This window comes from Mesoplodon mirus, assembly GCF_964341445.2.
Source record: "Mesoplodon mirus genome assembly, chromosome: 18".
Classification (NCBI taxonomy): domain Eukaryota; kingdom Metazoa; phylum Chordata; class Mammalia; order Artiodactyla; family Ziphiidae; genus Mesoplodon; species Mesoplodon mirus.
This window is the reverse complement of record NC_138994.1, coordinates 18,445,010-18,688,749: the sequence shown is the minus strand read 5'-3', so window position 1 is coordinate 18,688,749 and position 243,740 is coordinate 18,445,010. Positions and strand designations below refer to the sequence as shown.

The 243,740-nt window shown below is 54.3% G+C and overlaps 9 protein-coding genes and 1 long non-coding RNA gene across 22 annotated transcripts; 4 read left to right on the top strand and 6 right to left on the bottom strand.

The window, feature by feature from the left end:
* Positions 1-45,367: 45,367 nt before the first annotated feature.
* Positions 45,368-66,100, bottom strand: LOC309792893 (CMRF35-like molecule 1). 5 transcript variants are annotated; one of them, XM_082602870.1, is made up of 8 exons: positions 65,990-66,100; positions 51,434-51,763; positions 50,038-50,224; positions 49,121-49,233; positions 47,462-47,484; positions 46,990-47,136; positions 45,821-46,497; positions 45,368-45,610 (listed from the first exon to the last, which is right to left on the bottom strand). In XM_082602870.1, the coding sequence occupies exons 1-7, from the start codon at positions 66,030-66,032 to the stop codon at positions 46,342-46,344; spliced, it is 999 nt and encodes a 332-aa protein (XP_082458996.1). In that variant the 5' UTR covers positions 66,033-66,100; the 3' UTR covers positions 45,368-45,610; positions 45,821-46,341. The 5 variants fall into 5 exon arrangements, with proteins under 5 accessions (XP_082458996.1, XP_082458997.1, XP_082458998.1 ...); XM_082602871.1 differs by having other exon boundaries at positions 49,121-49,230; XM_082602872.1 differs by having other exon boundaries at positions 50,038-50,158.
* Positions 66,101-82,147: 16,047 nt separating this feature from the next.
* RAB37 (RAB37, member RAS oncogene family) lies at positions 82,148-91,587 on the top strand. Of its 3 annotated transcripts, XR_014291817.1 has the most exons (10): positions 82,149-82,255; positions 84,954-85,064; positions 86,055-86,096; positions 86,596-86,662; positions 86,762-86,814; positions 87,753-87,818; positions 88,390-88,446; positions 88,524-88,600; positions 88,796-89,080; positions 91,403-91,587. XR_014291817.1 is itself a non-coding variant. In XM_082602770.1 (9 exons), the coding sequence occupies exons 1-9, from the start codon at positions 82,163-82,165 to the stop codon at positions 88,899-88,901; spliced, it is 672 nt and encodes a 223-aa protein (XP_082458896.1). In that variant the 5' UTR covers positions 82,149-82,162; the 3' UTR covers positions 88,902-90,678. The 3 variants fall into 3 exon arrangements, 1 of the variants encoding a protein (XP_082458896.1); XR_014291816.1 differs by lacking the exon at positions 84,954-85,064 and having other exon boundaries at positions 82,148-82,255; XM_082602770.1 differs by lacking the exon at positions 91,403-91,587 and having other exon boundaries at positions 88,796-90,678.
* A 142-nt stretch (positions 91,588-91,729) lies between these two features.
* NHERF1 (NHERF family PDZ scaffold protein 1) lies at positions 91,730-109,069 on the top strand. 2 transcript variants are annotated; one of them, XM_082602762.1, is made up of 6 exons: positions 91,741-92,408; positions 103,050-103,211; positions 104,259-104,412; positions 106,683-106,723; positions 107,881-107,970; positions 108,174-109,069. In XM_082602762.1, the coding sequence occupies exons 1-6, from the start codon at positions 91,947-91,949 to the stop codon at positions 108,366-108,368; spliced, it is 1,104 nt and encodes a 367-aa protein (XP_082458888.1). In that variant the 5' UTR covers positions 91,741-91,946; the 3' UTR covers positions 108,369-109,069. The 2 variants fall into 2 exon arrangements, with proteins under 2 accessions (XP_082458887.1, XP_082458888.1); XM_082602761.1 differs by lacking the exons at positions 107,881-107,970; positions 108,174-109,069 and adding an exon at positions 107,008-107,850 and having other exon boundaries at positions 91,730-92,408.
* A 262-nt stretch (positions 109,070-109,331) lies between these two features.
* NAT9 (N-acetyltransferase 9) lies at positions 109,332-115,347 on the bottom strand. 3 transcript variants are annotated; one of them, XM_082603650.1, is made up of 7 exons: positions 115,297-115,347; positions 114,621-114,706; positions 113,599-113,708; positions 112,879-113,022; positions 111,980-112,039; positions 111,676-111,770; positions 109,332-111,568 (listed from the first exon to the last, which is right to left on the bottom strand). In XM_082603650.1, the coding sequence occupies exons 2-7, from the start codon at positions 114,695-114,697 to the stop codon at positions 111,434-111,436; spliced, it is 621 nt and encodes a 206-aa protein (XP_082459776.1). In that variant the 5' UTR covers positions 114,698-114,706; positions 115,297-115,347; the 3' UTR covers positions 109,332-111,433. The 3 variants fall into 3 exon arrangements, with proteins under 3 accessions (XP_082459776.1, XP_082459777.1, XP_082459778.1); XM_082603651.1 differs by having other exon boundaries at positions 115,293-115,331; XM_082603652.1 differs by lacking the exon at positions 115,297-115,347 and having other exon boundaries at positions 114,565-114,686.
* A 193-nt stretch (positions 115,348-115,540) lies between these two features.
* TMEM104 (transmembrane protein 104) lies at positions 115,541-172,285 on the top strand. 2 transcript variants are annotated; one of them, XM_082604887.1, is made up of 10 exons: positions 115,541-115,634; positions 116,234-116,350; positions 124,155-124,276; positions 127,517-127,598; positions 128,071-128,167; positions 129,181-129,261; positions 133,966-134,065; positions 134,512-134,617; positions 155,083-155,176; positions 169,511-172,285. In XM_082604887.1, the coding sequence occupies exons 2-10, from the start codon at positions 116,306-116,308 to the stop codon at positions 170,269-170,271; spliced, it is 1,488 nt and encodes a 495-aa protein (XP_082461013.1). In that variant the 5' UTR covers positions 115,541-115,634; positions 116,234-116,305; the 3' UTR covers positions 170,272-172,285. The 2 variants fall into 2 exon arrangements, with proteins under 2 accessions (XP_082461013.1, XP_082461012.1); XM_082604886.1 differs by having other exon boundaries at positions 134,509-134,617.
* Positions 172,286-176,330: 4,045 nt separating this feature from the next.
* GRIN2C (glutamate ionotropic receptor NMDA type subunit 2C) lies at positions 176,331-187,975 on the bottom strand (the record flags this gene model as incomplete). Its single annotated transcript, XM_082603814.1, has 12 exons — positions 187,562-187,975; positions 184,995-185,593; positions 184,577-184,691; positions 183,268-183,479; positions 182,946-183,111; positions 182,449-182,602; positions 180,869-180,994; positions 180,320-180,549; positions 179,772-179,932; positions 179,084-179,271; positions 177,891-178,123; positions 176,331-177,431 (listed from the first exon to the last, which is right to left on the bottom strand). Exons 1-12 carry the CDS (start codon positions 187,958-187,960, stop codon positions 176,331-176,333), a joined length of 3,684 nt encoding a protein of 1,227 aa, XP_082459940.1. The 5' UTR covers positions 187,961-187,975.
* Positions 187,976-194,517: 6,542 nt separating this feature from the next.
* Positions 194,518-204,729, bottom strand: FDXR (ferredoxin reductase). The gene is made up of 12 exons (XM_082605170.1): positions 204,622-204,729; positions 203,373-203,470; positions 199,000-199,095; positions 198,679-198,801; positions 198,369-198,482; positions 197,931-198,032; positions 196,820-196,927; positions 196,490-196,574; positions 196,157-196,356; positions 195,903-196,074; positions 195,109-195,279; positions 194,518-194,974 (listed from the first exon to the last, which is right to left on the bottom strand). The coding sequence occupies exons 1-12, from the start codon at positions 204,698-204,700 to the stop codon at positions 194,844-194,846; spliced, it is 1,479 nt and encodes a 492-aa protein (XP_082461296.1). The 5' UTR covers positions 204,701-204,729; the 3' UTR covers positions 194,518-194,843.
* A 5,544-nt stretch (positions 204,730-210,273) lies between these two features.
* FADS6 (fatty acid desaturase 6) lies at positions 210,274-225,186 on the bottom strand. Its single transcript, XM_082604602.1, has 6 exons — positions 224,974-225,186; positions 224,173-224,339; positions 214,901-215,081; positions 213,447-213,634; positions 211,838-212,017; positions 210,274-211,251 (listed from the first exon to the last, which is right to left on the bottom strand). Exons 1-6 carry the CDS (start codon positions 225,134-225,136, stop codon positions 211,102-211,104), a joined length of 1,029 nt encoding a protein of 342 aa, XP_082460728.1. The 5' UTR covers positions 225,137-225,186; the 3' UTR covers positions 210,274-211,101.
* On the top strand, positions 215,234-217,636 carry LOC309793569. The gene is made up of 4 exons (XR_014291930.1): positions 215,234-215,367; positions 216,204-216,334; positions 216,527-216,884; positions 217,110-217,636. It is a non-coding gene; the product is annotated as an uncharacterized lncRNA (long non-coding RNA).
* Positions 225,187-235,142: 9,956 nt separating the features above from the next.
* Positions 235,143-243,305, bottom strand: USH1G (USH1 protein network component sans; the record flags this gene model as incomplete). Of its 3 annotated transcripts, XR_014291913.1 has the most annotated exons (5): positions 242,859-243,305; positions 239,391-240,608; positions 238,261-238,429; positions 235,655-235,808; positions 235,143-235,269 (listed from the first exon to the last, which is right to left on the bottom strand). XR_014291913.1 is itself a non-coding variant. In XM_082603934.1 (3 exons), the coding sequence occupies exons 1-3, from the start codon at positions 243,020-243,022 to the stop codon at positions 238,426-238,428; spliced, it is 1,386 nt and encodes a 461-aa protein (XP_082460060.1). In that variant the 5' UTR covers positions 243,023-243,305. The 3 variants fall into 3 exon arrangements, 2 of the variants coding, with proteins under 2 accessions (XP_082460060.1, XP_082460061.1); XM_082603934.1 differs by lacking the exons at positions 235,143-235,269; positions 235,655-235,808 and having other exon boundaries at positions 236,732-238,429; XM_082603935.1 differs by lacking the exons at positions 235,143-235,269; positions 235,655-235,808; positions 238,261-238,429 and having other exon boundaries at positions 239,387-240,608.
* Positions 243,306-243,740: the final 435 nt, after the last annotated feature.

The following is a 243,740-nucleotide window of genomic DNA, read 5'->3' as shown; positions in this document are numbered from 1 at the left end:
TCATCATCCATGACAGGCTCCACCAGGTCCTGATGGCCACCAAGGGAAGTGGGGGCATCCTGGCGACCTGCATGATGCTGGCACCAACAAAGATGTGCACACAGCTCCAAACTCGTGGGAACGAGATCTCGGCAGTGTCTCCTTGGCCTCCTGCCCTTGGGTACCAGAGCTGGCTCATCCAAGGGGCTCAAGCCAGGTGTGTCCCCAGAGCTCACCTCTGCCTGCTGAGACGAGGGAGGATGAGCACAACGCAGGTGCTGACCCCGTAGGCAGTCCCACAGCCCTCACCCCCACCCCAGTGCCACCCTCCTGCCCCCAGCACCTGTGCCTTTGTCACCAGCGTATTTCTCCAGGGCTAAGTTGGGTGAACAGGCCCTGCAGAGAGCAGGGCTGTACCCCCGAGTGTGACGATCGCCTCCCCATCCACTGACCCTTGTCCTGGACTGCCCAGTTCCATGAATGGAGTATTAGTTACTCTGATGGAAGGGGAGTGGGGAGCTCTGAGCACCCCCGACTCCCTGCGATCTAGGTTAGTAGCCCCAAATCCCTCACGGTGAATAAAGGCTCTATCTCGCTTTTCGAGCTGATAGTCTCGAGTGAGTCCTGGCAGCGCCAAGGGGCCACGGGGAGCAGCCTGCAGTGAATGTGGGTCTGTTCAGAGGCTGAGTCCCCTGGAGGCCTGCGGGTGAGGCCGGGGAGGGATGGGCTCCTGAAAGATGCAAACCTGCCCAGATTCAAGAATACCCCGTGGCCCTGCTTCCTCCAGTCTATGGCCAAGTGAAGAAGACAGAAGTGTTCCAGCTGCATCACAAGTCTTGAATGGAAAAAACCAGAATAGGCCAGAACCTGTTGCAGGTGACGTCAGGCCCACACCTTGGTAAACGGCACACCCATTTCTGTCAAACCGAGTAGCTCGGGGCGGAGTAGTTTGGGCTTCATCACTGCTCAGGCTTACATGACCCTGTTTGTGAGGAATTACTACCACAGAATCCCTGTGTGTTCATTAAGAATTTGGGATTTATTAATATATTTTTTTAAATCCAACTCCTTGCCTTCTAGACCAGCGAAGGCTGTCTGATTCCCACTAAATTTTTTTCTTGGTTGGGGATTTGTTCTAAGAGGAAACCAGGCTTCCCAAACAGGCCAAGCCCAAGGTCACTGTCTCCCCACACATCCCCTCTCCCCCCAAACACAAGGCCTGGTGATGCAGGCATGGGGCAAGAGAGGGGACCCACCTTTATCATAATCTTGCTGCTGCCTGGTAGGCTGGTGGAGAGGGAGGTGGGAGCACCGTTGGGTAAACTTCTGGGCAAACTTCTGGGCTCATGGGAAGGCGGGTGGGAGCCAGGTATAACCAATACCTCCCTTGAGTCAGGAGGACCTGCCAAATGCCACGCCCAGCATTCAGTTTACACATGTGGTTCTTGAACTCTTTTAGGGTACCTCACAGTTCCTGTAAGAGCAAGAAACAGGTTAAGTGACTTGCCCACGGTCACGCAGCTAGTTAGGGTCCGTCAGCCCTCCAATCCATTCTCACCAGGTCTAGCACTTCTAGCTCCAGGGGGACCGGCGGTGCTTAGGCACAAGTGCAAGTGACCAGACTTTGTTTCCTGTCTGCCGCCTGCACTCTGCGCCCTCTTGGATGCTGCAGCCCCCGCTTGCAGCAGCCGCATGAATTATTTAGCATGTGCACCAGCCCGGTAATGCTCTGACCTCATCCTCCTAGGGCTCAGGGCGGGGCTCTGACCTCGGTCTCCTCGAGGAAAGGCTGCTGAAGGGCGGAGGCTCGGACGTGGGTCCCTATGGGATGTGGGTGACCGAGGGGACATCAGTACCCTCAGAGAAGTGGGTGGGGGCCAGAGCCCAACTGCCCTTGTAGCAGGAGGCAACTCTGCAGAGGAGAGAACGTACCCCAGGAATCAGATAGCCACGGGTTCGGATCCAGGCTCTGGCTTACTAACTTTGTGACTCTGGGCAGCCCTCTTGACTCTCCCTCAGTTTCCTCATCTGTAAAATGGAAGTGCTAACACTCTGAGTTCATATTTAGTGCTGAGCTTCTCAAGGTCACTCCGTGGAAGACACGGCCATGGATAAGCATCCAGGAGCTAGCTGCCTCCTGTTTCCTGCCCAGGCAGGCTGCCCTCCAGGCCAGGTTTCACCACCTTCTGCCCTCTGGAAGTGCCGCATCTTCCGTTTCCTCTGCTGTCCCTCACGGATGCCCAGTGGGCGGGACAGCAGGTTGCTGGGATTGGAGGGAGACACCAAGGAGAGGGACAGACCCTTGGCAGAGCCCTGACTGGCAGGGGTCGGCAACCAAGGTATTAAGAGGGTCACCTGGGCACAAGAAGTCAAGAAGGCAGGTTAAAGAGCTAAGATTGAACTGCTTTCAGTCCGTAAGCTTATTAAGTCCCTACTCTGGGGACCTAGCAAGAGCTGATCCCTGCCCGCTGGGGGCTCACAGCCTAACTCCTCCTTCACCAGGTCAGACCCAGGGGCTGAAGTGGACGTGGTGATGGTGGGTTCCATCCCGGATCCATGCTGGCATTAAGCAGGCGGATCACACTTCCACCGGGCCCCTCCCGCCCCCTGTCCCTCTGAGTGGCGCCTCTGCTGTCAGCAGGGCTCCTGGGGTGCGACCCGGTTCTTACTAACTCCCGGAATTTGGGCAGCTTCCCTCACCCTGCCCGGGTTTCCTCATTTGTAAAATAGACCCCAGCCTCCAGCTCTGCCTAAGCCCTGGATCTGGGGCCCCCAGCAGTTGATTGAGAGGGGCCCCGAAACCATAGGGGTGTGCTGAGGGTGACCCCAGGGGCCTCGACTCCGGGTCTGTAGGAGAGCTGGGCGGACGCGGGGCCACCGCCCCCTGGCGGTGCCTGGAGCAGAGGCACTGGGGGCGGGGGTCCGAGGGGCGGGGGTGGGGAGTGGCGAATCCCAGCCAGCTCTTTGCTCCTTGCTCCAGCCCTGCCCTGAGGAGGGGGGCGGGGGGCAGCGGGCCCCCGAACGCCGCGGACGCCCCACTGTCTCCCACGCACCTGGGGTGGCAAGAGGTGGGGCTGAGGACCGAGCCCCGGGCGCCCGGACGTCACTCTCCAGCGAGGACCCACCCCCAGCCCCCAGCCAACCTGGGTCCGCCTGCTGCTCCCCACCCCCGGCCCCGCCCCCGACACCGCTGCAACCTGATCCCCGCCTCCGGGGCAGCCGGCCCGGACCGGTTGTCTCCACTTGTGTAGCCGTCTGGGCTGCGGCCTGCCGGGGACCGCCGAGTCCTGGCCCTTCTCCGCCTTCAGGGCCCGGCCCGTCCAAGACCCGGTCCTTACACTCAGCTTCCCCTCTGGGGACCTTTTTTCCGCCCCGTCCCAGGCTGCGAGCCCCGGACCCGGGCCGACACCTGCAGCGTTCATCCTTGTGTCTCTGGGCCCAGCCAGGGAAGTGGGTCCCTGTTCCCTTGAGAAGAAATCCCTTCTGGGAGGCTCGCTGAGCTCATAAAGCTTTGGATGGGTGGGTGTGATGGGGCCCGGGGAGCCCCACTGCCTCCTGCCTGCCTTGCCTCTAGGGCGGGATTTCTCAGACGTTTGGACCCAGATCATTCTCCGTGGTGTGGGCCGTCCTATGCAGTGTAGGGCACTGAGCAGCGTCTCTGGCCTCCACCTTCTAGATGCCAGTAGCGCCGCCACCATCCCCCTAGCTGCGCAACCAAAAATGTCTCCGAACATTGCCCGGTGTCCCCTGGGGGCAAACTCCTGGGTTGAGAACCACTCCTCGGAGGTATTGCAGGGGCGGCCGGCCGGCCGGGGCACACAGGGCGCTGGGTCTGGAGCTGGAGGCACACCCCCAGCTCCCCACCTCCCCACTCCGCTCCAAGTCCAGGACTCTGACTCTGATGGGCTTCCCCTCCCCGAGCTGGTTTGCAGGAGCCTCAGGCCAGCCTGGGGACTCTGACCCCTCAGCCTGACGACATTCAGGCAGCATGTGACCAGCCAGCTCCCCTCACTGTGCAAACCCCTTCTCAGCTCCTCCCCCAGGTGGGTACTGAGCAGGGCCCTGGGGCCGGGGATAGGGAGACTCAGATGTTTCTCTGTCACTAACAGTCAGTGTAGTTGGGGCACCAGAAGGGCAGCCTCCGGTTCACAGAGAGGAGCCGGGGGAGGGGCCTTGGTGGGCTGAGGCCACCCCCTCAGCCCGGGGGCTGTCAGGATGGAGGGTCACGGGAGCATCCCCATCAGCGGGGGCTTAGCTGTGGACCCCAGTCCTTGGGGCCAACCGGACGTGGCAGGGCTCAGCCTCTGTTCTCTTTCCATAGGGGAGGCAAAAAATAGGGCAGCCTCTTACACACGAGCGTGCACACACACACATACGCATACACATCACACATACACACACGTACACACCTGGAGGTAGAGGGTAGGGGAATGGGGTTTTCGGAGCACAAAAAACTATAGGTCCCGGCTGGGGAAGATTCAGTTCGGCCCCTTAACCAGGCCCGCTTGGGGCTGGCCCTCACAGCCAGGTCGGGGGTAGAGAGAGGGTGGGGTACCGCCCCCCCCCATGCAAAGCAGAATTTTCAAAAGGATCCAATCCCAGCTGGAAGTGGGGAGGTTTTACTAGTCCCTTCTTTCCCCATATTCATATTTTCCAGTATCTGCATAAAGAGACAAAAGACATCGTAATAGGTTAAAGAGGAGGGGACGGCCCCCAGGACCAGGCAGATAAGGGACAAGAAGATTTTTCACTGTCTCCCACCCCCACCTTTCCCTCCTTGCTTCCTTCCTCTCATTCCTTCCTTCTCCATAAAAACAAATTACATATCTTTGGGACCTCCCTGGCGGTCCAGTTGTTAAGGCTCCACCCTTCCCGTGTAGGGGACACGGGTCCGATCCCTGGTCGGGGAATTAAGATCCCACATGTCTTGCAGCTCAGCTTAAAAAAAAAGAAAATTACGTATTTAAAAACAACTGATCTGAAAGAAAGAAAAGTTGCCCCCAAAGTGAACTCACCCTGTAGCAGCCCCCTTCCCACGGGCCTGTGTGGTCACTGCCCTGACTTTTGCAGAGGCCAGACCCAGCGATCCTCGGCCACACCTCTCACTCCTCATCCCCTAAGAAAGATAGGCAGCTCTCACCCCGTCAAGTTTGTCCAGTGCCTTCTCCCCTGGGGAGGTTTTTGAGGAGGCTGGGGATGGGGGCCTGGAGAAAGCAGAGTGTGTTCATTGCATGTAGGGGCGTGGGCATCCCACACCCACCCCACCCCTACCTTGCTAAATAACTGCAATTCTGAGGACTCTGAATGAGATATTCAGGCCGCAGATTGGTGTGCCCCTGCAGTTTTCAGTTTTTCTGCATGTAGCTCATCCTTATAAAGCATGCCGTGTCCCGCAGGGCAGACAGTTCAGGCCTGGGAATAATGTTTGGCTTGTTCATTTCATTCATTCTTTACTTCTTCATCAATATTTATTTATTTATTTATTTATTTATTTATTTATTATTATTATTATTTTTTTTGGTACGCGGGCCTCTCACTGTTGTGGCCTCTCCCGTTGCGGAGCACAGGCTCCGGACACACAGGCTCAGTGGCCATGGCTCACGGGCCCAGCCGCTCCGCAGCACATGGGATCTTCCCGGACCAGGGCACGAACCCGCGTCCCCTGCATCGGCAGGCGGACTCTCAACCACTGCGCCACCAGGGAAGCCCCCAATGAATATTAATGAAAGATGGGCACTTTTCAGGCAGAACTTTGTAGGTAGAAAGGAAATAGAATTTGTAAGAGAGTAGATTTCAGTAAACAGTTATTTATAGATATGGGGAAATGAGTTCTGCTGAATTTCAATCCTTCTTAAGCTGTGACAATGTCCATTTTTTCCAAACAAGTCAAACTTTATTTATTTATTTATTTATTTTCCGGTATGCGGGCCTCTCATTGTTGTGGCCTCTCCCGTTGCGGAGCACAGGTTCCGGATGCACAGGCTCAGTGGCCATGGCTCATGGGCCCAGCCGCTCTGCAGCATGTGGGATCTTCCCGGACCGGGGCACAAACCCATGTCCCCTGCATCGGCAGGCGGACTCTCAACCACTGCACCACCAGGGAAGTCCTTCATCAATATTTATTAAAGGCTGTTCCCATCCCACCATCCTGCTCACTGACATCAGTTTCCACACTGAACTCTGTCGGGCACACAATTTTCCTAACGCCTCAAATCTGTGACCTCCATCTCTGCGTGTCACTTCAGCCACATGTCAGATGTCTCTGGGAGTTACCACCCACCGTCTGTGTGATTTCTACAGCTACCTTACCGTATCGAGAAGGTGCTGCCATACTCTTGGGCTGCAAGGACAGAGTCACCCATAAGTGTGCGTGTGTCTGAGTACCTGTGTTGGGGGTGAGGGCTGACCTGGGAGAGGTTGTCAGATTAGAAAGTGGAGCCCATGACCCCTGGGCAGGGGGAAGGGAGTCTCTCCCTTGGTCAGAATCACGAAGGCCAACAGGGGAGTTTGTGAGTCATCAGAAGGTCCATTCTCCATGGGGACCAATGAGTAGAGAATCTGGTATATTCGTTTGCTACTTTGCCATCTGCCAAGGTACCACAGACTGGGAAACTTAAACAACAGAAGTGCATCATCTCACGTTTCTGGAGGCTGGAAGTCCAAACTCAAGGTGTCGGCAGGGTTGGTCCTTCTGAATCTGTGAGGGAAGGGTCTGTTCCAGGATCTCTCCTTGGCGGGCGGATGGCCATCTTCTCCCTGTGTCCCTTCACATCATTTCCTCTGTGCATGTCTATGAGTCCAAATTTCCCTTTTCATGAGAACTCCTGTCATACTGGATTGAGGATCACCCTCATGACCTCATTTTAACTTGATTACTCCTACAAAGACCCTCTCTCCAAATCATTCTCATTCTGAGGTACTAGAACTTTACCATATGAATCTGGGTAGGGGGACGAAACTCTCCCATAACCCCTGGGCTAGTCTTGGGCAAGGTCGAGGTGAGTGGGCAGTACCCTGGGGTGGCTTGAGGAAAGGGACCCCAGGAAAGGACGCCTTGGAAAGTGCAGTCTTGCAGGCATGGCTGTTATGTTTCAAGCGCCCCCGTGCAGACCTCGTTTGATTCTCTCTGGGATGGGATACCCCTGCATGGGGGCTCAGACTTCCTGGCACCACCAGGTTGAGATTTTTTTTTCTCCTCCAGGAAAGCAGGTGGCATTAATAAATAAACGGAGACAATTATCTCTCTTGTCCATAAGCCAAGAATGTTGAGCTCCTTGTGCCCCTCCCCAGATAAGGGCTGCAGATCTGGGTCAAGGGAGGGCCAGCACTGAGCAACCCCACATGTAAAGTCCCTCTGTTTAGATAGCGTGCCTCCTTGTCTTTCATGTGTCAACAAAAGAATAGGGAAGGAGCTGCCCCCTGCCCCAGCATCCCAAGTGAGGTGAGAGAGCTGTGATTGGCTATCACAGTGGGCCCACAGTTGCCCCGGAGGAAAGCCATAAAAGCCATGGGCGTCTCCCCATCTTGGGTCCAGAGCACCACCGTCAGTGTTGGCCACCCCAGGAGTGAGCACCGCCCACCAGCTCTGACCCCCAAGGCCACCTGGGCAGGTGGTTAAAGAATCCATCTTCCAAGGAACAGAAGCTGCAGGTAACACCCGAACACAGTGTTGTAGTCCAACTGGAGGGCACAAAGGACCACAGTCCTCTTGGCCAGTTTCGGACTCACTGAGATTACAAAGGAAGTTCAGCCTTGCCCGGTAGGAGGGAAAGCCCCTACCCTGGCATTCCCGGGGTGCAAGGCGCTGAGGAAGGGTCTTTTCAGATGGCCATCCTGCCCCTGCTGTCCTAGTGGTGACCAGGGGGAAGTTTTCTGGCCATCCTTAGACGGGGCAGCAGGGAAGGGGGACTCCAGGGACAGAGTCAGGACCTCCTGGAGGAATCTTGTTTAGTTTGATGCTGACCTTGGAAGTTCCGGGTTTTATCTTTCTAAGGATCGTTCTTTACAAACTCTTTCCTCTTCCAAGTTTCAAATCCTGAAATCCTTTCTGCTGCCATAACCTCTTTACCCTCCACCTTCCCTCCCACCCTTTCCTTGGACTTACTTCCCCTCACTGGGGTCTCCCATCTCCCAGCCCCCTCCTTCCTCCAAATCCACCAGGACCCAGTCTTCCAAGCGCTCCTGGGCGAGCTCATCCCGGCAGTACAGTCTGTAGATGAGGATGCTGCTGGGCACAACCTCACCAGTGACCAAAAGGTGGTCCGAGGGGGCTTCCGTGGTGGCGCAGTCGTTGAGAGTCCGCCTGCCGACGCAGGGGACACGGGTTCGTGCCCCGGTCCAGGAGGATCCCACATGCCGCAGAGCGGCTGGGCCCGTGAGCCATGGCCGCTGAGCCTGCGCGTCCGGAGCCTGTGCTCCGCAACGGGAGAGGCCACAACAGTGACAGGCCCGCGTACCACAAAAAAAAAGAAAAAAAGCAAAAAAAGATTCAGGAATTCCCTGGAGGTGCAGTGGTTAGGACTTGGCGTTTTCACTGCTGTGGCCCGGGTTCAATCCCTGGTTGGGGAACTAAGATACCACAAGCTGTGGTGAGGCCAAAAAAACACGCCCAAAATAAAACAGACAGATTCCCAGTCCCCAGCCCTGGAGAATCCTGATGCGGGAGGTCTGAGGCAGGCCTGGGATCTCTGTTCACAACCAGCTGGGAACAGGACAAACATCCTTCTGGAATTTTCAAGGGCTCTGTCCACCCACCTCCCAGAATATCTCCAGGAGGGCAGAGATCAAGTGGGACTGAGAAGGAGGGTGCAGGGCCCTGGGCCGCCTGTCTGTGCCGATCCCTGTGTCTGATCTTCTGTGGCCCCTCCTCACGCAGGCCACTTGGATTTCTGCCTTGACCTGAGTATCACTTCTACCTTTTAAAGGTAATCTTTTGTTTCCCTGTCTTTGTTTCCGTGTTTCCTCCTGAACCACAAACTCCTGGAAAGGAGAATTGTCGTATTTTTATCTTCACGTTCCCATCTTTGGGCCCAGTTCTTGGTACAACCCAGATCTCCATTAAATATTTGTCAAATAAATGAATAAATGGTGCCTGGGCATAGAGTGCCCCCTTGTGGAGCCAGAGAGTATGGCAGGATCTTGGATCTTGGCTGGGACAGTCAACCTGGAGGAACATGTCCTGGCCCTCGGGTTCAGGGCAGCCCGTCCAAGTGTGACGTCATGTGGGGCTGGGGTAGGGGTAGGGGTCCATGGACAAAGGCTGAGGGGAAGGGGTGGGCTGGGCCTTTGAAAGATGTGGCTCTCCTAGGATAGGCAGGGCTGGCCAGACAGTGAGACCCAGAGTCTACACTCTTAATCACTCTCAGCATCCATCTATCCATCCATCCATCCATCCATCCATCCATTCATTTTCAGAGCCACCTTTATGGATCTAACCCTGTGGAAGGACTGGGGATGGGACACCAAATCCCCCAGTCACGTCAAGTCCCCCTGTTTGAGCCCTCTCCTTCTCGGGAGAGTTTTGGTGGTCTAGGGGTTAGAGAGCGGCTCCCTGAATTGAGTTCCCCGGCAGACTTCTGTGCTTCCTCCACCTGCTCCTGGATGTGTCCAGGGTCTGTCTGAAACCTCTTTTCTCCCCCTGCAGCATCCTCTCTCCTCCCTCTTCCTCAGAGCATGATGCCGCGCCAGGGCTCCACCCAGACCAGCTGAGTGTGAATCTCGAGGTGCAGTTGGGTAGGGAAAAGGGGGAGGGAGATGGAGGAAGTGCTTAGGCAAGGATGTTTTAAGAAAGCTCCCCAAGGGACTTCCCTGGTGGCGCAGTGGTTAACAATCCGCCTGCCAATGCAGGGGACATGGGTTTGAGCCCTGGTCTGGGAAGATCCCACATGCTGTGGAGCAAGTAAGCCCATGCGCCACAACTACTGAGCTCTCATGACACAACTACCGAAGCCCGCGCACCTAGAGCCCGTGCTCCACAACGAGAAGCCACCGCGATGAGAAACCCACACACTGCAACGAAGAGTAGCCCCCGCTCGCCACACCTAGAGAAAGCCCGCGCCGCGCACAGCAACGAAGACCCAATGCAGCCAAAAATAAATAAATTGGTTAATTTTTTTAAAAAGTTTGAGGTATAATTGACATAGAACATTATAAAAAATAAAAAATAAAGCTCCCCTAGAGATTCTAATATGCATCCAGGGTTAAGACCCCTGCCAGCTTCTGAGTAAACAAATGTGGTGAGCGGGATTGGGAAGCCGTACCAGGATTATGCCTCTTTCTGCTTCACCCCACGGGGCCCCCGCAGTGCTGTGCTATTTCTCTTACCCTCTCCCCCACGTACATACAAACATGCACTCTGCCCATGACGAGAGCTGAGCCTCCTGTTCTCTAGACCTGGAAACCTCAGCAGCGTTTAAGGTTTCATCCTTGGGTCCCTGTGGCCAAAATACATACTCAGAAAGGGCTTCCTGTCAGCAGGGAGCCTTGGGGTGGTGCAGCCTTGAACCCAGACCCTTACAGTGGAGGACATTACCAGCAGGGGAGGGCAGGGGTGTGTGAAACCTACTTCCCTGTCTCTGCTTCCCAACCGGAGGTGAGGCTGCTCCTCCCAAACACCTGAAGCCTCAGCTCCACCCCTCTTCTAGAACAGTCCAAAGGAGGCAGGAATTGGAGCAACAGCATGCCCACACTAAGGGGGCAGCTGGACCGTCCCAGGCTGGCCTGAGAGCTGGTGGTCTAGTTGGGCATCTGAGCCCCTCCTGGTCTCACTGGCTGCGAACCAGGAGCCCGAGAGACCCCAGAGCCTGAGCTCTGGCATCTGCCATCCCTCCTGGTCTGCGAGCCGGGCACCACCCCGTTTCCTTCTCCATCCCTTCCACCCCTTCTGCTTTCATCCCCTCCTTCTCCACCACGGAGGGCCAGCCTGCCTCTCTGAAGGCCCTACATCTTCTTTCTAAGGGCTTGGAGCCTTCCTCTTGTTCCTGGTCTACTGGCTGGGGGATCTGGAAGGATCAGTGCCACACACCTGGATACCCGGACAGAAGCCTCTCTACTTCCTGACTTGCAGAGACAGGAACAAAGTTACCTGCCCCAGAAAGCCGGCAGTTCTGTCAATCACCGACAGATGGCGACAGGGGCTACCCATGGCTGGCCAGTTGCGTCTTTGCCGAGGTTCTAAGGAAAGCAACTTCTCTAGTCCCTGCTGCACTGCTTCTTGGCTGACTGACTGGTATTCCCTGGTTCCGGCCACCTTGGGAATTAGGACCAGGCCTGTTGGACCTCCCAGCACTGCCCCATAACCTGCCTGTTCCAAGGCTAGGTTTGGTCATCTGGTCCACCCCAGTTCCACTGTCCAGCCCCTGCTCACTCCCCTCCCTGTCATCCTGAGTCTCCGGGGGCCCTCGTGTGTCCCCTTGGGGCCAACCAGAGATGGGACAGACAAGCAGAGATGGAGCTAGGTGGGCAGACAGGAGTTGAAGCACAGAAGGCACTGGAATTCAGAGTGTGATGGAGCGGATAGGCATGGTTTGGGCGCACGGAGGGTCGAGGCCAGGCCAAGGCATCAAGTAGATCTTGCCTGCAGCTCTACTGACAAACAGCAACCACACCCCTGCACTTAATTCCTCGCTCCCCAGGGAGAGCGAGGTACAGACACCCATCCCCTCTGTTGAAAGTTTTTTGATGACTTTGTCTCTGGCACGTTGACAGCCTCTCCTGTTTCCTTTCAGTTTTGCAGGAAGGAGGCAATCAGCTCTTTGATGTAGAAGCATTTGATCAGGAAGTGGGGGAGGGGCAGCTGAGGCGGGGGGGGGGGGGAACCCCTAGGAGAAAGGCAGGCGGGGGTCAAGACGATGGATGGGGTCAGGGTGGGGTAGAGAGAGGGTCTTCTGGTTCATCTTCACAACGGGCTTCAACTTTGCTTTTTAAAAATTTAGGTATAACTTACCTTCCATAAAGTTTACTCCTTTTAAATGTATAATTCAATAATTTCTAGTCCATTTACAGAGTTATACAACCATTACCAGAACCAAATTTCAGAACATTTCCTCAAACTTAATATTGACATTATTTTCAGTGAATTTCTCCTTAAAGGCCCGGAATTTATGGGACTTCCCCTTCTGGGAAGGAGAGAAGGTACCTTTCCCATAACTTGACACCGGGGTCCCGTTACCAGCCCACACCATGAATTAATATTTTTATAAATCTTGCAGCTGTCTAAAGAATAGTCCAATTTCTTGCTCTGTGTGGGTGTGGGTGTGTGTGTGTGTGTGTGTTGCATATCAAAAGCCTTGATATGTTAAATGCTGTAATTTTCATTAATCCTTTTTTTGGAATCTCTTCTTTGTGTAAAGTACTGAGAGGCTCAAAAAACAGAAGTGGGCTAGACCTCCCGGGTCTCAGGGCAGCACAGGAAAACAGAAAGGTGAAGGGAACACACAGGACTCGGGGCAAGGTGAATCAGCGCTTCCGGCTCTCTCTTTCCTAACAGGCGGCACGTATAATACTCAGCCTGCTGCCTTGGAACACGAATGCAGAGACAGGCTTTTCTATAGTTAGTGCCCCCCTATAATGAAGTGCTGTTAACGCCTGGCTTGCCTGCAGTGGTCCTTTGAAACACACACATGCTACCAGCTTCTGGAAATGTCTGCGAGAAGGTCGCTGTGGTGTGAGACAGATGAGCAGTGGGGTCAGGATGGTTACAGGGGTGCTGGGGGTGGGAAGGAAGCTTCTGACCTTCCTGAGGCCTTGGGAGCTGGGGTCATCTTCAGCGTGAAACTCACACATTCAAGCTCAAGGCCAAGCGTGCCCCTCAAAGTCAAATATTAGCAGTTTTTTAATGGACCACCTGCTGTTTCATCCCACCCCTACTCTTCCTCAGCGCAGGGGCAAGGGCCGCCAGGGACAGTTTTGTCTTTGCCTGGGGCGGCCCTTGGGAAGGAGGAGGAAGCAGAAGGTGGTGGTGGTGATGGGGAGGCCGGAGGGGGACGGGTACTCCCTGGCAAGTTCATCAGTTTGGTTCCCGTGGCCTCATCATCCTGTTCCCCACTGTGCTCCTGGGTCAGCAGTTTGGGCAGCTTCCACTGCCTTCTCAAAGCCATTCTTGCCCTGCCCTGCCCTGCCCTGCCCTGCCCTGTGCAGTCACCACCCTTTGAGTCATGGGTCATGGTCTGGTGCACAGAAGTTTGGGGACTGCCATGGACAGACGTGGGTTCTTACAAGTAAGTTATCTCATCTTTCTGGGTTGTAAGGAGTAGAAGTGAACACATGTGCATGATGTGTGTTGAGGAAACAGGAGAGTAAGTGATGGACCAGCCCATTCATGTCTCTGATCTCATTTTAAGCCTCCCGTGAAGGGGGCAGGGCGAGGAGTAGTGTTCCCATTTCACAGAAGGGGAAACTGACGGAACAAGGATACCCAAAAAGCCAGAATGCAGCTCAGGGCCGGGACACAAAGGTTGGACCCTCCTCGCTGTCCTGTCCCCATTGTCACAGTCAGGGGTCCCCCAGAGGCCGGCTCCCCTCACCCACCCCACACTTTCAGTCCTGCTCCCTGGAGAGATCTCAGATTATTACCTGTGATTCAGCAGAGACGCTGGAAGCCAGCGCTGGGAGAAGGCTGCCCCCTTAGACCCCTGTCCCTTTGTGCATCCCTGGGCAGTTGGGAGGGGGCTGTTTGTCCATGGTGCTGCCGGTGCTTTCCCTTCCAGGTGTGCAGACCACTGGCCTCTGCTTGAACCTAGTTTGAGATGTGACTTAGGTGAAGTGCACGTCTTACATGCTCGGTTGGATGGATTTAACACACTCGCACCATTTTAAGTTCTATCCCTTTCTTCGCCCTGGGGGTAGAGTTTGGTAAGAGGACGAGAGAAAGACCCCGGTGCCCTGGCCTTCTCTGGATTGATCTCTAGTCCGGTTTCCCTTCCCCAGGACGTGCGGTGGGCATGTGAGCCTGGGGCGATGGGGGCCCCGTGTGGTCCCTGTTTTCCTGAGGTCTCACAGTCTTTCCATGAAAAGGAGGGCACGCGGTGACACCTGGGCATAGGTGATCAAATACAGAAAGAGGCATTGCAGGGCACGGAGGTGAAGGAGGGGGCTCAGAGAGGCCGGAGGAAGGAGGGGGTCTTCTGAGAAGATGGCTGAGTATGGCTGTGAAAGAGAGTGGCAGGCGTGGCGGAGGCTGAGGATGAAGGAACGGCCTTGGGGAGCCGGCCACGCCCCTGCCGCTGTGGGTGCCCCATCCCTGTGACTGACCCTGAGGACCTCATGACCATCTCTTCTGCAGCGGAGCCAGGGAAGGAGCCGGGAAAATGTCTGGAACTGACTAAGAGGCAAGAGACCATTGTTTCGGGGTGCGCGAGGAGAGGGGATTCAGAGCACCACCTAAACGAGCTCCAGAGGCGGGCGCGAGCCGCGGCTAACAGCGCGGACCCCAGAGATGGGCATGAGATGCTAAGGCCGCTGCTGCAGCCACCAAGAAGCCTGTGTGCACATCTTAGAGTGCAAGAGTAAAAAAGACTGTAACTTACAAAGGAAGCTCCATTAGGCTATCAGAGGATTTCTCAGCAGAAACTCTACAGGCCAGGAGAGAGTGGAATGACATATTCAAAGTGTTGAAAGAAAAATATTGCCAGCTGGGACTTCCCTGATGGCGCAGTGGTTAAGAATCCGCCTGCCAGTGCAGGGGACACGGGTTTGAGCCCTGGTCCGGGAAAATCTCACATGCCGCACAGCAGCTAAGCCCGTGCGCCACAACTACTGAGCCTGCGCTCTAGAGCCCACGAGCCACAACTACTGAAGCCCGAGTGCCTAAAGCCCGTGCTCCGCAACAAGAGAAGCCACCGCAATGAAGAGTAGCCCCTGCTGGCTACAACTAGAGAAAAGCCTGCGCGCAGCAACGAAGACCCAACGCAGCCAAAAATAAATAAATAAATTTATAGAAAAATAATGCCAGCCAAGAATATTCTATCTGGCAGTTAGCCTTCAGAAATAAAGGAGAAATAAAGACATTCCTTCAAAGAAACCCTGAGGCAGTCCATCACCACTAGATCTGCCTTACGAGAAATGCTGAGAGGAGTTCTTCAAGCTGAAATGAAAAGATTCTAATTAGTAATGTGAAAACATATGAAAATATACTAGTAAAGGTAAATATACAGTCAGATTTAGAAAACTCTAAATCTGTAATATGATGGCATGTTAACCACTTAACCGTAGTTATATAAATAGTTATATGTAGTTATAAACAGTTACATAACTTATATAAATGTTATATAACTATAGTTATGTAAATGTTAAAGGAAAAGAGGATTAAAAATAACTATAGCTGCTATAATTTGTTAACAAATACACAATATAAAAACAGGTAAAGTGTGACATCAAAGATATAAACGAGGCGAGTAAAAGGGCAGAGCTTTTGTATGAGACTGAAGTTAAGTTCCTATCAGCTTAAAATGGACTGTCTTCTCTATAAGGTGTTTTATGAAAGCCTCATGGTAACCACAAAGCAAAAAACTATAGTAGATTCCGAAAAGATAAAGAGAAGGGAAGTCGAGGATACCACCATGGAAAATCATCAATTCATAAAGATAGGCAAAAAGAGAGGAAAATAGAACAATGGAAGCACAAAAAAGCCAGAAAGCAATTAACAAGATGGTATTAGTAAGTCCTTACATATCAATAATTACTCTAAATGTAAATGGATTGAATTCTCCAATCACAAGGCATACGGTGGCTGAAAACAAGACCCAACTATTTGCTGTCTACAAGACACTCAGTTCAGCTTTAAGGATGCACAGATTCTCAACAAAATATTAGCAAATCAAAGTCAATAGCACATTAAAAGGATCATACACCATGATCAAATGGGATTCATCCCTGGGATGCAAGAATAGTTCAACATACACAAATCAATAAATGTGATACACCACTCATTAACAGAATGAAAGATCAAAATCTTATAATTATCTCAATAGATGCAGAAAAAGCACTTGAAAAAATACAACATCTTTTCATATAAAAAAAATACCCTCAACAAATTGGGTATAGAAGAAACATACCTTAACATAATAAAGATAATATACAACAAACCTATAACTAACATTACACTCAGTGATGAAATTCTGAAAGCTTTTCCTCTATGATCAGGAACAAGACAAGGATGCTCACTCTCACCATTCTTATTCAACATAGTACTTACTAGAAAACCTAGCTAGATCAATCAGGCAAGATAAATAAACAAAAAGGTTTCAAATAGAAAAGGAAGAAGTAAAGCTGTCACTTCTTGCAGAAGATATGATCTTACATATAGAAAATCCTAAAGAATCAACCAAAAAACTATTAGAACTAATCAACAAATTCAGTAAAGTTGCAGGATATAAAATTAACATACAGAAAAGTTTGTTTCTCTACAATAACAATGAAATATTTGAAAGAGAAATAAAGAAAACAATCTCATTCAAAATTGGCCCCCCAAAAATATTTAGGAATAAATTTTACCAAATAAGTAAAAAAATCTGTACAATGAAAACTACAACACTTTGATGAGAGAAACTGAAAAAGATACAAATGGAACAATATCCCATGTTCATGGATCAGAAGAATTAATATTGTTAAAATGTCCGTACTACCTAGAGCCATCTATTGATTCACTACAATCCCTATTAAAATTCCATAGCATTTTTTGAAGAAATCAAAAAAAAATCCTAAAATTTGTAAAAAAAAACAAAAGACTTTGAATAGCCAAAGCAATCATGAGAAGAACAAAGCCAGAGGCTTCACACTTCCTGATTTCAATACTATTATATACAAAGGTATAGTAATTAAAACGGTATGGTACTGGCATAAAAACAGACACAAAGACCAACATAACAAAATAGAAAGCCCCCAAATAAATCCCTGCATATACAGTCAACTAATATTTGACAAGGGAGCCAAGAGCACTCAGTGGGGAAAGGATAGTCTCTTCAACAAACGATTTTGGGAAAACTGGAAAACCACATGCAGATAAATAAAAACTGGATCCCTATCTTACATAACTCACAAAAAATTAACTCAAAATGGATTACAGACTTCAACATAAGAACCCCCAGGGACCCCGCAGGACCTCAATTATGAGCAGATCCCTGGATATCTCACAACCTGTAGTCCTAACTTCCTTCCAATCTGAGACCTCTATACCAGTCATGCCCTTGATCTCTCCCCTTGGACCGTCTCAAAGATGCATCCAACTCAACAAGTCCAAAACTAAACTCATGATTATGCCCCTCTGAAAAGGGAGCCTCACCCTCTTCCGCCATTTCCTAGTTGTCATCCCTGACCCATCTGTGTCTTCACCCCTATATCCTGTCCTGCTTGTATTCCATTCAATGCTGCCTCCTAAAGGCTCTCAAGTTTGTCCATCTCTGCCAATTTAGCACAAGCTACCATCATATCAACTTTCAATAGCCTCCAAGCTGGTCTGCCCAGGTCCACTCTTGGTTGTTCACCATCCTGCAGCCAGAATACGCTTTTTGAAAAACAAATCCAACCTTGTCACTACTCTGTAAAACATTCAACAGCCTCCCAAGGCTTTTAAGATAAAGGCCAAACTCCTCCACCAGACCTCAGTTTAGACCCTGCCAACTCCCCAGGCCTTGGTCCACAACAACCTCCTTCCTCTTCCTTCCCCAAGTGACAATCACAGGGTTTCAATTCCTCATAGAGTGCACATCCCTTTGGCTGCTGGAACTTTTCATGTTCTGTTTCCTGGGCCTAAGATGCTCCTTTCTTCCCTTTGCTTGGTTAACCCATACTCTTCCTTCAGATCTTAAACAGTCATTCATTCATTCAACAAATATTTATTGAACATGCATTACATGTCAGGCACTGTGCTAGGTGCTGGGATCAATGAACAAAACAAATCAGGTTCCCATTCTCAAGAAGCTTACATTCTTCTGGTGGGAGGGGGAGGGGAGACATAAAATATGCCAGGTGGTTCCAAGTGCCCTGAAGAAAAAGAGAGCAGAGGGTGACAAGGGGACACAAGTGTGGTTATACATCAGGAAGGTCTCTATGATAAGGTGATATTTCAGCAGAGACCTGAAAGAAGTGAAGGAGTCGTGCTAAGAGCTGGGGGTAAAGGATCCAAGGCAGCGAGCACAGCAAGTGCAAAGGTCCTGAGGCAGGAGCAAAGAGGCTGAAAGAGAGGAAGTGAGGGCAGGAGTGGAAGGAGATGAGATCAGACAGCAAATGGAGAGTCGTCATTTAAGGACCTGTAGGCCTCTGTGGGGAGTGTGGGTTTTTCTCTGAATGATGTAGGGAGTCACTGGAGAATGACATGATCTGACTTTGTAAGGATCACACTGGCTGCTGTGAGGAAAAACAAATGGTAGAGGCAAGGGTGGAACAGGGGAGACCGTGAAGAGGCAATGGTAGCATTCCAGGTGTGAGGTGATGGTGGCCTGGACCAGGTGGGGGCCACGGAGGGGGCGAGAAGTCACTGGACCCCACATACACCAATGCTCCTGCTTGTAAGTTCCCAGAGCACCTCCTTCATCTATGGCAGTTGTAACTGGACATTTATTTGTGCACATTTGATTCCCCCTACTGGGCTGTGAGCCTCAAAGAGGCAGGAATGGGGTTTCTTTGCTCACCATGGCATCTCCAACACCCAGTGCTCATAACAGATGCTCTATACAATTTTGGTGAATGAATGAACAAATACCAAAACAAAGAAAAAAGCACACACACACACAAACATATACACAATTCTACAATTTGCTAAGTCCAGCCTTCTTTTTCTATCGGGGCTCTGCTAGAAGCAGTCATCCTGTGTCTGCTCTGTACCCAGACACAATATCAAAGAACAGCATATCAGGGTGGCGTGACATGTGCCACTTGGGTTCAGGCCCAGGGTCCACCGGTCATGGCTGGAGACATAAAATTGCTAACAACTGCTGTGTTTGTGCCAACGACAACTTAAAATCTTTTAAATGTATTACCTCATATAATCCCCCATGCCAGTCAAATAAAGTAGGTACTATCCCCATTTTTCAGATGTGGAAACTGAGGCACAGAGAGCTTTATGAGCTGCCCAGGAACTCACAGCTGGTAAGAGGCATGTGCGGGTGGTCCAGTCCCTTGTGACAGGACGTGGCCGTCTTCCTGGGTCTGTCCCAGTCTCCCTCCCACTGACCCTTTCACCAGCAGAAGCCTGTTCCTGGAACCTTCCGCCACCTCCCAATCTCCCAACTCCCCAGGCCTCTCTCTTTTCCCACCCAAGCCCATATGACTCTGTCCTGGTAAGTCCACTTCTTAGCCCAGATATGTCACCATCTCACATTCCTGGGTCTTCCTGGGAGGTCCACCACCACCTGGAACGCCTTTCTAAACCTCTCCAGGTTGAAATCTCCGATCCCACAGAAAACCCTTTCAAATGCCTGCCAGACAGTTCCATCCCCCATTCTCCGAGTCTCTCTCATCACCTCCTTCCACCAGCCAAGTGTCAGCCTCCAGAGGGTCGGCCACACGGGGCCTGGCATCCAGACGCAGAGTCCGCGAGTCCCCAGGATGCTGGAGACCACCTTTCCCTCTCGGAAGCCCACAGAGGGGCCCACAAAGCCTGGCCCACAGCTCCAAACTGCCGTCTGTGGGGGAAAGTGGCGAAAAGAGCCCTGGGACAGACTCCTTACTACCCCCGTACATCTATCTAGGCCTGCGGACGCCGGGAGCCAAAGCCACATGTCGGAGCCTGGTGTGTGTCCCGGGTTAGGCCAGAATCCTGCAAGTCAGCAGACGAAGTCATGGCTATCATTTTTCTTGACTCAGTTGCATTGAGAACCGAAACTCCAGGATGACTGACGGCAGCGGAAGCAATACTCCGTGACCCAGCCCGCAGAAGCTCCGCCGCGTGGACGGTGCATTCGAGTTCTGACTCACCCGCCCTCCAAGTCGCACCCGGGAGAGGGGAACGGGAGAGCGCGCCCCCTAGCGGACTTTAGAGGAGGAGGAAGGGGTGAGCCGAGGAGGAGGAGGAAGGGGGAGGAGGTGGAGGAGGGGAGCTCCAGAGCCTCTTCTGAAGCGCACAGTTGGCTTCCTCCAAGAGAAGGAAAATACAGCCACTGACCTCTCCCAACTTTACCATCTTATGGGTTTTACTCCCAGAGAGAGTCTTACTCCCTTACCGAATCTTAGTTAAAAGAAAATAAGAAATCCTGGGAAGAACTGAGATTGGCTGAGATTTCATCAGGTGCACATCCTGGACTGTTCCAGTGTGGCCAAGTGGGCAGGGTCCTTTAAAAGTGATGCCACAAAAAATAAAGAAATAAATAAGTGATGCCATGTTTCCTCCATTATAGCCATGGGGGATATCTGGGGCCAGGAGCAGTGGGACTTGAATCACGACAGTGGCTGAGATCACCCAGTGAATGTACAGAAAGAAAAGAAGAAAGGGAGGACAGAACCCAGCAGGGAAATGAAATGTAAAGAGTGGAAGGAAGGAAGGGAAAGAGGGAATGAGTGACAAAAGGAAGGGAAGGAAGTGAGTGACAAAGCAGCTAGGTGGGGGACCAGGACAGCCCAGGGTCACAGGAGCCAAGCAGACTAGGGTTTGAAGGAGGACAGAAAAACCAACAGCATGGAGTCCAATAAAATATGCAAAGAACGGCCTTGGGATCTAGCAACATAAGAGTCATTTGTGATTTATCCAAATGCCATTGAGTGGAGGTGTAGGAGTGGAAGCCAGTTGTCGATGAGGCAATGCAGACCATGAGTGTAGTTCTTGGGGGACTCAGAAAGGAAGGGTGGAAAAGCAGTGGGAGATGAAGTGGCAGAGGTGAGGGGACAGTCCCCTCCACCTGAACCACGTGGGCTTATGGAATCGATACCCCTTGACACTAAACCCTTTGCGGGCAACTTCCCATTATGAAATCAACCACCATATGAAATGCTTATGCTGTGCAATATAATAACCTATTTCTAATAATAATAGCTAATATTTATTATCATAAATTGCACAGATCTGACCCAAAACCCATATTCTCACCCATTCTTTCTACTACCTCCCCACTGGTGGATGCAATATAAAGATGTAAATTATCCAGAAGGAGATGACAGAGTCACAGAAGCCAGCCCCCCTCAGCCAGCCCCTTTCTTAGGGCCTTCCACAAAGAAAAGCTCTCTGCTTCTATGGCTACCACCATCTACCTCCATTCCCACCAAGACTCTCTCCCAGCTCACCGAAGGAAACAAAGCTCTATTTGAATTGTTTTTAGGCACAATCATTGCTTGGATCAAGCAGCAATTCCAGACAACTGCAACATCCAGTTGGCTGCCCCTTGTCCCCATGACCCGTCCCTGGAGTCTGGATCTCCCCTTTTCCATGCCTGTGCTATGGGAAAACTGCAGGGCTGCCAATGAGGTCATGTAATGACTTGATATATAACAGACATAGACAGTACCAGACTCTGGGAGATTATTCCAGGCTGACTTTATTTAGTGTGTCTCACAGCCAATGATCACCTGGCAGACTCTGATGCCGTAGGTGATAGAACAGGACAAAATAGCTCTGACACCTGCATTGGCCTCCTGGAGGTGGGAAGAACATGAGACCAAAGTCCCATCCTCAGAGCTTGTCTTGGAAATAGGTTCCCCCTCTAGTTCAGCCACGGCCATTGCCTGGTGACCTCACTTCAAACATGGCTGAGAGGTGTCAGGTTGCTGATACTTACCTGACTGTCACAAGTCCCTGTCATTTGTCACAAGCTCCCTGTTGAGTGCAGTATTTTTGTCCCCGTCTATGCCTGGTTTTTAGAGCAGGTAGATGAAATAAGACCTCCTGTCTGTTCCCACTTCTAAAATATCAGGTGTAAAGAAATATTCTCTCTGAATCAAAAATACTCCACGTTGACCATTAACTTGAAGGTTACCCCTGACTCTCCTTTTCCCTTTCCTCTCTTCCTTTCTTCTCCTTTAATTCCTCTCCACCCAACCCCATCCAGTAGTTCCTAAACTTGTCTTCACATTAGAGTCATCATAGAACTTTATAATAATGCAAATTCCCAAGCCTTACCCCCCAAGAGATCCTGATTCAGACAGTCTGGGGAAATCTGTATTTTTGATAAGGGCATCCAACCGTCCCCCCAGTTCCAAGGGAACTCATCTGAAGTCTGTATTGAGAACTATTAGTAGACTCCCTCCCTCCAAATCCAGGATTTGAATCTCCTCTGCAGAGTCTCCGCCCAGTGGACACTCGTTCTATGTAAGGAGCTCACACTACACCCCAGGTTAATAACAGCACCTACTGTGAGCCAGGCACCGGCACAGGGATTTACGGATTATCTCAGTCACACAGAAGCCTCAAAGCTCAGGGTAATTCCTAACCTCCACAGGGAAGCAGAGACTCCAAAAGCAAAAGTAAGGTTCCTGAGGTCATAAGCAGGTAAGTGGAGTGGGCTAGCGCAGTGTGAACTCTGACGTGTTACCTCAAGGGGGCGTACTTACTCTCAGGCAGCTCTGCATCTCCAGCTATGCTTTTATGTCTCACTGTTTCTTGCATGTTATTTTTAATCCTCAGATATATCATAAATTCCTCTAAATTGAGAATTGCATGTTTTATTTCTGTTATTCTGATACTAGGTATAACAACATAGTATTATAGTAGATGTACAGTATATATGGTATTGTATAGGAATAATGATAGCACCTGGGGGTTGATATAAATGAAGAATGAAAGAATAAGCATATAGAGAGTACCTACTATGTGCTAGGCAGTGCTTATCCCATTTATTCCTCACAACCCTGTGAGGCAATATTATTGCTCCTTATTTTAAAAACGGGAACACTGAAATCCAAAGAGGTCAAGAAATGCTCCATGTCACATACCTAGTAAGTGACCCAGGTGGACCTTGGATCAAGTCTGCCTGAACCAAAATCCCAGGTTTGTCTCAATATGTCACAGCCCTTTCCAGCAGAGCGCCCTGCAGCTCCATCTCCCCAACAAGGTTTGATGCGAGGAATGCCACGCTCTCCACGATGACCAGGGCAGTACATGCAGTGGGTTTGAATAAATACTTCTCAGATGGAGAAATAAAGAGAAACGCTTGCACATGTACAACAAGAGACATTTATGAGAGTTTACAGCAGCGTTGCACACAACAGATAAAAACCAGGAACAGCCCAAGTGTCCTTCAGTAGGAGAACAGATTTTTTAAAATGTGGTCTATTCATTCAACCAAACATACACAGCAATCAAAACAACAAACGACAGCAAAAAGCAAAAATGTAGAAGAATCTTAGCAATATAATCTTAAGTCAAAAATAAACTAAAATAAAAAATGTATTTTGAGAAATGCGTATAGATGCGACAAAACTATCTTTAAAAGGGAAAGAAGGAAGTGATGGACACAGGAATCAGAATGCTCATAACCTCAGATGCAGGAGACAAAAGTATGGGTGGGATGGGTAGAGGGAATATGATTAAATATAGGTCATTGTCAAGGTCCTAGCTTTTGGTTTGGGTTTACAGGTTCTTATTGCATTATAATGAAAGAAGGAAGGAAGGAAGGGAGGGAGGGAGGGAGGGAGGAAGAAAGGAAGAAAGGGAGGGAGGGAGGGAGGGAATCATTCATGGATGAATGATGAATGTGCTAGAATTCAATTATTTTGATTATCCCAATTCTGTGCACCCTGAAGTTCAATTGAAAGAAAAAATAGGTTAATAGGTGAATAAATAGCTTGAGATCCTTGCATTATCAGCTCTTGGAAGGAGGGATTGAATTCTCCTCTTCCCAGTTTTGACGTTCAGTTGTGTGCCTTGAGGAGAAAATCACAAAGGAGCGGGAGCACATAGGAGCCCAGAGTACCTTCTGCCTCTTCTGAAAAATACCTGAAACTGAATCTGCTGATCCCTGCAAGCAGGTGGCAAGCTGCATAAGAGGGCCTGCCGGCATAGGATCATGGCCAGGTGGTGTGTGATTTCAGCAAAGAAAGACCCTCAAAAAAATATGATGCCTCCTACACAGAGATGTACAACACACACCTGCTGCTAACTATGGATAAAATCTTTTGTTAATTCTCACAGCCAAGGCTGAAGCCTAAAGAACAAATCCTTCCCAAAAGGTGATATGTGTACTGAAAAGCATATTAAAATGTAAATGACAGGTACCTTCACTTCCTAAAAGTATATTTCTTATGTGTAAAGGGGCCTAAGTTCCACAAGCAGGAAGGGATGGAGCGGAAAGGGTAGCCAAGAGAAGCGCAGGTAAACTTTGCCCACTTCATCATCTTGTCTGGGCTTGCCTGACTATTGGGCAAACGCAGCCCATCTCCCCCGATCTCCCCAAGGGCTTCTGACCTTACAGTCCTCCAACAGCACAGCTGCCAGCTTCTGTGAGCCCGCTGGGGACAAATGTCCACAAGGAGGAGACAGTAAGTTACAGAAGACTTTGAGCTCAGTAGGGAGCCTGCCTGGATGCTCCGTGGGTCCGGTGGTCTGTGCAGCTGTACTGTGCACGAGACAGGACAGCACCCCAGTACTGATGACCCGTAGAAGGACCACCGGTTTGTGGGTCCCAGCCATGGGGGTTATCACACTTGCGCAGATTCCAGGTAAGAAAGGCACTGGGACGCTGCTCACAACTTTGTGGCAATCCCCTGTATGTGCCAGGAATGGGGGTGCTGGAACAGATGCGCCAAGACCACCAGCACTTCTGTGCCTCTAGAGAGGCAGACCCCCTTAGCTTTTCCTCCCCCGACCCTGACTGAGTGGCAGGAAAGGTTGGAACTTAGAAAAAGTAGTGTATGTCAGAGAGTGTTCCCAGTGATGGAGCTTAAAGCACTGAGTAAATCTCTATAGTCCCTTCTGTAGAAAAAGAAAACCACAATTCTTTTTTTTCTTTTTCATAAATTTATTTTATTTATTTATTTATTTTTGGCTGTGCTAGGTCTTCGTTGCTGCGCGCGGGCTTTCTCTAGTTGTGGAGAACGGGGGTTACTCTTTATTGCAGTGCGCGGGCTTCTCATTGCAGTGGCTTCTCTTGTTGTGGAATATGGGCTCTAGGTGTGCGGGCTTCAGTAGTTGTGGCACATTGGCTTCAGTAGTTATGGCTCGTGGGCTCAGTAGTTGTGGTTCGTGGGCCCTAGAGTGCAGGCTCAGGACTTGTGGTGCACGGGCTTAGTTGCTCCGTGGCACGTGGGATCTTCCGGGACCAGGGCTCGAACCCGTGTCCCCTGCATTGACAGGCAGATTCGTAACCACTGCGCCACCAGGGAAGTCCCCACAATTCTTGATTGATGATTCTATGCAAATGAGGCAGTTGCAGGATGTGAAATGCATATCAGCCTGCAGCCACACTGCAGGGACCAAATCTCAGTTCTGTCTGCTATCTGCATGATCTCGGTGATTAATTTAATGTCCCTGGACTGAGCTCACTTCCACCATCCATAAAACCGGAAGAAGAGTAGCCTCCTCCAGAGGATTATTGGGTTAGATTAAACTAGATACCTGAAAAATACCTGAAAAAGAGTCTGGCAGATGGTGATCATAATACAGGTTCATTCATTATTCACCCTTCATCTCCCAGAAAGCACCCAATAAAGAAGCCAAGGCAGCAGAAATCTGGTACCATGGTTGTTACCCCAGTGGTCTTAGAGTGAATTTCCCTCATTGGAGGCTCTTGTCAATGGTCAAAAATGTGACTCCTTGGAGTTCTGGGACGAGGGAAGATACCATCTGGGGGCCTTTTTTATTTTTTTAAGATTTTTTTTTGATATGGACCATTTTTAGTCTTTATTGAATTTGTTACAATATTGCTTCTGATTTATGTTTTTTGGTATTTTGGCCACGAGGCATGTGGGATCTAGTTCCCCGACCAGGGATCAAACCTGCACCCCCTGCATTGGAAGGCAAAGTCTTAACCACCGGACTGCCAGGGAAGTCCTTGGGGGTCTTTCTCAGGAAGGAAGTGTCAGTGCTTGGAGATCCCTTCCTGGATGAAACCCTCCCTGACTCCCACCCTCCTCCTCATCTCCAGGCAGAGGGCTGATCACCATCTTCTCCAGACCAGCAGCACATGTTATTCTCAATATTATTCTTCTCAATATTTACCAGGTACTGAGATGAGCATTTCCCAAGCCTTATTTCATTTAATCCTCACGACAACCCCATGAAAGAGGAAAGTGAAGATTAGCAAAGTGAAATAATAGAGTCGTCCAGATAACACAAGGCAGAGCTGGGGTTCAGACTGCTGACCTCAGTGCTACACTGTGTCGCTGACATCCCAGCTTGGCCCTTATCACATGGTATGCTCTTTCTGTATGTGTTAGTCACACCTAGTAGACTGTCAGCTCTTCAGAGGCGGAAACCGAGAGGCTCTTTTATCTATTTATCCCCAGCACTTAGCACAGTGCCTGGCTAAGAATGAATGAATGATCTTCTCCAAAGCCCCAAGGAAGGAGACCGCACCATTGCTCCTCCTATAGATCAATATGACTCACAACCTGCATCCTCATCCAGGCTTGTTGGGGGAGAGGGTGGATTGGGGGGAAAGGACAGGTGGCTGCATATACAGGCTGCTTCTTCCTGTAGCGCATTTCTCACTCACGCCAAGAGCCCAGAGCTTGATCACGGGAACTGAGCCAAGCCCTTCGCTAGGGGAGAGACATTGCTGCATCTTTAATGCTACAAAGACCATCCCATCTCCTCCTTTCACAACTTTTTGCAGCATTAAATCATCATGGAGTTGATTCTGGATATCAATAGTTAAAGGGAGAAAAAGGTTAAATCAAGAGAATTACCCCCCAAAAAAGGAGACACACATCTTCAAACTGAAAGGGTCTGCAGAGTACCTAGCACGGTAGACATAAAAAGGTATACAATCTATACTCATGCTGCTCTTCATAATTGAATGAATCTTTTGCTTTTTACTAAAGATTCATATAGGGAGGGAAAAGCATGACTGTTGCCTCAGTTTTTGAGGCCTTGTGGGAATAAACAAGGCTGATATTTCTGTGATAAAAATAGATCTAGCAATGGACTTCCCTGCTAGTCCAGTTTGTGGGACCCAGTGCTCCCGATGCAGGGGTTCCGGGTTTGATTCCTTGCCTAGGAGTATGATCCCATGTGTATCCAGCAACTGGGAGTTCACTTGTTTCAACTACGGAGCTCTCCTGCCGCAACTCAGGAGCCCACGTGCCGCAATCAAGACCCAGTGTAACCAAATAAAGAAATATATTTTTTTTAAAGGTATACAATTAGATAAATTAATGTGAAATTTCAGAAAGCCATGGATCAAGACAAGATCCTAAAAGCTGCCAAAGAAAAACAAATAATAAAACAGCTCATTTCCAAAGCTGAGGAATTAGTCTGGCAACAGACTTTCTGTTGGCAACACTTCCAATTAGCAATGCTAACTCCGGTTAGTGTACCTGAAGACACTGCAGTAATGTCTTCAAACTTGGGGGAAATAGTCTTCATCCTGGAATTCCAAATTCAGCTGAAATTGAGTAAGAGGAGAACAAGCACATTTTCAGACGTGTCAAGACTCAGGAAGTTCACCTCCCATACTCCCTTTCTTAAGAAGTTATTTGAGTACATTCTCAAGTGACTTCTTCAAATACTTATTCACGAGAAGTAAATCAAGAAAAGTAAGCCAAGTTCATGAGGGGGTAAACAAAGAAAGAGGAGGAAGGTATGAATCACGGGGAATACAGAATCCACATGGGAATAAAACTGAAAGAAAACACCCGAGTGACAGCTATGCAGCAGGCCCAGAAAGCAGCCAGCTCAGATTGGAGCAGGAAAATAAAGTCCTAGAGTGGAGAGGTTATGAGAGATCACAGAAGTGAACTTGGAAAACGAGCCTTGAGCATGTGACGAAGGCCCAGAATTCAATTTTTAAAAGCAATTAAACACTCAAGGAAAAGGAAATAAATATAAGAAAGTCATTATCTAAATACAAAGAAACCAGTCCATATCAGACCCAGAAGTCACTGAGATTCAAAAAAGGAATGGAATGAATACCACATAAAAAGAAAAGCAAAAAAGATGGAAAATCTGGGAGATATAATAAGAAAAAAGAATGTATCTCCTCTTCCAACAAGCATAAAGAAACGTAATCATAAACATCAGAGAAAAGACAACAAATATACAAAAAAAAACCCCAAGTACATATTAAAACAATGCATGATTTTGAGCAATGGGGGTATTATAAGAATAATCTTTTTTGAGCTTGATGATATAAGCCTTTGAAAATGAAATGAAAACATAATCATAATGTACTACTTGCTTCTGCGAGTAAACTGTATTTGCCTACCTATAGCAGTTTAAATACCAGCGTTTGGAAAAGGATTCAAATTTTAGAATAAGTCTATAAAGAATCACAAAAGATTATAGTATAGTTACATATTATATTACTATGATTACATAAAACACATTCTTTCTATCAGTTGTGAAACTTTAAAAGCAAAAGTACACCTGACAAGGACTTCCCTGGTGGTGCAGGGGTTAAGAACCCCCGTGCCAGTGCAGGGGACACAGGTTTGAGCCCTGGTCCGGGAAGATCCCACGTGCCACGGAGCAACTAAGCCCGTGCGCCACAACTACTGAGCCTGTGCTCTAGAGCCCGTGAGCCACAACTACGGAAGCCCACGGGCCTAGAGCCCGTGCTCCGCAACAAGAGAAGCCACTGCAATGAGAAGCCCACGCACCACAACAAAGAGCAGTCCCTGCTCGCCACAGTAAGAGAAATGTGCAAAGGTTAATAGTAGGGGAAACTGGGTATGGAGTATATAAGAACTTTCTATACTATTTGTGTAACTCTTCTATAAGCATAAATTAATTCTAAAAGGCTATTTTTTAAAGTATATCTGAGAGAGGTTGGGAAATGTAAGGGGAAGAGAAGTGAAAGGAAGGATGGGGGTGTTATTATTCATCTTACATCTTGGGGACTAAAAAGATACAATCTATGATTAATGAAGCAAGAAATGGAGGTTTCAGTCTGCTACACGAAATGGCAGAGTTAACTAGTGAAAGAACGGAAGACAGTGGCATAGCTATTTGAAGAAGGATGAGCGGGGAAATATAGGGGTACAAGCCAACAGCGAGTGTCCGTAGTTGGTAAACAAAATTGACATCAGAGGAACTAAAAACGAGAAAGAGCTAAAAAGGGTTTGCCTTAAAGGAGAGAGACTGGTAGTGGAGAGAAGAGCCCTTTCTCACCATTTTATTTTCCTTTTTATTCTTATTTTTTTCTTTAATATACCATTCTGGTTTTGGCTATAGGCATTTATTGCTTTGTTTTGTGGTTTTTGGGTTTTTTGGCCACGCCACATGGCATGTGGGATCTTAGTTCCCTGACCAGGGTTCGAACCCACGCTCCCTGCATTGGAAGCATGGCGTCTTAACCACTGGAAGTCCCTATTGCTTTGTTTAAAACTTTCAAAATGAAGTGAAAAAAATAAAATTCTTTAATGTCGTTAGTTCAGTCATGACAGATATGGAAAGGGAATCCACCAAAAGTGATTGCCTTTCCCAGACAAAGGACTGAAAGCTTCCTATTAAAATGTAAATGAGTGCTCGTAAGAATCCCATCTAACAGGGAGTTCCTGATAGAGATAAATTTCTCAGGGTGGACATAACCTGCCATTAATATAAAAATGTGGATTGCAAACCACAAAAGCAAAGGCAACTGAACCCACATAACCCAACACCGCTGATCACTGGAGTTGTGCAGAGATAAGGAAAGGAAACTGAGCCCAGAAAATTCAAATACTCACTGACCCTGAAATCAAGGGCTTAAAGAAGAGACTCTGAGAACCACATGCCCTAGTAGAATTCTAACTCCATTTCCCAACAGAGGGAGCTGGACCAAGAGGCAGACCCCACAACGGGGAATAAACAGTTGGCAACAAAGCTGGATTTGCAATGTAGTTGCCTCTCTGCCTCTTCAAGGAAACATGGCGTCAGAGAGTCCATGTGCAAATAAATTACCTCCTCAGCACATGGAGACAATTGTCGACAAAAAACTGAATTAAAAAAAAACTTTAAAAAAATTTTTTTTGGCTGCGTTGGGTCTTCGTTGCTGCACACGGACTTAATTGATCTAAGAAAGGAACAGATAATTTATTCAAGACAATCTAAGGATTATAACCTGGGAGACAGTCTTTCAGAAAGCTCTGTGGACTACTATATATGTTTCTGAGACAAAGGGTTATATATCAGATGAAGTATTGATAGTTTACACAATCCAGATCTGCACGTACAAAGCGAGTAATGGGTCATCGTGACCACTTACAAGATTAAGAAGGAATGTTATCGTCTAAGGAGGTCTGGGTAATGCAGATGCATGATACACACTAAAAGGGAGGGAGGAGACCCAAACAGGCAGAGAAATATGTTAGATTTGAATTTTTCTTATCTTGCCATAAAATATGAATTTTATTTCATTGCAGTGTAAGAAAATGTCACTTTAAAAATCTCCATAAAATGAATCACTATCCTGAGATAGGTCTGCTAATGTGTAGGCAGATAGGGTTGGGGGTCCCCAGAGGAAGAGAACCAGACATAGCTTTCTTGACATAAAAAAGGCATCTTTGGGCTTCCCTGGTGGCGCCTGCCGATGCAGGGGACACGGGTTCGTGCCCCAGTCCGGGAAGATCCCACATGCCGCGGAGCGGCTGGGCCCGTGAGCCATGGCCGCTGAGCCTGCGCATCCGGAGCCTGTGCTCCGCAACGGGAGAGGCCACAACAGTGAGAGGCCCGCGTACCAAAAAAAAAAAAAAGGCATCTTAGGCCTAAGCCATTTTGTGACCTAAGCCTGACCACAATGCTCACCCTGGCAGAATAGGTCTCAGTAGTTAATGATTTTAAGAGGAATAAAGAATGTAAGAACAAACAGCTATTACCAGCCCAGAGAGATAACTTAACCATATCGGAGGCACTGTATCAGTTACAAAGACTCCCATTTCTGATTTGAAGGTAAAGATTAGCCTAAAGCACTTCTTGAGTTGTTTTGCAAGATCCAAACCCCCTTAAGCAATCAACCACCAGACTAACTGGAACCTAAGGAATGATGGTGCTAAGCGTTGCTGACCATCATGACTTCAGTCAACTAGAGCCTGGACTCTGTCGACCCAATTCTAGGCTGAATTCTCCTCTGCTCAAGCCCCTTCATGAACATGCATGCACTCTTAGCTTAAAATTTTCCCAATTTTGCTGTTCGGAGAGACACTGCTTTGGGAAAGATCCCCAGTGTTCTCCTTAGTTGCTGCAAGTAATAAATCCTTCGTTCTCCCACACTTTGGCTTGGTTGTGTCTTTTTTTAGACACCCCCTCAAGAGGCAAACCCAGTTTTCAAGTAACAAATGTACTTTCCAATGACACTTGAGCAGCTCCAAATATTAAAAACGTACCAATCCAAAATATAATTACTGTGAGAATAAGGTGTCTTTTTTTTTTTTTTTTTTTTTTGTGGTACGCGGGCCCCTCACTGCTGCGGCCTCTCCCGCTGTGGAGCACAGGCTCTGGACGCGCAGGCCCAGCGGCCATGGCTCACGGGCCCAGCCGCTCCGCGGCATGTGGGATCTTCCCAGACCAGGGCACGAACCCGTGTCCCCTGCATCGGCAGGCAGACCCCCAACCACTGTGCCACCAGGGAAGCCCTTGGTGTCTTTGAAAATTATTATGTTGACTTAAAATGTTACAAAAAGGTCCAGAAGGCATGAAGCCCAGAAAAAGAGATTGGAAATCAAACTTCTGTTTGTTTGTTTGTTTGGTTGGTTGGCTGGTTGATTTTTGTATTTATTTTGTTTTGTCTTTTGGTATTTTTCCCAGGAAAGATGATACTCTAATTCTAAATGAAGGACTCGTGGTTTTAACTCTGATAGGTAAGCGTTGGAAGTCATCACTCCCATCCTTACAGGAAAAAGCAGGACAAACTAAAAATCAACTGCTTTTCTTAGACTCATCAGAGAACTGAGTCTGCAGGGAAAACTGCTACCCTGAAATCTGGAGAGAGAGATGGATCCAGAAAGTCACGGCCGAGATCTGCTTCCCTGGAGCAGAAGACACTGGAGCCATGAACTGATAGGAACTCTTTTTTTTTTTTTTTTGCTGTACACGGGCCTCTCACTGCTGTGGCCTCTCCCGTTGCAGAGGCTCCGGACGCGCAGGCTCAGCAGCCATGGCTCATGCGCCCAGCCGCTCCGTGGCATGTGGGATCCTCCCGGACCGGGGCACAACCCCGTGTCCCCTGCATTGCAGGCAGACCCCCAACCACTGCGCCACCAGGGAAGCCCTTACATTTTTTTTTGAATAGACAACTTTGAAAACATAATGAAATCTATGAGACTTCTCTCCATAAAAATCCACATAAGCGAAACTTTTCATAACATTGTTCCATCAAACAATGTTTCACAGTTCACCTAAAGTCCATCTATTCACCTCAGGTTAAGAACCCCAACCATAGGACTACTGAGAATCTCATACATACAAACACAGTTTCCCTGGCTTTGTTCATTTAATTAATACTTATCGAGTATCTATAGTATAGAGATTCCAGTAATACTAACACCTGGTAAGTGAAACTTGTTTTACTGTTTAAAAAAAGAAAGTAAGATGTTCACATAATTGTCTCATTTACTCCTCATAAAAACCCAATGAAGTAGGCACATACAGTTCTACCTAGTTTACAGATGAGAAAATGTTAGCAATCCCAGAGAACTTAAGCGATTTGGTTAAAGCTACCCAGCCAGAAAAGGAATTGAAGCCCAGAAGTAAAATGCACCCTTTTAAACTTAGGCCTGGCCCTTTCCCTCCATATTCATATTGACTCTAGAGGCCAGTGGTGATAGGACTTGTGTCTAATGAGGTAGCTGCCTGCTGAATGCCAAGGTCATCATATTAGGAAAACCTCTGAGACCACAGTCTCAGCTCCCAGTTCCCATGGTGGTCATCTTCATGCTCACCTTTCCCGGTAGTAATACAACTCTGCAAATTGATGGTCCCAGCAGCAGGACTCTCCTGGTGTTTAGGGGAGGTAGACAGAGCTCCCATCCCCTTGCCCAGAGGGCACAATGGCTAACATTTTTTGAGTTCCTAATGTACGTCAGGCACCGTCCTAGGTCTTTACATAAATAAGCTCATTAAATCCTCAGAACAACACCATGGTGTAGGTACTATTATTATTTCCATTTTGCGGACACTTAGGGGAGGTTAAGTAACTTGCCCAAGGTTACACAACTTATAATTTTCAGAGTCATGATTTGAACTCTGGAGCCTGTGCTCTTAACGAAACAACCCTTCTGACTTTCCCAAGACAATTGTTCTTAACTTTGGGGGGACATATGCATCCTAGAGAGTGTAATTTAAGCTCTGGACCCCGCCTCTAGGAAAATGCACTTAAGCAAGATTTTGAAAAATATTTCAGAAACGTCAGGGACCCCTCTGGGCCATCACCTGTCGACCTCATACATACTGGAGGAAACTGTCCAGAGACCAAAAGAGAAGTGGCTCCAGCGCCGCAGGGCCTTGCCTCTGCAACCGCGGGAGGAGAGTTGAGCCGCGTGGTGTGACGGGCATGCTCGGTCACTAAGAATCAGGAACGGTGAGCTCCCGGGACCGCAATACCCTGAGAACGCAGCTGGGTCTCTGAGGCTCCGGAATCCGGTTAGCTGAATGAGATACGCACGGGCCACCGGCTAGATTGAAATCTTGTGTCCCTCCCAGCATCCTGGAGTCACGAGACAGGGGACTAGGACAGAACTCTGGTCCCAGGCGCGCAGGGACTGTATCGCTGTTCCTGGTGCTGAAACGCCGCGGTTGCGGAGGGCAGCAGCCGCCTGCTCTCAGGGTACCGCGCCGCAGCGGCTGCGGCAGCTGTCCAGTGCTGAACCGGATGCGGCCCGGTCCGCGGGGCTTAGACCCGAGCCGGCTGCACCCCGCAGAGCCCGGACAGAGCTTCTGGGAGCACTGACGCAGAGCGCTGGGAGAGTGGGGAGCAGCGGGCTCCAAGCCAGGCATGGATCTGCAGAGACTCGACTCCTACCAGAGGGGAGCTGGCCCTGACTTCCATGAGCACGTCCTGTATAAGGTAAGGATCTCTAGTCCCCCGCTCCCATCTCAATCCTGGGAGAGGGCGCCGTCACCAGTTCTCTCCGTTTCCCTCGCTTGGCTTTGGAACTTAAAGAGAAACTAGCCTGTATCTGTGAGCCTGGAGAACGCCTTCTGTGTGATCCTGTTTGCTGCTCAAAACAAATGCTTGAACGCAGGGGAGGGGCCGCCCCCAGTGGTTCAGATGGTCAGGATCTTGGTTCATGCATTTAAATCACCTGTGTCCCTTTCTCACTCACTCTTCCTGCCTCTCAGCCCTGTGAACCTCGAACACCTTTGCCCTCCGTAACCCTTGTGGGAGGCTACATGTGTCCTCCCACCCTTAGCTCACAAGCTCCGGACCCGGTAAGTCTGGAGCTGTGGTCAAATATCTGAATTCCTGGCCAGCTTGGCTGAAATTAAACATAGAAATGATCTGCAGCAGAAATAAACTGTTGTTTTCAAACCAGACTCCCTTGTGCCTCCAGAAAGCTGCCCTCCAGCCATGACTCACTCATAACCTCCTGAAAGTGTTTGCTTATTTCATTGCTGGCGCTCATCCCTTGCTTCCCTCATTCAAGTTTTTTTATACAACTAAGTTATCAGTAACATAACTAGATTATAACTAAATTATCAATAATGTAAATTATCAAAAACGTCCTCTCGAAGTGGTTGTTGGGAGAAAGTAGCAGCCTCTCTCTAGGCAACACTTATTGATCCAACATCCATCACTCTGAAGCATCAGAACCTTATATTTGCCATAAGAAGTCGTTATTGCTCCTCATCCCTTTCTCTGCCCTCCTCATTCAGCCCTTATATTTCCCACTTTGCTAATACTGGTTTATCTATTAGTCCCCTGAAAGACTGTACATGGTCCTATAAGTGGAGATTTTTAAAAATCAAAGTATCACTCTGCAAATTCCATGAATGTAAGCTTCAAAGTAATTGCATCCACTTTGGTCCCCTATTATACAGTTGACATTTGAGGAAACTCAAATCCGGAGAGGGAAAGTGACTTGTTCAAGAAAACAAGGCCAGGAATTATGATTCAAAGCCTAATATTCCTTTCCCTCTACGAGTTTGGTCCATAGACCAGCAGCGTTGGCATTACCTCAGAGCTTGTTAGAAATGTGAAATCTCAAGCTCCACCCCAGACCTGCTGAATCTAAATCTGTGTTTTAACACAATCCTTAGAAAATAAATATGCACATTAAAGTTTCAGAAACACAGCCGTGTGCCACGCTGGCTATTTCTAACACAAATTGCAGAAAACCAACTACTAAAGGAAGTGGGCTATAGATTTGAATAGCCCAGTGACTTCTCCCTCCAGGTCCCTAAGCCCCTAGGGTATAAAGAAGGAGAAAAGTGTGTAACTTCCCCAGTCAGGAAGTTTAAAAACCACTACAGTTTGAAGTAAACTAGAACAAGATCTGTGTTCTTTGAAGTGGTGAATCTAGCCTCAGTAGAAAATACATGCAAACAAAAGGGACCATAATTACAAATCAATTACAAAAGCATCCTGGTGACTAGATACATGGGTCTCTCCAAGTTTAAACCATCTTATAAAGATATATATATTCATTTTAAAAGCTTTAAGATTTGGTGGTCAAAGATTTAAAATTATTGATCAAGTGTGGTCTTTCCCACCTCAATTACCCACGCATGAAATGTAGGATGTAGCCCATGAGAACTTTCACTTCCTTTGGGTTTATTGATTACCAAATTGGAAGAGAGCCTTTTCCTACGAGTTCCAGTATATTTGAAGACAGGTGTCTACCTACCACTAATAAATACTCAGTATATTCAGCTTGGTTGTAAGCATCTTGAGAGCAGAAGCTGGCCTTAAAACTTCTGTGATGCTCAACAGAGTAACATATGTGTGTAGCAATTTTCCTTTTCCTATAATACTGGTCACCTCCTCCTAATATTATTTTACTTTTGTACATGACTTTTTATTATGATACGCTTAGAAACCTTTTTGTAAAGGGGCAAGGTATCAACATATTTGTATTTTTTTATTAATTTATTTTGTTTATTTATTTTTGGCTGTGTTGGGTCTTTGGTGCTGCACGCAGGCTTTCTCTAGTTGTGGCGATCAGGGGCTACTCTTTGTTGCATTGTGCAGGCTTCTCATTGTGGTGGCTTCTCTTGTTGTGGAGCACGAGCTCTAGGCGTGCAGGCTTCAGTAGTTGTGGCGTGCGGGCTCAGTAGTTGTGGCTCGCGGGCCCAGATGCTCCGCGGCATGTGGGATCTTCCCGGACCAGGGCTCGAACCCGTGTCCCCTGCATTGGCAGGCAGATTCTCAACCACTGTGCCACCAGGGAAGCCCCTGGAGGGGACATTAGTCTTAAGATCAAACATTCCTCATGGGTCATGTATACATTATATTGCTTACTGTATACATTTTACTTGATAAAGCTAATTACATCACATTACTTGTGTATATCCAAATTTTAAAAAGTCTTAAAATTAAAATGGCAGTGTGATACAACCAGCATATAATATTGGTCCACACAGAGTCTGATGCCTTATTCCTTGTTTTCCTTCTTTCTTTTATCTTCTCACTAAATCAAAACCTCAAGTTACCTAGATTTCCATCTGATAGTCTGATTAAATTAATTGAAACTCAGATTTGAATTAATGATAGATCAATAATCTTACTAATTAGCACAAAACTATAAAAGATCTCCAGTTGATAGAGTAAGAAATGATGATTTTCCCGGCATAACTCCAGGCATTCTTCTTAATCCATAAAATGGCAGACATGTCCTTCTCCTTCCTTCCATATATATCGAGTAAACCTGCTAGCGTTGGAGGGTCTCCTGCAGAGGCGGGGGGTGGCCATGGCTCACCATGAGGACAAGGACACTGGCAGCAGAAGTTCTGGTCATATTTGTATTATTTTTAAATTTGCTGTGTAATAGAGTCCAGGGAATCCTGTTGATTAATTAGAACATATTGACCATGGGAGGCAGGGCTCCCCTCCAACATTAGTTGCTAGAAAGGATTTTTTAAATAAACATTTTATTGAAGTATAACAAACACAAGAAAAGCCCAAAGCATATGTGTATACCCTGATGGGGTATAGCCTGATGGGATATCACAAAGAGAGCAGCTCTGTGCAGCCACTATCAAAATAAACGTAGACCCTTACCAGCTTCCCAGAAACCACGCCCCACATACCCCCTTCCACACACACTTCCTATTCTCCTCCCCAGAGGTCACCTTTATAGAGGGGGAAGTGTTATTTAATGTTTTGACAAGGCTACCAGATTTTATGTAGGATAGTCTTAGAAACCTGCCAGAAAAGAGATATTGCTGTATGATGGAAAGAAACCCCAGGCTTGGAATCGGACCTTGATGTGACTTTGAATGATATCTGTGAGCCTTTCTTTTCTTAACTATAAAATAGGAATAATAATACCTGGCTTATTGGGGTTTTTTGAGTGAAAATGTTAGATAACGTAATGTAATTTCTTTCTTTCTTTCTTTCTTTCTTTCTTTCTTTCTTTCTTTCTTTCTTTCCTGGGTGTATAGGAAACTTTCAATAAATGGTTGTTATTAGGACACACATCTTGAGCTCCAGAACCACTTCAATAGGTGTCACATTGGGTCTCACCTAAAATAATGAAGCTTTGTGAGAAGAGCAGCAACTTCATACGCAGAAAAACACACATATTTCACAGGCACAATCCCAAGGGATTAAGCTCACACACCCACCTACACAAAAATCATGACTGTGTGAACCTTGCAACCCTGATTTCCTAAGTTGAATAGCTCTTTTCTCTGGGAGGTGAGGTATGGGGTGCAATGAGACCTCTCATTAAAATTCACTTATCTGAAAAACATACACCAAGTATCATCAACCTTGGATGGCACTTGCACTTTAGCTCATCCCAAGAGGTGGAGGCTGACCCAAATGAGCCTGAGTAACTCTTAGAATATTCTTTGAGTGTGGGCTGGAAGCTGGGAACTATCTGGAAACACTGAGTTCATCCATGACATGCTTGGAGTTTTTAAATAGAGTTGCTGATGTTCTCACAAATCTGAATATTTGATGCAACTAAATAATTTAAAACATGTGAACAACCTTGCGGCTCTTTCCCTTAGAGTACTCCCAGCCCTCTTTTGCTGCCAGTACAATCTCATGAGCCATCAAAGGCAATGATGTGAGTTAGGGGCTCAGAAACACTCTGTGGTGGGTTCTTGCTGTGTCTGGTCCTGACTGTGAATTCCGAGCAAATGAAGTACAGAATGGGGGCAGCTTTTGCCCCAGATGCTAGTGAATCAGGACAAAGTGAGTTCAATAGCTCACTTCCTGGACTTCCCTGGCAGTCCAGTGGTTAAGACTTGGCGCTTTCACTGCAGGAGACACAGGTGCAATCCCTGGTCAGGGAACTAAGATCCCACAGGCCACGTGGTGCAGGCCCCCGCCCCCGCCAAAAAAAAAAGAGCTCACTTCCTGGGCTTCCCTGGTGGCGCAGTGGTTGAGAGTCCGCCTGCCGATGCAGGGGACACGGGTTCGTGCCCCGGTCCGGGAGGATCCCACATGCCGCGGAGCGGTTGGGCCCGTGAGCCGTGGCCGCTGAGCCTGCGCGTCTGGAGCCTGTGCTCCGCAACGGGAGAGGCCACAGCAGTGAGAGTCCCATGTACCGCAAAAAATAAAAATAAATTTAAATTTAAATTAAAAAAAATTTTTTAAACCGACTGCAAGATAACAACCCCAGGAAAGAAAGCCAAGATTTACTGACACCAAGACAGCTCCAGGGAAGAATCTCCTTCATTTTACCTCCACTTTCACAGCTGTTCTCATGTCTCAGATATTTTTAGGTAAAATACTTCTCTGCTGGTTCTGCTTTCATTTGCCATCCGACAGACATCAGGGTGTTTCAGTGGGAGGACAGGGGTCTCTGGCGTTTAGTCCTTCTGCTTTTGTGGCTTATTACAAATCTTGCAAAGGCTGTGTGAAATTTTGAAATGAGTACATCGTCTGAACTTTGCAGCTCCTTCCAATGACCAGAGGGCTGGCACTGGGCAGTGTGGCTGAGACCAAGGGTAGTGACCTGGTGCTTCCTTGTCACAGAAACCCTCACCATCCTTGACAGAGGGGAGCATTCTGCATGGGGATGCCAGAAGGAATCTCAATGTGTTTGCTCCCCCAGTGACAAACCCATCACCAGATCTTTAAAGAGCACATAGGCACAGTTAAGCATTGGCTTGTAGGTTGACTGGGGGAGAAAAGTCGTATTAATAGAGGAAGAGTTGCATAGATTTGTTAATTTAGTACGAATGCTGCATAATGTAGACCAGCTATCTGATGGCTTTGGTAGTTAACATGAAGGGAAGGAGAATGGACCAAGTATTGAGATGGGCCCTTAGAGCCACCTTAGGCAAGCAGCACATTCTTCCTTGGAAGAAAACAAAGACAAACAGTGAGTGGGTGGCTTCAGCGGATTTGGTAATGTTCCATTTCTTCATTAAGGTTGTGAACATGAGGTGTTTGCTTCCCTATCGTTTATAACATATCTGCATCCTATATAAACATATAGTATGCACCAAATATTTTATAACTTAAAATGAAACAATTAATAAGCTAATAAAAAACAGGATTGGGGATATCTGGGTTTGCAGCACTGCAGATGGAAAGGGTGATAGGGAGGATGTGGGAGGCTTCAGAAACTCCCCAGGATGGAATTTTTATTCTGGAACATAGAGTAGACATCCCTCCTTTCTGCTAAGAGTGGATTTTCTACCACACAAGCATTCAGAATGTCTCTTCTCTATTTCGGACCCTTAGAAACAGAGTCTTACCCCTTCCTTAATTCTGAACCGCTCCTCAGAGGTTCCTCAGCAAAACCAGTGGGTGGGTCACCCTTCCTTGTTGCTAGAACCGCACCCCTTCAGGACAAGACCATGTGAGTTTGCGATCACAGTGGATTATCTGAGGGAGAGCTTATGCTAGGCGGGGGAATCTAAGGGATTAAAGGGCCTTTTTCCCAACTGAGGTAGGGTCACGGGGCCCTCATGAGTGAAAGCCTCAGAGTTTCAATTAATAAGATTACTAGAAGGCTTTAGGGGGACACCAGACCACACTAGCTGGACCTAGAGGAGAGAATCCATGTCTAGAGAACAGTGTAGACAAGCTCAGTAGCTGCCAATCCTTAGTCCATATGTGAGCACCAGCCCTTGACAAAGTATCAACAAATTTGTAGGAGATTATATACACACACAACAGAAATCCATATTGGCATAAAGTCGCCAACTGTCCTTCTTGGGAAACACTGCCTATTATTCTGACTTGGGGTGCTTAAATGTCCTTTCTTTTATGAAACTCGATGGCTTAGTAGAAACTGTCTTAACGAATCCCTTTCTTTTTTTTTTTCTTTGCGGTACTCAGGCCACTCACTGATGTGGCCTCTCCCGTTGTGGAGCACAGGCTCCGGACGCGCAGGCTCAGCGGCCATGGCTCACGGTCCCAGCCGCTCTGCGGCATGTGGGATATTTCCGGACCGGGGCCCGAACCCGTGTCCCCTGCATCGGCAGGCGGACTCTCAACCACTGCGCCACCAGGGAAGCCCAACCAATCCCTTTCTTAACCAACTTATTAGATCAACCAACACCCTTCAGTCTCTTGGTGAAACATACTATCTTTATGCTTGTGGCAATGGGCAGATTCTCTTGAAGATCCCCTTGCTTCTGCTCTCACCCGTTGAGGTACGTGTTTAACAAGAGTCAACTGCATTCAGGCCCAAACTTGTTTAGGCTGGTCAAACATGTTAATTATAATTATGCAATTTAATGAATTCATCCATAAACTACCCAATTAAGAGTGTAAACAAAAAGGATATTGACCAATGACAGGAAATGTAAACAAAGAGAACGGTTATTTCTACAAAAACTAAATTGAATGCTTTAGAAAAACTCAAAGCATGCCATTTTTTAAAAAAAAAAACATCAAATTAGGAATGAGGGAGAGGACTGTAAAATAGTCACAGTGAAAACATAAAAATGAAAAGAGGTTTTGCAATCAGATGGCTTCGTAAGTATCTAGAATGTCTTGCTCCACGTTAGGGAAACTGGAACTAGAAACTCCAGGATGAGACAGTGTGTGTGATTTGTGCAGAAAAGGCAATGAGTCCCTCTTTCAGCAGACCCATCAGCGAAAAAGAGGCTTAGAGCTACATCCAAATACTAGCAAATGATGACACATTTAGATATTTTGAGCCAAAGAAAGCATTTAGAGAAAGAATATATCTTTTGTGTGATTCCTTGATTTAACCAACTTTTCCAATGAACTGACCAATAACAATTCCATCTACATCGGGTAAGAATGCACCTACTTGATAAAATAAAAGGCTGACTACTATATCAGTCCCTCCTGATCTAAAAAATTGTTGATACATGAAATCAACTGATGTTAGCTGCCTGGTCCTTCCTGCTAAAGGCCATGTGTTTTGAAGATCGCCAGTGCAGTATATTTTTCTCCCTCAACTGACTCTCAAAAGGGCTCTGCCCATAGAGAACGGACTTGTTTGCCAAAGGGGAGGGAGGGTGGGAGAGGGAAGGATTGGGAGTTTGGGGTTAGCAGATGCAAACTATTATATATAGAATGGGTAAACCACAAGGTCCTACTGTCTAGCACAGGGAACTATATTCAATATCCTGTGATAAACCATAATGGAAAAGAATATTAAAAAAGAAGATATATATATGTGTATATATATATATATATATATAAAATATGTATAACTGAATCACTTTGTTGTACAGCAGAAATCACCTACACTTCAATTTTTTAAAAAGGGCTCTGTCTTCTGAAAGCCAGCAATATACACATAGTTCTCAAAAGGAGACTATCCAAACCCTCCAATTTTTATAAAGTGGAATCTTTAAATATTAATAATTCAAAAAGCAAAGGAAGGAAACCCCGGAAACTTTAGTCAGGTTATAAATAATCGGGCACTCAACCAGAACTGAGTGGTTAAATATCTTGGAGTTTGTCTTAACAGAATGTGCTTTCCTGGAAAGTGGTAAATGCCACCCTCACTCATATCAGCAGGACCTTATCTGAACTTTCTCTCTCTTGAAATAAAGGTGCCAGTCCACAGCCCAAAGTCTGCCTTAGCAGAATCTTTATGGAGCAGCCGGATACGGTTGAGACAACACCTAGATGCCAGTCTATAAACATTATGAAACAATTTCCCTTCAAACCTCTTCAAACCTCCCTTCAAACCCCACCCTGACTACTTCCCCAGCGCTCTCAGGACTGAACAAATCGGGCTGGATTCAGGGCAGAGTCCTGTAGTCATGACCCAAAACCTAAAGAACCTAAATGCCTCCTGTGAGGACCACCAGTCAGAAATCTGCCCCATCCAGCTATAGAATGGACTGGACAAATTTCACAAATATCATGGGCTACTCAACTACATCTCTAAGGACATGAAAAGGTCTCTTTTCAGACAGCCACCCATCCAGATGGCTGGAATCTGGGATAAAAACATTATATCCAGTGATATATCTGGTAGACACTTTTTTAAAGCTTGAATGAAGCAATTAAAAGTGTGAATCAGAGTGAATCTGTCTTCTAGGCTGATTTACCTTTCCTCGGCTCAGCCAGGCAGCCAGAACCTTCCACATCCAGCCCATATCCACCATCCAGACAAAGTCAGGGTTGGGGGGCTGGCGGGAGGGAAGTCCAAGAGGGAGGGGATATAGGTATACATAGAGCTGATTCACTTCATTGTACAGCAGAACCTCACCAACATCGTGGAGCAATTATGCTCCAATTAAAAAAAAAAAGAAGAAGAAGAAGAAGCAACCAGACTCCTCCAGCCAAATCAAACTGAGCTGAATACTAGTCTGTGTTCCTAGATATGTCACAAGTTTCACCACAGTAAATCTTTACTAGTATCTGTGGTAGATTCCAGAGAAGATGAGTTCCTTACAATCCAACGGAAGCTTGTACTGAGGGATTCTATTTTGTGTAGGCTGCTTAAAAACTCAGCAATAAAGGCACTTTACGCACAACACTTAAAATGGCACAGTGACGCCTTTCAGAAAGTGACTGTCTGTTATGACTTATTCATAGAGCTCAATTCACTCTCATTTTGTTCTGCTTTGAACTTTTTCATTTAAAGGTCTCTCTACAGGCACTTCTTGCTCTGTAAATCTTAAAACAGCCTGGGTCAAAAACACTCTTACTCTGACCCACTCAGCTCAAGTGACCAGCTCAAGAATATTTAAGCTTGCTTGGGCTCCATAAGCTCCCCCAGGATGATAAAGCTCTTGAGATTCTAGGGAATCATCTTTCAGGGCGTGGGGGCAAGAACAAAGAGCAGCCCATGCTGAGATGACATGGCCATCCACTAAGGCCACCTCCGCCAGACTACTTGGGATGTCCAGAGCTGTGAGAAGTTGGGGAAACCCCAGGACACACTGATAATGGCCCACTAAACATCCCTACAGCCCCAGTACCTGCTGGGGCACTTGCCTGTGAGCCCCAGGCAGAGCTGGTCCTTTCTTCCCAAGTCATGGCTCCCTTCCCTGACACTTCCCTCCAGCCCCAAACAAAAGAAACCCAAGCAAAGGAATAGACCTTTGTTCTCCAGTCAAGGGGAATCATGGCTCCTCAACGCTCTCATTTCGGGAGGGGAAAAAAATGTCTCTCCACTGCATGCTGCTGGGAAGGGGATCCTGAAATCTCTCTGGTTGCCCAGGTGACCCAGGGGTCCCTTCCTCACATGATGGACACGGGCGTCCCTGCTCCTGAAAGCTCACCCTAAGTTCCCAAGTCTGAACCATCACGTTACTTATTCATTCGGTCAACATATAAATATTCAAGAACCCACCCTGCACCTGACACTAAACTAGGCATGGGGGATACAGCAGTGAGTAGGACAAATTCCCCATGTCTGGGCAGCCTACAGCCTGGTGGAGAGGGGGCAATCAGTAAACCCATGTGCCCATAAACAAGTTAGCTCATAAAGTAGTAAGTACTACTTTTACTTAGGGCAATGTGACAGAGAGGAATCAGAGATGTAGCAGGGGCCACTGCTGTTAGGGGGGTCTGGGAAGGAACATTTGAGCTGAGTTGTGATAATAAAAATAAGCTTTTTTTTTTTTTTTTTTGGCCACACCACGTGGCTTGTGGGATCTTAGTCCCCCAACCAGGGATTGAACACGGGCACCCGGCAGTGAAAGTGCCGAGTCCTTACCACTGGACCACCAGGGAATTCCCTTTTCTCCTTTTCTCCCTCCCTCTCTCCCTCCCTCTCTCCCTGCCTTTCTCTTTCTTTGGCAAACCTAACTATTCACATATCCGTTGGAAGGCCATTCCAGAAAGAAGGAATAGCAAGTGCCAATGCCCTGAGAAGGGACCACGTATTATCCTGTTAGAAGGATGGAAGAAAGTCCAGTGTGGGCAGAGCAGGGCAAGTGAGAGAGAGAGTAGCCAGAGAGGGGGTCTTAGGGGCAGGCAGGGACCCATGGACCCTGGGGGCCTCCTGGGCTGTGGAAGAAGCCACTGAAAGGTTACAAGCAGGGAGTGATCAGGTCTGTGCTTTAAAAAGATCCCTCTGGGGCTTCCCTGGTGGCGCAGTGGTTGAGAGTCCACCTGCCGATGCAGGGGACACGGGTTCGTGCCCCGGTCCGGGAAGATCCCACATGCCGCGGAGCAGCTGGGCCCGTGAGCCATGGCCGCTGAGCCTGCGCGTCCGGATCCTGTGCTCCGCAATGGGAGAGGCCACAGCAGTGAGAGGCCCGCGTACCGCAAAAAAAATAAAAATAAAAAGATCCCTCTGGCTGCTGGGAGGAGAATGGACTCAGGAGCAGAGAACAAGAGGGACTCCAGGCCGGGGACTGGACTAGTTTGGTAACCATGGAGATGGCAAGCTGGGATGAGATTCAGGATTCCAGAGGGAGAGCTGCCAGGACCCTAGAATAAAGACAGCAAGTCTAGCGTCTGTATATACTCGATGACTGTCCCTGTGTGAGTAGCTGTGTATAGACACACACACACACACACTAACACACATTAACCTCCTTATACACAGAGTCCAGGGTGGTGGCCCAGACTCCAGACTCTGGGGCCAAAATGCCCAAGTTCAAATTATAACTTATCCACTTGGTAGCAGTAAAATTTGGTTAAGTCACTGAACCTCTCTGTACCCAGATTCCTCCTCTGTAAAATGGGGACAATAATAAAGGCGTCCTCTTAGGGTTGTGGTGAGGATTAAATTAGTTACTGTAGGTAAAGCATTTAGGGAAGGGTACTTGTTACATAGCATATTTTTTCCTATTACTGCTGTAACAAATTACCACAAATGTAATGGCTTCATTAACACAATACAAATTTATTCTCCTACAATTCTGGAGGCCAGAAGTATGAAATCAGTTTCACTGGGCTAAAGTCAAGATGTCAGCCGGGCTGGTTCCTTCTGGGGGCTCTGGGGAGGATCCATTCCTGCCTTTTCAGTTCCTGGAGGCTGCAGCGTTCTGTGGATCCTGGCGGCATCACTCCGACCTTTGCTCCCACCATCACGCTGTCTTCTCCTTCGTGACCTTCTTGCCTCCCTCCTATAAGAACACTTGAGCTTATATTCAGGGCCCAGCTGGATAATCCAGACTAATCTCCCCATCCACAAATCCTCAACTCTGTTACAGCTGCATAGTCCCTTATGCCACAGAAGGTAACATTCACAGGTTCTGAGGGTTCAGATGCCAATAACTTTTAGGACCATTATTCAGTCCACCACTCATGATAAGCAGTAAATAAAAGTGAATTACAGGGCTTCCCTGGTGGCGCAGTGGTTGAGAGTCCGCCTGCCGATGCAGGGGACACGGGTTCGAGCCCTGGTCCGGGAGGATCCCACATGCCGCGGAGCGGCTGGGCCTGTGAGCCATGGCCGCTGAGCCTGCGCATCCGGAGCCTGTGCTCCGCAACGGGAGAGGCCACAACAGTGAGAGGCCCGCGTACCGCAAAAAAAAAAAAAAAAAAAAAGTGAATTACTATTATTATCGTTATCATTGTGATTTCTCCCTCAGCAGCTCCAGAGCACATCCCTAGCCCACTCCCAAGCTGTGTGGGAGAGAAAGGGATGTGGAAGGACCCCTGTCTAACTCCCAGAAGCTCCCTGAGACTAGGCCCCGAGCCCAAAGCATAGCTGGCCATGATGCTGACTGCATCAGACAGAGGCCTCAGGAACTGGCGGACCCATGAGGGGACTGGGGGGCAGGCAGAAAGCAGATGAAGTAGGAATGTACTCAGAGGCCTCGAGTGGGTCTGAGAGGGGCCCCTGGAGCACAGGCTAAGGCTTCCTGATGGTGCTGTATTCCGTGGGTTCCTCATGGACCCTGTTGGGAATGTGGGTGATGAGGTGCCCCATGTTGCTATAGGTTGGCTCTTGATCTGAGGTTTCCAAAGACAGAGCTGCGTAGGCAATGTCCTCCCTGGGAAAGGCAGCCTGCAATGAAGACGTCCTTGGGGTTAGAGAGGCTGGCAGGAGGCTGTGCCCATGGACGGAGGAGACCTTGGAGGAGCCTGGGGAGACAGACCCTCCAGGGCTTCTGGAGTCTTCTCCCAGGCCCCCCAGTTCCTCCCCGCTCCACTCTGCCAGGCACCTTTAGCTCTGGCCATGGCAGAAGATACTCTCCCTCAATTCCATGTCAGGGCAGCACATTTTGCATGGAATCCCAGGGTCCCTCAGCCTGTCTGGGTCTCCCCTGCCCAGCATGAGGACCGTGTCTGACCGGGCTCTGAGTCTCCCAATGCTAAGACCTGATGTTGAGTCACTTCAGATGCCAAAAGCGCGCAGGAGCTCTGCCAGCAAGTCTTTCAGTGGCTGCATCTTTGCCCAGCACCCACCCTCCCACGTGGGCAGGAGAAAGCCGGTCCTCAAAGGAAGGGCAACAGTGGGTCCGGTCTGAGACCCATAGCAGCCCCACCAAGCACATACCATGGTGACATACTCCACTCCCTCCGCGTTGCCCTGGGCAGAGGAAGAGGAACTTGTGAAAGCCTTCTTCCGGGAAGACCCAGAGTTTTCAGTCTGCTGCAGGCTCAAGTTTGTATAGCAGATATCGCCCTCCAGGGGCTGAAGCACCTAGGAGAGGAAACACAGGTTCCTCTTCCACGGAGGGACGCGTGGCTCTCTGCTCCCCTGGGACCCCCCTCTCCCAGCTCCCTCTGCAACCCCCATCTCCTCGTAGTCTCCCACACCTCCCCCTCCCAAGCCCTCCTCCCTGGCTGATTCCAGCATACGACGGGGGCCCCTTCCCCAGCCCTTGCAGCTGGGCCATGAGTATATGGACGTTTGGGCACAGGGCTTGTCTGATACATTTGGACCTTGGTGCTCCTGGGAGATGGAAAATAAGGAAGTGAGGGAAAGGTGTCTGATGTCTCTGCTCTGACCTCGGGGACTCTCTTACCTGCTCTGGGGATATCCCAGCAGCTAAAAGACAAAAACAATCAGAGTTAGAAAGCCCACCCAGAGGCTCACAGGCGCCCTCAGGTCTGGGAAAGAAAAGAGGTGAATTAGGCTTCGGGCTCAGAGAGGAGAGACCTGGTTCTAATTCTGATCTCTCAGAAGAGAACTAAGGAGACCTCAGCCCGTCTATTCCCCACATCACAGAACTGTGCAGTCAGCTGCTCAGGTGGCCCTGCCAATTATCAACTCCCCCGGGATTAGGCTCAACCTAAAACTTCTGCTGGGATTCTGCCTGTGACGCCACCATTTCTCCACCTGCAGGGGTCAACTCAAAGTCACACCTACCTTCTCCAGCTATCCAGGCTATCGACTCCCTCCCTCCCTTGCTCCCAGGGCATTTGATTTATGTCTGTCTCATCACCCTTGTCCCACTGAATTCTGGTTGGTCTTCAGGTGGGATGCGGGCTGCTGGACAGCTGAGCCTGTCCCTCCCATGCCTTCCGGGTGCGGACTGAACCAGGCACAAGAGGGGCTCCATCAGTACAAGCTGTCCACGTGACGGGATTGCTCTAAGCTGCCCTCTGAGTGGAGTACCCGAGCTGGGTCATCACTGTCTGGACCAGCTCTCAGGTGCCCTCTGGTTCCTGTTTCTTCCTCTCCCTGCCCTCCCCCTGCCACCATCACGCCCCCAGCTTCGGAGACAACAAAGAAACAAGAAGATTTTCCCTATGTTTTTTAGATACTGAGGGGGATAGAAAGTATTTTTAACTTAGGTCACGGACAATACATTGGGGGGAAAGTGTGATGAACAGGAGTCAGGCTCCCGTCTTTCCAAACTACAAGATTCCCCAGGCTGAGGGGAGGGAGCCGTGTTGAAGAGGGTCCCGTGAACGCCCAGATCCCAGTGGGTTCTGAGAAAGGGAGGAGGTGCAGTTAATGTGAGAATGTGGAAGTGGAGCCAGACAGGAAAAGTGTTTGGCCGAGGCCAGACCTCGTGATTGACAAGTGCAGACTCGTGAGCAGAGGCCCTTCCCTAAAGGGCAAATATACACAGAACAAGTAGGGTAGCCTGAGAAAGGGCTGAAGAGAGGAAGAGCAAAAATAGGAGTGGCCACCAACATTCTTGAGAAAACACAGAGAACCGTGTATGAGTGTGCACATGTGCGCATTCGTGTGCGGGCTATGTTGTGTGTGCATGCATGAACATGTGTTCGTGCATGTGTGTATACATCCGTGCATGTGCATGCGTGCGTGTGCGTGTGTGTGTGTTTCTCCATGCCCCCATGTCTATTCAGTACCTCCTTGACAGCCACAGGAATTCTACTAAAGTGTCTGGGTACCCTAGGAAGGCTGCCTGCCTAAGGCCATTGCCATCTCTGCCACCAGGAACCAAACCAAGAAACAGATAGAGAGGGAGAGCAGAGAGGCAAGAAGAGCAAAGAGGGGTGAACCAGGCAGAACTGAGTCCAAAACCTCCTGGGTTCACCTCCAAGCTCCAGCGCCTCAAACTGCCAGCTGCTGTGGCCTTTGGGACGGCACCCCTTCCAGACTGTGCAGGTATTCCCTTGGACTGATGGTTCCCGGATGACCATGCTGGCCATCAATCCCACACACTTCCACCCAGCCCAGCTCCAGCCCGGTGTCAGCCAGGTCCCCTCACCTTTCTTCTGTTGTTTCACCATTCTCCAAACCACAAGTGAGGCCACCATCAAGAGAAGAATCAACACAGCAGAGATGAGGGGAAGGATGATGCTGGCCTCCAAGAAGACACTGCTGGAAACAACAGAGGATGCCCCAGGCACCCAGGCTCACCTCCTGTCTTTGGCCTTATCCCACCCACCTGGGAGCAGGGATGACCACATGCCTTGAAACCTTTCGACCTACAGGCCTGAGGTTTCCAGTCTGGGAACCCCTTACTCCCGGGTGCCCTCATAGATGGTTTTTAAAAAAAAAAAAGAGAGGAGGGTCCCACAAGATGTCTCAGTGGGTCTAGAAGTCAAACAGAAATTGTATGGCAAAGGCTCTGCAAAGGCCTCTCTGCTTCTAAGCTTGCCCCCTGTACAGGCTGAGCAGTGTCCCTCATCCAGTAATTCATATTCATTCAGAACTGGAGAAGGTGACCCACTGGGAAATAAGATCTTTGCGGAGGTCATCAAGTTAAGATGAGGTCATACTGGATTAGGATGGGCCTGAATCCAATGACTGGTGTCCTTATAAAAGGGAAATGGGGGCACACAGACACAGAGGGAAAAGGCCATGTGATGACAGAGGCTGAGATTGGAGTGATGCTACCATAAACCAAGGAGTGCTTGGCTTACTGGCAACCACCAGAAGCTAGGAGAGAGGCCCGGGACAGAGCCTACTTTTGAGCCCAAAGAAGGAGCCAACCCTGCTGACACCTTGATTTCACTTCTGGCCTCCTGAGCTGTGAGAGTAAGTGAGAGGAGGCCCCAGAATCCTTGAGCTTGAGGGTCCGGAAACAAGCTCTGGCTGGGACCTGGGACTACAAAAGTCCCCCCTTTGGGAGAGTTTGGGCCAAGTGGGCCACAGGGAACAGCAGCATCGGAGCTGGCTTACCCGCTGCTGGAGCCAGGGCTGGTCACAGCCGGGGAGCCACTGGTCTCTTCCAAGCTGACTGGCGCTGTGAACATGTTGATAGCAGAGGTGGCAGGAGTGGTGGCCGGCACTGCGGTTGGTGCTTGGCATACAGACCGGGTTACACACTGCTCTGCCTGTTCACTCACCCGCAGCCTTAAACGTGGCTCTGAGCCGGGGTGGGGGTGGGTAGGGGAGGGGTGGTGGGGATCATGGGCTGCCTAAGGAGTCTGGAGCAGGGCCAAGGGAGGGGGCCTATAGCCTGGACTGCTCATATCTCCCTGGCCGCTAGGCAACTCAGAGCCTCAGAGGCAGGTGGAGCTGGCACAGGTCCAGGGAGGACATCAAGCAGAACTTGGAAGGTTAGAGGGGGCCAGGCTTGCCTCAGGACAAGGGCAGCTGGAGTTCAGCTGGAATTCAAACACTCTGGCTGCTTATGACAGGGCCTCGGCCAGTGGCCAGTGCCTCTCACTTTATTTATCCACAAGGACAGCAACAGAATGGGGGCTCTCAGGTGGCTGACATACCCAAAATCTGTGACTTCAAAGATCAGGACCAGCCCTGAGCAAAATTCTAAGGTTCAGGAAGAGCCTTCACTTGGGGCAAGTTACAAAGCTTTCACAGTGGGGATGGTTACATCTCAGGAACGTTGTCAAGACTGAATGAAATGATGCTGCGCTTTGCAAGTATAACAAGCCTCACACGTTCCCAGTGTGGGGGAGGCTCCGTTGACTGTGCGCCCACTCCCGTTGCCACAGGTGCCCAATGAGCTGGTGTCACCTGTCCGAGGGTAAGCAGAGGCAGAGCCCAACAGATAAACTCGGTCAAACCAAGGCACTGAGACCCCTGAGCCGACACGCCCAGAGTGTTTGCATTCTAAAAGGACTTAGGAAGAGAACATCGTTAATCCCAAATGTGTAAATGGCTCATGATGGGATTTCAGGCACCTGGGAGTGCAGCCCTTTGACTGTGGAGGCCTTTCCAGACCCCAGGAATTAACCGCAGCAGCCCCACTGTGCTGGGTCTTTCCCCCTGAGATGGGATATGGACCAGGGGGTGGGAGCTGCAGCTCTGAAGACCCAGCCCCCAATTCCAGAAAGAGCAGGAACACCTGGGCAACAGGGGTCCCAGGAAAACATTAGCAGAAATTAGGGTCTCCGGGTGAGACCATCACCTTGATCTTGATCACCATGAGAGCCTCTAAGGGAAGCCCTGCCCCTCCCAATCCCAGGTGGTCAGTGTGGGTTCCATGAGACCTCAGGACTCCCCCACCCTCTGTGACAGTTCACTCTGAGTGACAGGTCACTAAAGAGGGACCCCAGGGACCAGGACAGAGCAGGCCTTGAAGAGACACATCTACACATACACATACGCTTACCTGGGTCAATGGTCACTTTAACTTGGACCCCAAGGTCAGCTCCAAATTTCTCAATCCCACACCAGTAAGTGTCTGCATCGTTTAGCCTGAGCTTCTCCATGGTCACGGTGATGGTGTGGTTTTTCCTATTGTCCCTGATGGACACGCGGTCCTTCTTCACCTCCTTCTCTGATTCAGTGGTTTTAACGACGAACTGGCAGCCAACCCAAGAAGCTCCTCGGCACCACCACTTCACATGGGTCTCCCACACAGGGCTGTATCGACACTGCACAGTCAACGAGCCCCCCTCTAGGCTGCTCACTGCTTTTGGGCCAGTGATGGCAGATGAGCCTGGAAAACACGAATCCATGTACTTGTCACCTCCCATCCTGAGGGCAGGGCCACAGCCTCCTGCATCGTGAATAGTTCCAATAAACCCGGGGTCCTCATGAGTTAAACAGCAGTCAAGAAAGGAATATACCTTACACGTAAAGACCTTTTGTTCTTCAAAATTCTATCAGATCAAAGCCACCAGGAAGATCCAATAAAAGCACAACTACAGATCTTAAAGAAACAAAAACATTGACACAGAACAATAATAGCTTCCTGTAGTTCACCCCTCTCCCCTTCTCTGGCCAGTAAGTCTTTCTAGTTCCAGCAATGTCCTTTTGCAACCATCTCTGTGTTATACTGGTCTCATGGGGAGGAAAGACCAGAGGACCCATTTCCACAGAAGATGACTTTGTACTGAGGACCTCAGGAGGTTCAGCTGAAACACCCCCATCATCTAGCCCGGAGAAACTTCCTAACGGTTCTAATTGTTTCGAGTGGTTCTACTGTAAACCACCCTGGAAGGAACACCTTTGAAATTGACCAAAAGAGTGATGCCAGTCAGTCTCCCCATGCTATGGAATCTATAACGCCCAGATCCCATTTCTTCCCATTGAATTGCTTTGGTTCCTTTGTCAAAAAGCAAATATGTGAGTTCTTTATGGATTTTCCATTCCATTCCATTGATCCATTTGTCTGTCCTTTTGCCAATCCATACTGTCTTGAATACTATAGCTCTGCAGTAAGGCAGGTATCATAGAGTAAAGCAGCATTTTCCGATATATATGTTCTTGCTCTTTCTTTCATTTTCTCACCTTTGAAAGATTCAGGATACAGAGAAATGTATCTTTACTATAAGAAAAACAACACTTCAAGCATGATGAAGAATGGCATCAGTGTCAGACCCTGGGAGGTAGTGAGGACCAGGGCAATCTGGAGAGCAAACGCCCCCCGCAGAGGCGTGGCCCCTCCTACTCAGCCCACTGTCCTCATGCAAGAAGCAGGCAGTGTAATTTAAGATCTTTTCATTTTTTCTGGAGTAGTCCAAATTCTGGGTTTGGGGTGGAACCTCTCAATTTTTTTTTTTTTTGCGGTATGCGGGCCTCTCACTGTTGTGGCCTCTCCTGTTGTAGAGCACAGGCTCCGGACGTGCAGGCTCAGCGGCCATGGCTCACGGGCCCAACCACTCCACAGTATGTGGGATCCTCTCGGACAGGGGCACGAACCCGTGTCCCCTGCATCGGCAGGTGGACTCTCAACCACTGCGCCACCAGGGAAGCCCGGAACCCCTCAATTTTAAAACTCTGGCTTATTTAGAAACAACAGCAATCCAGCCTGGGCCACCCAAACCCGTCTGCCGGCAGAGCCTGCTGTCCGGGCCCAACTCAGATCCATACTCATAAGGGAGGTTCTTTCTGTCATTTTCCTTGTGTGTCTTTGTCAGCGTTGGTAGTAGAGATATGCTACTTTCACACAATTGATCTGGCAGATTTCCATTTTTTTGTGCTCTGAGAACAGAACATAAATAGAGCAAAGGAATTTTGGTTTCTTTAGGATCTTAAAAAATTGGATAAAAAACTATCTGGCAAATTCTTCATTGGGGCAAATTCTTTGATTACTTAAATTTTTTTCTCCATGAATATTGACCTATTTAAGTTTTTTTCTTGTTCTTTAATAAATTCTGTTCTTTTGTTTTTCCCCAAAAGTTATCTATTTTACAGTGTATTAGCATAAAGTTCTGCAAATATAAAGTATCCTTTAATAATTAAATTTTTCATACCTATTATAATGACACATTTTGATGATGTGCTGTTTTATTTTATTGATTACATGTGCCACAAGATTTCCTCCTTCATGTTTTTCCTCCCCCTCTTCCTCTTTCTTTTTTCCTGCGTTAAACCATTTTGAGATTTAGTTGGTAAATGTTACTGTTTTTAGTTTTAAATTACTAATTTCTCATAGATATAATTTTATATCCTTGAGATTACCACGTATCTTTTTCTAATTTGCTAAGATTTGCGGTACGCGGGCCTCTCACTGTTGTGGCCTCTCCCATTGCGGAGCACAGGCCCCGGACGCGCAGGCTCAGTGGCCATGGCTCATGGGCCCAGCCGCTCCGCGGCATGTGGGATCCTCCCAGACCGGGGCACGAATCCGTGTCCCCTGCATCGGCAGGCTGACTCTCAACCACTGCGCCACCAGGGAAGCCCTAATTTGCTAAGTTTAAAGCTGGGATAATTTTCTTCCTTTCTAAAGTTAAATAAAGCATGTTGAAGACTAAGAATTTACTTCTGTCCACTCTTAAAGTTAAGATATAATTCACATATCACACATTTTACGCTTTGAAAATGTATACTTCGGTGGGTTTTAGGATATTCACAAAGTTGTACAACCATCAACTCTATCCAATTCCAGAATGTTTTCATCACCCCAGAAAGAAGCCCTGTACCCATTAGTAGTGACTCCTTACCTCCCCCTTCCCTGAAGCCTCTGGAGACCACTAATCTTTCCATCTCTATGGACTTGCCTTTCTGGACATTTCATTCTTCTTTCTGTCTCTATGGACTTGCCTTTCTGGACATTTCATATAAATGGAAGCATACAATGTATGATCTTTTTTGTCTAACTTCTTTTACTCAGCATAATCTTTTTAAGATTCATCCATGTTATAACATGTGTCAATATTTCATTCCTTTTTCTGGCTGAACATTATTCCATGGTGTGGATCTGCCACATTTTGTATATCCATTCATCAGTTCATGACATTTGGGTTGTTTCCACTTTATACATCACTTTGGAACACTGTAAAAGTGCTTTTCTTATAAAACAAAGCATGAATCTATCCTATGACCTAGCAATTTCACTTCTATATATTTATCTAAGAGAAGTTAAAAACAAATGTCCACAAAAAAGAATTTTTATCACAGCTTTATTTATAATAACAACATATTAGAAGTAACTCAATGGAGTGGGAGGTTGGGGTGAGCAGATGTGAGCTTTTATATAGAGGATGGAGAGACAGCACGGTCCTACTATGCAGCACAGGGAACTATAGTCAATATCCCATGATAAACCCTCATGGAAAAGAAACAGCAAGGTCCTACTGTGCAGCACAGGGAACTATAGTCAATATCTCATGATAAACCCTAATGGAAAAGAAACAGCAAGGTCCTACTGTGCAGCACAGGGAACTATTGTCAATATCCCATGATAAACCCTCATGGAAAAGAAACAGCAAGGTCCTACTGTGCAGCACAGGGAACTATTGTCAATATCCCATGATAAAACCTCATGGAAAAGAAACAGCAAGGTCCTACTGTGCAGCACAGGGAACTATAGTCAATATCCCATGATAAACCCTAATGGAAAAGAATATATTTTAAAAGAACGTATATATATGTATAACTGAGTCACTTTGCTGTATAGCAGTAATTAACACAACACTGTAAATCAACTATACTTGAAAGAAAGAGAGAAAGAAAGAAGAAAGAAAGAAAGAAAGAGAGAAAGAAAGAAAGAAAGAAAGAAAGAAAGAGAAAAAAGAAACTCAAATGTTCACCAACAGGGGAACAGATAAACAAATAGTAGCATATTCATAGTAACAGCATAGTACAGAATAATAAGAAGGAGTGAATTAGTGACACACAAAACAACATGGATGAATCTCAAAAACACACTGAGTGAAAGATCAAAAGAGAATAAACTTCATGATCCCGTTTATGCAAAGTTCTACATTAGGCAAAATAACCTTTGGTGATAGAAATTACACCAGTGATTCATGGGTGGGGGAAAGATTGGGAGGGACACTAAGGAACTCCAGGTGATGGGAATGTTCTGTATCTTGATAGGTGATACAAGTTACACGAATTTGTCAAAACTCATAGAATTATACACTTAAGATCTATACATTTCACTATATGTAAATTATGCCTTAATTTAAAAGACTCTTATGGGATGCATCTGGAGTTATGCTTAAGGACATTTTATAACGTTAAATGTATCTATTAGAAAAGTAAAAAGGACTTAAATTTAATAAACATATATTTCAGAAGTTAAACAAAAAACAGAAGGAGGAGTAGGAGGAAAGAAGAAAGTAGAAGAAAGGAAATAATGACGTTAATAAAAATGAATGAAGTGGAAAAAATCATATAATAAGGAAATCAACAAAGCCTAGAGTTGGTTAAAAATAAATAACTAAATAACCCTAATTAGATATTCATTACAGAAAGAGAGAGGTCTAAATAATGAATATCAGGAATGAAAATGGGGACATCAGTACATATCCTGCACACATTAAAAGGATAATAAGGACTTCCCTGGTGGCACAGTGGTTAAGAATCCGCCTGCCAATGCAGGGGACACGGGATCGATCCCTGGTCCGGGAAGACCCCACGTGCCGCGGAGCGTGTGCCACAACTACTGAAGCCCGTGCGCCTAGAGCCTGTGCTCCGCAACAAGAGAAGCCACCGCAATGAGAAGCCCGCGCACCGCGATGAAGAGTAGCCCCCGCTCGCCACAACTAGAGAAAGCCCGTGAGCAGCAACAAAGACCCAACGCAGCCAAAAAAAAATACAAAGCTAACAAGAGGATAAGGCAATAATAGGATAGGATAATAAAAAGATATCTAGATAAGATTATGGCAATAAATTTGAAATTTTTAGGAATAAACAGATGCCTAGCAAAAATAATACAATGTGCTAAAACAACACAAAAAGAAATAGAAATCTGAATAATCTTACAACTATTTAAGTAACTTAAATCCATTATTAAAAACCTCTCCAAAAGAAAACTCGAGGGCTTCCCTGGTGGCGCAGTGGTTAAGAATCCGCCTGCCCATGCAGGAGACACGGGTTCGAGCCCTGGTCCGGGAAGATCCCACATGCCGTGGAGCAACTGAGCCCATGCGCCACAACTACTGAGCCTGTGCTCTAGGGCCCGTGTGCCACAACTACTGAGGCCACATGCCATAGCTACTGAAGGCCGTGTGCCTAGAGCCTGTGCTCTGCAGCGGGAGAAGCCACTGCAATGAGAAGCCCGCACACGTCAACAAAGAGTAGCTCCCGTTTGCCACAACTAGAGAAAGCCCGTACGCAGCAACGAAGACCCAACGCAGCCAAAATAAATAAGTAAATAAAATTTATTAAAAAAAAAAAAAGAAAACTCGAGACTTATACAGCTTCAATGGAGATATCTATTTACTAAGCATTGAAGGAAGAAATAATGTCTACCTTACACAAAAGGATTCTGAAACAAAGGAAAGGAGGATGCAATCCCAAACCCATTTAACGAGACTGGCATAATCTTGATGCCAAACCCTGACCAGGGCAGTGCAAGAAAGAAATATTATAAGCAAATATCACTCATGAATATAAGTGCCAAAGTCTGAAATGAAAAATCAGCAAGCTGAATCCAGGGAATCTTTTTAAGTTTCATGCATGTTATAACATGTGTCAGTATTTCATTCCTTTTTATGGCTGATCACTATTCCATGGATCTGCCACATTTTGTATATCCAGTCATCAGTTCACAACATTTGTTTTTCCCACTTTACACTAAGATCCCACATGCCGCGAGGTCAACACCCCTTCATGATTTTCTAAACATTCTTAGCAAATTAAGAGTAGAACTTTCTTTATCTGATAAAGATTATCTATTAAAAGCCTCAGGGCTTCCCTGGTGGCGCAGTGGTTGAGAGTCCGCCTGCCAATGCAGGGGACACAGGTTCGTGCCCCGGTCCGGGAGGATCCCACATGCCGCGGAGCGGCTGGGCCCGTGAGCCATGGCCACTGAGCCTGCACATCCGGAGCCTGTGCTCAGCAGTGGGAGAGGCCACAATAGTGAGAGGCCCATGAACCGCAAAAAAAAAAAAAAAACAAAAAAAACAGCCTCAGCAAATACCACAATTAATGTGAGACATTGGTATATACTTTATAATAATGTGTTAACCTGGACATTGATCCTGTATCCACTTTTCTGTACATGTGCTGTTTTCTGAAATTCTGACCAACGTAGTGAGACATGGAAAAATATAAAATATATAATTATTAGGGTGAAATAATAAAATTTAGAGAAAATTTTTAAATCTTAAGTTTAAAAGGATTTTCATTTATAATGGAATTCAATAGAGTGGTCAAAGACACAATAAATATATTAAAATCAATGGCTTTCCTATAAACCAGTAACACGTAGTTGGAAAATAAAATGGAAAAGTGCTCATTTACAATAGTAATAAAGGTGTATTAAATACCAAGGAATAACTTTAAAAGAAACAATCAGGACTTATAGAAAAAAAACCATACACAAACACAATGAAATTTTCTTGACAGACATAAAGGTTTAAATATAAGAGAAGAGCTCTGTTATGATCCGGAATGAAAATGCTGTATATTTTAAAGATTTTCCTCCTTCCCAAATACATTTATAGATTTAACTCAAAACCCCCAGAACATTTTTAGAGCATGTACATTTTTTTCAGATAATTTCCATCTATACACATGTGTGTATAGATTATGAATATGTATGGCTATGTAATAAATATTATATTTAATATATGCTAGAGATTATTTGAATAAATGAAGAGACAAGAATTTTTAACATATTAAAGATGAGCAGTAAGGAGGGACTTGCCTGCCAAGTATCAAAATAGTACCAGGCCAGGAGCTTCTTTGGTGGTGCAGTGGTTAAGAATCCGCCTGTCAATGCAGGGGACAAGGGTTCGATCCCTGGTCCAGGAAGATCCCACATGCCGTGGAGCAACTAAGCCCATGTGCCACAACTACTGAGCCTGCGCTCTAGAGCCCACAACCCACAACTACTGAGCCCGCGTGCCACAACTACTGAAGCTCTCAAGCCTAGAGCCCATGCTCCACAGCAAGAGAAGCCACCACAATAAGAAGCCTGCACACCGCAACAAAGAGTAGCCCCTGCTCTCCGCAACTAGAGAAAAGCCCATGTGCAGCAACAAAGACCCAACACAGCCAAAAATAAATAAATAAATATTTTAAAAATATATTTAAAAAAATAAAATAGTACCAGGCCATAATAAAGAAACCAGTTTGTGAATATAACAAGACTATATACACATATCAATAGGACACAGTCAATAGCCTAAAAACAGACCTAGTCTATTTAAGAATTTCACATATACCATAGAAGACTAAAACAATAAACAGAGAAGGGAAGGGTTAAGGCATTACCCTATCCTGTCACCTCTCAGTGTGCTTCATTTAGGTAAATATAGAGAGATTAAGGAGGTCAGCATAAAATAGCAAAGCATTTTTTAAACTGAAAGAAAACAGAAGTGAATCTATAAAATTCCTGGATGACAGGGAGATCTTTCGAAACTTGAAATCAATGGGCGACAGGAAACAAGAAAGAGTTAGTAGTGAATTTGACTGAATGCAAATATAGCACTTGGACATACCAATAAAAAAAGACTGAAAAGACAAAGAACAGACTGAGAGAAATATTTAGAACAAATAACATAGAAAAGGATTAATAGAGTTTCTCTCTATTAAGAGTGTATAGAAGGGCTTCCCTGGTGGCGCAGTGGTTGGGAGTCCGCCTGCCGATGCAGGGGACACGGGTTCGTGCCCCGGTCCGGGAAGATCCCACATGCCTCAGAGCGGCTGGGCCCGTGAGCCATGGCTGCTGAGCCTGCGCGTCGGGAGCCTGTGCTCCGCAACGGGAGAGGCCACAGCAGTGAGAGGCCCACGTACCGCAAAAAAAAAAAAAAAAAAAAAGAGTGTATAGAAGAAAAACATCAATACCCCATTTGGAAAACTGATGAGAGATAAGAGGCAAGTCACAAAGAGGAAATTCAGTGGCTAATAAAATTCAAATGTTTCATTTAAATAATCTAGCAAATAAGAAATGTGGAAGACAACACCATTTTTCACATAACAAACCAAACAAGTTTTGATGACTCACTTTTTGCTGACTGGGGCCAGGTGGTCCAGGCACTGTGAGAATATGCTGGAAGGAATGTAGCTGGTTCAGCCATACAGAAAGCCATATGGCAGTCATATGTATCAAACATAGTCATGCCCTTTGCTCCAGTAATGCTACATCTAGGATTTGGTTCTCAGGAAATAATCAGAGAGGCTAACAAAAAGGGTGTGCACAGGGCTTCCCTGGTGGCACAGTGGTTGAGAGTCCGCCTGCCGATGCAGGGGACACGGGTTCGTGCCCTGGTCCGGGAAGATCCCACATGCCATGGAGCGGCTGGGCCCGTGAGCCATGGCCGCTGAGCCTGCACGTCCGGAGACTGTGCTCCACCACGGGAGAGGCCACAGCAGTGAGAGGCCCGCGTACAGCAAAAAAAAAAAAGGGTGTGCACAAAGATTCATCACATAATTAGCAAAAATAAAGGTAACAAAGTTAACTTCCATCAATTAGGGAAATAAGTATATAATGAAATATAATGCAAACACTGCTAATTATGCTTAGAAATATTTTTAATTATGTGGAAAATTCTCAGATGAAGTGAAAATAAGGTTGTTAAAAATCGTATGCAGTATAATACCAATGAACTTTTAAAATATGCATAGAAAACAAAGATTAAACACAAATAAACCAAAATCTTAAGAACTGGTCACCTTGGGCATTAAGACAGACATAAGGTTTTTTTTGGTTTTTGTTTTTGTTTAATTTTTATTTATTTATTTATTTATTTCTGGTTGCGTTAGGTCTTTGCTGCTGCGCGCAGGCTTTCTCTAGTTGCGGCGAGCGGGGGCTACTCTTCATCGCGGTGTGTGGGCCTCTCACTGTCGGGGCCTCTCTTGTTGCAGAGCACAGGCTCCAGACGCGCGGGCTCAGTAGTTGTGGCTCACGGGCCTAGTTGCTCCGTGGCATGTGGGATCTTCCCAGACCAGGGCTCGAACCCGTGTCCCCTTCATTAGCAGGCAGATTCTCAACCACTGCACCACCAGGGAAGCCCCAGACATAAGGGTTTTTTTTATTTTTCCTAATTCTTCATTTGTTTCCTGTACTTTCCCAAGTGTCAACAATGAGCATTTACTACTTTCAAAATCATAGGAAAAACAAATGCCTGGGCAGGGCTGCTTAATAGTGCAGTAGGCAGAGCAATGGCCCCTAAACATGTCTGTGTCCTCAACCCCTGAATCTGTGAATATGTTCACCCTTACAAAAAGGGACTTTGCAGATGTCATTAATTTAGGGATCTTGAGATGGAGAGATTATCCTGGATTATCCCGGTGGCCCAATATAATCAGAAAGGTCCTTAACCGAGGGATGTGGGAGAATCTGAGCCAGGGAAGGAGTGATGACAATGGAGCAGGGGTGGAAGTGATGTGGGACCACACGCCAAGGAAAGCAGGCAGCCTCTGGACTTCCCTGGCGGTCCAGTGGTTAAGACTCCGCGCTTCCACTTCAGGGGCCGCAGGTTGGACCCCTCGTGGTCGGGGAAGTTCCGCATGCCACAGGGTGTGGCAGGCAGCCTCTGGAAGTCAAGGAATCAAATTCTCCTCCTAGAGCCACCAGAAGGAACGCTGCCCTGTTGACTCATTTTAGACTTCTGATCTCTAGACTGTAACATTATAAATTTGTGCTGTTCTAAGCCACTAAGTTTGTGGTCATTTGTCCCAGCAACCCTAGGATTCTAACGCAGATGGCCATTCCATCTTTAGTTTGAGCATTTAGTATCAGATCTGACCCTTGAACTCGACTGAGCATTTAGTATCAGATCTGACCCTTGGACCATCTGTTCCACTCACTTCTCGGACCCCTCTTCCAGGTGCCCACTCCCCATCATCCTCAGCAGAGCACTGGCTCTGCTGTGGGAACCCTCCTGGCACAGAGGCAGCCTGGAGCTCCAAGAAGCAGCATCCTCCCCGGGCATGGTTACTCACAGCCTAGATGATCAGGAATAATCCTAGATCAGGTGGAAGCTGAGCCCCACGGGGAGGTGAGTGGCTCACCGTCAGTGAGTGACAGTTGGGGCTGGACCCCGCCTCCGGCTCAGCAGGGGACATCAGCTAATTTCCACTCTGGGTCAGCACGTCTGGGGTCTTGTCCACCTCTGCCACCACTTACGGTGAGGCTTAAGTTGGACAAGACAGCTAATTTTTCTCTGAAAAAAATAGGGTCATTAAAACTCTCTTTTCTCCCAGAAAATGAATGCTATAAAGCCCGGTGGGAACTTTCTGGGGTTTTTTCTTGTGTGCTTTTAAAACAATGAACTCTTGCGAAGAGGGAAGTAGTGCTGGTTAAATGTGTTACTTGCAATTGGAAGTTCTATGGGAAAGGCTGGTGACAGATGGCACAGAGGTTCCCACTGGGGACTGGCTTCCTGTTAGTGCACAGCTGAGCCTGTTCCACTTCAGACAGATATTCCCTCTCTGCCTCAATCACTCCTAAACCATATACACACACGCGCACGCACACACACACACACACACACACACACACTACTCTCACATTTGCTCACCATCAAGTTCCCCTGTTCCCAGACGTCAGGGAAAAAAAGCAATCCTTTATGTGCATTCCCTGCCTTGCTTGTCAATTTGTCCCCTGACTTCTCACCCAAAATCTATCTTCTCTGTTTCTACACCGAAACTCAAGGCTGAGCATCCACAAGCCACCCACAGCCGCCAGGAGGAGGAGAGCCACACATCTCTCTCCTCCCCAGAGACCTTTCCCCCAAAGAGATAATAGTATCCTCCCAATCGGCCCCAGCAGGCTGTTGTGAAGTGTGTAAGGAAGCCACAAGGCCTTTCTGTTCCTCAAACGTACCACGGCCAAGCTCATTTCCGCATCAGAGCTTTGCTGTGCCCTGTGCTTGAAAAGACGTCCCTGATCTGAAGTGCCTGTTCCTTCTCGTCTTCCAGGTCTCAGCTCAGGCGGCTCCTCCTCAGAGGGCTCCTTCTAAGCCCACCCTATCGAAAGCACAGCCACCACCCCCTGAGCCAGGGCATCTAGCTCAGCTCTGTTCATAGCACGTGTCCCTGCTTGGAAGCATCATTTTCATTTCTATGCCTGATGGAATGGATGATCCAATCAGACCGCGTAAAAGAGTCATGGGTCACAAAGGGATGTCCGGTTGTCACGCCCTCTGGAGACTCAGATCCAAATGCAACCACAGAAACTTTGCTCAGGAGAACACGACTGCTCCTAATTCTTCTCTCTGCTCCTTAATTATTTTCTTATGGAGATATAATTCACATACCATGTAATTCACCCTTTCAAAGTGTACAGCTCAGGGCTTTTGTAAGATACTCACAAAGCTGTGCAACATCATCACTAACTCCAGAACATCGTCATCATCTCAAAAAAGAAACCCCAGGGCTTCCCTGGTGGCGCAGTGGTTGAGAGTCCGTCTGCCGATGCAGGGGACACGGGTTCGTGCCCCGGTCCGGGAGGATCCCACATGCCGCGGAGCGGCTGGGCCCGTGAGCCATGGCCGCTGAGCCCGCGCGTCCGGAGCCTGTGCTCCGCAACGGGAGAGGCCACAATGGTGAGAGGCCCACGTACCGCAAAAAAAAAAAAAAAAAAGAAAGAAAAAAAAGAAACCCCATACTCATTAGGAGTCCCTTCCCCTTACTCCCTCCGCCAGTCCCTGGCAACCACTAATCTACTTTCGGTCTCTATGCATTTATATATTCTAGACTTTTCATATGAATGGAATCATACAAAGTACAGCCTTTTGTGTTTGGATTCTTCCACTGAGCTTAATCCAGGTTGTAGCAAGTGTCAGTACCTCGTTCCTTTTTATGACTAGTAGTATTCCATGGTATGAGTGTACCACGTGTTATTTATCCATCCATCAGTTGATGTGCATTTACATTGTTTCCACTTTTTAGCTATTATGGACTATGTTGCCCTGAACATTTGCATACCAGTTTTTTGTATGTTCTTTTAAATAAATAAATAAATATATCTATAGATATAGATATATTTATTTATTTATTTATTGGTTGCGTTGGGTCTTCGTTGCTGTGCGCAGGCTTTCTCTAGTTGCAGCGAGCAAGTGCTACTCTTTGTTGCGGTGCGCGGGCTTCTCATTGCGGTGGCTTCTCTTGTTGCGGAGCACAGGCGCTAGGCGCTTAGGCTGCAGTAGTTGTGGCTCGTGGGCTCTAGAGCGCAGGCTCAGTAGTTGTGGCGCACAGGTTTAGTTGCTCCATGGCTTGTGGGATCTTCCCAGACCAGGGCTCGAACCTGTGACCCCTGCATTGGCAGGAGGATTGTTAACCACTGCGCCACCAGGCATACAAGTTTTTTACATGGGCATATGTCTTCCATTCTCTGGGATACATACCTAGGAGTGGAATTGCTGGGTCATGCAGTAACTACCTGTTTAACATTTTCAAGAATGTCAAATTGTTTTCCAAAGTGGCTGCACCATTTTACAATCCCACGAGCAATGTCCTCTCCAGGTAATGTTACGAGTCTCAATTATTTAATTCTATGAAACTAGAAGGAGAAAGATTTGGTCTGGGGGGTGGTGCGTGTTACAGCAATCATACTGTTCCCTGTCCGTTAGATGTATTCACTCATTCAACTAATACTTACTATTTGTCTAATCTGCACCTGCCATGGTTGTAGGCACAAAAATCCTGGCCCTCCTGAAGCTTACATTCTATCAAGGTGGGGGAAGGGAGAGGACAAACCATGGAGAAAAATAATGCAGGAATTGCTTTTTTTATTTCCTTTGGCCTCACCGCACAGCATGTGGAGGGGTCGAACCCATGCCCCCTGCCGTGGAAGCACAGTCTTAACCACTGGACCACCAGGGAAGTCCTGGGAATTGCTGTTTTAATTAGGGTCATCAATGAAGGCTTCAGTGAGAAGCAGAGACGTGAAGGATGTGAGGACTTGAGCCTGTGGCTATCTGAAGAAGAGCACTCTGAGCAGACTGAACAGCAAGTGCAAAGGCCCTGAGGCAGGAGTGCACCTGGCATGTTCAAAGCACATCTAAGAGGCCAGTGTGGCTGGAGTGCGGGAGCAGAGTAGAAGAGGAGACCAGGGACCAGGGAGATGATATGGCGTGGGACCCAGACGGTGTCACCTCGTAGCCTCTGTAAGGACTCTGGATTTTTACTCTGAGTAACATGGAGGTCACTGGAGGGTTTTGGCCAGAGGAGAGACAGGATCTGGCTTACATTTTCAAAGAATCATTGTGAGATATGGGAGAAGAGATGAATGCCCCCGGGGTTCTGCCTGAGCACCTGAAAAGTTGGAGTTGTCAAACACAAAGATAGGAGAGAAAGGAATTTGAGGGGAGAAGATGTGGTCAGGTCACATTTGAAATGTCAACATCTGAGTGAAGATGTCGAATGGGCAGCTGGATAGAATATTCTTGAGTTCAGGGAGATGTCCAGGCTAGGGATATAAAAACGGGAATCATCTGTACGGAGATGGTATTTAAAGCCAAGAGAGGAGGTGAGATCAACAAGAGGATGACTCTAGATAGAGAAGGTTCAAACACTGAGCTCTGAGGTCCCCCAACATTTCAAAGTCAGGAAAATCCCCTTGACTTTTAATCAAAATGGTATCCATGGGACTTCCCTGGCGGTCCAGTGGTTAAGACTCCAAGTTTCCAATGCAGGGGGTGTGGTTTCGATCCCTGGTCGGGGAACTAAGATCCCACATGCCGCACGGCGTGGCCAAAAAAAAAAAATGGTATCCATCAACTTCAAGTTGCCTTCAACCCTCTGTCTCTGCTCACATCCCTGTCCCCTTTTCCTCTTCATTCTACCAAGCTAGCCTCCTCTTGACATTTCCATTCTACTATTTCCTTCCCCAAAAGCCTAGAACTGCCTCTCCCTCTCCATCTGGCAAACTCCCGCTTCCCTTCCAGGCCCCCTTCACCCTCACCCCTTCCCCAGAGCCTTCCCTTGCTCATAAAGCTTTCTGGAAGGTGACAGTGCAGGAGCAAATATTCACCAGCTCTCCTGAGCAACTAGGGTGCCTCTGCTTTTCTGTGACCAGTGGGGGCCATCAGTCTGTCCATTTTGAATGACCAGCCCCTGGGTGGTCAGGAGTTACGCCTGGTTCTGGGTTCATTATGAAGACCGTGCTCCGTATTTCTGCATTGGACGTTGTGGGCACCGCAACACAGGGTGAGGGATTGAGTGGATGAAACACACAGGCTCACAGCTGGGAGGAACTACTTAGAAAGGGGGTTGGTTTCTCAGCAGGACACCTTGCTGGGCTCCCTCTTCCCTCTGCCAGCCACTTCCTCCTGCCCCATAGGCTTTTCCCAAGAGAACAGACCCAGGCCCAGCTCACCTGCACGCCAGCGGAGGAGGAAGAACAGCAGCAGCAGGTGCATTTTCTCCTCACACGGGTCCTCCTTGGTGGAGCGTGTCAGCGAGAACCAACTGCAGTCTGCTTCATCTTCCAGCCCTTCTGCTTTCACTTATTCTCATTCTTGTACTTCCTCCTTCAGGCCCTTCCCACTGGCGAATGAGACTCAAAGAGGAAGGAGGTAGAATGGGTGAAATTTCCAGGCAGTTAGCAATGCAAGAAGTGATCATAAATAAGCTTTTGAGAAATACCTCCCTGTCCGGAGCCATGATGGGTTCTCTAAAAGGAGAACTTGGCTCCTTCTTGGCCTTGAAGTTTGCAGACCCACCAGTTCTGAGCAGCTCTTACTCAGTCCTTCTCCGTTGGTGGGAAGACTGGGATGGGGGAAACCAGCCCCACTGGAGAAGTAGTGGGGAGCTAAGGCTGATGCACACAATGTCCTAAATGTGGAATTTCAAGCGTAGCCAAATTCTTGGGAGGCTGGAAGGTCAGGAGTTCCACTGTATCACGGGGGGCTTGAGCCCAAGTCAGAGAAGAGATTGTAGATTCCAATCTAGACCAGAGATTGGAATGAGGGGGTGAGGGGGTAACAAAACCCAGACTACCGACTAAAAGAAAGGGGCTCAAAGAGTAGGGACGCGGGTATTCCCTGGGGGTCCAGTGGTTACGGCTCCGCACTTCTTCCACTACAGTGGGCACGGGTTCGATCCCTGGTCGGAGAACTAAAAAACAGAGCAGGGACAAAGTGAGCAGGGAACTACTGGTCCAATGGGCAAGAGGGGCCTCTGTCCTGAGAACATACCAGGAACTCTTGTTGCTGTGCCCCAGCTTACAAGGTGAGAATCCATGGATATCGATTCCAGCCTGAATCCTCCAGAAACTTGTCAATTATACCTTCCTGAAGAAACCAGCTCATTGTTCGTGGCTATTACCCCCTAGCTCCTCATCCCCTGACACACACCTTGGAATAACTATCCGTTGCAGTGGGAAGAAAGGATGCACCAGCTTCACCTGTCTGACTCCCTTTCTTGACAGTTTTGTGCCCATCTCCCACCCCTCTCCCCCATCAGAATCCCAGCAAGACCTGAGGTTAAGCACAGAAATTAGGAAAGGATTGGACCTTTCACATATTTTGTTCCTAGAGCCACTTTTGCTGTGTGTCACACAGACCTTGTGACATCTTGAAGAGCGAGTGAATCCCAAGGAGAGATATAAGCCCTCACAGGCTCATCAGGAATGAGTAGTCATCAGGAGGGTTATCTGCACAGAAAAACGCAGCAGCTAATAAGCCAGGATGTGGCCAGAATTGGCCTCTTACTTTACATACCTCCAGACCGTAAAATAAGGTCAACAATACAGGGTGAGGGCTCGGTCAGCCCTTGGTCCCCGCTGCTGAGCAAAGCCATCCTTGGCCTGTGGCACTGAACAGCTATGCCAAGAGACATTGGGCCCCAGCAAACAGGAGCACCATTTGGCTTCCGGAGGAAATGACCAAGGAATTAAGCAATTTGGAGCACCCTGAAAAATAAGGGACAGGTGCTTTGAGGGATGTGGGGTAATCTTTCCTTTCTTGGGAGCAGGCAGTAGGAGTAAACAGCCTCTGAACTACCCAAAACTCTGCCTGTGGCCTGACCCTTCTGCTCCTGGGCCCTTCTGGATCAAGAACAGAAATTCTCCTTTGAATCAAGAAAAGAGAATTCTCTGAGCATCTCTAAGTGATAGCAAGTCTGTTCCTCTAAACAAATGCCTCTGGGCACTAGGGGAGCGTCAGGCTATTCTGGGGGCCCTGTGTCCTCAAAGACCCATTTGAGGCCCTCATCCTGGCTTGGCCATTGACGTCTGCATGAGCAGTTACCTTCAATGGCCTCCAATATCCCCATCTGCGAAGGAAGGAACTGGACGGGTCGTCTGAGATTCCCCTGCCCCGAGGCACCTGTGTGCCTGTGTGTGAATATGTGTATGTGTGCACACATGCACGTGCATGCATGAGCACACGTGGTGTGTTCCTGTTTGTATGTGGGCCCATGTGTGGGAGCTGTGTTACAAGTGTGTAAGGCATTGTGCGTGCTAGTGCTCTGTGTGCACATATGTAGTGTGTTTTGTGTGTGTGTCGATGCAATCATCAGGTTCTCCCGGTGACAAGGAGCAAGTAGCTTGCTCAAGCTACTTCTATAGGTCATATTGGACTTACAAACTACAATCTTTTCAGAACCCAATCTTTTCTCCTGTATTGAAAGGGCCGGTTTCGTTGAGTCTCTCCCACTCTGGAATAGAAGGCCCACGAGATGTCTGCTCCAAGACCCACTGGAGAATTACAAAACCAAAGTCTAAACCAGGTGGAACTGAAGAAAACCAAGGAACTAAGCCTCTCCATGGAGGAACAACAAGAAACAGCCAGACTTCACCGGGACCAGAGCAGATGGGTGTCCAGAATCCAGGCACCCCTGGGCTGAAGGAGCCTCACTCTGGGTTCTGCCACCAGCATGGCAGTGGCTCTGCTGTGCTCCCGTTCTCAGCTCTGCTCACTGGGGTGGCTAGATTCTCGTTTCTTTGTGAAAGTGAGGAAGAGGTGAATTTGCCACGAATCCGATGGTGTCAGCACCCCTCACTTGACCAGACCCCTTTATCAAATTTTGTATTCATAATTTGGGGATCCTTTTTTTCTTAAAAAGGGCCCCGAACATTGTATAAGCTTCAGGCCTGTGATAGATGGCCCCGCCCTGGATATCTACCCTTTGACCCCCTAGTCCTCACAAAAAGGCAGAGTCTCTCCCCGCTCCACTCGAGTCTGGACCAGACTTAGGATCTACTTTGCCCAAGAAAATGCAGCAAAACTGATGCTGGGACTCCCCTGGTGGTGCAGTGTTTAGAATCCATCTGCCAATGCAGGGGACACGGGTTCGATCCCTGGTCTGTGAAGATCCCACATGCCGCGGAGCAACTAAGCCCGTGCACCACAACTACTGAGCCGCACTCCAGAGCCCACGAGCCACAACTACTGAAGCCCACGCGCCTAGAGCCCATGCTCTGCAACAAGAGAAGCCACTGCAATGAGAAGCCCGCACAGCACAATGAAGAGTAGCCCCCGCTGGCCGCAACTAGAGAAAGCTGGCGTGCAACAACGAAGACCCAACGCAGCCAAAAATAAGAAAGAAAGAAAGAGAGAGAGAGAGAGAGAGAGGGAGAGAGAGAGAGGGAGAGGGAGGGAGGGAGGGAGGGAGGAAGGAAGGAAGGAAGGAAGAAAGGAAGAAAGGAAGAAAGGAAGAAAGGAAGAAAGGAAGAAAGGAAGAAAGAAAGAAAGAAAGAAAGAAAGAAAGAAAGAAAGAAAGAAAGAAAGAAAGAAAAAAGTGATGCTGCACCATTTCCAAACCCCAGCCTGTGGAGGCTTCTGCACTTCTTATTCTCATCCTCTTCTGTTTCTGCTGTGAGAACTCGCCAGGCTAACCAGTGGCTGGATTGAGAGACAGGTGGAACGGAGCCAGGCAGCCCTAGCCAACAGCCAGCTGACCCCCAGACACTCAAGGGAGCCCACCTGAGGCCAGAAGGACCACCCAGATTAAACTGCCAATTCACAAACTTATTGCATGCCACTGAGTTTGGGACAGTCCATTGCGGCATTATTGTAGCAATCGAAAGCTAAAAGAGGACCCCACAAAATCCAGACCCTCCCTGCCAGCAGCTGCCTCATCCTCCACTCCATGGTTTTAGCTGCCCCATGGTTTCTGTTCACTCCAATCCTCTCTGCCCTTCTGACTTTTCCTCGCAGCTCCTCAAGGATGGCCTGTCCTGGCCCTCCTGTCTCAAGACTCTCACCCTCACCTCTTTCCCGATGTGGTTCAGATCAGAACAGCCTTTGGACCACTAGAGTCATCCGTGGCTTATGATTCAAAACAATAAATTGGTCTAAATTACGAAAGCAATACATGTTCATTTCAGGAAAGTAAATTGTGAAATACAGATAAGGTAAAAAAAAAAAGGATTTAACTGCTTCACTTTTAAGAGATAATCACGGTTAACATTAAGGTTTATACTTCACCCATCTTTTTTATCTCTTCCTGCAGAAATGCAATGTTATTCCAGAAATTATGTGGAGTCACTAATGTATGAGTTCATGTCACTCACTGCTCAACAGATTTCCAGCACAAACAACATTATCTCCTTTGGGGAAAGATGTCCTATAAAACAAATATCATCAAGAAGGATGGTTTTAGGGAATTCCCTGGTGGTCCAGTGGTTAGGACTTGGTGCTTTCACTGCTATGGGCCGGGGTTCAACCCCTGGTCGAGGAACTAAGATCCCGCAAGAAGCGTGGCACGGCCAAAAAAAAAAAAAAAGAAGAAGAAGAAGAAGGATGGTTTTAAAGCTTTGGAGAGTAGAACCAGTTCACATTTCTTTTTGGTGGAAATGCCTCCAGCGACTATGACCACAAATTCCTCTTCGTCACGTTGGACTTGCAAACTACAGTCTTTTCAGAACCTAACTTGTTCACAGGTGAAAGAGCTCCTGTACTGAAAGCACCAGGTTCGTTGGGTCTCTCCCACTCTGGATTAGAAGATCTGTGAGGGCTGTATCCCCAGTGGCTAAAACCACATTTGACACTTAGTAGATTCTCAATAAAGTAATTGGTGGAAAAGGAATAAACGAATGAACCATTTTTACTGCATTGTCATTCTTCCCCTAGCCATGTAACCTCTGCTAAGAAACTCTGTCTAGCACCTAGGAACCAGTCATAAACCATAATTGTTCTCAGCAACTGTCCCCAACCCCTTTTGGTTCACCTTGGACCCAACCTCACTCCATCTTTTCTACCCACTATGTGCTACGCTCCATATTTCATATAGTTACCATATTGAACCCTCACTACAAATCTAGGGGAAAGGTGATGTTATTCCTATTTTTCAGGTAACGAAATTAAGGCTCAGAGAGCAAGTACCTTGTCCAAGGTCACACGGCTAATAACTAGCAAACCCAGGATTCAGCCCCAGGTCTGGCTCGTAAAAGCATGCCATCCTGCTTCCTGCTGGAGAGGTTGAGAAAGAAGCCAGCTGCCCTTTGATCCCGTTCAGTGCTGACAATGAAGAAGAAGATCAGCATCAAAGAGTTAATGAAACAGAGCATCCCTGAGCTGCTTGTCTTCAGGGTATCCACTCCAACACCGTTTTTTTTTAATTTTATTGAAGTGTAGTTGATTTACAGTGTTGTGTTAATTTCTGCTGTACAGCAAAGTGATCCAGTTATTCATATACATATTCTTTTCCATTATGGTTTATCACAGGACTGAATATAGTTCCCTCTGCTATTCAGTAGGACCTTGTTGTTTTTCCATCCTATATATAATAGTTTGCATCTACTAATCCCAAACTCTCAGTCTTTCCCTGCCCCCCACACTTGGCAACCACAAGTCTGTTCTCTATGTCTGTGAGTCTGTTTCTGTTTCGTAGATGTGTTCTTTTGTGTCATGTTTTAGATTCCACATATGTGTTATCATATGGTATTTTTCTTTTTCTGACTTACTTCGCTTAGTGTGATAATCTCTAAGTCCATCCATGTTGCTGCAAATGGCATTATTTCATTCTTTTTAATGGCTGAGTAATATTCCATTGTGTATATGTACCACAACTTCTTTATCCATTCATGTGTCAATGGACATTTAGGTTGTTACCATGTCTTGGCTATTGTAAATAGTGCTGCTATGAACATAGGGGTGCAGGTATCTTTTCGAATTATAGTTTTGTCTGAGTAAAGACAAAAAACCTTCTGCAAAAGTGAAAGAATGTGTTATCATGAACTGGAAACTGATTTAACAAAGCAAGTGACTGATAACACCGGCGTTGAACATCTTCCAGGTCTAATGCCCCTCTAGTCTGCAGTCTGTGGAATGCGAAACTGAGTCTCAACCAAGCTCTTGTCCAGGAATTCAGGCAGATGCAAAACTTCTTTTTGAGAAAAACATAGGTCTCCAGAGAGTGAGTTTACCCCCTACTAGGATCAGAAGATGAAAGGGTTCTTTGATTTTCAGAACACAGTGTCTGTCATCTCTGCTGTCTGCTCCTCGGGTATCCAAGGTACGCAACACCTGCTGAAATTGATGAAACGGAATAGCTGCTATTCAGGCTCCCTTGGCCCAAAGAGCCTGATCCTTTTTTAAGCACATTTCAGTGTGCTAGATTTATTTGCAAAAATAAAATCAAGTATTTTTAAGCAACAGTTAGGCTGAACATTGGCATTCTTCTTGGCTTTTACCAGAGTTGTCCTAGCTCACCATGCTTCCCCAACAGAGACACAAGACTTTCAGATTACAAAAGTAATGTGTGGGACTTCCCTGATGGTCCAGTGGTTAAGACTCCGTGCTTCCACTACAGGGGCATGGGTTCGATCCTTGGTCAGGGAACTAAGATCCCACATGCTGTGTGAGCCGTGGGCAAAATAAATAAATAAATAAATAAATAAATAAAAATTTAAAAAACTTATGCAAAACCAGCATATACACCTAAGTGAAGTGCACATAGGTCATCATACAAGCAGACATCTCTGCCCCTTCTATTTTTGCTTAATAATATAGTTTTTCCCAAACAGCACATATAGATCTTCCTCATTCTTTTTACCATTCCCAATATTGCATTGCATGTACATTCTAGAGTTTATTTCACCTGTACCAACTGCTTAATTATTTGTTCCTACAAATGCTACAACGAGCAGCCTTGTACACATATCTTGGTGTACTTTTGCAAGCAAAGCCATAGAATTGCTGAGTCAAAGGAATTTGCTTTTGTAACTCTGCTATTGTCAACTGCTCTCCAAAATGCCCCACCAATGATGTATGTGTGAGTACCTGCTTCCCCAAGTCTCAGCCAATATTGACCATTATCAAAGTTTTATCGAACCTTTGTATATTATTTTGTATCAGTCAGGGTTTTCCAGAAAAACAGAACCAGTAGGAAATATATCTATAAAGAGAGATTTTTTTTTTTTTTTTAAAGAAGATGTTGGGGGTAGGAGTTTATTGATTTATTTATTTATTTTTGCTGTGTTGGGTCTTCGTTTCTGTGCGAGGGCTTTCTCTAGATGTGGCAAGCGGGGGCCACTCTTCATCGCAGTGCGCAGGCCTCTCACTATCGCGGCCTCTCTTTTTGCGGAGCACAGGCTCCAGACGCGCAGGCTCAGTAGTTGTGGCTCACGGGCCTAGTTGCTCTGCAGCATGTGGGATCTTCCCAGACCAGGGCTCGAACCCGTGTCCCCTGCATTAGCAGGCAGATTCTCAACCACTGCGCCACCAGGGAAACCCCAAGAGAGATTTCATTCAAGGAGTTGGCTTACACAGCCGTGGGAGTTGGCAAGTAAACTCTGTAGGGATGGCCAGCAGATTGGAAATTCTCAGGCAGGAGCCAATACTACAATCTTGAGGCATAATTTTTTCTTTCTCAGGGAAATCTCAGCTTTGCTCTTAAGGTCTTTCAATTAACTGGATAAAGCAAATGCAGGTTATTGAAGACTTACAAGTCAGCTGATTGTAGATGTTAATCACATCGAAAATATGCCTTCACAGCAATCTCTAGATTAGTGTTTAATTGAATAACTGGGATTATAGCCTGGCCACGTTGACACATAAAACTAACCGTATATACAAACACATAAAATATATCTATTCATAACCTTTGTTCATTTTTCTATTGAGACTTTCTTTTGAGAGCTCTTTATATTACTTGGTGTTTTAACCCTTTGTCATATGTCTTGCCAATATTTTCCCTCTTTCTTTTCTTTTTCTTTTTTTTTCTTTTTTGGTTTGTAACTGCATTTTTATTTCTTTTTTTGGAAACATCTTTATTGGAGTATAATTGCTTTACAATGGTGTGTTAGTTTCTGCTTTATAACAAAGTGAATCAGCTATACATATACATATATCCCCATATCTCTTCCCTCTTGCGTCTCCCTCCCACCCTCCCTATCCCATCCTTCTAGGTGGTCACAAAGCACTGAGCTGATCTCCCTGTGCTATGTGGCTGCTTCCCACTAGCTATCTATTCTACATTTGGTAGTGTATATATGTCCCCCTCTGTCTTTTGATTTTGTTGCTGGTATCTTCTGTAAACCAGAGTATTTTTTTCTATACAATCAGATCTATTTATCTTTTTCTTTATGGCATCTAAATTTCCTGTCTTGTTAAAAAAGGTTGCTGGGGTGGGATAGGGAGGATGGGAGGGAGACGCAAGAGGGAGGAGATATGGGGATATATGTATATGTATAGCTGATTCACTTGGTTATAAAGCAGAAACTAACACACTAATGTTAAAAAAAAAAAAAAAAGTTCGCTCAGAGCCACTGTAAGAGCCATGGTAACCACCACATTCATCTTGCTTTCTAAATGTTCCCCTGAATCATGAAGTCACAGGAAAGCAATGTACTTAGACAGCATTAGCCTAGCTCCTGTTGAGAGGCCTCTATGGAAATGTGATTTAATGTTAGGCCCTGGCTTTTAGCAAGGGTCGATACAAAAACTATAGGAAAAACTTTGCATCTTCTGCAAAATTATAAATGCCCATTTTTTAAAAATTTATTTATTTATTTTTGGCTATGTTGGGTCTTCATTGCTACGTGCGAGCTTTCTCTAGTTGCGGCGAGCGGGGGCTACTTTTCGTTGGGGTACGTGGGCTTCTCATTGCGGTGGCTTCTCTTGTTGCGGAGCACCGGCTCTCGGCACGCAGGCTTCAGTAGTTGTGGCTCGAGGGCTCAGTAGTTCTGGCTTGCAGGCTCTAGAGCGCAAGCTCAGTAGTTGTGGCGCACAGGCTTAGTTGCTCCGTGGCATGTGGGATCTTCCCAGACCAGGGATCGAACCCATGTCCCCTGCATTGGCAGGCGGATTCTCAACCACTGTGCCACCAAGGAAGCCCTACAAATGCCCATTTTGTCATTCAAGACCTCTTGTATAAGAGTCTACATAAGAGATTCCTCTCAGCAGCTCATGCCAAGAGAAAATACTCATTGATTGACAGGACTCAAGTACCACACACCCCACCTGGTTTCCCATTTTGTCTTGACTGCCAGGAAATCCAGAATCAAATGTAATTCTCAAATGCAGGAAAAACGCAGCCTCACTCTGGGGCAGAAATTCCTCGGGCAGCATCATTAACTGCCATTTTTTATAGTGGGTTTTGTGGCAAATCACCTCAAATCCCTTTTGGATGTGGATGAGACACAAAAACGGACATAAACAAAATGACTTAAGAAGAGAGAACAGAGTTCAAGATGGCAGAGTAGAAGGACGTGTGTGTGCGGGGGTGGATGTGTGTGAACACACATATATGTGTATTTAGAGAACCCACTCCTGCAGCCACCAGGAACTCTCAGCAGCCTAATCTACACAGCAGGCCCTCAAACCCCTCTGCTGCTCCCTTTCAGACCATCCTGGTGGGCGACAGCGGCGTGGGGAAGACATCTCTGCTCGTTCAGTTCGACCAGGGCAAGTTCATCCCGGGATCCTTCTCAGCCACCTTGGGCATCGGATTCACAGTAAGTACCTCTGGGCTCGGGGGCCCTGCTGGGCCTCTGACAGGGTCCCAGCAGGAAACAGGTGGATGTTCACATTGGATCATTCAGGAGGTTTAATAGAAAGGCTATTTACCAAGATGCAGGCCATGGGTGGCGAAACCAGGAGGGATGGCCCAGGGCCCTTGGGCAGTTTCAAGGCGTCCATCCCACCCCGAGCCTGAAAAACAGTGAGGAGGGCACCGTCACCAGAACCAGGGACAAAGAGGTCTGCGTGGGCAGGGCTGGGAGGAGCTGTCACCCTCGGTGGTGGAACGGAGCAACCAGTGCAATAAGTCGGCCGCCCTCCCGTGGTGCTCTCCCCTGCTTCCCCTCCATCTTCTTCCTGGGCTCCGCATGGCTGAAGACAACTAGTAAGCAAGGGGATATCTTGATATAGACACAGGGCAAGAAGAGCCTGGAGAGCCAAAGGGATGCCTTAAAAGTTTAAGCACAGGGCTTCCCTGGTGGCGCAGTGGTTGAGAGTCCGCCTGCCGATGCAGGGGACATGAGTTCGTGCCCCGGTCCGGGAAGATCCCACATGCCGCGGAGCGGCTGGGCCCATGAACCATGGCCGCTGAGCCTGTGCATCCGGAGCCTGTGCTCCGCAACGGGAGAGGCCACAATAGTGAGAGGCCCGCATACCGCCAAAAAAAAAAAAAAGAAGTTTAAGCACAATCCAAACTTGGCATTGTCATGTGGGTCCTAGGGCGCTGGCAGGTCAAGGGTTAAAGTTCAGGTTGTAGCACTCTGTCTCTCCCTGGACACAGCCTCAAGTTTTCTCTATTCCCAGTCCTTCTGTGGGCCACGAAGCCCTTGCTCTAGCTCACATCCCCATTTCTCTCCACTTTCACCATGGCTACCGGCTGCTGTCAGAAGACCTTGAACCCTGGGGAGGCCTTTGGAAGGGTCTCGGCCCTCTCTTGGACAGTGGCAGGAGCAGCAGGACCCTCTTTTGGGGTCTCCAGAATCCTAGTCTCCAGAGATGCAGGAGAGCAAATGTCATTTCTTGGGCAGCATGTGTATTTGAAAGGCCAGCCCCCGGGACCAAACAGAGCACCAGGCCTGCGAGGTGCTGGGACACAGCAGAGCCATGCTGGTGGGAAGAGAGAGGGGACCCCCAGAATCTGGGCCTGCCCACTGGGTCACAGTGCAGAAGGCAAGGGCCCACGATGGAGCAGAAATGAGAGGCTGGCCAGGGTGTGCGCCAGAGCCTGGAGTGAGGGGCGGGGCCGAGCCCCCGGAGGACGGGGCCGAGTCCATGGGGGCGGGGCTGATTTCCAGGAGAGTGTGGCCATCCTGGCAACCCCCAAGCCTTGGACCAGGCTGCCATGAAATGAACCAGGATGGCGGTGTCAGGCGTCCTCCACCGCGGGCCCACGTCACCTGCCCCTCGGCACCCAGGGCACACGGTGTCCCCACACTCCTCACTCACTCCACCCCCGTCCTTCCGCCTGTCAGAGGACAGGAGGCAGAGAGTAGGGTGGGGAGTCTGATTCACACTCCACAGAGGCACAGGGGTGGGACCTCCAAATTCTGCCACCAGCCTGGTAAGAAAAGTGAGGCAACTTGCCCGTGAGAAGGAAGAAAGTGTGTGGTCAACAGGGCAGGCCGGGCTCTTCCCCTCTCCTGGGCCAGGGCCTTCCAGAGCCTCGGCTGCTTGCCTGGCACTGGTCAGCACCTCAGGACAAACCCGTGGGCAGCTTATGTTGAGTGAGGGCCTGAGGGCCCAACTCAGGCCTGAACCTGGGCTCTCCTGGGTCAAGTACATGACCTGGGAGCAAAACGGGTACATAGTCTACCCCTCAGCTGGGACACAAACCTAGGGGAACCCCCATAACTGGTGGTAGAGGGCAGGAACAACAGCCCATGATGGGGACCACACCAAGGACAAGTGACTGACCCTGGGCCTAGACACACTGCCCAGTTATCTACAAAGAGGTCTGCAGCTCTCGCTGAGAAAATGTCTGTCTCCTCCCCAAGCCCCCTTCCCACCCCTCATCTAGCACTAAGCACCCTCAATTCCTTTCCTTTCCAGAGACAGGTCTCTTTCCAACCCTCTGCTCAGAGCAGCTTGATCTTTGTGGAGCAGCTGAAGTCTCCTGTGTTGTCTGACAAAGGGGCTGGAGGGCATTGGGGTCTCCTTCCAATATCAGTGGTCTGGGGAGCCCCAGAGAGCTGGGCTGCAGGACACTCATTTGTCTGTCTGTCATTTGCACAGAGGTTTGAAACACTGCCGACAGCTGGCCATGTGCAAGTGCCCTGTGGCCAGCCCTGGTTGTGGCTGAATTCCTGGTAACTGAGGTCCTGCTGGCCTAACTCATAAGGCTGAGTGCAGCCTGGGCAGCAGGAGAGGGGAGGAGTCCTTGATCTTCACTTTAAAGGAGACAGAGGTGGGGAATTCCCTGGTGGTCCAGGGGTTAGGACTCTGCACTTCCACTGCAGGACAGCAGGGGTCACGGGTTCGATCCCGCATGCCATGCGGCCAAAAAAATAATAATAATACTAAAAAATAAAGGAAACAGAGGTAAGTGGGGGGACCACCTGGGGTCTGCCCTCAGGCCACTTCTCAGAGCCTCTGGAGCCCATTGCTTCCGGAAGCGGGACCGGCCCAGGTCCTGGGTAGATGCCTCTCAAACCAATATCTTCCCCAACTACTCCATCATCACCTCCATCAAACTGGCTGCTGAGTCCTGCGGATGGGTTTACTGGGGTGCTGACACCGACCGGGCTCACACTGTAGTTGCTCCAGCTGGCCCCTCCCCCATGCCAGTTCAGGTCCTCCTGGCTACCTCTTGCCTTGGTGTGCCCCAAACTCTCCAGTCTTGCCTGAACACTGCTGTAAAGTTCATCTTCCAAAAGCCTTGCCCCCGCGCCCCACGACCAAGCACCATCAGTCTCACTACCACCTTCCAATAAAGTCAAAACCCCTCATCTGCCAGCTGAAGTCTTGCACAATTTAGCCTGGTGGTTTTTCAAACACTCATGTAATGCACATAAAAACCTCCATTTTGTCTGCAGTGCAGATCCCAAACTCACCCATGCACACGTGGGGACCAGGATTTGCATATTGTCAGCCACCACGGACTCTGGTGCAGATGCTCCATGTGCCTCAGCCCCCCAGCCTCTGTCTTGGTCTCCCCTCCACATCCTGACCCTGCACTCACAGGGCTGTGCACCTTTCCCCCCAGCTCTGGGGGTCTCTTCCAGCCCCCTCTGCTCACTCCCCGATCTCCTCGGCTGCACACAAAGGCCCCCCTCTGAACAACCATGAGATTTCATGAGGCATCATCACCTCCTGTATCAGGAAGGGGTGTGGGTGTGTGGGGTTACTTGTGCACAGGAGGGCAGGGAGATCTGTTAGGGGTAATGTGGGGTGTATGTGCCTTCTGGATTTGGAGGTGATAAGAGGGGCTGGGATCATTTAAGCGGCGCTTTCCAGGAATTCCTTGGCGGTCCAGTGGTTAGGACTCCTCGCTTTCACTGCCGAGGGCGCGGGTTCGAGCCCTGGTAGGGGAACTAAGATCCTGCAAGCCCCATGGCACGGCCAAAAAAAAAAAAAAAAAAAAAAGGAGGGGCTTTATTTGGAGGGTGATTTGTACATCTGGGGACGGCGTGAGAGAGGAGGGCCAGTTAGGGGTGTGTGTTGGTGGTGTGGGATGAGCTGTGTCTGTAACTGTGATGTGGTGAGAGGTGTGTAGGGGGACGTGAGGTGTGGGTTTGGGGAGGGGTGGTCATTTAAGATGCGTGTTTGGGGGTGGCCGTGTAAGGCATTGTGTGTTTATGGTATGATATGAGGTGTGCCTGTGTTCATGATGTGACATGTGTGTTTGTGGGATGATGTAGGGTATGTGTGGTTGTGGTGTGTCATGAGGTATGTGTGTGTGATTGTAGCTGATACAAGACGGTGTATGTGGCTTGATTTGAGGTGTGCATGGTGTGAGGGGTATGTGTTTCTGTGATGCTGGGTGTATGTGAGATTTGAGGTGTGTGTGTGAGTTGTGTACATGATGTAAGGTGTCTGTTTGTGGTGTGGTGTGAGCTGTGTGTGTCTGTGTGGGGTGTGAGGTATGGGTGGGGTGACGTGTGCCTGGTGTGAGTACTTGGGGAGATGCAGGCTGCCCCAGCGTGTACACAGCACTAAAGAGGCTGCCAGGAGGCCTGGACCTCCCAGAGGTTGTGCTCCCCAGGACACCCGTCTAAAGAGCCCCCATCCCTGAGTGGGTTGTGCTCCCTCCCTTTGGGGCAAAACCTGCCTCTCCTGCACCCCCAATTCTGAACACCCCTGACCCCCTCTCACTTCTGCCTCACTGGCTGCTGCCCTTGAACACCCCGCCTGATGCTGCAGTGTCCCAGAGGACCGTGTGTAACACTCTGCATACAACACAGCCCACAGGCCCCAGACCCAGCGGGCCACACAGGCGTGGCCCAGAAGAGGGCAGCCGGGCCTCCCCCAGTGCCACCAGCCCACTCGGACTCTGGTCCAGCGTACAGCAAGACAGTGTTTGTATTTCTCCACTACTTCTGGAGCGTTCACACTGATGGGCAACCGTCTCCATCCCAAACCTGTGTGCCACGGGACAAAGAGGGTCTTGGTGGAGCCAATATAAACCACAGCCGGAGGCCAGAAATCAAGGCATCGGCAGGGCCACGCTCCCTCTGAAGGCTCAAAGGGAGGGTCCTTCCTTGCCTCTTCCAGTTTCTGGTGGCTCCCGGAAATCCTTGGCATTCCTTGGCTTGTAGCTGCAACACTCCCACCTCTGCCTCTGTTTCCACATGGCCATTTTCTCCCTGTGTGTCCTCTTCTTATAAGGACACCAGTCGTATTGGATTAAGGGCCCACCCTACCCTCTATGACTTCATCTTAAATAATTACAACGCAATGACCCTACTTCCAAATAAGGTCACATTCTGAGTTACTGGGGTTTAGGACTTCAGCATCTCTTTGGGGAGTGGGGGGAGCATAATGCAACCCGTATCAGCCTGGTTGGCAGTGGAAGGCCAGGGAGGACCAGGCCAGGTCCCCTCTCTCCTTCCTCCTTGGTCATTACCCACTTGCGCTGAAACCCTCTCCCCTGCAGGGTTCCTGGATGAGCCCTCAGGAGCCCAGAGCCCACGGCATTGAATGGACTGGGGCGTTATGTGCAGCCAGAGCCTCTGGCACCCAAACAGCAGGCAAGAACGCACACCTGCAGGGTTGTGTAGAGCTGCTCCTTGCCCTGGTATGGCGCCCCGTTTGAGTCCCTCCCTCTGTGCAGATGAAGTTACGGCCCACCACTTCCGGCAAACAGCTCCAGCTGCTGCCAAAAGTTACATGGTAGGAGGCGGGTGTACACACAGTCCCCTCGGGGCCTATGGTCACCCATAAGCCATGCCTGCCCCTTGCCCCTCACCCCAACATGTAGGTAAAGAGGTGCAGAGCCCCTGCCTCTCCTCACACCCTTCACACAGTTCCTTTGTAGTGCACCCACCCTGTTCCACCGGAACAGCCCCTCACTTATATAAGATGCTGGGACAGCGTAATTGAATGGTTAGCCCAAGCCAGGGCCCCTGAACTTCGCTATGGACAACCCCGGACATACTCTCACCCTCTGTCACCAGGAGCTGCAGGGTTCCTTGGATGTCCTGGAGACTCTGCTCAAAATGATTCACCACAGGGACTTCCCTGGAGGTCCAGTGGTTAAGACTCTGCGCTTCCATTGCTGGGGGCGTGAGTTTGATCCCTGGTGGGGGAACTAAGATCCCACGTGCCAGCGCGGTGGAGCCAAAAAAAAAAAAAAGATTCAGGACTTCATGAATTCTTTTGATACCAACGTTTAAGGCCTACTCGGTGCCAGGGGTCAGCTCTGCCTTTGGGAGCGCCTGGATTGGGAGGTGTGCAGGGAAGCCCACCTCGGAAGGCTCTCCGGGGTGGGCACATTCTGGGCGCAGCCCAACAGGGCAGGCGGAAATGGGAGGTGTCAAAGTCCAAGCACCGGCCAGGGGCCCCGAAGTGCAAATGTGCTGCAAGGTGAATATCCATCGGTCGGTAAACATAATTACATTCACATGATGTCGAGCTGGGGTGCATTAGCAAAAGCGAAACTGCCTGAGAGCTGCGCTCGGAACGCACGCCTCCTCGTGAACCCCGCGCAGCGCTGCCCAGGGGCGTCTCCAGCCCCCCCCGCCCCCGCTCCCGGAGCCACCTGTTGCCCGCCAGCTGGATGGAGCCCGGGCGCCGCCTCCTGGCCACGCTGCGCAGTGGCAACCCGGGCGCGGGTCCGCGAGTCCCAGCGAGGCCAGACCTTCCCCGGAAAGCGGGGTCTCCAGGGGCAGCTCCCGGTGGGAACCTAACCCCGGCAGCTGGCAACCCTGGGGACCGGTCGGTCCTAGGGCTGGATTTGGCCCACGCTCTCAGGACAGTGTGGCTCAGGGGGGCCCTCCTGCCCCTCGGGAGCTGACCCTGCCGTCCTGCGCGCCCCCGCGGGACAGCCAGCTCCCCGCCAGTGTCTTTCAGGTGGCGGACGGAGGGAGGAGCCTGTCGGGGTCCGGGCCGGGGCGGTGGAGGGGAGGAGTGGGTGGAGCCTAAGGCGAGGCGGTTCCTGCACCGTCCCTCGCCCTCCGCCTGCCCCAGCTCACCTCTGGTCCAGGGACATGACGGGCACCCCTGGCGCCGCTGCCACCCGGAACGGCGAGGCCCCCGAGCGCTCCCCGCCCTGCAGTCCGAGCTACGATCTTATGGGCAAGGTGGGTGGGCACTGCACCCAGCGCTGGGGACTCGGTGCCGGCTCTGGGGGTCACCCCTCCCCGCGCTCTTCGTCCTGAGACCCCGGCCCTCCCCGCCCAAGACCCTTTCTGGCTGCGTCTGCGTTGGACTCATCCCTTCCCCCCAGGCAGCCGGGTCTCCCAGAATAAGGAAGGAGGGTCGAGACAGAGCCCTGGGCCCATGCCAGCGTCCAGGGATCTGGACTGGCTCCGTGGGAGAAGGGAGAGGAAGGTCGGAAGGAGCGAATGACTCCCCACCCAGAGGACCCCAATCCCATTTTCTTCTGCCACACTCCGGCCAATACGAGCCCCGGGAATCCCATGCTTCTAGGTAGGGTTTGAGCGCACAACCCTCCAGGGTACAGGCACCCGAAGCGCTGGGAAATAGGGCTGCCTGGCGACTCAGAAAGGACGCCCCCTGGCGGCGGGGGAACTTGCAGTTAATGCCTTTCTCCCAGTTTCCAGGCTTTAGGACTGAACATCTTTAGGACCCCAGCTGCCCGCAGGCGCTACCCCTTCCCTTTCCACCCCTGCAGTCACTGCCCACACCTTCTTCTGGGAGGATGTTGTTAGCCAGAATGCAGGCCCACATGGGAATTTTTAGAACCTGAGAAAGATCTGGGGCGTTAGGCACAAGATCTTTCTTAAGTCAGCTGTCTGGGGCTGGTTCACTCTGCGGGTGGCCCTGAACGGAAGTAGGTGGGGCTGGTGGTGGACACTGGTCTGTCTGCCCTCCCTCCATGCCCTTGGAGCAGGCAGGTACCAGGAACTCTGAAAGAGGTGCTGAGAGAGCCCAGAGCCCCCACTCTTCCTCTGTAGGGTTGGGGATAGATTAGGGAAGGGGCCGCCCATCTCATGCTACATGGCCTTGAAGGAGACCTGCTTCTTTCTGCGCCTTGGATTCCTCCTGCAACCCCCCTTGTTTCAGGGGAAGCTACTCTGCAAGTCACCCACCCAGAGCCGTTGTGATAAGCGTCCTCTGTGGGCTCCAGGCAGGAAGTCGGCCCCCAGTGTGTTCAGGGGAGGGGAGCTGCTGAGGGCCAGATGCAGGCCGCTGGGAACTGCCTGATCTCTTTGCCTGACAAGCCAGCTGGGTGTTTGTCTAGGAGGTGGCAAGGCTGGGCAGCTGTTTGTTTGGTGGACTTGCCTGGCTGGGTGGGTGGCATCATTTGCTCAAGGCAGCCGTCATCTGTAAAGTACACAGGTGCTTGCCCTCCCTCTCTCTCTCCCTCCTTCCCCATTGGGTACTGGGACCCAGGAGCCATGGAGCAATACAGGCTCCAGAGGGCTCCTTAGCCCCCAGCCTGCCATCTGTCCCCTGGGCCAAGCGGCATCTGTGGAGAGTTGGCCTCTGGCCCCCACCAGCCTTCGTGCCCAAGGCCTGCCTAGGAGACTGAGTCCAGGATGGTCTGGGAAGAGCCTGGTGGGAGCTCCTTGGGGAGGATTAGAGGGGATGGGGCCACAGACAGGCAGCACTCACCCCAGGCCACTCTTCTGGAGTCAGGTGGTTCATGCCAAAATTGTTGACCCTAGACATTAACAGAGTCTAGAAAGGCCTCAAAGAAATTATCCCTCTCTCCTTCTAACCATTGTGGAAACTCCCACAGAAGGGTTAAGAAATCTTCCCGAAGTCCCCCAGTAACCCACGTCCAAGCCAGGACCCCAGCCTTCATACACCTTTGGCTCAGCCGCCCACCTCTCCACCAAAGTTAGCTAATCCCATACCCCGTGCCCACAGCAGGAAAGCCCTTGGGCTCCATTGTCAAGGTCAGAGCCTCAAAAATAACTCAAACCTAGTCCCTGCTCAGCCCATTAAGTATCGACTCGGCCTGTTGGGAAAGTTCCAGCATCAGGTCTGGACCTCTGTTCTCCAAGATTGAGGAGTGACTGGACAGAGGGGTCCCCTCCCTGCCCATGGTCCCCAGAGAAGATGAGCAGATACTGGACAGACAGGAAAGGGACAAACATACCCTCCCCACACTCCCTCCTGCTCTGCCGCCTACAGTGACCAGGGATGCCAATTTTCAGCCATTTGTCCCACGTGGGGGGTTTCTGCGGAAAGAACTTCAGACTAAATGTCTCTCCGCTTCAGTATAAATTTCAACCTTCCCTAATTCATGCAACGCTTTTATAAACGTAAAATGTCATTAGGAACTTCCAAATAAATGTAACCAAAAGTAAAACACCCGAACAAAAGTAAGTTTAGAATATGGCTTTGCAAATGACAGAGCCGTGCCCCCATCAGATTCTGATACACTCCCTTGGGTGGGAATCCCTGTCTGAGGTATTAACACTTCTCTTTCTGGCACCAGTGCCCCGCCCACGTGTGCACACATGCGTGGAACACACACAGAGAGGGAAGGGATCCTAGCACGGTGCAGAGTCGAGACCACATGCATGTGGTTGTTCTCTGGGGCCACCGAGCACGTTTGGGGTCCTGTTAGTGCTAAGGTGGCAACTCAGGCTTCCAGGAAACCAGATGAGGACAGGAGGGTCAGAGGGAGAGCCTGAGAGGCAGCCGGAGCCAGGGAGTGTGGAGAGGAGAGGCAGGGTGAAGGCAGCAGCAGGCTTTTCCAGAAGCACGTGCCCTCGGGGCAGTCGGCATCCTTCCCTGGCTCTCCCTGGAAGCCCAGAAACTTGCCCCAGCTCCCCACTAACTGCCTCTGCCCCCATCTCCTAGGTGATGCTTCTGGGAGACTCAGGCGTCGGCAAAACCTGTTTCCTGATCCAATTCAAAGATGGGGTCTTCCTGTCCGGGACCTTCATAGCCACTGTCGGCATAGACTTCAGGGTGAGGTGGCTGCAGGCTCCTCCTCCCAGCAACGAGCCAGGGGCTATGGCTCAGGCACGGGGGGCGGTCCTCTCCTCACCTGCGCTGGCTTCTCAGGACTGCTGTGGCTCACCCTAGGGCACAGGATGCTCCCCTAGGGACCGCAGAGGTGGCCAGCTTAGAGGAGTCTGGGCTTGGGGAGGCTCCTGGCTCCCCTACAGGATGAGAAATGAGAGACTGAGTCTTAAAATCCTGCCCCCAGCCAGGCAGACATATCCCACCGTGCTAGCTGGGCGCCCCGGCAAGACCTGAGGTCAGCCAGTCTTTCTGGAGTCCCGGAAAGCACAGCCCGGCTCTAGGTCGAGGAGCTGGGCTGGCCCTGTGGGGAGAGAGCAGCTTGCCAGCATCCCTCCCTCTCACCTCGATGAACCTGTCTTTACAAATCGGCATCCCGAATGCTGAGGGCTCTGAGCACTGCACATGCGCAGGGGCCAGGAGTGTGAGGGTCTAACCCTGGCAGGGGTGCTCTCAAAGGCCAGGTGCCTCCCTCCCAGTGCGAGGGGAAGCTTCACTTAGGAGAACTAGTGGACAGCCAGGGGAAAGACGGCCCTGCAGATCCAGCCTCTGTGGTCCCCGAGATGCTGGTGGGCGTCTCATCTCTAAGAGCTTGGAGGCTGGGCTCTGCCCGTGCACCTTGCTGAGCCCGGGCTGGGGCAAGAGGAGGGGTGCGGTCAGGCAGGTTCTCAGGCTCTCCCTGCCTTGGCGTGTTGTGAGAAGGGCAGACGGAGTCCCCAGAAGAGAGGACTCCAAAGTAGGGGTACCTGGGGACAGAGTCCCACTGCCCTGATGGGGCGATCTGGCTGGAGACGTCTCCGGGGCTCACCAGACCCCCGTGGCCCTGGGGAGCAACCAGACAGGATGTTTGCTGTTCTGTAGGATTCAGCAGAAGGCAGAAACCAAGACTCCCCTGCCCTCCACGCCCACCTCTCCCTCTGCCCTTTTGTCTTTCAGAACAAGGTGGTGACCGTGGATGGTATGAGGGTGAAGCTGCAGGTGAGACCAGCGGCTGGGAGGGCTGGGGTGTGGGCGAGAGAATGGGGGAGCCTGCCCAAGCTCTGCACCCAACCACAGGAGGCCTGCGGCCCTGCGCTCGGCCTGGGCTCACTTCCTGTGGGGGCCAGGAGAGGAAACGGCTTTTGTTTGTTTGATGTCTGCAGAAAAAGCCGTTCCCAGGCACCCTCCCCTCTGTCAAAGGCAGCAGCTCTAAGTGCCTTCAGACAAGCTTAGGCTCGCTCCAAATCCTCCCCAGTTTCCCAGACCTCATCTGCTCTAGGAGGTTGGACACCTCTAATCCCTGGGCTGGGCAAGACCGAACGAGCTTGAGAACTCATTAACTACCACCATCCGGGACATCATCAGGTGTTCACAAGCCCATGAGGAACTAAAGAAGGAAACCTCTCACCTCCCCACCCATCTCTCGTACCACAACATGGCTTTCCTCTGCTCAGCACAGTCCCTGCCCCCTTCTGACCATTTGTCCATCCCTTCCTAGATCTGGGACACCGCAGGGCAGGAGCGGTTCCGCAGTGTCACCCACGCTTATTACCGAGATGCCCAGGGTAGGTCCCTCACTTGCTCCACCTCCACGCCCCCAGCCCACTTGTAGCATCCACCCTTCTGCCCCAGGTTCCATGTGTGACCTCTCTCTCCCCCTCCAGCCTTGCTCCTGCTGTATGACATCACCAACAAATCTTCCTTCGACAACATCCGGGTAGGTCCTCCCTACCCACCACTCATGAGCAGGCAGGGCAGGGCCTGTGCAGGCCGGGGCTGCTTCCTGCTTTGTGGGGATGGGTGGAGCATGGAATATGGCTGCCTCATCAAAAACACCGGAGCTGTGACTCAGAAGTAATAAACTACTCCTGGGTAGTTGATCGGCATGTGGGCATAAAGGCCAAGCAGGCTGTGTGCCACCTGCTTATCCCTGACTGTGATTCATGGAGCATTTCATGACAAAATGTTCAGAAAGTGCCCAGCTCCACCCTGGACAATTACCCACAGAGACCAAGGGGAGAGCCCAAGCAGAAAAGTCTACCCATACATCCACCCCAACTTTCAAGAAGGTGACTCAGGCAGACAAAGTGAGTGGCTCTCTCCTCACAAGCAAACTATTAAATAGTCGAGACAGTAATTCAACAAAGACAAACACTGACTCTGTGCACAGCATGGTGACGATTTCACATGCTCCCTGACCTCAAGGGGTTGACAAGCAAACTGGGGGAACAAGACATACAGATATAAAACTGCTTATAAACTGGATGGAATCCATGGCACTCCTACTGCCACCTCCAACCCCATGCTCAGGGCAGACATCACTAATCAATCACAGTATTTTTGATCACTGAGCCCTTATGGGGCCTTAGAATCCTCAACAGGGCACTCGAGGAGACTGCTGGTGACTACCAGCTGATTTATGAGATAAAGCCTCTGTCACCTCTGTCTTTCATAGAACTGAGAGCTACACTGCAAGGGGTTTAGAGCTACTCAGGACTGGAGAGGCCCAAACAAAGATGGAGATGAGAGAATGCACAGGGCATTCTGATCGGTGTTCAGGTGCAGTGAGTAGTCCAGGATAATCCACAGGGCAGAAGAAGGAAAGGCAAGAGGGAGGAGGGGAATCACCGGGGCTCAGCGCACCCTCTCCCACAGGCTTGGCTCACTGAGATTCACGAGTACGCCCAAGGGGATGTGGTGATCATGCTCCTAGGCAACAAGGTGAGTGGCTCCAGGGCAGGGTCAGCCCACCCTTCTCCCACTGCCCCAAGAGTATTAGCTGGACCTCCTTCCAGCAAAGCACTCTTTACAGCCTCCAGTTCAGGAGTCTGACTTATCTGGAGGCTTCAGCCCATCATATCTGCCCTCTTAAAGCTTTGGAAATGGCCCCCTGCAGGGAAAGGTCAAGCTGCTTCCTGAGAGATCCAGAAATGACCAGCTGCTCAGCCCCTATTAGATCCTAGGGACTAGATACCCGGATTAAGAGCTGTGTGTGGAAAGGGTTAACCTCAAATACTGTCAGCCCTTCGAGGCTGGCCACTACCCCCTTGCCAAGCAGAGTTACCCACCTCCCTGAGTTGGGATGAGATCCCCCTGCTGGGAGCTGGGTAAGAACTTGAAGAAGGCAGAAGCCCTGGCCCCAGGTGGATCATACCACCTGCAGTCCCGCAGGCTACCAGCAGAGGGCGGGAAGTGCCTGCTCCCAGGGCAGAAAGCTGAGCCAGCGGGGCAGGAGAGGGGCCATCTGGGGTCAAGGCTTCCTTCCCCAGAGTGACCCACCTGGGCTTGACAGGCGGATGTGAGCAGTGAAAGGATGATCCGTTCAGAGGATGGAGAGATGCTGGCCAGGGTAAGTGACTGCCTGGGGGGAGGGCGGAGGGGGTGGCAGCCGGAGACTGGCCACTGAGGATAATCTCACCCTGGCAGGAGTTTGGAGTTCCCTTCATGGAGACCAGCGCCAAGACGGGCATGAACGTGGAGTTAGCCTTTCTGGCCATTGCCAAGTGAGCGCTGAGCCGGGAAGGGAACGTGCAGGGCAGGGTGGCACCATCTGGGAATTCAGTAGGGCCTGGCCCTTGGCCCAGTCCCCAGGCCCAAGTATATTCTGCATTCGGAGGCCCCCTGGCCCCAGGCCGTGGGAGTGGGTGAAGGCTCAGTTCCTCACTGCCTGCCCAGCCCATTTCTTCTTCCTCTTCAAGGGAGCTGAAATACAGAGCCGGGCGGCAGGCTAATGAACCCAGCTTCCAGATCCGGGACTATGTGGAATCCCAGAAGAAGCGGCCCAGCTGCTGCTCTTTCTTGTGAATCCCAAGGGGCTGAGACGAAGCTCCAGAGACGCACAAGGATGCAGCCTTCTCCCTCAGACCTGGTCTATTCTCACTGGCTGAGCCAATGAGGAGAGAGTTGGGGGACCCAGTGCACAGCCCCTCCGTACTCCTGCCCCTATTCTAGCTCCTGTAGCTTCCCTGCATCCCCGGAGGAGGGTAAAATATTTTTATTTCATTTTAATGATGCATAATCTAATCAAAAGGGCACCAGAAAACGGAGGAAGGGAGCTGGTGCCCCTTTTGCCTTCTAGTGCTAGGACTCAGGGGCCTGGGCTTCCCACCTAACCACGATGAGGGTGATATTGCTCCAGCTCAGCACCAGGGGGCACTGATGCACTTCTGGGGTATGAGGCAGGGAGTGACCCCATTCCCACCCTTCAGCTGGCAAGAGGCTGAGCAGCCCCAGGCCTTCATTTCCTCCGGCTCCCCAGAGAACAATCTTCCCCAATAAGACAGGGCCCTTGTGCCGGGAGCTAGACCAAAGCCTCAGGAAGATAAGAGATGTGGAGATTGGGCAAGGACCCAGCTCCCTGGGGGGAGGGGAGGAGAGGAGTAACAGAGATTAGGTCTGTCTGTTAGGCTACCTCTGGCCTTACTAGCCCCTGTCTAGGAGGTGCACCCCATTTCCCCCAGCCCACAAGCACATTAGGGCACCTGGCAGCATCTGGTTCCTATTCGCTGGACCTCAGATCCCAGGGGAGCCCCTCCTCCCTGAATCCCTGGCCTTATCTTCCTACCTTTCTGCCTGTGTCCCCAGACACCTACAGTTACTGATAGGGAAAGGTTATTCTTCTGTCCCAAGCCTTTGGCAGGTATGCAGCCCACAGGGTACTTCTTCAAGCAGCTGTAGCGCTTCCACTGGATAAAGAGCCAGATAAAAAGAAAGCCCTGGGCCTCCCTGGTGGCGCAGTGGTTGAGAGTCCGCCTGCCGATGCAGGGGATACGGGTTCGTGCCCCGGTCTGGGAGGATCCCATATGCCGCGGAGCGGCTGGGCCCGTGAGCCATGGCCGCTGGGCCTGCGCATCCGGAGCCTGTGCTCCGCAACGGGAGAGGCCACAACAGTGAGAGGCCCGCATACCGCAAAAAGAAAAAAAAAAAAAAAAAGAAAGCCCTGACTCCTGGAGTAGGTGGGAGGTAGAAGTGAGCAAACCTCACCCCACTGTGTGACCCCTAAACCCAAGGGCCATCTCCTCCCCGATCAGCCACATCCTTTTCTTCTCAGACGGACATTAGGGCCCAAACTGCTTTATCTCCCTTCATACTGAGCCAGGTTAGGGAATGAGAGGTCATCCATTTCTGGGAAAATCAACGCATTGTATGCAAAACAAGGTCATGTGGGTGAGGCTTGGGTGGGGAGACGAGCAGCAAGGAGTTTACATGGGGCCAAGGTCACATGTCTCCCAAAGCCCTGACCCCAACAATGGGAAGAGGGCAGGAGACGTGCAGATTATGACCTAGAGTCACCTTTACTCCAGCTCTGTTCACCAGGGGTGGGGAGAGGGGTGAGAAAGGTATGCACTGTACAATTCTGCGGCTGCTGCATTTGCTTTCAAGGCAGAAATCTTGCTCCCAGAGCAGAGTCAGCACGATAAGGAAGCTCTCCAGGCCTCTCCCAGGCAGAGCAGGGAGGAGCCTGACCTTGCCGGGTTCTTCTGGGGCCCAAGGCAGGTCGCAGGCAATCCAATCACATGGGCTGCTCTGGGCCTTTAGCATTTGTGTTTTTCAGAAGTAAATGGCAGTATTTTGGAAAGTACACCCTGTCCATTGCTTCTTTGAGGTGCACATGATGCGGGGGTCGGGGGCAGGGTGCGGGGACGGATCATGTTGAAAGGATTGTCGTTGCTTGTCACTGATTGCCAAAATCATTTGCTCCTCACCCTTCAATGTCCCCAACTGGTCACCTCACCCCTAACAGACTGCCCCCAGCCTCTGTGACCAGCCTCTCATCTGAAAGTAGGAGCTGAAAGAAGGTTTATCTTACGGTCCTAATCATTTTTCCTTCTCTATTGAAAAAAGCCAGGGCTCCTTTTCCTATGTAATGTACCCAGAGGTTGGTTACCTGACTCTGATCTGCCTCTCCCCAACCCCACCTCCCTAGCCAAAGGCTGACGCCAATTCCCACGCCATTGCCCCTAGGTGGCCTGTCTTGGATGGGCAGCCCCGTGAAGCCGTGGGCTCTCTGCTGGACCCTCACACTGTCCCAGCAAGGATCAGAGCCCGCACCCCTATTAGCAGTTCCTGGGACAAAGCAAAGTGGCCCCACAAATGGGAAAATCTCGTTATTCAAACTACTCTGTTGGGTCCGAGGTGGACCTCGTTCTTATTCGTAAGACCGCTCGCAGCACCGGAGCGGCATTGATTTTCCTGGCAACAGTAGCCCCTACCCCCACCCCCAAATGGAGTTGCACACTTTGGCTGAAGGCTGTTGAAATGTTAGGGTCCTTTACCCGAGGGTTGGCTCTCAATCCCCGACACAGGTGGAGGGAAATCAGAACAGATCCTGCGGGCCGCTCTGCCCAGTTCCAGGAACTCGCCCCCGCCCGCACCGCCTCCCTCTCCCCGCGCCTCAACCAGCCACTTGGTAACAGACACTTCCACTTCCTGAGCCCTCTTTCTTCTCCCGCCGCGGGGCGCCGCGCTGAGAGCAGAAACTCACCCCTGCGCGCTCCCATTGGCCGGTGTTGTCCCCCTCTCCGTGGTGTCTGATTGGCCCTCGGTGGTCCACACCCTCCGCGCGGCCCCGCCCCCCGGAATAAGCAGCCTGGGCGGGCTCTGGAACACTCAGACGCCGCGCACGGCGGGGATTGGTCCGTGAGCTTCGGCTTCGGCTCCTCGCAGTTCGCCTCCCCCGCTCCCACGACACCTGCTCGCTCGGCCAGTCCGGCGGCGCGGGCTTTCCCTGCCGCTCTCGCTCTCGCTCTCGCTCTTGTCCTCGTCTCCCGGCCCGCAGGGTGAGAAGAAGGGGTGGACCGTCCCGTCTCCGGACCCCGACCGGACGCCACTGAGCCGTTGCAGGGCGAGATGAGCACGGACGCGGCGGCCGGGGCGCCTCTACCCCGGCTCTGCTGCCTGGAGAAGGGTCCGAACGGCTACGGCTTCCACCTGCACGGGGAAAAGGGCAAGGTAGGCCAGTTCATCCGGCTGGTGGAGCCCGGCTCGCCGGCCGAGAAGTCGGGACTGCTGGCCGGAGACCGGCTAGTGGAGGTGAATGGCGAGAACGTGGAGAAAGAGACCCACCAGCAGGTGGTGAGCCGCATCCGCGCCGCACTCAACTCCGTGCGCCTGCTGGTGGTCGACCCCGAGACCGACGAGCGGCTGCAGAAGTTGGGCGTCCAGGTCCGGGAAGAGATGCTGCGCCCCCAGGAAGGATCCGGGCAGGCCGAGCCGCCCGCCGCCGCCGAGGAGCAGGGGGCTGGCGGCGAAAATGAGCCGTCCGCCGCAGCGCCGGAGCCGCACGAGGCCGAGAAGAGCCATCAGGAGCGGGTAAGTGCGGGCCCGGGCCGGACGGCGAGGCTGGAACCGGGTGGGAGGGAGAATAGTCAAGAGACCCAGGCGTCCCGGACGCCCAGCCCTGCTGCTGCCTTGTCTTTCTGAAACTGGATCCTCACGGGGGAGACTGCTTCCGCCCTCTGACCGGGCGAACTGGCAGTTACAGCCTTGAGGCTGCGTCCCGCGACCCCTACTCCCTCTCCCCAGACTGAGCTGGGACCCTGAGCGCCTTTGGGAGTGAGGGTGAGGGCGAGCAGCTCCAGGGAGCCCAGTCCCCTTTTCCTCGACACTGTCGGTGGTGTCTGCTCCGGTCCCTTGGGACTCCCAATCCCGCCCCTCCTGGTGCAAGTGACCAGCTTCCTCCACGGCCTCTGGGGGTGGTAAATGAAGCTGGGTGAGGCTAGAGCGGCCCCGACTTCAAAAAGCTAGAGGAATAACTACGCTCTTTCTGTGTGGAGCTGCAGCGCTGGGAGGGGAGGGGAGGGGGTCACACGCTGGGTTCTCAGGCACTTCCCCCCTTCCCCACAGCCCGCTGGCTGGCGTGTGTATCATTAACTTCAGCCTGGCTGGACTTCATCCTCCTGAAGTCCGGTGTGGCTTCTAAGAAAGAAGCTCCACCGTCCCAACGCGATGTATGGGGGTGGGGCTCAGGGAGGAGGCGCAGAGGCGCCTGGTCTGGGGGATGGTGGCAGCTCTGCCACCCAGGGGGATTTATGATTCTCAGGAATGTGAGGAGTAAGCGCTGGCTAGTATCTGGGAGCGGGAGGGAAGACCTTGGAGGAGGAGAAACGACGGCGGGAGTGGTCCAGCGTTCCTGGGCTGGACAGCGGACAGCAGGTCACCACGGGCAGGTGGTCTTGCCCTGGCATCAGCTGTCTCACTTCAGTCCCTGGACAGCAAAAGCAGGCTGGTTGCTTTTTGCCCACGTTTGGTGTTTCCTCTCATGACCCCAGTTTGGATCGGCCGTAGGAGGGGCGGAGGCAAAAGGGAAGTTGTACTGAGCCTGCTGTTCCCCGGAGAGTGAAGGGGGGCCTCAGGGTGGGGTTGTGGGGAGCAGGGCCAGGGCGTCCCCTGGGCCCGTTTGGCTTCACCAGCTCTCCACCTGCTGGCAGGGGTGTCCGTGGTGCCAGTAGGAGCCTCCCTTGACAGAGAAAGGGCACAGTTCAGCCTTTAAGGGTAGTAGGTGGAGCCGGAGAGGGCCAGTTGGTTTGATGGAGGTGAAGTCACCAGGAGCCCTGTCCAGCCAGAGCTGGGTGCCGAGAACGCCAGGGCCACCAGGCTCCTGCTTCCTGCCGCTGCCAAGCTGGCATTGGCAAGGGTGGGGGTGGGGTCGGAGCACCCCTGGCAAGGGTTTGACACTGGGGAGTTGGAACCCATGACCTCTGGTCCCAGGCAGATATCCAGTTAGAACTTTGTGCCGAGGGCATCGATTGACCATTCCTGTTTTTTTTTTTTTTTTTTTTTGGACTTGGGCACTGGCACAAGTAACCCGCCCTCCCCCCCCCCAGGTTGCAGTCATGTTCAGCTCCTCCCGGAGCCCCTCCCGGAGCCCTTTTGGTTTTGCTGCTGGGTGCAGGAGGGCCTGCGGGGAGCTGGGGGGCACAGAGGCCAGGATGGAGGCTTGACCTAGCACATGTGCTCCCCACCAGGCCACCTGAGAAGCAGCAGAGGTTGGCTTCTGCTCTCTGGGTGAGCGCAGAATGGGGTTGCCCCAGGTAGTGGTGTGACACCTGCATTTGTGTATATGCTTTGTTGGGCCAGTGGAAGGGAACAGAACCCTCCAGCCAGTCCCAGGGACACCATCACCAGGCTTCTTGGGGTTTCAGGTCAACGAGCAAGTCAGAACTTCTCTGAGCCTTGGTTCTCCCATCAATAAAATGAAGGCATTGGATTCCAGTGACACCTGCCTTCTCTAGAATTTTACAAATAATGGAAAGTAGTTGAGCCCCTAGTGTGCTGGACTGGCATCTTGTACGCCCAGGCATTTGAATCCCAGCTGTGAGCAGGGTCTCTCTTAGCCTCTGCATAGCCACTGAGCAGTGTTAAGTCCTTCTGGTAGGCCTGAAGATGACCCGCCCTGTCCTTGCAAAAAAAGAAAAAAAAAAGTTAATAGACATCATAAGAGTTCATTGTTCCCCGAAAAGACAAGGGATGTCTATGTAAGGGATATACCCAGCGTTTGAATGTTACTGATTAGTTTGAGTCTGAATTCGTTTGCAAAGTGGGGGCTGTTAATGACATCCCCGTTAGTTCTCAGAAGTGAAAAAGGTGTTAGTGGGAAAGTGTCATGCAGAGTGGGTGGCGGGTGACATCTCACTGGGAAGAGCAGCCTGGGTCGAGAACGATACAGGGCAGAGGGCAAGGGGATACAGGGCAGAGGGCAAGGGGTGCCCGTAGTACTGATCTCGGAGGAGGTGGCGGGGTGCTTCCAGCTCGGCACACCTCCACCCACGGGGAGGGAGGAGCAGCAGCACCCCTGCCCACGGCCCCCCGCAGTCACAGGATGAGGCCTAAATCCTTGAGCTGGGCAGCCGGCACGGGGGCCCACAGCGGGGGCTGGGCAGGCCTGAGCCAGCTCAGCTGTTCTCGCTGGGCCACCGTGAGCCAAGTTTCTCTAAGCTTCCATTTCCTCTCGTGTAAATTGGGGGTGACAGCAGGGGCCTCGTGGCGTTGGCGGAGTTACACGAGGATGCCTGTTGAGCCAGAGCCTCCACTAAGTAAGTGCTCAGTGAACATTGGTTGCTGAGATCTGAATTAATGCATATTCACAGTGATGATTACACGCCCACCCAGGGGGCAGCTAGCCCTGGATCTGCCTCTCCCACTGGACACGTGCAGCCATGGCCAAGCCTGGCATCCAAAAGTGCTCCATCTGGGGTCGCTGTCATTGAAGAATCAGCCCTTCGCAATCTGGCAGCCTTCTCTCGCCACCGCCCCTCTTGTCCCCACCAGCCTACCAAACCACACCGAGGGTCCGAATTCCCTCCTAGCATGCATGTGCTTTGAGCCTTCGCACGTGATATTTGCACGTGGGAACCCTCAGTCCCCTTCTGCGCCAGGCACGCTCCCCAAGACCACTCACCTCCCAGGAAACCTTTCCTCGACCCCACAGGCATCATGAACTCTTTCCTCACCTCCTGCCCTGTCCTTCCACCTTTTCTCACACTGAACACGCAATATCCAAATCATCTGTTCATATCTCCTCCACCAGCCCGTGCTGAGTCCCAAGGGCAACAGCTGTGGCTTATTTATGTTTATATCCCCAGCAGTGTCCCAGGGACCGAGCAGGGAGGGGCTCAATAAATAATTTTTGCATGAATGGATGAATGCGAAACAGCCATGGGGGACCTTTGTCCTAATTCATCTCAGCCCAACCCACCTGGGCCTGTTCATGCCTCGAGAGCACACCTGGAGATTGGAATTCCAGATAGAGCTTACACTCGCTCCTTTTTCTTGCCTACTAGCAGCTTCCATTTTAAAGCTAGAGAGCCAAACGTCTGTGAATCCCAGCCCTGTTGCCCTCTGGCTCTGGGACCCTGATTGTTCAGCGTTCCCCACGAGCCTCAGGTTCTACCTCTGTGAAATGGGGACTCCGACCCCACCCTGCAGGGCTGTGGGAGAGATTTGATGAGATGATGCGGAAGGTGTGTGTGTGTAAGTGCCCAGCGTGGGGTGGGTTCCCGCCACGCCTGACCTTGATCCCAGAGGTACCCCAGGTGGCAGAGTCGGGGGTGGGCACAATTAGCTGGCAGCCTCCAACCTCTTTCCCACGTTCCCGTTTCACACGGACCGAGCTGGAGTCTGCGAGGGCAGAGCAGGGCTTGAGCTGCAGGATGTTTGGATTGGAAATGGACAGGGTGTGACGCTTGTGTGCTGGTTCCTCCTCTTAAGCCACATACTTGGGATTTCTTTCTCCCCTGGGATAGCCCCTGGTTCTGACCTTCTGGTTCCTGTTCAATCCTGGAGATGATTCTCTTGGAAAGAGAAAGGGGCTTTTTTCTCAAGGAACCCCGTCATGTCTCCATGGGGGGGCCCTTCTCTTCCTTCCCAGGCTTGCCATCCCATGGATCCCTGAGGAAGTGGGCGAGTGCTTAGGAATTAGGGGAAGGGGCCTGGCTAAGGTCTTGAGGGTGCTGTGAACCTCTTACAGAGAGAAACCAGAGCTCTAGACCCCGATAATGGGAGCTACTCTAAGCCTACTAGTTGCCCGGCCCTGTGCCCTAAAGATAGTGATACACACTTCATTGAATTTTTTTTTCTTCCCTCACCACAACCCTGCAAATCAGGTATTATTTTCTCCATTTTGTAAGTTGATAAATAATAAGTAAATGGTAGTTATTATATGTGTCTGGCAATGTGCTGTGTACTAAACATGCCTTATCTCAGTTAATCCACATGACCGCCCTACGGGGTAGATTCTAGCCCCATTGTCCATATGTGGAGACTGAGGCTCCATCAGTGCCAGGGGTGTGGCCCCACGGTTCTCAGCAGGGAGCCCTTACCCTGTAGCAGGGCTGTGTCTGAGAACCCCACTCACTCTGACTCCAGTGTCTGCACGTCCATCCGGCTTGGGTTGTGCTTTAAGGGCCTGACCCTCTAGCTGGGTGTCTCTGCCCATCACATTCTGGGCCATACCAGGGCCATCACAGCAGCATAAATTCAGGCTTCTAGAACTAGCTCCCTGCAAGGATCCCGGGCTCCCAGGTGCTTCTGTCCCCAGGGGACACCATCAGGAAAAGTGTCAGCCCTGATGGAAGGCCTCGGCCCAGAAGGGGCAGGCTCCAGGCCCCATCCCTTCTCACATGATGGGCCCAGCCGGGAGTCTGGTGACCAAGTCTCTACCCTCATCCCCAGGGCCTGAGAACTGTCCTTGCTGGCTCTGGGGCTCCCCTGTAGCACAAAGGACCCCCCCCCCGAGAGGCTGACCTTGACTGTTGGCCTTGGCCTTCCTCCCCCACCCCTCAGGGTAGGACAGTTCACCATGTCCCCCGACCCCAGACCATGTTTAGCTTCCTGCGCCCTGAAAAGGACAAGTGGTGTGGATGCCTCTAGGCCTGGGTTCTAGTGCCACTCAAGGCTGGGGGACTGAGGCCGGAGCTCTGACTTTCCAGGGACAAAGGCTCCGGCCTCTCCCTGTGCTTGTTATAAGGTCGTCATGCCCAGTTGAAACAGCAAAGGCCATGGGGATGTAGGGGACAGCCTAATAGTTGAGAGTGAGACCTCTAGGGTCTGTATGGGCCTTTTTGGAAGCCACTGGCCACGTGTGGCTCTTAGAGCTTGAAATGTGCTGGTTGAAATTGAGATGTGCTGTAAGTGAAAGATAAAATGCACACCAGATTTTGAAAACTTAGTACAGGAAAAAGGATGTAAAATATCCCATTAATAACTTTTAAATAGATTACATGTTAGAATGATAATATTTTGGGTATGTTGTGTTAAATAAGATATTAAAATTGATTTCTCTTGTTTCTTTTTACGTTTTAATTTGGCTACTAGAAACGTTTAAGTTACCTACGCGACTGGCATTCTGTTTCTATGGGGCAGTGCTGCTCTAGATCTGAGCTCAAAGCCGACCCTCTTCTATCAGCTGTGTGTACTTGAGCAGTTTATGCCACCTGTTTGAACCTGAGTTTCCTCATCTGTGAAGTGAGGGCAATAATACCCTCCTCCCAAAGGGTTACAGTTGGGTCCTAACGAGAATATACACTTATAAAGCCCTGGTGGGGTGCTTGGGTGCTTGGCACTTAGTAAGTGCTCACTAAAGGGCAGCTGCTTTTTGTTATTTCAATAGAGCCCGGATTTCACAAGCTCCGAGAAGGTCCTTACAGAGCCTCTTGGGACAGCCCACAGGAGTTAAATCCAGCAACTTCTGGAAGGAGGGTGAGGGGTGAGGAGGGATGATGGTAGAGAGCCTGCAGGGGCAGGCGGGCATGGGGCGGCCAGCCTGGATGGTGTCCAGCCAGGCCGCAGCCCAGGTACCAGCCTGCTCCATCCCAGGCTTGCCCAGGCCTGGGGAGAACTGAGCCAAGCTCTCCATCGGGTGGGTCTCTGGCCAGCACCGGGAGAAAAGAGCCAGAGGGAGAACCTGGCTCAGGATCCCTGCGTGGGGGTGTCAGAGAAGCGGCCCCCACTTTATCATCTGGCTCCCTCCTGGATCCCACCCTGCGGGTCTCTGGAGAAGGGCCTTCCCACTGAGAAACAGCAAGCACAAGATCAAGGCCTAGAGTCGCTCCTTTTTTGCAGAGGGAGGTGTCCAGCATTCCTCAGTGTGCACAGACCTTGGGCTGGGGTGTCTTCTACGGAGAAATAAATGAAGCCACAGCAGGGCCAGAGATCATGGGTCAGTGACAGCCAAGCCCTTGGCTACCTGCCTTTGGGTGAGGAGAGGATGCCTTCAGCCTAGAGCCTGGACACTGGCCAGCAGTCTGAGCTCCTGGTCACTTCCCAGCCTGCCCTAAGGACAGTGCCCCCATGCTGCTCAGTCACACGTCATCCCCAGGCAGAGGCAGCTCGCTCCATCCTGGTTTCCTTGAAGGGTTGGCACCAGACCCAGGCCTGTGTCTCCAGAGCCCCGTGGAGCGGCCTGAGCTGCATCCCAGAGCAGCCCCAGCTCCTTACACCCTGTATACCCCACCCCTCCCCCACCAGAACAGCCAGGGCTCCATCTCCCCACCTCCCCACCCCTCCTCCCTTGTTGGGGCTGATTCCCCTGCGTGGGGGCAGGGTATCACTCTTATCTTATTTGCATAAACAAGAGCCCTCTGCCGGGCTGGGGGGAAGGGCAGCCTTGGGAGGTGACGAGTCACCTCTGTTGTTCCCCTAGCCACCCCGGTGGTCTTGCGTCTTGCTGCTCCTGCAGCCGCCCCTTCTGGGGCCCAGAGCTGGCTGGCCTGTGAGAATCAGCCTGGCTGTTTTCTATAGGGCCCATCACCATGGCACCGGCCAGGGAGGGGCCGGGCCCAGTGGGGCGTTGGCCCCCAGCCGCCCTCCCCGAGGAGGAGCAGGGAGCGGCCCTGGGCCTGCTCCCCAGAGACGGTCACCAGGATTAGGGTATCGACTTTCCCCAGCTTTCCAGGTGGCTGCTGGTGGTGCCTATTGAATTCCGTGCCCAACATCCGCTCCCTGGGCTGAGTGGGTGGAGGTGACTGGGCTCCCTGGGTGAGGAGGAGGGAAGGGAGCGAGCAGCCGGGGCAGGCCTCTGCAAGGCTCTGGACAGCCTGAGACCCGGAGGGTGGGAGAAGCCCCCATGGGAAGAGTCTAGAGGCAGCTCTCCTGACTGGGTCTATTCTGGAAGGCAGGCCTGGCATTGTCTGGGAGAGACTCATCCAGCCCCCAGCCGCCCCAGCCCATTTGCACAGCCCGTCGGCCACCATTGCCTCCTAGTCTTTCCTCTCACTTCTCTGCCAGTCTCCCCACTGAGCAGATCCTGATTTTTACTTCCGAGCTGTCATCCTCACTGGAAGACCCACCTGAATCTCTGAACACGCTGGGGCCATGTTCCCCTCCGGAGCTGCCACCATGGCACCTGAGCTCCTGGGAGCTGCATACCACCCCCAAGATGTCCCACATGTTCCATTTATTCCCCTTGCCCCAGCTCTGGGGGTGTGGGCCCAGAGCAATGGCGGCCAAGCTCCGGCCGGCACCTGACCCCTCCCCTCCCCATCTTCTCTTCTCAGTGCTGGGCCTGGAGACCACACACCCCTAGGGAGCTGCTCCCAGGACTCCTGACAGCACCAGCCTCCACCAGGCTGGGATGGGCTCCTTTGATGGGCTGACTCAGCAGCTGGCAATGACACCTCCTGGGGGCAGCTGGGGGAAGGGTGGAGAGCAACGAGGGAAGAATGGGAAGCCCCCCCACCCCCACTCCAGTCCCCTGGGAAGGGAGGGAGCCTCTGGGGACTGGGGAAGATGGGAGCTGGGTGGGGCTCTATACTTGTCTGAGCGCTTCGGAAAACGCCTGGGGTTTCCTTGTCCCCCGCCCCAGCCACCCCCAGAAAGCAACGGAACAGGTCCCAGTGCAGGGGGAAGGGAGCAGCGGGGGCCTGGGCCCTGCAGGTGCGTCTACCATTTCCTGAGATCCTCATGGCTTGGCGCCGGCAGAAGGGAGTGAGGTGCATACGACAGGTCACCAGGCAAGGGTCCCCGGGGTGAAAGGTGCTGAGGATCAGTGAGGGAAGCCCAGGGCACAGAGACCCATCACGGGGGCAGGCAGTGCCGCCCCGCCAGCCAGGAGGACATCCGAAGCCGCCGGGCCTGCTCACCAACGTGTCGCCCCGCGAGAGGCCGCGAGCCTGAGCCTCGGAAGGAAGCCTGCGGTTTCATCATCTCCTCGCCCCTCCCAGCAGAGGCTGCAAGCGGTGTTTGCAACTCCCCAGCTCAAAGTGGGCCTCCTCCCAGCCTGGGCTTGGGTCCTTCCAGGGATGGTGGCAGGAGCACAGGTCCCGAGGCAGAGCCCGGGGTGGCGTCCCGGCTCCTCCACCGGGAAGCTCTGACATCAGGCAGTGGGCTTCCTGTCTCGGTTTCCCCATCTCGAGGATAGGGGTCAGGCTTAACCCTCACCCTACCCCAACCCTATCTCGAGGATGGGGGCCAGGCTCTCCGGAGTGAGGGGGGGGGAGCAGAGACATCAGAGCTGCCCTCTCCCTTCCCCGTGATTCACCCTCCCCGCTTTCTCAGGGGGGCAGAAAGCTGAGCCTGCCCCGTGGTAGCAACTGGTCGGACCTGTTCCTGCTCCCCTGGGCCTGGGGGAGGGCTGGGCTGGCAGCTCCGAGGAGGGAATAGCTTGAGGGGAAAAGAGCCTCACTTCCGGAACTAGATCCCGGTGGGGGGCGGGGGCCGCAGGCTGCGGGAGGGCCTCCCCCCCACCCCACCCCAGGGGAAGCAGCGGGGGGGGGGTGCATCAGCGGGGGAGTGGGCCTGCAGTGAGGACCAGAAGGGGGATGAGGAGAACTGGAGAAAAGAGGGTGCCTCCGTGGGCGCCCCCCACATTTTTATGCTCACTTAACTGTCTCAGCTGTTGTGTGGGGTGAAGTGAGAGCGCACGGGGGCTCTAGCCCAGATTAGGGTAAACCCAGGCCTAAAGGGCACCTCAACCCTCCTTCCTGTCTTGGCCCCTCCACACCCCCTACCAACATCCTGAAACACACAAAGGCCCACCCAGGCATCTATAAAGGAAAGCAGAGTCACCCTCCTCCGGCCACCTCCCTGCCCCTCCCAGAGCAGAGGGGTGGGGACTGAGTCTTCACTGCTGATGGCAGCTGCCTCCTGGGGCCAGCGAGTTGGGGCAGGAGGCCTGTAAGCCTTCCCCTCCCTCCCCACCCCTCCCTTGCCTTCTCCTCTCCCAGCTGGAGAGTGAGGTCTCAGAGCTACCGGGCACCCCACCCTCAGAATCTCACTTCTCAGCTTCTTGTGACTATTCATTAGTATTGATATTAACAATGATGGCAAACCGTGCACAGGGACTTTAGCGTGGTCAGGTGTTCCCACATGTGTTAATTACCCCCTGGACCTCCTAGCAACCCTGGCACTAAGAATGGTCTACAAACAATGAACCCAAGGCTCTGAGAAGGAAATCACTTGCCCCAGGTCACATAGCTCATAAGCAGGAGAAGCTGGAACCTGGGCCAGGGCCCTGACTTTAGCTTTTGCTCCTTGCCTGGCAGCCGGGTGATAACCCAGAGCTAGCAGGCCTGGGAGAAAGGAGAGAGGGACCCCAAGTCGGTCATGGGCTCAGGCCTCTGGCCCCGTCACACTGTGTTCCCCCTGTCATGTAAACGGACCCTAGAGCTGCAGCTTCTAAGCTAAGCTGCTTAGGCTGGTGAAAAGTGTTTTCCGCAGAGGGTCTGAGTGTTGAAGAGCAGTCTTCCTGTGCCTTTTCCGTGGGTCCCCCTCTCCAGGCCGTGGCCACAGCCACACGGGGCTCCCTTCAGCCCAGCCCTGCTTCTCACCGCTCCCCTCCCCATTCAGGCTCCCTGGGGACCCACACGGTCTTTGGGGTTCTGTTGCTGCCTTTGCCCTCAGCCTTGGTTCTGCTGGTGGGATGTGCCTGTCCTGTCCGGGACCCCTGGCTGTGCCTCCCTCCGGTCTGTGGTCATCGGGCCCCCAGCTCCCTTCTGGCTGGGCCACCTTGCTTGGTGGGGACGAGACGAGTCTGTGTGGGCGAGGAAAGGCTTTACTGTAAACATGCTGACCAGCTTTGTGTAACCAGCTGCCCTTGCTTCCCCCGCTGCAGACAATAGGGTACAAAAGGGCTGGGGGTCCCCAGTCACTGTCCCAGGTACCCAGCCAGGCTGGCAGGGATGCTACCCCCTGAGAGATGAGGTAGTGATCAAAATAACGTGATTACCCTTAGAATGTCAAAAGGGGAGAGACTTGAGCTAATCTGCTCCCACCCCTCATTTGCCAGAAGAGGGAACGGTGGCCTGCCCAGGGTCACCCGGCCAGGTTGCTGCAGTGCGGGGTCTCAGGCCTCCTGAGTCCCAGGCCAGCATTCTCCCTCGCTGCTGTGTAGGATCTCAGCAAGGTTGCATCCTCCCCCAGTCTTCCTTGGTGGGGAGGTGGGGTCAGGCACGGAGCAGGGGGGGCGGAACCCGGGATGCTGTGGGATGACCGTGGCCCCTCCCTTCTCCCCGCAAGCACGAGCTCCGGCCTCGGCTCTGCTCCATGAAGAAGGGTCCCAACGGCTACGGCTTCAACCTGCACAGCGACAAGTCCAAGCCAGGCCAGTTCATCCGGGCAGTGGACCCAGACTCGCCTGCTGAGGCCTCGGGGCTCCGGGCCCAGGACCGCATCGTGGAGGTAACGCTTCTTGCTCTCCTCCCAGGCTCTTCCTTCCTGACTGCAGGAGGCCTCCCCTGAGGCAGGCGTCACATCATTGCTCCTTCGTTAGCCCGTGAGGCTCGGGCAGCCCAGAGATACCAGACGGATGGATGGATGGGAGAGGGGGGAGGATGGTGGGGGAGTGGGCAGGAGGGAAGGAAGGAAGGACAAAAGGAAGGAAAGATGGGGGACTTCCCTGGTGGTCCAGTGGTTAGGACTGTGCGCTTCCACTCCTGGAGCCTGGGTTCAATCCCTGGTCGGGGAACTGAGATCCACAAGCCATGCGGCGTGGCAAAAAAAAAAAAAAAAAAGATTAAAAAAAAAAGGAAGGAAAGATGGGTCGTGGACGGATGGAGAGATGGACTGACTTCTCTCCTGCCTGGATCTCCCCTGGGCTCTTCTTCACCGAGCAGACACACTCAGCTGTCCACGATTCACCCATCCATCCAGCTAGACATCTGGGGCCACCGCCAGAGCTTCCCTCTGCCCGAGGCCTCCATGCCAGGCACAAGGATGGGGGCGGGAGGATGAAATCCTTCTCCCAAGTAGGGCTCTCAGGCACACTCTTACACTCTTGTGCTATGCTCGTTGGGAGAGGAAACGTGAACCAAGTGTCTTGGGGCCGGTCCCAGAATCTCAGTCTTAGAACCTTAGAGCTGGAAGATCAGCTCTCCCAAGACGTCTCATTTTACATGTGAGCAAACCAAGGCCCAGGGAGGGAAGTACCTAGAAAAGCTGGGGCCCAACCCAGGCCTCCCAGATCTTTCCCGTCCCATGTCACAGCTGTGTTTGTTCAGTCTTGGCCGGGTATTTTCTTTGGCTTTTCTCACGTGTCCTGCCTCCCCATCTGGCCATCAGGTGGGAGGATCACTTGGCCTGGTTCAGGGCTCCACAGGCAAGGGGGGGCTGAGTGTCCCCCAATTGCCAACTGGCCGAGGACAAAGAGGACCCCTTGTACTGCTTCCAGCTGCCCCCGCCCACCCCGGAACTGAGACCTGTGCCAGTAACCCCTGCCACCACCCACAGGTGAACGGGGTCTGCGTGGAGGGCAAGCAGCACGGGGATGTGGTATCTGCCATCAAGGCTGGCGGGGACGAGGCCAAGCTGCTGGTGGTGGACAAGGAGACCGATGAGTTCTTCAAGAAATGCAAAGTGATCCCGTCTCAGGAGCACCTGCATGGTGAGCTGGGCAGGGCGGCCCAAGGCCCCCAGGTCAGGGATGTGGGCCGGTGCTCTAGACTCTACTGTGTCCCGCGGGACGGGAGGCAGACGGTGTAGGTTGGGAGAGAGGGTCAGGGAGAGGACGCCGGCGCTGACAGTGGGTTTCTGAGGGTGGCATATGACGGGGGGAAGCTGGCACGAGGGATGGCGAGATGGAAACGAGCTGCTGATTCCCAGGCCAAAGCTGCAGCTCCAGAGGGAGGCCTGGGCCCCCACCCCTCTCCCCCCAGCAAGCTCTCAGGGCAGTGCAGTTGCAAGGAAAGGGTTAAGTCTGGAGAGGCTTCCAGCCTTAGCTTGGTCAGATCAGAGTCCAATGACAGGGCCCAGGACCTCCCCTTCCCTTCTCTCAGGTTGTCTTGGAAACCCAGGCTCGCTGGCTCTAGAGAGCAGTGGGTCCCTGGGCCCCTGCCCTCCCCATCCCCCGCATCACCCTGCCAAGCCTGGCACCTCCCCCGCCCTAGCCCAAGCCAAATGGGGCAGGGCTGCTGCACCAGGGCAGGGAGGAGTTGAGCAGCGATCTGCTCCCTGGTCTGGACTTTTCTCCCTGGAAAGATGGCTCCTGGAGGGGTGGGGGGCTGGGTGGTAAATCTTTGGACTTTGCAATGGGTGGGGCCTCTCTGAGGGTCATATTTATAGCGGATGGGTCCACACAAAGGTCCTGCCACAAACTTAGATCCCCAGCTGGAGGGGCCCAGTGGGTCCTGGGGGTTCCTGGAGGCGGGGATGGGTGAGTTAGAAGTCGCTAGCAGACCCTGGGCATGGGAGGTGGGTACCCCTTTACCCTTGGCTCCCAAGTTCATGGAAACCAGGTAACTCAGATAATCCCCTTTCTCATTAAGGGGGAAACTGAAGCCAAGAGAGGCCCCCAGGCTTGTTCTTGGCAACATGGTGTGGGAAGACACAGCTGAAATCTGGATTCCCCTCTGCTGCTCAAATACCTCCCCCGGCCTCCCCCAGCATCCTTCTCCGCCCCCCACCCCCAGGTCATCAACCCTCAGACATTCCTCCCTCCTCTGTCCCCCTCTGGCTGGGTGGGAACGCCCTGGGAACCTCAGTGACTGCAGCCTCTGGCCAGAGGACCTGCACAGGGAGACCTGGGGGTGGGTACCCTCCCCGCGTGACCCTGCTCCCAGCTGGATGTAACTCTCCCCGTGGAGAGGAATGCCCCCTCCCAGCGGCTGCCTCCCTACCACAGTGAGACAGCCTACAGCTCATGGGTGAGGGGCTGCTTGCAGGGGGATGGGAGTGAGTGTCCCCGTGTCCCAGCAATCCCCTGCCCAGCCACCTTGGGAAGGCTGGGTGAGTGTCAGGTATGCCTGCCTTGTGCCGGGGCCCTGGTCCAGGGGAGGAGAAAGACACACGCTGATCTTAAGCTAAGAGTTCAGAAGAAACCCACCCAGGCTGACCAGTCCCCAGAGATGGAACAGCCCCCCTTGCAGCCAGGTGGGGTGTCTACCCTGAGTGAGCCCAGGGAGGGTGACCCCAGGCCCGGTTTCTCTCCCTCTGACCCCTTCTGCCACCACCAGGTTTCCCATTGGCTGGGGGAGGGCACACCCAGGACTCTGCCCTGAGCCCTCTGGTCCCCCCACCCCACCCCGATTCCCCACACTGGCCAGTAGGAGTTGGAGTTCTTTTCTTTCAGCTGATGCAGGTACTAATCATAACCAGGGTGTGGTCCCAGTTCTGGTGACGCCACCGTCGCCTAGGAAGCATATGAAAGATATTGGTTCCTAGGCCTGTCCCAGACCCACTGAAACAGAAACTCTGATGCCAAAGCCCAGGAATCTGTATTTCTAACAAGCTTCCCGGGTGGCTGGTAGGCAGCCAGCCTAGAATTTCAGCTCCCTCTAGGACAGTGCTTTTTTTCAAACAGCTCCTTACTCATCAGTGGTTCTTGGGATTAATCGAGTAGGCAGAGGCCAGCATCTTTTTTTTTTTTTTTTTCATGAAACTGAATAGAAAATATCAAAAAGCATTGCGATGTAGTAAGGGCAAGTTGTTTTGTTAAACTTTTGTCACACACACGCATAGTCTATGTGGGTGCTGGGTTGTCAAAATGTCAAAGGGACTCACAGTGGGTGGCAGTCAAGGGACTTTTAAACACTGACCTTGGGGAACAAGATCTGCTTATCTGCCCAAACCCCACAACTTCCACTGCCTTCCATGCCCCACTCCATCGGCATTCCCCAGAGCCTCTGACTCACCTCCGCTCTTTTCTCCTTCGCCTAGGTCCCTTGCCTGAGCCCTTCACCAATGGAGAGATCCGGAAGGTAAAGGCAGACCCCTAATTGCTTCTCTGGCGCTCAGTCCTGGGGTGCAGGAGGAGGTGGGAGGTGGACAGCATCTGGCTCAGGTGGAAACTACGAGTTTCCAGGCTGCTCCCTCCTGAGCCCCAAGCTACATAACTGCCCGTTTATCCCTCAGCCCCCGCCTGGGGCCAAGGCAGTGGGGAGGGAGAGGGGCCTGGCCAGCCCCATCTGCAGCCCGCCATCCTGGGTGACAAGCTCCGCCTCTAGCTACCCACCGCACAGAGGAGGCCATTCTTCCCCCCAAGAACAGAGCTGCAGTGTCTGGCCGCGCGCTTCCCGGCCCCTGCTACTTCCAGTCTGGGTTGGAAGAACAAAGCCTCTCCTCCCCGGACAGAAGGGAAGAGAAGGCAGCGGAGGCTGGGGGAGAGATGGCGGAGCCCGGTGCCAGCTGGGGCCACAGAGGAACCCAGGCAGGAGCTGAGCACCAAGCCACAGCCCTGGTCAAGGCCTTGGCTCTAGGATGGGCCGACTCGCTGACGGACCACAGAACGAGAGCTCTCTGCAGGGTCTGCTCAAAGGCTTCCCTTCCCCGGGGGCTCCTGCTGGGGGACAGACAGCAAGGGGCTGGCCCTGGACCACCTGAGCCTTCTGTCACTCTACCTGTGGGTCTAGAACTCTCATCCACCGCCTTCCTTCAAAGCCCTTCTTGGCTGCTTTGGGGTTAAGATTTCAAGAATCCCGGGGTCAAGTCCAAGTAAACAGTCAGATGGGCTGCAGGAGATTCAGGGAGCATCACGGGCGTTCCCCACGCCAAGCAAAGATGCTCCCAGTGTCCCCACACTCCAGGAGGCCCCTCCTAGGTCGCTGTCCCAAAAGGCGAGTCAGCCCCAAAGGCTGCATTGGGAGGACTGGGGCGGGTAACTCAGCTAATCCCACGATGGATGGTTCCTCCTGCCTGGGTGGTGGAACCGGGCTACCCTCTGATCCTTGGAAGAATGTGAAAATGTAAATCCTCGAGGGGCCCTGGCAGACTCAGGCAGTGGGGTTCTGGGGTGGATAGCAAGGGCTTAAGTGGAACTTCTCAGACCGAGGAGCCTGTCTTCCCTGGGAATGTCCTTCCTCGCCCAGGACTGCCCACCCCATGCCTTGCCCACCCACACGCCTCTTCTCTGTGCCAGGAGAACAGTCGTGAAGCCCTGGTCGAGACGGCCTCCGAGAGCCCCAGGCCAGCCCTGGCAAGATCCACCTCCAGTGACACCAGTGAGGAGGTAGGCTGGGCGGAGGGGGGTGGCACTGGGTGACAGGAAGTCCATTCCCAGGCCACACTTGATCCTGGCACACCAGCCTGTGTGGAGGTCACATGCTGAGCCACGTTCAGTTCTTGTGACCTGGCTTCCCTGGGCACCGCCCCAAGAGAGCCACCTCGCCAAGGCACTAACTCCCCCGCTCTGCCGCCCCCTCCTCTTTACAGCTGAATTCCCAAGACAGCCTCAAGAAACAGGACTGCACGGCACCCTCATCTACCTCCTCCTCCTCCTCCGACCCCATCCTGGACTTCAACATCTCCCTGGCCGTGGCCAAAGAGAGGGCCCACCAGAAGCGCAGCAGCAAACGGGCCCCGCAGATGGACTGGAGCAAGAAAAACGAACTCTTCAGCAACCTCTGAGTGCCCCAGCCACCAGGAAGGCTGGCAGGGCCGGGCCAGCCCCACACCCCGACCCGACTCCTTTTCCCTCTTCCCCACTTACCCCCAAATCGACATACAAATCAGCACCAGCATCTCCTCTCTTGGCAAATCTGACTTTTTCTAGAGAACTGTGTTCTTCCCTTACTTCGGGGAAGGTGACTGTTTTTCCGTCCTGGCCCCAATCAGAAAGCAGACTGTCCCCCACTGGGTGCTTCAGCCTACCAGGTGTCCCGATGCCACCCTCCTGGGACATCACCGGGACCTCCACCGAGCAAGGATCGTGGGACTGGGCGAGAGGTCACCTTCCCACATGACCCCAAGTGATGGCTGGGTCCAGGATTGATCGAGGACTCAGATCACAGCAACATCTCGGAGTGGACAGGGGGCCATCATCCTAAGCTGTGGCTTGGGCATCTTTTTTTTTGTTTGATTTTTTTTTTTTTTTTTAAAGAGTGCAGTACCACAGACTTTAGCTGGACTTTCGTTTCCTTGATTAACGTGATTTTCCAGGTTGTTGCATCCAGGACATAGCAGCGGCCTTAGCCTAGAACTTTGTTGTTTCTGCTCCCACCCGCCCAGAGACCTGGGCAACACGGGGAGGGTTTGGCCACCTGCTGCCCAGCCCTGAGCCAGGCACAGTTGTAAGGAAACGCTATCGAAATTCAACTGGTTTCTCCAAACTGCCTTGGCCTCTGTGTCTTCCTTTGGAGCTCTGTCCATGGGTGTTCCCGGCGTGGCCTCTGGCGGAGAGGGTAGGGAACCGCTGGAGGGAGGGGATGGCCCAGGGGTCCTTGTGATCCCGAGCCCAGAGCCGGAGGTGGGGTGGCTTTATCCCCAGGGCCTTGAACCTGTAGCTGCTCGGTGGGTGGCCCTGCCGGCCCCCCACCCCCACCCCATGTGCTTGGCTCACTGGGGCTGCCCTAGAGCAACTTTCATCAGGGAAAGTGGGAGCTAAACCCACGTGCTCGGAGGGCGCCAAGAAGGCACCTCAGATTCCAGGAGCGTTCAAACTGTGAATTCACCATGGAGCCAGACTTGGAAAGAGAAGGCTTTTGGCTTTCATCTTTCCACCCACAGCCAGCGAGGTACAGGAGTCCCAGGAGTGGCCTGAGCTGGTCCCAGATACTCTCAACTGGCCGTGGACCTGACTGGAGGGACTGGGGGAAAACAAACCTGGCCCACCGAGCCCTGGGATCTGCCTGTGGCAGGTGGCATGGAGGGGACTCTCCAAGAGCAAAATGCCCTGCTCCTCCATAAGAGACCCAGGTCCCTGATACCTCTGGCCCCTGAGGCCACATCCTGGAGATCTGCCAGGGTGGCCTGCCAGGGCCAGGTTCCTGGGCAGGTGCTCGGAAGGGAAGCTGGCCCTGGGCTACTCTCTACCCAACCAGGAGACCACTCAGAAAAGCCAGGTTCCTGGGACTGAGGAGACCGAGTAGGGAGACAGCGGACCAGGGAGGGGACCCGTGGAGCCCCTGGGGTTGAGCGAAGGGCAGGTCACTCTCTGGCCATCACTATCTGACCTGTTAAGGTTTGAATCCCACTACTGTTAAGAGAAACCTTCCAAAACCCTAATCACATCACCACTGGCAGTAGTTAGGCTGAGCCTGGCCTGCCCCCAGCCCGTGCCCTTTGGCCCCTGACGGAGGCCCCCTGCAGGTTAGCAGGACTGAGGAGGGGCCCCTCCCTATCTCACCTGTTGGGTGGGGAAGTCCTAAGGACTTTTGACTTTGATTAAGCTGGGGACAGGTGGAAGGAACACGTGGCTCAGAGGGAACTGTCGCTGAGGGGCTGGGGGCCCCAGCAAGCCAAGTTTGTGTATTAGTTTCAGGCATGTTTCAGATTCTAGTTTTCCACATGCGTCATCTGGTGTGAGAGGCCTGGGAGCTGGGAGTCGTCAGCCACAGTTCTGGCTCTGCCATCGAAAGCTCCGGGGCCTTGGGTGAGTGCCTCAACTTGCCTGGGACCATTTCCTCCCCTTGAAAATGTCCCAGGTGCCCTCAAGAGTCTCTTCTCCAATTGTGTTTTGAAACATGCCTGACTTTTCTTGATGGCCACCCCAGATTACAACAGGGCATGAGACGGGGTTAGAAGTCAAAGGGTGTCCCCCTCGCTCTGAGGTGGGGAGCCCTGGCCCGGCTCTGCCTGTTAAGCCCCGGTTGCCAAGCAGCCTAATCATCCGAACCTGTGCCTCTGGCACCCCCCGGTGGCCTTCACAGGCGCAGCTGCTCCCAGAGGCGAAGGGATGAGGCGTGGAGAGCGAGGACACACGGGTGCCCTCAGGAGGACACCGCTCAGTGGCCTCCGCTTCCTTTGGAAGACCCTGCAACTGAGCAGGAGGCCTAAAGCTTCATCAGCAGGGTGGGTACTCCAGCCACATGGAGCTGCATCCAAAACTAACTTACTCCACCCTCAAAACTGGCTCCAAAGAGAAAGGAGCAAGGACACTCGCCCACTTTCCAAGCCACCTGTCTGTCCTTCAGGGCCGAACTCATTCATTTCCAGACCTCCCGGGGTCACACCCACCTGCTTCTGCTGGATGAGAGGACTGAGCTACCCTCCCCTGTCCCTACGACGCCGGACCAGATGCCGCAGGCTGGCCCTCCTGGCAGCTCACCTCCACACAGGCCCAATGAGAGAACAGGGCAAGCTGCGTGCAGTGCGCTTTACTCCCAGCCAGAGCCTCAGTGGCCCCTCTGGCCCTCCAGGGGAAAGGGAGGTCCTGCCCATTCACCAGGCGCCCCCTCGTCTCCACCTCCACCCTGCCTCTTCCTGTGGATTCATGCCGTCCACCCCAGATTCCAAGAGTCTGAGTCCAGGTTTGGCCAGGAGGAGGGGCTGGCCCTGGAGTGGCTCAGCCACAAGGCCACCCAGAGGGAGGCCAAAGCAAGTCCAGCCCAGAGTCTGAAGGGCCCCAAGAGGAGAGTCCCAGGCTGGAGCAAGGCCAGAGCGCTCTGCCCCATAGGCCCCCTCTGTGTGCCTGCTGCAGGGCTCTGGTCTCACACCCCCAGCCACACAGGGTGGCTGGTCCGCAAGGCCGGCTGTCAGCGGGGCTCCGACGGCCCAGCTCTGTAGGGCTTCTCTTCCACGTGGCTGGTCTGCTTGAGAAGCCACTGCCGCTCCGGCTCACTCATCGTCAGTCTGAGCGTCACCTCCTGGAAGACACTGCTCACAGCCACCTACGTGATCCAGACAGAGCAGGGCCGACTAAGTTACAGGCCCAAGTCCGAGCACCACTGGGCCCGCCCAGACCCAGGCCTCACCCTCTCGGTGGCACCATCCTCACCTGCTCAAAGTGAAGCTTTCGGAACATCTGGATGCTCGGTTCATTTCCTTGCCCAATTTTAGCCTCAAACTTGGTCAGACCTAGCTTGGTCACTCCTCCCAGAAGAGATTAGAGAGGGATGAGCTGCAGGATGCAGCTCTCCCCCACCTCCCCAGCACCCTCGGCCCCTCCCGTCCCAGCCTGCAATGGAAATGCCTGTCACCGGCTCCCACCCTCAGGCCTGAAGGCTCCCTCCCAACACGCCCTCGCCTTCTCCTGGGGCCTGGCCACTTCTCCCCAACAAGGCCTGCTCGGCCTTCCTTACCATAAGACATCATCATGAGGACGGCCTCGGTGCCCAAGCCCTGGCCCCTGCAGCTGGGCTCTAGGAGGAATGACAACAGTCACTGCCAGTGCGTGCCCGGCTCACGTCATCCTCACAACCCTAGGAAGTTCGCAGAGATGGGTACCATTCTGCAGATGAGCAGACAGAGGCCCAGAGAAGTTAAATGACTTGCCCGGGGTCACACAGCTTAGAGGCACCCAGCAAGCTGACCCCAAAACTGACCCCTTCGGCTCAGTGTGCTGCCTCACGAGGACAGTCACACGGCCCCTTAGAAAGAGGCCGAGGACCCTGATGGACACAGAAACTGGAGGGGCTCCTCCCACAGCATGGGGAGATGCTCCAGGGAAGATCGTTTATTTTTGGAGGGTCCCCAGTCCACCCCAAGGATGGGGCAGACTGCCGTCTGAAGACCCTAAGACCAAAGGTTAAGTTCACACCTAAGCATGAGACGAGAATAAAATGAACTACCAGGGCTTCCCTGGTGGCGCAGTGGTTGAGAGTCTGCCTGCCGATGCAGGGGACACGGGTTTGTGCCCCGGTCTGGGAAGATCCCACATGCCGTGGAGCGGCTGGGCCCGTGAGCCATGGCCGCTGAGCCTGCGCGTCCGGAGCCTGTGCTCCGCAATGGGAGAGGCCACAACAGTGAGAGGCCCGCATACCACACACACACACAAAAATAATAATAACAAAATGAACTACCAGGGGTGAGCCACAGGGCTAACAGGGTGCCAAGTGACAGTCTGCCCAGCCAGGTGCTAGGCTCACCAAGGCCGGAGCTGCCCATGGAGCTCTCTGAGTGCCCTACACAGCCTCGGTGGCTTCAGGGTCAGCGGATCTGAGGACCAGAGGGATGGAGGGCAGGGCCAGGTGGAACAAACCTGCAATCATGACCTCAATCTCCCCCAAGGAGGGGTCCCTTAGATCCGTGAGGAAGAGGTTCACATCTCCCGCCATGCAGCTTTCTTCGCTGGTGCCTGGCTGGGCCTGCCACTTCTCTGCATCCAGCACGATGAAAGTACACTCTGAGGAAGGAGGTGACGGGATTATCACCTACACTCCCCAAAGGAGTGCAGGGAGGCCAGTCTTCCTACCCGAGCCAGAGAACGGCAGAGAACTACCACTGTCTCTGAGTCTGGCAGAAAAAGGGAGCCAGCACTTCCTTCGGCTGATTACAAAGCCTAAATCGGCCTCATGCAGGAAACAATGGCCTTCTGCAAACAGCAACTGTATTCTCAGAGATCACGAACCACACGGGGCTTGCAGCAAGGGGAACAAGGGGCAGGGCCTCGAGTTACAGCCAGAGCCCCAGATGCTTTCCTTTCTCTAAATCCCTTCACGCCTGGTGCAGTGAGTGGGGAAGAGGACAGAAGCGTCAGCCACAGGGACTTGCTTCAGGGGGCATCACAGCCTGAGGGCTTCAGGGGGCATCACAGCCTGAGGGCTTCAGGCACCTCCCAAGCTTTTCACGAAGTGTTTTTTGCAAACTTTCTGTGGCCCCAGCGGGGCTACAGCTGGGAACAGGAAAGGGTGGGAAGCCGGTAAGGCCTCTGGAATCAGCCCTCCCATGACCGGCACAGCCCGGGGCCTCCACTTCTCACTGTCTGCATCTTCCCGCCAGCTGTGCTGCATCACATACTCCTGCTCCAGGGTCAGCGGCTCGGAGGCTGTCAAACGCCGCAGCTCCTCTGATTTCATCCACTCGTGGTACCTGCAGGGACGGAGGGTCGGCCTTTGGCAGGCAGGACAAATTCAGAAGCCTAAGTCTGACGCTTTATGAGATGAAGAAATGGATGGTTGAGAGGAGAACCCCGCCAGGGCTAACAGAGGGATAGAGAAGAACCCCCAAGAAAGAGTTATAATGGTTCCTATGGCAGAAGGCCACAGGCCCAAGAACTAGAGGCAGGCTAGTCCTAAAGAGAACAGCAGGAGGCAGTTCTATCCATCCAGCCTCCTCTCCTGTCTCAGGGGTCAGTGCGGGGGAGCAGCCTGAAGCTAAACATTCCTCAAATTCCCGAGTGGAAGTCATGGCAAGCCAAACTCAGCAAAGAAGGCTGGACAGATCTCCACAAAGGCCAGGCACCAGGAACCCCCAAAAGGAAAACCACAAGTAGAGAATACACGCCTACAGCACCAGCATCCCTGTCTACCAGACACTCGTCACCTGGCCCACAACAGTCCCACCCTGTGACTCAGTCCTGGCCTTTCCAAGCAGTAGGTGGGCCCACAACAACCCACCTGCTCAGTTTTATGACAAGCTAACATTTAGCTTCCAAAAACTGAGCCTATTTACTGGCACCAGAGGAATGGCACTCATTTATAATTAGAAGACAGTATCTTTTTTTTCTTGCAAACACGTAGTTTACATAAAAGAATTCCTGGCTGAAAGGCCAAAAAGGAAGCTGAGGGGATGGAAGGGAGAAACAGGGGGATGGATGAGTTCTTCCAGGGAGGTCATAGCCCTCTGTTTCAGTTTTCACTTTTTCTTGTAAGCAATTACTTCTCACACCAATGTTTCTCCTTCTCAGAGAAAACAGCCTCTGAGATTTGGGTTAAGACAGGCTCACCCTCCTCGCTGCACCTTGGAGAGCTGGCTTGCACCCCATGTCAGGGGAATGGTTACCTAGGCACATGCTCTGGGGTGTAGGGTACCAGCACCACCTTCTTTCCCAGCAGCAAGATGTTCTGATTTAACCTCATGGTAGCAACCTGCGGGTGGGAGGGCAAAGATTTCAGCACCTGAGTTTCCTCCCACTTAGGGTGGGAGCCCCGGCTCTCAGTTCGCTAAATGCCTCCTGGGGCTAAGTTGTCAGAAGAGCCTCTGTCCTTCTTCCTTTCCAAACACTTCAGAGAACACGGACTTTAAACCCTTTGCAAGAAAGGGAACCCGGCTGGTGAAAGATGATTAAACAATCCTGGGCTCGCATCTCAAGGACTAAATATGGGCTGCCTTTTCTGCCAGTCCCTTCAGCCCCATCACCCGGAACCTCGATGCCCTACACTCAAGCACCAAGACTCATCACCAAAACTCCCATCACTCGCCCCAGTTCTGAGACTCCGCCCCACGGTTACTTCTCAGCCCTGTCTTAAACCTATTTCCAACCCCTTTTCCCAGCGACCACCCCACTGGGCTCGGGTCCTCCCTCTTCCTGCCCCCCAAGCCATCGGGGCCTCCCTGGCCACTCTTGGGTGAGGCAGGCTTAAGGCCTCAATCCCCTCCTCTTTGTGAGTAGTTACAGGCTACTCTTCTCGAACCCCCACAACCACTGGGGTCCCGCGACGGCCAAGTTCACACCCACTCCTCGCCGACGAACGTGTCCCCAGCAGGTGTGATCCACCCCTTCCAACCAGCCCCGCTTTCCCACCTGGCAGGCGGTCGCCCCTCCCGCATGCGCGTGGGAGCGCACCCCCCCCCAACTTCCGCCACGCAGACGGCAGCCGCCGGGGCCCAATCCCGGTCCCGCCTCCGCGAGGCGCCCAATCAGCGCCGTGCGCCCCGCCCGAGGCGCGCACAAAAAAGGTGGGCTCCCGGCGCGAGCGCATGCGTGCTGCCGGCGCTGGTGCGGGACAGCTGGCGCCGGCAGCAGCCCCGGGTCGTTGACAGCGGCCGCGGCAGCGGGAGCAAGCTTCGCTGCAGGTGTCGAAGCGGGAGGGTGGGATGGAATGGGGTCGTGCGAGACTCGGGGCTCCTCCAAGAGGGAGGAAGAAATGGGGGAGAGGCTCGGAGAGGGCCTCTTGGGAAGAGGGGGAGGCTGGAGGGTGGAGAGCCCTAAGGCAGGTTGGGAGACGTGGAGGCCCCGTTAAAAAGGAGAGACTCTGGGGCAAGGAGTTGGGTTGGGGGGCGACCTAGGAAAGCCCCCAGCCCCTTGCTCTAGGCGGAGGAGGCAGTTACTTGGCTTCCCTGTGTGGTAGTGAGCTCGCTGTTCTTGGCATTAAATGGGGGATAACCAGAGTGTGTAAAGGGGACCCTTGTGGTGGGTGACTCTTTGTGGCGTCTGAGGCCCTTAAATCACTTGGAGTCTGAGCGGCAATGAATACATGCCCTGCACAGACAGGAAAAAGTTAGAAGAAACCACCCAGGTGTCATCATACAGGGAGGTCCTTCCCTCCGGGCTCTCTTTTGACAGATAAGGCCATAAGTGGCTGTGATTAAAGGACAGGGAGGGAGTGGCTCTGTAGACATCCCTCCGCCCGCGTCTAGATCCATCAGAAAGCTGAAGTCTGTTCTTTTCCTAGGGAGCCGCAGCCGCCGCCGCCCCCGCACGGAAGGAACCTTGGCAGCCGACGGACCCTTCCTCGCTTTTGGAAATGGCGGGTGAAATCACAGAGACCGGGGAGCTCTATTCTCCCTATGTGAGTTTTACTTTTGGAGCTGTTTTGCCCACGTCAGTGCCCTTGGCTTCTGGAGAAGCACACTGCTTCCTGTGGACTGTACTTGTGAGTCCAGCGGCTTTCATAGCCGCGATCTGGGAACCCCATTCAGCAGCAGCCACGGTGAATGTATGATGAGAGTCAGGTTTGTTCACCCTTCACCTGTTGATCAGAGTGTGGTCAAGAAAGGAAACCGGACTTGCTCGCTCGTTATTTTTGTCTCAGGGCTGCTAGCACGTGCAAACTGAGGCCAGTTCAGATGGATGAAGGCTGTCGGCTGTTGACTCTGGGTTCTGCTCCCCTCAGCAGTTTGAAACCACTTCGGTTCTCAGCTGAATATTTAAGTTGCACAACTTTTATAGTCTTGGATGGCGTAAGAGGCGGAGAAAGCATACGGAGACCTTCAATTGCCGTTGGGTGGAGTCTGTAACTAGGACAACTAGAATGATTGATTTCTCACCGTCTTGGGTCTGCTTTACCCCCACCCCTCTCACGTACACTCAGTTTATCTTCTTTGTGTAATATAAGATTGGTCATGGTTACATCACGGAATCCTCTTGCTTGGATGAGTAGCTGGAGGACTGAAATAATCAAATGTTTGATTCATGTTGCTACCAAGTATCCCAGAGAAAGGCAGCACTGCCTTAAGTAGCAAGAGCCCTCTTTCTAGAAAGTACTTAACCTTCAACAGCTGCCCTGCTCTGCACTTGTCTGGGGATCCATGCTCTGTTTCTGCCAGCTTCATAGACTCTAGAGCTGTGGTGTGATGCATAAAGAAGCACCTCTGAGAACAGCTGACAAAACCCCTCACACTAGGGTCCTCCTGCTGGGTCTGTGCCATTTGTGTGTGGCTCCAAGGGAGCCTCTTACACCTCAATAATTTATCAGGGAAGTCTTTCTTTTTTTTTTTTTAATAAATGTATTTATTTTTGGCTGCGTTGGGTCTTCGTTGCTGTGCACGGGCTTTCTCTAGTGGTGGTGAGCGGGAGCTACTCTTCGTTGCGGTGCACGGGCTTCTCACTGCGGTGGCTTCTCTTGTTGCAGAGCACGGGCTTCAGGCGCATGGGCTTCAGTAGTTGTGGCTTGAGGGCTCTAGAGCACAGGCTCAGTAGTTGTGGTGCACGGGCTTAGTTGCTCAGCGGCATGTGGGATCCTCCCGGACCAGGGCTCGAACCCGTGTCCCCTGCATTAGTAGACGGATTCTTAACCACTGCGCCACCAGGGTAGCCCCGGGGCAGTCTTTCATGAACCTTGGAATGAATCAGGTCATGCCCCTCTCATTAGTGGAATTGCGTAACAGCTCACAGCCTCCTCTTGAGGAGCTGTATCAGCAACGACATGTCCACACTGTCCATGAAAGTCACCACGGTTCTTGCGTCAACTTACAACATCTGTAAGCTTAGAGGCGAGGAAATGAGTTATTTCTGTAGCTGAGTGTTGGGAAGGAAAACCTTTGATTTGCCCACTTTTCTCGTGCCTCCAGCTGTCCAGTAATCATTTTACATGTCAGCATGTGCCCACAGGAAATGGAGCAGTGAGACCTAAAAGTCTCAGTGGGTTCTTCTTTTTTTTTAATTTTTTCCTCCATTTCCTATGTGTTTTGTCTGAGGCATGTGTTCAAGGGCCGACTCTGGGCACTGGCGGTAAACAGCTGCTCATATTCTCTTATCCTGCCGGTGAAGAGAGAGGCAGGGGGAAGGTGGATGGTGCTGAGGATGAGGTGGCGTTAACCAGGGTTAGTGGTCTCGGTTTGAGCCAAGAACACACCTTCTGCCTGAGGTTTCCTTAACCCTGCCATCCTGCGAGAATGGTTCTTGATCCCCTGTGAGACCAGGAGAAGGGTGTGGGGTGCACCACCCACTGAGCCCAGAGAGGCTGCGGAATGGACTTCACCGCAGATTCTGCTCAGCACGACGTGGGGGGGACCTGCTCCGCCTGCCTTGGGAGACCGTGACCCTGAGCGGTGCATCAGCCCATGACCCGGTCATTCCCAGCACCAAGCCTCTCCCTACCTCTGCAGTGCCCTGTTGTGAGTTCTTGCCCCTCCTGGGTGTCAGGGGTGTTTGCCTTAGCCTGCATTCTTCTGCATAAACTGTGTGTAATGGGCAGACGAGCCTTACAGGGGACTCGGATGACAAACCCTCTCAAGGATAGTGCTGGATGCAGGAGCATGGTTTAGGCCCATGCATCCCCCCCCATGAGTGATCTCAGAACAGGCGTGTCTGTTTCCCCATTTATGGGGACCACGAGTGGCTCGGGACTGAAGGGATCGTGTGATCAAAATAGAGGAAGAGGGTCACTGCCTACGTAAGGATAACTGCTGATGCTGCCTTCCGCCGGCCGGTCTCGCGGAAGATCGATGCGGGTGCTTTCGAAGGAAAGAGGGCTTGTCTCCTGGCCTGAAACCCTAGTTGTTGCTTCCGCATCTCTGCCACCTTCTGTTTCCTTTGACAACTGTCGTTGGGGAAGCCGTTGAAAGATGCCCGTGACCCCTGTCTCATGCACACCTGTGGGTGAGGCCGCGGGAACGCTGCACTGAACCCCCTCGAGCGCAGGGGAGCGGGTCAGCCACCCCCAAGGGACAGGGACTGTGCCTTCTCCACTTCAGCCACAAAGGAAGAATCCAGAACAGGAGGAAGCTCGGTTTGCATAGCCTTCTTTATTGAGACCACAGCAGGGCTCTATTTCACCACTTTTGGTCATGCCTCCCTGGAGGCTGTCCCCACAGAACTGTCACCTAACAAGCAGAAGACCAATTCACTCCCCCGTTTCCATCTGCTTCACAACTGCCTTCCACCCGGCCTGTGGCTCAGCTTAGGTTTGCTTCCTGTGTCGTGCTATCCTCCTTGGGATTGGTCCCTACTGATCCCCGTTACTGGAAGTAAGGAGGGTTTCACTCTGGCCAGGAAGGTGGAGAAGCCGTATGTTTCCCTGTGGGGTTCCCTGCAGCACCACCAGGCCCGGAGTGCTTGCCTCAGAACTAAAACAGAGCAACAACCCAAGACAAGTGTGATGACTCATTTCTGCTCCTGACTGCCAATAGTTGACCCCTAATTAACTTCCTTGTCAAGTTTGTAAAGAGTCTGTTTCACTGAGGTTTATTTGAAGTTTCCATTGGGAGTGTGTTTATTTCACTGCATCTTTATCAGCGGTGGTTCTCAGCTGGTGGCAGTCTTGCCTCCCAGGGGACATTTGGCAATGTCTGGTAGATGTTGTGACCATCGCAACACAAGGTCAAGGTGGGGGGTACTGGAATCTAGTGGGTACAGGCCAGGGATGCTGCTAAACGTCCTACAATCCACAGAACAGGCCCACAGCAAAGAGTGATCTGGCCCCAAATGTCAGCAGCACTCAGGCTGAGAAACACTGCTTGACAGTAGACCCTTGACTTTTACATCCCAAGACCTTCAGGCATCCCTGAATTCACAAATGCTTCTTGTACTACTTAATTTCCCCATAAAACTTTTTTTTTTTTGGCCGCGCCCCATGGCTTGCGGGAACTTAGTTCCCCGACCGGGGATCGAACCTGTGCCCCATGCAGTGAAAGCACAGAGTCCTAACCACTGGACCACCAGGGAAGTCCCATCCCCATAAAACTTTTGGCTGAGAACCATCACTTTCTTAGGCCTCTTTGCTTTCTCTTTTTTTTTTTTTTAAATTTATATATTTATTTATTTATTTTTGCTGTGTTGGGTCTTCATTTCTGTGTGAGGGCTTTCTCTAGTTGTGGCGAGCGGGGGCCACTCTTCATCGCGGTGCACGGGCCTCTCATTGTCACAGCCTCTCATGTTGCGGAGCACAGGCTCCGGACGCGCAGGCTCAAGAGCTGTGGCTCACGGGCCCAGTTGCTCCGCGGCATGTGGGATCTTCCCGGACCAGGGCACGAACCCATGTCCCCTGCATCGGCAGGCGGACTCTCAACCACTGCGCCACCAGGGAAGCCCACCAGGGCTGTTTTCCGTAAAGAAATAAGGTTCTGCCCTTCAAAGTGTTAGAGCTTATAAAAGCAATACGCAGAGAACAAAGCTGCGGGGAGATCAGACGTTAGATCATTGACCAGGACCTGGTCTCTTAGCGTCCTGCTTTCAACCCTGCCTGTGACGTTGAACTCCCTGTCCCGTGCGCCAGGGCCCGGGAGTCTGCCTGCAGCCATGCTGGCCTCAGAGTCCCTGAAACACCCCTCTCCCTCTCCCACCATAGGCCTTCCTACCTGCCAGTGTCTTCCCTGGCCCTTTGCCTGGGTGGTTCCTGCTCGGCCTTCAGGTCCTGGCTTGAATGTCACCATGAGGCCGTCCTCTACTTGAAGGGCTGACCCACTGTTCTTTGTCACGGAGCCCCTTCTTTCCTTCAAAACGCTTCTCTGAGGCGGTAATCATCGTTTGTTTTCTTGTCTGTGTCCTCCTGTCCATCTTGCTCGCTGTCATTCTCTGGGCTCCGAGCACAGGGCCAGGACCGTGGAAGGCTCTCGGTAACTGTGGAGTAAGTGAGCAAACGAGCCCACACCTGGATGTACCCGCCTCAGAGCGCCGGTGCTTGAAGTTAAACCCAACAAAAGTCAAAGTTTGTAGACGTTCCCATTTGTGAAAAGTCAATTCAGAAGGCCAGCTGTCACCCTCACATTTATTCTCATAACATCACCCTGGGCCAAGACTCCTGGCAGGGCAACCACATCATGGTTTTGTGATCCAATCAGGAGCTAGAGGAAGATGATTCAAACTTGTCTTAATCCTTCTGGGATCTGCCTGGGGGATCAGAGTGAGACCCTGACGTTTAAAAGGGGACGAAGACTGTCAGGTTCACGGCAGAGAGGACCTGAGCCAGAGCCGTTGAGGACCCCCATATGGAGGCCGTGTGCCAGGCACCCCGAGAAATGCAGAGCCTCAGATTTAATAGTGGGGAAAAGATAAACACATCAACATCAAAAACTCAAACTAGGGCGTAAGAAGTGTTCTTGCTCCAGGGCTTTGAGAGAGGGAGCAAGATGGGTGTGGGAGACTGGGAAGGGCTTTATGGTGGGACAAACGTTTGAATGGGCCCCTCATGGTGGGCGGGAGTTGAGGGGCTGGGTGGGAGGCACAAGGGCTTGGTGCCCTGTGTCAAGTGTACATGGGCCCTGGGCAGAGCTGTTTCCTCTCTACAGGACGCCCTCCCGTTTGTCCAGCACTCACACGGCCAGTCAGCACCTGCCCGGAATCCTGTCCCTCCCTGTCAAGGGCCCCAGAATGGTAGCTGATGCTTCCCTATCTCTGTTTCGTCTTGTTTTTTTGATCTGACTGAGGCTGGTCTGAGAATGGGCTCTAATTTGTGTGTTTCTGATTCAGAATGTGGCACATGGTTATCTTGGAAAAAAATTTAAATACAGAAAAGTGTGTATTTCTCAGAAGGGGGAAGTGAAAACGAGCGATGAATAGGTGTTTCTGGTGTTTGTCTTCTCATGACCAGAAACAAGTGGTAAAGCAAACTGTAAGTTAGCCAATTTAGTGGAGTACAGGGAGACCAGTTAGGAACCTACTGTCATAGGCCAGGCCAGAAATGGTTCACTTGAATTGTAAATGGAATAGGAGCCAGAGGCACCCACAAAAGACTCTTCAAAAATAAAACCACTAGCACTGGGATATGGAGGGGAAATGGGGAGCTGAGGCCACGCTGGGGTGTCCAGGTGGAGGTGACCAGCAGGCAGTTGGATTTGAGGTCTGCAGAAAGGCTTGCACTAAGAGAAATACAGTCCGCCATGATGGTTAAAGCCTTGGGATTGAATGATGTTGCTGAGGAAAAGGAACGTAGAGAGAAAAAGAGACCGCTAACGTCAGAAGTGCAAGAAAGATTAAGTCTAAGAAAGCCGTTGGATTTGGCAAATAGGAGGTCATTGGTGATTTTTAAGAATGCAGTTTCAAAAGAGTTCTGGGGATGGAAACCACAAACTACAGGAAGTTGGAAATGAAGGCAGAGGATATAGGTTGCTCCTTCAAGGAGTCGGGTTGAGGGAAAGTGAGAGGGCAACGTTTTAAAGGTGTCGAGAGCGTTCGCAGTCAGAGGGGAAGAGAGCTAGGAGGAGGAGAGGATTCCAGAAAGAGCCGAGCCCAGCTCAGGTGCAGGGCTGAGCCTGTCAGGGAAGAGGAAGCACCTGTGCTCCCCCAGACATGGGGAGGGGGCAGAGGGGATGCCGATACTGACTTCTGAGCTTGGAAGGAGCGAGGCTTGGGGAGCGCGTGTCAGATGGTCTCCGTCCCCTCCGTAGCGTTGGAGGTGCAGCCTTCATCTGGGAGAGATGGGAGCCGTGAGTCTGGGACTTGGAGATTGAGGTTTGGAGCCTTTACGTGCGTGGGAAATACTCGCAAGTCCACAGGGAGGAGTAAAGAAAATCTGTTGCTGCTGGCCCGCAGGTGAAGAGACCATCTGTTAGGGGACTCATGGTTAGAATTTTTTTAAAATTCCAGGAGCCTTTAGCAGCTTCCTATTAGGGAGTCGAGGAAGCGGGTGCCGGGTCGTCTCTGAGGCTGGGGGCCGGAGAGGTTAGAACGGGGAAGGTGTGGGGAGCTCGGGGCAGTGTGAGCTTTGAGCAACCGGCCGATTGTCAGTGAGGCCACCGTGGAGGTGGTGGCCAGGGTAGGGAGGGTTTGGGGGAACTGGACATCATGATGAGGACAAAGGCGGGTCAGTGGGAGTGCACAGGGTTGTAGGCGGCAGGGGCTTCAGGTCAGAGAAAGGGATTTCATGATCGAGAGCCCGAGAAGGGAATAATTGTAATTAGCTGAGCTAGAGTCAAGTTGGTGTGAGTTAAGTCAGGGGCTTCCTGGTGACTCAGTGGTTGGGAGTCCGCCTGTCGATTCAGGGAATACGGGTTCGTGCCCCGGTCTGGGAAGATCCCACATGCCACGGAGCAGCTGGGCCCGTGAGCCATGGCCGCTGAGCCTGCACGTCTGGAGCCTGTGCTCTGCAGCGGGAGAGGCCACAGCAGAGACAGGCCCGCGTATGACAAAAAAAAAAAAAAAAAAAAAAAAAACCTGAAGTCAGTGACCCAGTAATTCCGCTGGGAGGCTGGTTGCCAGGGGAGAGGGGGAGGGGCTGCTGGTGAGTAGGGGGTTTCTCTGTGGGGTAATGAAATGGAATTAGATGGTGATGCTGGTTGCAGAACTTGTGAATATACTGAAAGGCTGTGTACTTTAAAAGGGTGAATTTTATGGCACGTGAATTATCTTTTTTTTCTTTTAATCCCTGAAGTTAGTACCGGGAAGAGGGCAGGAAAAGGGAAGCAGCGTGAACGTCGACATCCCAAAGGGCATTGGCAGGAATGGGCGGAGAGGAGGATTGGGTCACATGCTCAGTGGCCTTGAAAAAGTGGGAGTTTTTTGGGGGGGTCAGCACTGTGGGTTGATCCGTGTGCCGGGTACCCCAGATGTGCTGGCCCATCCTCAGGAAACCTGCAGTCCGGTTGAGCACAGAGCTGTCATCTGAGACATGGCTCTGAACAGTATGCACTGATGAGGTGATGGGGCTGATGACAACCGAAGTGGAGAATCAAACCCATCACCAGAGACATTTTGAAAAGACTGATGGAAGCCGGGGCCTCAGTCTTCCAGGTGTTCACGTTTGGCTCCCAGCAGCCGGCTGCAGATCCCGCCTCCCTGGAACCTGGGTGGAGCCCTCCCTGCTTACCCGCTTGCCTGGCTAAGGCCTGGCCTCCTGGCCTCCACGGTTTTGCCGTTGCCCAGGGTCACCCTTGGGAGCCGTTCGGGGGTGAGGCTCATTAATTTCTGGGCTCGAATGTCACCTCTCTTGCTTCCAGGTCGGACTGGTGTATATGTTTAACCTCATCGTGGGCACTGGTGCGCTCACCATGCCCAAGGCCTTTGCCACGGCTGGGTGGCTTGTCAGCCTGGTCCTGCTGGTGTTCCTGGGCTTCATGAGGTAAGAGGCCACCCCCGGGGGGCTGGGGGCAGAGCTGGGGGAGTCTACCCAGGAAGCCCGAGCTCTCTCCATCAGTGTGGGGGAAGACGTCTGTGGTGAGGGAATCCTAACAGGTGCCCAGAGCCAGGAAAGGAGGCCCAGAGGTCTCAGGGGCTCGCTCTGATGGAGCGGTTCTCCAACCCCAATCACTGAGAAGTGAAGACCTCCAGTTGGGCTGTGGGGTGTCTCACCGTGGTGCTCGTGTGTCTCTTACCCAGCTGCTTTGCCTCCGCTGTTGTACCTTTCTTAATGTTACCATCGACGTTTGTTCCCTGAGAAAGTCCCACCTAACCACAGAAGAGAATCTCACGAATGTTTCAGGAGATAACGGGAAATCGGTTTGGAATTTAGAATTTGTCTAAGATAGTTCCACAGAGTCAGCAGGTTAGGTGTTAATCTCGCCTGGCTTTGTCCTCGGCAGCAAATAGGAGGCCAGCGCCTGCCTCAGCCTTCAGGGGCGCCCGCACCTTGCGCAGGTGTGTGGGACTCACCTGGGATCCACCAGCTGGTGCTTCTACGGACGGCTCCTCGGGGCTCTCACAGGCAGGTGCCCCAGGCTAGGAAGGGATTTAGGACTGAGCGTTTCCAGCCCCCTCAAGCTGGTAGGAACCCGAAAGCTGCAAAAAAAGAGGGGGGAGGGAACACCTGGAACCACCCCTAAGGGGCGCCATCCCCTAGAGAAGCAGCAGCAGGCCCTGTTCTTCGGTGCTTGGGGTTCTGCTGCACTGCACGGAGCAGAGATCCCCGCCCTCGCAGACTTACCTCTCTTCTCCAGGGAGACGGACAATCAGTAGTGAAGATAACAAGTGTAGAGCACGTTAGGCGATGAGTGATAAGGGGGAACGTACAGTGAGGTGAGGGGTTCAGGAGCCTGGGGTGGCCACGGTTTGAAGTAGGTGGTCCGTGGCCATGGAGGGCAGCAGACTGGAAGGACGAAGGAGGGGGCACTAGTGGAGGAATGAAACAGTTTAGTAGCTGAAGTGAGTTAAGACCTAGAGGAGGCTGCACAGGATGGGAAAGCACCCGTGTTCTTCAGTTTCTCCCCACGTTTTCTTCTGGGGGGTTTGCAGCCAGCCTCGAGGGACTGTTGGCTCATTACATACTGCGAGCCCTGGTGACCGAGAGCCCCAGAAGTCCTTGTCTTTCTGTGACCCTGCAGTCCCCTTCAAAGGACCTTCAGTGCAGGCAGCCACCTGAACGGGAAGTGATTTTTGGGGGCCCACAGCTAGGGGCCGCCACGCCCCAACCCCGCTCAACCCATCTGCGTTCAGACATGGCTTTGTGCAGCCTGGAGAAGCCTCTTTATGCCTTAAGATTGATTTTAGTTTTACTTCCCAAAAGAAGGGGAAATCTAAAGCCCTTAAAACGGTCACTTAGGCAAGGTAGTGAGAAACCTTTCCAGGAGGTGCTGCGGTGGCCGGAGTGGGAGTTTCAGAGACGGCTGCCCCACCCGTACGGAGATGGAGTGGGTGTGGGTTAACCTCTGTGTCGTTCCTCCCCCCGCAGCCACCTGACTGCTGGGCCAGGCAGCCAGCCTGCAGCAGGTGACAGCGCCCGGGGCAGGGGCTTGGGGTCGAGTCTGGCGGCAGGCCGGGTGGCTGCAAGAAACAGGGAGATGCATGTTCCATCCCGGGTCATTTCAGCAAGGACGGAGTCATTCCTCAGGTTTTATCAGCAGGAAAGCGGCCCTCCCTGTACTACCGGCTGCTGAGGAGAGCCCTCCCCCTGTCATCCGTGTCTCTCCCGTTTCCTTAAGTAAAGACGATTTTTCACTCTAGTCTGACTTCTCAGCAAACGTCTGGTGCCACCTCCCAATTTCCCTTTTGATTCAGACCAGATTATTAGGAAATTAGAATGTGAACGTATTTTAATTTATTAATATGTTTTAATTTATTAAATATATTAATTTATTGGTATACTTTAACTTATTAATACGTTGTTTATTGGGACTTCCCTGGTGGCGCAGTGGTTAAGACTCCGCACTCACAATGCAGGGGATCCAGGTTTGATCCCTGGTCAGGGGACTAGATCCCACATGCATGCCACAACTAAGAGTTCGCCTGCCACAACTAAGGAGCCCACGAGCTGCAACTAAGGAGTCCACCTGCTGCAACGAAGACCCAGCGCAACCTAATTAATTAATTAATTAATATTTTAAAAAATACATTATGCACTAATATATTGTAGTTTATTTTAATAACTAATATTGAAGTAACAGTTATTTTAATACTAACCAGATTATTAGGAAAGTAAAGGTACCCCCCCAAAAAAGAAGAAGAGGATGATTCCAGAGCCAAGTGTCCTTTTCAATTATTATTTTTTTTTAATTAATTTATTTTACTTTTGGCTGCATTGGGTCTTCGTTGCTGCGTGCGGGTTTTCTCTAGTTGCGGTGAGCGGGAGCTACTCTTCATTGAGGTGCGTGGGCTTCTCATTGCGGTGGCTTCTCTTTTTTTGGAGCATGGGCTCTAGGCGCATGGGCTCAGTAGTTGTGGCTCGCGGGCTCTAGAGCACAGGCTCAGTCGTTGTGGTGCATGGGTTTAGGTGCTCCGCGGCATGTGGGACCTTCCCGGACCAGGGCTTGAACGCGTGTCCCCTGCATTGGCAGGCGGATTCTTAACCACTGCGCCACCAGGGAAGTCCCCCTTTTCAATTACATCCACACCTGTGCTCCGTCCATTAGTGTGTGTAGCTGGGGCTTGACCGCTTGGCTAGCGAGGAGAGCTGAGAGCTGCCTGCTGCCCCTCCCAGAAGCTCTGCGAGGGCCCCCTTGTGGAGCAGCCTCTTCTTCCCAGCTTAGAGCATGACCTGGTGTCCGTCCTCCCACCTCTCCCACCTCTGCCCCCCGACAGGCCCCTTCTGGGGAGCAGTACCTCCTTGCCCCCCAGGCGAGGGAGCACCTCTCCCCCAGGCTCACTTTCTCTCCTTCCCGTCAGCTTATTTCACACCCTTCTTTTCAGTGCCCTGGAAACACATTCTAAATATAGACAGACGTCAGGGAGACCATGAGAGGCACCACGTATTCACACATGCTTTTTTATCAGGTCAGACCCATCTCAGAAGTTGCCATCCCTTCCTCAGGAGAGAGAATGCTTTGGGCTTACTGGTTGGGTCAGGTCTTAAATGGCTTTTCCTTTTACTTTGTACCTTCCCCAAACTCCTCCCTGCCTTTCTCAGTTAACACGTGGCCTTCCCTTGCAGTTTTGTGACAACTACCTTTGTGGTGGAGGCCATGGCGGCAGCCAACGCTCAGCTCCGCTGGAAGAGAATGGAAACCCATCAGGTGTGTGTGCTGCTCTTGGCTCCTGGCAGTGCCCCCAGGCAGTCGTGTGCAAGGAGGTGGCCCTCAGCAGCCAGTCCTCTCCCTCCCGACACCTGGAGGGCTCCTGACCACAGCGCTGCTCCAGGACCCCAGCCCAGAGCTGAAGTTCACAGCCATGTCAGCTTACAGAACAAACTGCAGTCTCTGCTCTTTTAACGTCCCCTTGTTGGTCCCTCCTACTACCCCCGGCCTTGAGCTGGCTCAGTCATTCTGAACCTTTGTACCCAGGAACTGTGCCGCAGCTTCTCCCTCCCAGTGTGTCTGTCCCTCTAATGTGACAGCAGGGAAGTGTTGAAAGCTTCCTCAGCAGACACCTTCTAGAAGGAAATTACAAAGGAAGCAGGCTCTCCATTGGCTGCCCCAGGGGTTTGCTGTAGAGCTGTGTGCCCTCTGTTTCCTCGTGTGTTCTCATCCTCCCCGTCCCCCGCCCCAGGAGGAGGAAGACGATGACTCCTCCACGGCCTCCGACAGTGATGTTCTCACCCGGGACAACGACGAGCGGGCAGAGAAACGGCCCATCCTGTCTGTGCGTAAGTCTTGGGGCTCTGGGCTGGCCCGTGCTTCCCTCTGGTCCGCGGGCTTTCCCTTACTCGTAGGGAAAGTAGGGCCCGGGGGACTCCCTACAGAGACGCTCTGGCATTTACCACCTGAGGGTTGAGCCGCGGAAGGCGCCGTGGAACAGTAGAGCACAGCACCGGCCCTGCTATCTCCACTGCTAACTGGCGTGTGCAGCTTGCGGAGGGCCCTTCACCTCGGCCCCCGGAAGCTCAAGGAAATGCCAGGTCTCTGACTTCTGTCCTTCCTCCTATCCCAACACACACGCACACTCACACACATGCGCACACATGCCCTCATGCACACACACACTCATACACATGCACATACTCACACCACACTCACACATGCACACACGTGTGCACGCACACGCTCACACACGCTCGCGCGCTCACACACAGTCTCTCAGACACAGTCTCACTAACACATACACTCACAGATACTCTCACACACTCACACACAGTCAACCACACACCCACACACAACTCACACGTGCACACACACGCTCACACACTCTCACACACACTCAACCACACACCCACACTCACACACGCACACACTCCAGTTGCACCAGGGCGAAGCATCCCAGCCTTCCCTCTCACCCCACAGTGAGCACCCCTGGGATCCCTTTCTATAGACGATTTATTTATTTACTTATTTATATATTTATTTACTTATTTAATTTAGTCTGTTTATTTATGGCCGTGCCGCATGGCATGCAGGATCTTAGTTCCCCAACCAGGGATCAAACCCACACCCCCTGCAGTGCAAGTGTGGAGTCCTAACCACTGGACCGCCAGGGAAGTCCCTCTAGATATTTCAAAATGTTTCAAGCAGGAAACATTAGGAAAACCTTTTCTCAAGAGTTCGAACCCGTTGGGATGTCATTATTCTGGAGAATTCAGTGAACTCAGCACCCCTTCTAAGAGCTTTTCCTCATGAGAAAAAAAAAAAAAAAAACATTTCCTCTTTCTTCTTGGCTCCACAGAGAGGCACGGATCCCCGAACCTTTTTGAGATCACAGACCGGGTGGAGATGGGGCAGATGGCCTCCATGTTCTTCAGTAAAGGTGGGAGTGCTTTCTCCAGGCGGGGCAAGGGCAGGCGGAGAGCTGGAGCCTTCCTGGGGGCCGGGGCAACCGGAGCGGGGGTTCCGCCTCAACTAGGGACGGGGCAGGCGAGGGGGAGGGGCAGATCCTCAACCTGCAAAACCGCCTTGCTGAGAGGCCTGACCCACTTCAGGGTGTTTTCCTGGATTCCTCCCCGTTCATCAGCGCATCAGGAATAAAGCAGCAGCTACTTAGTGACTACAGCTCATACAGGTTGAGAGTCCCAAGCAGCTTTCCAAGGAAGGAAGCCAGTGGAGGCAGCTGGCGGTTCTGTGCCTCTTGCTTGATTACTTCTGACTTGTCTTCTCTTTTCTTCTGGACTGTTCTATTTAGGACAGGACAGAGCAACCACCTTGTGACAGTAGGGGTGTGTGTATGTGTCTGTTTGTGTGTCTGTGTGTGTCTGTGTGTCTTCCTGGTGGCCAGCAGAGGGCGCTAGGAACCCACGCTCAGGACTGCTATCTGGACTCTGCACATCTAATCCTGACAGTAGGGTTGTGTGTGTGTGTGTGTGTGTGTGTGTGTGTGTGTCTGTCTGTCTGTGTGTGTCTGTCTGTCTGTGTGTATCTGTGTGTCTTCCTGGTGGCCAGCAGAGGGAACTAGGAGCCCACGCTCAGGACTGCTGTCTGGACTCTGTGCATCTAATCCTGACAGTAGAGTTGTGTGTGTGTGTGTTTGTGTCTGTGTGTCTGTCTGTGTGTCTTCCTGGTGGCCAGCAGAGGGCGCTAGGAGCCCACGCTCAGGACTGCTGTCTGGACTCTGTGCATCTAATCCTGACAGTAGAGTTGTGTGTGTGTGTGTCTGTGTCTGTGTGTCTGTCTGTGTGTCTTCCTGGTGGCCAGCAGAGGGCGCTAGGAGCCCACGCTCAGGACTGCTGTCTGGACTCTGCGCATCTAATCGTGACCTCTCCGCGTGCTCCACCTGCGGCTTGTTGGGGTTGGAAGATTAGCACCCAGCTCAGGTGCTGCCTTGTTGGTTCCAGCAACAGTAGCTTAGACCTCTGTTCCAAATCTTGTTCTTTTGGAAGCTGAGCTATTTTGGGTTTAGTTTTGTAAAATGTTCGATCTTTCACAGAAAGTCAGACACATCTCAAAAAATCCTTGACCTTTCAGTTACCTTGGGAGATTTTGTGCCCCTTTGTCAAAGCCCCTGTTTGCAAAGGGGAGCGTCTCCCTTGGTTCTTTCCTGTCTTGAATGTGGCCGCACTAAGTTAGAGCCGAGAGAGATTGTGGAAACTAGAATCTAGAATATTTTCAATGGCTTCTTAGGACATCCGGTGGTCCGTTTATCACCATGGTGTGATGTGACAGAAGATCCTGATTGAGGTTGCCTCGGGGTCTGCCTCCCTCCGTCCTCCCCACCAGACTAGCCTCACTGAGGGTTCTCAGAATTTATCAAAACCAGATTGGGAGCTTCCCTGGTGGCGCAGTGGTTAAGAATCTGCCTGCCAATGCAGGGGACACGGGTTTGAGCCCTGGTCCGGGAAGATCCCACATGCCGCGGAGCAACTAAGCCCGTGCGCCCCAACTACTGAGCCTGTGCTCTAGAGCCCACAAGCCACAACTACTGAGCCCGTGTGCCACAACTACTGAAGCCTGTGTGCCTAGAGCCCATGCTCCGCAACAAGAGAAGCCACCACAGTGAAAGGCCCATGTACCACAATGAAGAGTAGCCCCCACTCGCCGCAATTAGAGAAAGCCTGCGCGCAGCAACAAAAACCCAACACAGCTAAAAACAAATAAATAAAAATGAATATATTTATTTTAAAAAAACAGATTGGGGCTTCCCTGGTGGTGCAGTAGTTGAGAGTCCGCCTGCCGATGCAGGGGACACAGGTTCGTGCCCCGGTCCGGGAAGATCCCACATGCCGTGGAGCGGCTGGGCCTGTGAGCCATGGCCGCTGAGCCTGCACGTCCGGAGCCTGTGCTCCGCAACGGGAGAGGCCGCAACAGTGAGAGGCCCGCGTACCACAAAAAAAAAAAAAAAAAAAAAAACCAGATTGGTTGTGTCTGGCCCACTTCTGTGCTTTTCCTTTGTTCCATTTCTATCTCTCCCCATCTCATTAGACTCAGATCAGAGAGGCAAGCCTTTCCTTCTGGCTGCTGCACAGCCTCCTCCCAAATGCAAGCTTCTGAAATAAAATGCACGTTGGAGGGGGGACACATACCTCTTAAACGTCCTTCCTAATTTTCATGTTTCACAGTCCGCCCTGATTTCTTTAAGAATTCTAGGAACTTGTGGTTTTGTTTTGTTTTTTAATTTATTTATTTTATTTATTTATTTTTGGCTGTGTTGGGTCTTCATTGCTACGTGCAGGCTTTCTCTAGTTGTGGCGAGCGGGGGCTACTCTCAGTTGCGGTGCGCGGGCTTCTCATTGCGGTGGCTTCTCTTGTTGTGGAGCATGGGCTCTAGGCGCACAGGCTCAGTAGTTATGGCTCGCAGGCTCTAGAGCGCAGGCTCAGTAGTCGTGGCGCACGGGCTTAGTTGCTCCGCGGCATGTGGGGTCTTCCCGGACCAGGGCTCAAACCCGTGTCCCCTGCATTGGCAGGAGGATTCTTAACCCCTGCGCCACCAGGGAAGCCCTGGTTTTGTTTTGTCTTTGTGTGTGTGTGTGTGTGTGTGTGTGTGTGTGTGCCCCACAGACTAGACTCCTAGTTTACCCAAATCTGATAGAAAATAAACACGTTCGTACAAGAGCAGCTCAGACTTAAAGGATGCTGTCTTCCCACCTGCTCCTGGGTTTCTCAAGCTCGCCACTATAGCTGTGTGGCTGGGTCCTTCTTCATTGCAGGGCCTGCCCTGTGTGTTGTAGGATGTTGAGTAGCATCCCTGGCTTCTACCCACTAGTCGTCGGTAGCACCGCCCAGTCGTGACAATCAAAAATGTCCTCAGACTTTGCCAAATGTCCCCAGTAGGGGGTGGGGGGCAAAATCACCCCCAGTTGAAACCACTGCTTGGCTCTATCGTAATTCATAGACCGTCACCTTCACCTTTGGGAGGGCTGCGACTCTCCACACAAGGCTCCCTTGGGGTCCAGACTCAGTCCTTGTAATAAGAAATGCCAGTCCTGGTCATTGCTGTCCTCAAGGAAGTTCATTGATCCTCCCACTTTGTGTCTCGTAATGAAATTTATTGATCAGGGAGGGCCAGTGACAGTTTTATAAACAGCGGACATGAGTCCACGGCAGGTGGAGAAAAGGCTGGGAGTAGGGAGGGGCGGTGCCTCCCTGCAGGAGCAAGGGCTCGGAGCCTGGGGGTGAGTGGCAGCTACCCCAGGGGCCACTGAGCTTGGACATCCAGGGTTCTTTCAAGAACAATATCTTCCGAGTCTTTTCCACTTAGGCTCCTAAGAGCAGAACCGACCTCAAATAGCCCAGGAGTAACATGTCCCTGGCTTTACCCCGGGACCTAGAGGCTCATCTGAGCCACCTGGATTAGAAGGGAACTGTCACTTCATTTTTCTTTCTGTTCTCGGAGAATCCAGCAGCTTAAGATCGGTGAAACCAAAAACAAACAATCAGTCTGAATGGGAGTTTGAGACTGGCCTTCTGGGGCCACGACCCTGAGGTTGTAGGGCCCGGATGCTTTTTTCAGCACTTTTACGCCTGATCTTTGTAGCTGGAATCACGTATGGAATTTAGCACTGGCTGAATTCTTCTCACTACACAGGATTAGAGACGGTCAGGGACTTGCCAGGGTCAGGAGAAGAGGCTGATGGGATGAAGACCAGAGCCTGAGTTCCCGCCTGCTAGTCCAGGCCCCTCCTGGAGGGAGAGGGGACCAAGGTTTGCCTCTGCAGAGGGAGCTTCGACGTCCCGTCCCTTCCAAAGTCAGCATCCTCCCCTGCAGACGCTTCCTGTAAGGAGGGAAGTGAGCCGTCCCACTCCTGCCACTCTCTCCCTCTCCAGCGCACCCAGGCCACCCTTCTTCCTCTTGGGTGCTTGGTGATGGGCCACATTCAGAATGAGGCACTTGGTCTTTGGAAATCAAGGGCTTTTCACCCTCCTGATTTCAGCTTCCGGAGCTGGGCCACTTCCTGTTCTCTTCTTTTCAATCCCTCAGTCTTTCATCTTAGAGCCCTGTGTGCGGCTGCGAAGGAGGCCCTGGTCCAGGCGAGCCCGGGGGTTCAGGCCCTGATTCAGGCCATCCCTCCTTCTCCCCTCTGGGCAGCCTGTCCCGAGCGCGAAGACGCCTCCAGGTCCTCCCTGGCCAGTCCATGCCCCACACTCACCCTGGATGCAGAACCTCTCTGATCCAGTCCCGCTTACCACCGGGCGACAGTCACAGGCAGATGTGTCTCCCACCAGCATCTCAGTGTCGGTAGCCAGAATGAGAAACAGGACTTGGGGGTTGTTTTCCCACTCCACTTGGAGAACGAAAGCCGTGGATGAGGTAGAGCTGTAGTCATCAAAAAAGCAGGCCGGGGCTTCCCTGGTGGCACGGTGGTTGAGGGTCCGCCTGCCGATGCAGGGGACGTGGGTTCGTGCCCCGGTCCGGGAGGATCCCACATGGCCGCTGAGCCTGCAAGTCTGGAGCCTATGCTCTGCAACGGGAGAGGCCACAACAGTGAGAGGCCCGCATACCGCAAAAAATAAATAAATAAATAAATAAAAGCAGGCCGGCGTCTCCCTGTGGCTTCCTGACCGATGGCTTTGTTGCTTTCAGTGGGGGTCAACCTGTTCTATTTCTGCATCATCATCTACCTGTATGGGGACCTGGCCATCTATGCTGCCGCCGTGCCCTTCTCTCTGATGCAGGTGACCTGGTGAGTGTCCCCCCTGCCCCCCACACCAGCTGCAGCCAGAGGGGCTTCCTTGGGCAGTCAGGGCAGTGTTTTCTCAGGGTAGAAGCCCAACACCAAGCGAGTCCATCATGTCTGAGGCCCTTTTCTGCACGCATCACAGCCAGCTGTGTGTCCTGGCCTTCGGAGACACACAGCTCACTGCTGACCCCATCCCTGCCCCGCTGGGAAGGTGACTGGAATTCCCACCAGTTGCCGGGAAACAGTGCAGCAGGAATAAGGAATAAGGTGCCTGCCCCCAGAGACAGAAGAACATGGCTTGTGGAGAGTCAGAGCGTGGGACCTGAAGCTGCAGGTGGGGGGTGGAGGAGTGGGGCGCAGCAGTTGCCCCTGGTCAGTAAGGGCAGGTTCTGTCTGCTTCCGGCCAGGCAGGGAGGCCCACACTGAGCCATTGTTCTCTCTATCAGCAGCTCCGTGGGCAACGACTCCTGCGGAGTGGAGGCCGAGGCCAAGTACAACGACACGGACCTGTGCTGGGGGCCCCTGCACCGCGTGGACGCCTACCGCATCTACCTGGTGAGTGGTCGGCCAGGCTGGCCTGGGGGACCAGGGACCTGGGAGCAGCCTGCACTCTCGGCTAGAACTTTCCCCAGAGCTGAGAGTCTACACAGCCCCACAGCCTGGCTAATTACTGGGGCTTTGGTCCCAGGCAGAAAGTGGATCATGTGGCTACAGTGACAACCCTAGAGTGTCCCGGCCACCGGGCTTCCATCGTATGTGGTTTGGAGTTGGCATTGGGGTTGGCGCCAGCTCCAGGGCCGTGAACTCTTATAAACTCATCTCGGGGTTTGAGGGGCATGCTTATCAAAGCCCTGTAAGAGGGCCAGGGCTGGCTTTCCGGAAACTTTCCCTGTTTTGACCTCACTCCCGGCCAGCCCAGGAGCGCGTGAGTGGATGCCGGGGTTACTGGCTAGGCAGGCGGGACTGAGCCATCTCACGGCTGACCCCAGGTACAGACAGCTCTCCAGATCAGGAGGGATCAGCCCAGCTCGCTCCCAGTCTCCCCTGCTCCTCACAGACGAGGGAAGAAGACGAATGTTCAGGCTCCGTCTTGAGTGCTTTGTGCTGGGGGCAGGCTGGGGGTGGGCGAAGGAGGGAACTGGAGCTGAATAACGCGTCCCAAGGGTCTCGGGGAATAAGACGCAAAACCAGAGGCAGGTGTCTGTCTCTGCCTGCTTTGCAGGCGCGACTCAGAAATGGTTCCCTTTCGCCTGTGCGGTGTCTGTTAATACTCTCTGCTTCCTCCTGGCCCTCCTCAACCCTGACACAGATTTAGGTACATTAGGCGACACACAGCTTGACACGCGGCCACTTAGCTGATGTGGAGTGGGACGCGGGATGCGAGAGAGCCAGCCTCTCAGGGGGTCTCAGGGATCCGCCTCTTGACTTAATCATCCCTGTCCTGGCAGAGCTTCCCGCGGCCCCGCCACCTGTGTTATTCGGCTCTGAGTTTGTTAACCCCAAGGACAGCCGAATGGTGGTTTCGCCTTCCCAGTCCCATCCTATCAACCTACTCCAGGAGTCCTGTGGCCCCAGCCCCGGGAGAGATTTGTTTTCCTCTGTGCGTTTCTGGAGCAGTCGGGTGGTCAGCTACGGCCAGGAGGGTGTCTTCTAGGAGGACTGTATCTTAGCCGAGGTCCGATGGGACTTCGGTGGCAGGTTAGTTTCCCGGCCCCTTCCCCACTTCCCCAGCCTTGGGGGCAGGCAGAGAACTCAGCAGGGCCACCAGGAGAACCCAGGAGAGCGGAGGCCTGTTAGCCTCTCAGCATTTCAACAAACTGTGATTGATACAATTAGCAAAAGTGTTGGTAATTGTAAGGACCCATCTGGATCTCTAACCGGCACAGTCAGGCAGAAGGAGGAGGTTGAAGAAAGGGTCCAAGGGGCTCAGCACAGGCCCAGGAGCAGGTCCAGGATGGAGGGTCAGCGGCAGAGCCCCTCCGGCAGGCCTTCACCGGGGGCGCTGCTGGAGGCTGTGCAGGACCTGCCTGGCTCGTTCCTCCGCCCATCGGCAGAACAGACAGCGAGTGCTGGGAATATTGCTGCTGCCATTGGCCCGATGAATTATTTAGCAGCATCATTACTGCCTTATTAAATTGTTCTTCCTCTCATTCCTATAAACCTTTCACATGATGGAAGCCTCCCTGCCCGAATTTCAATAACTGTCTGACCGAACAGAAGGAACCCTTCAGGAAAGCAGACAGGCATTAATTACTGCCTTCGTCTCCCAGATATTGCACTTAGAGCTCATAAAGCTAATTGCCACCAGGCCCACAAAAGCTGCACGAAATAGGAGGGGATGGGGCTGAGCAGAAACAGCCCGTTCTCTCTGGGTTGTTGCCAACCTCCCACTGCCGGGGGACTTCAGTTTGCTCAGAAGGTTTTCGGTTCAGACGTGCTCTTCTGTCTGGTTTGGAGAAATTCAGGGCAGGTGGACCTTCGCGTTGTCTCAGAAGTTACTTTACAACTTTGCATGTGGCTCCCGGGGTCCGCGGCTTCCGCAGAGCTGTGCCCCCTGACCCTAAGTACCGGGGGGGCTCTGTCCCTCTGCAGGCCACCCCCTCTTAGTGAGTTGGAAGCGGCCTAGCGACTGAAGGAGGGGGTTGGCAGACGTGGGATTCCTTCCTCCATCCTGGGCGCTCTGTGACAGGTGCTAACAGCATCTTCCCCTTCCAAGTCCGGCCCGCGGGGCTCATCCCTGCATCCTTGTTCCACCAAGTGGCCCCTTCAGATCATGGGAGAAGAGGGGCATCCTTTCCCCTCACCCCCCAGTCATTCATGTTTGGAGGATTGTCCATCCCGCCTAGAGATTCCCGTCGCGCCTCTTTCTACCAGCTGTTTTGCTGCTGCAGCTTTGGCCACGGAGGCGGGCGGGTTTAAAGCCCCTTCCCACCCCAGGCACAGCCACTTCTTTGTCTCAGGTAAACGATACACCTATCCGGCCTGCATGTCCAAAAGGACCTCTGATAGCCACTTCTTTTCTATTCCAGGACAGTATTTTCTGGCTTTAACTTTACGGTTTAATTTTTAGAAAGTCCTCTGGAAGCAGTCTCTTCTGTGTCTTCCCGGGAGTGCTGCTGAGATGCACACACAGAATGAGAATATTTGGGATATTAACTATCTCCAGAGGCCAGCCTGTGTGGCATCATGATTACTTGTCAGAAGGGAGCTTTCTCTACCACCAGCTACCGGTCGCCTCCCAAAGCCCTTGACCTTAATGAGTGGAAAATTCCTCCTCCCCTCCCATAGCCTGTGACCTCCGTCCACATCCTGTGATTCAGGTGCAGCTGATATGAGTCAATTTCTCTCTCTCCCTCCTTGGAGTAGCCGCAGAGCAGGGCGCTGTGAGGTGGGGGTGGTCCCGTGAGTCACACGTGCCCCCAGGGCGTCCCAGCAAGACGCCACAGCTGGAGCCAGCAGTGACCTGGGCCCCGTCATGAGGGCCCGTGAGAATTAACATCAGGATCTGATCTTCCGAGCCCCACCGCCCACCCCTCATGCTCCTCTGAAGTATCAAATGGGACAGTGTTGATGCCCCAGCGCTTTCAGACCTGCAACCTTGCCTCCAGGCTGGGGAACGTCCTGGGATTCTCTCTGCAGAGCATCTCTGGCTTGAGTAGGAAACAAAGTCAGAATTTAGCATTTCATTTTCCTACGCGCTGAGGAAGAGTCAGGAGCTGCTGGTGAACGGCAGGGTTATATGGAAATGAGTTCCGTCCAGGAATCAGACCATCCCGAGTGTCTGGGAAGCAGGACGTGTGTCGCTGTCCCCTTGAGTCAAGGGCACTGCCCGGCGCTCTTGTTCTCTTTCCTCATTCCTGCAGGGCCGTCTGGCCTCATTTGCGCCCCGGGTCCTGTCAGTACCGCCTCCTGGAGAGTGTCAGAGGGAAGTCCTGGGGGGACAGCGGGACTCTCCCAGTGCTGAAGCCTCCTCACTGCTGGCTGGAGCGGCCTCCACAGCTTACAGGTGGACAGGTGCCGCTGCGGTGCCGGCGGCCCAGCAGGCCCCGGCCGGGCAGAGCTGGGCCCGCAGATGGCAGAGCGGAGCTCATCCTGGCTGGAGAACCGGCCGCAAACCGGCAGCGTTGGGCAGGGGACCCCTCGTGGGCTGCTTTGAGACAGGACAAGGTCACTCTGGCTTGCCATGCTGCCTTGAACGCAGGAGCTGTGAGATCCACCTCCGGGGTCTGGGTGGGGAGCTGGGAGAGAGGTGCAGCCTGCAGGTGCCTGGCAGCTGACCTGCCACCCGCTGCCGGACAGAGGGGCCTCTCCCTGCGGACACCCCTTGAAGGAACAGGGTATGTGTTGGGGGTTGCAGGGGGGGTTCTGCCTGCTGAACTCTCTTCCTAAAGGAGCAGGTCAGTCTGATTTGGGCTCAGGTTAGCAGTGAAGGGTCCTTTTGGGCCTTCACCCAGGGTCCTGGTCTCTCCTTCTCTGGTAGGAGGCTGTTTTCTGAATCCATCTTGTCTCAGTCTTACACGGCAACGCTTGCCTCTGCCACTGGCAACGTTTAAAACAGCACGCGATTCCCTTTTTATTTTTATTTGTTTACTTATTTTTTTGGCTGCTCCGGGTCTTAGTTGCAGAATGCGGGCATGCAGGATCTAGTTCCCTGACCAGGGCTCGAACCCGGGCCCCCTGCATCGGGAGCACAGAGTCCTAACCACTGGATCACCAGGGAAGTCCCACACGATCCCCTTTTTAAAACCAAACAGTCTCTTTCTAGAACGGTACCATTCAGGGGAAGAAACATCCTTTGTGTTGTGGGGTGGAGAACGGAGTGACGTACCCGAGTGGGGGCTCCAGGCCGAGCACTGCCAGGTCCTTCCTGCTGCGTGGTTTGCGTCACTGTAGCAAGTTACCCATTACTTTCTCGTTTCCGCTTTGGTCCTACCAGCCAAACAGTAAGGTCTGTGGCCTCATCCCATTTCACAGCAGAGAAAACTGAGACTTGGAGACCATGACTTCCCCAGGGTCTCTGAGCTGAGGCAGAGATGAGAGCCCAGAAACGAGGGGGCAGGTCACGCCTGCTCGTCAGCCCTGGGAGCCTGACGTTTGCAGAGGTTGGGGCGACGCTGCCCCAGGATGGCATCGGCTCAGTGACCTGTGTCTGCGCATCCTGCCCATCTGCCTGCTGTCTTCCTGCCGCCCCTCACTCCTGGGTAGTGAGATGGGCTTCTTCCGTTCACTCGAGTAGTGCTGGAACTCAGAGCGTCTGCCCAAGGACGTCTCCCTTCCCTGCCACGGTCTCTTTCTCTTTTCTTTCAATAACAACCACGGTACCCTGGAGCTGTGGCATCTGCTAATAAGTGGGTCACCACTGCCATTGCTTGAATATTTATTCTTACCGATTCTGGGGCAGGAGGTGGTCTAGAGGCCTTCGGGACCAGTGAGGAGGGGAAGTTAGTGTGAAGCAACAAGGTTCAGTGGCAGCAGTGACTTCACAGGACCTGGGGACTCTCGGGGACACCCCCAGGGGCACCAGCCTGTGCCCCTAGAGCACAGCCCCAGTAGGAGACAGTGTGAGCGCTGCCCCTGGATTTGCACAACGTGGGGAACCTGGAAGGAAGCAGAGGCCATAGAGAGACAGGAAGGGTGGTCCTGGAGGGCAAGCGCAGTGCTCCCAGGATGGGCCATCTTCATGGAGGAGTCTCATGGGTTGGCTCCATCTGCAGATGGAGAGCAGGGCCCTAAGCACAGTTAACGGACCAGTGGCAGTTTCCCTTCTTTGGGGACATCGCCCTCCTGTCTGACTCCTGTGGGTTGGGACCTAGCCCAGCACCAAAGCGGAACAAGCCAAGAGGAGGTTCCCGGCCACCTGGGCAAGAAGGGGGTTGCTTACAGGGTCTGGGACATCAAGGCACCTCCCTCATAGGATGGGGACTGTTTGGGGACCCACCTGGGCTACCGGGGAAGCCCGTCTTCTTTCCCTTCCTCTCCTCCCTTCCTACCCCGATATCAGCTCCTCATTTGGTTCTGGAGGCTCCCAGAAGGTCAGTTTTGTTCTGCCTCACCCTTTCCTCGCCGCTTGCCGGTGGGAAGATGCCGGTCATGCTGGGCAACCCCCTGCAGATGCAGCGAGCAGAGTAGCTCTCCCGACCCAGGCCGGTCCCACCCCGACTTGGTGGGGATCTGCGGTCGTCTGCCAGCTCATCTGGCCCCCCGGGAGCCCTTGTGTCTCAGGGTGCTAGCCCCCCAAGTGCCGGACCTCTGCTTTCAGCCCACGATCCTGGGTCTCAAGGAAGAAAGAATTTCTGCCCAACACCCTAAAACTGCATGTACCCACTTCGCAGACTGGCAGGCGCTCATGCTGAGCAAATTCTAACTTCAGACAGTGCCCAGCACTCAGGTTGAAATGACCGACTTTAAAGAATTAGCTTGTCTCTTCTTTTTCAAGGGTATCAACAATACAGGGACAGGCCTGCATTTTTCTTCCTTCCTCCCTCCCTTCCTCCCTCCCTCCCTCCCTCCCTCCCTTTCCTAGGAAGCTGTCTCTATGGCTCATCCAGGGAATGGCTGCTTGTGTTTTGTTGTGCTTTGCATCCCCCCCAGCCCTTTCTAAATGAAGTTCAGATCACGCTGTCACTCACTCTGACACTATGGCTTGTCTCTCCAGCTCCTGCCAAGGGACCCCAGGGGCACCCCCGTCACCGCCCCCCCACTGCTACTGGTGTCTGGGCACAGCCTCCGGTCCGTCCCCAGTGCCAGCCCAGCTGCTGCCCAGTATTGCTCAGGACCAGCCCTCACCTTTCCGAGGAGACCTGGGTAGCGCCTCGCTGGACCACGGTGACCCCTCCTCCCTGACCCCCAGTGCCTTGGGGTGTTTGGCCCGAGCTCCCTCCAGCTCAGTGAGAGGACTGTTTTTATTTTTAACGCGGCTCTCGGGGACATGGGTTCTGTCCGCCAGCGTTAAGCTCGCCATCCATCACGCCCCACGTCCTGCCTCTGCGATGGCTGATGCCTGACACACCAGCTTAGAGGACGGCGCTGACTCCCCTGTGCCATCCGCTCCGAGCTCCCGGTAAAGATAGCAGGTGACGGGCATCAGGATCACAAGACAGTCCCCACCACCCCCTCCCCGAGCCCTGGAAGCTGCTCACTGGCTGAGCTCGAGTCCTCTGGCCTTTCTTCCGTCCTAGTGGATGAAGGGTCCTGAGCCAGGTGAACTGCCCAGACCCCCTTTTCACAGTGGCAGCTTGAGTGTCTCTCTGACCCTGTTAGAATGTCCCCGATCTCTACCCCCGTCTCCGTCGTCTGGAAAGTAATGAGTACCTCCTTACAAATAGGACTTGCCCAGGGCACGAGGCACTTTTATCCTGGGCACGTGGGAAGCTGTCAGTTTGGCTTGTCTGGTGTCTCGTCCTTTCTCCCTGCCCTCTTCCCCAGTTCACTCAGGGGAGGGCACTGCGATGGGGAAAGTTATCTGTGCGCCACAACCGGACCACCCCCGCGAGCAGACTCGGCTTGTAAGAAGCCCCATGATATGAAAATCCCAATGTATAAAACGAACTCAGCGGGTAATTGTTACAAAACAATTTGATACTTTACAGAAGGGCTCGCTGCAGGTTTCTCTTGAGTACTTACTTTCCCTAGTGCGCTTAAAACGTTATTCTGTGGAAATTAAGTATTTATAAATAGAACTTTTAGAGGCCCATCTCTTGGGTAAAGCGTATCCACATGTTTGTATGTAAAGTGCAGGAATTGAGCCCATTTCACGGAGAAATAGGCCGACATGGGGTTGGCGTGGACATCACAGACAGACGGATACACACACACACGCACGTGCACACACACAGGACCCCAAGCCGGGAAAGCGTCATGGAGCTTGTTAAGAATATACCCACGACCCACACTCATGCACAGGCCAATTTGGTTGGGAAACTTCCAAATAAGTCTCCTTGGGGAGTGTTCATCCCTGCTGGGGACCTTCTGTGCTGTGCTCTTTCAGGACCATTTTTACCCACACTTCACACTGATCCCGGGCACTCCCTAAGCTGGAGGCTTCTTTATTTGTGCGCAGCGTGATCGGGGTGAAAAGCTGCTGTTCCTTGCTTCATGAGCTCCCCGGGCTGGTCCTGGCCACTGACCCAGGTGTGTGTGTCCATGTCTGTGTGTTTTTAGTCAGTCCCCTCAGAAGCTGCTCTAGGCAAACTCCCAAAATGCTACAGCTGAGGCCATCTCCAGACTCTGCATCCCCTCTACTTGCAGACCTCCCATTTCTGGGCAAAGAGCTAAAAAAAAAGGCTTTTATTCTTTAAGGAAATGTCCCAGTTGTCAATTTCAGATCCTTACTCTCCCCTGCTCTTTTTTTTGGCTTCATTTCCCGAAAAGCATAGGAAAGAACTATAGGAAATGCAGCAGCCTTCCAGTTGTTTTAAGAGTAATATGGAACGTTCTTAAATATCTTTTGCTAACGAGGATCAAAACTGTTTACGTTAAACCACGTTCCTCCTTCAGCTCCATGTCTCTCTGTTGCTTTCATTCCATAGCTGAATCCGTGGTCCTTGCGACGGCCCTGCTGACTTCTGTGAGGCTGTGCTACCCCCTGAATGATGCTTACTCTCTGTTACAGGGTGTCTGTTATAAACAGAATCTGCTGTCTTTCTAAATAGTGTCCCAGGGCCCTGGCAGTAGTTGTTTAATTAAATAAAGCGCTCATTCTAAAGTAATAAGCGTGCTACTCCGTGTGGCTGGTGTCCCAACCGGAGGCCCAGCAAACTGTGTGGAGACTAAAAGTATCCATGGGCACGTTCCCCAGCCTGCAGGCTGGCCCCGAGGAGAAAGCAGCAGCCAAAGAACCCCAAAGTGTTCTCAGCTAGCAGAAGGGTGCCTGGGACACGGATGTGATTAAGCAGAGCTGAACAATTAGGGTGCATATCAATGACGACATCCGATTAATTAGCACGAGCTTGGGATGTCTCGTGAATTAGCCAAGAGTAGGCCAAGGTACATTTTAATAAGCCTTCGCGTGCAAAGGGAGGTACCGCAGAGGGCATTGCTGAGCAGATGCTGTGTGAAGCCAGAAGGAAGGGTCACAGAGCACAGCAGGGCATGTTGAGTTGAGCTACAGGAAGAACTTCCTTTAGCCGCGGATTGAGACGCTCTCTGGAAACCTGGACAGGAGGAGGGAAGAGGCTGCCGGGCCAGGTTGGATGCTGACCAGGGCTGGAAGGCCCCCCACAGTTTGTGACCCCCAAGCAGTTCTGGCAAGAGAACTTCTCACTGCTATTTCAGGAGGCTGTGCTCCACCCGAGGGCTGGGTCACCAGCCTCCAGGGACACTGCCCAGCCCTCTCCCCACCCCTGGTCAGGAACAATAGCCTCAACTGGGTCTCAGAGCTTGGTTCCAGGACCACTGGCACTTACTAAAAATATAGATCCCTGGGTTGCACCCCAGGCCTAATGTAGCAGCACCTAGGACTGCAAGACCCAGGAATCTGCATTTTCCACCTGTTCTGAGGGTGATTCTGTGTCCTCTGCCCTTTGAGAAAGTCTGCTGGCCGAGGCCCTCTCGCAGCGATAAGTGGTCTTGCTGACACCCAGCCTCCCGGGGAGAGGCCTGCTCTGGTCTCCCTGGGATCTGCTCCCCAGGCTGCAGCTGAAGAGGCAGCCGTCAGGGCCCTGCTGAGCTTCCTCCAGGGAAAGACGGGGGCAGGCACCGCAGGTCTCCAGCCTGGCGTCACGAGTAACAGCCTGAAGCTGCTGCCTTCGACCCGTCAGTGCAGACAGGGAGCAGCTGCACTCCTGCTCTGACCAGACTGGTTTCAGACTCTGAGTGTCCCCAGGAGAAGAGGGCCTCCAGCAGTACCCCTTTGCCAGCGGCTGCTTTGTTACCTGTGGCCAACAGGTCCCGCCCGGTCCCTTCCTCCTGGAGCCCACAGCGTGCCAGCCCCACAGAGAGGCGTTGGCCTCTGACCATCCACTAGGGAGGGAGCCGGGGGTCATTAGCGTGATCTCTTATACCCGACTCCACGGAGCTTGTTAATCAGCCCCCTTGCCTTGCCGGCTCCCCTCCCTCCCCACCTCCAAGGTTACTCGGTACCCAGCAAAGAATCCTGCTGCTTTCCGTCTATTTTGAGGTTGGGGGAGGGGTGGAGCCAGCCCGCCCGTGCTCTCTGCAGGGCTCCCGCGTCCCAGGCCCCCGACTTCCTTCCCTCCTTCCGCTCCAGCCCTGGCCCCTCTCTCCCTGCGCAGAGATGAGCGGGAAGAGTTGGGGGGCGGGTGGTGCCTGAGCATCCGCAGTGATTATCTGGCACCTCTCCTGAGCATCACGCAGGCATCAGGCAGTGGAGGTGACAGAGGGCAATGGCTCTGCCTCCTCGTGTCCCCGGGGCGGGGCCAACAGTCAGATTCCAGCTGGTTACTGGAGGCGCTAACAGCCCTGCGGGTCCTAAGGGTCCACGGGGCTCAGGTCCCTCCCAGCACCCAGGGTATCTGAGCAGCTTCGTTCTTGACAAGATCCGGTGGTTGGGGGTGTGGGTGCTTTTTTCTGAGGGAGCTGATGGCCCAGAGGCTCCCCACCCCCTGTTACTCATAACACAGTCCACGATATAGAGTGTGACCTGCCCACCTGTTCTCCTCAAGTCCTCCTGTTCTGAGGACCTGTAAGGCCCAGTTGATCTCTAGTCTGGCCCCGACAGCTGTTCCCCAGCCCCTGGATCACGTGGTCAATAGCTCCAGCTTCCTCGTGTCTGTGAGGCAGCGTGTAAGTTCACCCGGCCCGGGGGGAGGAACGCCAGGTACCCATCCTCTCCCCTTGCTTGACAGCCAGCAGAAATAGACCGGGACACAGAGCTGGGTTTGATTCTCTGCAGACAGATTTCAGTGGCTAAAAAGTGGGGAGGGGTAAACCAAGCCTGCGGTGCCCAAGAAGTTGTCATCTGTGCATCTGTTCACTGAGCCCGAGAAGTTCCCGCAATCTTCTGGAGCTTTCAAACTCTGCTGCCCGTTAGCAGAGCCCCGCCTCCCCCATGAGACCTGTTTTCTTCTTGCCGTAGAGGGTTGCTTCGGAGCCTGCCCTGGGCTTGTGCACCTCCTTGCTCGGGCTCCCCGCCAGGCCCTGGGTCAACAGTTTCATGCATCTGTCACTGCACCCAGCTGGATGGGGCCTCCCAGCCGTGCCTCCTCTCCTCCGGCCCCCACCCAGAACTTACAGTTCTAACGTTCCAAGTCCCTTTCAGATCTCCTCCCGTGAGAACAGAGAGGACTCCCCCTAGGGGGATTCCGAGGAGGGCCTTGGAGCCCCGGCGTCTGGGCTGCTTGTCCATGGAGAGGTGCCTCCTCCCAGCATGAGGATTGCCCCAGGGTCATGAGGCTTTTCTGTTTCTGGTATTTCATTCTTTCAGCCTGGTTTTAGGTAAATCTGACTGCCGTCTCCGTACTTAAAATCCTTTAGAAACTCCTCTCTGCAAGGCAGCTCTAAACTCCTTCATGGGGCGTGGTCTGCTCTAATCTCCTTCTGGAACTTTCTCTCTCACCACTGCCCCACCCTCCCTGGCCACTGTCCTCCACAGACGCTGGGTACTTTCACGGCTCTGTGCCCTTCACGTGCCTTAGAGCCCGACAAGCACTCATTCATTCCAGGCTGAGCTCAGGGACCCCCACCCCTCACTCACACGTGGCGGTAATCGGACTCTTATCCATGTTCAGTTCCTTGGCCTCACCGTGAGCTCCTCGAGGTTAGGGCCATGCCTTATACACCTTTCAGTCCAGAGCCAGCATGGGGCTGCACGCAGGGGGGTTGCTCCATGAGCATCTGAGTGGACGAGACCCTTCAGGTGGGCCGCCACCATAGGGTCTGCGGCCGGGCACGGGTGCGAGACCCTCCATCAGCCCTTGGGCCTGCTGACGCCCAGGGCTGACCACAGCTGGCGGCCACTGCTCCGGCCAGGAAACCTCCCCGTCCAGCCGACCCCTCCTTCCCCAGAGGCGTGGCCGTCCTCTGCTCCTTGGTGCTGGGACAGAAGCTGCCCCTCAGCGAGGGCTTAGGGGCCCCCTATCTTTGGCGGCTGAAGATAGCAGGGAGCAGTCCAAAGCCATCCAGGTGCCAGGAGGTCGAGGATGGCTCACCACCCATCTCCTTCTCTGCCACCTCTTGGCACCTGGAGTGTGAGAAGTGAAGTATTAGAACAGGTGCCAGCTCCAACGTCCAGTCTTTTTCCCCAGGCAGAGCCCCCAGCCCTCCACCTGTTTCACCCACTTCCCACATCCTCACACACCCGCTGTCCCTCCCCAGCTCCTTGTCATAATGTCCTTAAAGTCCACCTAGTTCAAGATCAAGCCCCTTGGTCTTTCACCTGGATGTAGGGGGGAGTGGACCCCCCCCCGTCTCTTTCACACCTATGAGAAGCCAGGCTGTCCTTTTTAAACCCTGAGGGCTTATCATCATTGAGTGAGTGACTGCGTGGGTTTTCCACAATATTTATCTTTTCTCCCCAAATCACAAGGGTTGCAGCTCTGGCATCAAATCCTTGGAACTCTGCCCACCACTGGTTACCATCTGGCTTTTCAGCTGAGAAAGAGACAACACAGGCACCCAGGCTTGTCCTCCAATAAGAGGCAAGGACGGCAGCAGCCGTGCCAGGCTAATGCCATCAGACCAGACCAGCCCTCCTGGCCCAGCCCTGGGAGCCAGCCTGGAAGGGACATGGAGGGGGTGTTGGAGAGACTCTTTCTCTAGGACGTAATCGAGGGAGGCAGTCAAGTGCTCCAAAGGAGGACTGGGCCTTGGATACAGACAACCTGAGCTCTGATCTCAGCTGTCTTGGTTATTATGAGATCTTAGACAAGTTCATTAATCCCCCTCATCCTCAGTTTTTTTAAGATGGAGACAATAACCAACTTGTAGGGTGTCAGGATTAAAAAGCGATCTTAGATGGAAGATGCTGTTGTGTCTGGGCACTCAGTAGGTGTGCGGTAATGTTGATTCACTTGCCCATTGGTTCTCTGAGCCTCCTCCTTCCCCACCCCCGCACAGAGCCTGCCTTCTCTGAGAGGTGGCTTAGTCTCCTGGGGAGTGTCAGGAAGCAGGAGAAGGCTCTGGGCGTGAGATGGCCTGGTTGGGGGCAGAGCCCTCCCTCTCTGCCAACAGCATCCCCTCAGAACTGAGGGCTTGGAGCTGATGTGGGTACGACACCTGGACCAGGTGGGAGATGATGTGGGCATGACACCTGGACCAGGTGCATGGGACGCCGCCTGACTCCAGAGGCCAGGAGGGGACTGTGATGTGATGGTGGAGACCACTGGCTGGGAGCCACAGTGTATGTTCTGGAAAGACCCGGGCTCCCTCCAGCAGTGGTCACAGCACATGCCAGGCCACCCTGCACTGGAGGAGCCTCCCGTAGGCTGTGACATTTCACCCGCTCCCAGGTCGCTCCTCCCACCATCTCTAAAACTGCGTGAAGCAGCCAGGCTCCTTGGTAGGACATCACGGTGCTTGATAATAGAAGTTTGGGATGAATTTCCCAACCTATCTTTTTCACCATCTATGGGTTAGGGAGGAGATATGCTCTTTTTTTTTTTTTTTCCTCCCAGAGCAAAAACCATAAAGCTGGATACAAACCTCAGGTCCCTAAGTAGGGATTTTCTATCTCATCTGAGTAAGGTGGGGGGTTGTTTAGAGAACGGGGCTCGGAAGAGGAAGTTATAGTTATTTGGGTTCTTTCCTAGGTCTGTTCTGTTTCCAGCTGCCTGGAAAGAAAGGGAAGCAGGCAGCTTTGAGGGAGGTATCTGGGGATGTTTTCAACTGTCAAACAGTCCAGGCAGCCTTTTAGTCAGTGTCTGGGGAGTCACAGAGCGAGCCCGAGACCTGCCCTCTGCGTGCATGGTTGTCTCCGAGCTGACAGGGCTGAGATCGCATCACCCAGGCTCCTTGAGTGCTGGGGAGCGATGCGCGAGGGGCCTGGACCATCCTGTGTCCCGCCCTCCCCTCTCAGAGCTGGAACCCTCATCCTGTGCAGTTGCCGCATTGGCTCAGTCCGGGGGGCTCTCCGCCGTTGTCTTCCAGGCCGCCCCCTCCCCAGCCACAAAGCGACTGAACTCACACCCTGTAGGAGGCAGCGCTCTGGGCTTCGACAGCCAGAGCTGCCCGTGTGCATGGGGTTGGGAGCAGCCACCCCTTCTGTGGTCCCTCCCCGAAATCACTCCCAGGCTCCCCGGTATCAGAGACAAAGACCGTGTTCACCAGTACCTTGGCAGAGGTTGTTCAGGCACCCCTGCCCTGGCCAGTCCGTGTTGCTGCCGGGAAGGTGCCCCAGCGTTTCATCCTCTTCTCGGTGAATTGTGCGTGGGGAGAGGTCTTTTCTCCCGACCAGCCCCCTGATCCCCGGGTCTGACAGGCGGTCGAGTTCCTGCCGTGTGGGTTTGGTTTCTTGCCTCTGTTCTATAGCTCAGTGGCTACTTAACTCCCTGGGGAATCTAACTTCTGGCTCTTTATTGCCTCGGCCTGGGGCTCCGCGCCTTGCTCTCCTGGGCTTAGTGTCTGCCTGCAGCACGCGCTCACCTTCTGATGAGCGCTACAGATGTTACGAGTCTCTCGGAGCTCACTCAGTCTGAATGGGGCTGAATTGTTTGACAGGAGTGGACTTTGTTTTCTGCTGAAGGGCGTCATGAGATAACGGCTGGGTTTATAGAGTTGACGGCTATGCTCCAGAATCACACGCTGCTTTAGAATATCTGGGCGTCGGGCTTCCCTGGTGGCTCAGTGGTTGAGAGTCTGCCTGCCGATGCAGGGGACGCGGGTTCGTGCCCCGGTCCGGGAAGATCCCACATGCCGCGGAGCAGCTAGGCCTGTGAGCCATGGCCGCTGAGCCTGCGCGTCCGGAGCCTGTGCTCCGCAACGGGAGAGGCCACAACAGTGAGAGGCCTGCGTACTGCAAAACAAAAAAACAAAACAACAAAACAAACAAACAAAAAGAATATCTGGGCGTCAAGTCTCCACTTTCTTTCTTTTAAATTTATTTATTTTTGGCTGCGTTGGGTCTTCGTTGCTGCACACGGGCTTTCTCTAGTTGTGGCGAGCGGGGGCTACTCTTCGTTGCGGTGCACGTACTTCTGATTGCAGTGGCTTCTCTTTTTGCGGAGCACAGGCTCTAGGCGCGCAGGCTCAGTAGTTGTGGCTCGTGGACCTAGTTGCTCTGTGGCATGTGGGATCTTCCCGGACCAGGGATCGAACCCGTGTCCCCCGCACCAGCAGGCAGATTCCCAACCACTGCGCCACCAGGGAAGTCCTAGCCCTCCTCCACTTTCATCTTCAGGCATCACCTGAATCTTACAGTCTTTCAACCCATTCAGCAAGCATCTCCAAAGTACCTTCTAGGTGAGGTTTGGGGAAGCTGGGGAGGGACCCAGGGACACTAAGACAGGGTGACTCGCCCTAAGCAGCGCATCCGGGGAGGGTGCCGGTCAGACGGGCCACAGCCGCAAGGCTGGAGAGGCGTCCAGCCTCCATCCGTCTCCATCACTCCTTCTCCACCAGGTAAGCGTATTGGAGGGTTCGGTGAGTAAGAGGTTGGCAGCGCCCCCATCGTGGCTGGCTTGGTCGTCTGAAGCCCAGCAGTCTGTCCTGGCAGGAGCCCCCTCCCACAGCAGGGCTCTTCACGCTCTCGGGGTCAGCCCCTCCCTGCCCTGTCAGGGAAAGCTGTCATTTCTGAAACCTCATTCTCAGAGCTTCCTATGAGTGTGCCGGTCCTCCTGCAGGATTCAGGTGACCTCCTCTAGGTGGCACGATGCCTCTTGTCTCAGGGTTTTGGCAGAGAGGCTGTGCTGATGGATGGTTCACTGGGTCCAGTGCACAAGCTGCTGATGCCGCTTCAGGCCTACCCCCTGTTCTTGTTCCCTCATGTCATGCATTGCATCTGCATGACGACTGATCCTTCATGCTTGGTGGGGAGAACTTGAACTCCCCCTGAAGAGCTCTTGGGGTGGAGGTGCTGTAAGTCCAATAGGAATAGTACTGACCTAACATTCTGTGGCCGGAGGTCGTCACTTGGCTTCAGTTGTTCCGAATTCCCCCTCCCAGGATGTTGGGAGGACAGGTGGGCTGTGATAACGCGAGGGCGTGCTGATCCTTGTTGGGGTCACACGACCAGGGCTGATGTTTATTGAGTACCTTCTCTGCACACGTAACGTGCTCTGGGAAGTTCACAAGTGCTCCAGGGTCTCGCTGTTAGCTGGGACAGCATTAGGATTCAGAGCCCCGCCCTGAGCGTGTGACCCCGAAGCCTCTGGTCCCTCTGCTGTCCCTCACTGCCTCAGGACGCACCTCCTTCTCATGGCTGGATCACCAGACATTGTCATTCAAGTTGGGAAAATACAAACTCCCAAACCAAAACGTTCACAGCCACTTGAGAAATAAAAATAGAATCCTTGAACATTTCTTCACTGCACTTCAAGGACGCGTTGAAAGTTGAGCTCCCATTTCCAGACGGGTTCGTGCTGTTTCCTTTAACCCCAATTAACTCTTAACCCTTAGCGCCCAACAAGGACAGCCCTGTCAGCAGGGTGTCCGTTTCCTTTGTCGTTTGAAGTAACCTCCAGGACCAGTCCACAGAGCTCAGCCATGCCCTTGGTGTGTGGCCACCTCTGAGTGAACTGGCTCCCTGGGGCCCTGTGTACTGGGTCGTCAGCCCCACAGGTCCCTGTGTGTTTAGGTAGATCAGGCAGCATAGCGCCATTCACCCTTGCAAGACTTTTTGCTTCGTCACCCCTGCTAGATTAACAGGAGAAGTCGGAGTCCTCCCAGAGCCCTAGTACAAGAAGGCTCTGCTGCTCTTTTTTTTTTTTTTTTTTTTTTTTTTTGCGGTATGTGGGCCTCTCACTGCTGTGTCCTCTCCTGTTGCGGAGCACAGGCTCCGGACGCGCAGGCCCAGCGGCCATGGCTCACGGGCCCACCCGCTCTGAGGCATGTGGGTTCCCCCCGGACCGGGGCACGAACCCGTGTCCCCTGCATCGGCAGGCGGACTCTCAACCACTGCTCCACCAGGGAAGTCCCCTCTGCTGCTCTTTTATGTTGAAAGTCAGGAACTGACTTTCAGCTTAAGTGAGAGAAAGCTGCTGATGCCTGAATTCTTGTCTCTGGGAAGCCCCATCTCACTACACCATGGGAGCCACAGACAAACCAAAAAGATGCTTATTTTTAGAGGGAAATAAGTAGGTAAGCAGGCACTCCAAGGACTGGCTGTCCAGCCAGTTACCCAGCCAGGCAGGGTGTTACCTCCTTCAGTTCCAAGCCCTCTCTCGGCCCGGGAACGATGGGACACCACAGAAGCGTTGCCTTGGTGCTTTGAGGGCCACTGCTGGCTTCCCTGACCATCTGGCCTTTGTTCCCCCCGCCCCCGGATCCTATCCCTTTGCTCACGCCAACGTCGGGGGCAGGGCTGGGAGGGACCCTGCCCTGTTGGGTCAGCAGTCGGCTGCCTGTTCCGCTGCTCTTCTAGGATGTTTTCTCACTGTCACTTGTTAGGGGAGGTGATTGGTGTATCGCCCTTTGTCCCCTGGAGTTGCCCAGAGGCTCTTAGGACGCTTGTCCTGTACGGTGGCCATCACTTGAGCACATCGTTCTCTCCTGCTTCCCTTTCCTCGAAGAAGAGCGTGCCCTCTATCTCCTCCCCCCACCCCTTTTTCGAGGGGAGTGAGATGGACTTATGGGTGTTGTTGAATTTCATCCAAGTTTAAGTTCTAATGGTCCTGGGCTTCCCTGGTGACACAGTGGTTAAGAATCCGCCTGCCAGTGCAAGGGACACGGGTTCGAGCCCTGGTCCGGGAAGATCCCACATGCCGCGGAGCAACTAAGCCTATGCACCATGACTACTGATCCTGAGCTCTAGAGCCGGTGAACCACAACTACTGAAGCCTGCATGCCACAACCACTGAAGCCCGCACGTCTAGAGCCCGTGCTCCGCAACAAGAGAAGTCACCGCAATGAGAAGCCCACGCACCGCAACAAAGAGTAGCCCCCACTCACCGCAACTAGAGAAAGCCCGCATGCAGCAACGAAGACCCAACGCAGCCAAAAATAAATAAATAAAATAAAATAAATAAATTTATAGAAAAAAAGCAGCACACTCGGCTACAGCAGTTGGTGTCCCTACCTCCTGTCATGTGTCGGGCTCGCAGAGTACTTGAACAGAGACCGAGCTTGAACTGATCAATGGCATTTGGGTGTTGGGAAATTGTTCAGGAGCCAGGTGATTTATAATGTCATACAGGCTGGACGAGAAGACCCAGGAGGACAGGCTGTCTCTCGGCTTTTAATTTCTTCTTTTTGTAAAAGAAAAGGGAAAACAGAAGGTGCCCAGCTTGGCTGGTCAGCATTCAGAGATGAGCACTGGCCCCGCTGAACCATCGGGCCACCAGGGCCGTTTCATCCCCCAGACCCCGCATCCACACCGCGGTGGGGCCAGACGTGCCGCCGCGCCGAATCCTCTGTCCTTCGCCACCCCGGATGCTGAGTCTGGCAGGAACTAATTTGCAGAGGACGCCTGTTCCTTAACTGGCCCAGCTTGTGCCGTGTCTCGGGCTGGGTTCCCTGCGCTGCGTGAGCTCTGCCCCGCGCGAGGGCTGCTGTTTGGCTGTCAGCCCTGCGCCTTCCCGGGCCCTGTGTTCAGTCTGGGCTCCTGAGCGGAAAAAAAGAAAGCACGTCCCAGCTGCCGTCCAGCCACAGATGTCACAGCCTGTTGTCCGAATCTTCCAAAAGAGTCCTTCGCCGCCGGTCCCCACCCTGAGGACAGACCTGCTGTCCCGGAGCTGGACCTGAAAGAGGGCAGCGGACCCTCGTTCTCAGCTCGACTCACGCTCCCCGGCACTCGGTGGGCACCTCACATACGCTTCTGACTCTACCCTGGGCAGTGTGTCTGTGTGCTCAGTCCCTTTAAATGAAGGGTGCTCTCAGTGGGGTCCCATCCTACAGGGTCATATAAAATGGGGCCCCATGCATAATAGGACGTTGATAAACGTCTGCCGAGGAGGAGGATGAAGATGGATTCCCTCGTGGCGAGGAGGCCCCATGCAGCCAGCAGCAGCAGAATTCCCTGCCTGCCTCTGTGGCTGGTTCTGTGATCTCCCTGGGTTTAAGCAATGGAACCTTCTAAAACCCAGTCTTGAGGGTTCCAAGGTCAGATCTGACCTCCTGCATAAGCCACCCACCAAGAAAATGTCCAGCACCCACAGCTGGAACACCGTGTTTTCAGCAGGGGGCATCGCAGGTCAGAGGTGAAACACCCCAACCTCTGGCCCAGGTGCCCCAGGGTCCAGTTTCTAGCAGGCCAGGGCCGTTTGGGAATGTTTGTGACAAGCGGCTTTGTACATGTTCTTCCACATGACGTGTCCCTCTCCCATCCTTCAAAAGAGAAATTCATCCGTGGAAAGTTTCCCTTAAGTGGTAATTTTCCTAAATGACTTGCTGATGGTGCTGCATACAGACTTGCTCAGCCAAGGGCTTCTGATCCCGTACCTCACTGTGTCCTCGGGCCAGAGGGGCACTGGCGAGGGCTGCCCAGAGAGCCCCTTGCCTCTGCCTCCTCCGTCACCCCCGCCCAATGGAGATGCTGCTCCTTCCAGAGCAGAAGCAGGGCTGGTTGTCAGCCCCCAGGAGAAAGCTCTTTCCCGAAGTCGCCTGCCAGGAGGCCTTGCCCACCCCAGCTAATTAGAACCTCTCCTTAAGCAGCGCTTTAGTCTCTCCTGTCATTCATTCTCACGGTGATAATGGACTTGGATGAGAGGTCACAGCCTCTCCCACATCCTGCTTTCCTTGCAGGCAGGAAGGGGAGGGACGGGCTCAGCCCCCCTCGGGGGAGCCAGGGACTGCCGCCAGGCTGAGCAGCCAGGAGGTGTTCACCCGCATCACAGGGCCAGACCCAACTCCCCGAAGTGGGCCCCACTCCCCACTTTCGCGCAGTCAGCCGCATCTCTGGCGAGTGTCATTAGCAGTAACGTGATAAAATGGCACAGTGTAAATGTTAATAAGGTCTGACGCCTCCGCTGCTTCCGAGTGGCAGATCGGAAATGGTACCATCATCGTAACTCCAACCAGCAGCTTCTAATTCCTCTGCTCTCTAAGCAGCTGATTTGGCATGGAGGTCCTCACCTTCCCTTGGTTCCCAGCCCCAGTTTCTACAGTGCCACATTTACCCCCGTTTTCCTTTGCAAAGCGGGTTCAGATTTCCCACAGACCAATTCTCTAAGGCAGGGTTTGGATTCTCTTTTTTCCTCCTAAGTAAACACTTGCTTTCCCCCGTTCTCCAGAGAGGAAGAGTAGGGAGGGGCCCGGTGCCAGCAGCTCCCACTCCTCTGGCTGGGCTCCCACCCCTACCCCTGTCCACTCTCAGCTCCCTGGGGTAGCCCCTGCTTTTCCTGGTCCGGGATGTTTCTCTGACGGGTTTGCCTTGGGAGCCACTGGCTGTGGTTCTCCAGGCTCTCCCTTCTCTCGAAGTCCAGGACGTTGCTGATGAACGACATCCTGATTCATCCTTTCCTCTGAACCTTTCAGGACGGTGTCCTTCCCACTGTGCCATGTCATCAGGGCCCGTGCGTCCCCCACCCCACCCCTGGTCCTTTCTTCCCAGTAAACCGAGAGGGTCCAGGGTGTGCCTGGTGTTTGTTTTGGAGCCTCATCTTCCTAACTCGTGCTTGCACCAGCTCAGTGCCGGGCCCTTGACCCTTCAGTCAGTGCTTGCTGAAGAGAAGCAAGCGGGGCCATGTCCCTAGGATGTCACCTCGGATTTGCCTAGAAAGTAGCCTCAGGGCAGTAAGTGTGAGGAACAGCAGAGAAGCACAGCTCTGAGTTTCTATTGCACCCCTGGCCCTGGGAGCTCGCCAGGTGATGCTGTCTGACCCCAGGGAGCCTCTGCCATTCCAGGTGCACACCCGGGTTAGGACCGGCCCTGGGGTGGCCAGGGGCTGCGTGAACGGTGTGCCCTCCCCACACGCACGATGTGCCGTGCGCGCCCAGCCTCTGTGCCCTCTCACTCTTGTTTTCATCACCAGGCTGTCTTCACTCTCCTCCTCGGACCCTTCACCTTCTTTGATGTCCAGAAGACCAAGTACCTGCAGATCCTGACGTCGCTGATGAGATGGATCGGTGAGTCTGAGAAACACCTCGGGTCTGACGCTCTTTCTCCCCTCCTCCTGTCCTCAACCATGTGGGCCACGGCCACACGAGCTCACAGCCAGGGCTGCAGCGTGGCAAGGGCTTCCGTGGACTCCCGCGGGCCAGGAGGCGGCAGGTGCTCTGTGCCTTTTTACTGGTGGGGAAATCTAGTACCAAAAAAGAGAAGTCACTTCGAGGTCCCGTAATGCGGGCAGAGGCGGGGCTCAGCCCTGGACTGCTGATTCCGACTGTGCTGGGTCCCCCTGCAACCCACAGGTGGGCTCCGGGGCTCCTGGGGGCCTGGGTCGGGCTCAGCCCCCTTCAGGGCGGGGGAGAAGCCTGCTCTTTGCTCTCATGGGCACACCGTGTGGCACAGCCATAGAACCCTGTGGGCCATGGCGGCCACCTCTGCGTCCCCGGCCACCAGGGCGGGAAGAGACACCCCATCTGCAGTACCTTCCAACTGTCTGACGCCCTGCTGAGCGAGAGCGCCACCATCCTCAGGGGAGCTTGGGGGTTTCTCCCCCATATCAGGTCTGCGGCCAGGAGCTTGGTCACCCCCGACACTGTCCTGCCAGCCACCCGGAAGGGCCAGGCTGCTGACCCACCTGGACCCATGACCAGAGGGTGTGCAGTCGCTGCTGCCCCCCCCCCCACTGGCAGGTGCTCTGGAATCAGTTGCACGCCTGTTTTGGTCTAAAAACAAAGATGCTGTTGCTGTTCTGTCTGACGGGCCTGGCAGAGGGGGTCTGCCCAGCCTCCAGGACCCCCGCGGGGTGCTCCCCAGGATCCCCACTGCCCATCAGCACAGAGGTTCCCAAGGAACCCGAGGTTGGGTGGCCTTCCTCCTGACCCTCTGGCCCAGCTCCCGTCGCTGCCACGCCCGCCCTGATCAGGACTCGGGGTGCACATCGCTCCTTATTCTGTGCTGGCACTCGGCACTAGATCGTGACAAGCTCAGGACAGTTTCTGATCCAGATGGTCTCCAGCAAGTCTGGCACCTTTAGGCCCCTGGCTCCCCTCACTCCAGGATTCCAAGATCCCAGCGTAAGGAGCCACTGCGTCCCAGGAGTCCTGGTGCATCTCCATTTGGAAGGTGCCAGGTCATCCAGCCCAGCCCCTCCCCTGCAGAGGCAGGCGCTGCAGCTCCGGGGTGGGCAGCCTCCAACCCAGGAGCTCACGAAGGGGGAAGGGCCCTGCTCCACCCTGAGGGGACGTCTGCCAGTGCCTTGTCTTGAGCCAGACTCGCCAGCCTGTAGCTTCTTCCCACTCTTGGTCCTTCCTGCAAGGAGATGAGGGCAGGACTGAGCCGTCCAGGGTGTGAGCTCTGGGGCCTCTGGAGCTCGATGAGCTGCCCTTCACCGTCCAGCTGAGACGAGGGAACACCTGGATGGGGCAGGAGTCCTTGTCGACCCCACCCAGTTGCTCTGACCCTATAGGCTGCTCTTCCCAGATTTCATTCACAAGTTCCAAAGCCCTGGGTTAAACTAACATGACCACCTGGGGAAAAAACGCAAGCTCCTTCCTTAGAACATAAGGATCACGCTAGCTCCGGGGTAAGAAGCTGGAAGGGAGCCTCCGTGGGTACCAGGAGGGGTTGTGCCCAAAAACTGGGATCACAATGACTGGCCGTCCAATCTTCTCCTTGTAAGTCCGCTTAGAGGAAGTATTTGAAAGCCCCGGTGACCTCCAGAAGGAAAAGTTTTCTCTCGGTAAGCTGTCTTTGGAGAAAACCATTCTCCCTCCTCGCTCCCTGGCCCAACTTTGTTGCCCCAACTCCTCCGCTCCCTGAAGTCGGGTCCCCAAGTCCTCAAGGTCTGGCTCCTGCCCGGCTCGGGGTTGGCTGTCCTTGACCTGCCGCATCAGCAGTGGAAGGGGCTCATTAAGCGCTGGTTCCGTCGTCGGGGGGGACAGAGCGGGGCGCGGTGGGTGGAGGGGACGACGTGCTGTAGCTGACATGACGGCCACGCGGGGAGCCGCCTGGATAATGACACTTAATGGCTTCCATTGCACCTGGCTCCTGTTTAGCATGACAAGGTCCTCTCACGTCTGGTGAGCGATGCATTTGTTAAAAGGGAAAAGGTTGTAAGAGGGAGAGGAAGAGGCTGACGGTAAATAGAGAGCGACTGTCTGGGCACAGGACGCCAGGTGCCCCCAGGCTCAGGTCAGACCCAGCTCCCACCCACAGAGGTGGCACCGAGCTCCCGTTGCTAGCTGGCCACAGGGTCCTCAGGCCCCTCGAGCGGCCCCTCCTGCTCCTGCGGTTGGAGTTCTCTTCCTCGTCCTCCAGAACCGGGCTCACGGAGTGTCACCTGCGGCTCAGTTGCTTTAGAAACTCAGCTGCTCTTTCCCATGGCACAGGCCACCCTGGCCCCCGGTGACCCCATCCTGCCTCTCCTCCCAGCCAGAGCCCCCCTCCCACAGGGCAGCAAGGGGACTGCAGGGGGACTCCTCTGGTCTCCCACCTGCAACTTCCTGGGCCCTCGGTGGCAGCCCTTGCAGTGCGACAGAGCCAGGCGGCCGTGGCCTTGAGAGAGGGTGCCAGGTGGAGACCAGCCCGTGAAGGTCGTCCGCGCTCGTGTTTTGGTGGTGACATGGCTGTCTCTGCAAGCCACTCGCCTCTTTTCTCCCTCTGATCCTTGAGATAATCAAGCGGCAGCAGCCTCTCCGCGGACCTTCTCCCCGAGGCGCTGCTGTAGGTGACGGCACAGACCAGTCATTAGTCTCCGTGAGGGACTCAGGCCTCTGGGCTTGAGAAGTAGACCCGTCTCTGACACAAAGCCCTCTCAAGTGGAGGACAAATCGGCCAGTGAAGTCAACTCTCTAACATGTAGTTGAACCCGGGGTTCAGTTCCCAGCCTAGACGTTTTCCTTTGTAGACGTGGTAGAAGGAGTTTCCCTGGTCCTGACCCCAGGCAGCGGGCAGAAGGGGTGGGGGGCAGGGAGCAGAGATTGTGGAATCCGGGGAGCCCCCAGGCAGCCCCGCTGTGGGAGGGAGCGCGCCCTGCCCACGGGATGTCCCAGGGGGTTGTGTCCTCTGGCCCCAGCTGACCTCAGGTGATTTTTCTAGAACTCCTCCAAAGGCAGTGAGCACCAAGGCCCCATTAGTCCTCTCAAGTTTGCGCCAAATTGTCAGTTTGCAGTGAGCTCCCTCTTCATTTTGCTTCTGAACGGCAGCTGTGTGGCCGTGCACCCCCGACCTCCCTCCTTCCCACGCACCCTGCCTCTTCCAGCCGCCCAGATTAGGGCCCAGACTGTCCAAGAGAGCCGAGCGGGGAGCTCAGGGTGGCAATAAGCTGGCTCAGGTTCTAGGAAGACAAAAGGGAAGAATGAGCACCAAAGGGACCGGAAAATCAAAAATAAACGTGCTGAGCCGGAAGCGTTCTTGTGCGTAATTAGGAATTTGTTCTGCCATCTGTTGAAATGAGGCTGGGGCAGACCTGCAGGGGCCCCCGGAGCTCCAGACAAACGGGGAAGCCTTTCAGCTGGTTCCTCCAGGGTGTTCACCATGCCCTCCGCCAGAAGCCCCTGGTGCTGCCAGGATGGGATCTAAAGGTTGGATGGCCTTTGCAAATAGCCGCTTGTCGGGAAGATGTCAGAACATGTTGTGACACGCGCCAGCATCGATTCGTGTCTTTTCCTGCTCAAATAAGTTCTGGAGAGACCAGGCTGCTGAGTCTGGGAGACCCGGTTTGCAAATGCCCCTGAATTTGTGTGGACGAGAGCGATTGGTTGCCGTCCCGGCAGGTGAAACTTGTTCAGGCTTCAGCAGACTCCCTGACTGCCCGCTGTGCCGTCCACTGGCTCCTGAACACTCGGCTCTGGCCTGGGTGTGCAGGTCGGCCGGCGTCCGTCGCCGGTGTGCACTGACGGGCCAGGCTCCCTGTCGGGCGGTGGCGAAGGCTGGAAGATGAATTGGGACTGTGTGGAAAGCACTATTGGCAGAGCGCTCAGCAGCGGGTCAGCATCCAGACGTCAGCCCCGTGTGCGTCCCTGCCATTGGCGTCTCCGGCCACCGCATCCTGGGACCGGCCTCAGTGAGCCTCCCTGCCCCCACCAGCCTCCACCCCCATCGTCTTCAAGGAAGCCTGAGCCCAAGAGAAATGAGACACAGGGCCACCTCACAGAGAGGCTGGGCTTCCTCCTGACTTCCAGCTCTCACTGTCAGCTGTAGGTCGACCAGGGACACTTAGGAGACGCCGACGACAGTGCTGTCCTTCATGTCCACAGGCCCAGCAGCTGTGGCACCAGAGCCTGGAGCCCTAAACCACGAAATGGACCACTGTGGACTGTTCTACCTGGGCCGCCCAGCAGGGAGCTCTCAGACTGGAAGGGGCTGCGGCAGCACCATCACTTCACTCCCGTTACCAGCCCCTCACCCCCACCACCCACGCAGACACCTCCCACTCGGGGACACGAACAGCTGGCTCGGCTCGGGGCTCCCCATTTGGCGTTGTTAAAAAAACAATTCTTTCTAATAAAGGCAGCTCTGGCTCAGGGCAGCCCTCTTCGGTCTGGGTTGTCAGGGACCCACAGGGCTGCCTTCCCTCTGATTGTGTATTCAGAGCACCACGCACGTTATTCCCGTCTCTGTGCTCCCTTCAAAGTGGGTCAGGCGCCGTCCTCCCCGACTGTTGGTGGATAAACTTGAGCCTGCCTCATGAATTTTCTTGGCCCTGCTCGCCCCACCTCCCCTGGCTGGTGCCCCAGATTTGTCTTCCAGAGCGAGCCAGCAGGGAGAGGTGGGACCCGGTGGTGGTAGCCCAAGTGGCAGAAGGTCCCCAGGAGGAGACCATCACCTGGGAACATAAGGGCTCTGGCTTTACCTGTCCCCAGAATTATCTGTGGCCGCATGGCCTCCTCCCCCACAGATCTATGACTGATCTCAGCTGAGTGTCTCCTGGTGGGCCTGCTCTGATCTGTCACCACCAGCAGCCTGGGGTCTTCTACGTCTGAGCCATCTGTTCCCCACATCCTGTTGGCTCAGCATGCCAGCTCAGCGTTTGAATTCCTTCATGGTCACTCACTGCTGTCCCCTCACTCTCAACTGGTGCTTCTCGGGGGGCCAGAAAGGACCCCCACTCCCTAATGAAGGTAGCACATGGGCCCCCTCTGACCTTCCAGCCAGCCTTTGTCCTGAGCCTTTGCTGCTGCCCTGCCTACCCTCTCTCTGGGCCACTGTCCAGGGCTCTCCTGGGCCATTAAGGGTCCGGCTTTCCCTTGTTACACAGCCAGTGGAGAGAATCAAGGAAAACCTTTTTATGTACATTTCATTTCAGTCTTAATTTTATTCTTGGTTTTCTAGAAGTTCTCTCTGCAGATGCAAAGGTCAGTTGAAAGAAGAGGAACTGGAGGGTTCTGTCTTAAGGCTTTTAGGGTAGAGTGGACACTTAATCAAAGTTTGCTGAAGGGCCAGCCACGTGTCACCAAATGACCCCTTTCATTAGCGGCAGGACTGACCTGAGAGCTCCGCTTGGCCCCAAGCAGAGGCCGTGGCTCTCCCGGCCACACCTCCCCTCTGGGCAGCCTCTGTTGTCAGCAGCTCTACTCTGCATGTGGCTGACATGTGTGCTGGCCCGGCCATCAGGCAGGGACTCCTATTCCACCAGGAGGTTAGCAGGCCAGCTGCCTGGACTCTGGCAAGGGAAGGGAGGGTGAGGCCCAGGCGGGGCGAGGTGTCTGACGGACACTGATGGTTACAGGCTCGCCTCTGCTCAGAATCAGGCTGCACACAAGCCAGGGTAAACCCCAGGCAGGCAGCCAGGTCAGGCCGCCATATCCGTCTACAGAGCTAATGTGGCCCAGGGCAACCCTGGAGCTCCGGGGTTTACATTCAGACCAGGGCAACACAATGCCCTTGTCACAGTACTGCCTCTCCTCTTCCTCGCCTTCCTGTTTTCTCTCTGCATCCAGCCACTGCTTAACAGCTGTCTTAGCTCAGGCTACTGTAACAATACCATGGGCTGGGCGGCTTAAACAGCAGAAATTTATTTTTTCAGTGCTGGGGGCTAGAAGCCCAAGATCAAGGTGCTGTCAGGGTTGGTTTCTGGTGAGGCCTCCCTCCCTGGCTTGTAGACGGCCACCTTCTCACCATGTCCTCACGTGGCTTTTCCTCTGTGTGTGCAGAGAGAGAGCACGTACCCTGGTGTCTCTTTCTCTTCTTAAAAGCGCATGAATCCCATCAGATTAGGGTCCGCCCTTATGACTTCATCTAACCTGTAATACCTCTTTAGAGACCCTGTCCCCAAATACAGTCACACTGAGGATTAGGGCTTCAACCTACAAATCAGAAGCGGGGGACAGTGGCAAGAAGAAAGAGTTAAGAAAGGACTGAGCGGCCTTCAGGAAAGGTGACGGTGTGGAGGTTTTATACGTCCAGTCTCTGGGAAGGAGATTAGTCCACCAGCAGCCAGAGGCCCCTCGGCTGCGCTTTCCCAGCGATTACAAATGGAGCTGGCCCTGACAGCTTAAGAATGAAGAACTGAGAGCCTGCCGTCCCAGGCGCCACGTGCCATGCCTTGAGAGTGTGGAAAGTTGAAGGATGAAAAGGCCAGAACTCTTGATTTCGGTCTTAAGACTTGATTGCTTCAGAGACTCACATAGCTGCCCTTTATCAACGACCTGCGCCTCCTGACACACTTGGAGGCGGGGAGGCTTTACCCTGAGTCCTTCTGGAGTAGAATCTCAGTCCCGTAAGTTGATTATGTAAACATCATTCTCTTCTGCCTCCATGATGATGATGATGATGATGATGACGACAATGACAACTACAGAGCTAGAATCCTCCAGAAACCACGGGGGCTGATCCTGCATGGGAAGGTAGTCTGATTGGCTTTAAATCCCTCCCTTCAGTGGAAACCCAGGTGACTTTTTTTTGCAAGGGCAGCAATCACAGAATGTCTCATCGACCTGACATGAAATCCGACCCAGGGCCAAGATGCTTCTGGAGCCGAGTGCATCTGCACGGGGAGCTTCCCCTTCTCCCCAGAGGGAACCCCTCCCAGCCAGAGATGGAGTGTGTCCTGTCTTCTCGGAGCATGAAAGGAGGCCCCACCCCGACCACAGCCTGTGCTCAGGTGGGAGGGTGATGACAGAGGAAGGATAGACGAACGCGAGCACCAAAGAACCCAAACAGAATTCCTTTCCAGTCTCGCCCAGCCCCCTACAGAGAGCACGTGCCGACTCCCCCCAGATGACAGGTGGAGGGGACAGCTTAGCCTTGTGTGGCCTTCCGTGGAGGGAGAGGAGGTGTCTCTGATTCACAGAACAGATATGAGCAGCCTGCCTGGGGTCCTCCTGACCCCCAGAGCCCCAAAGATTAGCTGACCCTTGAGCTAGAGACGCTCAGCAGGGAAGGGTCTTGACTGTGGCTCGACCAGGCTGGGGTCACGAGGATGACCCCAGTACCCTCCTTGGAGCAAAAGGAGAATTAGGAGAGAACTCAGTATTGACAAGTTTTCCTGCTTGCCTGGGCTTTCCGGGTGGGAAGTCAGGTTTCTGCGACAATATAAGGGACTGACACGTTTTTTGAGCAACTGCTGTGGGCCAGGCCCTGCTCCTGTTCTTTATTGCACCATCTTATTCCATCCCCCCAGCACCCATGAGCATCCCCCTTTTTAAAGGTGACGGAACAGAGGTACTGAGAAGTTAAGTGACTGCCCCAGGATCACACAGTTCGCGGGCAGAATCGAGAGTTGAACCCAGAGTAACTTGAGAACTTAAGCTTGTTTAGAAGAAGGGCAGTGGCCACCTCTCTCCCTCTCTCCTGCTCTTTCCAAGGGGTTAGAGCTTCACACGGTGAGCTGCCACTCACACCCCTGGCCTGTGGGTCTTGTGAGCCTGCCCAATGGCTCTCCGTTCACAGTCGGTCCTATTCTTTAAGGAACGGTTACACAGCCGCCTGCGCCCACTTTTAGGGCCGAGCAACTGCTTGGTCTTCAGTGGTTCTCAGCTCAGGCTGACGTTACCCTGTCAGTTCCTCCCAGCTCTCCTGAATCTCGGGAGGCCCTGGCCCAGCTCTGATGACCCAGCCTAAGGAGAGACACATGCATGCCCCAGCACCTCTGAGGGCAGTGCAGTGGTGAAGAAGGAAGCTGGTGCCGGATCCTCCCCCGGATCCAGCTCCCAGCCTGGAGCGCCAGTGCCCGAGCTGGGATGGGCATCCACGGCCATTTGTCAGCATCAGCCCTGGCATGTTGATCCCCCTCTTGGAGAAGAGAGCGCCGTCCTCCTGACAGCCGCCTTGACAGATGGCCTCCACCTTGCACGTGTCAGAGCAGAGCCGCTTACAGGGCTCAGAGAACAGCCCTGTCTGTCTGGGGGCAGCATCAGGGCCGGTCCAGAGCTCAGGGGGTTAGGCGGCTCCCCAGGAGGCAGGCCCACCCGGGCGAGGCATGCTGCAGGGCTGGCTTGTGGGGAGGGCCCGCGGCTGCTGACACGTGCCCCGGGACTCCACTGGGAGGAGTCCGTCAGCTTCGCCTTTGGCTCTTAATCACAGCTTCACATATATGTGTGCTCCGGGGCCCTCAGGGATTAAGGATGAGGGATCTGGCCTTAGTGGACATGTGTCCCCCTCCTCCATGACAGCTGTGTTCCTTCCAGTGCCTGCAGAGGACCCAGCAGGGGTCCGGGCCGGGCACGGGCCACTGGGCAGAGCCCTCCTGCATTCCAGAGAAGCTCTGTTCCAGCTCGAACTTCCACGAGAATGTCCCTCTGACTCGATGACCCAGGACCACAGGCCACTTCCCCAGCCCCGCCCAGCAGTGCCTTCCCTCTGCAGGGCAGGTCGCCCTGGTGGGTACAGCCCGGAGAACTGATAGCCTATTTTTCCTTTAGCTTTTTAAAGACTGGCCCAGTATCACGCCTCAGGCCTAGGTTTCAAGTGTCTCGTGCAGATCAGGGCAGGTGACCGAGGGTTACAGTGAGGAGGCCTGGGCTGAGGCTGGGGGCAGAGGGCAGAGATCTTTCTGATTCCCAACAGGTCAGGTGCTTCACTCACGCACCGCCACGGAGCACACGGTCACAGTAAACCCACGTTGCCCCATCAAAATATAATGCGAGCCAACTGGGGAATTTTCAATTTTGCGGTAGTCACATCTGAACATTTAATTAATTTTAATAATATGCTTATCCAACCTAAGATATCAAAAATACCTTTTCAACATGGAACCAATATGAGAAAATGATGAATGAGCTAGTTTACATTCCTTTTTCACACTGAGTCTTTGAAATCCAATGTGTGTTTCAGACTTCAGCATGGCTCCTTTTGGGCCGGCCACATTCAAGCACTCTGGAGCCTCATGTGGCTCATGGCTGCCATGGTGGACAGCACAGCTGCACGTGCTTCTCTTTCAGAGCTCGAGGGTTTGACTGCCACCTGCTAGGAGGGCCCTCAGAAGCATTCAGCATGCCCAGAGGTAGCCCATGCATAATTCCAAAGCCAGTCTTGGAGAAGGAGCAGAACGGTAAAACCATCGTGAGGGGTCCCATGTCCCATCATCACACTTTCAGAGTGACAGCCTAATGGGGGGGGCAGGGGACTCCTGGGAGAGCTCTGCTCTGCCCTCCTCCAGGCAGGGAGAGTCTTGGCCTGAGCTCCCCAACTCCCGTGATGCTCAGGCAGGTGGCCCGGCTCATGCCAGCCCCACACAGACCCCAGAATTCTGTAAGGAAGGCGGAGTTCTGCACAGCCTCACCGCCACCCCAAGTGCCTGGGAGAGCCCCACCACGGCCCAGAGGCCAAGGCAGAGGCCCGGAAGGAACTCACCCCTCTCCAGCGCCAGCTCAACCCACCCAAGGGTGGGTTCCAGTGCACGAAGGCTGGAACTGGCTTCTGACCACTCTGATCTCTGCCTTAACCCACAGCCCCCAGACAGGCATACTGGGGCCACTGGTTGGACACCCAGAGCCCCGAACCCAGACTTCAGACCCCTGCTTATCTCCATTTGGCCCCAAGAACGAGTCAACTCCGACTCCTGTGAGGTCTGGGCCAGTTCACCTCTTTATGCAGCCGAGGCCCCAGGGTGGGGGGGGGTCCGGGAGAGCAAAGGGAGGAACCAGGAGAGGCTGAGCAGTCCAGATTCGGGGTCGTCTGTTTTTTCACTCTCATCCCCTTATAAGTCTGGACCACCTTTACCCTTTGGCAGGAGTTCAGAGGGGGTCGGCTCACCGGCCCAACTCTCTGCAGAGGAGAGAGGCTCTGAGGTCAGATAGACAGACAGCCGTGAGGCAAGACAGCTCCCAGCTGGGGCTCCTCGTCTGACTCTTGCTCACAAAGAAGGGAGGAGGAACAGGGGGCCTCCGTGGACAGCGGTGCTTCTCCTCTGACCGCTCAAGGGAACTCATGTGTGACTCGTTAAATGTCGTGAGAATGCATCTTGACATGAAATATTACCTTGACCTCCATACTTGAGGCTGCTGACGCCCCCAGAACAGAAAGCTAGTACTGACGTGACCCCACTGACCTGCCACCATCCTGATACTGTCACCCCGGACGTGCCTGTGCTGGAGGGCCATTCCTGGTGTAAATTTTACTTTTAACCTGACCTCCTCAGAAAAGGAGGCGGAAAGATGTCTCCTCTAAGCTGTGCTCTCAGGGCTCAGGATTTGTACCGAGATTAGGACTTGCTTCCCGCTCCTGTCTCTCTCCCTCCCTCCCAAGGCAGCGCATGTGGGGAGAGCGGAGAGCAGCTCCAGGTGGGTCAATATGCTGAGGGCGGAACACTGCGGCGGAAGCGGTGAAGTCCCGGGGCCCCGACCCCCCGTCACCGCCCTCATCGGGCTGCTCCTTCCCTCCTGCACCGCGAGGGGGACAGCCGACGGGTTCTTCCAGATCAGCTCTGGCGCCCGGTTCCCCTGTGGCCCCCAGATGGTCTTCTTCCCTGGGCTTGGACGTCCCGAGACAGGGATCTCCCCATCTACGCCCCTGCCCCTCCGCAGCTCATGTGGCTGTTAGCCAGTTCTTTCTTTTGTAGTAATTTGTGTCCTGTAAGTTCCACCCGGTGGGCCCCCTGGACTCTACGTAGGCTCCAGAGGACCAGGACCATAACTGCTGGCTCAGAGCACCATCCCCAGATGGCCAGAATAGTATCAGCACGGTGGGCTCTCAGTAGTACATCTTTGCTGAATGAACGAATGAATGAATGAATGAATGGTCCTGGTGAGCCCCCTGAGCCACACAAAACAATCGCAGTTGTTCTTATATGGACTCTTACCGCCGGTATTAAAAAAGAAGTCTCCTGATCCCCCACGTCACCTGGTAGCTGCATCTTCCGAGGCCGTCAGCCACTCCTCGTGTGACGTGTCAGGCCCTCACCTCCTCCCCCCACAGCATCCTTCCCGGCAACTGGCTGCACCTCCTCACCCCTTGGAGAATGACTCCTGTGCGGGATGCGGGTGAATGCAGGTGAATGCAGACTGCTACCCTGTCCATCACGTGGGCTCCCTGAGCACGGCCTGTGAGGCTCGGAGAGAAGCCCAGCCCGCCCTGCCCTCGGGGAACTGTGAGGCCTGCTCACCCACACGTCAGGACCGCTCGCGCCCTGTCCCCCTCTCCAAGCGGCTGCCCCTGCCTCCCACACAGCCGCGACCAGGTGGCGCGAGCTGCCAGTGGCTGCGCCCGAGCCCTGGGCATCCTGTGTGCACAGAGAGCCCTGCTCTCCGCTGAACTTCCTGGCCGCGTTTGTTGCTCACAACCTGTCATCCTCATTTCATCTTGATTTATTATCAGACCTAATGAGTTTTTGGAGCAGCTATCTCCCAGGGACGGGACGATCAATCTAGGAGATGGCTGTTGAACTCTGCTTCCCCGGCAATGAGGGGAGGGAAGGGCCGGGAGCAGGGGAGTGTGGTCCAGAGGGCAGGGCCGGGCGGCCCTGGTGCCAGGACCCCTCAAGGTCAGAGCCGCCAGTCAGGGCTGTCCAGACAGCTCACCTTGAAGTCAGCGAGCCAGTTTCTGCCAGTTTCTTACAGCCTCTTGGAGATGTAGGGCTGAAGAGGAAGATGAGCAGAGAAGCACCAGCCAGCATTCCAGCTGCAGGGAGCAGCGATGAGCTCACATCCCAACAGCCAACTTCTCCCTGCCTCCTCCATGCCCACCAGACCCAGGGCCCCGTGGCCGAGCAATAGACAGAGGATTTCCCCACTTGCCTCTTCGCCAGTCCGTGCTGGCCTCGGCCTGGGCCAGGAGTAGCACCGGGTCACCAGGGGACACTCCGCTAGTGGGACGACAGGATTGAGCTCTTGTCTTACAGCAGCTGCCCACTTTGCCCCGACCCTGGTGGCCCACCTCTGCTGGCAGAAGTATCAGCTGCAGCCTCGTGAACAGCTTAATCAGCAGGCGGCCCACCCGCTCAGCTCTGCTTCATAACCCTTTCCGGCCCAGGACAGACTCCCTGGCACACGGGAGACTCCGCCTCCACCCGTCCACCCTCTCCCCTGGGTGCTCCCCTCACATCCTGCCCCAGTGCACTTCCTGGGTGCGGTTCTGCCACACAGATCTCTGGCCCGCACACCCCTCCTGCACCCACCCTGAGAAATGTGACGAGCCAGACTGCCAGGGTCCTGGGTGTCCCCAAGGAAAGAGGGAGGCCCTCACAGGGTGTCCTGTCCCAGCCCCGAGAGGGTTCAGCCAGAGGCAGCTCCTGGACTGAGACCTCAAGGGAGGGACTGGGTCACCGCTTGCCCCTTGACTGACCAGAGCTGTTGGGATTTGTGATGCCCCCTCAGTCGTGGGGCCCTCGGAATCAGGAGCGGCAGGGCCAGAGTCGGATGAGAGCATCAGAAACAAATCCTCGTCTTTATTGGCCATTTTCACAGGCCTGTTCCCTGGCTCCCCTCCCCCGATCCTGTCCCCAGCAGTGTCAGCAGCTCTGATGAAAAGTAACAGACGCCTCTCGGGAGGGGCCCTGAGCTTCCCATGGGCTGGCAGGCAGGAGCTGCGCAGCTGGCAGGCAGTCTCTTCAGCCACTGTTCCTTCACGCTCGCCTGCGTCACTCCCCGAGAAATGTCAGGTGTCATCGTGGGCTTTACCTGGGCGATGGGGGCCCAGGCGGGAGGGGCTGTCAGGTCTGGTCTGAACAGAGACAGCAGCGGTTTATGGACTCCAACACTGGAGACAGGGACACTAGTGGTCCCTGGGTGTGCCGAGTGGCTAAGGGTGGCAGTTCTGGGAGATCTGGATAACAGATGCAAGAAGCCAGAGACTCAGAGAGAGACTGCTGGATCTGGAAGTATGTCTGTCTGCTGGGAGCACGAGCTGGGAAGCCCGGCTCTGGGTCTGAGACCCACAGGAGGGCCGCTGTAAGAGGTGCAGCCAGCCTCGAGCTCTGTTTGCTCTGAACAGATAGATCGTGGGTCCCCTACCGCTCCTGCAGCAAACCCAGGTCAGAGTTACACCCTGTACTTCTATGCCTCCTACCCGTGCCACCAGGCCCAGGAGAACAGAGCCACATGCCCTTGGCCTCCAGCCTTGGGCTCAGCTCCCACCAGCCTTGAGCTTTGGTGCCATTTCTTCCCTCGAGTGACCCCAGGTACCTTCCTTCCCGGTGTCGGCCCCTGAGTGCCTGCCTCCGCTCAGGGCTGCCCGCACTCATCACTGTCGCCCCTTAGCTGTCCCTAGCAGATGCCCTGGCCCAGGAGGACACCTCCTCCCAAGTGCTCTGTGCCCCTTACCCCTCCACCCCTGCTCCTCAGACACACATTCTTTAAACCAAAGGAGAGTCAGGAAGCTGGCAGGAAGCCCCCCAACCCCCAGACCCCTGGGGCCGGTAAGGGAGCCGGGAAGCGCCTGGCCAGGAGCCTGCACTCCTCTGAGAAGACAGCGTGGGGCTCCACTGCCGATGCCCCCGTGCAGCCCCCGTCATGCCCAGCCCTCAGCCCCAGACACCTTCCCTCACCTGGCGTGGGGCGTGCACGGCATGTCCCCGGCAGCAGCGGCCACTGGTGACCTGCCCCAGAGTGTGACCCTCACGGCCACAGGAATTTTTTTTTTTTTTTTTTTTTGCGGTATGCGGGCCTCTCACTGCTGTGGCCTCTCCCGTTGTGGAGCACAGGCTCCGGACGTGCAGGCTCAGCGGCCATGGCTCACGGGCCAAGCTGCTCTGCGGCATGTGGGATCTTCCCAGACCGGGGCACAAACCCGTGTCCCCTGCATCGGCAGGCGGACTCTCAACCACTGCGTCACCAGGGAAGCCCACGGCCACAGGAATTTAATGGTTCTTTCTCGATGGGGCTCGGGTCCCTGGGCAGGCGCCCCCAGACCAGAGACTGTCCCAGGTAGGGCTGCCCCTCCTTCCCTGGCTGACTCCCTCCCCTCCTGTTTTCCAGCTTTCGCCATCATGATCGTGCTGGCCCTGGTGCGCATCGGGCATGGGCGTGGGGAGGGCCGTCCGCCGCTGGCCGACTTCTCCGGGGTCCGGAACCTGCTCGGCGTGTGTGTCTACTCATTCATGTGCCAGCACTCCCTGCCGTCCCTCGTCACCCCCGTCTCCTCCAAGCGCCACCTCACGCGCCTGGTCTTCCTGGACTACGTGCTGATCCTGGCCTTCTACGGCCTCCTCTCCTTCACCGCCATCTTCTGCTTCCGCGGTGACAGCCTCCTGGACATGTACACCCTCAACTTTGCGCGCTGCGATGTCGTGGGCCTGGCCGCCGTGCGCTTCTTCCTGGGCCTCTTCCCCGTCTTCACCATCAGCACCAACTTCCCCATCATCGCCGTGACCCTGCGCAACAACTGGAAGACGCTTTTCCATCGAGAGGGGGGCACGTACCCCTGGGTGGTGGACCGCGTGGTGTTCCCCACCATCACCCTGTTGCCCCCTGTGGTGGTGGCCTTCTGCACCCATGACCTGGAGTCCCTGGTGGGCATCACGGGGGCCTACGCAGGCACGGGTATCCAGTACGTCATCCCCGCCTTCCTGGTGTACCTCTGCCGCAAGGACACCCAGCTGGCCTTCGGCTACGGGACCGTCAACAAGCACGGGTCCCCTTTCCGCCACACCTTCTGGGTGGGCTTTGTGCTGCTCTGGGCTTTCTCCTGCTTCTTCTTTGTCACCGCCAACATCGTCCTCAGCGAGACTAAGCTCTGATGGCAGGACAAGTCTGGTGACGAGAGGGGTGGGGCCCACCCACCCTCCCCGCTGGCAGAGCCAAGAGCTAGTCGCCTCCCAGGTCTCCATGGGGCAGGCAAGGACCGGGCTCTTGGAGGGTACCCTCCACGCCTCCAGCTGGGGGGCCCCCCACACCCAGGATTCCGCACAGTCTGCACCTCGCCTCACTCGCCGGAGTCACCCTCCCCCAGGTCCTCCTGCTGGGGCTGCCCCCAGCCCGCCGAGTCTCACAACCGGGCACACGGCTGCTCCTAGATTCTAGGACTGGTTACTGGGATGGAGCCCTCTGCTTTCACACGCCCCACCACCAGGGCGCGCTCTTCCCCCGGAAGGGTGGAGACGCAGTGCTGGCACTGCCACTCTTTATGCCAGGCACGTGTCCCCCCACCCCTTACCCCGCTCTCCCAGTCCCTCCCGCATCCTTGTCTGGGAAATCTCCATTAGGGCAACCCCAGGCCCTACCCCTCCTCTCCACTGGGCCTGGCAGGGCTCACCTTCCCACCCGGCCTGGAGGTGCCGAGTGCCTCTCCTAGGGGAGTGCCTGGCCAGCTGACGACAAGGGCCGTAAGTGCTAATTGGCACCAGGGTCCCCAGACCAGAGCTGGAAGGGCCCTGCTGTGGGTGCCAGCTCCTGTCCTGGGCTCCGGAGCCCGTGATGACTCCGGAGCAGTGGGTGGGAGCAGCCTTTCCACACGGGCACAGCAGCCCACACACGGGGTTTAAAGCCCAGAGCTCTCAACCCCTGAAAGGGAGCCTCAGGCTTCCTGCGGGGGGAGGTGGGGGAGCAGCGTACAAGGGCCACCAGAGGGGAGCTACCCCCAGCTGTCACCACAGTGGCCTGGGAGCGCCCCGGGCATGGAGCCCGTGGTTCCCACCCTGTGAGAGAGGTCGGGCCTGCCCACCCCCCCCTAGCACATGGAGCAGAAACTCTTACCTTACAGAAAAAACCCTTAGAAACGCACACACAGACTCTAGCAAAACCCTAACCATTTACATTTCAGTCTGAATAAAGCGCAGCTGTGGGAGTGCCTCGGCCCTGCCCCCGCTCCAACACTAACGGTGGCTCCCTTTGGAGCCGAGCTGTGGGTGCTCAGCGTTCACACTCTCCATGTCCCGTGGGCGCTGTGGGGTGAGACGGGGCCCCGGCCACCATTCCCATGGAAGGAGGGCCAGGTTCCCGGGCACCTCACCAGCTCCACGTACTCCCCTCCCCCCCCCCAACAACATGCATGCACCTGCTGGGCCAGCCTTCCTCGGAGACACAGGGGACCCTAAAGAACTCTGCATTTTCAATGTGCCTTCTGCTTCAGGGCCTGGGGGCTCCTCCTGACCCTCCCTCGTGTGGCCCCCGCCCTGGGCCTAATCCCACTTGTCCTGGAGCCCAGAGCAGCTGGACCAGGAGCAGCCTCTGGGGTGGGGTCTCGGCCCTTCCCCCTCCCTCCGTTGATTTCAGTGCCTTGCTCAGCTCTCCAGGGAACCCCTTGCAGCCTCCCCCCTGCATCTCACCGTCATCGAACTTTGGACAGAGCGAGGACGCCAGGTCTCCTGGGGCCCACGGTGGCCTCAAGGCAGGGGGACATGGGATTTGCAAGAACATGGGGAGTCTGCAGGCGGCCCCAGCCCTCCCCTATGGCCCCCTGGCAGCCCTGGCCTGTGAGAGTCCCGTGTCATAATCGGCCGTGATCTTCTGTCTCTTTTGCTGCACATCTTCAGTTCTCACAGCCCATCCGGCGTATTGTTATTTTCCATCCTCGTGAAAGAAGGACGCCTCTTCCCCATTTGCCATCGTGACTGATTCCCAGGAGGCCTTGCGGGATGGGCGGGGCCGGGGCCCTCCACGAGGCCCCGCCCCCTGTGGCACCGGCCCGCCGGAAGCTGCCGGGCTGTTTGCTGAAAATTAAAACATCTGTACTTACCCTTCTCCAATTACATTCCCTCTTGCTTAAGGACAAAGCAAATTAAATCATCCCGCCGCCTCAGGCTCCAATCCAAATTTTGGACACAAATTTACTAGCATGGTAAAGCCAGTTTGATTTATGTGGCAGTCTGGAGCCACACAGCAGTGGAGCCGGATGGCTGCATTCCCCTCCACCTCCGAGCCGGGCAACCACAGTCCTGGAAGGAACTGGCCGGAGGTGACCACGTCTCTGGGTTCCTTTGCTCCTTGGTGTTTGCCTGCTGTCTGTCGTGCTAGAGGTCAGATGGGGTCAGCTTCCTCCCTACTGCTGATGGCCTGGGGGAGGGGGCGCGGGGACCCTGACAGCTAGACGTTCCCAGGTGATGCTTGTTCACCTTGCCCACGCAGCACATTCGCCTGTGAGTTTTTACATCAGCTTGCAGAGGTGGGCCAGTTGGGTCATGGTTTCCGTTCTACCGATGGGCCCCGTGGTCTGTGGTGGGGAAGCCAGAAGAGGATGCCAGCCCAACCTGGCCCAGGTACAAGTGTTGCTGTGGAGGAGAACATAAACTCAGCAGGCTCTACCCGACGCCATTCACCCGCACTGCCCCAGACTGGCCCCGAGGGCAGGCCAGGTCAAGGTGGGAGGCAGCCTTCTCTGTCTCGTTCCCTGCCGAGGCACTGGAGCCTTGTGCCATCGCGCCAGCGGCTCCTGGCTGTTCCCTCACCTGAGGCCAGAGAGATGACTGCGGGCTTATGGATGGGACAGATGGCGGGTGACAGGCCGGGAGGCACTGCCGAGCGGTGGGAGGTGGGCAGCGGGCACCTCGCCAGGCCCTCAGACACACACCTGTTCCCGCCAGATGGGGGCCAGGAGCGGCCTCAGCAATGGGCAGAGGCTAAAGTCAGAGTGGGGGGAGAGCAGGGGCTGCCCCTACCTCATGGGGAACCAGCCCAGGGGAAGAGCCTGTTGTGTGTGTGACACTGAGCCAACGAAGGCTGAGGCCATGCCTGTCTAGGGACCGGATCCCTGATCAGGGCTGACACCTGGCTCTTGTGCAACCAGGATGCAGAGCTGCAGGAGGGAGCTTCACGATCCCTTCTCCCCGGGGCCTGGGGCTCATGGTGTCGACTGGAGAAAGGGGAAAGTGACATCTACTAGTGCCTGGTGTGTGCGGGCACAGTGCTGGGCACTTTCCACGTGGACCTTGGTGGCATAACTTGCGGGTTAAGAGCGTAGACCGAGAAGTCGGACCTGCCACTTGCAGGCAGCAAACCCCGTGCTTTCTCCTCCTGTCCTTTGTAACATGGGGAGGATAGGACCTGCATCACTGATCCGTATGGGGCTAAAGTCCTGAGTACCTGACACAGAAGTGTTCCATAAAGCTCTTAGGTACTGATGCCCAGCTCCCTTGTCCCTTGCCAGCCACACTGCACGTGTACCGCATACCTCTAGACTCGTTGAAGACCCTGGTTTGGGTCCTCAGGCACCTAACTGGTTTCATAGCCTCCTGATGAGTCAAGTGGCTTCTTGTTAGCAACTGCCTGCCACAATTCAGAAGCGGGAAATGGACTTGAATTCTTTAGGGCTTTGGGGAGGGGGTGGTCTCTGGTTCCCCAACTCCCCCAGGAAACTGAAGGACAGCCTTCCCCCATCACAGAGCCAGACTCAGGCCAGGCTGGGGAGTTTTGGAGCCAAGACTGAAGCTCAAGTATCGTAAGTGAGGGCATCGTGCCCCCTCCCCACACACGGGCCCCAGGAAAGAGGTGGTGTGGACCATATGAGCCACTCAGTAAAGACAGAGGAAGAAACACAGCGATGGCAGCAGCAGGAGGAAACGGGGGAAGATAGTAGGAATTTCTACTGCTGAGATGTGACCAAAGGCCTCTCCCTGTGTCCCACCAAAAAAACAAAAAAAAACAGCATTTGGGTGTCTGGTGTCTGGGTTCAGCTGGCTGTGCTACGCTGTCACACCCTTGTGTGTGATGACTGACATCTGTGGCTTCACTCTCCCACACAGCCGGCTCCCTCCTCCCCTGCCAGGCTTTCTGTCCTCCCCTTGATAATGCAGGACCCTTCCTCGGTCCTCCCGCAGAGGGGCAGGAGGCATCCTTCCTGCCCCCACTCCCCATGGGACTCGCTTCTCCTCAGAATACATTCCTAGAGAAGGAGCAAGGCGGCCAGGAGCCCGGCCCCTCCTTAGAGCCAGTCGGCAGCAGTCTCAGCTCCACATGTGGTTCTTAATTATCTTTCCAGTTCTTGGTTAGTAATGATCTTGGAGAGTGAGCAGAGAGCAGCCTGGACCTCGCAACTCCTCCAGGCGTCACCTGCTGCAGCCTTCCAGCCGGCGCTGCGCGCAGACCCTGACCCAGGGAGCTCAGGTCCAGGGGCTGGGGGCCAGCGGTTAACCCTCTCACCTCCAGTGGCTGCAACCAAGGTCAAGCTCCCTTCCGCGGCACTGGCCTCTAGCACCGCCCTAGACTCACACTCACAGCCTGTTTTTGAGCCCCCACCCCGATCCTGGACCTGGATCCGTGAAAATCCATGGGGCAGAGAATGTGAAATGACTATAATGGGCTCGGGGGGCACACATTCTTGTGGTTGTCAGGCCCTCCGGCCAGGAACAGAGGGGTACTGGCAATTTCCACCACTCTACCATTTCAGCGGCTCTCGCCCCTAAAACCAAACAAAAAAACTTCCAGTTTTCATGGCTCCAGCCCCAGCAGTGGAATATTTGGAGACTGGAGAGGGGACCCAGCCTCCTGGGAGCCAGCAAGGAGCCGTGTGGGTAAGGGCACTGGGCCGTGGCCGCATGTGGTACTGGCATCCAGCACTGCCCTCCCCAGCCCCCTCCCTACTACATGGAGTTAAGTTTCTGCCCTGCTTCACCCAAATTGCCGGGGACAACAAGGCCTTGGACTTCACAGGCTCACAGTCAGAAAAGGCTCTAACGGCACCAACTATGCTCACCGTGTTTGCAGAACGGATGGAAGGAGCGCTGGCCTGCTTTAGTCATTGTGGGGCTAAATGTAGTCACAGAAGTGAAAGCACTGAAATTGGTAAGCTAGAGCCATCGTTTTAGATGGTTCACAGCCAGTGACATGTGACAGAGGAAGGAGATGGGGCTGAGAGCCCCAGAGGGAGGACAGAGAACTGAGATGTGGGACAGATTCTCTGACCTGGAGGTCTTTCCCTCCCAAGGCTGAGCCGTGCCTGACCCCGGAAGCCACCCATGCCAGGCTTCCAGAGCCAGCAGGCAGTCCGAGCCCTGCACAGCCACCACGGGGCGAACACAGCTGGCCAGGGCCCAGGAGAGCCCAGCAGGTTCCCCACAACAGACCTCCCTCCGCCATTTCCACCATAACATTGTCAGGCTCCCATGGGGGCCCCTGGCAGGGCAGAACCCCCAGAGCCCCTGGCATGGGCCCTTCTTTACGAGGAGATTGAAGGATGAGCTCCATCCATCACCACCAGAGCCCCCGTGCTGAGCACATTTGTCTCATTTGGCACCAGGGCGGGCAGGAGCTGGCACTGAATACCAAGTGGCTTCTGCTGCCTGGAGCCCTCTCTCAGCCTTACCTCCCGGATGCTCCACAAAGGGAGCTGCCCACCTGCTCTAGGCAGACACCCCATCTGGGATACTCCCATGATGCTCCTGTTGCCTACCAGCTCTGGTGTGCCCCCTCCAGGGATGCAGAATGAGGCAGCCAGGACCAGTGGGCTGTAAAAGGTTTGTTTAATGTCCCAGCACTCTGAGGAGAAGAAACTCCAGCCAGCTGGAGCCAGGAGCAGGACCGCCCTGCCCCAACACCGAGCTCCAGCCTCCATGCTCCCACACCAAGCCCCCAGAAGCCATGACCCGGGACTGGCTCACAGCAGGGCAGGGAGACCCCACTGCTCCCTGTGACTCCATGCCAGGTGGGAAGGGATTTGCATAAGAAGATAGCAAAAGCCCAGCCCACACCAGGACCTGAGGCTGCTGAGGTCGCTGAGCTGACCATGGAAGACATCATCTGTCACTGGGTTCCCATGGCCAGGATTTCATGGCAGAAGCCAGAAAAGCCCGAGCCCACCTACCCCCTAACGCTGGCAGTGCCAGGCGGAGAATCCAGCTGAACAACAACCAGAATAGCTGACACCTCACACTTCTGATTCCAGGCTGGAGATCCGCCTCCAGGTGCAAGGTCGGGGGAAGCCGTGCATCCCACAGGCCACCCTGCTGAGCTCTTCCAGCCCCCCAGTGTCCCTGTATTCTGTGCTCAGCCCCCGAGTCCTGCCCCTGTGCCCCGGAGGCCCCCAAGCCCCAGAAAGCCAGGGGCCGTGGCTGGCACAGGGTGGGAGGTGAGGGCAGACAGCCCCCCAGCAAAGCGGCAGGTGGGCATGGGCGTGGAGGCAGGCGTGCTGTCCGTGCGGCCAGGGTGGGGGCCCTGCCCACACCCCCTCCTGGCAGGCCTCCCGGTAGGACGGCAGCCGCATCGACTGCGCCTGCGTCCAGCGCCCGCAGGCCGGGCGGGCACACCGGGAGGGCTCCGAGCTGGGCCAGGCGAAGGCCTCGGTCACTGAGCTGGGCAGGGAAGCGTGGCGCGGGCGCGAACCTCGGGCCCAGGCCGCGCGCAGGAGAGCCTCCCGCCGGGCCAGCTGCTCCGGCCCAAGCAGCGGCAGGTCCTCGGGCTCGGGGGGCTCCGGGAAGAGCGGAAGGAAGGGGCACCCTGACCGGTTGGCTCGAGGGAAGGAGCTGTAGTGAAAGCGCTCGGGCGACTGAGGGCGCTGCGGGAGCGCGCGCCGTTCGGAGGCCGAGAGGTGCCGCCTGCCGCGCCCGGCCAGCGGCAGCCACCGCGCCTCCCAGGCCGGCCGGCCAGACACCCGGGAGACGTCGGGTAGGGAGGACCCGGGCGTCGGGGGGCGGCCCGGGGGCTGCGGGGCCCTACGCCCCAGCGCGGTGCGGCCCCCGCCCGGCGACCCGCAGCCCGTGGGGCTCGGCTCGCGGGGCGGGCCGGGGGTGGGCGGCCGCGGACTGGGGCAGGCGGGCGGCGGGGGCGCACGGCGGCCGCCGCCCCAGCTCTCGATGGTGCGCGTGGCGCGGTCCAGGGAGCTGCTCACGCCCGCCGTGGTCACCATGTCGCGCGCCGCCTGCAGCATCTTGAGCACGCTGACCTGGGCCGAGCCGGCGGTGAGGTCCGGGCTGGGCGGCCGCGCTGGGCTGGCCAGGCTCTGCACCCCGCTAAAGCAGCTGTAGATGCCCTGGGCGGGAGGCAGGAGACCGACGCGCCGTGAGCGGCGCCCGCCCTTCCGGGACCGCCCCACGCCCCACGCCCCACGCCCCACGCCCAGGTGGGAAGCATCAGCCCAGGCGTCTCTAGGTCCCAGGACATAACTAACATTTGTTAAGCTCCTACTGTGTGCTGCTGGGAGAGCTTACAGTGGAGCTCTCTGAGGCACCAAGAGGGTAACTCCTTCTCCTAAAGTCACACAGCTTGTAAATGGCAGTGAGGACTCGAACCCCGGTCAGCCCGGCTCCAAAGTCCTGCCCTGCCTGTTGGAAAAGGGCTCTGCTTCTCACCTGCTGTGTGATGCTGGCAGGCCATGCCACCTCTCCAGACCTCAGTTTTTACATCTGTAAATGGGGCCATGGCCAGCTCTGACTTAGCTGGGTTGCTGCCCCTAAAGCTGGGGCCTGCCTAGGGTGGAGTGGGCACCCACCCTGCTGAAGGCCAGCAGGAAGTCCAGCCGGGACGCGTTGGGCACCGAGTGGCGCAGCTTCCGGTAGACCAGGTGCTCCCAGGCGAAGACCAGCAGGGCCAGCCCCATGGCCACGAGCAGCATGTAGAAGACGCCGGCCATGTTGTCGATGTCCAGCTTGCTGCTCACCACCTCGTTCTTCTCATTCTGGCAGATCCCCGAGAGCCACAGCCGCTCCAGCTTCTGGGTCTCCCCTGGTGGGGGCGAGGCACACCTGGCTCAGGAAGGACCCTTCCAGTGCTCACCCAAGCCTGGAGTGAGGAGGGGTCTGGGGCCAGGGTACCACCCCCCTGTAGGACCACACAGGGATCCAGCCCGGCAGGGGGGGAGGGGGGAGGGGGGAGGGGGTGTCAATGAGCAGGAAGGAAGGAGAGCAGAGTGGGAGCTGGGGGGGGGAATGCCAGCCTCTGACATGCCCACCTCCCACAAGCCCACACTCCACATGCCCAGCAAAGGCTTGTTGACTGCATAAATTTTATCATTCATTTATTCATCAAACACTTATTGATCACCTACGTGCCAGGCATGGAGCTGGGCACACAGAGCCAAAAGGCCTAGGCCCCCAAGGGGGCTGCAAGCACCTTCATTGTTATCACTCGCATTATTCTATGGCACTGATGGAAAACCAGACAGTTATTTATCTAATAGGGTTGGGACTCTAAATTCAAAGCTCTCTCTGGGTGTTGGGGCAGCCCAGCCGGGCCGCTCACACATGTGAGCCCCCGGGATACCAAGGCAAACCTGGGTTCTGGCTCTGGGATTAGGCAGACTGTTGGCGCTACCCCAGGTCATCTCAAGATGCAATGGAGGGGAGGGGTCTTGGGAACAGTAAAGGAGTCCTGATGCCCCCAAACCTCCACTGTGTGGCCTAAGCTCCTTCCTGTCTTCCCATCCTGCAAGGGCTCCCCAGCTATTTCCTGCTCCCTCCCGGCAAACCAGTCCCTCCCCACGTCTCCATCCAGCTGCTCCTAATACCCCCCACCCAGCCACTGCACCCACCTCTCACCCCCAGAGACCTCTCTCCGTGCCCACGGGCCCTGGGCACTCAGAGGACAGTGGTGGAGATGTTGACCAGCCATCGGGCAGCTGTCCCGACCACGGGCTCTGTGGCCCACCCGGGACCCACCCCAGCCCCCATCAGCGGCTGCACCCACCGTCCCCCAGGAACTGCAGGAGCGCCAGGTCTATGGCCCGCTTCCAGTGGGAGTCCTTCTGCATGGCGATGCCATAGCCAGTGGTGGCAAAGACCTTGCCAGAGCCAATGGTGACCAGCTTGCAGCCCTCGTCCTTGCCCGCCATGTAGTTGAGGACAGCAGCGTCATAGATGAAGGCATCCAGCTTCCTGGGGACAGGCTGAGCCCTCAGGCCAGGGATCAAGTGGAGTTCAGGGCACCAAACCTGGGGCCTGACAGGGGTCTGGGCCACGTGAGCCCACTGACCACCACCCAGGAGGGATGGATGGGCAGAGCCTTCTCTAGATCTCTGGGGTCCTGGTGCAGAGAAGCCCCCTCCCACAGCTTCGGAACCCCACCTACCCTCCTCCTCAGAGAGGCCAGGGGACACTCTGCTCCCAGAGGACACACCCTCTCTGCCCTCCAGGCCCCTTAAGATCCTAAGAAGGTCACAACCAACACCTGAGGGCAAGGCTGAACCTTGGTCAATACCACAGCTGCGTCTCTGGGCTCTGGTGGGCGTCCTCAAGCTTCACTCTGCCCCAAGACCTCCTCACCCCCTCCCCGGGGTTCCTACATGGCAACCCAGTCTCACCATCCCACCTTGGGTCTCTCGAGGAGACACGTGGGTAGAGACAGTCAGAGGGTGGGTGCAGGACTGCGGACCCACCCCATCTTGAGGCTGCTAAGCGCATCCTCCACTGAGCGCTGGTTGAACTTGACCATGTGGGTGTGCATGTCGCGGTAGTTGCTGCGGATGTTCCGCTCCGTGCTACCGTTGGGCACGGTGCCGAAGCGGAAGGGCGGGTACTGATCCTGAGGCCGCTGGAACTGCACGCAGAGGGCAGCCACCATTCATAACCCCTCCTCCAACCCTCCAGGCGCCCCCGGCCCCGACCCCATCCCCCTAGTCTGGACTTGAATAGCGAGCGCAGCATGGTCTTAGAGACTGTCCAGCCCACGCCGGTGTTTTACAAACAAGGAAACTGAGGCCGGGACAGGGAGAGACTTACTCAAGGCCACTTAGTCAGTGGACCTGAGCCATCTCCCCCTGTCCCCGTCCCCAGCCCCCTCCTCCCCAGGCTCCCCCGCTTCTGCCTGCTCCCGCCTCCAGTTCAAATTCCACTGATTCTAACTGTCCTGTGTCCCACCCAACGCCTGCCCCTGGCTGCAGCATCCCCCACAACCCTCCAACAGCACCCTCTGGGGCTCCAGAACCTTCTTGTCACTGAGGCCAGACACAGTGTCGATGTACTGCTCCTGGATCATGAAGGCGGCCAAGTTGGCAGTGTAGCTGGCGAGGAAGATGACGGCGAAGAAAGCCCAGACCAGGACCATGATCTTGCTGGTGGTGCCCCGGGGGTTCTCGATGGGCACCGAGTTGTTGAAGACCAGTGCCCAGAGCAGCCACACAGACTTGCCGATGGTGAAGGACGGGCCCCCAGACTCTGGGGGTGAAAGGGAGGACACTGGTGCTCCTCTTGCCCGGGACAGAGTGGGTCAGGTTCAGCCCACCCCACTCCACAGCTCCTGTCTCTGCTCTGTCCTGGGTGGAGACCCCATCCCTGGCCGTCCCCACCCCAGGGCACGTCAACTCACCTTGCTTCTCTCTCTCTCTCTCATGCATCTGATTGGCCCCCTGCATATTGTCCGAAGGCCAGGAACCTCCCCCACGGGGCATTCTCTGAAAGGCCCCTCTGGCCCTGAACCCACCCCTCCTGGAAGTTCCAGCCCTGCCCCTGCTCCCAGGCCCAGGGGGAAGCTGACTCTTGCCGCTGGTGAGGTTCTGGTTGTAGCTGACGGGGCTGAAGTACTCAAACATGAAGACGGTGATGGCCACCACGGTGAGGCACATGACAAACATCATCACCCACACGGCAGGGCTGTAGGGCTCTGGGAACAGAGGCAGGAGGTTCAGAGGCATCGGCGCTGTGTGTCCCCCCAACAGCTCAGGAGTTCTGGGTGCAGACAGGTGGGCCCATGTGGTCATCAGCCCCGTGGACTGAGCCGAGGGGTTTCTGACTCTCAGAGCAGTGGAGCCCCAGGAGAGACGCCATCCCCCAGGGAGGTCAGGCTCCCCAGCATTCTTGGTCTCTCTCCTCCATCTGCCCTGGGCCAGGGTCCCATCACCCACCACCCACCCTAGGAGACCTCCCTTTGATTCCACATCTCCCCTGGCTCTCATTCTCCCTCTTCCCCCCACTTCCTTTCGCCAAATCCCTGAGGGTGGCCCCTCAAAGCCCCAGGAGCAAGCTCAGGGAATTCCCTCTGCTTTCCTCCTCTCCTTCCTTGCCGCCAGCACCTCTGCCCACGCTCCTGGGTCTGGAACTCCACCCCCCGACACCCCCCGGGCCCAGCATGGGTGAGCTGCTTGGAATCAGAGCTCTGAAGCCAAGTCTTACCCCTCATCCTACTGACACAGAAACCGAGGCCTGAGGGGCTGGGGAGACCGACCTGAGGTTTCTGACAAAATCATTTCAGTCTCCCTGAGTGAGAAGTCATTACTGCCCAAAGCATTTGCTCCTTTGATACAATGCCCATCCTACGAAGTGGAGTTTGTTGCCTTCCCTGTGGCTGAGGAACCCTGGTCAGAGAGGTTCAGTGACTTGCCCAAGGTCACACAGCAGGAAGAGGCAGACCTGGGATTCCCTCTTCTGCTCCTGGTCAAGAGGCTCACCTGTCCTCAGGGCTCTTTGAACCATCCCACACCGCAAGTCCCACCTGAGCTTCTGACTGCGTGCTCTGGGAAGGCCAGGACTATGGCCGGATCCCAGCACCTAGCATGGGACCTGGCACAAGGGAGCTGCCCAAGAAATGCTGAATTCCTAATCAAGTCAGAAACTAGCCTGGCTTCCCATGCTCCGGCTTGGCTCCTCCAACCCCCCGTGAATCTTCTCCCTTTGTCCCAATGTCCCAGCCCAGGAGTTCCCTGGCGGTCCAGCAGTTAGGACTCTGTGCTTTCACTGCTGAGGGTGCGGGTTCAATCCCTGGTCAGGGAACTAAGATCCCACAAGCCATGAGGCCAAAAAATGAAACAAAAAACAATGTCCCAGCCCACCAGGCACCTCCTGAAGTCAGCCTGCCTTCCTGGTTTTCCTGTCCCTCATGAGGGCACCACATTTTACCCCGCCCTTACCGAGCACCTGGGCTCAGGACTGAACCTGGACGTCACCTCTTCCCTCTCCGTCTACCCACCTATTGTAGCTCAGGCCTCTGGCTAACCTCCAAGGACCCAAGGCTGCAGTGCTGCCCTCTGGGGTCCACCCCAAGCTCCCCATCTCCACCCATGCTCCACACATCCACTTCGTGGGCCCCTCTGCGCTATCCCTGCCCACCCCGAGCCGCACCCAGGAAGGCCGAGGGGGAGACGGTGCCGTTGCTGCGAGCCACCATCACGCTGATGCCCGTCTCCACAAAGGGCACAGAGAAGTCCACGATCTCGGAGCGCTCCTCATTGATGGTGAGGGAGCCGATGGCCATGTCTGCCCGCTTGTAGTACACCTGGGGGTCAGGCCCAGATCAGAGGAGGGGCTCCCGCAGGCTGGAGGACTCCCCCGCTCCCCTCCCAGCCCCGCAGCCAGCACCCACCAGCTGAGTCAGTTGTTCCCACTTGGGTCCTCAGAGCTCCACTTTCAGTACTGACCCCAGGGGTCATCATTGGTGCCAGCACAGTGCCCCTGCCAGTTTGGAGACCCTTAGGAGCTGGGCCTGGGTCCCACCCTGACTGATCCCCAGAACAGGAGGAAACACCTAAGGAACATCGGGGCGTGGCTGACGGATGGACGGGGCCCAGGGCAGCAGGCGGGCAGGTGGGCGGGCGCAGGTGGCCTGGGGGCGGGCCTACCTCCCCGATCATGCCGTTCCACACGCCGCGCACCCTCTTGCCATGCTTGCCGTTGGTCACCAGGTACAGGTTGTAGGAGAACTTGACCACCTTGGCCAGCTTCTTGAGGATGTCGATGCAGAAGCCCTTACAGCAAAGCTTGGTGTAGGGGGCCGTGTCACCACTGCTGCCACCAAGAGACCAGCAGGGGTCAGAGCCAGCGGCTCCTCCCAGCCTGGCGGGTGGACGCCCACCCCTATGCCCAAGCATAAGACACACACAACGCCCGCCATCGCACGGCGGCACACGGCTCACACCGGGCCTCCCGGGTGTTCTCGCGGACCTGAAGGTGTGGTTGCCATGCCGGCGGCAGGGCACAGTGTTGGGCACGCAGCCGCCTGTGCCAGGGTCGGGGCTCTCCACGATGACAAAGGGTCGCTCTTCCAGCGTGGCCACCGTCAGGTGCCGGCTGTCCACCACGGGCTGCAGGGAGGCACTGTAGCGAGGCCATACCGGGTACTTCATGTGGAGGACACCATGGTCCCAGCGCCCCACCTGCAGAGGGTGACCGGCCTCAGCCCGGGACCTTCAGCCCCACTAAGCCCACACTATAGGTGGGGCCTCTGGGCGAGGCCTGCCAGGACCAAGAATCCCCCCACCACACCTAAGGTCACTTGGGGCAGGACGAAGCAGGGCCTGGGGCGGGAGCATCTGGAGAACAGGAGCGTCGGGGCAAGGGGCTAGGCGAGGGGAGGGCTCCCTGCAGCCTCCCCGGCTTCTGGTCCCTGCACTTTCCAGGCCAGCCTCCACACTGCTGCTGACTCACGGCCTCTTCCTAAAGCCCAGACCTGAGCCTGTCACACCGCACTCATTCCCCCAAGCTTCACATAAAGTCCTTAGCCCAGCACTCAAGGCCCTTCACAGGTCCAATTTATCTCCATCACCCTACCCTTCTTCCCCAGTCCCCACACCTCCAAACGCATCACTTAAAAATGCTCCAGGGGAATTCCCTGGCAGTCCAGTGGTTAAGACTCGGCGCTTTCACTGCCATGGGCCCTGGTTCAATCCCTGGTCAGGGAACTAAGATCCCACAAGCTGCGTGGCATGGCAAAAACCAAAACCAAAACCAAACCCAAACCAAAAAACTAAACCCTCCTTCCCCTCAGTCAATACCAGGGTACTATCCCTTCCCGATGGGCTCCTACTCAACCATCCATAGCCCAGCCCAAATGTCCCAACTTCTGTGAAGCCTTCCCCAGTTTCCTCCTTTGAAGACAGAACTAATTTCTGCCCCTCCTCTCGATTCCCATAATGCTTTGCAAACATTTTTTCTTAAGCACTGACCTCCCCAAACTCTATTTGTTTACGTGTCCGTCTAGCCAGCACAGCTGTGGGTTACTCCTCCAGGGGCAGGACTGTGTAATAAGAGTGCTTGATAAGTTCTACAGTGAAGGGTGTTGTGGGAGCCCGGAGCAGGCCTGCCTCAGACCCCCTGGGGGACCTGGAAGGCTTCTCAGTGGAAATGTTTCCGCTGAGACCTGAAGGATGAGGGGCTGGATGAGGGACAGAAGGGCCTCTCTGCTCAGCTGTGGGACAAGAGGGGGGATAAAATGAAAGGGTACCGAGGGCCCCTGGGCTCACCCCCTTCTCACCATCTCCCAGAGGCGGTGCCGGTTGAGGGCGATCACCACCATGGTGGGCTGGACCAGGTACCCACCAGGGCTGAAGGAGAAGTCCCGGCCCTCCCAGGTGACATTCAGTAGGTGCCTGCGAGGGGGGAGAAGCCAGGGTCCCCTTAGCCCCGACCAGGACCAGATGTGCCCTCCCCCACCTTCTGCCGCATCACCGCCAGCAGCAGGTAGCATTTGTGTAATTATTGTTCTGTTTCCCTGTGTTGACCCCCGAGATCCTCACCACACCCTCACACCCAGCTCTTTTCTCAGATGAAGAAACAATGGCCCAGAGAGGTGAGGTCACTTGGCCCCAGGCACACACCTAGTGGGAGGTGTGACCAGTGAGCCCAAACTCACGGCCACCCGTGGCCATCCTATGCCCTGGGCAGGTGCCCACCTGTAGAAGGCCTTCCGGGCAGGGCTGACAGGCCCAGGGTGGCCGCGGCACTCCTCAGCCGGGGCAGGCAGGGCGCCGTGCTGGCGCCGGTAGCCGTGGGCGCCGAGGGCCAGGATGGCCACGCCGTCGCGGACTTTCTGGCGCAAGCTGAGGCGCCAGCTCTCGGTGACGACGCTGATGAGGCCCACGGGGAAGGCGGCGGGGGGCGCGTCGGTGCTGCCCAGCGCCAGGTTGGGCACCAGCCACACGTGCCCGGGCCCCACCAGGCCAGCCTGGGCCGCCTCGGCAAAGAGCACCTCGGCCTCCTCGCGCGAGCAGTAGGCCACCAGCACCGGGGCGTCGAGCTGGCGCAGCAGGCGCTGGGTGTGGGCGCGCGTCCCGCCGGGGTCCAGCTCCAGCGTGAGCACGTCCAGCAGCCGCCAGCCCACGTAGCTGGCGTCGGCGACGGCGCGCACGATCTCGAGGAAGAGGGCGTGGCCCGGGTGCAGGCTGGTGATCACGGCGAACGCGCTCCAGTCGTACTCCTCCAGCACCTTGAACAGCACCTGCAGCTGCTGCTCCAGGGACACGCCTAGCTGCAGGAAGGCGGAGCCCGGCTCCTAGGGGGTGGGGTGGGGCCTGAGCGGAGGGTAGGGCGAGCCGAGTCCCGCCCCGCCCCAACTTCCACTCCTTCCGGCAACCCCCACACACCCTTGCGTCGGAAGGTGCTGGATGTCCCGGGAGCCCTAGTCTCGCGATAACCTCCCTCCCGCCCGCCCCGCACGTGGTTCCCAGCCCCTGCCGCCCATTAGAATGCCCTGGAGAGATTTTTTAAATATTCGTGCCTGACCAAGGCTGGACCGCAAACCAGCAGCAGCAGCGTCAGCTGGGAGCTTGTAGGAAATGCAAATTCTCGGGCGCAGTGCTCACCTGCTGGATCAGAATCCCTGAGGATGGCGCCCGGGAATCTGTATTTCAACAAGCTCTTTAGGTGACTCTTGAGCCCACTAGTCCAGACCAACTGAATGGGAATCTTAGAAATGGTACACTGGGTGTCTGCATTTTTCTAAAGCACTGTGAGGGTGGAGAACCACCGTGCTGAGAGCTAATGTCAGGCCCACAGGTAACTGGGAAAGCACCATCCTCTATGGAGCCCTGGGGATGAGAATGTCCTTCCTCTCTACTGCCTCTGCCACCACAAACGCCCAGGACACTGCAAGATCGAGCCTGGGCTAGCGCAAGCCTCTCCTAGCTGTGGGTTCCCTGCTGCCACTGCAGCCCCTCCAAGATTTCGCCACACTGCGACTGTCCCAATCTTTTAAAAAAGCAACTCCGAGAAAACTCTACAGGACAAGTAACCCAGTTCCTTCAACAAACAAATTTGCAAGGAAAAAAGAGAGAGATGGGCTTCCCTGGTGGCGCAGTGGTTGAGAGTCCGCCTGCCGATGCAGGGCACACGGGTTCGTGCCCCGGTCCGGGAAGATCCCACATGCCGCGAAGCGGCTGGGCTCGTGAGCCATGGCCGCTGAGCCTGCGCGTCCGGAGCCTGTGCTCCACAACGGGAGAGGCCACAGCAGTGAGAGGCCCGCGTACCGCAAAAAAAAAACAAAAAACAAAAAAACAGAAGAGGAGAAGTGGGTGGGGGTAAGGCTGAGGCAGGGTTGGCCTGGGATGGATAGGGGCTACATGGGGTCATTATACTCTTCTACTTTTACGTATGCTCAAAATTCCCCATAATAAAAATATAATCATAAAAGAAAGGCAAATCAGATCAGTCTCCCCTCAACACCTTCTTCAGCTCCTCACTTACTTTGAGTAAAACCTGAATGTCCTCCCGTGTGGTTGGGACCTCACCTCCCTCTCCAGGCTCCTGTCTGTTCCTCAGACACTCTGTGCTCCTTCTCACCTCTGGGTGTTCACACCACCTGCTCCCTCCGCCTGGAACACTCTCCCCCAGTCCACCCCACACACATACCTTGTCAACCCCCCCTCATCCTCCAGGTCTCGGCTTAGGTGTCATTTCTTAGGAGACCTTCTCTGACCAACCCCAGACCCAGAAGGGGTCCTACTGGACTCCCTCGGGGCATCCTGTCTTTTTCCTTCAGGACTAGGATCCCAGCTGTGATTGCTGGTGAATGTGTGTTTAGAACTTTCTCCCCACAGGACAGCAAGGGCATGACCTGCCCTTGGATGCTCTCCGCTGCAGGCCAGCTACATCAGATCCCACACCCACCCTGGCCCTGCACTTCTGGGTCTGGAGCCTGACCACGGAAGCCCAGAAAAACAGGGAGAAGGTGGGCAAGGGCTGCCCCAGAACTAGAGGTGGGTTTGGTACCTGCCCATCCCTCATCCAGACACACATGTGAAAGCAGCTCAGAAAGTTTATCTTCTAGAACATAGGAACATCATTCCCACAGCCTTCTCCTCCCTCACCCATGCCTCCCTCAGCCCTCACCCCCTTGCTGGGCCCACCCAATCCCAGTTTCCCAGGACCTAAGTGTCTCCCTGGCCCAGACTCAGCCCCTCTCCCCCAGCCCCAGCCTGGCTCCAGGCTCATGGGGTGTAGGGACATGACTTTGAATGGGCACCTTGGGGGTGAGGACCACAGCAGAGCCCCCACTGATGCTGAGGATAGGCACGTGGGTCTGGAAGGAGATGAAGTCGAGGATCTGGGCCACGGCCTCGGTGTCCACGTTGTCCTCAAAGACGATGCCGTGGACTCGGGCAGTGCCCAGGAGCCCGCAGATCTGGGTGAGAAGACTGCTGGGGTTGGTGTTGTTGACACGCACGGTGAGTGGCTGGATCTCCATGGGCAGGTCCAGGAAGCTCTGGGGGGTGAGGCGGGTACGGGCCTGGGCCTGCGGTGGCCCCGAGCTGCCAAACACCACGGCCACCGTCACAGCCTGCTCGCCCTGACCCAGGCCCAGCCCTGCCCAGGCACCGAGGAGTGAGGTGAGCAGCAGGGCCGGCCCCAGGGCCCCACCCATGTCCACTGGAGGGTCCTGCGGAGAGACCACGATAGGCACAGGGAGGGGGACAGAGGCACGGAGAGAAAAGATGAATGACAGAGAGGAGGCAAAGGCCAGAGTCAGAGGGACACACACCCAGAGGCTGAAAGAGAAGAGGGAGAAACCTCCCTCCACAAAGAGAGGCAGAGAGAGGGGGAGACAGACAGACACAGACAGACAAAGAGAAAGAGACAGAGAGGTTAGCTGAGCGTCCAAGCGCAGCCCAGAGGGCAGGACCCGGGAAGAACGTGACCAGAATAGGTGCTCACTACTTCCATTCTACTGTTGAACATCAGGCTTGGCTAGAAAGGCCAGAGCTTTGGAAACTCATCCATCTGGGTTCTGCCCCAGGCAGATTCACAGCAAATGCTAATCTGGTGGGACTTCCCTGGTGGCACAGTGGTTGGGAATACGCCTGCCAATGCAGGGGACACAGGTTCGTGCCTTGGTCAGGCGAGATCCCACATGCCGTGGAGCAACTAAGCCCGTGCGCCACAACTACTGAGCCTGCGCTCTAGAACCTGTGAGCCACAACTTCTGAGCCCGCTAGCCACAACTACTGAAGCCCGTGTGCCTAGAGCCTGTGCTCCGCAACAAGAGAAGCCACCGCAATGAGAAGCCCGCACACCACAACAAAGAGTAGCCCCCGATCGCCACAACTAGAGAAAGCCCGGGCACAGCAATGAAGACCCAACGCAGCCAAAAATAAATAAATTTATTTTTTTAAAAATGCTAACCTGGTACCAAGTGCATGGATATGAGTCAGAGAGACCTGAGTTCAAGTCCCAGTTCTGACACTTACTAACTGTGTGATCTTGGGGAAGTTGCTTAGCCTCTCTGAGCCATGATTTCTTGCCTGCAGTAATCACAGGACCTACTTCACAGCAGTGGGAGGGCTACCCACTGTTGTCAGTATCCTTATCCTATAGGTGACAGCCCCACAGCCAGGTAAAGGAAGGCAGCTCTTGTAACACACACACACACACACACACACACACCCCTTCTCCATCCTAAACTGAATCTAACATCCCCAAGGGCCCTGCTCTTCATAATCCTACCTGGCACAAAGCCCCCTCCTCCTGGGCACTGGATATCCCTACTCTACCCTCTGTGGCCTCAATTAGTAGCAGCTCTTCCACAGCAGGAGTGTGTCACCAGTGATTTGTTCAGGGCTCGGGTTTATCTCACACATGACCTGCCACCCTAGGCCATCGCTGGTGTGAGGGATTTTTTAACCTACCCCAAGGGCCTGACGTGTATCCCTGCGAAACAAACATCATTGCTTTTGGACAAACAGCCACACCGGTGAGTGGTGCCCGCGGATGCAGCTCTCCCTCCCGGCTGGCCATCGGCCACAGCTTTGCCACCCTCTCCATCTCCATCACATCCCCAGTGAAACTTCTGAACAGGGGAGAGCCAAATGGTGACCAGGCTGGGCTTGGTCTCATTTCAAAATGAGAAGACAGGATTTTTGGCAGGGGAGGGCACACTGTGCTCATTTTTGTGCCCTTGAAATCTCTCCGTGTATGGTTTCCCAGTACACTGACTTAGAACGTCAGTTTGGAGGCGTGTGATTCTAGGGTGGGAAGCTAAGTGTGCCATGCCCACCTCTACCTCCAATGAGGGATTTCAAATCACACCTGCAAAGAGCACTGTCGGGCTCATTTCTTCCTTTGCAAGTCCTCTCTGTGCTCATCTCTGCCCACCTCTGTAGCTTCCCCATTCTCTGGGAAGCCCGAAGCTTCCCCCACTTATGCCTCCCAGCTCTGAGCTCTAGAACCGTGCTGTCAAATACAGCAGCCACCAGTCACGTATGATGACTGGGCACTTAAATGTGGCTTGTCCAAACTGAGGTATGCTGCGAAGTGTAACATGCACGCTGGAGAGTGAAGACTTTGTATTACAAAAAGAAAATCTCTCACTAAGATTTTTATATGGATTACATGTTGAAGAAATATTTTAGCTACATTGAGTTAAACAACAGTGTTAGAATTCATTTCACTTCTCTTTTTCCTTTTTCTAATGTGCCTACCTGTGGCTCTCGTTTTGTTCCTTTTGGACCACGTGACTCTAGATGAAGGACCCAGGTCCTCCCTCAACTCTGAGGGGGCACTGCCCCTAGAAACTCTCTCTGTTGGGAAGGTGTCCTCAAGGACTGGAGAGGAGGAGGAGAGGGAGTTGGTGCGGGTCTTGCCTCTCCCCAGGAGGGATTGCGGAATGCTCCTGGAGGGAGGGGCCTCAATCAGGCCAGTCTCTGAGCTTCAAATAGCAATGGGCAGATTCCAAGAGATTCAGGCTCCAGAGTCTCAGCACCACGTGGCATCCAGCCTCCTCCGCAAGGCAGGAGGTCATCCCCGAGCCCTGGCCTGATCCAACCTCCCACTTGCCTCCCCCTGGCCTCCCCCATCTCCGCCTCCCATCCACCCACCCCCGCCTGCCCCACTGGCCTGAAACAGTCCTCTGGCCACTGCACCCCTCCTCAAAGAGCACAGCTGCTCCCTGGTGCCCACAAATGAAGTCCAGACACCTGGGTCCCGTGGACAGAGCCCCACGCACCCTAACTGTCCTCCCCTCCGTGCACCCCACACTTCCTCCAGTCTGGTGGCCAGACAGCTCCCGCTGTCATCATCTCCAGGCCTTTGCTCTGCTGTTCCCTCGGGTTACAATGTCCTCTTCCCACTGCCTCTCTCTTGTCTACAGGACAAATTCCAGAATTTTCAGAGCCCCACCTAAATCCCTCTCCCACAGAGCACCTGCCTTAGTGCCTGGCGGCTCTGGAAATACGGGTGAGAAGACACAGGGTCTGGGTCTGGCTCTAGGCCAGTTGCCCTTCTCCCCCTCACCAGCCCCCACCCCCCGGGTTGGGGAGCTCCTGGCTATGCCTCTGCGATGTCTCCCTCATCATTCTGCTCCCTGTTGCAGGAATTTGCCCACTCCATGATGCCCCCGCCCCATACTGGACTGTTGTCTTAAGGACCTCTGCCCACCCACTTGTCGCCCGCACCTTTCACAAACGTGCTGGTAATATTTGATGAACACCCGGACCGCCAAAAAGCCCGGCGGAGAGTGGCAGTGGGGACACTCAGCATCACCTTGAACGGCCTGAGCACCTCCACGAGCTTAGGGCTCTTCTCTTCCCCCTGCTCCCCCAATCCCAGGCAGGCTCCCGCACACGGACGTGCACACGCACTCACACTCCAGACATCTGATGGCCGCCCCCTCTTCTAAGCCGGGAGCCTCGGTCCCAGGAGTCGGCCTAACCCACCAACCGCGCTGTTTCCCGGGCGCCCAGGGACCCCGGCTGCGCGGCTCCTCTGGATCCACTGCCCTCCGAGTGAGCGGCCTCAGCTTTGCCGTCGGGTTTCCCTCCCTCCATTTTGCCGAGCTAAAACCTGAACCCAGGCGCCAGGGGAGAAGACCATCCCTCCACCTTGCCCCCACTGGCGCGGTCACCGAGGTCTCCCTCCTCCAAGACGAACCCGCCCCCCCACCCCAGCTGATTCCTCCCGGAACCCCCGGGGGAATCTCTTACACTCGGGCTGTGAAGTTCGGGGTATTTTTAGGCCAGCGATAAATAATTCATAGGGAACGTGGCATCGGGCTCCCCCCCGCGGGAGGAGGGGGCGCGAGCGGCGAGAGCCACCGTCACCCGCAGCTCAAGGACACTCGCCATGCGGCGGCAGCAGCGGCGGCAACTCCGGGCGCGGGGACCCGCGCCACGCCTCCTGGCGGCCAAACTGGGCACCACGCACTCCGCGCCCCCCCGCCTCGCTGCTACCCTCTGCGGGGGTCCCGGCTCCCAGGCCCCCATACCCACTGCCCCAAGCTGCGTCGCCACCCCAAGCCCCGCGGGTGGGGGACGCCGAGTTCGCCTGGCAGGCGGGGCTGTAGGCGGGTACCAGCCCAGCCCTGCCCTAGGGAGAACCCAGGAGTCCGGTTCCCGACCTACCCAGTCCCCTTCACGTTCCTCTTCGAATTCCTAACGGGGTTTAGGAGCAGGTTGGAAACGGACTGGCGCAGCCAGAAACTAGACGGGCTCTGAGACTGAGCAGACGAGCTCCCCCCCCCCACCCCGCCCAAGTTCCTTTCCTCAGTTTCTCCAAAGCCCGGGTCGGATCGAGCCAGGGCGGTGCCACTATCAGAGGGCTGGGGACTGAGTCCGAAGTCCCGACGGGTGAGCAGGACTAGGACAAGTGGGGTGAGCGTCAGGGCCCCGCAGGAATTCCCCCTTCGCTCACCCAGCAGGACCTTGGGATGGGTCGTGGGACGCACCCTTGGCGATTTTCTGGCCACTGGGTCTTTTGCCTTCGTTTGGCCCTGGCCCTGCTCACCTAGGCCTGGCACGAACCGCCTTCTGCCGCAGGAGGCTCAGTGGCTCCCCTTCCCCGCCGTCGGGGATCCTGGTCGAAGCCCCGGGGGACCAGAGCAACACGCTGGTGGGGCAGCCAGGGCCCAGTGCACCCGGGCTCTCGGCTCTCCCAGGTCCTCTTCGCCCACCCTTCCTTTCCCCTCCTCGGAGCCTGGGTCCGCAGGGCGCGGGGCCAGCATTTGGGAAGAGCCCACCACCCGGTGAAAGCCCACGCTGATTTCCTGAGGCCAGAGGAGGGAGCGCTCTACCGAAGGAAGAGCTGGGAGGGGAGGACCTGGAGGACTTACAGCCGGTGAAGGGGCGGGAGTGTGAAGGCAGATACGCGCGGTAGGTGCTCAGCAGACCTCCGGGAGCAGGGGGCCGGGCTCCTGGAGCCACCGACAGCCCCCTTTCGTCCTCTCTGCTCCGTGCCCTCTCCAGCCCCCTCCGCTCTGGCCGAACCCAGCCCCGCTCCCCAGCCCCCGCCCGGCTTCCAGCAGCAACAGTTGCGGGGCCCGCAGCCCAGACTCCCACGTCCCCGCACCGCACCCTCCCCTGCGGTGCCGCGGTGCCGGGCGAAAGAGCTGGAGGGCTCGGCGACCCAGGAGACGAACGTCTTGGGCGCCTCGCCCGCGTCCTTCCCTCGCGCCCGCCGCGCGCCTGTCACCTCGGCCTCTCCCTCACCTCCTCTCCGCCCGCCCGGGTCCAAACCCCAGGCTCGGTCCCCGAGGGTCCCGGTCCCCCGGCGCCCCCTTCCTGGGGTTCCCTGCGCCCACCAGACTCTCCCCGGTGCCGCGCTATCTGTCTCCGCCGTCCTTGCCCGCGCGGCGCCTGAGCCCAGCCCCAAGTTGGCGGCGAAGTTGGCGCCCCCGGCTCGGCGCCCGCCACTCACCGGGGGGAAGGGGCGCTGCGCCCGCGCCCAGAGCCCGCGCCGGCCGCCTCCCGCGCGCTGCATGTCCCCGCGCCTCGGCTCAGCGCGCTGGCGCGTGCTGTCCTAGCCCGGCGGGCGCCTGAGCTAGGGCGCCGCGGGGCCGGTGCCCGTGGCGCGGCCTGGCGGGCTGGACCGGGCCCGCCCCCCGCGCCCTTCTAGTGGCCCGCTCGGCGCCCGGCTCTGTCCCGGGCTGGGCAGCTCGCCGCGCCCAGGCTTCCAGGGCTCACCAACCGGCTGTGGCGGAGCGCTTGCCGCCGCCACCCGCGCGGGCCCGCCCCACCGGGGCCCGCAGCCTCCGCCCCGCCCCGGCCCGCCTCGGCCGGCCCACCCCGCCGCCCGCTCCCGTGCTGCTCTAGGACTCTTGTTGCCCGCCCTCGCGCCCCTTCTCCCCTCTCCACGACTGTGTCCCCAGACCCGACAGGATACTCGGGGCCAAGTGCAACCTCGGAGAAAACAGGCTGCCCGGAACCCTGGGTTCGAGCCCGAAGCTCACTGGGTGTGTGACCTTGGGCCGGTTAATTCCGAGAATCCCCCAGTCTATAAAGTGAGGACAGCATCTTGGGGCCTGGTGTAAAAGATGGTGAACAGGCTAGGGACATTGAGGTACTATTTTTTTTTTTTTTTTTTTTCTTTTTGCGGTATGCGGGCCTCTCACTGCTGTGGCCTCCCCCGTTGCGGAGCACAGGCTCCGGATGCGCAGGCCCAGCGGCCATGGCTTACGGGCCCAGCCGCTCCGCGGCATATGGGATCCTCCCAGACCGGGGCACGAACCCGTATCCCCTGCATCGGCAGGCGGACTCTCAACCACTTGCGCCACCAGGGAGGCCCGAGGTACTATTTTTTAAAGGCTTGTCAATCTGGCTGGAAACCAACAAAGGCGGGAAGGACAGAGTGGGGGACCCGCACGAGACAGAGGGGCCACAGGGCGCAGATGGGGCAAGCTGCTGCCCAGCTCCCTCTTGTTCTCTTTTCTTGTTTGGGTTGTACTGGGGACTAACCAGGGAGGGGACCCAGCAGTAGAGCCAGCAGAGCAGGCAGTGTGCCTGCCGTGTGGGCAGAAGGCAGGTAGGCTGCAGCAGCAGGGCCAAGCTGAGAAAAAGACGGTGGGTGCCAGGACTGGCTGCCAAAACCCCTCAAGCCCCCAAGAGGCCCCTGAGCAGGGAGCTGGCTCTGCAGCGCCACCTGGTGACTGGAGGGGAGCTGCAGCTGGAAGGTGACCCCGGGTCCCAGAAGAAGTCGCACATCAACCACTGTCCCTCGGTTTCAGGTGTTTTATTTCCAGCATATTTCTGACCTGGTGACCCTTCACAGTCCAGCAGGAGATAGGCAGGAGGGAGGAAGGTCAGCCTGCACCTGCACCCATCCCTAACTAAGGTTATCTCCTTGCTGAGAGTTACCCACAGAGGCAAGAGCGACCTTCTGGCACGAGGAAGTGCTCAGAGGCCCCTGGAAAAGGGGCAGCCAAGGCCCCATGCCAGGACGGCCAGGCGATGCAGCTGTGGTGCAGGGTCCTGCTCAGACTGACCCCGATCCCTCTCCCCCGCACAGCACTCCTCCCCTCCGTGCCTGCCTGGGATCTGGTCTCAGCGTCCCAGCAGCCGCAGCATCTCCTGAGGATCCAGCAGCTTCTCCCTGGGCTTCCCCGCACCCTGGCCCCGGGACACCTCCTCAGCATCCAGCTTCTCCCAGTCCGAGAAAGACACAGGCCAGACCCCTGCGGCAGAGGGAACACGGGTCACTGCCTTCACCTCCTCCTCTACCCCAGCCCAGAGCAGCCCCCTTCCAAACAGTGAAAGGCCCAGGGACCCCTGCCACCCCACCTCCCAGGAGCTCACACAGGGCCCAGACCTCGGCTGCCGAGCAGGGCCTTGACGGCCGCATAGCCAGGCCTGGGGCCAGACGGCAGCAGCCCCGCTTTCAGGTCCTGCAGCAGAATCTGGCCGGTGACGAAGCTGTCAGTCATGGTAGTGGTGATGACACCTGTGGGCCCCCGCTTCACCCAGCCGCTGCAGTAGAGGCCTTGGAGAGGGGTAACAAGGGGGTAAGGAATGGGGAGTTGGCTGGACACCCCTGGCAAGCCTGGGCCTCAGTACACGCACATGTGCACACACCTCCATACACCCCACGGCCTCCCAGCATCCATCAGCTGGGCCCACTCTGGCCGCTGGCCCACTGCCCTCAATGCTTCCCAACCTGTATTTACCATGCCATCCCCCCTTACACCTCAGTGTCCCTGTAGACCAGGAGCTCCCTGTAGGAGCTGGGTTCTGCCCACCTTGTTTCAACAGGCTCTCAGTAAACACTGAATGAATTAATTAATGACTAAACAGGTATGTGGATATTAAATCAGGCTGGAAGCTCGCTGAGGCCAAGGGGCTGCTGCTTCATCTCCAGTCCCAGCACTAGGCCTAGCCCAGAGCAGGCCTCAGTAAATTGAATGACTTAATAACCAGATATATGTGTGGGCATCTCAGCTAGACTGGGAGCTTCCTCTAGGGCCAGAAGGAGGATGGGGCAGGGGCAGGGTCTTGGGACAGGGCCTGGCTCAGAGCAGGTTCTCAGTGCATGTCACCAGATGAATAAATGAATGTGAATGGCCCCGGGAGACACCGGCCTCCCTGTCCCCTACTACACCCTCTCACCTGGCACATCCACAACCCGGCCCTCCATATTGGGGATGACCCCAAGTTTGGGGTCGAAGGGCACACTGGGGTCGATGGGGCGGCTCTTATACCCAATGCTGCTCAGCACCAGCCCACAGGGGAGGTCTTCCACGTCTCCAGTGGGCACTGCCCGGGTGGCCTCACCAACACCCTATGGGGAGAGGGTGGGAAACACCAGGCTGGGGCTGGGGAGATTTGAGAACGGGGGTGTCTTTGGGTAACAGGAGACTCACCTCCAGTCTGGTGACTGCCAGGCGGATGCCTGCCGCTCGCCGCCCATCTGGCGAGGGCAGCACCTGCTGAGGGCTTCGGAAAAAACGGAGGCCCCAGGCGCGGGAGGCTGATGCCCAGCGGGCAGCCTCCGCCACCCCTGGCTTCTCCGTGGCTGCTCGAAGCAGTAGTTCCATCAGCCGCTTCCTCGGGCGAGGGACCTCTGTTAGCAACACAGAACATCTCAGGGCGGTGTCCGGGTTACAGCCCTCTCCCCTAATGCCCTCCCCCGAGCCCTCTCTGACCTAGACCATCCCCTCCCTAGTGAGCCGGGGGGCCGGGCCAGGGCCCCTCACCCTTGATTCTGTCCTGAAGGCCCAAGAAATCCGCAGGATCCAAAATGGGCCGAGTTCCTGGTAACTGAATCATCTCCCGAAGCTCCTTGGCGGTGTGGGCGGGGAGTGGGGGAGGAGTCAGGCCCAGAGCGCTGTCCACTCTTGAGCCCACCCCAGAACCCAGCCCAGGTGGGAGACACCACCAGCTCCCACCAGCACGGAAGGCACTGGGCCCCAGGGGGCCCTGCCTGGCTCTCCCTCTTCCACCCCAGGCAGCTCTGCCCTGCCACACCCCCCAAGGAGCAGACCATCTACTTGGGACCCTGGCCCCTCTCCCTCAGGCCCCAGCACCTTAATGGTGAAGGCCACTTGCAGGGCTCCACGTCGGCCCACTATCCACACCGTCTTCACCTGATTCTGTCTCAGTGCCCCCAGGGCAGCCTCCGTGATATCCGTTTTCTGGCACAAAAGGAGGACCTTAAAGTCGTTGGACACTGACAGCAGAAGGGACCTCTCCATTAGCTGGGCCGTGAGAAGGTTGGCAGCCTGAAATGGCACCACTGCCCACCCCCCTGGTGGCCAGATGGAGCACTGCTGCCAATTCTGCAAATGGCTCCAAGTAGTAGCAAACCAGGCCCACGCTCTTCATTCAACAAGTGTTTACTGAGTGTTTACCACATGCCAGACACTGCAAAAGGGCATGGGTGGGGGAGGGGGGGGTCAATGGTGAGCAAAAGAGACATGGTACCGGCCTTCACAGAGCTTCTGATCTGGTGGAGAGAGAGACTTATCGAATATTCAATAAAAAGTATAAAATTGCAGTGGTGACAACATGCTTTGAAAGAGAAGTAGCCAAGTCTATGGGAGGAGAGTATTACAGGGAAATGGACCTATTCAGGTCCATGGAGGCTTCCTGGAGGAAGGGACAACTGAACCAAGAACTAAAAGATGCAAACAGGTTAACAGGCAGGAGGTGAGCTGAGAGGGTTCTGAGCAAGAGGAATGGTGTGTGTATACTGAAAACTTTTTTTAAAAAAGCCTATGGGGCTTCCCTGGTGTCGCAGTGGTTGAGAGTCCGCCTGCCGATGCAGGGGACACGGGTTCGTGCCCCGGTCCAGGAAGATCCCACATGCCGCGGAGCGGCTGGGCCCGTGAGCCATGGCCGCTGAGCCTGCGCGTCCGGAGCCTGTGCTCCGCAAAGGGAGAGGCCACAGCAGTGAGAGGCCCGCGTAACATGCAAAAAAAAAAAAAAAAAAAAAAAAGCCTATGTAGCTGCAGAAAATGAAGGGGGAAATGGTATGAGATGAAGCTCACAAGCTGCCTTCTAGAAGGCCTCTGCCCAGCACCAAGGGGAAACAGAGGCTCAGCGTGGAGGGACGAGGCCCAAACCCTGCAGGCAGGGGCGCCCTCTCCTTGGTGTGACCCCCCCTCCACCCCTCCGGCCCTTGACCTACCCACTCACCTCCAGGTGCTCAGGTGGTGTCAGCAGGATCCGGGCCACATCCAGAGCCACATTCCCCTGCCCCAGAACCACGGCCGTGTCACAGCTCAGGTCCGGTGCCAGCTGGAGGACAGAGGTCTAGATAGGGGTCCCCTAACCTCGGCCCCAGTCAGGCTAATCTCAGCCTCATGCCCAGTCCCCGGCCGCACCCTCAGGCTCCCCTACTCTCGGAAAGTCCACCTGCCCTGAGCTTCAGCTCAGGTCCCTCCACCCCGACCCAGCACCCCCTCTTCCCAGAGGCCTTCCCCCTCGGTCAGCCTGATGTTTCACATCTCATCTCACTGCGAGCTTCCCAGGCCCATGGCTCCCTCTTCCCCGAGCTGCGGCAGCCAAGAGCTGCCCCTGGCCCCGGCTGAGGAGTGGGGAGGAAGAGGCAGGGGGAGTGCTCCCCAAACTCACCTCCCGGTTCTCAGGAAGCCCATTGTACCAGCCCACAAAGGCCCGGGCTGAGAACACGCCAGGCAGCTCCTCTCCGGGGATCTCCAGGGCCTTATGCTCCTCTGCCCCGTAGCTCTGAGGAAAGACCCAGAGGCCTCAGCAGCAGCTAAGGGGCCAGGCAGCCCCCGCCAGGCTCCCAGCGGCCTCCTTCCTGCTCCTCCTCCACAGCCTCCGCTGTGGCCCTCACCCCTAGGTCTTCCACCCACTGTCACCAAGCACTGCGGCAGCCCTGCCCCACACCCTGCCCCCCCCCGCCCCGGTCTGCGCTCACCAGCACCACGGCGTGGTAGGCGTCCCGCAGCTCCTGCACCGTCACATCCCTGCCCACCACCACGTTGCCGTGGAAGGCACAGCGGTCAGAGTGGGCCGTCCGGGTAAAAGTGTTGATGACATTCTGCCGGGGCCCGGAGTGGGAGGGGTTAGAGGGTGGGGCAGCTCCAGGGCCCGTGGCTGTGCCACCCTCACCCCACAATGTCCGGGGTGGCATCCGCCCAGAGGGCCTGGGGTCATTCCATGCGGTCAGGGAGCCTCCCTTCCCTCCTCACCTCGACCAAAGTCTCCAAAGCCCTGCTCCGAGCCCAGAGAGACCCACCTTCACCTCGGGGTGGTCGGGCGCCACGCCAAAGCGCACCAGGCCGAAGGGCACCAGCTGCTTCTCGTAGATGTCCACATGGGCCTGGGAGTGGTGCTGGGGGAGAAGGCAATGGCTGGTGGGGCCGAGGCGGGCCCCTGTGGGTCCTGCCCTTCCCAGGACAAAGCAGGAGAGCCCAGCTCAGTGGGCTAACAAGGTGGCCTTGACCCTCTGCAAGGAGAGAGAAAGGCCCACGACTCCCCATCTGCCTAGAGAGCCGGGCTAGAGGAGTGGGCAGCACAGCGCCAGGGCAGCCGAGGCCAGACTTCAAGGACTGCCAGCCCACTGAGATGGCGAGAACTCTGGCCAACCGAGGAAGACGGCAGCTTTCCCTCCACTGGAGTTGTGTCAGGGGAGCTTCTTCGTCTACTTGGGACAGACGTGACACACAGCCCTGCCCTAGAACCCGCGGACACTTCTAGAAATGCCCAGCCCATACATGACCTGAGAACCACCCTTGGAAACTCATACCTGCTTTAGCTCTAGCCTCCAAGACCATCCTGTTGGAAAGCGGACCAGCAGGACAGAGACTTCGAGGCACAGCTGGGGCATGAGGGGAGCCGAGGGGGATGGAAGTGGCCCTACTCCTAGTCGTAGAAAAAACAATCTCACTCGTATGTTGGTTCCACACTGCCTGCCCCTCACCCTGGGGCACCCAGAGGGGCCGTGGGGAAGGCTCAGGTTTGGGGGTCGGGCAGACAAGTGTGGTGTAGCTCTGCCACCGAACAGCCGCATGGCCCCGGCAAGTCCCAGCGTCCGCCTGGGTCTCAGTCTCTTCCTCTGTAAACCGGGACAGATGACACGCCCCTCTCAGGGTTGTTGGGAACCATCCCGGAGGTCAGGATGGTGAGACTCTGGGCCACCAGCAGGTTCAGGGTCAAGCAGATGGGGCTCCCGTGGATGACACTACCCTGCCTCGCGCCCCGATCAGGCTCTTGCGCGATTCCACACTCCCGATTCAGTGGGACTCGAGGCAAACGAGCTCCCGTCCTCCAGCAGCCCTCCCGCCAGCAAAGCCTCACGCTCAGCTCCTCGCCTTTGTCCACATCCCACTACGGGCACCCAAGTCCCGGCTCCCCACGCGCCCATCGTGCCTCCCGACTCTCCCCATCCCCCTCAAGCCCCGCTGACGTCGCTGTGCCCTTGAAGAGCTGCAGCTTTGGAGTCAACAGCCACGGGGCCAACCCAGGCCCACTGCTATCTGACTCTGTGCCGCTGGAATGTTCCTTACTGGACCACAGAACATTCCTTCTGGTGTGGGGTTCTGGATGAAATGAGCAAAGCCTACACCCTTAGCCCAGGGAGTGACCTGCTGTGAGTGTTCAATCAAAAGCTGTCATTACCGTCACTGTGGTTTTCGTGGTAGTTGTATGTCACCACCTGGCTCACAAACCTTCCCTGGCTGTCCTGCCGTGGGGCAAAGTTCAAACTGCTGAGGCTGGAGGTCAATACCGGACGCTATCCGCCTTTCCATCTTATCTTCCCTTCTTTCCAGCTGTGGAGGCTTCCCTCCAGCTCACAGGGCTCTCTCCAAGGCCACCTCCGCAAGGACAAGGCTCAATCCGCTGGGCCTGTTTACTGGTTCTCTCACAGGACTGGCCTCATCTTCCAGGATGCCCCTCCTCCCTAGCTCTCACAGGTCCCTCCAATCCCTCTGGCTGCTCTTTTCCAGGCCCCTTTTTCTGTCCCCCCTCTAACAAGAATATTCTCTGAGGTTCTTCCAATCTGAGACCCCCCCTTCCCTTGCCCCCGCACACATTCTCTGGGGAATTGTCATCCGCTCCCTCCTGTGACCTCAAATTCCCTTGGACTTACTGATGACATTCTACTCTCTCTCTTCTGCCCAGACCTCCCACCAAGCCTGAGACCCCTGAACAGCTCACCTCACACACCTCACACCCATTGGGATGAAAGTCAGTCCTCCCCTCCCCCAAACCTCTCCCTCTCAGCTCCGGGGTCAGAAGCTGGGGCTCCTCCCTGACTCCCCTCTACCCTGTCCAATCAGACCCCCATCCTCCCCACTGCTCCTCCGGCCACCAGCCCTGCCTCTCGCTCTGCTGTCTGCCCTGCAGGCAGGCAGAGGGCTCCAGATCAAAAACCGGGTGCTTCCAGACCCTTGCCTAAAACCCTTCACTGAAGCCAACCACCTATAGCAGCAGGCAGGGGTTTGTTTTCAAATGTTGATTCCTGGGCCCCAGACACAGTTTGATTAGGTGGGGACTAGGCCCAGAAATGTGTATTTTCACAAGTCCCCGAGGGGACTCTGATGGAGGGAAGGGGGTGGCCAGCACCAAGAGAAACTGCCTGAGTCCAAGCTGGTCAGTGGCTTCCCAGCCACAAGGATCTGTGCCCACCTACCTCCTCCAGCCTCTGCTCTCACGCCTCCACCCTCACTGCACACGCCCACCTTCCTGAACTCAACGGTCCCCAAACCCGCGTTCTCTTTCCTCTGGGTCTTTGTCACATGGTTCTCTGTGCCTGGGGCCCTCTGGCCTCTTACCCATTCCCCTGCCCCACCGGGCTGCTCCTTCTGTCCTTGAGACAGCAATCTCGACGTCACCTCCTCCAGGCTGGGTTAGGTACCCCTCCTGTACGCCGCCCCCGGCATCAGGGCCCTAGAATACTGCATAAACCCTCTTCCCACCACTCCACAAACTCCCACAATAGACTGTCAGGTCCTTGAGCATGGGGACCACGTCTGTCCTGCTCACACCCACGTTCCCAGTGCCAAGCTGTGCCTGGATCATGTCAGTGTCCAGTGGTTGATTACTGAATGGCTCAGCGTGGAGCTTAAGAGCGGGCTCTGCTATCGGAGTGCCCACGCTCAGAACCCAGGCCTTCCCTGCTCAGAGGTGGGGCCTTGGGCAGCCTCGCTCAGTTCTCACCTGTGAAGCAAGAGCCATGCCACCTGCTTCGCAACTTGTCTTGGGGATGCGATGAGATGCTGTGCAGACAGTGCCTGACTCGGCTAAGTGCCACTGTCCCAAATGGGCTGCGCGTGTTCCCGCCACGGGAGCACAGCCAGTCGCTTGGAGCTCCCAGTGGGCCAGGACCAGCTTGTAACTGGCCTCGGTGCCCATCCCCCAGCGCCTCCCCCAGGGAAAGTATGTGCAGGCTAGAGCCTTTGTTCACACTGGGGACACTGAGAATCCTGCCTGGGAGGCCTACCCTCCTCTCCCTCCAAATTTCAGGCTCAGCTCGCACAGTGCCCCTTACACAGAGCCCTCCAGGACCTCCCCAGCCCCTGGGAGATCCCTGGTCTCCCTGCCAGCGCCCGTGCAGGAGGCCCTCTCCAGAGCCTGAGGCCTCCTTCAACTCACTTCTCCAGGAAGCACTGTCTGACTGACTCCACCCAACTGGGCTCAAGCTGGTCACTTCATCGTAATTAGCTCTTTCCCCTGTGCTGCTTGGAAGCCATGCTTAGGTCACTTTTTGGCAGGGTGACCGACTCATCCTGGCCTCCCCAAGACCCTCCCAGTTTTAACACTGAAAGCCTTACATCCTGGGCAAAATGAGCAGGTCGATCACTCTACTTCTTAAGTATTAATATCCGTATATGTGTGTGTGTGTGTGTGCATGTAATTAATATATACATCCTTTCTCCTCTCTCTCCACAGCAAGGTCATTGTCCTATGTCTCAGTCAGCCTAGGTCTCCCGCATCCCTCCCCCACCCCCACCAACTCACGCCAACCCATGATTCTCCCTCCCTCCTCCCTCCCGCCAAGGTCTGCCGAAGTTTCAAGGGTAACCAGCAACCTTGGGGCCCTGCCCGCCAAGGCTTATACTATAAACCTTGAGACCCCAGCCATGGGGTGGTGGGGGGGGGGAAGGCGTGGAATGGAGGGTAGAGAGCAGGCCGGAAGACCAGCACCAGCACGGCATGGGGAGGGCTGGAGCTATTGGCGAGGAGAGTGCAGTGAGGTGCCTAAAGTTACAGAAATGCCTGAGAAGAGGGGGTGGCCTCAAGATGCAGGATGTTCGGGACAGAGTGGAGACAGAGGAGAAAGAAGGGAAGATGAGGGGCAGGACAAAGTCATCACGCAGGTCTGCATCAGCTCCCTGGAGTACTTGGCCAAGAAGGCATAGCTGACCGTCCGCCACAGACCACTGACCATCACCCATGAGGCAAACACACTTCTCTTCTAGCTGAGGACCTAGAGTGGGGAGCCCCAGGTGACAAAGCATGCAGGAAATGTCCCGTCTAGATGGGCTGGGAGCCCCTTCCCCTTCAGGGATCCAGGAGTGCTTTTAAAACCCAAAGGAGTGGAGCTTGCCCTTAGGATTGGAGCAGCAGGTGAATCATGGGAAAAGGAACCAGGAGGAAGCGGCTTACCTTTAGCAGGTGTTGGGCGGTGTAAAAGCCAGCTGGGCCACTGCCCACCACACAGATCTGGGGGGTCTGCTCCTGTGTGGAGAACTGCTGGCGGAAGCCTAGGGCAGGGGGGACCGGGGAGGAAGGTCAGTTCAAGACTCCCTCCCCGGGACTTCCCTGGTGGAACAGTGGTTAAGAATCTGCCTGCCAATGCAGGGGACACGGGTTCGAGCCCTGGTCTGGGAAGATCCCACATGCTGCAGAGTATCTAAGCCTGTGCGCCACAACTACTGAGCCTGCGCTCTACAGCTCACGAGCCACAACTACTGAGCCCATGTGCCACAGCTACTGAAGCCTGTGCGCCTGGAGCCTGTGCTCGGCAACAAGAGAAGCCCCAGCAATGAGAAGCCTGCGCACTGCAGTGAAGAGTAGCCCCCACTAGCCGCGACTTAGAGAAAGCCTGCACTCAGCAACGAAGACCCAACGCAGCCAAAAATAAATAAAATAAAATAAAATAAATAAAAATTAAAAAAAGACTCCCTCCCCATCCCAAACCCCAACTTCAGTGTCCAACAGAAAACGGAGTTTCCCAGGCTTCACCCTTATCTGTGCCCTCCTTCTCTTTTTCCTCAAAGCTTTGGCGTTTGCAGGGTCCCTTACTTCATCTGAATTCCCAAAGGCTGTGTCTTCATCCAGAGCCCTCATCTCACCCATGAACTTACTATGCCGCTGAAGATGGCCTACTCGACAATCCCCATCACCCCTGAAGCTTCCCTGCTCAGCACTTCTAAATTTTTCTCACCGGGTTCCCAACCCACCCAGCTAGAATACCACATCCTTCCAACAGACCCCATATCGCCCCTGTGGATCTCCCCACAAGGCCCCATTTTACCTCTTCTTACCTCTCTCTCCACAGAGCCCTCTATTGCCCATAGAGGCCCCTGTTTCGCCTCAGACTTCCCTCTTGCCCCACAGACCTCCTATCACCCCCATTCACTCCTTCACACTTCTGTGCACATCATGGTCTCCCCTTCTCACTTTTGTTGACCCCTGTCTCACCTCAGGAGCCTCACATATTACCGCACAGGCCGCCATCTGCCCCTGTACACCACCCCCATCTCATCTGCATGAGTGGACCCCTCCAGTCTCGCCCCTGGTCCCCTCTCTCTCCCCTCTCCAGCCCTGCAACCAGCTTGGCTCCTACTCCTATACATAGCGCTCGCAGGCCTCCCCGCGCTCCCATTCAGCCCTACAGGTGCCCTGCTCCTACTCTGGGTGCTCTCGGAAGGAGGCGGCCGGGTCCGAGGCCATGCCGACCAGGGCCACCAGCGCCAACAGCGCGGAGCCATGCCTGGAAAGAGCAACTAGCCAGCGGACCCGACCCCGCCCTGATCTCCCGCGCCGGCTCCGGCCCCGCCCCCGTCCTTCCTGTGACCCCGCCCACAGTCGCGGCCCCGCCCCAAATCCCGCCTTCCACGCTCCAGAAAAGCACAGCGTGGCGGCTCCACCCCCACACCCGAAAGAATTCCACCGCCCTAATGAAAAGCCCGCCCCCCGGTCCACCCCCTTCCGCTGAGGGCCCGCCCCCCAGGACTTCCGGGCCGTATGTGACTCAATAAATTGCTCCGTAATCTTTACCCTCCCTCCAATTATCTGGAGCCTAGGGTTGGAGGAGAGCAAATCCCCATTGCTGTTTCAATCCCGCCTGAAAGAAGGAGCCAATTAGGAAGGAGCTTACTTTATTTACCCCACCCCCGGAAGCTATCGTTGCTAGCTGATGACGCAGACGCCTTTCCCATTTGATAGCGTACCCCGGCTCGTTTCCGCCTCAGCCAATCACAAGCCAGGTTCAAGCGAGCCTCCCGGCCCATTGGGTAATAACCACAAGAGTCCGGAAGTCTGGAAAAAGGGTCTCTAGGCAGGACTTCGGGCATTCCTTTCTCCGGCGCCTGGCGTTACACAGGTTTGACCCCGATAAGATGCTGTCCAGGTCGGGCCAGAGAGAATTTTAAACCTTGGAGATCTTGTTGCTTAATCGTCCTCCCCTTTACATAGGTGAGGGAACAGAGAGGAGCGTCTTGCCCTCTGTACCAAGGGCAGAGCCAGATCTCCCACCCTTGTCCAGCAGGCTGGAATAGGGTGAGGCGAATGAGGCAATGGCCTGGAGTGCAAAATTTAAGGGGGCGCCAAAAACCTCAGTAATCAAAGTAATAATCTTGTAATGCAATGTTTCAGAAGATCAAAATTAAGGCAAAAAAATCCCCAATAAACGATGTATTTTTATTTTTTTAATTTATTTTTTATACAGCAGGTTCTTATTAGTTATCTATTTTATACATATCAGTGTATATATGTCAATCCCAATCTCCCAATTCATCCCACCACCACCACTATCCCCCCCTCGACTTTCCCCCCTTGGTGTCCATACGTTTGTTCTCCACATCTGTGTCTCTATTTCTGCCTTGCAAACTGGTTTATCTGTACCATTTTTCTAGATTCCACATACTTGCGTTAATATACGATATTTGTTTTTCTCTTTCTGACTTACTTCACTCTGTATGACAGTGTCTAGGTCCATCCACAACTCTACAAATGACCCAATTTCGTTCCTTTTTATGGCTGAGTAATATTCCATTGTATATATGTACCACATCTTCTTTATCCATTCGTCTGTCGATGGGCATTTAGGTTGCTTCCGTGACCTGGCTATTGTAAATAGTGCTGCAGTGAACGTTGGGGTGCATGTGTCTTTTTGAATTATGTTTTTCTCTGGGTATATGCCCGGTAGTGGGATTGCTGGACCATATGGTAACACGAGATGTATTTTTAAATGACAGGTCCGTAGTCACATCTGGCCCAGTGATCCTGATGCTGCCTCCCCCACCCTTCCCCCAAGGGCCTTCTTGTGAAGCACATCCTTGGTGAAGCCTTTCCTGCCCCTTCCTCTCCCAAGCTGGGTTAGGGCCCCTTTTTGTCCCTGCAGCACTCCAGCCCATCATTACCTATTACACTGCTTTATCATTCTTTTTTTTTAATAAATTTTTTAAATTTTATTTATTTATTTTTGGCTGCGTTGGGTCTTCGTTGCTGCACGCAGGCTTTCTCTAGTTGTGGTGAATGGGGGCTACTATTCGTTGCGGTGCACAGGCTTCTCATTGCAGTGGCTTCTCTTGTTGTGGCGCATGGGCTCTAGGCACGCGGGCTTCAGTAGTTGGGGCGCACGGGCTTAGTTGCTCCGCGGCATGTGGGATCTTCCTGGACCAGGGCTAGAACCCGCGTCCCCTTCATTGGCAGGCGGATTCTTAACCACTGCGCCACCAGGGAAGTCCCTATCGTTCTTAAATTATTTTTTTACTGAAGTTGTCCACTGAAAGAAAAATGCACAATTACACATCGTGAGTTCAGTTTTATTCCGGGACCTTACTAAGGACTGTAGCCCAGGAGACAGCCTCTCAGATTACTCTGAGAAACTGCTCCAAAGAGGTAAGGGAGGAGCCAGGATATATATGAACTTTTTTTTGCTGGGAAAAACATGTAGTCAAGCAAAAAAAGATTATCGCTAATCACAAAGAACAGACATCTCGAGTTAATGCTTTTAGTGCTTTTCCATGTAAGATGCAAGAATATGGGGTCACTGAAATTTTTCCTTAGATATATAAATTAACTATCTAGGGGCCAGTATATCCAAAGCACAGAATGCTTCCTGTTTTTCCCCATCCTGAATTCCCCTTAGGGATCATTGTCAGTGGGTGACTGCAGTAGCTAATGGCTTGATTCTTGTAGAACTGGAATGGCAGGCAACATTTTTTTCTTTACAAAGTACAATGAACAGAAAAGTGCACAAACCATAAGTGTACTATTTGATGAGTCACCACAAAATATAACCATGTAATCACCACTCAGATCAAGTAGAACATGGCCAGCACCCCCAGGAGTTCCTTGTGCCCCTTCTAGTCACTTCCCCTCCCTCGTACTCAGAGGTAAATACTGCTCTGATTTCTAATAAGTCATTGTGTTTTGTGCTCATCCCACTAGACCAGGAGTAGGCAAACTACTGTTTGCAGCCCAAATCCTGCCCACCACCTGTTTTTGTATAACCCACAAGTTCATGGCTGTTACATTCTTAAATAGTTTTTCTAAAACTGTAAAGAATAATGTTCTGCGACATGTGAAAACTACATAAAGTTAAAAAAAAATTCTTTTAGGGACTTCCCTGGCGGTCCAGTGGTTAGGAGTCAGAGCTTTCACTGCCGGGGCCCGGGTTCGATCCTTGGTTGGGGAACTAAGATCCTGCAAGCCGCGCGGCATGGCCTATATATATATATATATAACACAGTGATGCTCATTTCTTTACATATTGTCTCTGGCTGTTTTTGCACTTTGATGGCACAGTTTGTTTGTTTGTTTGTTTGCGGTACACGGGCCTCTCACTGTTGTGGCCTCTCCCGTTGCGGAGCACAGGCTCCAGACGCGCAGGCTCAGCGGCCATGGCTCACAGGCCCAGCTGTTCCGCGGCACGCGGGATCCTCCCGGACCGGGGCACGAACCCGTGTCCCCTGCATCTGATGGCACAGTTGAGTAGTTGTGACAGAGACCATATCATCCACAAAGCCCAAAATATTTACCATTTTGCCTTTTACTGAAAAAGTTTGTCAATTCCTGCACTAGATGGTAAGCTCCAGAAGATTGGGGCCCAATCGCATTCACTTTTATCCCCAGAGCTTTGCACAGTGCCTGGCACATAATGGATGTTCATAAAGAATTTGTCTTAACGATACATTTATTAAGACGGGAGGAAGAGGAGATTCAGGATCTGACACCCCAGAAAGCCCTATAGGGCTCCCTACCCAGAGGTAGTATGTCTGGTGGTTAAGAGCAGGAATTCTGGAGTTGGACACACCAGGTTTGAATCTTTCTTCGTCCACTTACTAGCTATATGACATTGATAAGTTTAATCTCTTTATGGCTTATCTTCACAATATGTAACGTGAGGGGAAAATAGTACCAATTTCTTGTAAAGATTAAAGTTAGATAGCATAGGTAAAAATGTGCTGCAAGTTCTGAATTGATGTTAGCTATCATCATCATTGTAAACATCACCTCCGATACACTGTTAGTTCGACCATAGGTCTCTGCAGAGCCCTAGAAGGGCTTCATTCACTCCTGTCATCTCCCCTCATTTCTCAAGCCCCAAGCAATCCCAGCCACAATCCCAGCGTAACAGAAAATCAAGCTTCAAAGTGATGGAGTGTTCTTGGGTGCTTATCGTACAGCCAAGTCTGGTACCAGGGCCTCCAGCTGCAGCACATTCCCCACTCAGGCCCAGATCAATAACAATGAGTCACTGTTGTATTAGGATGGTTTTATTTTTATTTTTTTAATAAATTTATTTATTCATTTATTTAGTTTTTGGCTGCATTGGGTCTTCACTGCTGCACACAGGTTTTCTCTAGTTGCTGAGATCTGGGGCTACTCTTGGTTGCGGTGCGCAGGCTTCTCATTGCGGTGGCTTCTCTTGTTGCGGAGCACGGGCTCTAGGCGCGCGGGCTCTAGAGCGCAGGCTCAGTAGTTGTGGCGCACGGGCTTAGTTGCTCCGCGGCACGTGGGATCTTCCCGGACCAGGGCTCGAACCCGTGTCCCCTGCGTTGGCAGGCGGTTCTTAACCACTGCGCCACCAGGGAAGCCCTAGGATGGTTTTAATCATTAGCCAGGACTGTGCAATGGGGCCTTTTCTGATGTTGCATTTTTCATGTGGAGAATAAGCAGTTTGATTAATCGCATTCCCAGTTCTTAAGGCCACGTCTGAGTCACTAATGCATTTCAAAAGAGCCAGCCTCATTCCAAGAGGACTGCTTGGATCCAAACCTCTGCTCTATCAGTCAGCCTCCCAGGAGGAAACAGACGGCATGCTTAGAGGGTCTGACTGAAGAGAGTTTAATGAAGGAACTCTGTGCAGAGGTGTAGCAGGATGCAGGATGTGGTGAAGCGCCTCCAGGGCTAGCGATAGCTGAAAGCCAGTACCACCTCAGGCCCGGAAGGAGCAAAAGGAGGGACTGTTTCAGAAGTAGTGAGAATTGTAGCTGTAGGAGAGGGCGCCGGACAGGAGGTGTGGGCTTTGGGACAGGAGCGCAGGGTGGAGGAGAAAGTAATGGCTCTGGACGGGCAAGTGGCAGCTACCCAGCAGAGCCACCTAAAGCCACACCAGAGATGGGTTCCCTAACAGGACCCGGCTTAGAGAATGCCTTCACCTGCCCTCTGACCCCTCAGCCCATCCCATTTGCTGGCATTTAGCCTCCCCATCTTCAGCGTCACCACACCCTTCACCTCGTCCAAGGACTTCACTGAAAAACAAAGCAATTGTGTGCTCAGAATAGACTTGCATGTCTTCGACCAGAGATGATTTTTGCCCCCCCAGGGGACATTTGGCAGTGTCTGTAGACATTTTTGATGGTCACAACTTGGGTTCCTGGAACCTAGTGGATAGAAGCTGGGGATGCTGCTAAACACCCTAGAATGCACAGGACAGGCCCCCAGCGACAAAGCACTATCTGGCCAAAATGTCATGGTGCTGAGGTGAGAAACCGTGTTTTAAACTAACTGCTCTGGCCTCCTGTCACAGGCTGGGCCTCCCTCTCTGTTTCTCCATCAGCCTCCAGCCGGGCCCTTCCTCCCACCCTCTAATCCAGCCTCCAGCCAGGGCAGCTCCCAGCCCTCTCTCAAATCAAGGCTGCCCGCTTTGGGCTGAATGTCAGTGGTGTCCCCAGTACCTGGACCTCTTCCTCTGGCTGGCACCAGCAGTTCTCTTATATTCCCACCTCGCTCCCAGGCTGCAGACCATCGTTTCACAGCCGAGCCGAGCCCTGGACCCCCAGCTCTTGTATCCGCACCCCCCACACACTCTCCTTCCCCTCCTTCCTCTCCTCTCTAAGGCCATCTGCCCTCCAGACCCTGTTCCCGGAACCCCTCTCCAGCCTCAGCGACCCTCCCAGTAATTTTCTCTCTCTTCCAATTGAGAATTCTTCCACCCCTTGTAAACATCATGAAACAAAGCAGACTTCTAGAGCTAGCCAAGGTCACGCTCAAAGCTATTTATACCCTTTCTCCCCTTATTTCGCCTGGAGTGCCCTCCCCACAAAACACACACTTTGATCTCACAGATGCTGTGCGTCTTGGGAGCTGCTGAGCCAGTGTCTTGCACAGGCTTCCGGGCTGAAAGCTTAGGAAGGTCTGCCACAGGTAACCTCTCCCTGTGGTCCCTGGGGAGAGGGCTTCTTAGGGGCCAGAACCTCAAGGGCACAGGAAGAAGCAGTGGCCGAGTGTGGGGCTCCCTGGCACCAGGGAGCGGACCCTTCTCTCTCGGTGTCCCCTCCTAGCCTGCCCCCTACATAGGGCCCCTCCTTACCCCCGTCCTATAGCCCTACCAAGGCTCAGAGCCAGCAGGGGAGGAATCCAGCTGTTCAGTCCTGAGATGAAGTTGACTGAGGTCCAGATTGACCGGAATGCCCAGCCACCTTTATTCCTTTCCTCCAGATATTCCTCAAAACCCGGAAAAGCAAGCAGGGCAGGTGACCCCCAGGCCCCCCAGCATGAGCTCCCCGTCTCACTGCCCACCCCGCGCCTCCACACTCCAGGCAACCGAGCCACACCCACTGGGCAAGGGCCCACACCCTCCAAGCCCCAGGGATGGCCAGCAGGAGAGCCGGGGGGTGGGCCCGGAAGGGAGAGCGGGGCGACTGCGCCGGCCCGCCCCTCACTGCAGCCCCACCAGCTCTGTGATGGGAGGGGTCTGCACCATGAGCTCCTCGTAGTGGTGGAGAAACAGCCGGAAGCGAGCCAGGTAGGAGTCCTCGTTGTACGGCAGCTGCTTCTCACGGAGGAACTGGGACACCACGGGCTTCACCTGCCAGAAGGTGGGCGGAAGGAGGGGCTGCTGAGCCGGGGCTGTGGGCAGGCCCATTGCCACTAGGACCCTTCCTCTGCCCAGCCCCCCACTCCTGTCTGCTTTGTCCCATGATGCTCCGGAGGAGCTGAGGGGTTTGGAGAATTCCCGCCTCCCATTTCCAGCAGGCAAGGGAAAGGGAGGGCTTCTCCCCAGCACCCTTCTCTGGAGCTCCCGAATCTGTGACAGTCCTCCTTTGCATAGGGGGATAAACCACAGCTCCTTTTCACCAAGCACCTACGGTGGGCCCAACATTTCAGATCCATTTCTTCATTTCATCCTCAAAGCCTGTCAAGGTAAGCACTACTTAGTCCCATTTTACAGATGAGGAAGCCGAGGTTCAGAGACATTCAGTTAACTTGCCCAGAGCCACACGGCTAGTAAGAAAACTAGGTGTCTCTGATCACAAACCCACACTGCTGCCTGTACCCTGGACTGACCTTCCTGGGAACCTCTAACCAGTTGGTTAGAGAACCCCGAAGGTGACTCCCCCTCCACCCTGAGATAGTTTCTTCATCCAAGCCCCCCGAGCCCGACCCTCATCTACCTTCAGGCACATGTTGTCGGAGAGCCTGGGGAAGAGGTGGTGCTCCACATGGCAGCTGATGAGGGAGTGGCCGAACGCCCAGTCCAGCACGGGCAGCCGGGGCAGGTTAAGCACCCCCAGGCTCATCATGTGAATCCGTTGGGGCTTCTTGTCCCGGGAGAACATGGGCAGCCCGATGTGCTGTGACAGACACAAGGGTCACGCCCTGGGGCTGGGCCGGGCAGCCCTGTGCCTCCCCACCCCGCCTCAGGCATCCTCAGCTAGCACCCGGGGACCCTTGGGTTCTTCTGCCTTCCTCACCTCCCACTCCAGCAGGACCCAGTAGAGGCGTGAGGAAGCTGAGGTCTTCCACCCAGCTCCGATGCGACCCTGTCTGTGCCCCTCGCTGAGTCTCGCCCGTCTCTGGGTCCCTCTCCCTATCTGTGCAATGAAGGGCTTGGCCTGGGTGCCTCTCTGATCTCGTAGTCCTCTAAGCCCACGACTGCCCACCACTGTCCCTCATGTCCCTGTGCCTGCATCCCAAAGAGACCCTTCTCTGCTTTTTTTCACCAGTCAAAATCCTGCTCATGGTTCAAGATCAAGTGTGCACATCCTTGTGTATTTTTTCATTCACCAAGGATGTACAGGGCTTCCCTGGTGGTGCAGTGGTTAAGAATCCACCTGTCAATGCAGGGAACACGGGTTTGAGCCCTGGTCCGGGATGATCCCACATGCCGCGGAGCAACTAAGCCCGTGCGCCACAACTACTGAGCCCGCGTGCCTAGAGCTCGTGCTCTGCAACAAGAGAAGCCACCGCAATGAGAGGCCCATGCACCACAACAAAGAGTAGCCCCTGCTCACCACAACTAGAGAAAGCCCACACGCAGCAACGAGGACCCAATGCAGCCAAAAATAAATAAATAAATAAATGTATTAAAAAAAAAAAAAAAAGATGTATAAACGCCTGCTCTGCCAGGCACTGTCCTCGGTCTAGAGGATGTGGAAGTGAACGGGAGCTTCTGCTCTAGCAGGACAAGCAGATGGGACACAACTATGGGATTATGTCATGGGATTCAGTCATTAATGGCAGTGTGGTAAGTGCTGGGATGGTCATATGCAGGATGCTCTAACCCGGGGTCTTCACTTGTGCCGGGAGCAGGGAGGTGACCATCCCTGGAAATGGCCCAGAACTGAGTGCTGAGCTGCTGGCCTCCCATGAAGACCTTCGTCTCCAGCTCCTGCATCCGCCTGCCTCGACACGTGTGTGCTGGGACCTCTGCGATGGCCCTTGGGCTTATCACAGTAAGAGCCCTGGAGGTAGGAGCTGGGGTCCTATTCACTTGTGTCCCCACAGAGCTTAATCTAGTAACCTACACATAGAAGCTTCTTAATAAATCTCTGATCTGTGTGTGAATGGCAGCCAGTGTTGAAGAGAGCTCCTTACCTGGGACCAAAACTCTCTGTGATGACCCACAGAGAGAAAGGAAGAGAGAGGGTGGGCAGGGGAGGTGGAGGGATGCTTCCTCAGGTGGCCTCTCTCTCCCCCTGGAACCTAGAGTCCAGCCTGCGCCAGGTACCCTGGAGAGTGATCCCTGTAGCCCCTCAGCACTCAGGGTGGGGGAGGCCTCACCTGGAAGATGTTGACATGAAGGTAAGGGTGGGCCAGCAGGGATCTGGTGATGAGCATGCAGACCAGGGCTGAGCTGGGGCTCTGGAAGCCAGACACATTCAGCAGCAGCCAGTAGTGAGAATAAAGGCCCAGGGAAATCAGGCTAAGCGTCCGCAGGGCTGTCCTGAGCTCCACCTCTCTCAGCCGTTCTGCCAGAAGAGGCAAGAAATAGAGGGAGGGGTTGGCAAGGTTCCGATCCAACATGAGTTGGCTCCCTGGTGGCTCAATAGTGCAAACTAGGGTGACCTAGGTGTTCAGTTCATCTATACACAGCCCTGAAAAGTAGGTTCGCCCATTTTCTTTTCTTTTCTTTTTTTTTTGGCCGCGCGGCTTGCAGGATCTTAGTTCCCTGACCAGGGATCAAACTCAGGCCCCAGCAGTGAAAGCACCGAGTCCAAACCACTGGGCCTCCAGGGAATTCCCTTTTGTTTTTTGGGGTTTTTTTTGGTTCTCACCCATTTAATGGATGAGAAAACAGAGCATTAAGCAACCTGACCAAGGTCAGTCTGATAGTAAGTGGTGGCCCGGGACTTGAGCCCAGGTCTGGTTGTCCCCTAGCCCCTGCTCTTTCCACCGTATGCTATTGCTCCTATGATACTAAAAATCATAACATGCAATAGCGTGTGAGGCATTTAGAAAGCATTTTTACATCTATGATCTCATTATGCCTTCACACCATCCTTTTTTTTTTAGAAAAAAACATATTTAATAAACAATAACACAAGTGAATGTTTATAACATGATCAGGGATTGTTAAATAGACAACAAGATGATGGTAAATGAGGTTTGTATACCAAATATAAAGAGTAAAGGTTATTCATTTATTTATTTAGGCATTTGATGCCTTCCCATGCAACGTTCTAGTCTTCTCAGATAGCCACAGAGCTTTTTAAATTTTTATTTTATTTTACTGTGGTAAGAACACTTAACATGAGATTTATCCACATAGGTTTTAAAGTGTGCGATACAGTACTGTTGTCTATGGGCACAGTGTTATATAGCAAATCTCTAGAATTTATTCATTTTGCATAACTGAAACTTTATGCTCATTGAACAGGGACTTTGCATTTTCCCCTCCCCTCAGCCCCTGGTACCACCATTCTATTCTTTGCTTCAATGAGTCTGACTACTTTAGATACCTCATATAGTAAGTGGAATTGTTTCACACCCTCTTTGAGGAGCAGGTAAGAACCTGAGGTCCAGAGAGGTTAAGTTACCTGCCTGTGGTCACCAGCCGGTAAGTGGCAGAGCCAGACTTGGCCCCAGGACCAAGGTTCTTTCCACCCTGCCTGGCTGTCTCAGAAAGTTTCTGTCTGGTCTTAACTCAGGGCTTCTCACTTCTTCCATGAAGCCAGGAAAGGAAGGAAGGAAAGGGGGAACCATATCTTTGCAGGGCCCAGCCCTGGCATACTCACCGACAGCCACCAGCGGGGTTAGGATGGGGATCAAGAAAGGAGCGAGGAACATGTAGACGTAGCGGTTGAGGCAAGGCAGTTTCCACGTGCTTGAGTCCCCCAGGCCCAGCACGTTGGTGTAGCCATGGTGCATCTTGACGTGTCCGTACCTGGCGTGCTCTGCAGTGAAGGACGTGCATACCTAGAGGAGGGAGCCAGAAAGGGCGCTGGGGTCTGTATCAGGCACAGGAGAGCAAAGCAGGATCTTCGGAGCCTTGAAAACACCCTCCCTCCCCAGACCACGCATTTCCAGGGCCTTCCTGCCTTCCACCCACAGCTCGTCAGCCTTGACCATCAACTCTCAGGGATCCACGACCACAGAGCGGCAGCCAGTCAAAGCAACCGCGTCCACTTGGCGTGCAAAGCAGTGGGCGGGCACAGCCCCCCGTGATTGCAGCCTGCAAGCCTGAGGATTGGACACACTGCAGGTAAAGCTCCTGGCATGTGTTGCCAATTATTTTGTGAGTGTTTATCTTTGAAACATCTGTACCTTCATAACACTGCTTTGCATTCTGGGCCCACAGCAGTGGGGGGAGGGGTGCAGGAGTGGTCTGGGGGCGAAGAAAGGCCATCTTCTGAACTGTCCATGAGGGTGCCCTGGTGGGGACCAAGAGTTCACTTCTTCCTAGGGGTGACTCTTCTCTGGCGTGACCCCCTGTGGGATTCTCTGAAGCTGGCAGTGAGCAGCAGCAGCTCTGACTCCAAGAGCAGTCATTCTGAATGTAAAAGAGGTGCTAAGGTGTTTCTTATGCAAATATATGCAAATGAACATGCAGCCATCAGCCTCTTCCAATATTTTATCCAAGCCAGAAGATGTTGCTAATTTTACTGAAGATGCCGCCTGCCTGTTTCCAGGAGGACGTGAAGGGTTTCCCAATGCCAGTCACTGTGAGCCCCATACAGACAGCAGAACACACTCAGTTGAGTGTTCAGCATTCTGCACATTATACATGTAACTCATTAATCTTAAGCCTGGTGGGGTGGGGGAGGGTTATTATTATTATTATTACTATTATCAGTGCTGTTATTATTCACAGCTGACACAAGCAGAAACTGAGATAGAGGCCACGTGCCCACCCCAGCTCACTCAGCTAAGTAGGTGGCAGAAGTGGGATTTCAACCCTGGTTCCATCCAAGATAAGGCATAAAACCCCTGGGATGAGTCACTGCAACAGAGTATGAACCCAGGCTTGGAGTCCAGGCAGCAGAGACAAAACCGCGAGAAGACAGATAACGAACGACACTGTCTTCCCACTGTCTGCAGAGACTCTCTCCCTTGGAATGAAATGAAGCCGAAAAGCAGGATATGATGTCACAACGGCAGTTTCACAACAGACAGGGGAAGATAGTCAAACCAACACTGTACGGGCCCCTCTCAAGGCAGAGGATGTGAAGGTAAATGTTCATTCAGCGACAGTGTGCCTGTGGAGTTCACAGAAACAGGAGAGGTGCTTCGCTCTCAGATGATGTAACCCACAGAGGGGTGGGTCTGCTCTCTGGTTTCGTAACCTTGCAAAGGGACAGAACCTGGGGGAGGCTGCAGAAGGTGGGCAGGTAACCTGTCAATTAAAGTGATGTCTCTTCCAGGCCTGCTGGTCTGGAAGGACCTGCTGCTCAAGAGGGCCAGGCAGTTGGTTCAACAGAGGGGCCTCCGCCGGGGTCTGCCAGGACCTCCTCAGAGGCCAGCCTGCCTCTGTCCAAGGCCTGCAAGTGTGTTTTGAATCTCACGGTTCTGTAACCAGAAGAAGCGACTGTTTTTAACTGCTCCTTCCTCGTACTTCTGCTCTGAGGGCTGATCCTGTCTGCATTGCTTCTTTCTTCAAGAAACATCAGCTGAATGCAGCAATCTGCTCTTCCTTCTGGCCCAAGCTCCACATCTCCTCACTGACCGCACTTTGAGTAGCAAGGCCAGAAACGACCTGAGGCCTGAACCCTACCAAGCCTGGTAAGAACTTGACCCTCAGGGGCCTGGTAAGGCCAGGTGCTCAGCCACGTGCCCAGACCCGGGAATGGGGGGCGGGGGCGGGGATGAACCACCTGTGTGGTCCGACATAACACATGATTTGGGACTTAGAACAGGCTTCCAGAGTCTGTGTGCTTTGCCTTTTTATATAACTAAGAAGAGATTTGAGGCTGTTTCTATAAGACTGGAATTCTCCCTCCCATCTAGATGTTCTTTCCAGAAGAAGAAGGAACGCAGGGGGTTTGGGAGAAGGAGAGATTGGACGTGGACTGCGGTGTGTCTCACTTGCACCCATCAAGGGGTGGGAGGATGTAGCCACGTGCTACAGACGATCCTGCCGTACAGGATTATTTACAGGTCTTACCCAAGAGGATTTCCCATCCAGACCCAGAGAAAGTTCCAGAAGCTTCTTGATATCGCTACCCTCTGTACCCTCAGGAAGACTTAAGAGCCTAGGCCTCTTAGCCGCACTCAGGCTCTGCAAGTGGCCAGAGTGTGTGCGGGGCGGATGTCAGTATAATTCCTCTGGACATCCCCTCTCAGCTAAAATCAGAGGCCCCAGACCTCTCATTCACTCATTTAGTTGTTTTTTCACTTAAGCATCCTCAGACCTCTGCCAGCAGCCAAAGGTAGTTATCTAATATTCTCCTCTTTTATTTTTTACACAAACAATACTTTGCAGGATTAAAAACCATCATTTTAAGAGTATGACACAAAGTTGGGTTTCAAATAGGTCACTTTACTGGATTGGAAGGGGAGGGGCAGGACGAGGCAGGTGATGGGCCGGAGGCTGTAGGGGTGGCCACTGGGAGAGGTGAGGAGTGGGAGAGCAGGGATGGAGGGTGGGATCTGGGGGAAGGGTGAGGAGTGGGCGGAGAAGGAGGCATCAAGACAAAAGGGCCAAGTTTCCAGCTCGAGGCCTGGCGCATGGTGGGGTCACTCCAGAGATGGGGCAGGATAAGAGGGCCACAGGCATGGACCAGCTGAGAAAGAGGGGCTGGGGGCTGTCACAGCGGCAGCATCCCTCAGGCAGGAGGGACTCCAGGCTGGAGTCTGCCCAGCTTCCATTCCTCCCTCCAGACCCTCTCTCACTGATCCCAGGGCTGAGCAACCCCTTCACACTGGCTTCAGCGTTTGCGGGGTGGTGGGGTGCTTCTGAGGCTCCACAGGCCTCAGCAATTGGTTTGTCAGATAAAGTATAGTGCACCTACATAAATTAGAATCTCAGATAACAACCATTTTTTATAGACATATATCCCAAACACTGCCTGCATTTCTTGTTTATCTGAAGACCAGAGTTCACTGGGCATCCTGGATTTTTTTTTTTTTTTTTTTTTTTTTTGGCTGTGTTGGGTCTTCATTGCTGTGCACGGGCTTTCTGTAGTTGTGGCGAATGGGGGCTACTCTTTGTTAAGGTGCACGGGCTTCTCATTGTAGTGGCTTCTCTTTGTTGCACAGCATGGGCTCTAGGCGCGCAGGCTTCAGTAGTTGTGGCTCGCGGGCTCAGTAGTTGTGGCACATGGGCTTAGTTGCTCCATGGCATGTGGGATCTTCCAGGACCAGGGCTCTAACCCATGGCCCCCTGCATTGGCAGGCAGATTCTTAACCACAGCGCCACCAGGGAAGTCCCGCATCCTGGATTTTTATTTGCTACATCTGGCAGCCCTACTCAGTGAGAACACAAGTCACTGAGCGCGAGTCCTCAGGTACCACGCAGGCTCTCCCACTAACAGTGATGTGTTAGCACCTTTGGATAACAGAGGGGCCGCGGTGAGGGCGGAAGCCCGAGGAGCCTGGAGTGCCTCATCCTGCTGGGAGCGGCCTGGATGTGGTCGGGGCTGATCCTATCAAGCGGCTCTCATGAAATTCTTTCCCTTTTCAGGCCTCGTCCCTAGAAACTCCCAGCTCCTCTGCTTGGCCCATGGGCCTCCTTTTCCCCTTCTCTCCAGAGTCCCCATGAGATTCTAGTGACTCCAGGTTTCTGTGGGTCCCTCATGCACTATGCTCTTCCCAGATCCATGCCTTTATCTGTACCTCTGCTCAGCCTGCAGCCACCTTCCCGCTTCTGGGCCTGGGATCAGGAGCCCCGTCCTGGCAGTGTCTCCTCTGGACACTCTCACCAGGGGTTCTCAGCACTATTGACATTTGGGACCAACACTGTCTCAGCCCCCCAAGCTCCGCAGCAAACCCAGTCTCCCTCCAATCTCCCTTCACAACTGGGCAGCCACTGGGCCCCTGGGAGCAGCCCCACCCTTTTCCCTCCAAGCCCCTCCCCCTAGGGACGCTCCTCAGACTAAGTGCTGCCACCCACAGACGACCACCTGATCTGCTCCTGGGTCCTCGGCCTCTGGGGGCCAGTGGGCAAGCCCACCCAGAGGCAGGCTTTTAGAGACCCTCAGGAGTTGGAGTCACCACGAGAACCCTTAAAAGTACATTTTGCAAATCTGCACGTGATAAAATGGCACAAACACACACACACACACACACACACCAATGTCAACGTCCTGGGTTTGCTGTTGAATGACATTTACATAAATGTAACTATTGGGGGAAACTGGGTGAAGGATCCACTGGACCTCTGTCCTCTGATCTATTTTTGCAATGTCCTATGAATCTATAATTTTTTCAAAAATAAAAAGGTTTTATTGTTTTTAAGTATATTTTGTACTGCAGATCTGCGTTTGCCTGCTAAACAATTCTTTTACTTAAAAAACTTAAAAATCACAGTGGCGCAAACTCAGATTACCACCCCTCAGGGGGCGGGAGGGGCCGAACAGAAGATCAGAGGATAACGGCCACCCTGAACTCGTGGCAAGAGAACGTTCGAGCGCCATGACCCGGCTGGGGGTTCTCGGCTTTGTTTCCACCACCACCACCACACAGGACTGGAAGGAAGGTGACGGCATTTCCCTGGGTGACACCCCTCCCCCACGGCAGAGCTGGCCTGTGCTCTCTGTGGACCATCTGTGACTCCACCCCCGTAGCACAAAGCCAACTTCAGAAGGAGGGTTTGAAGTTGAGACACAGTGGAGCTTAGTAACTGGTACAGCCTGTTCCCTCCTACTCAGGGGAACATCTTGATAGTGAGTGACTTGCAAGGGAGTCCCTAAAGCCCTCTTGACTGCAGGAGTTAATCTTTCCCAACTAAAAATAGAGTTGTCATATGATCCTGCAATCCCATTCCTGGGCATGTGTCTGGAGAAAACTATAATTCAAAAAGATCCATGCACTCCAATGTTCATTGCAGCACTATTTACAATAGTCAAAACAGGGTAACAACCTAAATGCCCAGTGACACATGAAGGGATAAAGAAGATGTGGTACATATACACAATGGAATACTACTCTGCCATAAAAAAGAATGAAATAACGCCATTTGCAGCCACATGGATGGACCTAGAGATTATCATACAAATACTATACGATATCACTTATATGTGGAACCTAAACCGTGACACAAATGAACTTATCTACGAAACAGAAACAGACTCACAGACAGAGAGAACAGACTTGTGGTTGCCAAGGGGGAGGGGGGAATGAGGGAAGGATAGACTGGGAGTTAGCGATTAACACCTGCAAACTATTATACATAGCATGGATAAACAACAAGGTCCTCCTGTATAGCACTGGGAACTATATTCAGTATCCTGTGATAAACCATAATGGAAAAGAATATGAAAAAGAATGTGTGTGTGTATACGTATATATATACATATACATATATATGGAAAACTGAATCACTTTGCTGTATAGTAGAAATTAACACAACATTGTAAATCAACTATACTTCAATAAAATAAATTTAAAAAAAATCTTTCCCAAGCTTCAGTACTTAAACCATGGGGGCCTGCCTGCCCCAGCCTGCCCCCCACATTCCTGTGGCCTTTGACTGGCAGTCCCCAAGGATATGACTGACAGTCCCCAAGAATATAACTAGTAGTCCCTATGACATAGCCCAGGCCAGGGTGATCAGTGGGCAAGGTAGAGGGTCAGAAGTACACTAGTAGAGGAAATGGAACATTCTGGTGTAGACTGGAAATGGGTCTTCAGAGGGAAGTTCATCCTGGTGTGGGTGAACCTCCTGGTGTATGACTTTGGATACTTTTGCAGAGAAACAACAGCAACCTGGATGTCAGCCACCGCCTCCATCCTGCCAGCTCCTCCCCTCAGATCTGATGGGTCAGAGTGACCTGTCTCACCCCCAGCTCTTGACAGCAGACCTTCAGACAAACCAGGCAAAGGCTGGGTGCCCCAGGAAAGCCAGTGACATTCAGCTGACACCTGAGGCTGCAACTAGTGGACTAGATTCTTCTATAGTGATGTTGCCTCCTGAGGGTCTCGGTTTGGGAAGAGCTCAGGCAGCCAACAAGAGGAGGATTACAGAGAGACAAACAGGACGTGGCGGACGGGGAGAGTCAGGGATCCAAGAGGGTCCCAGGTCGCCCGCTGAGATCCTGCATGTCGAGAGCTAGTCCTTTGCGTGATGCAAAGGACAGGTGGTGGTCCAGGGCCTGAACAAACAACCCCCTCAACACACACACACACACACACACACACACACACACACAGCTCCATTGAGCTTTGCATAAGTTGGTCAACCTTTCAGTTAAAAATAAACCGCTAACAGACAAAACAAAACAAATAACAACAAAAATCACTAACCCTGGGACTAGCCTGGTGGTCCGGTGGATAAGACTCTGCGCTCCCAATGCAGGGGGCCCGGGTTCAATCCCTGGTCGGGGAACTAGATCCTGCACGCTGCAACTAAGAGTCCGCATGCTTCAGCTAAGATCCCGAGTGCCACAATTAAGACCCCGCGCAGCCAAAATAACTAAATAAGTAAGTAATTTTTTCTTTTAAATTACTAACCCTTTCCTTGCAGTTGACTGTGTTCCCTCCAGAGGAAAAAAAAAAGAAAGAAACTTGTTACTTCGAAGCAAACATTGAAGAGTCAGGCCCAAACCCTAAATGAAGATCTAGGATGTCTCGTTTAATCCTCATGCTGGCTTCACGAGGGAGGTAACATTATTCTCATTTATTAGGTGAGGAAACTAACACTTAGATGCTGGTCCAAAGGCAGCCATTGTGTCCAAAGTGCCCCTGACGCTGTCCCCTGCCTGGCAGACAAGACCCAGGACTCCACTCGCCCCACCATGCCATGGGCTGAGGAGGTGAAGCCACCCCTCCTCCTCACTGAGAGCTGGATCTTCCCCAGAGGGTGGCCAGAGCCATGCCTTGATGGGGGCGTGGAAAAGTGGAGGCCTCCCACTCAGGTTGGCCAGCTGAGAAACTTGTGACCTGCCCGCAGCTGATTGCAGCACAGCAGCCTCTGTCACAACACGGGGGTGACAGCCAAGCCCCCCCCACTATGGGGGGGCTCACCCACCTCTAGGCTGTGACCTTCCAGCAGCTGGCTCTTCCCTGGACCTTGTCCCCCCATCACCTGCAGGGTCATCATCAACAAATATTGAGTTCAGCCCTGTGCCAGGAGCTAAAGGGACAAAGAGGCAAAGATGAGGCCACCGTCCTGGGTCCCCGGGGACAAGAGGAGGTGCAGCCACCAGGCTGCCTAGGTCCTTCAGGGTGGGCCACGCGCTCTGGTTCGCCTGGAGCCCTCCAGCTGGGGAGCCTGGGAAGACTCCTCCTTCTCAGCTGCCCCCAGGCCCCTGGGACTCAGTACAGCTTTGTCAAATCCACACAGAGCTAACCCTCCCTCTCGTGTCCCATGTGACTGCCTAACATGCCCAGTTCCTCCCCTGCCTGTAATGACAAACTTAGGGGGCATCTGACCCTGGCTCCACGGTTGGGCCTGCACCTTAGAGTCTGGCTGGGACCAGTGCCCAGGGGTCCCCGGGAAGGAGAGTGTCTTGAAATGGACCCTGAGGACCCATTGGTTCCCCCTTGTCCTTGGCACTTTAGAAATGTGTGCGAGGGACTTCCTTGGTGGTTCAGTGGCTAAGGCTCCACACTCCCAATGCAGGGGGCCTGGGTTCGATCCCTGGTCAGGGAACTAGATCCCACATGCTGCAACTAATAGGAGTTCCCACGCCCCAACTGAAATAAAAAAGATCCTGCAAGTGGCAACTAAGACCCGTGCAGCCAAGTAAATAAATAAATACTAAAAAAAAAAAAAAGAAAAGAAAAGAAAAAGAAATGTGTGCAGGTGGGAGAGATGGGTTTGGGGAAAATGAGGGCAATGGAGAGTTCTGGGTAGGAAATGCTTCCTCTCACCCAACCGATGCAGTATAATTTTATAAAACGTTGTGTGTGTGTGTATGTACAGTTACGTAGAGTTTTATAAAGTTATATAACTTTATTAAAAGTTAATAACTGAGGGACTTCCCTGGTAGTCCAGTGGTTAAGACTCTGCACTTCCACTGCAGGGGCCACGGGTTCGATCCCTAGTCGGGGAACTAAGATCCCGCATGCCACGAGGCGTGGCCAATAAATAAATAAAAGCTCTTTTAAAAAGTTAATAATTGAGTTAACTGGTCATGGTAACCAGTTCCTGGCAAAAAAGGGCTGTTTCTGGTACCAGCTTTCATATGAGTTCATAAGGGACCTGGGTGGCCACAGGAGAGGCCGCCTGGAAAGGAGGGAAGGGGCTCTCAGAAGAACTGGGAGGCCTGAGACGAGTGCAGAGAGAAGGGCAACCTGGCCAGAAACCTTTGCCTTCCTGACTGTGCCCATAGGTTGAGGCAGCATAGGGAGAGGGTGGAAGCAGGGGGGCCAAGGGTCAGGAGAGAGGAGGCGCCTTCCTGGTACAGCCCTGGGGAAGCAGGGGGCTTCTGGATGGCTTGGCCATTGTCAGGTGTCGGGAGATGGCAGAGCTGGGGTGCTGTGACACCAGTCCCCTGCTTCCCTGCCCTTTGGTCCGTGGTTCACATCCTAAACCCTGATTGCAAAACCAGGAGGCCCCGAAGGTGTAGCCAGGACCTGCCAACCACAGGCATCCTGGTGGGAGGAGGAAGCTCTACCACCCTTGGCCCAGGGCTGCAGAGAGGCGAGCCGGTGCCCCCAGGAGAAACGGGTGCTCAGACCACATCGGCTGCCACAGTTAAATACTCATCATTCCTCATGCAGCCCTCCACCCTCTCAAGGGCTTGGGGACGTGCACACACACAGACACACACCCACCGTAGTGAAGGCTGCACACTTGGGCCCACAGACCACAGCTGCAGCTGCCGGCCCTCAAGGGCACACACAGCTGCACACACCTGGATTCTCACACACAGTACCAGCAGCTGCTCCCACCCAGTCCCAGGCTCACCTCCACAAAGAAAAGCACCAAGATCTTGCTCCAGCGTTTGGACTCGGTGAGGGCACCATGAGTGGCAAGGTGGCTGCCCTTGACCGTGAGCGTGTAGTGGCACACACCCAGGATGGTGATGCCCAGGGCAAAGACCAGGAGATTCTCAGAGCGCAGGCACAGGAACCCTGCATGGAGAAGGGAGAGTGGGTGTAGGGGGAGCGGTAAGGACAGGGCCTTTCTCTGGTTCTTGGAGATCTGGGCCCAAACAACCCAGCCCGCATCCCTGGGAGCCCATGCCAAAGCGGGCCCAGTCCTGAGGACTGCCACAGACAGCGGTGGGGCAGGTCCCATGATGGCCTGAGGGGCATGGGTTGGCTCTCTCTACCGGATTTGGGACAAAACAGCCCCACTGACTCACCAAGGAGACGCTGGGAGTCTTGCTTCTGCGCCCCAGCCAGAGGAGTGATGGTGTGGAGGGCATGGTGGGGGGTCCAGGCCAGGAGAAGTCCAGGGAACGCTCCCATCCTCCCTCTCACTCCCCTCACCCCATCCCTGGTGTCCCCCTGGAGCATCCTCTCCTTTCCCAGGCCACCTCATCCTTCCCTGCCTCTCCCTGACTCGGCTCAACTTTCTCCTCCACTGCCCTTCGTACCATCAGGGCTCCTCTGGGGATACAGGCAGGACACCCCGACTAGACTTTCGGGGTTGACCCTCTGTCCTGGGGTCCCGGGCCCCCCAGCCCTCTCCGTCTCCCTCCCCCGCCTCCCACCGCCCCCATCCCAGCCGGACCCCTGATCGCTCTGGCCCCGTGTCCCTCACCGGGTGGCAAGGCGAGGAGGCTGAGCGCGAGGATGGCGCAGTCCACGCCGTGGCGCTCCCACCACGAGCTCACCCTCACCACGTCCTGGACCCGCACCTCCAGCTCGCCCAGCAGCGCCTCGGCCCCGCCGTTCGCACGGAGCGCGCCCCGCGCCGGTTCCATGGGCTCCGAGCGGCGGGCTCGGCGCCCGCGGAGGACTCGGAAGACGCGGAGCGTCTGCGGCGCCGGGCGGGCTATAGGCGCAGAGCGCGAGCCGGGGCGGGGCGGGGCGGAGTCACGCGCGCGGCTGGGATCCCCCGCCCCCTGGTGTCAGGGCGCGTGCCGGGCGCCAGGGCTCCTGCAGCCGCGCGCTGCGGCGTCCCGGCCCGGGGCCACTCTCCCGGCGGGCAGGACCAGAATCGCCGCAGGAGGAGCGCGCAGATGCGCGGGGGTGGGGAGGCCATCCGGAGCCAGAAGCAGCTCGCGGTCCAGGGGCCCCGGCGGGGGCGGGGCGGGGGCACAGAGACCTCAGGGGAGACCCCCGAGGGCCTTCCCTGATTGCCTGATCTCAAATAACTCCCTCGCGTTCTCCCGGACCCCGCACCCCGCTCGGGTTTGTGGTACCATTTTTATCCCATAGCTTAAGTATTTTTCTCAGTAGCACTTAGCGGACTCTCCCACACAAGACACGGACATTTGTTCCCTGTCTCCACCGACCGACTGGACGCTGGTGCCGCCAGGCCTCACTTTGCCGATTTTGCTCAAGCTGTATCTCCAGTACTTTAAACAGTGCACGAAAATATTTTTGAATTCATGGGACAGAAACTTCAAGACCTCACTCTACCCAGACCAGTGGGGGAGTGGGGGCACCCCTTTGAATCCGGCTTTAGCAGCGGTGACCCGTGGAGGGTTGGCTTCCCAGCCCAGTGGCTTTGGGGGTGAGAAGGGATAGCTATAGGGAAAACACGTTCCGAGCTCACCATTCCAGGTGGGGTCCCTCTGCAGTGCCGCTCACTCGGGGGCGGTGCCCGGGTCTGAAGGCCAAGGCAAACAGCCCCCAAGACTTGGGAGCAGCACCCGTCCTAGCCCTTCCCATCAGCCCAGGCCCCGACCCAGTGCTGCTGGAGGCTGGCCTTGGCCCCAGGAGCACGAGACACTGTGTTCTGCAAACACCCTTCTCGGCTCCTGAGGGTCCTTTCTCCTTTTTCTTTTTTGTTTAACTTTCCCCCTGGTTTTATATTGAAGTCCCTTTAAAAATGAGGTCTGGGATGGTGAGGGCAGCAGCAATGGCCTCAGGAGACCTTTGGAGAGGGGGAGGAGGAGGGGGAAGAGGGGAAGGTGGCGGGAGGGAAGAGATGGAGGAGAAGTCTGTGAAAGAGGATCAGGAACACTTAAGACTTCGATTCCTCGGTCTTCCTTGGCATTTTCCTTCACGATTTCTTATGAGTTTATCCCTCCAGTTTTTTATAAAAGGGCAAGATTTCTTTACCAGGTTGCTATTCAAAAGGGCTTACGATTTAATAGGCCAGTTCTCACCACACATACGTCTGGCTCCGTACAGTTTACCACTGACTTCCAGGTACTTATTAGGCTTGGTGTATCCCCCACAACTCTGTGAGGATGACGTCATCCCCATTTAATTGATGGGGGCCCGGATCTGCCCACAGTCACCCCACAGTTATTAAATGGCAAAGCTAGCACTCAAATCCAGGAAGTCTCCTCTAAATCCAATCATCTTTTGTTTTTATCAGAGATTCTTCCTTCTCAAACATACTAGCATTTTCAGGGAGGGGATACCTACAATTTGTTTTTTAATTAATTAATTTTATTTTTTTATTTTTGGCTGCACTGGGTCTTTGTTGCTGTGTGCGGGCTTTCTCTAGTTGTGGCGAGCAGGGGCTACTCTTCATTGCGGTGTGCTGGCTTCTCTTGTTGTGGAGCACGGACTCTAGGAGCACGGGCTTCAGTAGTTGTAGTGTGCAGGCTCAGTAGTTGTGGCACGTGGGCTCAGTAGTTGTGGCACACAGGCTTAGTTGCTCCGCGGCATGTGCGATCTTCCCGGACCAGGGCTAGAACCCGTGTTCCCTGCACTGGCAGGCGGATTCTTAACCACTGCGCCACCAGGGAAGCCCGATACCTACAATTTTTAAAAGAATATTTGATATTAACATGCAACATTGTAATTCTATAAGGGCAGAATCCTACTGCTTTTATTCTATAGACTGGGGAACTTCCTGGTACCAGGAAGCCCCTCTCCAGGCCTGGGCTGCCCTCTGGACCTCTAAGTGGTGCTGGAAGGAGGCAAATGCTGTGTCGAACAGGAGCAGAGGCGGACAAGTATTAGAGGAGCTCAGAGGAGCAAAGAATCCCCATGGGCTGGGGCTGACTGGTAGCCTCCCTGGAGAGAAGCAGACTTAATTTAGAACAGAGTTAAAACAAGAGGGTGCTGCGGGTGTAGATGGCAGGGGGAGGGGCTGTGGGTTGGGAGATGGGGGGAAAAACAAAAATCCGAAAGACTTGAATAGACAGTTCACCAAAGAAAATGTACAAATGGCCAATAAACACATGAAAAGATGCTCCATGTCATTAGTCTCTAGGGAAATGCACATTAAAATCCGAATGACAAAGCCCTTCAGACAGGGAGTATGGCTGGAAATAAATAGCAGGGCAGCGCTAAGCATTGGCAAGGGGATGTGGGGTAACTGACCTCTCATTCGTTGTTGATGTGAGTAGAAAGTGGTACAAACCCTTTGGAAAACAGTTTGGCAGTTTCTTTTAAGGTAATGTACACTTACCCTATGACCCAGCAATTCAGTTCCCAGGTATTCACCCAAAAGGAATGAAAGCGAGTCCATATAAACACGTGAACCTGAACAATCATCACAGCATTATTCGTTATAGCCAAGCTGGAAACAGAGAATGGAGAATGGACACAGCAGCTATGATACACTCACACAACCTACACGATAAAAAGGAGGAGTTGGCGCAGGCAACAGTGTAGATGAGCTGATAGATGTAATCTCACAGACATTATGCGGAGGGTAAGAAGACACAATTACTTTCTATGATCCCTTTTATAAATTCAAGAACAGGCGGAACTAATATACAGTGATAGAAATCAGATCAGGGACTTCCCTGGTGCCGCAGTAATTAAGAACCCGCCTACCAACGCAGGGGACACGGGTTCGAGCCCTGGCCCGGGAAGATCCCATGTGCCGCAGAGCAACTAAGCCCACGCGCCACAACTACTGAGCCCGCACGCCTCAACTAGAGAGCCCGTGAGCCTCAAATAAGACCGATGCAGCCAAATAAATAAATATTTTTTTAAAAAGAAGGAAATAAAATCAGTCCTTGCCTAGGGATGAGTGGGTGGGGGACATTCATTACAAAGGGACATGAGGAAACTTTCTAGGAGGAGGGAAATGATCTGTATCTTGATTGTGGTGGTGTTTACGTGGATGCAGACATCTGTCAAAAGTCACTGACATGCACACTCAAAAATGGGTGCATTTTATTATAGTTAATTACACCTCAGTAAAGTCAACTAAAGCAACAACAAAACAGCAAAGCAGATTTCCCTTTAAAATTCAACGAGCTGAACACTTCCCTAGGTATATACTCAACAGAAATGCAAAGAAACATACAAAAACATTCATAGCAACAGTACTCAAAATAGGCAAAAACTGGGGACAACTCAAATGTCCCCCAACAGGAGAAGAATAAATAAAATATGGGGAACTGCCTGGCAGTCCAGTGGTTAGAACTCTGCGCTTTCACTGCCATGGGCCCTGGTTCGATCCCTGGTCGGTGAACTAGATCCCACATGCATGCCACAACTAAGAAGTCCTCGTGCTGCAACTAAAAACAAAAAAAAAAAGATCCCGTATGCCACAACTAAGACCCAGCGCAGCCTAAATAAATAAATATATATATTTAAAAAAATAGATGGTGGAGAAGACTCCAGTCCAAGCCTGAGACAAGTGAGCCCTCCTCTCTGACCCCAAGAGGCTGGGTGCTCATGGACCTACCCAGGCATCAATAGCATGGGGGCTGTGGTGTTAGATGATGTTGGGTTTGGCCTTCCTGGGATCTCCGGTATTCCCTACCCCGGGGCAGTGATGAGTCCTCCCTTCTGCGATCCAGATTTCTATTTGCTGGGGTTCATTGGGGTTAATTATTGTTGTGGTTGGTGTAGGGTGGGAGGGAGACCAGCCCTGGCCCCAGGCCTGGAGGGGGCATCCTGAGAGTCAGGGATGGATTTGGAGACTTGGAGGGTTGGGACTGGGAGGCTGGGGGGCACAGGGTGGATTAGAAAGTCACCTCCTACCAGCAATATAGCCATTTCTGTGCTCTAAGTCTAGGTGAATGGGTCTTTAACACTTTCTTGTCTTCCACCCATGGATGCCACCCCCCAAATCATCAAAGCCCAGGGAGGCCCAGCTCTGTGGGGCAAGTGGCATTATTCACAGGGGTGGGGCTGAGTGAGCTAGGGGAGAAGTGGCCTGGCCTCTGGCTCAGATCTTGGTCAGCTGAGAGTGGGACTAGCAACCCAAGTGCTTCTGGCTCCAGCAGGGCCGGGCCACATGGACAGGGTGTCTCAGCAACAGCCTCCCCTTGAAGGACCCTCCCCCACACTTCCATAGTTACCTGCGGCCTCTATCTCGCCATTCTGCGGGGACACAGCCAGCTTGGTGATGGCCCAGAGGCAGGTCAGGGAGCAAGAGGGGTGAGGGAAAAGGGCCCGACCTTGAGCTGGCGGGGATGCTGCTGAGGCTCTGGTGCCATCTGTCCATCCCCACCTTACAGGAACAGAGGCCCAGGCTTCCTCAGCAACTTAGGTAATAGAAAACCCAAGGCTGGAGCTCAGCCACACAGACTGCCGCCTCATGAGGTTTTCCAAGGGTCATCTGGTCCCTCCCCCTGCATCAGGGCAACACCACAGTCCAGTGTGTGTGAGTGACTCTGGGGTATGCAGCAGCCTGAAGTGGGTGTGGGGTCCCGGTGGGGCGAGTGCCAGGGCTGGAGCGGGGAGTAAGGGCCGACACTCTTGCACAGTGTGGAGGCAGCTGAGAACAGTGTCTGGAGGGGGGCTCTGGACACAGACACCCCCAGGTTCCCGTCCTTGCTGTGTGACCTTAGGTAAATCACTTGGCTTCTCTGGGCCTCAATTTTCCGAGAGGGTGATTCAGAGTGGATGAAGGTGATACTATGTACTTTACCAGGTAGGTAATAAAAGGGCAAATGCTCAAGGTAGATGCACTGTCACCAAGGTAATGCCATTTCTTGGGCTATTGTAATTATAACATTATTGTTACCTTAGCTATTGTTATGGTTTAAATCTAACATATATTGGTATCAGTAATGATACTCATAAATGGTTTCCATTTCCAGTGAGAAAAGGGCCTGAACATGCTCACTCCCTCTATTCTCCTCCTTGCCCACATGTTGTGTGTGTGTGTGTGTGTGTGTGTGTGTGTAGAGGCCTGGGGTTCAGGAGTGTGATGACTCCTCCCACTTCTGCTCTGCAATACTGTGCAGGTGTGATGAGCATAAAAAGGGGCATTTGGGGGACAACCCAGCGTGACAGTTCTCTCTGCTACCAGCTCAGAGATGCCCAGGCCTGGCTGGTGCCCACTGAGCCCTCCCCCATCTCCAGATTCCCTTCGACCAGGTCCCTGGGCTGGTCCTCTACCTACTGGGTGTCAAGGCTCTGATAAGTGCTCTGTGTAGTTTATCCACACAACTGGCCTATAAGGTGGGGTATAATTATCCCCACTTACAGACTAAAAACATCGAGGCTTGGAACAACAAATTGGCCTTCCCAGCAAGCATCAGAGCTGTGAGCCCCATTTGGCTACCGTGACCCAGGGGCAGGGCCCACCAGGCCCCTTGGTACCTTGACTGCCCCAAAAGGTAGATGTGTCTCTACCCCATTCCCTGACTTCTGGACCACTGGTCTTTCTCCCCCTCCCGCCCACCCCCTCCCCTGGGGCTCTGACCCCAACAAGCCTGTCACCGAGAGAGAGATTGGAGGGAGCTTTGCAGGAACCCTCAGCTCAAGGTGAGGGATGGGCCCGGGAGGTGGGCGGCCAGAGCTTCAAACTTCCAGTCTAAAGGAGCTAGGGCCCTAAAAACAAGTAATAGGTGGGAGGGGGAGCCTAAAACAGACTCTAGACAAAGTCATGGAGCCTCTGTGTGTGCTCACACACTCACATGCACACACGTGCGCACGCACACCTCTCCTCTGGGAAACTTGGAAACCCCGAAGTAAAGATAAATGAGCAAAACTACAGAGACACACAAGCACACTCAGGCTCATAAATACATACAAGCTTCACAGGAAGCTTTGGATCTGCTACACCCACCCCATGTATGCATGGATCCACATCAGGGTCCTTGCCACATCACACACACACACACACACACACACACACACGCCAACACATGGGCACAGAGCAGTCAGTGGTACAGCTGAGAGGCTGAGCAGGAGACAACAGGAACGGAGGAAGTAGAGGCAGTGAGAGCCACCTGCCCCCCTCCCACCTCCCCAGACCCAGGCAGCTGAGCCCCTGTTCTGACCTGGGGAGCCTCTGAGCTGCCCTCGTGCAGGGTGAGCACCGGGGGAGGCGGCACAGTGAATGGGGGAGGTTGGGGCCGCCAAGGAGAGTCTGGGGTGCGAATCCCACAGCCCTGACACTTCTGCGCTCAGAGGCTTGGAGAAATGACTTAACCTGCCTGAGCCCCGGTTTCCTTACCCGTGACGCAGGGCAGTGGTACCGTTCTCGTGGGTTTGCTGCGCCCGGTATGTAGAAAGTGCTAGATACGTGTTCTGAGAAGGCAGCTGGCCGCGTACAGCAGTGCGAATGGCCCAGAATAGCCATCCTGGCTTATGCAGTTCCTAGCAGGTCATTGCCCCCCTGAACCTGGAGCTTGTAAATAATGCCTTCCTCCCCTTGCCCTGCTCAGATGGCTGTTGTGAGACTTGAAGAGACAGTGCTGTGAGGGGCAGTTTGATTCTGTGGATAAAGAGAGCCCCCGTGGGGCAGTGAGGTCAGGGGCCAGCCTCCACTGGTAGCTGCTGTTGCCCCCGAGAAAGCCCCCTCCCCTGCCCACCCGTTACTGTTCAGGGTCCAGTGGGGCAACTTCCCAGATGTGTGTACATCCAGAGCAGGGAGAGGGTCCCGCAGCCCTCAGAACACTTGCCCTTGCAGACCTTCCCGGGCCTGTGGAATAAAGAAGTCAGAGTAGATGAAGGTAGAAATAGTGCCCGGGGGATTTGCAGCTTTCCAGGGCTCACCACACTGCATGCCCCAAGAGCTTTCTCGAAAGACCAAGCATTCGGGGCTCTGAATGGACTTGCCAGAAGTTTCCCCACCTCAGGCTCCAAATCCCATAGGAGTTAGTCATTCAGCGATAGAAACCCAGGGAGGGCTCACTGCCCTCAACCTTCCTGGAGGAAACAGGGTGATGAGAGGCAGCCAGTCCAGGGTCAGACAGATGACGAGTCAGGCCCTGTTTGTGCTCTTACTGGCTATGTGACCTGAGCAACGACTTGGTGTCTTGGAGTCTCGGTTTTCTCCTCTGTCAGATGGGTTTAATAATCCCCTGTCATTATTAAATGAGGCTGTCATGAGGATTCACCGAAATCACAGATGTCAAGTGCTGACATACAGCAGGTGCTCAGTAAATGCTCTCCATCATGATGAGACACAGCACAGTGGGAGCCAGCCTGACTAGGTCTGAGACAGCTTGGTTAGAAATTCAGGGGTTCCCACAACCCACCACCTCAGGTTCAATAATTTGCTAGAACAGCTCACAGAGCTCAGAAAAGCACTTTACTTACATTTACTGGTTTATTATAAAGGTTATGCATGAACAGCCAGATGAAGAGATACATAGGGTACAGGAGGGTCCCAAGTGCAGGAGCCTCTGTACCCAACTCCACGTGGAGTCGGCGTGTGGATGCGTTCACCAACTCAGAAGCTCTCCGAGCCCTGTCGTTTAGGGATTCTTATGGAAGCTTCATCATGATCAATTATTAACTCAACCTCCAGCCCCTCTCCCCTCCCCACAAAGGATGGGGGGTGGCGCTGCAAGTTTCAAGCTTCTAATCGTGGCCTGGTCTTTCTGGTGACCAGCCCCCATCCTGAAGCCGTCAAAGAGCCCACCCAGAGTCACCCCATTAGAACAAAAGATGCCCCTGTCATCCCAGGAAATTCCAAGGGATGTAGGAGCTCTGTGTCAGGAGCCAGGAGCAGAGACCAGTTATCTATTTCTGATTATGTCACAGACACCAAGAGAGACTGAGACGTGGAGAGATGAGATAATAGAAAGAGGGGGAGAGAGGAGGACACCAGGAGTCCCAGTGTCACAGGGAGAAATGGGACCAAGAGACAAGAAGACAAAAAGAAAGCAGGCAGACTCTCTGGGAGAAAATACTTGTGCAAGCCTGCTCCCCCATCTCAGCAGGCCTGAGACACAAAGTTTTACCCTCCCAAACTGTCCCCCAGTATCCTGTCCAGTGGCCCCATGACCCGACCTGCCCTCTCTCAGCCCAGCTCCCCCCAGGGCAGGTGAGCACTCTGTCTCAGACCATGTGCTTGGGCTGCTGAAGCTGCCAGCATGTCCCCACCCCACCTCAGGCTGAGTCTGGCACCTGCTCAGGACCAGGCATGCCCAGGTCAAGGGGACCCAAGATCAAGGACAACCCCCATCAAACGGTACAGTACAAGTGCTTGGGGGCCTACAGCACCGTGGTTAGGCCCGCAGGGTTAGGCCCGCAGGTTTCAGTATCGCGGACATTTGTCCTTGAGGCCTAGGTCACCTCCTAATAGCTCTGTGACTTTGGGCAAGTCATATCACCGCTCTGACCCTCTGTTTTCCCACCTGTAAAAGGGGATAATAATCATAATATGGTCCTTGTTCATAGGGTTGTGATTTTATTGCGAGGGGTAAATGTATATAAAGTGCTTAACATAAGCACCTGACACCTTACAAGCTCTCAACAATTGATAGTAAAAACTTGAAAGCTTATCTCTGGGCATAGGGGTGGCAGAAGGGACAAAGGTCAGGGATCCTGAACTTTTCTTAATTTACTGGGACCTTGGGCACACCAGAAAACCTTTCTGATACTCAATATCTTCACCTATGAAGGCTAAAACCCCTCACCTGCCTTGGTCAAGTTCAGACAGTAGCATGAGGTGGACCCAGGCCAGTGGGCATGCGACTCGCCCTCCGTAAAAGATACCCAGCTCCTTGGGCACCTCAGGAACAGCTCTGGCTTCTCCCTGGGTCCTTCCACTAGATGGTGGCTAGCTATTTCTTAACCGCTGGCTGGATTGTCAACGCCCCCTGCTGGTCAGATGCGGATGCCCGCAGGGCTGTCTCCAGGAGCTAGTGTGATTGGTGCGGCTCGGGTTCACTCTTATATAGGGGTCAGAAAAGCAGGACTGCTCCCTGGAACTGCCTAGGACTCACCTACTGGGCGGCTGGGACCACAGATGCAAGGAGTGCCCCACGGGCCTGTTTCAGACCACCAATAACCGTGATCATTAGTAACTGATGTGCAGTAAATAGCGAGCAGCATGTTAAGTGCTTTCCGCGCATCATCATTTCACCCTCCTAATGACCTGTGAGGTTAACACTTATTGATATATTATAATAAACTGTAATACCTATTTTTCAGATGAGGAAACAGACTCCGAGAGACTGGGTAACTTGCCCAAAGCAACACAACTAAAAAGGCGCAGAGCCAGTTTTGCTGCCCAGATCAGGCTGTCTCCTGAGTATGGCCACCTCCCGTACAACCCAGGCTTGTCTCCGAGAAGGTGACACAGGCACATGCTGGGAGGACAGGGGTAGGGTGCTGTCCAGGACTGGTCTAACTTGGGGACAGGAGGCAGCTGGCACCATGGGTAGGATCATGAGACCTAGTGTCACTTTGCCCACTTGACTGCTCTGTGATCTTTGGCCAGCCCCTTGCCATGCGGCCCCGGTTACTTCATCTGTAAAATGAGAAGTCTGTGGGACTTCCCTGGCGGTCCAGTGGTTAAGACTCTGCGCTTCCACGGCAGGGGGCAGGAGTTCGATCCCTGCCCGGGGAACTAAGATCCTGCATGCTGCCCAGAGCAGCCAAAAAACAAAAGAGAGAGAGAGAAGTCTGTGCCACATACCCGGAGGTCCTTCCTGCCTCTGATTGATTCCACCACTCCCACCTCCATCAAATCGGTAATCTCATTTATGATGTAACTTCACAGCAGTCTAACTAATGCTTCTTAACCTGGGGTCCCCGGACCTCTCCGCACTTCAGGAGCTGTCTGGAATTACAAGGAAAGTTGTATATGAGTGTATATGTATTTCAACGTGTATTTTCCCAGGGCAAGTGTCCATATTGGCACCAGATTCTAATCCCCAAAAGCAAAGAATCATTCATTATTCTAGCTTTTTAGAATTTCCTTAACCCCCATCTAAATTTTTAGGGGGGCAAGTAGACAAAGCTGAGTCCCTACCATGTAAAGTTCTTCCCTTCACTGTGTTTAAAGTACCCTCAGGCTTCCTGGCACCACACCTGCTCCTGCACCCCAGTCTTCTACCCTCCAGCCACACTGACCCATGGAAGCTCCAGCCCCCACTGCTTCCAGTTAGTCTCTGCCTCCACACTGATGCTCCGACCTCCTCTATCTTGTCTTTGCGAGTGCTCACCCCCATGTCCTTCCCTGGACCAGCGGTGCCAGGAGGCTGGTCTTTAGTGAGGTAGGTGCAGTGACCAGGACGGCCAGTAGGGGTCGCAGGGCGGAGGAGCCACGAGGAGCACCAAGGGCAGAATCTCGCAGTCTTTATTGGCCCCCTTGGCAGCCTGGAGGTGAGGAAAGCATGGCAGCAGTCAGGAGGCCTGTGTTCTGGGTCTGGACTTTCCCCTCCATAGGGCTCAGATTTTCCATCTGTAAAGTGGAGGGAGGTGGCCTAGAATCACTAGATGGTTGCTGGGCAATCTTGCTGCACCAATGTCCTGTGGACATTTCTGATGCTGCTGGAGGGAAGAGGCTGTCCTGAAGTGCCCTTGGCAGAAGCACTTGGCCCAGCAGCCTTAGGGAATGAAACAAAATGACTCCAGGGCCCCTTCCCAGACTTGACTAAGAAAACAGAGCCCCTTGTCGTGCAGCTTAAGGGGAAGCCTTACCCCTGGGAGAAAGGACGGCTCTAAGTAGGGCTGCCGCATGAGCTGCCTGGGGTGATGAGGGAAATGGAGACCCCACTGGAGGCCCCCCAGGGGTGGGCTGGGGCCTTGAGATCGGGGCTCATGGGACCTTGGTGATAGGTGACAGCCTCCTAGTGTACAGCGTCTGCCCATGTCTGGAGAAGCTCAGGGGGACCTGGTGGGAAGGCAGGAAGTGTTGACCTGCCCTCAGCAGCTGCAGTGGACAGGCCTGGACCATCGTCCTCACTCAGCTGCTGGGGGGGTCTCCTGTCCCAGTTCTGACCCCTCCCTCTCCATCAGCTCTAAATTCTGGGTCCAGAGAGAGAGCAAGGTGAAGACTCGGGGATGAGGGAGGGCCCTGCAGAGATGCATGGGGTGGGGGAGTGCCCTACCATCTATCCCAGGATCCCTCCAAGGAAGAGGGCCAAGTCCTCATAGGCACAAAAAGACCCTCTCCCTCTCCCGCCTCCACCCTCTTGCTTTCTTCACCCTACCCGTCTCCCACCCACAAATGATTAAAACAAGACACAGGCATGACAAGGATGGAGAAGGTTCTCTACAAAAATTATAATGAGCCTGAGGGAGGGGTACCTTGTACAGTGGTGGGAATCGGGGAGCCCGCCCCCCACCCCAGCACTGAGAGAACAGGGAGGGGACTGAGGCCGTACACGGACAGGGAACAGGAAAGAGCAGCACCTGGGGCTCCGGGAAGCTCAAGTCGGCACTTGGGGGTGGCCCCAGGCCCAGAGAACAGGGAGAAGGACTGCAGTGGGCTCAGGGTGGCAGTGGCAGGCGGCCAAGCCTTCAGTGTGGGCACAGGGACCACCTCCATCACGCCCCCAGCTCTGAGCAGGTGTGTGCCCGGGGACCCACGCTCAGACAGACACACCAGAGGGAGGCCTGTGGCATTTTGGGGGGGTTCTCTCTCCCCTGCACCAGCCAAGGGGGGACCAGGAAGAAGCTGGGGGCTGTGGCAATGCTCCCGGTAGGAGCTGCTTCCTAAGCTGAAGGACAGGGACGGGGGCACCACTGTTGACAGAGGAGGAAGGGCACATCTGCATGCGGTGTGTATGTGCACACCGTGTGGGCTCCTGAGTGACCCTCCCACGTCCGTGACCTTGGTCTGAGGACCCTCTGAGGCTGGCCTTTCCCCTGGTCTCACCAGCATCACAGAGCAGGGACCCGTGCAGAACTCTCCCCTACCCGCTACCCATGCAGAATCAGGCAGCCACCCAGCTGCTTCCAGACCTTGCCCAGAGCCCTGGGGACCTGGGGACAATCAGCAGTTTAGACTGTCCACATCCTCAGGCTCCCGTGTCCACATGGCAGGACTTGCCCACACGAGGCTGGACACCCAGCCACAACCAGTCTCTGCCTGGTTTGGGCCTGGGAGACTCTGAGCCAGTTGGCAGATGCCTTTCCCCAGCCCAGAGATGCCCGCCAAGCCTCGAGGCCATAATACTGTAGCCAGTCGCTCTAGCACCTTGGATCTATTGCCCTGACCCTCTGGGATCCCTGGGGTTGGGGGCACCAGGCTGCACAACCAAGGAGAGAGTGAGTGGAGAAGGACAGGGCGGGGAGGGCGGAGTCAGGCTGGGCCCCACCCCGGGGTAAGCTGGAAGGGCACCGGTCACCCCCACCCCAGCCCAGCCTGGCACTCCAACTCTCCAGCATGGCCAGTGGGAGAAGGAGAAGGGGACTGGCCGTGCTTGGGGCAGGGTGGGGACTAAAGCTGGGGCATTTGGCTGAAGAGTCTAGCTGGGAACCTCCTCTCTGGGGTGTACAGGGGGAGGGGAGGCAGCCCAAACTCTTCCTGCACAAAAATGTAGGAGGGGAGTCTCCAGACTGAGCAGACCACAGGACCCGTAGAGGAGGGGTGGGGACAGACAATGGCCCCGGGGCAAGCCATGCCCACTCGCACCACAGGCTCCCATCCAGCTCTGATGGGCTGGTCATCTAGTGGCCCCTGCCCTGGCACTGGGGCTGGCCTTCCACGAATGCACACGTGCTTTAGAGCCACTCAGAGAGAGGTGGCTTAGGGGCCCCAGAACCCCTCAGAATTGATGTTCTGAGTCACTCTCTTGGCCTTCCAGGTGCCTCCAGGCCATACCCTCTGCGGCAGAGTGGGGACAGGCTCTCAAGGGAGATGACCGCATGGTCCTCGCTCCCGGGAAGCGGCTGGGGAGCTGCAGGGCTGGCAACTGTGAGGACCTCGTGGTCCCACCATGGGTGTGGCAACTTGCAACTCTTTTTGGTATGGGGATAGGAGCCCCTGTTATCTGTGGAGAAAGAGACAGAAACAGACCTCAGATAAGGGCCTTTGCAGACAGCATTTTAAGTCAGGACCAAATATTCTGACCACTTACCCTCTCTAGGCAGACTGATGATCAGGGATGGGGACGCTGGCCCCAAACTCTAAACCAGACTTCCTCCCAAACCCACCCCTGCCCAGCCATGCAGGGTAAAGGCCATAGATACCAAAAGGGGGCGGCGGTGTTTGCTGGGCTTGTGGGATGCCAGGATGGAGAGTCAGGGCAGGGATGGGTCAACAGCACTGCCAGTTTGACAGCAGCCTTGGGCTCCCCATGATGGCTTTTTGAACATGACAACTCTGCCCTCAAGGCCACTGTTGGCCCTGTTGGGAGTATCTGCTCATGTTTCTGGTTACAAGGTTCAGGGACCAGTAGGTAAAATATCTGCCTTGAGGGCTTGGGCGTTTGGTGAGATGACTGGCTGCCACACCCTCCATCCCACGGGAGTCACCTTGTCCTCCCTAGGCTCTAGAGCCACACAGACCAGGGATCAGGCCCAGCTCTGCACTGAGCAGCAGCAGGACCATGGGTGAGCTACTCTAAGCCTCTGAACCTCCACTTGCTCACCTGTAAAATGGGGAGGATATAGCCCCTGCACATGAGAGGACTTGTGCAAGGGCAACTCCAGTACCCAGGAGATGGGAGGGCTCAAAATGTCCCGGCTGTGACTACTATGACTACTGGGTCTCATCCATACAAAGACACCCATTTTCCTGCATTCTGACTTCTTCAAAATCGAGGTGCATTTGACATCAGCAATGTACACTGGCAGCTTCTTTTTCCGAATTGGGGGGTAAATACTGGGGCCTCTTGGAATTGACGGCGACCTAGTTATTATCCCCCACCCGAAAAGGGAGACAGATCCACGCCCACCCCAGGGCCTTTCAAGCCCTATCTTCCCATCCCCACCGAGGCTCTGGGCACTCACAACTCTGTGTCCTCCAGGGCCGGCGGGCGCTCCAGCGCCTGCCTCCGCCTCCGCACGGCCCCCATGATCTTCTTGCGGGGTCCCAGGGGGACGCTGATGCTGCGGAGGTCGAGGTCCGAGCACAGCATGAGCGCCTCGAGGTCGATCTTCTCCTGCCGCAGGATGGAGGTGAAGCCCTCCATGTGCAGGGAGGCCAGGAACGTCTCCAGCGGGCTCGTCTCGGGCTCCAGGTCCTCATCCAGGCCCAAGTCCAGCTCGTCCCAGGGCAGCTCCTCCCCGCAGCTGCGGTCCTGCAGGCTGTTGGCACTGCCCAGGCTGTCGTCGTCGAGGCTGGGGGAGCTCTGAAGCCGACCCCGCGGCGTGCCCGCGCCGTCCAGCGCCGCGTCCTCGCGGCCCAGGCCGTGCAGCCCGCTGCTCAGGTAGTTCCTGCGGAACACCATGGTGCCCAGGCCCGGGCGGGTAAACAGGGAGTCGTGGCCTGAGTCGGTGCTGACCTCCGAGCGCGCAGGCTCGGCCGCCAGTGTGGCACGGGAGACGCTGTCCTCGTCGGAGAGGAACATGTCCCGGAGCGGGGCGCGGCCCCACTCCTTGGGGTTGGCGTAGGTGCCCTGGCGCACAAACATCACGTCACTGCCCAGCTGCAGGCCCGAGAGCGAGCGCACGCTCTTGCGGCCGTCCTCGGAGATCTTGAAGGTGCCTTCGCCGCCCTGCTTGCGCCGCTCCAGCTTCTTCTGGATCTTGGTCTTGCCCTTGGCGGTGCCGTGCAGCGTGGCCTGCGAGTAGGGCAGGTGGCTGCCGAGCGCCAGATGCTGCAGCCGGCGGCTCAGGGTGCTGGACGTGAGGCTGGAGAAGCTGAGCGTGTCCGAGCGCTCGGCCAGCTCGCGCCGGTAGCGCCGTTCCATGCGCTCGTGGTGCTTGCGCTGCATCTTGGCGCACTCGCGGATGCGCCGCTCCGCCTCGCGGAAGGCCTTGTCCTTCAGCTTGCCCACCAGCTTGGGGTTGAGGCTGCTCTGCTTGGCCGCGATGGAGTCCAGGTAGCGCACGCATTCCATGTGGCCCTTCATGGCGGCCATGTCCAGCGGCGTGTGGTAGTCGTTGTCCAGGCACCAGATGTTGGCCCCGAAGGACACCAGGAAGGAGAGGCAGTGCAGGTGGCCATTGGAAGCTGCCAGGTGCAGGGGCGTGTTGCCCCAGATGTCACACTTGTCCGGGTCACCCCTGCAGGGAGGACACGCGGGGAGGGGTGATGAGCCATCGCAAGCTCAGGCAGGCAGTCGGCAGCGGCTGCCGGGGGTGGAGCGCCCAGCCTGGATGAGCTTCCCCACAGGCACACCAGAGGGGCTCGACGGCCCGAGATCTCTCCTCTGACTCCGGGAGACACGCAGCCCGGAGCCTCGGGGCGCAGCTCGAGCGAGCCCAGGGTTAAAGATGGCTCCAGGCTCGCAGTGGGTGGGGCGACAGAGAAGGCGGGGCCGGGGCGGGGCCTTCCCCAAGAGAACTGAGGGCTGGGAATCTCAGGGGATAAATATTTAATGCCCAGAGAGAAAGGAGTGAATTATTCATGGGGCCCGGCGGGGAGCTGGCCCAGAGAGGTGGTGGGCCAGGGCCGAGTCTGGGTCTCTAAGCAGGCACGGCGGTGAGTGTGGCTGCCAGTGCAGGAGTGACCGAAAAAGAGGACGAGAGGGTCGTGTGTGCTGGGCCTGAGGCCTGGGGGAGTGTGTGAGGGTGCGTGCCTGCGTGTCGCCGGGCACGGCCACGTCTGCAGGGAGCAGGGCCAGGCCTGGCAAGGCCGCGTGTGAGAGCAGGTGTCGGGTCTTGGCCTGGGCCAGGAGGGGAGCATGGGGGCAGCCAGGACTGGAGGGGAGGGGAAGGGCAGCCTGCAGCCTGGGCCCAGCTGCCCTCCCCTCCCGGGGCGGCCCCATCTTCGGGAGCCCTGTGAGGCGGCTGGCTCGGGCAGGTCCAAGGGACCCACGCAGCCCCCTCCAACACCCTCCGCGCCAGACTGTGCCCCCCTTGGGCACCCTCCCCCTGGCTCTCCTCCAAGCTTGCGCCTCCCTCAGGGACCTAGCTCAGGCCCTCTGCCCCACTCTAATGAGGGCGCCACCCCGCAGGGCTGAAGGAAGAATCACTTCATTGTCTCAGCAGCTCCTGCCCACACTCCCCAGCCCCCCACCCCCGCATTCCCCTCCCCACTTCCCTTACTGGTCTTCAAGTCCTTTGAGACAGGAGCTACTGGGCGTCTGGCCCACACCCCATCAAGCACCAACCCTCACCCTCTGTAGGAGCTGGGGGGGGGGAGTTGGTGCACCAAGGGGGGCCCCCTAGTCCCCTCCTCCCACGAATCTCTCCAAGGGGGGAGCAGGATGGCAGATCACTGTGTGACCTCTTCGCATGGACAGGGGCCAGTCTCGGCGTCTTGGAACATGGTTCCGCTTGCCTGATCTTAGGGGCTGCTTCCACCTGTTGCTGGGCCCGGGGAGCAGCTGTGGAGGGAGGGCAAAGGGGGGTTCCCCACCTACTCCATGCTCAAACCACAGGCCAGCTCCTGGCACCAGGCCAGCTGGGCCCCTTTCCCTCCACCATGATTTCCCAGGGCCTGAGATGTTCATGTAAACCCTCCTGGGGCATCTCATACATCCCTTTTCCTTGTCCAGGCCTTCCTGGTCCCCAGGTCAACCTGACTTCTCTTTATTAAACCGCTGGGGCTGGCAAGTTGTCCACAGGGTCATTCAGCCGTAGGGAGCCCATGTCAGTGGCCCTGGACGTCACATTCCTCAACTGCTACTTCCTAGCCCCTTCCCTGGCCCTGACACCTGGATTCAATGCCCACTTGTCCCCCCAGACAACTCCAAAGGGAGGTTGATGGAGCCCGTGGTGGGGGAGGGGCACAGAGGGAGTTAATGGGGTGGCTGAACCGAGTGGCATTTGGCACTGTGGACAGTGCCCACAAGTCCCAGGGATGAGCAGGGAGAGAGCTGTGTGGAATCCAGTGTGTGGGGAGGTGTGGCCGCCGGCTGGACCCCTTGGACCACAGGCTGGGGGTGGGCAGTGAAGAGCTTCTCCTTTCCCAACCCCCCTTCCGGCCCCTCTGAGGCTTCTGCTCTTTCTCTCCGGGTCTCACTATGCCCTTCACTCTTGCTTCCCGGTGATACCACCCAGGAGATCCCTCTCACCTTCTCCTCACTCTGAAGCCCCTCCCACAATCATGGACCCCCAAGTCCCAGTCCCTCTCCTCCTAGCCCCACATCCAGGTCACAAATGTCACAGGCCTCAGTTTGTTTCCTCCTCCCACGACTGCCAATCTCCAAGGTTCCACCTTAGGGTCTGTCCTAGGGAAGAGGGTGGCACGGCGTAGTGGTTGGGGGGAGATGCCATGGAGTTGGGGGGTGGTGTCTCAGGGGCCTAGAGCGGCCCTGAGACTCTCAGTCCTCCCCGGAGGGGCTTGGGCGGGGACAGTGGGGTACTCACCCTCGACTCACGATGAGGCGCAGTGACTCCAGGTTGCCGTGGTAAGCAGCCCAGAGGGTGGGGGTCATGCCATCCTCGTCGGGGGCGTTCAGCTCCTTCCTGGTGGCCTCCTTGAGGAGTTCCAGGTAGCCGTCCCGAGCCGCCCGGTGGTACTGGTCGTTCATGGCGCCTGACTTGGACGGGGCGGGCAGGGGACACGGGGAAATGCCCCCCGCGGGGGAGGGCGGCGGGGTTAGAGCTGAGGCATGGGGTTGGGGGAGGGGGCCGGGCAGGGGCCGGGGCCGCCAGCCCCCGCCGCCGCAGACAGAGGATGCGGAGCGCCAGAGCCGCCGCTACTCGGACATCTGAGCCGCTCAGCGGGCGGGGAAGGTGGGAGGAGGATCTCCCGCTGCCCAGAGGGCCGCCCCGGGCTGCCCCTGGGTCCTAAACTCCCTGCTCCCGAGCACACCGGGCCCGGCCTCTCTCCAAAAGTGCCCACCCCAGCGTCCCGCCCCGTGAGGCCCAGTCTGGGGACAGTCCGAGGTCTGTCTTCGCTAGAGCCGCGGCGCTGCGGCCCCCGAAGTCTCTAAGCGTCAAGGGAACGGGCCAAGGGCTGGGGAGGGATGTCTGAGGGCAGTCCTGACCCCTTGGACAATGGGCCTAAGAGAGTTATGAGGACCGACCGCCAGACCGTCAGCGATCGGGATTCGGCTGTCCCGGCTGCCAGTTTCGCTAGAGGTGGGCCAGCCGCGCTCCAGCAGGAGGCGCTAGAAGACTGGCCGAGAACTTCGTACGCAAGTCCGACTGGGCAGCATCCAGCGCAGCAGGGACCAGGGGAAGGGATAGAGGAAGAGAGAACTTGGATCACTGTGAGGGTGTCGGGGAAGGGGCATTAGGGTCCTG

Coding starts and splice junctions, on each gene's coding strand:
- FDXR (XM_082605170.1), bottom strand. CDS start 204,700: ATGGCTCCGCGCTGTTGGCGCTGGTGGCCCTGGTCGGCATGGCCTCGG. Junction 198,802..198,999: donor CCGACCACCCCGAGGTGAAG/GTGGGTCTCTCT, acceptor GGGCCCCGGCAG/AATGTCATCAACACTTTTAC. Junction 196,928..197,930: donor CACCACCTGAGCACCTGGAG/GTGAGTGGGTAG, acceptor CTTTTGTGCCAG/AAAACGGATATCACGGAGGC.
- NAT9 (XM_082603650.1), bottom strand. CDS start 114,697: ATGAGGTTAAATCAGAACATCTTGCTGCTGGGAAAGAAGGTGGTGCTG. Junction 113,709..114,620: donor ACCCCAGAGCATGTGCCTAG/GTAACCATTCCC, acceptor CCGTCCCTGCAG/GTACCACGAGTGGATGAAAT. Junction 112,040..112,878: donor GATTGAGGTCATGATTGCAG/GTTTGTTCCACC, acceptor CATTCCTCCTAG/AGCCCAGCTGCAGGGGCCAG.
- RAB37 (XM_082602770.1), top strand. CDS start 82,163: ATGACGGGCACCCCTGGCGCCGCTGCCACCCGGAACGGCGAGGCCCCC. Junction 82,256..84,953: donor GCTACGATCTTATGGGCAAG/GTGGGTGGGCAC, acceptor CCCATCTCCTAG/GTGATGCTTCTGGGAGACTC. Junction 86,663..86,761: donor TTATTACCGAGATGCCCAGG/GTAGGTCCCTCA, acceptor CTCCCCCTCCAG/CCTTGCTCCTGCTGTATGAC.
- NHERF1 (XM_082602761.1), top strand. CDS start 91,947: ATGAGCACGGACGCGGCGGCCGGGGCGCCTCTACCCCGGCTCTGCTGC. Junction 103,212..104,258: donor CCCAGGACCGCATCGTGGAG/GTAACGCTTCTT, acceptor CACCACCCACAG/GTGAACGGGGTCTGCGTGGA. Junction 104,413..106,682: donor GTCTCAGGAGCACCTGCATG/GTGAGCTGGGCA, acceptor TCCTTCGCCTAG/GTCCCTTGCCTGAGCCCTTC.
- TMEM104 (XM_082604886.1), top strand. CDS start 116,306: ATGGCGGGTGAAATCACAGAGACCGGGGAGCTCTATTCTCCCTAT. Junction 128,168..129,180: donor ACGGCCCATCCTGTCTGTGC/GTAAGTCTTGGG, acceptor TTGGCTCCACAG/AGAGGCACGGATCCCCGAAC. Junction 129,262..133,965: donor CTCCATGTTCTTCAGTAAAG/GTGGGAGTGCTT, acceptor TGTTGCTTTCAG/TGGGGGTCAACCTGTTCTAT.
- LOC309792893 (XM_082602870.1), bottom strand. CDS start 66,032: ATGCACCTGCTGCTGCTGTTCTTCCTCCTCCGCTGGCGTGCAG. Junction 49,234..50,037: donor AGCCCTGGCTCCAGCAGCGG/GTAAGCCAGCTC, acceptor TGTTGTTTCCAG/CAGTGTCTTCTTGGAGGCCA. Junction 46,498..46,989: donor GAGTGGAGTATGTCACCATG/GTATGTGCTTGG, acceptor TCTTCATTGCAG/GCTGCCTTTCCCAGGGAGGA.
- FADS6 (XM_082604602.1), bottom strand. CDS start 225,136: ATGGAACCGGCGCGGGGCGCGCTCCGTGCGAACGGCGGGGCCGAGGCG. Junction 224,340..224,973: donor CCTCCTCGCCTTGCCACCCG/GTGAGGGACACG, acceptor TTCTCCATGCAG/GGTTCCTGTGCCTGCGCTCT. Junction 212,018..213,446: donor TTCATGTCAACATCTTCCAG/GTGAGGCCTCCC, acceptor TGTCTGTCACAG/CACATCGGGCTGCCCATGTT.